General features: G+C 43.6%; 7 protein-coding genes, 1 non-coding gene and 1 pseudogene across 44 annotated transcripts; 4 read left to right on the forward strand and 5 right to left on the reverse strand.

Moving 5' to 3' along the window:
- The first annotated feature begins 2,608 nt into the window (after positions 1-2,608).
- On the forward strand, positions 2,609-57,312 carry LOC146358325 (protein mono-ADP-ribosyltransferase PARP14-like). 2 transcript variants are annotated; one of them, XM_084807814.1, is made up of 17 exons: positions 2,609-2,821; positions 11,004-11,143; positions 11,245-11,278; positions 14,254-14,511; positions 17,734-17,970; positions 27,063-29,323; positions 32,820-33,056; positions 34,366-34,587; positions 43,545-43,620; positions 44,397-44,546; positions 44,847-44,909; positions 46,818-46,985; positions 49,546-49,752; positions 49,869-50,477; positions 51,423-51,568; positions 53,564-53,738; positions 56,213-57,312. In XM_084807814.1, the coding sequence occupies exons 1-17, from the start codon at positions 2,632-2,634 to the stop codon at positions 56,497-56,499; spliced, it is 5,460 nt and encodes a 1,819-aa protein (XP_084663940.1). In that variant the 5' UTR covers positions 2,609-2,631; the 3' UTR covers positions 56,500-57,312. The 2 variants fall into 2 exon arrangements, with proteins under 2 accessions (XP_084663940.1, XP_084663946.1); XM_084807820.1 differs by lacking the exon at positions 32,820-33,056.
- Positions 3,494-5,926, forward strand: LOC146358326 (protein CFDP2 pseudogene; annotated as a pseudogene). Its single transcript, XR_014784070.1, has one exon. The product of XR_014784070.1 is annotated as a protein CFDP2 pseudogene (transcript).
- Positions 57,313-58,051: 739 nt separating the features above from the next.
- DTX3L (deltex E3 ubiquitin ligase 3L) lies at positions 58,052-67,549 on the reverse strand. 2 transcript variants are annotated; one of them, XM_084807884.1, is made up of 5 exons: positions 67,333-67,549; positions 65,338-65,582; positions 62,792-64,339; positions 60,861-61,078; positions 58,052-58,520 (listed from the first exon to the last, which is right to left on the reverse strand). In XM_084807884.1, exons 1-5 carry the CDS (start codon positions 67,514-67,516, stop codon positions 58,451-58,453), a joined length of 2,265 nt encoding a protein of 754 aa, XP_084664010.1. In that variant the 5' UTR covers positions 67,517-67,549; the 3' UTR covers positions 58,052-58,450. The 2 variants fall into 2 exon arrangements, with proteins under 2 accessions (XP_084664010.1, XP_084664017.1); XM_084807891.1 differs by lacking the exon at positions 65,338-65,582.
- Positions 67,376-92,520, forward strand: PARP9 (poly(ADP-ribose) polymerase family member 9). Of its 7 annotated transcripts, none has more exons than XM_084807849.1 (10): positions 67,376-67,845; positions 73,701-73,737; positions 74,857-75,674; positions 78,733-78,963; positions 79,047-79,268; positions 82,550-82,625; positions 84,938-85,297; positions 86,436-86,581; positions 88,200-88,374; positions 89,627-92,520. In XM_084807849.1, the coding sequence occupies exons 1-10, from the start codon at positions 67,825-67,827 to the stop codon at positions 89,962-89,964; spliced, it is 2,424 nt and encodes an 807-aa protein (XP_084663975.1). In that variant the 5' UTR covers positions 67,376-67,824; the 3' UTR covers positions 89,965-92,520. The 7 variants fall into 7 exon arrangements, with proteins under 7 accessions (XP_084663975.1, XP_084663980.1, XP_084664001.1 ...); XM_084807854.1 differs by having other exon boundaries at positions 79,050-79,268; XM_084807862.1 differs by lacking the exon at positions 67,376-67,845 and adding an exon at positions 68,167-68,332.
- On the reverse strand, positions 71,062-71,133 carry TRNAA-AGC (transfer RNA alanine (anticodon AGC)). The gene has a single exon. It is a non-coding gene; the product is annotated as a tRNA-Ala (tRNA).
- Positions 74,797-105,199, reverse strand: FAIM (Fas apoptotic inhibitory molecule). Of its 5 annotated transcripts, none has more exons than XM_084808073.1 (6): positions 103,275-103,562; positions 99,586-99,721; positions 98,097-98,325; positions 93,621-93,670; positions 92,514-92,670; positions 74,797-75,638 (listed from the first exon to the last, which is right to left on the reverse strand). In XM_084808073.1, exons 2-5 carry the CDS (start codon positions 99,694-99,696, stop codon positions 92,521-92,523), a joined length of 540 nt encoding a protein of 179 aa, XP_084664199.1. In that variant the 5' UTR covers positions 99,697-99,721; positions 103,275-103,562; the 3' UTR covers positions 74,797-75,638; positions 92,514-92,520. The 5 variants fall into 5 exon arrangements, with proteins under 5 accessions (XP_084664199.1, XP_084664182.1, XP_084664191.1 ...); XM_084808056.1 differs by lacking the exon at positions 103,275-103,562 and adding an exon at positions 100,697-100,839 and having other exon boundaries at positions 75,556-75,638; XM_084808065.1 differs by lacking the exons at positions 74,797-75,638; positions 103,275-103,562 and adding an exon at positions 104,884-105,199 and having other exon boundaries at positions 90,941-92,670.
- Positions 103,154-133,154, forward strand: CEP70 (centrosomal protein 70). Of its 21 annotated transcripts, none has more exons than XR_014784069.1 (20): positions 103,174-103,374; positions 106,917-106,990; positions 107,532-107,645; positions 108,056-108,133; positions 109,968-110,067; positions 110,864-110,987; positions 112,224-112,404; positions 118,984-119,153; positions 121,197-121,256; positions 121,758-121,860; positions 124,289-124,377; positions 124,643-124,714; positions 125,396-125,498; positions 126,982-127,155; positions 129,058-129,204; positions 129,602-129,770; positions 130,317-130,409; positions 131,582-131,696; positions 132,223-132,302; positions 133,010-133,154. XR_014784069.1 is itself a non-coding variant. In XM_084807922.1 (20 exons), exons 2-20 carry the CDS (start codon positions 105,981-105,983, stop codon positions 133,069-133,071), a joined length of 2,061 nt encoding a protein of 686 aa, XP_084664048.1. In that variant the 5' UTR covers positions 105,355-105,411; positions 105,905-105,980; the 3' UTR covers positions 133,072-133,154. The 21 variants fall into 21 exon arrangements, 20 of the variants coding, with proteins under 20 accessions (XP_084664077.1, XP_084664026.1, XP_084664040.1 ...); XM_084807922.1 differs by lacking the exons at positions 103,174-103,374; positions 130,317-130,409 and adding exons at positions 105,355-105,411; positions 105,905-106,026; XM_084807900.1 differs by lacking the exon at positions 130,317-130,409.
- On the reverse strand, positions 133,149-180,670 carry ESYT3 (extended synaptotagmin 3). The gene is made up of 23 exons (XM_084807830.1): positions 179,970-180,670; positions 170,298-170,339; positions 167,970-168,104; positions 166,748-166,824; positions 161,647-161,713; positions 161,443-161,532; positions 158,198-158,253; positions 155,856-155,976; positions 154,302-154,475; positions 152,893-152,975; positions 149,569-149,617; positions 148,951-149,040; positions 148,457-148,519; positions 147,288-147,356; positions 146,251-146,316; positions 145,097-145,183; positions 143,453-143,602; positions 139,169-139,656; positions 138,213-138,311; positions 137,216-137,347; positions 135,831-135,936; positions 135,314-135,363; positions 133,149-134,153 (listed from the first exon to the last, which is right to left on the reverse strand). Exons 1-23 carry the CDS (start codon positions 180,336-180,338, stop codon positions 134,117-134,119), a joined length of 2,700 nt encoding a protein of 899 aa, XP_084663956.1. The 5' UTR covers positions 180,339-180,670; the 3' UTR covers positions 133,149-134,116.
- Positions 180,671-200,110: 19,440 nt separating this feature from the next.
- Positions 200,111-252,713, reverse strand: CFAP221 (cilia and flagella associated protein 221). Of its 4 annotated transcripts, none has more exons than XM_084808097.1 (26): positions 252,561-252,713; positions 237,494-237,543; positions 237,251-237,412; positions 235,205-235,305; positions 234,955-235,041; positions 234,775-234,870; positions 232,614-232,714; positions 228,774-228,877; positions 225,247-225,406; positions 219,707-219,839; positions 219,506-219,617; positions 217,101-217,212; positions 215,935-216,022; positions 213,701-213,790; positions 212,928-213,023; positions 210,676-210,772; positions 209,999-210,135; positions 208,433-208,513; positions 208,013-208,120; positions 207,745-207,894; positions 206,915-207,073; positions 206,701-206,801; positions 204,109-204,201; positions 203,772-203,879; positions 202,564-202,629; positions 200,111-200,807 (listed from the first exon to the last, which is right to left on the reverse strand). In XM_084808097.1, exons 3-26 carry the CDS (start codon positions 237,387-237,389, stop codon positions 200,684-200,686), a joined length of 2,643 nt encoding a protein of 880 aa, XP_084664223.1. In that variant the 5' UTR covers positions 237,390-237,412; positions 237,494-237,543; positions 252,561-252,713; the 3' UTR covers positions 200,111-200,683. The 4 variants fall into 4 exon arrangements, with proteins under 4 accessions (XP_084664223.1, XP_084664215.1, XP_084664208.1 ...); XM_084808089.1 differs by lacking the exon at positions 237,494-237,543 and adding an exon at positions 251,695-251,808 and having other exon boundaries at positions 237,251-237,435; XM_084808082.1 differs by lacking the exon at positions 237,494-237,543 and having other exon boundaries at positions 237,251-237,435.
- Positions 252,714-284,687: the final 31,974 nt, after the last annotated feature.

Below are 284,687 nucleotides of genomic sequence, written 5' to 3' on the forward strand. Positions count from 1 at the left end.
ATTTACCAGCTCTGAAAAAGGCATCCATGCTACGGATTATTAGAAAAGAGACTGAAAATAAAACTGCCAATATCACAATGGTTTTATGATATAAATCTCTAGGGCAGCTGCATTCACCAGTTCTAGTTTTCCCCAGCTCAAAAAAGTGCAGAGCTGGAAAAAGGAGAAAACAATGAAAAGGGGATTGGAGCATTTTTTCTAAAGTGTTTGGGGCTATTTAGTGAAGGAGAAGGAGGAAAGATATTGTACAGGTTTATATATCACGAATGGGGTGATTTTTCTCCCACATAATACAAGAAGGTGGGCACATCCGATTAAACTGGTGGGCAGTAGATGCAGAAAAGCCAAAAGAAAACGCTTTCCCCACCTGTCCTATATTTAATGAGTTGGCTCCAGTGATCTGCGAGCAGAATTCTGCTCACGGGGTGCTCCCATGAATAGGAGAGGTAGTTTTTGCCCATTCTCCCTGCAGTCCCTCTTTGCATCCCTCAAAAACCTACGACCAGCAGACTGGGAAAACTTCCAGAATACCATGGGAGGTTGCAGGAAAATGGGGATTGAATGAAAATCACCTCCCATTTCCGTTTGCGGAAGCCTCTGCTGGATCACAGTTCCTTTCTTGAATAGAAGGACTGCACTGGGTCAGGCAGGGCAGCTGAAGACCTTTGGCTGGCTTGGGGTGGATAAGATGCTGATTAACCCCCCATTCCATGTAGGGAGGCTGATCAGAATCTTATTTTAACACTGGCTTCAGGGCATCATCTACTGAGGGCTGTAGACTGGCTTAGGGCTGCAGGGCAAACTATATGGCCCCCACACCTCTGTCCTTCACCAGCTGCAAGCATCTCCCACTTATTGTGGCCACATCTCCCTGCCTAATGGTAGGGCCAGCCCTGCACTGAATCCAACCCTCTGTATGGAATTTGTTGCCACAAGACATGGTGACAGCCAGTGGCCTAGGTGGTTTTAAAAGGGGATTAGACAAAATTTATGCAACATATATCTATTATTAACAGCTATTAACCATGATGGCTAAATGTAACATCTATGTTCAGAGGCCAATGCATCTCTGAATATGAGGCGATGGGAGACAAATAATAAGGTAGGGCTGTTGTTGTTATGTCCTGAGTGTGGACTTCCCCGAGGTGCCTGGTTGGCCACTGCTGGGACACTATGCTGTGCTAGATGGACCCTTAAAGCTTCTTCACACTGGGCTTATATCCTGCGATTGAGATTGCTCCTTCACGGAAGTTTGTAGGCTCCTTACAATAGATCGCAGTAATGAGCTATCAAATTACCCCGTTGTGTTCCGCTTCAGTTTCCTCCCTGAAAAGCCTTAAAGCGGCAACAAGAGCCAGAGCAATGAAAGACAATGGAAGTCTTAGCTATGGGGCAAAGGAGGGGGGAAGGGAACTCGTTTAAAGGGAGTCAGTTGTGATCCTGCATTTAAAAGAGAAACAGAAAGCCTCGTTTTAAATGCAGGATTTTAGGTTGGTGTAGAAATGCCCTTAAGATGATTGAGCAGGGCTGTATACTTATGACGGTCAAGGCTCTTTGGGCTGGGGAAAACAGGGTACAAATGCCAGTACATTCACGATGGACTGGTTGCTGTTAATCAAAGTCCAGCTGAGGGGTGCAGTTAGGGCTAGACTTTGGGGCGAAAGTCCAGGGCCCTACAGCCTTGGGTATGCACCACCACTGAGCTTGGCGGTGGGGGTGATGAGGGCACCAGAAGCAAACTCTATTTTATTTGTGTAGACATGGTGGTGCTCTGATTTAAGTGAGTTTAAAATGCAAAACTGCACATGCTCAGAGTATTTTTATTTATTTATTTATTTATAAAAAGGATTGGCAGGCTGTTTTGTTGTGGTTTTCCCGTATCACGTATATAGATGCAGTTTTAAAGCATGGAATGGCGGTTGGGGGCAGAGGGAGAGAAATCTTACTCGCTGAGCAAGGCACTAAAAATAAGGGGGAAATGAACAAGAGGAAAAGGGGGTGGGGGCCCCAGGGATGAAACCAAGCAACAAATGGGTGAAAGTTCAGAAATCAATGATGAGTGGCAATTAATTCGTCAATCAAAACTATTACTTTTTTTTGAGCAGTCGTAGGATTAGCCTCGTCTGCCCCGATTCCTGGAATTACGTTACAATTCGATGCACAGAAACATTCTAGCCCCTTTTTCCTCCTCCCATTCCACTCTCCGCCTCCCCTATTCTGTAACAGCTTGCCTGATGAAGAGATCTGGAGATCTCAAAAGCTTGCACAGTTTTTCCTGTCTTTGAGTTGGCCCACTGTATGGATTTGGGAATTCTTATAGCCAACGCACCGCCTTTATTTATTTGCAGGACTCCAACCTCACTTTCTGGGGCATTACCACAGAATTGTGGGACCTTATCATTGAACCTACGACCGGAAAAGACAACACGTTTGATTTTAGGGTCCGGGCGGGGTGGTTCTTAAACAGTCAGGGACAGACGGCTGGGATTAAAACAAACACGCTATCACTTTGGCCCTCCCTTTCCTCAAAGATCGCGTCACAGCAAAGAAACTCCAGGAACCGCCACGGTTTGCAGAAAAAACGAAAGCGAAAGCGCCGGGCCCCGCTGACTTTCGCAGCTTTTCAGCAACATGGCGGAGGAGAAAAAGTTGTGCCCCTTTCCTGTGTTGGTGCAGGGAGACTGGGGCCCCCCGGGGCCCCCCAAACCGCTGAGAAACAAACTTCTTTGCTACTTCCAGAGCCGGAAGAAGTCGGGAGGAGGAGAGTGCGACATCCAGCGGCAATCGGGGCTCGTCTTGGTTTGTTTTGCTGAGGACGAAGGTAGAGAAAGCGCCCCGTCCTCGCTGCAGCCCTTGGGCGTTTCTGAGTGCCCAGAACGCTGCCCGTGGCTAGGGGAGGGCGACGGAATGTAAGGAGGGCGGGGGGAGAAACTTGGAAGGCTAAAGGGGGAGGAAGGGAAGCCGCAGATTTGGGACCGGGAAGTGGGGGAGGGGACTGCGACAATCTAGGTCCTCCTGGAGCGGTTGGGAAGTCGAGCCTGTGCGGTGGGTTTCTCTCCTTGACGTATTTTATATGTTAGGTTTGGGGGCGTATGCTTTCTGAAACAGCTTTCCCTAACGTGGTGCCTTCTGGGTATTTTGGATTCCAATTCCCATCAGTCCCAGCCAGTATGGTTCATGGTCAGGGATGCCGGGCGTTATAGTCCCAAACGCCTGGAGGGCACTAGGAAAAGTTGCTTTCCATCCTTAGTGGGAATGGGTGGTCATGTGCCTAGAATAAATATGCAAAAGGGGCTTCTGGTTATGTGTATGAGGTATACCCCTGCCCTACTGTAAGTAATGCCTTACTGTGCTATGCTAAGTATGTTTACTCAGAAGTAAGCACCCATGGCCATCCACTCATAGGGGTAAGGGGGTGCAACTCCCCCCCCCTTCCAGTCATGAAGTCATTCTGAGAGCATCAGCAGCTGCTGTGCTGTCCAGCCACATGGGCGAGGTCAGTAAATTAAACACAGGAGGGTGATGTCCTGGAGTTTAACCTGTGCTCCTCAGAAGGCAAAGAAATAGACGTGTAGCAGGCAGCAGTGCTACCAGGCTTCTCCATGCCAAAGTAGCTCCATTCCGAGAGTGGCAACAGCACCTCGTGCTGTACACACCTGTCCCATCTTTCTCTACTGTCCAGTTCCCCATAACACAGCCAGGTGAGGCCCAGCCAGGGGAGGTCAGGAAATTAAACCTGGGGGTGGCAGGGTGGAATCCCTCAAGGTCAGTTGAGACTGGCTGTAATGCAGGTAGTAAAATGTGTATTGGAAGGGGCGGTGAGGCTGGCTTTCTTGCAGGCTCATCCAGGCAGCAACTCAGCCTATTAGGCCCTCTGTTCGGTAGCCTGTGGGACCGCCTGCCTAAACGGGCAGTAGTATGGCGGGTTCCCTTGCTGACTGTGAGGACGCAAATCACTGACTTCCCATCCTCTTCCACCTGGCATGGGTCCCTGGCTGAGTTCACTTTAATTTAAAGTGAACTAATGAGTTCTTTTCCATTACACAGGGAGGTAAGGTGTGGGGAGAATATTGGAACATCGCTGTGTGTGGGGGTGGGGGTGTTGCTTGTAAGGACATCCCTGCCAGTCCCAGAATCACGAGGGAAGATGCACACTGGCTTTTTGGGGCTTAACAACCCCCTCCCCGGTAAACGTGCATAGGATTGAGCTGTTAATGTCGGTATGCGAAAGCACCTTAAAATCCTATGCTTTCACCCACAAAGGCTGGGAAAGTGCTGAAAGAGAACATAAGGGAATGGGAGAGATGGCTGACTGTCACATTATGAGGACAGCCGGTCCAAATTTCATCCATGCATCCACAGGGCAAGGAGGGGCAATTGACCCCCTGGGGATGAGCCATAATCTCCAGATTCCCCGTTTTCATTTAAAGGAAAAAGCAAGTCTCTAGACCTTGTAGACCCCTTCATGGATCACTGCCTTGTTGTGGTGAAGGGGCTTGCGTAACTCAGTGAAGCCATAAGCTATGCCGTGCAGGGCCACCCAAGATGGACAGGTCATGGCGGAGAGTTCTGACAAAATGTGGTCCACTGGAGAAGGAAATGCAACCCACTCCAGTATTCTTGCCAAGAAAACCCCATGGAACGTATCACAAGGCTAAAAGAGATGACATCGGAAGATGAGCCCCTCAGGTCGGAAGGTGTCCAATATACTACTGGGGAAGAGCAGAGGGTATTTCCAAGTAGCGCCAGAAAGAGTGAAGCGGCTGGGCCAAAGCCGAAAGGACACTCAGCTGTGGATGTGTCTGGTGGTGAAAAGAAAATCCGATGCTGTAAAGAACAATATTGTTTAGGAACCTGGAATGTCAGATCAATGAATCAAGGTAAGCTGGAGGTGGTCAAACATGAGATGGCAAGATTGAACATTGACATCTTGGGAATCAGTGAACTAAAATGGACAGGCATGGGCGAATTTAATTCAGGTGACCATCATATCTACTACTGTGGGCAAGAATCCGTTAGAAGAAATGGAGTAGCACTCATAGTCAACAAAAGGGTGGGAAAAGCAGTACTGGGGTACAATCTTAAAAACGATAGAATGATCTCAGTACGAATCCAAGGCAAACCATTCAACATCACAGTAATTCAAGTCTATGCCCCAACCACTGATGCCGAAGAAGCTGAGGTTGTTCAGTTCTATGAAGACCTACAACACCTTCTAGAACTAACACCAAGAAAATATGTCCTCTTCATCATAGGGGATTGGAATGCTAAAGTAGGAAGTCAAGAAATCACCGGGATAACAGGCAGGCATGGCCTTGGTGTACAAAATGAAGCAGGACAAAAGCTAATAGAGTTTTGCCAAGAGAACACGCTGATCATAGCAAACACTCTTTTCCAACAGCACGAGAGGCGACTCTACACATGGACATCACCAGATGGTCAATATCGAAATCAGGTTGATTATGTACTTTGCAGCCAAAGATGGAGAAGCTCTATACAGTCAGTAAAAACAAGACCTGGAGCTGACTGTGGCTCAGATCATGAGCTGCTTCTTGCAAAATTTCGGCTTAAATTGAAGAACGTAGGGAAAACCACTAAACCGTTCAGGGATGACCTAAATCATATCCCTTATGAATATACAGTGGAGGTGAGGAATAGATTTCAGGGATTAGACCTGATAGAGTGCCTGAGGAACTATGGACGGAGGTCCGCAACATTGTTCAGGAGGCAGCAACTCAATCCATCCCAAAGAAAAAGAAATGCAAGAAAGCCAAGTGGCTGTCTGATGAGGCTTTACAAGTAGCTGAGGAAAGAAGGGAAGCGAAAAGCAAGGGAGAAAGGGGAAGATATATCCAACTGAATGCAGAGTTCCAGAGAATAGCAAGGAGAGACAAGAAGGCCTTCTTCAATGAACAATGCAAAGAAATCGAGGAAAACAACAGAATGGGAAAGACTAGAGATCTCTTCAAGAAAATCGGAGATCTCAAGGGAAAGTTTTGTGCAAAGACGGGCATGATAAAGGACAAAGAAGGCAGGGACCTAACAGAAGCGGATGAGATTAAGAAGAGGTGGCAAGAATACACAGAAGAACTATACAGGAAAGATCTGAATGTCCCTGATAGCCATGATAGTGCGGTCACTGAACTTGAGCCGGACATCCTCGAGAGTGAAGTCAAGTGGGCCTTAGGAAGCATTAGTAACAACAAAGTTAGCGGAGATGACAGTATTCCAGCTCAGCTACTTAAAATCCTAAAAGATGATGCTGTTAAAGTGCTGCATTCAATATGCCAACAAATTTGGAACACTGAACAATGGCCGCAAGACTGGAAAAGGTCAGTTTACATTCCAATTCCAAAGAAGGGCAACGCTAAAGAGTGTTCAAACTACCGCACAATTGCGCTCATTTCACATGCCAGCAAGGTGATGCTCAAAATCCTACAAGCTAGGCTTGAGCAGTATGCGAACCGAGAACTACCGGAAGTACAAGCTGGGTTTCGAAGAGGCAGAGGAACTAGAGATCAAATCGCCAATGTTCGCTGCATCATGGAGAAAGCAAGAGAATTCCAGAAAAAGTCTATTTCTGCTTCATTGACTACTCTAAAGCCTTTGATTGTGTGGATCACAACAAACTGTGGCAAATTCTTAAAGTGATGGGAGTACCAGACCACCTTACCTGTCTCCTGAGAAACCTGTACAAGGGTCAAGAAGCAACAGTAAGAACCAGACATGGAACAACCGAGTGGTTCCAAATTGGGAAAGGAGTACGACAAGGCTGCATATTGTCACCCTGCTTATTTAACTTATATGCAGAGTACATCATGAGAAACGCCGGGTTGGATGAATCACAGGTCGGAATTAAGATTGCTGGGAGAATTATCAACAACCTCCGATATGCAGACGATACCACCCTAATGGCAGAAAGCGAAGAGGATCTCAAGAGCCTCTTGTTGAGGGTGAAAGAGGAGAGTGCAAAAGCTGGTTTGAAACTCAACATTGAAAAAATGAAGATCATGGCATCTGGCCCCATCACTTCCTGGCATATAGAAGGGGAAGAAATGGAAGCAGTGACAGATTTTACTTTCTTGGGCTCCAAGATCACTGCAGACGGTGACTGTAGCCATGAAATTAAAAGACGCTTGCTCCTTGGGAGGAAAGCTATGGCAAACCTAGACAGCATAGTAAGAAGCAGAGACATCACCTTGCCGACAAAGGTCTGTCTAATCAAATCTGTGGTTTTCCAAGTAGTAATGTATGGCTGTGAGAGCTGGACTATAAGGAAGGCTGAGTGCCGAAGAATTGATGCTTTCGAACTGTGGTGCTGGAGAAGACTCTTACGAGTCCCCTGGACTGCAAGGAGGTCACATCAGTCAATCCTCAAGGAAATCAACCCTGAGTGCTCATTGGAAGGACAGATACTGAAGCTGAAGCTCAAATATTTTGACCACCTAATGTGAAGAGAAAATTCTCTGGAAAAGACCCTGATGCTGGGAAAGACTGAAGGCAAAAGGAGAAGGGGACGACAGAGGATGAGATGGCTAGATAGCATCACTGATGCAATGAATATGAACTTGAGCACACTCCGGGAGAGAGCGCAGGACAGGAAGGCCTGGCGTGCTATGGTCCATGGGGTCACGAAGAGTCGGACACGACTGAACGACTGAACAACAACAGACCTTGTAGAATCTGAGATATGAGGCAAAATGCGCAGCCGCTATTCTGCCTATTTATTTTGTGAGAAACTAGCCTGCTCCCACCTTTTAGTGTTCTTAGCCAATGAATGAAGTCACAGCAATGGTTAACACACCCACTATCTGGGTGTGTTAAGCCTTTTGGGGGTTTTCCCTGTTAGGAAGTTACTGCAGCCTCATAAAAAAAAAATATGTAAAAATCCAGGAGTTCCCCGTAGCTGGTTTTGGGCAGTAGTGTGTCTACCAAAAAACGAAAGGTAGCGGCGAAGACAGGAGTTCAATAACTTGCTAACTCAGGTCTTGTTAATTTGTTTTTTCCTGAGTTTATAAACATTTAAAAATTACCATGACAGTGTGTGCAGATACAGTTCATCATTATTTTACCTGTATAGCAAGAGGCAAGGCTGTGGCTGAGAAAGTGTGGGTTACACAAGTCCTGCAAAGTAGCCTGGTGTTGTTATTCCCATTTTGTGGAGGGGTGTGTGTAAGAGTAGTATATGAGAACTCTGCAGTGTAGTCCAGTGTTGTTGGTGTTTTAGGATGGGGCTGTGAAATTGATTGTAGCAGCAGTGCAATTCATTATACCTCTGTATCTCTATCTGTATCTATCTCGCACAACAACCAACAGCTGGTTGTTGTGAGAGATAGATACAGATAGAGATACAGAGCTGTGAGGGAACCTGCCATTTTTAGCTCTTTGAGGAGACCCAAGTGGAACCTCTCCCCGTCTCTCTCTTAGTGTTGGCCTTGGAGTTGAGACACTGTGCTATGCAGCTCCACAGAAGTTTGTGTTTTCCCATGTATTGTAGAAATAAAGAAATTTCTTGCGAAGGTGCCTGAATCTATTGTGTGTTGCCTGTAGAGCAGAACCTAGCAGTAGGCTGCAAGCTGAGCAGGTCACCCCGCCCTCCCCCCAATAGTAACCATGCCCTTCAACCCTGTAATGGCCTTTGACCTGAAGGGCCATTACAGGGGTGAAGGGAGTCATGGAAAGAACTGAGGGTTTCAGCTGTGGGTGGAGAGAAATTGTTTGGACGCCAGGTCTACCCACTGAGAAACAATAGAGGGTAGACCTGGTGTACAAATTTCTCAGGGTAGATCTACCTGTCGTGGTAGACCTGGTGCCCAGGCCTTATTGGTCAGTCATCAGATCTACCAGAAATGGTAGACGTGTTCTCTGATGCTGTTCGGGCATTTAAAAATGTGTAGCCATACACAAAATGTACAGTTCGAGGAAAAGACACAGTTCCAAAAGAACTTTATTGTAGTTCAAAATTCAAGCATGGAAAGTTGTATTGTTAGCTGATGTAAAAAGTGGCTGATGACAATGTGAAAAGTAAAGTGAGTAGCCTAGGCTCCTCTAGAACCCTAAGACCTGATCAAGCAGACTCATTTCTCCTTCCACTGCTAAAGACACTCCCCACAGACTCCACCGCTACTCTTTAGAGCTGCCGTCCCCAACCTGATGCCCTTCAGATGTTTTGGACGTCAACTTCAGTCAGCCCCAGCCAGCATGGCCAGTGGTCTGGAACATTGGGGTTGCAGTCCAAAACATCTGGAGGGCACTTGGCTGGGGAAGACTCCTCTAGAGGGTGCTCACCAATGTTTCCAAGATGCAGGAAATCATTGTAGGACTAGTCATGCGAAGTTGACAATGTTACGATAAGGGCAGCGATGCCATAAAATATACGATATGATATTCCTAAGACAGATGTACTGTATTTGTGCATTTGGGTTTTTTTCTCTTGTTCCCATGGGTTGGATCCAATGGTGCTGTCCAGGCATGCTGGCAGTGGAATGCTGGCTGCCGTGATGTAGCGCTTCTGGGGGCAAGTGCCAAAACAAGTGGAAACACCTGTTTCTGGCAGGGGCGTGACCTGCCCTCCCAGAAAGAAGTGTTTCCTCTCGTTTCAATGCTTGCCCCAGCAAGTGCTACATTGTGGCTGCCAGCGGTAGGGGCCACGTGTGTGCTGCTGCCAGTGTGCCTGGCCGCCCGTGCAACAGCATCATTGGATACCACCTCATGAGTTTTTAAAAAAATATCTCACCCCAAATAAAGTTTTTTTGGTGTTCATGATGTTTCTTGAATATAACACTCTTCTGCATTAGCGCTGTTCGATTCCCAGGATCTTCTACTACTCTGTGTAAGCTTCTAAAAGTCACGGAGCGTGATGCTAAGCAACAAAAGAGCACACACAAGGGAGCTACACAGGTGTGTTGTAGCAGTGCGTGCTGTGCACATGAATTACAACCACAAACCGTTGTGCAGCAGACGCCTATGTAAGCAGCCCTGTGTTCAATGTGTATTACTCCCTTGTAAGCGTGTCTAGCCTGTGTGCACTTACCTGGGAGTAAGCCTCATTAAGCATATTGGGACTTACTTCTGAGTAAACATGCTTAGGATTGTGCTGTAAGTCTGTAACCAAGCCTAAGAACGTGTGTGAAATAATCACACATTTTTCTTGTTTACCCCCTGCATCTGCTTCCCTCCCCTTCCTGTGTGTTCGGCTTTAGATTGTAAGCCGTCTTGTAGTGTGTAAAGTGCAGTGTACGTTGATTACACTTTATAAATAAGAATTACCATAATGGCATGTCCATGCTGAGAAAACTTGCACTTGCCCAATTTCTTCCTCCTTATTGTTAAAAATCACAGGAGCCCTGTGAGACAAAAACATGACAACTTTATCAGACAGGAACATTTGTAGTACCCAAAGGGGTGGGAGACACCCTCGGGGAAATGCAGCGCCCGCTTCCCAGGACATCCCTATGCTCACCAAGGAAAATCAGCTTGGAGGTGGGGGCATCCAGAGTCCACACCTGGGCAATATGTTTATTAGGACCAACCAAAATTGTGCAAGCTTTTGAGTTCTCCAGAACTTTTCCGCTTGTACAGAAAGCAGTGGATGGGGGAAGAAACAGAAAGTCCACAATGTTGGCTGGGTGTTGTGGCCACAAGTTCTGCAGGTTAGATAGACCCAGTCTCAAAATGAAGACTTGCAGTCTGAATGAATTGGTTAGTGGTAGATGTTGCAGGTATAAGTTTACAGCTAGCAATGCATTTGGGGAAATAGGAGCATTGGTTCAACAAGATGCTAACTGTGGAAATGGAAAATAGCCCAAAATGTCTGGAGGGCACCTCTTATATGCATTGGGGGAGTGGAAGAGATCGCTTAACCAGTATTAAAAGATGATTCCAAAAGAGTAGGCCTTGGCTTGATCTATTCGCTGCATTCCTGTAGCCATGCACACTTGTTCAAGGAGAAATCCAGCACAGCAGTGGCTGTGTTGTAATGATTACAGTAATTTCTGTTTCAGTGAGGCAAAGAGTCCTCTCCAGAAAGATCCATGAACTTGACCTGGGAGGGAAAGGAACATTGAAGCTGGTGGTCACATTGCATGAAGCAGCAGGTGCAACTAAAGAGAACGTGCCTCCGAAGGAAATGGTTCCAAAACAGGTAATCTTAATCTTGTAGAATCCACAGCTTTGAAATAGATATCTGTTGATATTTCAAGCAATAAACTGATATGCTGTTGTCATTTTTTGTTTTATTTTTAGCCTTCCATGAGAGAAGACCGGGCAGAAGAGATGGGTACGGTAAATTTTCCTGCAGTGTTTTAAACATGGGCAGAACTGGCACCTGTAAACATGCTTTTGGGGGAAAGTGATATTTTAAAGCTGGAAGTGATTGCTGGTGACAATATTTTACTTGACTCCCTTATCCCAGTTCTATATCTGTTTGAGAAGCAGGCGGTGTTATGTCAGGAGGCGGAACACGCAGATTAGCCGTTTCAGGCATTTGCTCCACACGACTGTAGTCATGTGGAGAGGGAGGGTGGCTCTGTGCCTGCTGCCCTCCCCCCACATCCTCAGACCCAAAGAGGAGCCCAGTGTATGCCCATAGGGATGCAGAGCCTCAGGACTGGGGCCAAATCCAGCCCACGTGGGGTCCCAATGGTTCCCTAGTTGACCATGCTCCTTTCACCGACCCCTGGGTGTTTGGGGTTTTTCCGGCTTTCATATCATTTTTCCCCATTCTCAAAGGTTGAAATGCTCCTCCTAAGGCTTAGTTACTGGCAGGAAAATATGCTGGTATTTGGGGCCGTGCCCTTTTGCCTTTGGCTCTGCCCACCACTGGAATGTGGCCCCCAAGAACTGCTCTGAAGTGGAATCTGGCCCGTGGGCTGAAATAGATTCAGGACTCCTGCGGCCAGCCTACCCTGTGATTTGGAACCCTGATCGTATAGGTTCTCCCATCGGGGGCTGAGCTGAGGGTTATACAGCGGGGTACCCTTTATGGACTTTCCCTCAACGTGCAGATAGCGGAGGGATGGCGGGGGATACAAGGCCAGCAGAACTGGCCCCGCTCTCCCACACAGTTGTGGATCGCGGGGAGTGTTTGTGTTCGTGGTTTAGCAGCACTGTCCTTGATCTAGCACAAAGAGTGTTACATTCTGTCCCCCACAAAAAGACGAAGAAGAGAAGGATTGTTGGAGGGATAGCTGTGATGGAAGAATATCCACTGTTTTTGTTTTGCTTAGGCATCTGAAGACCTGGGGGGGGGGGATCAGAAAAAAGGTCAGGGAACCACCTTTTTGGATTTCTGGAAAATTTCGAGCGGGGGGGAGTTCCTCCACAAATTTTTCTGGATTTCCTCCCAGTTTTTTCCCCCAAGCCTTTACCTCTCTAGGTTTGTTAAGCTGGAGAGCTATATGCTCTAGCACTGTAGAGGGGGAATGCAGAACCCAAAGCTGAACCTAGGCTTTGCACAACCACAGCACATGCTGTACTCTGAAGGCTAATAAGTGTGTTAGCTTGAGAGTGGGAAATCACATTTTACCAGAAACAAAACAATGTGCATGGGAAGGGGATTGCTGGGGAAGGCTACTCTGGGTTAAGCTAGAGCAGCCTTCCCCAGCCTGGTGCCCTCCAGATTGCAATTCCCATCACCCACAGTAGCCATGTTGGCTGGGGGTGATGGGAGTTGTGGTCCAACACATCTAGAGGGCACCAGGTTGGGGAAGGCTGACCTAGAGAGTGGTCTGAAATAATAATAATAATATTATTATTATTATTTACATTTCTATACCGCCCCATAGCTAAAGCTCTCTGGGCAGTTTATAAAGGTTAAAACCTTTAAAAATACAATATGCAAAATTTAAAAACATAGAACACACACAGACAGTATACACAGCGAAAACATATATCTAAAAAGAACTTTGAGCAATCAGCTGAACAATAAAACAAATCCAGGATCAATTAAAACTCATCACATAGAATAGAATAGTAGGGTTGGAAGGGGCCTACAAGGCCATCGAGTCCAACCCCCATGCTGCCAGATGCCTGGGAAAAGACAAAAGTCTTGACTCGGTGCTGAAAAGATAACAATGTTGGCACCAGGCAGGCCTCATCGGGGAGATCATTCCAAAATTGGGGGGCCACCACCGAGAAGGCCGTCTCCCCTGTTGCTGTCTTCTGAGTGTCTCTTGGAGTAGGCAGCTGGAGGAGGACTTTAGATGTTGAGCGTAGTGTATGGGTAGGTTTGTGTTGGAGAGGCACAGGTATTGTGATCCCAAGCAGTGTAAGGCTTATATAGGTTAAGCACCCTGAACGTATCTTTGTGGGTTAGCTGCTGAAGTTAAGGAAGTCCACCCCGAGCAATGCCTGGATTAGAGAATTAGAGAATGCCTGGGAATTGCCTAAGAATTGTTCTGAGATCCCTGGAGGAAGAGCAAGGTATACATGTAAAAAAATACATAATCTGTACTGCTTTTGAAAGTGTTATATGGTTCCTCTGGATGTTTCCTGTGCAATGGCACAATTGCATGAATAAGCCCTAGTACGGATTTCATTCAGAGCAAGGATATTATATTCCATGGTCCGCCACCATCCTACATTCTGCAAGCCACTTGAATGATACAAATTGAACAAGGACGCATACAATTTATAGGGTATGAATAATGTGTCTTGATCGTAGTGTAAAAATGGGAAATGGATAGGTATGCAGCATATAGAAGTTCTATCTAATAATATTCATTCCCCAGTCTGATTTCTGACTGTTTAGAAGACATGCTTTCTTCAAAGTTTATTTAACCGTCTCAGAATTCTGACAAAACCAGGAAGTAGGTTTCTGTTTCTCTCTTTAGTTAGCATAGGGGTGGGCAAATTGTGGCCCTCTTGATGGTTTGGCCTACAACTTCCATTAGTCCTAGCCAGTATAGCCAGTGGTGAAGGATCATGGGAGTTATAGGACAAAACATCTGGAGGGCCACAAATTGCTCACCCTGAGTTAGCATCCAGCCATGCATCCTTGGTTAACTGTTCTGGATTGCTGTGAATGTAGTTCTTTGGTTGCTAGTGAACATTACAGGCAGAAGTAAAATCAAATTAATGACTGCTGGATCAGTATCAGCAGCTGACACCACCTTGTACAGAAAGGGAGAGGATAAATATTGTATTTAAATGTTGGAAAAAGAGTACCTTGGCACATTGATCTACATACACTTAAATATACTGATAAACACTGAGTAGTTCAGTCACCTTTTATTTGTATTTCGTTCAAATTAGATGTGAGGGGAGACTTGGAAAAAGAAGACATCACGGCAGCAAACAGATCAACTGGTGAAAATCCTTATCTCAAGAAGGATATTCTCAATGATTCCCAAATGTCTTCTCTTGTCGTTCTTGAAAATGTCAACGAAAGTATCACATTTGAGATGTTAACGCTACTGGTAGAGAACATCAATGGACCTTCAGGAGAAGACTTCCAGATTGAATTAATAAGTGAGAGAAATGCTGCAGTGATAACATTTCAGCGAAGTATTGGTAAGAATTATAAATATGGTGTTGCTCAAGCATTTTCACATTGGAATTTTTTTTGTGTGTGTAATGCTTTAAGACAGGGGTAGGTACCCTCCAGATGTTTTGGACCACAACTCCCATAATCCTTGACTATGGGCCATACTGGCTGGGGCTCATGGGATTTATGGTCCAAAACATTTGGAGAGCACCAGGTTGGTTGCCCTTACTTTAAGACAATCTGCATTAAAATACTTTGAATTTCACACATACAGCGCTCATCAGCAAACTTGTAACTACCTGCCAATTCTAGATTGGATGTTGGTCTGCTCTTTTTAGTTTCAAATTAAAAGGCTTTTTGTTGCCATTTACCATGTGTTGGGCTGTTTCTCATCCCTGCACGACTCTTACTTTTCTTACATTCTTCCAAAGATAATCTGAATTCTCCTTGGGATGCTCCGTTGTGAAGTACTTGAGCAATGGCTGAAGGAAAGTGTAAGAAAGGCAGAAGCCTGCGAGAAGTGCTTGGAGACAAATTGGTAATGTAGTTAGCAGGAGTGGTTTTTCCAGGCAAGATAAGAATGTAAGAGTTGCCATGTTTAGACACAAAGACCATCTAGTTCAGCTTTCTGTTTCTTAGAAGATGTACAGACTGCCAGTAGCTCACTGCTCCTTCTTCCACATCTTTGTTTTAAAATAATTTATATCAGCTTTCCTCAACCTAGTGCCTCCAGAAGTTTTGGAGTACAATTCCCATCATCCATGACCATTGGCCATGCTGTCTGGGGTCGATAGGAGTTGAAGTCCACAACATCTGGAAGGCTCCAGGTTGGAGAAAGCTGATTTATATGCTATGCTTCCTAAAGAGTTCAGAACAGCATATAACAAAACCAGCCAGACAACGTAAAAATAACTTAATCACAGATGATTCTATTCACGTTATTTATTTTAAAAGATGCCTATATCATCTTTCAACAGAGCTTCCAGGACAGTTTTATTATAATGTGTGTCCTGTTTTGGCCACTCCCTTGCTTGCCTGTCCCTTTACACGATCTGCTGCTGTACTTTAAAGAGGAATAAAGCCTTGTGGAATCTGAACTTCACTAGGGAAGGAGATGAGGGTGCACATAATTTGTCCAGGGTAGGTGAGCACCTTTGGGGCTCCTGGGTAATCGCCCTGTCCCCACCACAGGGGCAGGCATGCTGCCGCCATGCTGGCTGCAATTTGCACTTCCCATCAGAGTATCCTGCAGCCTCCTGTACATGTGGGGGCTTGTTCTAGAGCAGCTGCTTAGTAAGGTGCATGTCATGGCAGTAAAGAGCCACCTGAGAAGGTGGCATAAGTGGGGAAGTTAGGAACATTGTGTCAAGGGCTCCTTGGAGGCCTCTCTCAGTCTAATCCAGTAGCCAAGTCCAGACACAGACAAAGGGATTCCTTTCAAAGCTTTATTCCTCTTTTACAACTTAACAACTCTACAGGTAGCAAATAGATCTGAGCAGCAGAGTACCTATGCCCTAAGTGGGAACAGTTGGTCCCCGTTTGAAGGAGAATCACTGGCAGACCCTGAACTTATGGGCTAGGGAGAGTCCCTCCCCTTTTCCCTTGGATCTTCTGGGCGCAGCCGTTGTTTGCGCGCCAACCGGGCACTACGCCTCCTTTCCGCGCCCTCCATCTGGCGCCGCTCTCTGCGTCGGCGTCGCACGTCCACCAAGTCTGCTATCCGCGCTCTGTCACTCCCAGGGCTGCTATCTAAGCTAGGAATGCCAGTGGGAGGAATCTCCGTCAGCTGTTGGCCCTGGGAAAGAGGAGCGCGCTCCTCTCCCAGGAACGAGTGCTCTTCCTCAGAATCAGAACTACTCTGGGATTCTATGGGCTCAGTGTCCACCCTGACACATTGGAAGCTGCCTTATTCTGAGTCAGACCATCGATTCATCTAACTCAGTCTTGTCTACACAAGGAACTCAGGACCTCTTTCGGTCTGAGGGCCAAATTCCATTTTGGAGAAGCTCTCAGGGGGCTCATTCCAGTGGTAGGTGGGGCTAAAGGCAAAAGGACAGGTTTAAAGCACCAGTGTATTTTAGCTTAAAGCTCTTAACTGCCGGTAACTGAGCCTGTGGGGAGGAATTTCAACCTTTTGGGATGGGGAGAAAACTGCACAAAAGCCGGGAAGTCACAAAATGGATCAGCGGTCAGGAGAAGGGGCGTGGCCTTACAGGGGACCCCAGAGGCCCAGATTGGGACCCCCAAAGGGTCAGAGGTTCTGCACCCCTGGTCGACACTGATTGGTATTGGCTCTCCAGGATTTCACACAGGAGTCCTTCCCAGTCTGACCTGGAGATGCCAGGGTTTGACAGTGTAATCTTTTGCATGTCAAGAATATGCCCTACCACTGATCTACAGAGATGTAGGAAGTGCTCAGTGGCCTTCACATTAATACTGAGCATGTTTTAAAAAGCAAAAAGAACCCCGGTGCAAATTATTAGTAACTTTGGATGGGTGGCATTTAAAGAAGATTTTGGCAGACTGGAAAGAAGTGACCGATTTTCCCTCCTGTTTTAATGTGTATGGGGGGCTTTGCCACTGCTTCAGGCAGCAGCTTCACTGTCCTCATTCCCTTTGTAATGTTGGATGGAATGCCCCATGGAAATGATGCTATGTCATGACATAGCATCATTCCTAGGATATTCTTGGGGGGATGGGGAAGAAGATTCTCTTGTCTTCAAAGGGAAGCCCCCCCCCCCCCCGAAAGTTCTTACATTTCGATCCTCTCAAAGAGTAATTTAATCCTTGGTAATCAAAAAAGTCTGGGCCTACTATTTTGGCCCAGCATTAGCACCAATGGAGATGACTAGACCAGGCAGGAAAAGGACTATTGTAAATGATCATGAAAGAAAAATGAAAAGCATCCAAGCAATACGAATTGAGCATAGAAGGCATGATACGAACATGGCCTAAAAGCACCCAGGCAGATGCTCCTGGACTCCAGCAGGTAGTGCATGAATGCTCTGCCCATCCCACTGGGTTTGTCCCCAGCATCTGATAACCAGACATTTACTGTCTCTGAACATGGACATTTCATTAAGCCATCGTGGCAGATTGCCACTGATAGATCTGTCCTCGATGAATACAGATTGAAAATATAGCTATATTGCGAAATCACAGTTGAATCTTTGAATGAGCAAGGGGACAGGGGAAGAAAACACCTGTTAATAAAATAAATAAAATTAATGCTTTTCACTTATTTTCAGCTGCTGCAAAGTTTGTTGACCAATGTACCAAGAACATCAGGTTTAAAGAATACAAAATTACTGCCCGGCCTCTTGAATGGATACAGATGATCAAGATTGAAAATATCCCTGCCGGGGTATGCCAAGATCTCATAACTCTCTACTTCGAAAGTCCAAAGCACGGAGGAGGACAAGTGTCCAGGATTCAAATGTTACCTAAGGAGAATGCGGCGATTGTTACTTTTTGTGACCACCGAGGTAAGACGATCTGTTTTTTCAGATGGCTTTTTAAAAAAGCGTTAGCTAATAGGGTGGCTTGAAAGCAGAACCTCTGCTTACAGGATGCTTCCAGATAGAGGTATTGGGGACTGTTCAAGCTCAGTGGAGAAAATCCAGTACCCTCCAGATGTGTTGGACTACAACTCCATAATCCCTGACCAGTGGCCATGCTGGCTGGGGCTGATGGGAGAGCTGAAGTCCAAAACATCTGGAGGGGATTGGGTTGCTTGTTTGTGGTATAGCACATAAAATCTAGAACAAATATACTGATCACTGGGAATCCAAATAGGATTTGCACAGGAGGCACAGCAGGGGCAGCACGAAGCCAATATTTGTGCCACAGGCCTGCAACTCCTGTGGCCCTCCAAGCCAAAGAGAGGGCCTTGCTGGATATGTATTATGGCATTCCAGGTGCCTTGGAAGAACTCAGTGTGCAAATACCACTGGAATCCTTCCTCAGCCCATTTCAGTCTGGATTTGGCCTGCTTGCTAAACTCGTTACTCCCCAGAGCATTCCGTTTACTGCAGCCTTGAACATGGAAGTATGTTTTTCTCTGTCTCTCCTGGACAGAGTACAAAGTGCTTTATTCGATCTTCTGGGGGAATAAACTTAACTTACAAGATCATATCATCAGTTTGGGAGGGTCAGTAGGGGTCCCCCTCCCACTGATAGAATTATTTCACTAAGCTTCCTCTTTCAGATAGTGACTGTATTTTTCTAGAATGTTTCCTGGTCATGTGATGTCTTCAGGAAGAAAGCATTGTTTTCTTAACTCATTCTAGAGCAATGCCATTTCTATATCCAAGGAGTTGTATCCATTGGGAGCTTTGCCTTAGTGAAAAGTACTTCTGCTCACACTTGTTGGGGTTCACAATTTTTGCCAATCCCCTCTTCCCATTTAACCCCCTCCAACTGCTCTTCAGGTTTTCTGGGACCCTCCAGAACACTAGGGGTATGGGACAGAGGGTTTCAGCAATTACAAGAGATTGGCAAAAATCAGGTGCATCTGGCTACATTTCCCCCAGTACTGAATAACCAGGCCACGTGCTTCTCCACTTCTGCCGAAACATAGACTAGTCTCTATACTGCTGCTCTGAACAAGTAGAATAATCTCTTTTTCTGTCCTTTAACTAGCTATTCTTTGAGAAGGATTGTTAAGTCAATGCTACACCTAATACAAAAATAAACATGGAAGAGCAGCAGCAAAAAAAAAAAAAGTACAAGGACAGTAAAAGAATAGTGAATTTACAATGTGGTATGTGTGACTAATAACACCAAGGCTAAGTTTTTTTTTGTTTTTCTTTGCTGTTCAAGGGGCAGGGGAGAGGCACTTCCCATAGAATGTGCCATCAGATATAGTGTGCTTCTGGATAAAGACCATAAAAATGCCTTATGAGCACTACCCCCCAGCCCAGACTACATGTTACGTTAATTATGTAGCACGCTGCTCACTTTCTTGTTTTTCTTTACTCTAACAAACAAGCACTCCTTGATTCAAACAGCAACAGAAAAATACAGTACTTCCATAAAGTGTATTAAAAGAATGTGCAAATACAAAATGTACTACAAGAATAACTATAAAATGTATTCAGTATCCAAAATACTGTCGACAGAGTGCCATCTGTTATCTCTATTTTGAAATCTTCCTCACTAAGAAAAGGCTGTCAAAACCAAAGTAGCCAACAGGACTCAGTACAAAATTTGCAGACAACACAAAATGTATGCAGGAATGATATAAAACACTTACACTCACATACAGTACTGTCCAACAATGTCCATGCAAATTGTCTGGATTACATATGATCACAAAAGTCCTATAACAGATACAGCACGAAACTCATGAACAGTTTTTTAAATGAACAACCCGATATACAAAAATATATCCTTAAGTCTATCACTGAACAAGGGTTTATCATTTACTTACATCAGTATCACAAGCACAAGGTGCACGTAAGTTGGCAATAGCCAAACGTATCTTACTCTAAATCAGGGGTGGGGAACCTCTTTCAGCCTGAGGGCCAAATCTCAGGGAAGCTCTAGAGAGCTGCATTCCAGTGGTGGGTGGGCCAAAGGCATAAGGGGTGGGGCAAAAACCAACAACGTAAGAGTTTAAAGCTCTTCCTGCCACTAACTAAGCCTGAAGAGAGGCAGTTCAGCCTTTCAGAATGGGGGAAAACTGCATAAATGCTGGGAAACCACCAAAAAACCAGTGGTTTAGGGGAAGGGGTGGGGCCAGGGGAAGGAGGCATGGACATTTGGGGACCCCAGGAGGACTGGATTTGGCCCCTGGGTCTGAGGTTCCCCACCCCTCTTCTAAACTTTTTATACTCTAAAGCAGGGATGGGGCACCTCTGGCCCGTAGGCCATATTTGGCCTGCCAGCCCAACTCATGTGACCTGTGGGGGCCCCTAGTGAGGCCCCATTCCAAAGCACCACCCCCTCAGAGGTCCACTCCTCTGTTGCCTTTCCTGTGTAGGGAAGCAGCAAAGCTGCTGGTATGGTGGTCTTTGCTCTGCATTTTCCGTAGCTGTGAAAAGCCTGGGAGGAACAAGGCCGGTTCCCTGACCAAAGTGCCAGTTGGAGGGGAGTTCCTCAGCCAGGGCCTTGGCCAGAGAGCTGGCTTCATTCCACTTGGGCTTTCCCTGGTTGGGGAAAGCCTGCATGGAGTGCTGCAGGCTCCCTGACTGAGAAGCTGGCTGGAGGAGTGCCAGCTGGCACTTGTTGCAGGCTGACCTGATGTTGTCAGGGGCTGTGGTCCCCTGGCATCATTGGCAGGCAGGCAGGCCTTCCCCCTGATGACATCGAGCCCATGGGGGTGGTGTCCGGGAGGGCAATCCAGTCCTGGATCCAAAGGGGCTCTACACCCTGTTCTAAAGTATACTGGGTCAGGAATATTGCATGTGGGGAAGGGAGGTTTAATCCTTCCCTCCCCCCATGCTGCAGTTAAAGAAAAGGTTTTTTGATTGATGCATGAAGAAGGTTGAGAATCTCAGGGGGGAAGGATTAAACTTTCCCTCCCCATGTGTGGTAGGCCTGATCTGGATCAGGGACCTGCACACTTACTTTAGAGTAAAGAAAGACAAGAAAAGGAGCTGCACACTATGTAATTAAAGTAATGTGCTGTTTGACCCTAATTAGGTACTAATTGCACAACTTTGCTGTGCCTTTACTTTGAAACTTTATTACATCCCGCCCGCCGCCCCCTGCTGTAACTGGAATAGCAGTCACTGGTACTGCTGGGGGAACTTCAACTATCCACCCTTTAAAAAACGCCCTTCCCAGCTTCCTTTGGTGCTGCGCCAGGAGTACTGTTGTCCTTTTAACTAGAGTTACTTCTGGGTGCTGGGGGAACTTCTCCTGTCCACCCCTTTTGGCAGCTTCTGCCAGTGCAGGTGCTGTTCTGAAATTAAGAAGATGGCAAAATTAAGAAGAGTTTTGCCAATTTCAGATGATGATGATGATGATTTTATTTTTATCATGGAACTATCAGCAGAGAAAAGGGGACAAAAATGTCAATTTAACTTTTAAAACTTTAAAACACTTCTAAAATATCATGGGGAAGCATCCTCTAACATCTAGATGGATGCAAATTGTGGCCCGGGGATTCCTACACTATGATCTGATTCAGACATAATGACAAATCATGGCTTGTCATTCCCTGCACTAGCCATGGTGAATCTCAAGATTTCATGCTTCACCCTCCATTTTCTTCCTTTCTCCTTCACGAGTGATTGGGGGGGGGCATTTAAAGCTTTTGGTTACAGTTTGTAATAAACCACAGCGGTTTTCTGTTTTGTCTAAATACGGGAAATTGGTTTGTACAAACTATAGTTACTTTAAAAACCAGCATATCCTGGTTTCGTATCTTGCTTTAAGTGACTATGGTTTGCAGAAATCAGTTTCCCATAAATCACATACTTTGATGGAAAAGGATGTGACGGTGAGCTCTAAATGTTCTTCTGTCATAGAATCATAGAATAGTAGGGTTGGAAGGGGCCTACAAGGCCATCGAGTCCAACCCCCTGCTCAATGCAGGAATCCAAGTCAGAGCATCCCTGACAAATGGCTGTCCATCCTTGTCGTGAATGCCTCCAGTGTGGGAGAGCCCACCACCTCCCTGAGTAATTGGTTCCATTGTCGTATTGGTGTAACAGTCAGGTTTTTCCTGATGTTCAGCTGGAATCTGGCTTCCTGTAACTTGAGCCCATTATTCCGTGTCCTGCACTCCAGGATGATCGAGAAGAGATCCTGGCCTTCCTCTCTGTGACAACCTTTGAAGTACTTGAATAGCACTATCATATCTCCCCTCAGTCTTCTCTTCTCAAAGCTAAACATGCCCAGTTCTTTCAGTCTTTCTTCATAGGGCTTTGTTTCCAGTCCCCTGGACACCTCTGTTGCCCTCCTCTCAACCTTCTCCAGTTTGTCTGCATCCTTCTTAAAATGTGGTGCCCGGAACTGGACACAGTACTCCAGATGAGGCCTAAGCAGTGCTGAGTAGAGGGGAACTAGTTCTTCCTGGGATTTGGAAGTTATGCTTCTATGAATGCAGCCCAAAATAGCATTTGCCTTCTTTGCAGCCACATCACATTGTTGGCTCATATTCAGCTTGTGATCGACAACAATTCCAAGATCATTCTCGCTTGTGGTGGTGTTGAGCCACATATTCCTCATCTTGTAACTGTGCATTTGGTTTCTTTTTCCTAGGTGCAGAACTTGGCATTTATCCCTATTAAATGTCATTCTGTTGTTTTCAGCCCAGTGCCCCAGTCTATCAAGATCACTTTGAATTTTGTTTCTGTCTTCCAGGGTATTAGCTATCCCACCCAATTTTGTGTCATCTGCAAATTTGATCAGCATTCTCTGCACCTCCTCCCCCAAGTCATTAATAAAAATGTTGAAGAGCACTGGGCCCAGGACTGAGCCCTGAAGTACCCCGCTCGTTACCTCTCCCCAGTTTGAGAAGATCCCATTGATAAGCACTCTTTGAGTCCAATTCTGTAGCCAGCTGTGGATCCACCAGATCGTTGTTTCATCTAGCCCACTTTGAGCTAGTTTGCTGATCAGGAGATCATGGGGCACTTTGTCGAAAGCTTTGCTGAAGTCGAGGTATATGATGTCTACAGCATTCCCACAATCCACAAGGGAGGTGACTTGATCAAAAAATGAGATCAGATTCGTCTGGCAGGATTTGTTCTTGACAAATCCATGTTGGCTTCGAGTAATCACTGCATTGTTGTCAAGGTGCTTCCAGATGGATTGCTTTATCATCTGCTCCAGAATTTCCCCAGTGATTGATGTCAGACTGACTGGTCTGTAGTTCCCAGGTTCCTCCTTTTTACCCTTTTTGAAGATAGGGACCACATTAGCCCTCCTCCAGTCATCTGGCACTTCGCCCGTCCTCCATGATTTCTCAAAGAGAATAGACAGTGGTTCTGTTCTTCTGCCTTTATTATTCTAGGATGCAGTTCATCTGGCCCTGGAGATTTGAATTCATTCAAAGTAATTAGGTGTTCCTTGACCATATGCCTATTGATCTCAAGCTGCAATCCTGCCCCTTCAGCCTGTACTTTACCTTTGCCAGGGGGGTCATAAACCTTCTTTTGGGAGAAGACTGAGCCAAAGTAGGAAGTGAGCATCTCTGCCTTTTCTTTGTCATCTGTTATCATTTTGCCATCCTTATTTAATAGCTGAACCATCATTTCTTTCTTCTGTCTTTTACTATGCACGGATCTGAAGAAAGCCTTTTTGTTGCTTTTAGCATCCTTCGCTAACCTTAGCTCGTTCTCAGCTTTAGCCCTCCTGATGCCATCCCTGCAATTCTGTGCTACCTGCCTGTACTCTTCCTTTGTTGCTTGGCCTTCTTTCCACTTCCTATATGTGTCCTTTTTTGTTTTCAGGTCATCTCTAAGCTTTTTGTGAAGCCACATTGGCTTCTTCTGTTGTCTTCCACCTTTATTTCTTGTTGGAATTGTTTGTAATTGTGCCTTGAGAATTTCCTTTTTTAAAAGCTCCCACCCATCTTGGACTCCTTTTCTTGTTAGAGTCACTTGCCATGGGACCTTAGTGATCATTGTTCTGTGTTTATTAAAATCAGCTTTCCTAAAATCCAGGGTATGCATTTGACTACACTCGGCTTTTGCTTCCCTTAGAACCAAGAACTCAAGTGTAACATGGTCGCTTTCCCCCAGAGTTCCTGTAACTTCTACTTTATCCACTAAGTCATCTCTGTTGGTTATGATCACGTCAAGGATAGCCAATCCTCTAGTTCCTTCCTCTACTTTCTATAGGAGGAAGTTATCTGCCACACAATTCAGGAATTTCCTGGAGGGGCCATATTTTGCAGAATTTGTCTGCCAACAAATATCGGGGAAATTGAAGTCTCCCATTATTACTACATCGTGCTTCCTTGAAACATTGGCTTATTGCTTTTCAAAAGTTTCATCCTCGTCTTCTCCTTGATTGGGTGGCTGGTAGTAGACTCCGACCCCCATGTTCCTTTTATTCTTTGCTCCATTTATTTTGATCCAGATGCTCACGATGGGGCTACCAAGCTCATCCTCCTGTATTTCTGTGCAGAGATATGTATCTTTCACATATAGTGCAACCCCACCTCCCTTTCTGTTCCTCCTGTTCTTTTTGAACAAGTTATATCCTTCAGTTGCTGTATTGCAGTCATGAGAGTCATCCCACCAAGTCTCAGTTACACCTATCAAGTCATAATTTCCCTCTTGTATTAAGAGTTCAAGTTCATTCTGTTTGTTTCCCATACTGTGGGCATTAGTATATAGACATCGAAGACCATGTGCTTCATAGTCTGGCTTTCTTCCTACATGTTTCTGAAGACTATTATTGGGCACTATTAGAGCTGTTCTCTCCATTGTGGTGCATGAGCCTTCGTCCATTGTTGCCCCCAACTTTACATCTCCCTTCCCCATAGGATTCAATTTAAAGCTCTCCTGATGAAGTTCTTCATGCTGTGGCCAAACACACTTTTCCCAGCCTTTGTGAGGTGCAACCTGTCCCTTGCCAACAGTCCATCTTCCAGGAAGTATAGCCCGTGGTCCCAGAATCCAAATCTCTTGCGCCGGCACCACCTTTATAGCCAGTCATTCACCCGGAGTATTTTTCTTTCCCTTTCTATTCCTCTTCTACTGGAAGGATGGATGAGAAAACTATCTGGGCCCCAAAGTTCTTGAATTTCCTTCCCAAAGCTTCAAAGTCTGACATGATTTCTTTGTAGCTGCGGTTGGCGGTATCATTTGTTCCCACATGGATGAGAAGAAAGGGATACCTGTCAGTGCAGGCAACCTTTCAGTCACATCTCTAATCCATCCTCCCGGGAGACAACATACCTGGCAATTCCACAGGTCTTTGCGACATACTTGGGTTTTGATCCCACACAGCAAGGAGTCTCCCACTACTACTACTCTTCTTGTTGTTGTAAGCCTGGGTTTCATTGCCTCTGCGTGACTGGCCTTCAGCCTCTTGCCCACTCTCATGCAGGTTCCTCTGTAATTCTTCCTCTGCAGGCTGTCGTCCAGTCTTATCCTCAAATACCTGGAATCGGTTCCACAACTCCACTGCTTCCACTGGTGCAGAGTGGCGTCTAGTTCTTCTTCTCCTAACTGTCACGCTTTTCCAAGGAGTATCCTGTATTGCATTTTTCCTCACCTCAGCATTTCCCACTTCTGCCTCATCTTGCTGTTGCTCTTCAAGCTTCTGGTCTTCACTTTGCTGATGTAGATCCCCCATTCTGTCCCAAGAACTCTTCGTGTTCTCTTATTCCCCGGAGGGTCAACATTCGCCTCTCCAGTCCTCTTACTTTTTCTTCCAGCAGTGTGATCAGCTTGCACTTGTTGCAGGTGTAGGCCATGTTGTTCTCAGGGAAGAAAACAAACATTGCACACACCTTGCAGGTCACCACCACTGGAGAGTGTTGTTCTTCCATAGCTTCTTTTCCCTTTTTGTGTCTAGCTTTCTGATTGTTCTAGACTAGCCTGTGCCTGCTCCTCTACTCACTGGAGGTTAAAAGCAGAGTCCCACTGGTGTGGAAGTGTGTGTTACAAGTAAAATATATTTTTAAAAAATGTTAGGGACCTCCCCCTTGACCTCCCCTGCCAAATTCCCCTGGCCAACTCCTGTTTGCTCCCCCTGTTTGCTCGCTCTAGTCGCTCGTTCTCTGGGAGCTTGCTTGCTTCTGTAGTCCCTGGACCAGCTGGAGCAGCTTCCTTTGCTCTGCTCAGCTGGGAGGCGGGAAACAGACTGTGTGAAGGAGGGAAAAAGTGGTGGTGGGAGCATGAACCTGAGGCTTGCTGCAGTTTGTGGACATAATGGGCGAGTTCACACGTCATTGCCACCCCGAGAATAAGCCACCATTGGTTGGTGCGGAGCAGTAAAGTTGAAGGGAAAATTACATAAATTGCTTGGCAGGGCAGTAAAGCTGAGAGGGAATATACCCAAATTCCATGCAGAGCAGTGAGGCAGATGGCTAAAAATACACATATTTCATGGTAGAGCTAGCAGTGGACTTCCACATCTGCACAAGACTGAAAATAAACAGATTTTTTTTTAAAGTTGCAAACATGTTTGGGGCCCTCTCCAGTGTCCTCTTTTAGTTTTAGGAGCTCAGAATGGAGGGTACTGACAAGGGATGAGGGAGGATGGCAGCAGAAGTAGCAAGATTGCAAAGAGCGACAGGGGTGTTAGCCGCTTTTGCCAGGTGGCTCTCTAGCCGTTCCTGACAGCCCATGATGAAGTTGCCCTGCCAGGTTCAGACACCACAATGAGCCATCCTGAAAACAAACACCCTGAACAACCCAACAACAAGCCATGGTTTCTCAGGGTGGCCTGTTCGTGAAAAATAAGCCACCCTGCGGAAACTGCAGCAGGTTCAGACATCGTGACAGCCCACCATAGGGGTGATCACACATGGTGGGTGTTGTTTTGTGTGAACCAGGTCAATGAAAAACCATGATTTGTTGTTACATCTGAATTGCGCCTGTGGATTTATATAGCTAATTCTGACTACATTGTCAGAATACTTACTGTGTTTTTGTTTTTATCTTTCTAGCTGTGCAGACAGCATTGGAAAAGCAGCATTCTTTTGATCATCAACTGGTTTTGGTTTATCCGTACTGCAGTTCTTTGGATACAGTTTTGTATGGAAAGGAGAGGCCACAAATCAAGATGCCAGAACCTATCAAGGTCCCATTAGATCCTTATATCTGGCAATTCCTACAGGAAAAGGGTAGACTAATCCAAGAAATAGAACGTGAGATGGCACGTTGTTACTGTGAACTAATATGGCCCCAAATGTCTTGCGAACATCCAGAAGTCACGATGTGCCCTTCAGCTGCCTTATCTAAACAAGGAACCTCTGTGAGAGAATTAGTCCAGGCTTGGAAAGAGAATGTTTCTACAGAGTTGGCCTGCATCATGTCAAAGTTCAAGACTGTTAAATGCAACATCATCCCAGCAGCATGGGAGACCATAGAAAGCAGTTTGATAAAGAATGTTTTTGCCATCCCTGATGTTTCCAAAGAAACTGTTATCCTAACCGGTTTTGTATTCACTGTGGATAGTGTGGAGAAAGAGATAAAGGAATACATAGAAAATTTGATCAAAGATGCAGAAAAAGCAAAACAAACTATTCAGCAAACATTGATAGTTGTCCCACAAAAGTATGCTGTTTTGCATCGTATTTTGCGAGAAGAGAATATCTATAAAGAGAGCCCAGACTTCAAGTTGTCTTATGATTCTTCAGCAAAGAAGATGGTACTCTCTGGAATGCTTGCAGAAGTATATAAAATGAAAAGTGACCTACTGGAGAAGTTACACAACATGGTAGAGAAAGAAGTTGTCATTCACCCTCATATTTTTCAATTCCTACAGCATGCAGATAGCAAAAAGGTGTCGGATAACATATTTCATGCTAATAATATTAATGCTTCCTATGAACTTGCACATGAGTCTGTTGCATTGGTAGGACAATCTCACGGAGGTCTTCTGAAAGCAGAGGAACAAATGAAGAAAAACTTGGATCATAAGTGTATTCTTTTGGAGGACCGGGAACTCGTCAACAGAAGAGACTGGAAAGAACTCACTAAACAATTGCAGAGGAAACACAATTCTGTGGAGGAAGCTGTAATAATTGATGACTGCCTTGCTTTGGGAGAAGATGCTAAAGTAATCATAGCTGGTTATACAAAAGCAGTTGGAGATGTTTATCAGGACCTTTCTAATTTTGTTGAAAGAAACACCAGAATGCTAAAGGTCATCCCTGCTAAGTCTGTAGCTGTTGTACAGTTTATGGAGAAGGAAAAGGGGAAGGATTGGCACGACTTAAGGAAGAGAGGTGTGAAAATCAATTTTGGGCTAGACGCTAAACAGAAGAACATTGTCCTGAGTGGACCTAAAGCAGAAGTGACAAAGGCAGCCGCTGTGGTTGAAAAAATGCTATCTTTGGTGCATTCTTCACACGTGACGTTTGATAAACCAGGAGTGAAAGTCTTTTTCAAAACCCGAGAACATTCCTACATTACTGAGGCAAAAGACTCCTTCAGCTGTTTGATCCGACTGCAGAAAGATGGCGATGATAATGGAGACTCTAAGGAAAAGGTAGGGCACCCTCACGCTAAAGTAATATTAAAAGATGGTGTTCTGGTAGAGGTTTGTAAGGGTGATTTGACCCATTATCCAGTTGACGTTGTTGTGAATGCGTCAAATGAAGACCTGAAGCATATTGGTGGCCTTGCGGACGCACTGTCAAAAGCAGCCGGCCCACAGCTACAAAGAGAGTGTGATGACCTAGTGAGGAGACATGGGAGCCTGAGGTCTGGCTCTGCAATTATCACAAGCGCTTGGAACCTGCCATGTAAACAGGTGATCCATGCCATTGGGCCGAGGTGGAACAGTTTTGAAAAAGAGAAATGTACATGCCTCTTAAAAAAAGCTGTGAGGGAAAGCTTAAAGCTGGCAGAAACGTACAATCATCGTTCAATAGCCATCCCTGCAGTAAGCTCTGGGATCTTTGGATTCCCGCTAAAAGAGTGTGCCCATTCTATTGTAACAGCCATCAAGGAAACCTTAGAAGAATCTTCTGAGAATGGCTCCCTGAAAAAGATCTGCCTTGTGGATGTGTCCGAAAATACAGTTCAGGCTCTCACTGACGCTTTGAATGAAGTATTCAGAGAAGGACCATCCCAGCCCAAATCACCATCTCATTCCCAACCAGTCAACCATCCCAAAGAAATCAGAGAAGGTCTTCACATGGTAACTTCTGCTGAAGGCCTGAAACTCATCCTTCAGGAAAAAGGCATTGAAGATGCAAAGGTAAGCATGTAAAGTGACATATAGTTCATTTTCAAATGCATGCTGGACATCTCTTTAGTTTTGAAATACCCAGTTCATATTATTTTGCATTTTAAATTCTAGACTATATTTAGCATTGAGGGGAAATTCCAAAATAAAAATATTACTGCAATGTTTTAAGATTTATTAAGCTGTTGTCCTTGGAAGGATGACTCTGTATCAGGGACATGTGTCATACTGTTTGCTTCAGAAACAATGGTCAGTCCCCTTTTCTCACCTGAACTGGGTATAGGCAAAATAAGAATGTCTTTACGTATTGCATTTATCTTATGTCAAATGTGTTGGAAATAACCACACAGTGTTTCAGTGATTTTATTCACATATAAGGAATAGTTTTATATCTTTTCTTTTTTAAATCTGGTGTTCAAATGAGATTGTTTGCTTGTCAAGGCTATTCCTGCTCATACACGGACAGCTGAATACCAATCCAGGATCATCTTCTGTGACCAATGATGATGTAACAGTTGTCCTGCTGGATCTTGCCCAGCATTCTAAGCGTGGCCAAGTACCATTGGGAAGTTTAGAAGCAGGCCATGATAGCAACAGCCATCCACAGTTGTTGGTTCCTACCATCTTGTGGTTGTAGAGATACTGATATGGAAATCGGTATTGGTTCAGAGGAAACAGCCATCTTTCAGCCCTGTTTGGACATAATGGCAGTGTCCTGTTCCAATTTCCTGGAACATCCTACAAATGCAGCATTTGTAGGTTGTTTCCATGACATTCCAACTTGGGCACTTGCGGTTGTTCATGGGTGAAACAACCCCAAGTTAAACCATGGCTTGTTCTTGGGTTAACTTGGGGTTGCTGAACCCACGAACAACCCCAAGTGCCCGGGTTCGGACATCACAGAAACAACCTACAAATGCTGCCTTAATAGGTTACAGGAAACTGGAAGCAGCTTGCATGCAGTTCATATCCTCACAATTCATGGGTTAATTAACCCAGAAATGACCACCAGATACTGTCATTGCATCCGAACAGGGTCTATATGACAAATCCATTTTGAAAGCCATCTAATTGCCATCACATCCTGTGGAAATTAATTACACAAGTTAATTGTGCACTGCACAAGGAAATACTTTTGCTCGTCTTGAGTCTACCTGCCAATAAGTTTTACTGGATAGCCCCAAGTTCTAGGGTTTGGGGACATAAAATAACTAGTTCTCCATTTACATCTCCACAAATTAGGTAATTTTATAAACCTCTATCATGTCTCCGCCATAGGCATCATTTTTCTAAACTAGGAACATAGGAAGCTGCTGTATACTGAGGCAGACCATTGGTCCATCTAGCCCAGTATTTTTGACACTGACTGGTACTGGTTCTGCAAGGTTTCAGGCAGGATTTTTCCCTAGCCCCAGCTGGAGATGCTGGGATTGAACCTGGAACCTTCTGCATTCAAAGCAGGGGCTCTGCAACTGAGCCGCAGCCTCTCCCTTAAACTATGAACACTCAGGTTCATTCATCTTCATACGAACATAAATGATGCAATCCCATGATAATTTTTGTTGCCCTTTCTAGCACCTTCTTCAGTTCTAGAATAGCCTTTTGAGATGGGATGACTACAATGTCCTGTTTTATTTCCAGTTCCTTTCCTAATAATCCCTAACATTGACAGAACATCCTATGTATGTCTGCTCAGAGGTGACTCCCAGGTAACTACGTTGCAGGCTGAATTTGCTTTGTTTACATGTTTGTTTTACTGCCCCTGCAATACTCAGTTCATGTTTGTAGTGGGCTTCTACTGTGACCCCCAAATCTTTCCCAGATGATTACAGCCATTTGCTCCATAAATCACGGGGCAAATTCATGGACAGTCACGGATTCATAAGAGGATCTATCGTCTTTTCCCTTGATGGTTACATTTTCTTATGAACTTTTGCTGAGGGACTCGATGATGTGGGTTTTTGAGAAATCAGGAATTTGAAAATGTTCTGCTGCCCTGGAATTGATTGAGTGTGCTTAACAAACAACCCCCCCAAATTATGCCATGTTAATTTTTCATGCGGTATTAATATTTCAGAAATATTCCAGTAGTCAAAAGTATTTGAACTGAAATATCTGATTGGGGGTGGGGGTGGGAATTAAATAAAGCACACTTAATGTGATTGCATTAGTTTGAATGTAGCATTTCAAAGTTTTGCTAGCAATGGGTTGTATCCAGTGTTAGCCCTACTTGGATTCATTGAAATGAATGGGACTTAAGACAGACTAACATTGGATACAACCCAAATTATTTATAGTGGTATATGTGTAAATATTTTTAGAAATGACAACTCAATGGCATACACTTCCCTTACATTACTTAAGATTATAAAGGAAAAAATGAAGGTACTGAAAACCATAGGAACACCGGAAGCTGTATACTGGGTCAGACCTTTGGTCCACCTAATCCAGTATTGTCGACACTGACTGGCAGTGGCTCTCCAGGGTTTCAGGCAGGGGTTTTTCCAGCCATACCTTTCAAGATGAGGCTGGACAGCCATCTGTCCGGGATGCTGTGATTTGAATTCCTACATTGAGCAGTGGGTTGGATTTAGGCCCCTTCCAACCCTACTATTCTATGATTCTATGAGATGCTGGGAATTGGACCTCGGACCTTCTGCATGCAAAGCAGGTCCTCTACCACTGAGCTATAGCCCTCTTCCTGTTAACATACTAATTTTAGCATTCCGGATGAGCTTTGCCCATAACTATACTTGCTTTCTAGGGATAGTCACCTGAAAAAAATTCATTACAATGTTGACTTTACATTTTTCTGGTATTGTATCCATTCCAGCTACCTAATTTTACTTGTGTTGCATTCATTCATTGAATAGGATTCTAAGATTTCATCAGCAGAGTTCCACTCATGGAAAATGTGCTCCCAGCCCCCAATAATGGAAGTGGGGGAGAGGCGATTCCCCACTACCTGAGCCTCCTGTGCACATCCTAATTTTCTCTGAGCGGTTGAGGGATCATATGAAATAGGATGGGAGATGGTGCTGGGGGTTGCGGCAGAGAAAGGGAATTGGCAAAGCCCCCCACCTCCCCCATACTCCCCTATTCAAAGTGGGAGTCTCTGTTGTATCAAAGATTTATTAATTAATTAATTTAAAGTATTTTTATCCCACTTGTCTCCCAGAGTGGCTTTCATATAATCAGTAAAAGAAGACAGTCCCTGCCACAATTTAAAAAAGACATGACACACAAGAAAAAAGGAATGGGGAGGGAAGAGGGGAAAAGTGTAAGTGTTTCAGCTGGGATGGTGGAATGGCCCCACTTCCCCTCTCATCTCCTTCTGTGCAACCTTCTGGAATGGCTGGTGGTGGTGATAAATTTAAAGATCCTTCTGTCTGTTTTAATAATGGCATTATTAGGGTCCCAACATTCTGCAATTCAAATTCCCAGCTCATATCTCTGTCTTGCTCTATGTAATCCCTTGCAAGTAATTTTGAGATTGCTTCTGTTCCAGACGGACGTGGTCGTCAGCAGCATTGGTGCCGATCTGAAACTTGGTGTGGGTCTGCTTTCCCAAGCTCTGCTGCAGAAGGCTGGGCCAGTGCTCCAAGCTGAGTTTGATCAAGCCATCCAAGGTCAAGGAGCTCAGGGTGGCTCCATGATCCTAACTGGTGGATATAACCTGGCCTGTAGATTTGTGTTCCATGCTGTTGTTCTGCCGTGGGATGCAGGAAAAGGACATGCAATGAAGGTAGCTGTCTATGTCCTTTTCTCGCCAGCCTTAATTTTACTTGAATGCGAAGCTCATGGGTCATGGAGTAGGAGTGATTGTACTGTAGGTTACAGTACTTCAGTACTTCATTTGGCGGAGCTCCACTTATGTGTTTTGAGTTTGCAGAATGACATAGTTGGATAGTGCTCAAGATCTCTGAACAGTTAAGGCATAACTGATCGGTGTTATCCCAGAGTGTGCATTCTTGCTTAAGAACAGAGGAAGTGTCTTGCTAGATCAGACCAAGACCTACCCTGCCCAGCATCCTTGCAAGGATGCCAGCAACCTGCAGGTGTTAGCTCTTCTGCCAGAATTCTGCCAGTGGCCTTTCCGGTGGACCACAGTCTTCATTCTGTCAATCCCTCTTGCAGTGCGCTAATGGAAGCACAGGAAATGTTCAAGGAATAGAAAGGTACCTTTTCCCCCTTCAGGGTGCCATGCTATGCAATGGAAGCCACACACCCACCCTCCATGCTCTGTGCCCTGGGAAAACTGGAAACTGTACTTCCAGGCCCATAAGGGCGAATCTACATATGTATAGAGAAGAGCATGTGGTATAGATCTCCTGGGACTCTACTAGTTCAGAAGTCAGCTGGGAAATCACATTGAATTACCTACCTACCCACCCACCTACCCACCCACCCAAACTCACTGCTTGTGGAAAGTTAGTGTGATGGTATCCTTTTCCCTGATTGCTAGTTTTTATGTGCTGGGATGTTTGATTTACATGAGGTGGCGAGGCGGGGGGGATAAAATGTGTGATCCCTCACTTGCATTCCAAGATGGTACAGCAGAAACAGCTGCTTCTGAATATGCAGATTATTTCTGTGAGTCAAACTAGGCACGTTCACGAATATAGAGGGGTGGCGGGGAGAAGAGCCCAAAGAAAAGACAGCATTTGCAGGGTGGGGAAACTAAGTCCTGCCCATCCTCTACTTACCTCACCATGCTTAGTTGCTTGAAGTGCTTCTCTCCCAGCCCAGCTCCAATACCAGAACTCAAATTCTTGAAGCAATTGAGCATGATAAGTTGGGGGAGGGCATGATTTACCTCCTCTAATTCATGTTATCCATTTTGGTTTTTTTTTTAAAAAATAGAATGACTTTTCTCCTCACACCCCCAATCTCCAGTCCTCTGTTTTATCTGTGAGTAGGATGGACATGTGAATAAAGTACAGGTACCTATTCTGTCACATCTACTTTGGCACTGACTTTGTACATCCCCTTAATATTCTGGTTTTGATGATTGAGCATCATATTTGTCAAAATCGGTTATATATATTTTACAGAAACTTAGAGATGCCGTGAGGGAATGCCTGGAGAAAACTGAAGAGCTGTCGCTGAGTTCCATCTCGTTCCCAGCCATTGGGACAGGTGGTTTTGCCTTTCCAGGATCTGAAGTCGCTAAATTAATGTTTGAAGAGGCGCTTCGGTTCAGTAGTGCGAAGAATTTGAAGTCTCTTCAGGAAGTTTGTTTTCTCCTACATCCAAGTGATAAAGATAACATAAAGGTAATATTGTTACAACTTCCCTGTCGTAAATAGTTCTAAATAATGACTGTAACAAGATTTAATGAATGCCTCAGAATGTTTCCCTAACAGAACAACCAGGTGTGGTGTGTAGAGTGTTCAGTGTTTCAGTCAGGTCAGTCATGCCTCCCTTTGGGATGCTACATGCCATTCCCCTCCACCTCCTCAGTTTTCCACCTACCCCTCAGCAAGCAGAGAGCATTATGTGGCCACTGAGCATGCTCAGTCCTTGCTGGGCAGGTTTTTTTGGGTTCCCGCCCCGAGTTTTTTTCCACCAGACGTTTATGCTTCTGTAAATCACGGGACTCTTACTGAGCCTGCTGATACCTCTCCCTTGTGTGTGGATTGTGCTGTTTTAGCTGTATAAGCATCAGAACTCATGACTGAACATCAGAATTAGATGATGTATGCCCCGGCCGTGGGCTGCTAAGGTTTGGAGGTGCTGAGGTAGTGATAAGCCAGATCCAGGCTTGCTTACAAGGAGACGTTATTGAGTACTTACAGCACACAGGCGTACCCAGTGGTAGGATCAGACAGCTTCTCTGAACCCAGAGCCAAGGGGTACAATGGGTTTTATACCATACATGTTAGCAGTGAGGCAACATGACAGCAGCAAGCGTTAATTAGCGTTCATCTGCAATTTTCCCAGCATAGGCTAACAGTGCTTGTTCAGAAGGAAAACAATCAGAACTTTCCTAGCACAGACACCTGCAGCTTTAAGGCAAACAAGCTTCACTTCTCAGGCACATCCTAGGCCCTGATAAGACCAGTGTTCGTTAGCATGGAATGTGCTGAGGTGGCAGTATCGACCTTTGACTCATCTTACCAGCTAAGAGGCCCACTAGCAAGGGAATTGCAGCCCATGAATTGCAGCCCATGAGAGCATTATGGATCTCTAGGCCCCTCTAAAACTACTGGTCACTTGGTTACAGGCTTGGGGCCATTGCACTCCACCCCCAGATGATCAAAGGACAATTGAGTCTGCGCGTCACAATCTCTTCTTACTCAGAGGGCCGGATTTTCTTTGCCCTGTTGTTTGATTACCAGGGGATTGATAACTATTTTACTGTATATTTGAAAATATAACAGCCATATGAGCAAGCACACAAAGCTATAAAACTAGTTATGATAGTCACGGTTACTGCAACCACTTGCTTCCACTCCCCACCCCCCCGATTCCTTGAAACCGTCCAAAATTGGTCTGAAGAGGGAGTCCTCTTCTAGGTTATGTATTTTCTCATTTTGCACGTACACATCCCTTACATTGTGATTTATCACACTCTGCTTGTCAGGAATGTACGCACAGCATTCTTGCTGCAACATGGCACAAATACCGTCCTGGGCTGCTGTAATCATATCTAAAGCCAGGCGGTTCTGCAAAATAGCAGTACTCATGCTTGTCAATTCTATCCCAATGGCTTCTAGTGCCTCAGCGGTGGTATTCAATGCCATGTCCATTGCTCTTCCAAAGATATTCACTTTGTACATTATGGTAGCCACCCCACCCCCAGGGAATAAACTTCAAGCATAATCAGCCGAACTGAAGATGTCTCGTTGCCATCTCACCTTCCATGCCTTGTAATTCCCAACTGCAGGGCTCCCTAAGGTATCACAAACCTATGGGGACCCTGTAACAGTCCCAGGGAGCACCTCCCAATCCACCCTGGGGGCAACTTTTCCTACTTGTTCCCAACACACTAATGGCCTTGGTGGGGCATACCCTTTTAATGGGGTAAGCCATCTTATCTTGTTGTGTATTTGCTCAAATCTTTCTTTGCTTTGTTTGGATTTGTTTGCCTTCTGCATATTTACTCTGAAGGCTCTGTCCCGGGTGGCACTGACATCAAACCATTCGGAACCACACTCAGTATCATCCAGAGTTGCAACTGTCAGTAAAGACTTTTGCAGGTATCACATAGTGTTTAAGAAATCATAAAATATACACAACAAACTTTCATTGAAATATAACACCATGAGCATAAAACCTCCTTGCATGAGGCGAGGCATGATGGAGCAGTTCCAGCAATGATACTGCTCCTCCAGGTTACATGGTCAGGGCCCATCAAGATCAAGGGAAGGGCGTACTCACACATGGAAAGAGTTCTGGGCCACAGCTTTCGCATCGGCAGCTCTACGCTGCATGAGTTCTGGCAGAGGGAAGTCCAAAAGTCGTAGATCAAACTCAGCCTGCCGTACACTGAGCTGACTACAAACACAGACACACAGTCTACAGCAACGAGAGTTCAAGTCATGAAAAGCCTCACAGTACTTTCCATGGCAAGCCTTTAACAATCCAAAATTCCAATCCATGTGCAGAGTGCCTCTCAAAAAGCCCAGACGATGATGGATCCAAACAGAGGAGGCTTTGGGCAATAAAGACAAAATGTTTCCAGCAAAGGCTCCCTGCCTCTGCATCAGCTCAAAAGGGAAGGTGCGCCTGTACACCCCTTCTAGATCCCCCGACAGACAAGGGCCTTTAGCATTTTAGCAAGGCTTCTGCCTAAACAGAGCAGCACTGCTCAGCTCTCTAGCAGTGACACTTCAACTTGGGCGATCCTTCTGCAAATCTCACTCTACCTCTGTCAGGTTGTTCCAGCCTCCCTGCCCTCCAAGGCTAAACCAGCGGGCAGCAGGGAGTTGGGTAACCCCCCCGCTCCGAGAATGCCGACAGACACAAGCTCACACAGACTGTGACATTCTAAAACTGAATAGGCCTAAACGCCTCCAGGCTACTTCTGATCAAATCACGGCTATAACTTACAAGGCCCACTGTAGTACTGAAGCTGGGCCCTGACATTATCTTTGCTCCCATAACACCTCTGCACTCTAAAAATTTACTCCCCTCCCCTTACACTTTCCTGGCTTGGTTGCTTGGTGATTGCTGAGGGGAAGCGACTGTATAAACTAGGGAGCTTGTAAAAACATTGCCAGTGCTTCTGAGCTTTTCAATAGGTCTACTTGGAATTCTAGATCTAAGCTATTTCACACATTAAAAACAACAAAACTATCCCTTTTGCAAGGAGAAAAGGAGAGATCTACATTGGCTGTCATTCTTAAAGCTGTTCACATGGCGTTACACACTATAATTGGCTATGATCCCCTCCCCTTTGCAAAAGTCAACTTACAGCTATGGGGCAGTTTTGAACTGCATGGCTCTTAACAGCAAGGGAACAACAATTGTACTTTTAAACGCTCCTCAAATGAGGACTAAGGAAACTGAGGCTTGAGTGAGGGGAAAAACTCTTGGGGTTATCAGTCATTAGACAGGCTAGCCAGGGATTCACAACATGACCCCCCCCTTCTTCTCCTTCACTTGGCACGCAAACCTAAGCAGAGTGCCAAAACTCAGGATGCCACAGGGAGATGGGGGTCGCTTTATACTTGCATTCTTTACGCATCCATCAATCTTCTTCAGGAGGTGGGGGCGGGTGATTTGCAGGACTCAGAAGTAAAGCTTCACAGTTTGTATTTGTAAATCCTGGGTTCGGCACAAGACATGATGAGGTAAAGGGCAACCGAATCTTTGATTTGTCAGGGCTGACCAAGGACTCAGGTCAGTCTTTTTCCACTGGGGTCTCAAAAGGGAAAACAGTCTTAGGTTTGCAGTTGTAACATAATTTACAGCATCAGCTAGCCAGCTACACAGATCTCAGTGTTTTTGAAGACAGTTGGTTCTCCCAGCTTAGCAGGTTTGTTGCAACTTTCAGGAGCATAGTAGTAGCATTTTTGGCTTGGCCAGGAACACGCTGTCCGGTTTCTCGATCTCTTCAGCACACATGCTCAGGCAGTCTGACACTGGACACCCAAATCAGTGAGATTTCTTTATTGCAGGGAATCCCACAGCAAAAGCTTAATGGTTACACTATTCAGAAATCATATAGCTGATGGTCAGTAGCTACAGGCTCTATGTAATTCTAAAACAGTCCAAAGCTAAACACTGTTGCCATGACTGAGATCTTCAACAGGTTGCTGTGCTTCATTCTGCTTTGGGACCGTCCTCTGGCGCGCTTTCCACTCTAAGAGGGGTCTAGTCTGTTCCCTGGGTGCTGATTCTTCACCTTTACTTCATTCCTCGTCTTCATCTTCTGGGTCTTCATATTCAGTTTCCAATTCCTAGGGATTTTATCCCAGTCGGGTGAGGTGATGATGTTGCTCACTCTGGCACTCTTCAGGCAATTCTTCTGAGTTCGGCATATCAGCCTAACAGCTTACTCTTCAGCCTTAAGCTTCCACGCCTCATTGGAGGCCAGGCTGTCTTGCAACGTTTCTCTAATTAACATCTTCAGATCTTGTTCTTTCCCCAGCTCATCCTTGAGCTTTTCTGCTTTCTCTTTCCATTCTAACTCCTTCTGCCTGACAGCTTGCAATGCTGTCAACAAAAGCCATGCTAGAGTTCTTGCACCCTGCGCCTCCTTAGCTGACCACTTTTTTGGCTGTAGAGATTCCAATGCAGTTTCCAGAGCCACTGGCATGAAGTCCTTCTTGACCTCTGGGCCTGCTCCAATTGCTTTGCAACTGGACCCCACAGCTCCAATTGCAGACAGCCTGGGAGTCGGTTTTGCATGCTGACAACCGCATCCTCCTTCCCTGTGAATCTGAACATATCAGTTCTCTTGGCACCTTGCTCGCTGCACCAATTGTATGCCCCAGCCGTGGGCTGCTAAGGTTTGGAGGTGCCGAGATAATGATAAGCCAGATCCAGGTTTGCTTACAAGGAGACTTTATTGAGTACTGACAGCACACAGGCATACCCAATGGTTGGATCAGACAGCTTCTCTGAACCCAGAGCCAAGGGGTACAATGGGTTTTATACCGTACATGTCAGCAGTGAGGCAGCATGACAGCAGCAAGCGTTAATTAGCGTTCATCTACAACAGCATAGGCTAACAGTGCTTGTTCAGAAAGAAAACAATCAGAACTTTCCCAGCACAGCCACCTGTAACTCAGCATAAACATAGCCTCACTTTTCAGGCACATCCTAGGCCCTGATAAGATACTAGCCTTCATTAGCATGTAATGTGCTGAGGCCGCACTATTGACCTTTGACTCATCTCACATGCTCAGAGGCCCACTAGCAAGGAAATTGCACTTATAATGAACTAAGCCAAGCATTATGGATCTCTTGTTGTTGTTGTTGTTGTTGAGTCGTTCAGTCGTGTCTGACTCTTCGTGACCCCATGGACCATAGCACGCCAGGCCTTCCTGTCCTCCGCTCTCTCCCGGAGTGTGCTCAAGTTCATATTCATTGCATCGGTGATGCTATTTAGCCATCTCATCCTCTGCCGTCCCCTTCTCCTTTTGCCTTCAGTCTTTCCCGGCATCAGGGTCTTTTCCAGGGAGTTTTCTCTTCGCATATGGATCTCTAGGCCCCTCTAAAACTACAGGTGACTTCGTTATACTCCTGGGGCCATTACAGAGGGGATGATCATTTTATTGGCATTTGCAAATGCTGCTGATCAGAATAGTGCTCTTGGAAGCTGTGTGGTCACTTTACGTAACAAGACAACACGTGGTTGCAATTCGAAGGAATTTGACTTCTGTACCTTCTTTTATAGGGAATAGCTGCAGCATATCATATGGCCTTTGTTATGACACTTGGCTAATGTTAGTTAAGGATCGATTTTTACATTACTCCACAGCTCATATTTTCCAGGCAGGGGAATCACTAAAGGAAGGAACCAGAAAATACACTTACATACGAATTGTCACCGTACCTAGCCTTAGGATTCTACTTGTATTTTCTTAAGAGTAAGTCCATTGAAATCAGTAGAACTTACTTTTGAGTAAATATGGGTAGGATTGGGTTGTTCAGCCCTTACCTGCGGTTTTATTCCCCCCCCCCCCCCCGAATTGATGACGTTATAGTGGGTGCTATGCCTGTGGTGTACAGGTTCTCTTTTATTGCTTCTGTTCACGGGTTTTGTAAGGTTCTTGTACTTCCACATAACCTCTTTAGCCAGGGATGATGATTGGACCACAAAAAAGAGGTGTGCCTCATAGGGAATGGTGGTTCTACCATGCCATTTTCATCGCTCTCAAGATTTATTAGATGTTTCCATCTTATCATTAGCAGAACCATAGCAGCAAAGTTGTGCAAGTGGATGGTTCCCCATTCCCAAGGAGAGACCATGAACAAGTTGTGCTGTCTCTTCTCCACCTAACCAGTTCCTCTGCTAAAAGATGAGGAGGACGGCAGTCACCATTATGCTTGAGGTGGTCTCTGATGTGCATGTGCAGTCCCCTAACTTGTTGGTGTTGGGGGACTTCAGCGTACATTCGGGGGCTGTCCCCACAGGGGCACCTTGGGACTTCATGGAGACCATGGCTTCCTGGGAGCTGCACCGTATTCCAACTGGGCCCACCCATGTAGCCGGTCAGGCATAGACCTTGTGTTTGTTTCTGGAGAAGCGGGGAGTGATCTGGAAGTCAGGGGTATATCCACCACCCCCTTGTCATGGTCAGATCACTATCTGGTGACGTTGGACTTCTCAGTTCCACAACCCCTCCGCAGGGGTGGAGGACCCATTAAAATGGTCTGCCCCAGGCATCTTATGGATCCGAATGGATTCCTGAACACGCTTGGGGATTTTCTGGAGCACACCAACGGCCACTCGGTCGAGACCCTGGTGGGTGGCTGGAATGCCGCAATCACTGGGGCATTAGATCGGGTGGCTCCGAAATGCCCTCTCCCCCTGAACAGGGCTCGGACTGCACCATGGTTCAATCCGCAGTTACAAGCTCTGAAACAGGAGGTGAGACGGCTAGAGCACCGGTGGTGGAAGTCTCGCTCCAAAGGCGATCAGACAAGGGCTAGAGCTGTATCTTCAGCCTATCACGTGGCGGTGAAGGCAGCAAAAAAGGAATATTATACTGCCTCTATCGGGTCTGCAGAGTGCTGTCCCAGGAGGCTGTTCCAAGTGGTCCGGAGCCTGCTCGGTCCAGTTGCTCCGGAACCGCTGGAGCATTCTAAGACCTCCTGTGAGGCCTTGGCAAGGCACTTTGCAGATAAAATTGATTGGATTAGGAGTGTTATTCCGTGTGCTGTGGATACAGTTAGTGAGCAGGAGGCGGTTTGTGGCACACCGGTTTTGTGGGATCAGTTCCAGCTTCTTCCTTCTGAAGAAGTGGACAAGGTGCTTTCATCTGTAAGGCCGACCACCTGCTTACTTGATCCTTGCCCATCTTGGCTCATTATGAGCTGCAGAGAGAGGCTAGGTGAGGGGATCAAGGCGGTGGTGAACACCTCCCTTGAGGAGGGAGTGATGCCATCAGCCCTCAAGGAGGCAGTGATAAGACCGCTTTTAAAAAAGCCTGCCTTGGATCCCCAAGTTCTGAACAACTTTCGCCCAGTCTCAAATCTGCCTTTTTTGGGCAAGATGATTGAGCGGGTGGTGGCGATGCAGTTGAAGGCACATTTCAGTCAGGCTTCAGGTCTGGGCATGGGACAGAAATGGCCTTGGTCACCTTGGTGGATGATATGAGGAGGGCTCTGGATAGGGGCGAATACTCCTTCCTTGTTGTCCTCGACCTCTCAGCGGCTTTTGATACCGTTGACCACAGTATCCTCCTGGACCGCCTGGAGGGGTTAGGCATTGGAGACACCATATTACGGTGGTTCCGGTCCTTCCTCTCCGGTAGGTACCAGAGGGTAGCACTGGGAGAGGAGGTTTCGGACCCATGGCCGCTCACTTGTGGGGTGCTGCAGGGTTCCATCCTCTCCCCAACGCTATTTAACATCTACGTGAAGCTGCTGGGGGCTATCATCAGGAGGTTTGGGGTGCAGTGTCATCAGTATGCGGATGACATGCAGCTCTACCTCTTGTTCAAATCTTCACCAAGGTTGGCCGTAGAATCCCTGTCCAAATGTCTGGAGATGGTGAGTGGCTGGATGGGGAGGAATAAGCTGAAACTGAACCCTGACAAGACTGAGGTACTTTTGGTGGGAGACAAGAGGAGGTTGGGAGATGTTGACCTGGTGTTGAATGGTGTACGGTTACCCTTAAAAGACCAGGTCCGCAGCTTGGGGGTCATCTTTGACTCCCAGCTGTCCATGGAGGCTCAGGTGTCAGCTGTGAGCCGGACAGCACTGTACCAACTCCATCTGATACGGCGGCTGCACCCCTACCTTCCCGACCATCTGCTCCCATCAGTAGTACATGCCCTGGTCTCCTCTCATTTAGACTGCTGTAATGTGCTCTACATGGGGTTACCCTTGAAGACAGTTCAGAAGCTGCAGCTGGTACAGAATGCGGCGGCTCGCCTGATTAAAGGCAGCCGCCGGTGAGATCACATCACTCCAGTGCTGAAGGAGCTGCACTGGCTACCAGTTGTTTTCCGGGCCAAATTCAAGGTGTTGGTTCTGACCTTTAAAACCCTATATGGCTCCGGCCCAGCCTATCTCAAGGAGCACCTTCAGCAACACCAGATAGGCCACTCAACAAGATCAGCCTCGGATGGACTTCTCTCTGTCCCATCAGCCAGGACAGCTAGGCTGGTGAGGATGAGGGATAGGGCCTTCTCTGTAGTGGCCCCCACTCTGTGGAACTCCCTCCCTAGGGAACGCCACCATGCCCCCTCTTTAATGAGCGTCCGCCATGCATTAAAAACATGGTTGTTCAGGCAGGCATTTGGGGTGGGCTAGGGTAATTTTAGAAATACAATGTTTTTAATGTTGAATTTTATTGTGTAAACTGTTTTTATTGTTGTACATCGCCCAGAGTGGCTGGGTGACCGGCCAGATGGGTGATTGATTAATTGATTGATAGATAGATAGATAGATAGATAGATAGATAGATAGATAGATAGATAAGGAGACTTTCAAAGTACTGATTTTTAAGCATTCATGTTGTTTATAGTGTTTCTGGAATTGTTCCAGTATGTTCCTGTTACTACTTAGCATAACTCTGAAATCTTGTGGGTGACTTTGCTTTTCTTTCTAGGCATTCTCTGAAGTATTTGAATCCAGGATGGGTGGAATTTCCAAGGCTATGCCAACAAGTGATGAAGAAAATACAGGTTGAGTGGTTCAGTTGACAGCCCAATTATTCTCTGCCTCTAGCCTTTTTTGCTTAAGGATTCTAGAGTTGTTGTTGTGTTATGGCCAAACTAGGATGTAATGCTGAGAGATCTGTGAACAAGACCTCCCTTAAAAAAAGAAGTTAATAGTAGCTACAGGGGAGGTCAGATTGGGGATGAGTTTTTAACACTTTCCTCCATGCATTCCCCCCCATTTGAACTGCCTCAGTCTGGATTGCCCCTCCTTAGAAGCTGCTATTGATATTTTAAAAATATTTATTAGATTTTGATCACGGATCTTTGCATCCTGGTTTTGAATGTGCTTACAAACATCCCCATGATCAGGAAGGTTCCTGTGATCGTGGGAAGGGCTGTTGAGTGCATTCAGCGAAATTCGCTTTCAACTCTCCTGCAGACCTTAGCAGTAAGCAAATGGAAAGGTCTTTAGAGGCACCAGCATGCACAGGGATGTTGGGGGAGGGTCTCATGTGTGCCCTCTTGCCCCCCTTTTAACCTTCACATGTGGAACTGACCTCCTGCATAGGGTTTATGTTAAGGTGTAAATCTTGTGCTCTGTCTTATACATTTAGCATTAATCAGCCAAAGAACAGAGCTTAAAATGATGAAACACTGAAGTGAAACAAATATTTTTATTTGGAAGTCTTGAAATATGGATGCAATACCAAATATGTATACATTTTACGTAGGATAGGATGGTATTTAATCAAGGGGTCAGTGCCTTTGCTAAACCACACTGCTTCTTTTCTCCCTTACAGGTTTCTTTGGACCCATTTCAACCCCTAGTTTGGGTATCAGTGAAATGCAGGTTGGATCGATTACATTCCAGTCATTGACAGGAGATATTACAAAGGAAAATACAGATGTTATTGTAAATGTAACAAATGCAAACTTTAATGCCAAATCAGGTGCTTAACTTCAGTGAACTTATCTCTTGACTTGAATTTACATTAATGATAAATTAATTATTGGCAGCAGGAAGAAGCATTTTTAAGTGCAAAAATAATGCCTGTGTGGGGGGGGGCGGGGGGGGAGAGAGAGCGAGCGCACTGTTCGCTAGGGTAGTAATGCAATATCCAATTTGATGCCCGTCGCACAAATTAGACATGTAATTTCATATAATCTGTCAGTAACATTTTTACAGGTGTTGTGAATTTTGAGTAATCATTGAGCATTAATAAACATTTTCTCCCCCATTGTCTTTGAAGGTGTCTCCAAAGCAATTTTGGAAGGTGGTGGACCTCAAGTGGAACTGGAATGTGCAGCACATGGTATGTATGACACACCAAGTGGTCAAATTCAAGTTGTACTTCTCTTTCTTAGAAAGAGGAGCTGCTCGTGCCCCATTGTAAATGTTGATGATTTTCTGATTGACTGATGTAGTAAATAATACAGAGTGATTATTAGGGTTGGATGGACCGTTATGCTGTGTAATTTATAGCTGGGCTGCAAATCATTTGCATATCCTTAACACTGGGGACTGTATCTGGCAGTGCAGGTGAGAACAGAGTGGCTGCTTAAGCTTCATAGGGCAGGGTAGTGATGGCACAGACCCAGCTAGAGTTAGTCTGGCTAGTTAGTCTGGCTAGTGTGAGAAGCAGAATACTGTTGTTACCACAGAATATTTCAAAAGCAGGCAGTGGAGGGAAGCAGCATGTGTGATTGTAGCTGCATGTGACTGGGTCTGTCTTTATGTGGGTATCTGCTGGCAGAAGAGAAAGTATAACTTCTGCATCAGGGATATTATGTGTCCTCAATTCCCCAGATATGGTTTGCATGGGACAGCCTGCGTCCTTTAATTACAGCTCTGGAGATTTATAGAAATTTATTTCAAACAAACCTAGAAACCAGTGTGTGATAACCTGCAGCTGAAAAACTATCTAGGACGGGAATAATATTTGGGACAATCTTAGGTTGTACATTTGTGCTGCAGGAGGTCAATCATAAATGAAAAGTAAACATTAAGCTTCAACTGTACATGCAGTGCTGTTGGGCCCCCAGTTCTTTTGTGTGTTTTGGGCATTAGGGAGAAGGATGGCTGTGAGTAGCTACTGGCAGATTTCTGTTCCTTTTAACTTACGTACTTGTAAGACTTGCCAGGTCTCTTGTTAAAGCGGTCTCTGGCAGTTTTTCAGCAAATAGACCTAAGCTGTCAAAATCAGACGCTAATGGATGCCAGTTATGGATACAGGGATCCATGGATTAAATCCAGTGTTAGTCCTACTTAGAGCAGACCCATTGAAATGAATAGGGCTTAGGTTAGTCATTCATTTCAATAGATCTACTCTAATTGGGACTAACATTGGATTAAAACCCATAAATTCCGATTAGCCTTGTTAGCCAATATTATTTGCATTTGTCACCTTCCCTCAAATCTTCTGATGTGCACAAAGGATTTTGAGGGTGGGAGTAGCCTCTCACTTTCCACCTGGCTCTAAGAGATACTTGGCTGCTTCCAACTGACTTCAAAGCCCAATGCTGAATGGGACTGACCTCTCCACTCCCCCAAATTCCAGTGGACTTTGGAGGAGGGAGATCAGGAGCAGTTTCCTAGTTTGAGCTGAACTATGCAAATGGTCTGAGATTGTGCATCTCTGTCCGGCAGCTTCTGAACTTCCCCAACACCTGGCACAAAGTTGGAGAGAACCTGGAGCAAAATGGACCCCTTCCCTGACTCTTCTGCACATGTCAGAGGACTTGTGGGAAGGGTCTGTCTCTCCCACCCAGCATAAAGTGAGACGTCCCAGATTATGAGCTATTTGCAGTGGTGGTGGTGGGAAAATGACTCCCTTTGTGCCAGACAATGGAGGGTGGACAGTTGACCAAAAAAGGGTCAGGGTTGCTACTGGCCACATGAAGATGATATTTATGGATCCCTCAATATATTATGTAGCGCAGCCTTCTCCAACCTAGTGCTGTCCAGATGTGTTGGACTACAACTTCCATGCTGGCTGGGGCATGCTGGGAATTGTAGTCCAACACATCCAGCAGTCACCAGGTTGGGGAAGGCCGGTATAGTGTAATGCTGGCAAGGGCTTCTGGGAGTTGAAGTTCAAATCATCTGGTGATCTGCATTTTGCCCACCCCTGCTGTAACATGCTGATGACATACACCAGCTGGGAATTTAGGTTTGCATTCATGATGACTGGCTTTGCAAATTGTTGTCTTCTCTTTTCTAGCCTTACAGCCTCACAGTGGATTTATAACCACACAAGGTGGCAATCTGATCTGTAAGAAAATTATCCACCTTGCTCCTGACTCTAATACCAAAGCTCAGATCTCCAAAGTGCTCCAGGAGTGTGAAGCGAGGAAGTACACATCCGTTGCCTTCCCTGCAATTGGAACAGGTTTGCATTTTCTTCTGAGAATAACTGCTGGCTGGTCCAGAATAAGATTTTCATTCAGGAATGAGGGGCTAAATTCTAGTGAAGAGTTTCACGCCGTAGCTCTCCGTTGTTGAGTTCCTTGAGCTGCTGGACTAGATTTTAAATGAAATGCAAACAGTAGGCTTGCATTATACAGGCAATGTTGCCAGTGCCTTATTTTCTAGCCTCCCAGTGTGCCTCCATACCTGCCTGGGAGAGACAAACATTTGTGTGCATTAGCATGGGTGACTGAAACGGAGTGTGTGGATGTGAACATAAAAAAGAGAGAGTATTCACTAAACTGTGTACCTACTTTAGAAAAAAGGTGAATAAGGGGAGTCATGGTAGAGGTGTACAAAAATTATGCATGGTGTGGAGAAAGTGGAATGGGAGACATTTTTCTCCCTCTCTTATAATATTAGAACCCGGGGTCATCCCATGTAGCTGAGTGGTGGGAGATTCAGGACAGACAAAAGGAAGTACTTCTTCACACAGCACATAGTTAAACTATGGAATTTGCTAACACAGGCTGTAGTGATGGCCACCAATTTGAGTGGCTTTAAATGGGATTACACAAATTCATGGAGAATAGGGCTATCAATGGGTATTAGTCATGACAGCTATATATTAGTTCGAGTACCAGAGGCAGTGTGCCTCAGTACAGCAGTTGCTGGGGAACGTGACCGGGAGGGTGCTGTTGCACTCATATCCTACTTGTGGGTTTTCCACAGACAGCTGGTTGACCACAGAATGCTGGACTAGATGGACCCTTGGTCTGCACCAGCATGGCTCCTCTTACGTGTTCATGCCTTCATGTTTGTGTACAAGTATACAAGTATCTCCAATTTCTTAGCTCTAGCACCACTTTTTGCCCTCTTGGGACCTATTAATCTTTCAGCTCTATGTTCTCTAGGTAGCTGTATGTATCTTGCATTTCTTTTCCATTTTAATTGCCTACTTAATTTCCTCATTGCTGTAGCTAAAGTCTTGTCAGTCCATCTCCTTCAACACTTGAAGGTCAGGTCAAACTTCGGCAAGTGCTGATGTTCTTTATAGCTGGCCTTGTTAACCTGTTCCTCATAGACTGTTGAATACAAGGTCAGCCTGCCAATAAGGCAGGGTGAAGCCCCAACCTCAGGCAGCAGAGTGGGAGGAGGGCCCACCACCACTGCCTCCAGAGAACTCTGCCAGCCACTCCCCCACTATGGCATTTGTCATAGCAAAAGAGCAGCCAGCGGAGTGCTCAAGAGCAGCTGCCCTCTGGAGAGACACATTGCCCAAGGAAGTGGCCAGTGCAGCTTTTCAGAAAGCTAGCCAAACTGGAATGTTTGGCTCTGAGGGGGTCCTTCCTCAGAGCCAGGCAGGGGAGGGGTGTCCCAGGAGATAGCCAGGCATGATGCCGTAAGGGGGTGGGGGGCACAAGACAGAGACGTGTGTGCTCTCCTGCTTCAGACGTCAGGAGAGCTTGCACCAGGGCTGATTGAATACAGCTATGATGATGAATGTGATGTGAGGTACAGCTGGGGTTCATAGACTCATATCTATTTATTTATAAGATTTCTAGGCCACCTTTAGGGAAACTCCAACCCTAGATTTGGTGGGGATCTTTTAAGCCATCTCGTCCAACACTCTGTTGAGCTAGATTATCCCAGGCAGCCTTTGCTTCAGCGGAGAACCCACTCACCTTTCTGGATAATTGGTCCCATAGTTGAACAGCTTCTGCTCTTACCATCCAGAAGTTCCTAATCATGTTCAACAGAAAACTACTCATTAAGTCTAGTCCTGTCTTCTGGGTAAGCAGAGAACCAAGTCTTTGCCTTCTTCTATGTAACAGCCCTTTCGGCTTTGAAGAGTGCTATCATGTCCCCACTATCATGTTCCTCATCCTTGATTGTCTTTTCCTTTCATTTTGCGGTTCTAATCTGAAGGTCGGCATGGACTGAAAACCTGAGAGCACTAAATGGAATGGCGTTTTGGTGCAGTTGGAAGACAACTTTAGACTAGAACAGCCTCCCCTGATGTGGTGCCCTCCAGATGTTTTGCACTACAACTTCCACCACCCCTGAACATTGGCCAGGATGGCTGGGGCTGATGAGAGTTGGAGTCTCAAACATCTGGAGGGGCCCACATTAGGGAAGTCTGGATTAGAGTAATATATTATAGGACTGCTGCTGCAGAAATACTAGAGCTACTGGCACATCTAAGGAAGAATTGTTTCAGGATGCTTTGGTGCCAATTTTCCAGTCTCAGTCCTATACAGTCATCCTTCTATATTCTGAGGACCACACTAACACCAGTTGCAGGTGTTTCTTTTAAGACAAAGCTGGGGAAACAGTGGCCCTCCAAATGTTAGACTGCAACTCCCAACAATCCCGGCCAGCATGGCCAGGGGACAGGAATGATGGGAATTGGATCCCAGCAATATTTGGAGGGCCACCTGTTCCCCACCCCTGCTTTAAGAGGTGAGTAGCATCTTATTTTAAATATGGTCCATTATATGTATAATGCATGTGTTTTTTCTCTGTTTTTGCACTTGATACAGGACAGGCCAAGAAGAATCCTGAAGATGCTGCTGATGAGATGATGAGTGCAATTGCTGACTTTGCAGGCAAAGAGTCACCCCAATATTTAAAAACCATTAAAATCATTATTTTTCAGCCACAAATGCAAAATGCCTTTTATGCCGCTATGAAAAAGAGAGAAGGTGTTGCATTGCCCACCTATGAGTCTGTGTTTTCTAAGTTTAAAAGTAAGTGTGTCGAGCCCTAGTTCCTTTATATTCCATTGGCAACATTCTTTTTCGGTATTCATTGTTTTTGTTCTACTTCATCTGTTGTTACAGAATGTCTTTCTCTCTTTTTTCAGCATTTATAACTGGCAGAAAACAACCTGCTAAAAAGAAACGTCTCTTGGTTTTGGAAAAGAAGATTGAGGTTGCAGTGTTTGAAATCTGTGGTGAAAGCAGAGAAAAAGTGAGAGACACAGAATCCTGGTTAAAAAAAATGATTCTCCAGGAACAGGCAGAAAGTCGTATTGTTGATGAACTGATTGACACGTTTGATGATGCAGAAATAAAGAAGCTGAATGAGCTCCAAAAAAGACTGCATATTGCTATTCAGCTGGACAAGAAGCAATCTCCTCCTCTCATTCTGGTATCTGGTATCCCTCGCGATGTCCTGACTGCCTCTACAGAAATTCAGAACCTGATAAAAAGAATGAAAGATGACCGGGAAGAGAAATCCAAGGCAGAACTTGCTAAAAATTTGGTTGAGTGGCAGTATTGCACAAGCAGGGATGTATTCATAGCTTTTGATATGCTCATCAATCTCCATTTAGAAGATGCTAAAATCAGTAACAAGAACCACATTACCATCCAGATTCATGGGAAGAGCTACACAGCAGACATAAGGAATATGTTTGCTACAGATGCCCATGGTAAAAGTGTAAACATTCGGCGCATTGCAAAGGACGAAGGTAATGAGGGTCTTAACGGTTTGAGGTCTTGGTTAGTGCCTGGATTCCTGTTGGTTAGTTTATTGTAGGGACTATTTTCCATAATAGGAAAAGTGGAATAAATTGGAATAATTTAAAAGACACTTAGATCTTTGCCCAATTAATACTGTTGTTTAATTTAAAGAGAACTTAGAAGGATCCCTTGCCCAATAACTCAGCACTCAACAATTTAACAGGGAATTAAATTACCGCTGCTCAGTTATAAGGCGACTTAATAATTTTAAAGGTACCTACAATACCGTTGCTCAATCAAGAAGCTACCATAGAGTTATGGCAGGTCTTAGACATGTGGAGGTAGGGAAAGAGCTTGGGCACTGATCCAGTCAGTATTCAGTGTGCAAGACATGTTTATGGAAGTGGGGTTCACACAAAAAGTGAAGAATGTGCTGAGTCTGCTGCTCAGAACATTGCGTTTGTCTTCACCCTTCGTTCTTGCAGGAGGAGTTCTTGTTTTTTTACAGCAAAAACAAAGAATGTTGTGGTGCCTCAAAGACTAACACATTTATTTTGGCATACACTTTTATAGACACTGTCCACTTCATCAGGTGTATAAAGTGTTAACCTCAAATTGGCAGATGCATATGCACATGCTGGGGCAGGGTTGGGGGTAATGTAAACTGAGTTGTCAGATGGAATTGAAACGCAAAAGTACAGACAGTGATAATTACTTTAATGGTTGCCATTCACAAAATGCTATTGGGTAATAACATAGATCTCCGTGCAACAATAATTGCAATAATGCACTGCCGCAACTGGAATGGATGTGGAGGTAGTAAATAGTATGGAGCAGTAAATGTCTCCACAGTCAAAACCCCAAGCTCCAGTGATATAAAACCTAGATCTTACGCACAGACCTAACTTTTAATAGTTTATGTAGATAGTATTAACAATATGTTTACTTTGCAGGTAAGCTATTAGTAGAACTACCTAAACAATGGGAAGATATGAAGAAAAGTCGTGTTAAAGTGGTTTTGCTGCAGCCGACATCACAAGAATATAAAGATGTTGAAAAAAAATTTCAGAGCAGCTGCCCTACATACAAAATAGAAAAGGTGAAGTACAATAAGGACAACAATTTTGTGAGCCATGTATGAGGGTGTACTTCACTGAATTCCATGGGACACTGAGGGGTCTCTCTAGAATCCTTGTGTGATGCAGAGCTGCTGCTCACAAGTCAGCAAACAGCTGCAGACTTCCTTCACAAGTGTATGGAATGAACAAGGGAAAATTCAGTTGTATTAAAGTACACTACAACAATAGTGTGGAAATTCTTCTTCTGCTGCTGCTGCTGCTTCCTCCTCCTCCTCCTCCTCCTCCTCCTCCTCCTCCTCCTCCTCCTCCTCTTCATCTCCTCCTTCTCCTCTAATAAAGCATCTAATATTTTCTGAGCACTTGAAAGATAAGACAGTTCCTGTCCACGGGCTCACAATCTAATAGATCACCATAATGACAACTGCAGTATTCAAGACATCTAGGCCCGATTCTGTCACTTAGCTTACTGATTAAGCCAACACATGAGCTGGGAGCTGTGCCAAGAAGCCCTTCCCCCTGGCGTCTGTTCATTGAGCCTGAAAGTCTGCAAAGAGGGGCCCTCTGCATGTAAGGCTATATGAACAGAGGCCTCTGTGTCAGCGGGAACCTGATTGCACAGGATTCCAGCTCACGTGGAGGCATCATACACATGGAGGCCCCCCCTCTGTAAATTTCATGCTCTGTGTGTGGACATCGGGGGAGGGGGTGTTACATGATGTACTTGTCAGGGGCAGGACTGTGCAGCATGGTCCCAGTAACTCCCAATATTGAATGGGGTGTGTGTGCATACGTGTGTGTGTGCGTGCATGTGTGTGTGTGTGAGAGAGAGAGCGCGTGCGAGCCAGCGAGCAAGTGAGCGAGCTGGGATAGTTGGGAAATTTTCACCAGGCCTGATTCCAGTTCATGTTCTATTCTATGAAATAACTGTCCATATTCCTTTCCCAGTATTTCTTAAGTCCCAGAATAAAGACCCTTAGCTGAAGGTACAGTCATAATGAAGACTGCTACATTCCTCCCCAAATCAGCCATAGTTGGCTGAGTCCTTGTTCCGTTTCCTCTAATAACCACTCAATTGAAACTTCCTCTGTTGTGGTTCCTGGAAATCCCACCTTGTTTATCTTCTGGGCCTATCCTTAAATGTGTGTTTTGGCTTCTTCCTAGTGCATGTATTTGCTCTGTTCTGATCTTGGCAGTGGAATTACTCCAAAAGGAGCATTGTTCCTTCTGCATTTTTATCCCCATGGGGGAACATCTTTAGATGTTCTAGCAATAGTTGCTCTTGTTACAGAGGTCAGATAACACTGTTGTCATGGGAAATGTTGCATCACATTGGACTTTCCTTTAGCATGTCTTGCTTCCTGCGCCACTTCTGGTTTAGCACTAAAACACCAGACAGGACCATGGGGTACTTCCTTGAAGACATGCCCAAAACAATCTCCAGAGTGATTGGCTGACATTCTGGAAATAACTTCTGTTTATGTTACCTGTGGTGAAACTGGGTAGGAATAGATAGGTATGGAGGACAGCAATCCTTTTCACTCAAATATGAAAACACAGATTCCCAACCTCATGATTGCTGAATAACAGGAATGGAGTTGGCAGCAGGACATTTTCAGGGAGTAACAGCAGATGGGAGAGGCTACTTAACCCCCACCTACTGATTCCCCCTTGCAACTCTTCCCCTCAAGCTGTTTACTCACTTCTGTTTGCTTCCAGTCTTGGAGCATAGCTGATGGAGAAATAACAAAACTGCTGGGGGTGGGGTTGCGGGGAATATTAGTGGGTAGGAGAAAGGCGAAGCTTCCTTCTCTCACTTAACTGCAGCTCCCCTGAAAATGCTGTACATTCAGCTCATTCATCAAGCATGAGATTTGGAGTGTGTGTGTGTGTGTGTGTTTGACATAATTTTGCCCTTAGTATCTCTAGAGTACCTGCAAACTTCTTTCATAGCCATTCACCTGCCTTGCTTTTTATGATCTCACTCAATAAAGTCTTTATGTTTATAACTTTTATAGATTGAAAGGGTACAGAATCCTTTCCTTTGGCAATCCTACCAACTAAAAAAACAGGAAATTGATAGAAAGAATGGCCATAACAACAATGAGAAGATCCTGTACCATGGGACGGCTGGTTCCACATTGACCCCAATTAATAACACTGGATTTAATCGCAGTTATGCTGGGAAACATGGTAAGTAAATAAGAAATCTGGTAATTTACTTCAGGGGAGATGTGACAGAATGCCAAGAGCTGTGACTTGCAAGGGCTTCTACAAAGCATATGAGCAGCGAACAGTACTCAAGGTGGGGAAAGTCAGATTAGTTTTTTCACAGCCTCATCCTATTCGTGTCTGTTCAGGCACAAGTCCCGCTCATTTTAATGAGACTTATTCCCATGTAAGTGTATACAGGATTGTGGCCTTGCGGTATATACAAAACGTCATTTCTGTGAGGCAATGGGAGAAGCTGTCCCCTTACTGCTCCAACAGCACTGAGTCTGATTCCGTGTCGTTACTTCAATAACTCTTCCTCTTTCAAGAAGTAAAACAATAAGTGTGTGTGTGTGTGAGAAAGCAGTTATAAACCACTCATCATTAATAGCCTCAAGGCAGGATTACTGCAGTGCACTCTATGTGGGGCAATGACAAATCTTGATAAAATAGTTGAGAGCAGAGACATCACACTGACAGCAAAGGTCCGCACAGTTAAAGCAATGGTCTTCCCCGTAGTAACCTATGGCTGCGAGAGCTGGACCGTAAGGAAGGCTGAGCGAAGGAAGGTAGAGGGCAAGATGGATGGATGCTATTCTGGAGGTGACGGACTCTATCTTGGGGGAGCTGGGGGTGGCGATGGCCGACAGGAAGCTTTGGCGTGGGCTGGTCCATGAAGTCACGAAGAGTCGGAAGCGACTGAACGAATCAACAACAACAACTCTATGTGGGGCTGGCCCTGAAGCTGGAGCTAGTGCAGAACGCAGCAGCTTGGCTGTTGTCAGGAGCTGCCCCTTTTCAGGATGCAACTCCTTTGCTGAGGGAACTGCACTGGCTGCCTATTTGCTACTGGGCCAGGTTTAAGGTTTTAATACTAGTATACAAAGAAAGCCCTAAACAGCTTGGGACCAGGATACCTGAGAGAGCACCTTCTTCTTTACCAACCTGCCCAGTTATTGAGGTCATCAGAGGGCATGTCCCTGGTGTTTCCATGTGGACCTATTGCCCAGCTGGACTCCAGCAGGAAAAGAGCCTTCAGTGTGGTGGACCCCTTCCTGTGGAACTCCCTGCCTTTGGAGGTCTTTCGGCGCCTCCTGAAGACATTGTTATTCCGAGAGGCCTTCCTTGAGTGACCAGCCATGGTTTATTAAATACAGAATTTCTTTCTTTTTAAATGTTTTGATTGTTTTAACATGGTTTTTTATTCTTTTATCTTTGTTGCTCACCGCTCCGCAATCTTTTGATGTAGAATGGTATATAAATATTGTAAATAAATAAATAAAATCAAGAGATTTTTGAGCTGTGTACAACAGTATCATATATAGTTAAAAAAAAAAAAAACTTTAAAAACAGTTCCAGTACTGCTCCAGGCATTTTTGAAATGTGTGTGCTATCTGTCATGGCTATTAGCAGCAGGCACCAGCAAACTCAGATCATAATAAAGTGGTACTCAAAGCACTACAGTAACATACAGGTTTTATAACAGGGGTGGGGAACCCCAGTCTTCAGGCCTGCCCACAGAGGCCACCACTAAGGGCCTTTACTGAAGCTCCCAGTCCTCCAAAAGAGGGTGAGCAGTGAGCAGTCAGCTCCATCAGGAGCCACTGCCTTAAGTTGCCCGTGTCTGTGTCTGAATGGGTGTGTTTGTGTGAGAAGGGGATTTCGCCCTGTCCTCTTTGGGCTGTGCCTCCACCCACTGCTGGCATGTGGCCTCTGACATGCTTCTTGGGAGCCAATGCAGGCCCTACTTTAGGCTGTGGCCCGTTGTTCTATGACACACCTCATGTTCATTTTGTTTGAATAAGCATTACCTGGAGGCGTATTCTCAGGCATTGAGCCCCCCCCTCCCAGCTGTGTGTGTGCTTTTAACTTGGTGGTGGGTGTTTCTGAATGCCCCTTGGATCATGAGTAGCTCATGACAGCAGTTCTGTTGGATGCATAGGAAGGAAGGCCTCCTTATACCTAATGTGTGTACTGTGGGCAACAATGACTCTCTAATTCTCTTTCTAATCCATGTTTGTACACGCTACATTTTTCAGTTGTGTGGGGGATCGTACCTGTCTTTTTCTCTTTCAAAAGCAGATGCAAAAAAGTTGGTTTTCTAAAAAAAAAATCAAATAGTTATAGCTTCTCAGTTGTGCGCCTCCAAAAAGATTGTTACCACTTGCCTTCCTGCTTAGTTTCTTCTTAGGACCTTTCAGGTTTTATGTCCTCAGGTTCATCTCCCATCAGTTCTGAATGCATAAATACCTTTGAGGCTTCCAGTGGGGTATTTGTTTTCCAGCTTACTGAAACTCATTGGCTAGTTAATTAGATACGTGCTTGGTATATTTGCAACTGTTATTTCTTATGTAATGTGACAGTTTATTCCGCAAAGTTGAAGTGCTGATAGTGGTGCTTTCCTTTAGTTTTGTAAGATCTTAATATTTTTCTTGCATTTTTTTAATGGTTTTCAGCTGCAGCGATTGGAAATGGGAGCTATTTTGCTGTTGAAGCAGCGTATTCTGCGCAAGATGCATATTCCACACCAGACGTTAATGGTAGAAAATATATGTACCTTGCTCGAGTTCTCACCGGGGAATATTGTGTTGGAAAACTCGGACAAATTACTCCACCACCAAAAAACGTGGGAGGCTTTGACCTGTATGACAGTGTGACTGACAACACGGCTATTCCATCAATGTTTGTCATATTTTATGATGCTCAGGCTTACCCAGAATATCTTATTACTTTCAGAAAATAACTTCAGTTTTGACAGTCAAAGAACTGTCTTGTTTCTTTCCTCTTAAAAAAACAAACAAAAAATGAATGAAAATACTTTTATCAGTGACTTTATTGGGCTTGTTGCTTGTTCTCCCTGATCAATTGCTTTAGCTGTGCAGTTCAAAGATTAACAGTGGCCAAAACAATTTTAGCTAGGATCCAGTAGAGAGATTTAGAGGAGAGTTGGGAAATCAAGCCTGAACTCAAGCTGGATGGACACAACACTGAGTAAATGATTTGGAGGAAACACTGAAATTTAAAGGGTGATATATTAAGACAAGTGAGTTCTGCAGTCGAATGAGATAATAAGAAAAGACGATGATCAGATATGTGTGAGGATGGCCTTTAAAGTTTGCTTTGCTCTCTGCTATATCCCTCAGAGCATCTCTGTCAGTTTGGGTGGAGCTACACATTATATATCATGGACACTTGTAAGCACTTTTGTGCTGTTGTGAATGGTCATTGTTTATTTTGTATACATTCAAGCTTTAATTGAATTGCCAGTCTGTACTCTTTGCCTTTCATTGCAATTTGATGCCCCGCGCACACACGTGTGGAATTGTAAACTGGTGATCAATTGACAACAAAAGACAAGCAGTACAGGCTTGACAATTCAGTTAAAGGTTAAATGTACACCAAAAGACACCTAGTCCAGCCCAACAGCTGCCACTTTCGCATACAGCGTACAAACCTGTATGTTAGTTTTCTTATCCTGCCACATTGTTTTATTGTATTATTAACTGATATCCTTCTCATGTTTCAAATGCCTGAATTAAAACTTGTTCCCAATTAATTACCATGTAATGTCATTTGTGCCAACGAGGCTTGCCTTAAAAATGTGCCTTCAGTTTTCACTGTCATTAACATTTACATGCAAGATACAGAAAGATAGCAGGACAAAACCACGAGAGTGGGGCAGAGGGCTACAGGTTTCCCTAGAGCAGAGGTGGGTAACTTGTGGCCCTCCAGATGTTGGACTACAACTCCTATCAGTCTCAGCCAACATAGTGAGGGATAATGGGAGTTGCAGTCCGTCATCATCATCCGGAAGGCCACATGGTCCACATGCCAAGTTTAAAGGGTATGATGCTTGAGAAAACATTCTACTTTACCCCTCTTGGACAGAAACATTTTTTCAGCTATTGCTATGCAGTGGAGGCTGATGGCTCTGATGTCAGTGGGGTGCCTTGGATGGATCCTTTAGAGTTCTGATTGGTTCTGACTGAAACCCAGATTCACCACCCCACTGACATCAGAGCCACCAGCCTCTACTGCTACCATGTCACCAAGGTTAATAGATATATCAGACTTCTCTTGCCACGTTATGAGCACCAGATTGCGATTCAATGTCCTGATGCAATGCAAAATATGCACATGACAGAATGACACAGTTCTGACCAATTATTGCTATTTATTACATTTCTATACCACCCCATAGCTGAAGGTCTCTGGACAGCAAGACCATATTCTGAGCTGTGGCTTCCGTTTTGCTTTGCATTTTCGCAACATACACACAGACACAGTCAAGCCCATTTCTGATCATTAAGATTTATTCCGTCTCATTATTTTGCCAAGTAATAATGAATGAGAGAGAGAATATAGCCTGACATATATTCACATATGAACCTATTTATAACCAAGACCCACTAATTTCAACAGAACCTAAAAGTGAAGGTCAGCTGAAATCAATGGGGCTTGGTTCTACATAATGTGCGTAGGCCCACAGCTTTAGTTAGCATTACATATGAAGATTTCAGTATAATTTCACAGCCCAAAACATAATTGTTAGTCAAGAAACATACCGCAATTCAGAATTTTGCACTGGGTAAACAGCAATTATTTAAAAGCAAGCGTTAAACTTTTTCACCACCTTCATCAATATGTTGAATTAAATGGCCTATCTCGACAGGTGCAGATTCTGGGCAAAACACTTATACAATTCCTTTTGCCTTCAGTTCTTCTCGAACACGTTTCAGATAGTAAGGATCAGGGTAGCCAAAACTAGGAGAAAGAGAGACTTGTTTAAAACAAGGAATTAGGAGTGAAATGATACTGTTGCATAGCATCTTCAGTTCAAATACTGTGTACTCAAATCTACTCTGCGTGCTTCAAATCTATTTGAAGCAGAAGCATTTGTGAGAAAGGAGGCTGACACCACGTTAGCATCTATCCCAACATTCTCGCCAAAGAAACAGGTCTAGGAAAATATGCGAGGATTTGACTTTTATGATTTTCACAATTTTGTACTTATAAAATTTACCATAACTTTTTGGTCCTTTAAAAAAAATGCATGTGAACATGGGCTTCTAGCCCTCGTTGAAGATACGACTTTAAAGACATAGGTTCAACATGTGCTAAGGATTTAGAAATGATTAGTATGTTCCTATGTAGCACAAGATTCCAGTGCAGTCCTTCGCATGTTTTCTCAGAATTAAGTTCCACTGGGTTCAATGGGACTTGTTCCCTAGTAAGTATGTTATACCCACCTACCTGGGAGGAAGCCCCACTGAAATCAATGTGACTTCTAAGTAGACAAAGAAGTATTGTACTCTTAGGGCGCAATCCTATGCATGTTTAGACAGAAAAAGAAGCCTACAATTCCCAGCATGCCCCAGTCAGCATGGCTGGCTCTGGCATGCTGGGAGTTGTAGGCCTTTTTTCTGTCTAAACATGCATAGGATTGTGCCCTTAATCATTTTTAGGTCTCAGTCAGTCAATAAGCCCACTTCATCATTTCTTGAGGTGTCCATTCAGCATATACCAGCTTAAACCCAAACAACTAGTGAAATAGGCCTCACTACATCGATTGGAACCACAAGTCACAAAGGGCACGCAAATGACATGTAAATTTGTCAGTTGCATCCAACTGTTAACAGGCCAACAAACTGCACCTCTCTGGTTCATTACAAATTTCTAGTATAATAGTTGCTAATAAAAGTCTCAGTTGTGTCAGTTTAATCACAGAGATGTTTTCACAGCACACTTTAACCATGGCAATATGTCTTCACATGTTATGGCTTACAGCCTGAACAAAGTACTCCTCCAGTCTAGTGAATTATTTATCTACTGGAGCCCTTCGTTTAAGCATTATGCCTGAATAGGGAATTCTAATGAGTGTATGGGGTGAGCCCAGCATTAGTGGGGAAGCTGAGGTCAGGCCCAGCTCCTGCATCCTCATATCCCCTACATAAGGAACAATTTTTTATTCAGGCATAATATCTGAACTGATAATATGTGACAAATATATGGCTCTGGGTTATTTCACACTGCCAGAAATGGTCCCTAATTGACATAGCACACACTACAGGAATTCTTTAAGCATCAGTCACACCACAAACACATTCTATAATGGTGGTCATGAAGGATTTGGGCAAAATGACCTTCCATGTCAATTTTCTATGCCAAGTAAGAGTCTGATACACCATTTTGCAACCCCCCAAAAGCTGTAACATAGTGGCTGAGTACAAGAGCTAGGAGCCAAGATGTTCCTGGTTGAAATTTTACCTCTGCCCTGAACGTGCTGGGTAACTATAAGCAAGCTGCTGTTCCCTCAGCCCCAGCTCTCTGACTGCCCATTATGTTAAGTATGGGCATAACACCACAGAGCAGGATTATTGTGGTAATGCAAAACACTAAGAAAAGCACTAAAGAAATTATGTTATTTATCAATTAAATTATTATTATGGATGGGGAATGTGACTAGCCACAGAGTAGATATTTATTAGAGGGAGGAGTCTGTCCACTCCACTCTGCTGAGGGGGTGGCTGCCCCACAGCATGGGAGGAGACAGCAGGCCTACAACCGTTCCTCCAACTACTCTCTCCTAGCTTCAAACCGTGTCAAATGCAAATCTATGCAGTGGTTATCTGCCACCTACTGACTGAAGATGGTACAGCAGGCTTCAAACACAGAGACACATTTTAATCAATCAATCAATCAATCAATCAATCAATCAATCAATGCATTAAAAAGGAACCCCACAGTCCTCTTAGTATGCATGCCAAGTTTCAGGTGTCTGAATTTCACAGTTTTGGTACTGTGACAGACAGTCATCTTCTTTTATTATTACAGATATCCAACCAATTTTTTGGATAATGGCAAAATTAATATGCATAGCAAAGATGGAGAAAAGTACAAGACATTTTCACTGAGATGTCTCATTGCTATGATTTGTTCAGAACACTAACCCTTCTTCTGAAATGGTTTCTAAAAGCACTTATTGACTTAAGTCAGTCCACAAAATAAAATACAACAAACTAAAAACAAGAATAGGACTACGCAGAACCAGCAATAACAAAACGTAACCCGCCCCCGCCCCCAACACCTCCCCCCACAACTCACCTGTCAGGCCCTCCATCAGTTCTAGTTTTGTGATGTATGTCATTCCAGGTAACAACATCAGATATACCAGTTGTACGTGACTGTCCCACTGTGAAAATCAATTTTTGATCAAAAGCACGTTGAAGCAGCCTCATAATTTCTTTTCCTTCTTTGTTGTCTGGTAGATATGCAGTCCGATATGTTCCCAGGAATCTTCTTCCTGGATTTGGATGGCTTGCCTGATTGCGAAAAGTGAAGATATTAAAGTACACTATGTGCTAGCAAGGTCCTCACCAAATGACCGGAATTAGAGCTTCCTTTGCTCACCTCTTTGGATATTAGGAACAACTCTGCTTACTTCGAGATACTAGGGGGCAATAGAGAACGAGTTGCATGGCCAACAGAGGCTTGTCTAGCTCATCCCCTTGTTGTCCTCTTCCTTTTTCCTCTCTTGCCTCTCCAACAAGCACAATGCTGTGTGCTTCTCTGAGGACGTGTGTAAAAGCACTAATAAAGTAAGATGATTTGAACTTCTTTTTAAACTGGCTCTAGGCTGCATTCATTGCCTCAAGTACTAAATGCTGTGTTACCACGTTTTCTCTTTGTATAAAGCAGCTCTGCTGTAAGTCACACCAGACTTCAATCTCAAAGGTTCATCTAATCCAGCATCCTACTTCCAACAGAGTACAGCCATATGGCTGTCCTGGGAAGGCTCCCAATCAGAGCTTTACAGTGGTAGCCTTCCTCTGTTTACCTTCAGCGCTTGGTATTCAGATGTATACTGCCTCTGAACATGGAAGTTCCTATTTAGTGATCATGTTAATAGCCAATGATAAGATGTATATCCTCCTCCCTTTTTACAGCCATGTAAGATAGCAGTCGTCACCACACATCATCTGGTAATAAATTTGACAATTTAACTGTGTTGAATTAAGCACTTGCTTGTCCCAAACCTACTGCCAATCATTTTCAAAGGGTATGACCCTTAGTTCTAATACTATATGAGAGAGAGAGAGAGAATGAGAGATCCATCAACACTATTCATACGTTTATAAAGCCTCTATCATAGCCATTTGACCGCAACATTATTACACAATTGTGATGGGCTGCCTAGGTTTGTGGACAAAGGATGCCATTTTTAAAATGTTCTTCTTCTCCAGTCTAGATGTGAACACTCAAGTTCTCAAGAGGTTTTACTCTCCTCTCCACTTTTGCTGCAATACCCATGTTGCTTCAGTAGGTGTTGCTACAGCACACCATCTCACTGGGCAAGAGATGAGAGGACCAGGCCGATGGCCTAACTGGAGAGTCCAGCCACAAGCAGGCAGAGATTTAGGTGCACTTTAAGGGCCAAATTAGATGGAGATTCCATCACAGATCTCCCACAGTTTTTAAAAAGGGGCAAATGCCACTTCATCCCCCCCCCCTTTAGATCAGGGCTTTTTAACCCTCTATCCATGCAATTTTCTGGATCCAAATTAATCCCCCACCTCTGCTATTTGCTTCATGGGGCAAAATGTACAGGTACTCACTCCTATCTTTTGTCCTACAAGGCAAATAGCTTCAGAGGGAGCTATTTGGATTGGGAAAACAGCATGGGGAGGGGAGGGGAGGGGAGGGTTAAAACCCCACCCACCCAGGCTGCATTTGCCACTTTAAGAACTGGGATAATCATGGATTGTCTGATCACAGATTCTCCTGGTCTAGCTGTGACCTAAGCTCTACTGATTTCAGGGAGACTTAAGAGTGGATCACTGTGCACTAGATTATAATTTCTGTATTCTTTTTGTAAAATTTAAAGCTTGATGAAGAAATATATATCTCCTGGTTTATATTCCCAACTAAACTGCTATTACAACTTTTCTTTGGTAAACACATTTTAAAAAGGAATCAATAACATGCGGGGATCACTAATGGTGACGCTATAACAACACATTCCTACTCAAACTTACAGTTTGGGTGCCATCAGGTATGCTATACCTAATTTCAATAGTACCATATTCCTCATAACCAGGAAGTGACCATCGTAGTTTATGGATCTGCATTGTCCCAGGTGGCTGATTTCCTTCAATCTTTCCATAGAACATGTTACACACAGGGCAGGTGGGCTTGTATTTCATTGCCTTCTTAATGCACTCCTTACAAAATGCATGCTTGCATTTGGGCAGCACTTCTTTTTGGTGGATTAAATCCATGCAGATGGAGCACTCCTCCTCTTGTTTGGCTCCCGCTGCCTGTGAATCTGACTGCTCCCTGGAAGGAACTGGGTGTATTTTGCGGTCACTGTTTTGTTCAGAGTATGCACCTGAAGTGGCTCCAAGGCTGAAACTAGGTGGTAGATTCACATCAGATAGATTTACATCAGTATTCAGAAATGTCATGATGTGCTTTCCAGCAGAACACACATGCTCTGGAAGACCATCTATAAACAGCGTATCTCCCTCTCTTACCAGTGATACCCTGGAATTTTCACTTTGCAGTTGTGGAAAGAACATATCCAGTTTTCTTTTCTGAACCCCTGAAAGTTTCAAATGGATTACTGTAGAATAAGGCTGTTGTAAAATCTTCCGATAAAGACACATGAAGCTGTCATAAGCTTGTGAAGACCGATCTGAATTTTCATGCTTCTTCGGCATAAAAACGATGCGTGCCTTCTGGCTCTTGAGACATCTTTTTTTCTCCATTACAGTACTATACTTTCGGTTTATAGTTTCAATGTCTTTAGCCAATGTGGGTTCCAGCATTTCAAATGTATCAATATCAACTTCAATGCCACTTTTCGCAAAATGAGGGAGTTCCGGTATCTTAACCAAGTACCTTGCCTCTATTTCTTCTTTAGCAGCTGAGATCTCCCTTGCAGGGCCACGGAGAATTAATACGTTTATGTCCGTTTTAACAAGGATACTTTTATATTTGGTGCTTAGCATTTCCTTTGCTTTATCAAGCCAGAGGTGGTTGGTGAAAGGAATCTTTTCCTGTTTCACATCTGCTGCTACTTTCTGAAAAGCTGTGGCAAAAGTCTGCTGAGCTTTCTCGATCAAGTTAAGACTCCCAACAGAAGCAAAGTGTACAGCAGTCAATCCATTTTCACGTTCGTTACTAGTTAGCTTGACATTAAACTTCTGTTCCAGTTCTTCAACTTCTTCCTTGTAGGCCTGGCTATAGTATTCAAAGATACCTGAAGGAACTTCCAAATCATTCCAAACATCTTCTAAATCAGTCTTGTTTCCATCTTTCTGGTCTCCTACATCCATTTCTTCCAAACTATTCTGTCTTTTGGGGTCTGAAAATTCACCGCAGCGGTGATGGGAGGATCCAAGGAGTTTCTCAAAACGACAGTGTAACTCTTCAATATCACCATAATTTCCTGTCACCTTTTCAATGCCAAACCGGCTTGAGATGCTGTCTATTCTTAAAGTGGGGCACAGAGCAATCACATGTTTCCTCTCCTCCTCTGTAAACAGGTGAGTATTCAAAGTGGCAGATACAGTGAGAAATATCTGGTGGGGAAAAAAGAAGAGATCAAACAACTGAAGCCAGTGCAATGATGTGGTTAAGCACGTGTGCCAGCTGCTGAATAGCCAACTTGAATAGCCGGAACATAAGAAGAGCTGTCTTCGGCAAACCATTCTCTTTTAGCCTTTGGCATGCATCCACACACACCAATATGTCATTTGGGACTAATTATACTGGCCTCCTTTACAAGTGAAGGTCCACAGTTCAGTGGCAGAGCAGTTCCTTTGCATACAAAAGATCCCAGATTCAATCCTGGCATCTACAAGTAGAGCTGGGAAAACATCTGCCGGAACGTAAGAAGAGCCATGCTGGATCAGACTAAAGGTCCATCATGTTCACACAGTGGCCAACCTGCTATCAACCAGGAACCCACAAGCAGGGCATGGAAACCTGGAGAGCCACTGCCGGGCAGTGTAGACCAGGGGTGGGCAGAACGTAGATCTCCAGATATTTTGGACTTCAACTTCCAGCATTCCTGACCACTGGCCATGCTGGCAGGAGCTTATGGGAGTTGAAGTCCAAAACATATGGAGGTCTACTTTCTGTCCACCTCTGGTGTAGGCAATACTGGCCTACATAGCCTGTCTCAGTATACAGTATAAGGCAGCTTCTTATGTTCCTAATAACTGTTGCACAGATTAAGAACAGAGGACACACAAAGCATTTTCAGCACTCAAGGAAAAGTAGGTATTCCTCCAGTTTATTACTGTTATCAAATAAATGGGCAGAGATGTGACTACACACAGAATGCTGGTTACAAAATGCACGAGTTATGAAAATCCCAGCTTTCTTTTAAAAATAAATAAATAAATAGCTGCTAAGGGAAAAAATGAATACTTTGTGATCACTGCATAAAATTAATTCAAAAATCCTGTTATCCACAACATTTAAATTCCAGGATTTTCATATTAACCAATACAGGAAGGAAGGGGCTTAGGCCAGGAGTTCTCAACTTTCAGTCTGGGCAATGCTGGAGTCTTACCTTTCCAGCAATGCTTTCACGATCACCTGCATATTTTGCACTGAGCTTCTTTTCAAAATCGTTTTGCAGTTGTTGAGTACTCGAAGCCCAAGGTGAGTTTGCAGATGGGCTTATCAATTTATTTGTCAATGTTTGTTCTGCAGAATTTGTCATCGTAACTTCAGAATCTGGCAGGATTCTTACTTCCAGAGTTATGTTGGCAGTCTCTATGGAATGGTATTTATGTGCCTTCACTCGGTTCTTCACTAAACCAGTTTGAATAAGAAACAAACATTAGTGGAATATATGGTACATTTGTTTAACTGGTGTTCATGCAGGCATCGCACTGCATGCCTAACACACCATCATCCTGAAGTCACCGAAATACCAGGGGGCGGGGTCCCGCATAATCCAGGTTTACAACAACATCTTGACACACGCACATATAGGTTCAAACACATGTCAGACATCTGAAGTCCTGCTACTGCAGCCTTGTATTTAATAACTTGCCTAGAATCCACTGGCATGATTTCAGTTTTCAAAGTGGAGGAAGGAAAGTCTCTGCCTTCAAGACTATGCAGCAGGCTGGCAGAGAAGTGACAGGTTGCTCCATCCCCTCTGCCAGTCCACTTGGTAGAAGGCATTTAAAAATATTAGCCTAAGAGGGGCTCCCCGTCCTCCACAGACAGCACGGAAACACAGGCTACTAGCCTCTTAGCAGGCTGGTATAGATTTTTTGCAGGCTAGTAACTTTTGTTGGCTTATTTACAGGGCTGGACTGTGTAAAAGCAACCAGAAGCCTACATATGGTAACCTAGCCTTCCCCAGATGTTTTGGACTACAACTCCCATCCCAGTCAGCATGGTCAATGGTCAGAGACCATAGGAATTGTACTCCAAAACATCTGGAGGGCACCATGCTGGCTGGGGAATGCTGGGAGCTGGAGGACTTTTTTCTGTCTAAACATGCATAGGATTGCGCCTATAATCTGCTGGCTGGGGCAGATGGGAGTTGACGTTCATCAATATCTGGAGGGCCACATGTTCTCCACCCCTGCTTTAAATAAAGTACAGTGTAATGCAGGTTCTGCCCCTGAACCCGCCTGGTGCTGCTTCAGAAGAGCAACAACCTTGGTCATGTGTGGGCCAGGTACACTTTAAAATTGGCCAAATACTTTCTATTTTGGCTGGTGTTTTTGTGGTTTCGAGAATGTCTTCTATACCAAAAACCTTGGGCAAAAAACATAATGTATTTAAAAACAACACACATTTCAGGGACTTGATTAATTAACAGTTTCTTTTGCTAGGGGAGAATTTGGAAGCCAATGGGCATGTTGAGACCTGGCAGATAGGATATGGAACTTTTGGAACAAACCTGTATGAATGGTAGTGATAGTGCTCAATTCCTAAAACGAGAGCTGTGGAGGCCCAACCCTACCAAGAGGCCACAGCCTCCAGCTTGAAAAACCTCTCCCCTACCCCCTCTGAAATGTTTGGCTGTGATTAGCCAGTGGTGAAAGGAAAGCACTCTGCATATACTCAAGAGTCAACTTAAAAACAAACAAACACCAATTTCACCGCAGGGAATTCCCAAGGGGAGGCCTGAGCCATGGCCCAAATGTGCTTGTCAACTTTTTCCCTGGCAGGAACCCCAGGCCTTTAACAGCCTGGCGGCAGGCAGAAATCCAACAGGTGAAGATTTCCCGGGGTTGGGCGATCTGAGCGATAGGAGGCGCTTCCCCGGCGAGATTTCTGCCTGTCGTGAATCTGTTCAAGGATCACCAGGAGCCCTACCTGGCAGGGCAGGGTGGGGCGGGAGGAAAGAAAGGGAAAGTTGGCCATGCTAGAATCAAAAGCGCTTGGGGAGAGGGGGATCTCTGGAAAGCGGTGCAGCGCTTTGTCGCAGCCAGAACGAGCGCCTCGTCCAGGGACTGCCGCGAGGGGCTCCATGGCGTGGGCGCAGCCCTCTCGGAGCCACGTCCACCGCCCGCGCGAGGCCTCCTCAGCCGTCTGTTACCTTCCTCCGACCGGAAGCACACCGCATAGACGCCCCGTTCACCATCCAGCAGCTGCACGTCGCACTCGTCGCCCCCGGATTTCTTCTGGGACTGGAAGTAGACCGCCAGCTTCTTCTGCAGCCTGCCCAAGGGCAGATCCGCAGCGGAGACCTGCACGAGCAGCGCGGAAGGGCGGCCGGCCATGGCGATGGCGATGGCGTTGCGGCTGGGGAGGGCGAGGGAACTTTCGCTTTCGATTCCTCGCAAGCTCTCGGAGGAGATAAACAGCCAGCGAGAACTCCTCCGCCGCCGCCAGGGCAAGGCGTAGCCCATCGCCGCCCTCCGTGTCATGCGTCCAGCGCCACCTGCTGCCCTCCCCGGGCAGCGCCGGCCTGGCCCAGCAATCCGCGTTTGCTCCTATTCCCGGACGGAGTCCTGTTCGCCTTTAAAAGCCGCGTGACGGGCAGAAGTTCAGCCGGCGAGCATTCTCCGCGCCCCATCGCCGCGGCCCCATGCCGCCCCTGTGGATTTCCGTCAGTAACGCAGTTACTTAGTACAAGAGCTCTCTACCCCTTGGCGGGGTGGGTGTAGTTGGTGATGGTCCCGGTGGCGGGGCATTAAGTTATATGCTCATTTCTTCTGGGCGTTTTTTACGCAGTTGTTGTTGTTCAGTCGTTCAGTCGTGTCCGGCTCTTCGTGACCAAATGGACCACAGCACGCCAGGCCTTCCTGTCCTGCGCTCTCTCCCGGAGCGTGCTCAAGTCCATATTCATTGCATTGGTGATGCTATCTAGCCATCTCATCCTCTCTGCCGTCCCCTTCTCCTTTTGCCTTCAATCTTTCCCAGCATCAGGGTCTTTTCCAGGGAGTTGTCTCTTCTCTTCGCATTTCTCTTCGCCAAAATATTTGAGCTTCAGCTTCAGTATCTGGCCTTCCACTGAGCAGTCAGGGTTGATTTCCTTTAGGACTGACTGATTTTACCTCCATGCAGTCCAGGGGACTCGTAAGACTCTTCTCCAGGTAGGGATGTATGAAAGTCACTTACCTTGAATGAAATTTGATTTGTGGTTGGGGGGAGGCGCTCCATCCCTCCCCCCGAAATTCTGGCCGGGGGGGAGGCGCTCTGTCCCTCCCCCCAAAATTCTGGCCTGGGGGGGAGGTGCTCTATCCCTCCACCCCTGAATCCTGGCCGGCTGGGCTGCAAATGGCAGCGGCCGTAGCCGCCGCCGTTTGCGTCCCTGCAGTCAGCCGTGATAGGCTACATAAATCTTTATGTAGCCTATCACGGCTGAGTAAAAAAACCAAACCAACAAACTGCGCGTATGCAAATGGCGGCGCCCATGGGTAGTGTCTACACTATTTGCATTCCCCTTATTTTTGCGGTAGTCTACATAAATGTTTACGTAGACTACATGTGCCAAAATAAGGAACGCAAAAACACGTGGTGTTTTTGTTTTTGTTTTTTACTCAGCCATGATAGGCTACGTAAACATTTACGTAGCCTATCACGGTATTTTTTAAAAATCTAGCCGTGATAGGCTACGTAAATCTTTACGTAGCCTATCACTTTTTTTTTTTTTTAACTGGAAACGGTGGCAGCAGCTGGTCGGAAGACCGGCCGCCGTAGCCGCTGCCGCCAGGAGGATTCGCCCAAGGTAAGTCCCGTCCCAGGGGGGGTGGGGGGGGCAGACCGTTTTGCCACCAATTTCGGGGGGCCAAATGCGCTGGCATTCGGCCTCCCCGAGATTCGTGGCGAAATTCTCTGACATCCCTATCTCCAGCACCACAGTTCGAAAGCATCAATTCTTCGGCACTCAGCCTTCCTTATAGTCCAGCTCTCACAGCCATACATTACTACTGGGAAAACCACAGCTTTGATTAGACAGACCTTTGTCGGGAAGGTGATGTCTCTGCTTCTTACTATGCTGTCTAGGTTTGCCATAGCTTTCCTCCCAAGGAGCAAGCATCTTTTAATTTCATGGCTAGAGTCACCGTCAGCGGTGATCTTGGAGCTCAAGAAAGTAAAATCTGTCACTGCTTCCATTTCTTCCCCTTCTATATGCCAGGAAGTGATGGGGCCAGATGCCATGATCTTCGTTTTTTTAATGTTGAGTTTCAAACCAGCTTCTCCACTTTCACCCTCAACAAGAGGCTCTTTAGATTCTCCTCGCTTTCTGCCATTAGGGTGGTATTTTTTACGCAGACCCCTACGCAAACACAAAGGTTATAACTTTGTGTTGATTTAAGCATTCTTCAAGAATTATCACCTCTTATTTTCTTCGTGAAATTACTAATACGGATTAAGGCTGCAGTTCTATACACACTTATCTAATAAATAAGCAAGCCCCATTGAACTCAGTGGGACTTACTTCTGAGTAGGCATATGTAGGGTTGCACTATAAGACCCTGACCACTTAAATCGATAATCAGGCATTGGTAGAAAAAAATAAAACAAAAAGACCATCTTTTCACCATCCTGTTGCTGGCTGTGAAAAGACGTTCATGATGCGGTATTTTTTAATGTCCTTTGAACTCTGCACAGTTTGGGATGGGAGACTTAGGACACAATTCTATGCATGTTTAGACAGAAAAAAGCCCTACAACTCCCAGCATGCCCCAGGCAGGACTTTTTCCTGCCTAAACTTGTATACGATTGAACCATTACAGTGCAATCCTAAATTTGTTTACTTGTAAGTAAGCGCCATTGAGTTCACTGGGGTTACTCCCAGGTAAGTGTGTATAGGATAGCAGCTGCTACACACACTTACCTGGGAGTAAGTCCCACTGAACTCAACAGGGCTTATTTCCAAATCAGCATGTTTAGGTTTAAACTGTTAGCAGCCCAGTTCCCCCATTTCTGTTGGGGAAATCTCATGAATTTCTGTTGAACATCTTCCAAGAAAGTATGCATTAAATTTTAGCCAGGCATCCCAATCATAAACATGTTTACTCAGACATAAATCTCTGTGATACGAATTTGTTGAGGGCCAGCCTCTTACAGAAATATAAGATCTGACAAATAGATAAACTGCCCCTCTGTCACTGGGTGGCCTTGGGCAAGTCACTAAAGAGAAGACAGGGATCTTGTGCCATTAATAATTGTGCAGAAGAAGAGGGAATTTTAGCAGGAGCAGCTTTTCTCACATTTGTGAGTGACATGGAATTACTACACAACCATATAAAGAGCTGTCTTTTGCTGTAGTTGATCACCCTCATTCAGGCAAGGCAGTGCAGTTAGCAGCTTCCCACCAGAGCTTTTTGAAAGTATGGGTTTGTGGAAAGGAAGTAGCACAAAAGGATCTCTTCTTTTGGGGTGCTTTGCAATTCCTTTTTGTTTTTCACCACCCTGCATAATTTGGATAGTGAATAGGCCACAAAATGGTGAATGTGGTTCAGTGTAAGTAAGTGTAAAATGATGCATGTTGGGGCAAAACGTCCTAGCTTCATATAGACACTGATTGGTTCTGAGCTGGTGATGACTGACTAGGAGAGGGATCTTGGGGTTGTGGTGGATAGCTCAATGAAAATGTTGACCCAGTGTGCTGGGGATCATAATGATCCAGATATTGAAGATCATTAGGAAAGGAATAAAATGAAAACTGTCCATATCATAATGCCTTTATACAAATAGAAACATAGGAAGCTGCCTTATATGGAGTTAGACCAGTGGTCCATCTAGCCTGGTATTGCAGACACTGACTGGCAGTGGCTCTCCAGGGTTTCAGGCAAGATTCCGTCCTAGTCCTATCTGGAGATGCCAGGAATTGAACCTGGGGCTTTCTGCATGCTAAGCAGGGGCTCTACCACTGAGCCATAACTCCTAGCTAATCTATAGCAGGGGTGGGCAACTTGTTTTGGCCTACAGCTCCCCTCATCCCTCACCATTGGCAGTGCTGGCTAGGGCTGATGGGAGTTGTAGGCCAAAACCTCTGGAGGGCTACAAGGTGATCTATGGTGTGACCACGCTTGGAATACTGAATATAGTTCTGATCACTGCACCTCAAAAAAGGATATTGTAGAGCAGGAAAACTATGGAAAGGGGCAACCAAAATGTCAAGAGGCTGGAGCAACTCCCCTATAAGAAAATATCATGACATTTGGAACGTTTTAGCTTAGAAAAAAGTCAAATAAGGAGGGACATGACAGCGGTGTATACAGTTATGCATATATGGAGAAAGTGGATGGTGAGAAGTTTTTTTCCCTCTGTCATCATACTAGAACTCGAGGTCATCCAGTGAATTTGAGTGGTGGGAGATTCAGGAGAGACAAAAGGAAGTACTTCTTCACACAGCGCATAGTTAAACTGTGGAATTCGCTAGCACAAGAATTCACCACCACCTTGGATTGCTTTAAAAGGGGATTAGACAAGGCTATTGGTCATGATGACTATATACTTCTTCCAGGATAGAAGCATCCAGCCTTTGAACACCAGTGGTTGGGGAATATGAACAGGAGGGTGCTGTTGTGCTTGTGTCCTGCTTGTGGGCTTCCCAGGGGCATCTGGTTGGGAAACAGGACGCTGGACTATATAGGCCTTTGGTCTGATCCAGCAGGGTTTACGTTGGGTCCATCCTCGTCTCTCTCTTTCTCTCTCAGCCTAAGCTACTTAACAGTTCCTGTTAGAATAAAAGGAAGACCATGTGCGCCACTCTGAGTTCCTTGGAGGAAGGGTGGGATTAAAATACACATTATTCTTTGGGGCCAATATGGCTATTACTACACTGAAGGGTGAAAAATGCTAATGCTGAAAAGGAGGTGCACAACTTACTCAGGGCCAAACTACATTTTAGTTATTGATGCTTTTAAAAATGTGTGCTTAAACAGGCCATTTTTATTTTGAAGAAAAGCAGACGCAAAGCCCCAATCCGAATTGCTACTGTGAAGGCCGTATCCCTCATGCCTGCCAGCCTTTAAATCACGAATGGAAACATATGGCCCTGCAGATGTTGCTGGACTGGGACTCCCCTCACCATTGGCTATGCTGGCTAGGATTATGGGAGTTGCAGTCCCAACAGCATCTAGAAGGCCAGACTTCCCTAGCCTGCTTTAAATGCTGAGAAGGTTGTGATCAGGGAAGAGGCGTGACAATGGTGCTTAGGTTCCAGCAGGGGTCTCCGTAGTAACTAGACGAGAAGATTCTAAGGGAGGTGAGACGGTCAAGGCAGTTCCTTATTACTCAGCCTGAACCCATGGAAAATGGACGAGAAAAGAAGTGACATCTAGGAGGGGACACGGAGGAAGAGATTCAAGATGGGGAACATGATGAAATTGCTGGTAAGTGAGCAGAAAGAAAAGAAGATGCAAACACAGTTTTTCAGCCTATGCACCAATCATGGATTCAAGCTGAACGGAGGTTACCTTAGAAAATCCAAGATTTTTTAAAAATTTGACCTGAAAGAAACAAGTTGTGCCATGGAGTAACGAAAGTTCAGAATATAAACTCAACAACCAAATAAAAAATACCCCCCCACACACACACACAAAACATCCTTTGTGTGTGGGCTTGTTTGCATTGTGGAAATCGCCATGCATACCAAATACAACTGTGGTACGTAGGAAGGAACATAGGAAGCTGCCTTATACCGAACCAGACCATTAGTTCATCTAGCCCAGTACTGCTGACACTGACTGGCAGTGGCTCTCCAGGGTTTCAGGCAGCGGAGGCTCATGGCTCCAGTGTCAGTAGGGTGGTGAATCCACTCTGGGTTTCAGTCAGAAACAATCAGAACACTAAAGGAGTTCTTCGCACCTTAGATAGCTCCTTCAGAGTTCTGACTGGTTCTGATTCACTGGCCCACTGACATCAGAGCCACCACCCTCCACTGGTTTCAGGCAGGATTCTTTCCAAGCACTACCTGGAGAATCTGGGGATTGAATTTGGGGTTGTCTGCATGCAGAGCAGCTGGTCAAGCAGTAAGCTGCGGCCTCTTGCTTATTTGAGGCATACCCAATAACGTGTAAAGATATGTGTGGTCTAAAAAAGACGTGTATCACCATTAAGGCTGCAATCCTGTGCATGATTATATAGGAGGAAAGTGGCACTGAACTCAGTAGGACTTCCTTCCAAGAAAAAATGTGTGGGGCTGTCTTGCATGCTGTTGTCTGACTACTGATAAATTATATTGACAGGTTAATTTATGGCTGTAATCCCATGCATACGTAGGAGAGACTAAATCCCACTGAATTCATTGGGAGTTACTTCCAGTGCAGTAAACATGCTTAGGATTGCACTGCACAATAACTTGAAGTAAGGTTCTTTTACGTTATTTCCACAGAGGGACTTGCTGAAGTAAGATTGTTTATTAACAATCCAATAAACGTTAACCTCAGTGGCTCTGGGATATATATTAGTAATAACTTTGATAGCATTTTTATGTTCTTTTCACAGGCTTCCAGTTCTGAGACCACCCAAAATGACAGTGCAGGTAGGTGGTCCTCTTGTTGCCTTTTGTTGTAGACTAGTGATTATGAACTCCCTGGAAAAGACCCTGATGCTGGGGAAGATCGAAGGCAAAAGGAGAAGGGGACGGCAGAGGATGAGATGGCTAGATAGCATCACCGATGCAATGAATATGGACTTGAGCACACTCCGGGAGAGAGCGCAGGACAGGAAGGCCTGGCGTGCTATTTGTCCATGGGGTCACAAAGAGTCGGACACGACTGAACGACTCAACAACAACAACAAGTGATTATGAAGCTGCAGTTATTTCAGAAGCAGCAGAGAAAGGCCTATGGCAGGGGTGGGCAATTTATATGGACCTCTGGGTGTTTTGGCCTACAACTGCCATCAGACCTCACCATTGGCTATACTGGCTAGGATTGATGGGAGTTGTAGGGCAAACATCTGGAAGGCCACAAGTTGTCCAGCCCTGGCCTACAGGAACAGAGAACTTATCTCTCTCAGGATTCTTGTACTGCAGAGATTTTCATACCACCTGTCTGCCTATTCCACCTATTCTCCTGTGTCAGTGGTGGGCAACATGTGGCCTTCCAGATGTTGTTGGACTGCAACTGTCCTCAGCCCTAGTTAGCATAGCTAATGGTGAGGAATGGTGGGAGTTGCAGTCCAGTGTCAGGAGGGCCACAAGTTGCCTACCCCTATTTGACACACATGGAGCTGTACATGTACATATTGCTATGTACAATGTGGGGTGGGATCATATCCCTTTCTCCATAGGCCTTTTCACTCTGCTCTAAAATTGGCATGCAACTTATGGCTATTTCACATTTTGTGATGTGGTGCAGGTGTAGGGGTTGCTGCACTTCAGCAATTATTTACCAGCTTGGCAACTTTTAGCTTGGGGCTGTTACCTGATCTCCTATTATGTAAATAAATGGATTCACAGGTACAGTTGATGTTATAATATTTCTGTATGTTGTGTTAGGCTGGGAGGGCATTCTGCAGATACGATATGAATTTTCTTTTCCTAAACCATTTTAGGAAAGAAGAAAAAAAAAATAGGGAAAGCTTAAAAATATATTTTAAAGGTGTTTGGGGGTTTTGTACACAACCCCAAGATGTTTACTTTGTTTTATTCCCCTAGAAATTGGGATGCCAATAGATGAGGAAATGTTATCCATTCCCATCAGTAACAGTGTTTATGCAATTCTTAAGAGAAGAGAGAACTACCTATGTAGCCTGCTTCAGAAGAAGTTTGGCTGCATCACTGTCCTTAAGAGCATAAGAAACCCCACTGAAGTGTATAGGAAGAGCTTGAAGGAAGGAATTGAAGTTTCGGTCTGGGTAGATGACCTTCCAAGACATGAGGCTGATGCTTTGGTGAATGCAGCCAATGAGCACCTTCATCATTTTGGGGGTCTTGCATTTGCACTTCTGAAAGCTGGAGGGCCAGAAATTGAAGAGCAGTGCAAGCATTTCATTGAAAAGAATGGACCGCTCAGTGCCGGCCAAATAGCCGTCACTAGCGGAGGAAGACTCCATTGTAAGCAAGTCATCCATGCAGTAGGTCCAAGGTGGTCTGAAGATCAGAAGGAGGAATGTTGCCTGAAGCTTGAAGCAGCTGTTATCAATATCTTGAAATACGTGAATGCTCCAGAAAACAATATCAAGTCCGTGGCCATTCCCGTCTTGAGCTCGGGGATCTTTAACTTCCCGCAGGACTTGTGCGCTCAAGTGATTGTTCAGACTATAAAGAATTTTATCCAGCTAGCTCCATTATTTGGGTACTTGCAAGAAATCCACCTTGTGAACATTGACGAGACCACTGTTGAAGTCATGAGAAGGGCTTGTGAAGAGTTGCTCGGCGGTGATGACATTGTGCCTCTGAGGGGGACTGTGGATTCCATCACAGTCAATGATCTCTGCCTACAGATAAGAAAAGGGAATATAGAAAAACAACAGGTAAGTTTCCATGTGCTTATAAGTTGATATGATGGGAGCTAAATATGGGAGAGTTGGAAACTGAGGGCCAGTTCACATGATTGGTTTTTGCTACTGCAGCTATGTGGTAAACCACCTGCTTTGTGGGCAGAAGGTCCCTGGTTTACTCCCAAGCATCTCCAGGTAGGGCTAGGAAAGAATCCTGTCTGAAACCCTGGAGAGCCACCGCAAGTCAGTGTTGACAATACTGGGCTAGATGGACGAATGGTATAAGGCAGCATCCTACATTCCTAGGTTGGGAGCATTGATGAATTTCCCCATTACTTGGGATTTTGAGTGCTTGCAGGTGCCAGATGAGCAACATCATAGAGCATATAGTGTCCGATCTTTTAAAATCCACCTGTGGCCCTCCCGGTGTTGGACTGCAGTTCCCATCTTCCATGATCATTGGTCATGCTGGCTGGAGCAGATGGGAGTTGGACTCCAACAATGTCTGGAAGGCTACAGGTTCCCCACTCCTGTCTTTAATAGATGGGTAGATTCCTACAATTCATATCCACTCTTCTTCTAAGGATGCTTCTACCTCCCTAGTACTACTTTTTGTATGCTGGGGGGCAGAGGTCTTTAAAGATGTTCTGTCTTGTGCAAGTGAATGCTTTCCCTTCCTTTGCTCCAACAATAACTGAGAAGGCAACTCTCTTTTAAGACTTTACAGTTGAATGTGCTGTTGTCTTGGCATACCAAGGATACTTCTTGCACTGGGGTGGAGAAAATCACCAAACCGTTGGCATTCCAAGGAGATCCATCCATTTTTTAAATTTTAAATATATATTTGTATTGGTTTTTCAAATTTAACAATACCTTAATGGCACAATCCTATGCATGTTTAGACAGAAAAAAGTCTTACAACTCCCAGCTTGCCACAGCCATTTATGCCATGCTGGGAGTTGTAGGACTTTTTTCTGTCTAAACATGCATACAAGTGCACCCTAAATAACTTAATGAGAGATATCAGTAAGAACATCCATATACATTTATCTTGATCATTGTTACATACAATTGTGAGCTTGTCTGATTGCTTATCTTTATCAGTTTATACTCTGTTAACCCAAGCAATCTTGCCATAAAAGACCGTATAACTGTGGTGGTTGATTTACCTCTTTGTGCTGTATCATAAAGTTTAGAAAATCCCACAAGTTGTGTTGAAGTTATCCCCTTTTTGCACATTTCTGCATGGCCTTCATGTGTTAACTAACTTCTCCATTAGAGCTATTGACCATAATCTGAGTCTCCATTGTTGAACAGTTGGACAGTGAGTGGTTTTCTAACTCATTGCTATTTCCATCCTTGCTGCTACCCAAAAGAATGTCAGAAGTGCCTTGTTTTTTAGATGTTTCTTTTCATTGTTGTATAATGAGAGTAAACCCACCACTGGGGAGATATGAATCACTTGATCTGTGTTTAAAACAGCCTCCTTAAACTCCTTTTGCCAAAATTGATTGATTGTCACACACGACCACCACATGTGAAAATACATGCCTGTTTGTTACACTTCCTCTACAACTTGGGTGAAACAATTTTATAAATATAACAAAGTCTCCTATGTATGAAATACTACCTATGAAGTACCTTAATCGTATTTTCCTTAGTTTTTGTAGAGGTGGATTTCATGGCGGCTGCCTGGTACAGTTTAGCCCATTTCCCTTGGTCAATTGTTGTTCCCAGGTCATTTTCCCCATACCTGAATAATTTCATCCATTGTAGGAAATTGTATATCCAATAATAATCTATATATAGTTGAGGTTAACCCTTTTGTGTCTATTGTATTTTGTATTATAAGGTTTTCAAATTGCATTTTGGGACATACTATTTGCACTTTTACAATCGGTATACTGGAACAATGTGTAATTTGATTTAATTGTATCTAATTAAATGTTCTATTTTTTAGTTGAGATTTCAACTGTTTTCCAGTTTTGGGAGTAAGTCCAGTGAACAAAACCGTCAATCTGTAAAGGCCATGGTCCACCCAGTGCCGAAATTGATTAAATTTGTCCTCACTTAAAAACTGGGTGAAATAAAAAGGGAATGAATGGAGATGGATCTGGCATGAGCTTTTACCTCCATTTGTGCCATATTAACAAAGTGCACTTTAAAAAGGGATTATCTATTTCACTGATGTTTTTTGTAAGCATTTTCCTGTAAATTAAACCCTTGATTTCTAGCCTTGATTTCCTTCTGATTTCCATGTCTGCTCATACATGTTTTGAATGATTATCCAAAATTTGTATCAATTGCCTAAGTTGGTATGCTGCAAAATAAATCGAAATTGGCATTCTGAAGCCTCCTTTTTTAGTTTGTTGAAATAGGCGTTTGTTGGCCAGTCTGGACTTTTTGTTGCCATGCACAAATTGTGTAAACAGTCTCTGCCATTTATTTAAATAATATTCTGAGAGATATACTGTGAGGGTCTGAAATAGGCAGTTAATCTTTGGCAAGGCTGACATCTTCACAAATGCCATTCTGCCTAGCCAGGACAGGTTAAGCTTTGTCCATTTTCAGAATAGATCCGCTATTTGCCTGACAAGGGCTTTCTAATTCAGTTTAATAACATTTTTCAACTGGACTGGAATATGGATCCCTAAGTATTTAATACTAGGAGAGAGAGTGATATCACAAGTCTTCTGCAGTTTAATTATTTACTTCCTGTTTCATATAAAGACCAATAATGCTTGATTTGTGCTAATTGATTTTTAAACCCACATGAATCCCATTCATTTATAAGCTGTGGGTTGTGTTCTCCTAGCCCTTTTGCGTGAAGGATCTGGTAGTGTACTGTACTATATCAGAAGGAGGGCATTTTGAAATGTTCTGTTACAGACCTCCCCAACCTGGTGCCCTCCAGATTTTTTAGACTTCAACTCCCATCAACCCCAGCCAGCACGGCTAGCGTCAGGAATCCTGGGAGTTGTAGTCCAAAACATCTGGAGGGCACCAGGTTGGGGACAGCTGCCCTACTACATAGAAACTGTGCATGAACCCAATATGAAATGGTTTCAGATTCTAGATTATTCTCTTCCAGGCTGCCATTATTATTAACTCTGTGATTGTGCCAGATGATCTCTCCCAAGGAACTATTTCAAGAGCGATTCTGGAAAAAGCAGGTCCAGCTATGCAGGAGCAATTTCTGTTTGAGTTACAGAAGCTTCCAGCAAACAGTCCCAAACTCGTGTGCACAAATGGATACAATACTGACTGCGACTTCGTGCTCCATGTGGTATGGCCATCTTCCAGTGAAGGCAGTGCACAGGAGGTGATGTCCTTTTCTATTAGTGTTCCATTTCTTAACTCTTTAAATGTGAAAAGACAGCCTATATAACTCTGCTTTTTCTCTAGCAGGCACTAAAAACAGCTGTTTCTAAAGGTCTTTTCAAGACTCAGGAGCAGCAGTTTTCATCCATTTCTTTTCCGCCCCTTGGGATTGAAGATTTACGCTTGCCAAAGGATGAAGTGGCAGAGATTATGTTGCAAGAAGTCATATGCTTTGCAGAGAAGCATCCTGGGAAGAAGCTGAATGTATACATTGTGATTCCTCCAGATGACAATGATGTTTATGAAGTAAGATACTGGGCAACTCTACACCAGCCTAAAATCTTACATTTAGAACGGGGCTTTCTGCTTCTGTTCTCAATGCAGGATCATGACGACTCCCTTTTCCACCCACTTCCTTTCCCCTTCCCCCTCCTTCTCCCCCTATCCGAGTCCTCCATTATCTTTCATTGATCTCACTCCTCTTCTTGCCGCTTTTCCTCTTTTCACGGAGGGAGCTCAAGTGGAACACAACGGGGTGATTTGATAGCTCATTATCTGCGATCTATTAAAAAATGGAACAAAGGGCATTTTGTGCCGGAGATGCCCTGGAGGGTCACGATGTAAAATATGGATTTAATTTTCCCCAGGACCACTCAGTTGATCAGGCTGAGAGGTTTGGGATCTTATGAGAAGGAGGAGAACACACACACAATCAATGTAGATGAAAGAAAAGGAGATTTATTGAAATAAAAAGAAATAAGCAAAAGTAGAACCTCCCCAGAGAGTTGCATGCTCTTTGAGGCTGAAGAGATCGCACACCTCTCAGGCACAAACTTGATTACAAAACTTGAAGACTGAAGAGGTTACACGCGTCTTAGGTACAAACTTAATTACAAAGAAATCTCTAAAGAGCTTCAAGCCCCCTGAATCTCAAGACGTTACACGCCTCTTAGATTAGAGCCCAGAACCAACAATCCTCAAGAAGCTGCACCCTTCTTTGAGGCTTTAAGAAGTTGAGCGCCTCTTAAGGTAGAAATTGAGTTACCCAAATGTGGTGCATTAAATGACTAAATATACAGTTAGCCCTTGTTGGTTGCTCAGTTCCATATCAGTCCAATGCTGCTAAAATGGCCCACTGAGACAACGATGATACAGTGTCAGCCAGGCCCACGCCCAAGCCTGCTGTCTTATATCCAAACTAACAGTGAGTATGACAGAACAAAGATAGCTGCACCCATATCTAAGCCCTGGACAGTAAAATCCTTTCCATGAATTTTACCCAACACATACTCACCACAACGCTATTAAGTACTTGGCCAGAGCACTTAATGCATGTCCCGTTGGATCGAGGGTACTGTTGTATGTGCACGTACAACGATCCAGGTGCAACCATGCCCCTCCTGAACAATGGTAGATTCAGGGGTTTTATACTCTTTTTCCTTTGTTGGGGCTCATGAGATCAAAGAGGGGTTCAGTATGTTCTTTGTTGATAATACATCATGTGCCCAATTTCCCAAGAGTGACATTTGTTGTAGACAGGCAGGCACTTCCTTCTGACTCCCCAACATTTCTATGGTTCTAAGGTGCTGTCCTTGTTATCAGAACATCTCTAAATACTCCTCTTTTATTGTCCCCTGTCCATCTTTTGTAACTGATACTTCGGCAATCTTCTGCACATACCAGAGCACCCTCATCTGGCCCTCCTGCAGTAACACCATTCACTCTCCATTCACACCTCCCCTTCCTGGTCTGGGCTATTCACATGACATGCACTGGTTTAGAATGTTGACCTTTTCACATTTCATAGTGTTCTAATTCATACTCAGATCACAGATTACATATCAGGATGTTTACAATTCAGGCTTGTATTTAGGGTCAAACTCTGCATTCTATTTCTTTTCACACCACATTTGTTACATTGCAAAAGAAAACAAAAGTACATCAGGCACCAGAAGGCTATAAGATTATCCATTACAAGCAGGGGAGGGAAGTTACAGTGGGAAGCAATTTTTATTGACAAAGGTGAATGTAAGGAATGAGAGAAATTAATAAAAAGTGATAGAAATAAATATTTAAAGGAAATATAAGTATAAAAAGATAACTTGAAGAAAAATAGGAAAAAACAAAATCACATCGTGTCAACGGTGTCATGTAAAGAGCCTGCAAACTTTCGTGAAGGAGCAATTTTGATCTCAGGATAAAAGCTCCGTGTGAAGAAAGCCACTGAATGTTCATTGCAGGTAGAAGGACTGGAGAATAGCCGTCATATCTGTGCATCTATTTCAAACAAATATGTTTCGCTACAGTTTGTCACTTGCTGTTCTCTTGCTATAAAAAAACCCATAATTTCCCTTTAGGTACACAAGTTGCTCAGTTTAATTTGGGAATTGTAGTGATTTGTACACTCTGTCCTAAACTGGTGCAGTCATTTTAGGATTGGGTCAACAAGCAGCAGAGTGGTGGAATATTTTTCAGCATTAAGAGCCACAGTGAAACTATCAGGAAATGAAGAGTTGCTTCTAATTCTCATGTATAGTAATAGTATGGAAAGTAGTATCATTTGCATAACACTTTAAAAAGATAGATATATAATTCATGGATTTCATTACATTTTTTGTTGTCTGTAAGATATTTGGAATCGACTGTCTGGCATTAGCAAAGAATAAAACGATGTAATCTGCGAGGAAAGATTTTGTTTCATAGTTCCCTGTTACAATTTCTGAAACTCATGATTTTATCTAATCCATCCAATTTGTGGCTTATACTATCCCAAAGGCATATGTTGTGTAATGATATCTTAACAGACTGTTTTGTCTTCCACAACCTGGTGTCCTCCGGATGTTTTAGAGTACAGCTCCCACCATTCCAGACCATTGGCCATGCTAATTGGGGCTGATAGGAATTGGAGTCCAAAATATCTGGAGGGCACCTGGTTGGAGGAGCCCGTCTTAAAACAATATACACAGAAATGAGGTAGGATAGGCAACATGTACTATGTATTTTATTATATAGTTTCATATCTTGCTGTTCCACAGCATTCGCAGTAATCAGGGTGACTTACAAAAGTGTAACACATGTTCAGAAGAGGGTGACAAAGATGATGAAGGGCCTGGAGACCAAGTCCTATGAGGAAAGGTTGAAGGAAATGCATAATTTTAGGGGAGAGATTTTTCTAATTGATCCACTGCCCCAATGGTAACAACCCAACCGTGATCATGGTGTCATATCACTTCCACCAATAACTGGATGATCTGTTTCCATGACAGTGCAAAAGAGCAGACATTCTGGAAGGGCAATTATTACTTGAAATAGACCCCTAGCTGGCATGGAGACCATGGTGAAATCTTGAGTCTGCTTTGAAATAATGGCTTCTGTGTTTATGTTAAAATTACTCAAAATAAGATGGTTGGAAAACTAAAATATAGCCTTCAAGATCAGTGTGGCTAACGAGTCTGTCGTTCAGTAAGGTAATTGCATTGCCAGATGACTTCCAGTTTATCCTAGGCAAGTTTATCCTATCCTGTTACAGGTGGTCCAGACCAGTAGCCATAATATATCAATTATTTGTTGTTTTGCTCTTTTTAAAGGCTTTCTGCACCAAGCTTATGACAATCAAAAACAAACTGGAACAAAGGATGGACTGCAGCAGTATGGATGCTATGGGTAATAGATGGTGAAGACCAATAGAAATTCTCTGTTTAACAAAGTTAATTTTGAACAGAAGTGGATTACATTATTTGTTCTGTGTCATTACGTTAATGGTTATATACTTTATATAATGTAGTCTAATGTTTTTTTAAATTTTTGTGAACCGCCCAGAGAGCTTCAGCTATGGGGCGGTATAGAAATATAATAAGTGAAATGAAATGAAACATAGCAAGATTATTAGATATTGAGTTCCATGTACTCTTAGCTTTCTCCTGTTACGGAAATGTTAAAGACAGGAAGGCATGAATTAAAGGAACTTTTATGGAAGATGTAGGCTTTGAAGAAAAACGTGGAAGATTAATGGGGTTGAAGAAGAGCTAGGGAGAATTAGTGGAGTTAGTAGGAGACATTTCCGACAGGGACAACATTTAAATTTTAGAGTCCGGACAAGGTTCAGAAGCCTACTAATGGATATATTCAAGGATAAGGCTGCATTCCTATACACATTTATGTGGAAGTCAGACTGATGGAATGCAATGGGGCTTCTGAAGATTGCCCTGTAAATTGCAGGAAGACTTTGTATTTTAAGAGCAAGTTAAATACCTCATAAAACCTGTAGCAATGTTATCAACACAGAAGTGTCACCACTTTGGGGTTTAAAACAAAGAGATTTGTGCATTTAGCATGCCATTCCTAGCACACACAAGCGCATTTCATATTTGTGGGAGAAAAAAGCCTAAAGATAAGACAAGGCCACAAAACGAATCTGTGTTGGTTCACACATTCGTGGTCATCACTTGACTGCAGCATCAAGTTGTCGCTTGTATGTGTCAGCCATTACAGAGCCAGTGCTGCGGACAGAGCTTTCATATTAGCTGAACTACAGTGCTTTCTCTGGATGCCATTCATACATTCATCTGCAATTAATCAAGCGTTGAGAAATCATCGTATTTTGGCCTGGTGGAGGCCAAGGTTGTTTTGTTCATTGCAGAGTGCATCATTCAACTTCTCAGGTTCTGCTTTGGATCCTTTTGGCAGCTGAAATACAGTGGGTGTCCATAAAGAGCAGGGCCTTTTCACTTGTGGTGTCTACCTAATCGATTATCTTATCTAGTAGAACTTGCCTAGTTTCAGTGCTGAACACTTTTAGACACAAATTAAGACCTGACTTTTCAGAGAGGCCTTTGGCCTGGGCGGAGGGCTGCTTGGCTTGTTTTATTTTTTCTCAAGCTTTTGGTTAGGGTTGTTTCCTCCCCTTTTTTTTTTATCCACTCTTTCTTTGTTTTGCTGTTTTATGCTGCTGTTTTCTTTACTGCTTTTATTATTTGTAATCCTCTTTTTATTATACAGTTATGAGCTGCTTTGTTTTTTTGAAGAAGAGAGGGGTAGACATATTAATTAATTAATTACATTTATATCCCACCTTTTTTCCTTAAGGAACCCAAGGCGGCGTACATAGTCCTCCTCCTCCATTTTATCCTCACAACAACAACCCTGTGAGGTGGGTTGGGCTGAGAGTCTCTGACTGGCCCAAAGTCACCCAGTTAGCTTCCATGGCCGAGTGGGGACTGGAACTCAGATCTCCCGACTCTCAGTCCAACTCTCTAGCCAGTATGCCACACTGGCTCCTGATTTAACATAAATTTACGATAAAGATGCCCACAGTCCCACTACATGATGCAGGCATGTTTCCATATATCTATAACAGCCAGTATTGTTTCTGTATTGGGAGTGGGAGGAAACAACAGATATTTGTACCAAGCCCTAAACAATCCTACTACAAGCCATGGGTTCTCAGGGTGGCTTTTTTGCAAAAAACAACCCACAATGAAAAAGCTGCACCAGGTTTGGGTGTTATGCTAACCCATCCTGCAACCTCCCATGGTGACAACCCACCGTGGCTCAGCATTACATGCGAATCAGCTCAAAGAGAGAGAAAGAGGAGCCAGAGAGATGAATGGATGAAAGAAAGCCAGAGGGAGGGAAGCCAGATAGAAAGTAGGAACCACAGAGAAAGCGAGAAAATAGGAATAACGGAGAAAGAGCCAGGGATAAAGAGAGAGAAAAGGAAAGTGAGAAAAGAGCCAGGGAGACAGTGGGAAAGAATCAAAGTGGGTAGCATGCACACAGGGTTCACATTCATGCTCACACACACAAACACAGATAAAGGGGCACTCCTACCATTTTTGTGATTGCCCGCCCCCATTCCCCTACAGCAGTCAATTTGTCGTGGTGCTCAGGGCACTTTTCCAAAATGCCAAATGTGCCCATGGGCCAAAAAAGGTTGGAGACCCCTGTACTAATGCAACAGCCATATTTCTTTTCAGAGCTACAGACTGACATACAAGCCAATGCAGGTTGTGAAAGAAATGGGCCATTTGTGGAACTTATTGGCCGCAGTTGTGAAACTCTGGAGGAAGCAGGATTGTGGCTCAAGAACATCATACAAGTCGAGGAGACTCATCGGATTGTTATAAGGAATTACAACATTCTAAACCTTGGCGATGGTCAGCCTGTTGAACTGTCTCATCTTCAGCAGCATTTTGGCATAACCATACTGGAGAGTTTGACTGGAGAGGGGGCAGCCCTAGAGATTGAAGGTTCCCCCCGAGCTGTGATTGATGCAACATTTGCAGTCGAATTCATGCTACAGTCTACAGCCAAGCAAGAACCCTTGAGGACCGAAGGTATGTGGGGCTTTATAAGCACACTGCTAAAATAACATAGATGAGCACCCCAGCTGAGCAAACTATCTGGTGTAGGGATTTGGCTTATTGAAAAGCTCTGCTTTGTGAGTCTTTTTTTCAAGGGCAAACTTAAGGGCCCTTAGGAAGAAGAATTTGGAAACATATAGGCAGTTTCTGTTATAGATTCAGAAACCAAAAGATGCTTGGTCGTGCTTTCATGAGGTCATAATTCAGTGCTTCTCTTCCCTGTTTAGCTTTCTGTGCTTCCCTCTTGTCTAGTGCTTGAGTCCCTGCTCACAGCAAATACTGGACTTACAGAATGCAAACAGAATTAGTCAAACTGCATAAACATCAGTTATTTATTTAAACATTTATATCTTGCCTTTCCATTTAAAAAAAACCACAAAGTGGCTACCAGCATTAAAGTCAAATACAAATATAAAAACCTATTGTCATGGAAGAACAAGAATTCATCAAAACAGCAGCAATTGGTGTCAGATGGACCATCCACCTAAAAGGAAGCAGGGAGGAAGTACAAAAAAGAAAACCCATAACAATGGCGCCACTGCTGAAAAGGCCCTACTCTGCTTAGCCTCCAAGGAAGATTTTGATGCATGGGTAGGCTCACATGGGAGTACTATATTAAAGCTCATACCAGAGTACTAATAATATTACAGAATCTCAAGAACAGGTGTTAGGTTGTGATATTTAAGACAGATATTTGGATAATTATCCCACAAGAAATTTTGTAAACCAAGTGAGGTATATAGATAACTTATAGTGCTGCAGGGACTGAATATACTTTCACTTAAGGCAGCACCCTATAATAATTAACATCCCGTCGAACATCATATTTTACATAAGGTTCTTCCAGACAGTTGGGTCCTGGCACTAACCGTCAGAAGGAACGGTGCAGCAATTCTGTTGTTTTTTCTTAACAGAATTTCCATTCCAGTAAGAATGAAGATGGAAGAAACAAGTCTTAGCATTTACTCTGTATTTCAAAGAGTAACTTTCTGCATTTTATTAAGCAAACAGAAAGAAATGGCAGCATCCTTGTCCAATAACTTTACAGTCAATTTTTCAATCTAGTAGTCTTACTTTTAGTAATATTAAGCAAAGTATTTCCTGCCTTCAGGACCATTGGAAAACGATCCTCACCAAGAAGGGCATGTAGAGATGGCAAGTAAATACTGCTACCAAGTCACTCCTATAGAGTCATATCTTCAAGAATTCAAGTACAAAGAAAAACAACTTGAAAAAGCTGGCCTCCAAGTTCTCAAGGTAAAGATATGATTAGTGGCAAAATAATTCTGAAAGAATCTTGTGATGCCTTACAGATTACAAAATCAACTGGAATATAGTAGGGAAGATCAAAGTCAATCTGAAGGTCGACAGATTTGTATTGATATATTGAATCAGGATAATGAAAGTTGTAAGCTAGAATAGCCATTGACAAATTGCCACTTCTCCCTGTCTTTGAGCATAGCTGACAGTAGAATGCTAAAACTGTAAGGCTTGAATTCGAAGGACCATGCTAAATGTTCCTTTAAGCTGAGCTATGCATGATTATTTTTCCATCTCTCTTGAAAATGCACACAGCCCTGATTTGGATCGGGACTGCGGTGCTTTGAGAGAGGAGAGTTTACGCTTCCTCCCCCCTCCTGTTTTGGCCCAAAATTTCTCCCCATGGGGGGAGGTGTTAAAAAAATGTATTTTACCTCCCCCACGGGGGGGGGGGGGCGCACGGGAATGTAGCATTTCAGGACAAAATTGGGGGGGAGCTTAAACCCTCCTCTCCCAAAGTACCAGAGGGCCGTGCACGCTTGCAGGAGAGTAGGAGAAACAATCAAGCATAGCTCAGCTACGTATGATTAAAGGAATGTTTAGTCTGGCCCTCAGTTACCCTTCCGAGAACAGAAGTGCTCTTAACATTAACGAAAGGTACTCTGATCCAGCGGAGGCACCCGCTGGAGGATGGGGAGGCTATTGCAAAGGTGATTTCCCCTAATTCTCCAGAGCAGAGTTTCTGGAGGCACGGGGGCCTGCAGTGGTGAGGGGGAATTAGCAAAATTCATCATCCTTCCCCTTTCCCCCAGCGGGAGCATCCCATGAGCACAATTCTAAGCTCATGGGAACTTAAGAACTCATTCTAAACCAGTTGGTTACCCACAAACAGGTTGCAGAGAAAAATCAAATCTAATGAAAGTTTAACTGAACTCACTGCATTTATTGAAACATCCAAAGTGTTACATTGCTTATCTTTACAAAACTTCCTGAAATACAGTGTTCTTGATGTAAACTCCAGGGTGGCCACTGTAAAGTCGCTGTTGTGGTCCATTGACAACTTGAATCTTGAGGTTTGCCAATGAGCGCATGTGACTCACGGCAACTTAGATCCTTCACAATTTGTTTACAGGCCATATGTTGCTGGCATATCATTGTACTTTGGCCTGCACTCTGTTTATAGAGACTTTTTTGTGTTCATATTTCATTTTGCTCCAATTTGCAATTAATTATGTTTAATTATACTTGACTCGTTTTTGATATTAAAAATAAACTTTATAGTATATTGTTATATAAGATAGCCTAATTATTTAAAAGAAAAAGCTTTATGGACATAAATGAACTCCTGACTTTGAATTATAGTGAAAACCGTTATTTGTGGAATCTGCATGTCAAACGTTTTCCAATGAACTGTGTTTCATTAGAATCCGTCAACAGGAAGGCTTTATCTGTTTCATGCAGAGAACTAAAACACTGGTTCTTTTTTCCCTCCTGGAATGGTTTTTGTTTTGTAAACAACCCTAAAATCTACTATTTAAACTAAAAGAGCTAGAACCATATGTTAGCATCGCTGACATTGAACTAGAGTCAACTTTATCGTTCATTTTTATTACAGATGGAGAAAATATGTAATCCTCTTTTAGAATCTGCCTTCCAAAGAATTAAAAGAAAAATTGAAGGAAAAAATACTGGAATGCCAGTATGCCATAGGCTATACCATCATGTCCCTGCTCAGTATTGTAGTCTGGTGTGCAAAACTGGATTTCAGAAAGTCTACTCTGCTTCACAAGGTAAATCATGAATATCCCCACAAATATGATTGGCATCCTATGGAAAATTTGCAGATTATTTCACACAATCTGACTGCTATATTGATGCATAGATATCTATTCAAGTGCATATAAAACAAGGCATACAGTGTAGCTAAAAAAAAGAGAAAGGTAAAGTCAAATAATACTTAAAGGAACAGAAATTGTGTTACTTACTTTATTTCAGGGGTGGGGAACCTCAGGCCTAGGGGCCAAATATGGCCATCCTGGGATCCTGGTCTGGCCCTCTGGAGTTCCCCAGAGGGCCAAGACACCTTCCCCTCGCCTCACCCCCTTTCCTTCAACCACTGATCATTTGGTGGTTTCCTGGCTTCTGTGCAGTTTTTTCTCCAATCTAAAAGGTTGAAATGCCTCTCCTAAGGCTTAGCTACTAGCAGTAAGAGCTTGAAGCTCAAATGTGCTGGTATTTTAAATTTTTTAGCCCCACCCCTTTTGCCTTTGGCCCCACCCACCACTGAAATGTTGCCCCTGAGCAGTTTTCCAAAATTGAATTCAGCCCTCAGGCTAGGTTTCCCACCCCTGCTCTGTATGCAGCAGGGAGGGGCAAACATGTACTGAAAGGAAAAATCCCACTTCCTGTGAAAGTGTGTTTCCTGGCTTTGGCTGTTTGAATATTGTGAAAATACACACCACTCTGACATCACAGATCCATATTTGTTTGTGGGGCGTGTTACTATCCCAGGATACACTGGGTTAATAAAATGCCCCCACAAACACATTTGTGTAATTTTTTCCGAGTTTTGGATGGGGGTTATCTGGTTCATATAATTATCCTTTTCCCTACAGCAGGGGTGGGCAACTTGTGGCCCTTCAGATGTTGTTGGACTGTAACTCCCATCTGCCCTAACCGGCATAGCCGACAATGAGGGATGCTGAGGGTTGTAGTTCAAGAGCATCTGGAGGGCCACAAGTTGCCCATCCCTGCCCTACAGGCAAAAGAAATAACATTTGGTTTTTCACTCTTCAGTGTATAAATCCAAAACTGAGCCAAAAGACAGCTGGATTGTACTCTATTTCCAGTTCTTAAGTCATTACAATACTAGCAGTTTCCAGCATGCCTCCCAGGCTTGTTCAGTTGTTACTTGGTTTGGATGATTCTACCCAGGGCGTCATTGGGAACAGGCCAAAGATAAAGCAGAATCATCTTGTCTTTTGTACTTCTACTATAACAGAAACATGACTGCTTAAACCGTCTGTGTTTTGTATTTTCCAGACCAGAAATATGGAGCTGGTATCTACTTTAACAAGAATCCGAGGAACCTTGTAACAGATACCAGGGAAAAATGTGAAATGGACCACTTGATCTGTGTATTTGAGGCAGAGGTTGTAACAGGTTCATATACCAGGGGCAATCGAAGCTATGTAGCACCACCATTAATTAATGCAAGCAGCATGAAACTCTATGACAGTGTCGTTGATGATACTCACAACCCTGACATCTTTGTCATTTTTAATAAGGAGCAAGCTCTACCATTGTATTTGTTGACTTGTTCCCTGCTTTGGAATCCACCACAAGAGATCAGTTTGGGACCATCAGCCCAGAATCTATGAGGCCTTGAAGTTCATCAGAATATAGGTGCTAGGTTCCGTAAGGATTAGGTAACTTATATATAGCAGTTCTCCAGTGCAATGAAAAATCTTGCCTCATTACAACCTTGAAGTATCCTTATTGCTTAATAAGCACTTTCATCAAAGGAAGTTAAAAACTATGCTATAGTTTTATCTAAAACAGAACTGCTGCATTCACAATGTAAGTTCTTATATTAAAATACCAACATTAAACCATCTGCACACATTTGTGTTTTTCTGTACAAGAATGTAATGGTATATTAACTATACAGGGATATTGCCCTGAAAAGATTGATCAACATGCCTGACTACCAATTGGCTAAACTCTGCTATCTGCCCTGCTCCTGCTGAAGCTGTTGCAAGGGCCCATCCTCACTGGAACATTTTCTGAGCTGCTCCATTCCTCCCCAGTGGTTCCCAGCCAATTTCTAGGTTGTTCACTGGGCTCCAGAGTGTAGCTTGTGACCACCAAAACTTGCCACCAGTCTGGGAGCAACTGGTCCTCGGAGCCAATAGCTGGACAGACACCTAGACCCCCTTTCAGATGACAATATCATATGGTCTCTGAATAGACAACAAAGATATTAAGCTATAGTGCCAATCATTCCATCAAGAACTAACATTCATGTTCTTTGTTTGGAGGGTGACGGTATTTTATATATGTTAGGGGTAATACCTGCCCAGAGAGCTTCGGCTATGGGGCGGTATAGAAATGTAATAAATAATAATGTAAACTGAAAGGCTAATGTGGAAAACAACCAGCAATTGTGCACATTTACCACCCCTTATGGAGAAGAGGGGAATTGTGCACATTCTCTGGCCATTATGCATAATCTCCAATGGGCCTTGGTGAATATGCATATCTCAACTACATTTTATATATTCTCTGGGCCTGGGATGTCCAGTGTGGTGCCCTCAGGCTCCCTGCATCTCCTGATTTTTATTTTTTTTTAAAGGGAGGCTGGCATGCTGCCCTCCAGCATAATCTTTATTTGGATTCAACAGTGGTTTTGAATTTTGGAGTTCAGACCCACCTCTGCCTTGTACTTAGGTTTTTGGGCAAGTTACTTTTCTTTTAATCTCACCAGTTTGCCTTCTGGGAAATTAGTGTTTTGTGACAGACCATGTCCTGCGATAGCAGCCATTTGTGAGAGTGTCTACAATACTCTTTCAAAATTCCAAATGTGTCCACTGACCCAAAAAAGTTGGGGATCCCTGCTCTGGACAATATCCATGTTCTCCAACAGCCTCTTGAGTCCTGTGCATATCCTGATAGTTCTGGGCAATATATGCATAGTCTCCAAGAAATACTGGAAGATGGGCACATTTTGGCATAATCTGATAATTTTTGCCCATGCAAATAAGCACAGTCTCCAAGGAACCTCAAATAATGTGCAGAAATCAGCAATGTAAGAAAGTTTGTACATTGTTCATTCAATATACTTTGTCTGAAAGTGATGTTAAAGAAAAAAGGGCTTGTGAAGGGATGGTTTTTAAAAAATGAACTTGTGAAGCTGCATCAGCTCAAACACTGAGGGGAATCTCTAAGAGGAATTGCTTTAAACACCGGCTACAATTCAGAAAAAGGTTAATTCTGTGTTTGCTCACATCAGTGGGGATGTCTACATGAAGCACATGGATAACTAAAGAAAATCGCCCTGAGGATACAGGACTGTGACTATTCATTCAGCAAGTTTATTCTTACATACATATTTTGCCTCCCTAAAGGCAGGCATTGGATTTTGAAAATGGAGGCCTCATCATTCTGTGTAGCTGCAGATTTACCACAGGTAAATTGATCACCAGAGGGCCTCTTCTCCCACTTTCCACAAAGGGCCTCTTCTCCCACTTTCCCCTTTCCTGGGCACAAATATGCAGCCATGACCTGCTATGGGATTGTCGCGTGCCTCCCATATGTAGATCCAGCCAGCCCACTCCTCACCATATGTGTAGGTTACTTCTGCTTGATGCACAAGTAACCTGTTCATGGGGCCCTGGTAAGCAGACTGGCTGGATCTACACATGGGATGGGTACTTATGTTCAACTAATAGCAGGAAAAAATACCCCCCATGCACGCAGATGGCTGGCTCATGGCCTAAGTATCAGCACAATGCCAAAAAGGTTTACTAAAAAAAAAGCTCATTGGTGCACACACCAGTTTTCTAAAAAGAGGCAGCACTCTTAAAGAGGATTTGAAAAGAATATTCTAACCTTTAAATGAACACAATTCACTATTTTATTCTGCACTTTATTTTATTAAAACTTTCCATGTAAACAATTTCTAATTATTCAAAATTCCCCTTTACTGTCCTAATATATATACATATATATAATTTACAAAATAACTAGAAATGCTTGAGATTGTACACAGCTTTATATTCTCATCTGGTCCTCCAATAAATTTCATATACAGCAACTAGAAAATAAAAACAGCACAAACTAGATGTACAAAGAAGTACATATTAAAAGTTGTCAATTACCACAGTAATTGAAAATCCCTGATCATTGTATCTGCAATAAGTCAGAATACCTGAAAGCTATTCCAAAGCTTCCGGGATTTCTCCATCATCTACAATAAGCATATGAAGAATTCCTTCCCTTCTCTTCCCACTACTGATCGCTTTAATGCAACAGTTATGCTTTCCAATACTGAAATGTGTTTCTGTCCCATCTTCTACAAATTCACCCTAGTATAGAAAAGAAAAAAATAATAATGAAAAGCTATCCAAAGCCACCAAATGGTGGTTCTAAAGCATAACAAGGCACATGCAAATGTTATTCAACATGGTCACAATCTACTGGAAACTTTAATCACAGCACAGAGTTTAGGCTGTGATGGAAATGCTCTATAATGGTCAGATTGTAAAGGTTTTATCAATGAACCTGATCAACACCATATCTTCAAGGCGTATAAACCTTATTGTAAACAGGCTGTTTAAATATGAGAGTAGGTTCAATTTCCTGTGAAGGAAGCGTGCCTCACACTGTGTATTCTAGATAACTATTCTAACTGTGCAATCCTATGTATGTCTACTTAGAAGTACATTTCCTTGCTTTTTAGAAATTTCCAGAGGGGTAGTCATATTAGTCTGTGCTGCAGCAAAAACAAGAGTCTTGAGTGGCAATTTTATTATGGCATAAACTTTCATAGACCAGCACCCACTTCATCAGATGCATTATCCTCAGTTGTGAGTATATATACACATAGTTGGTGGGTACAGTATAAAGCTGTGAGGTCAGAGGGAAATGAAATGCAGGAAGTACAGTGACAATTCAATTAGAGCTTCACTGTATGCAAAATACGTTATTTATTTATTACATTTCTATACCGCCCAATAGCCAAAGCTCTCTGGCTAGTTCACAAAAAGTTGTCACCTAGCGCTATTGTTTTGAAGGACCACTATGTTTATATTACATAATACATTTATTAGTCTTTAAGATACTACGAGATTATTTGTTGGCTTTGCTTGCTTTTTATGGTATTTTTTGCAGATCCGTCTCTATATTTTAACAGTCTTAATTCTACACATATGAAAGGAGGGGAAGAACACCATTCAATATATGTGTTATAAGTAACTCTGTTCCATTTTAACTTAACCCTTTTGTCTTAAAATTACTATTCTTCGAAGTGACATACCGCTGTTTCCACTTTTTTACCATTGCACCAGACATCCATTGTATCTTTTTCTGTAAAGAAAAACACACACAAGAGGACTGTCACATAAATTATATAAACATTTTCTATGACATTTTAAGCATGACTACAGTTCAGATCAAAGCTCCACTTTTGTGGTTCATATTTCAGTTTGATTTGCTTGGTTGCACAGTTGCTATACATATGTGCTCCCTCCTTTTTAACATATGCTTAAAATGTAGCTGTGAATGTTTACATATAATTATTCCGATGTAGTGTGGAAAAGAATACCACAGGAAAAGGGAGAGGAGGGATTCAAAATGTCTCCTCAGGATTTTGAAAAAGCCAGAACAATGCTTTTTGAAGCACCAATCCCCTCCTACCCCCGAAAAGGAAATGAACAAAAGTTTTGTCTGCAGTGACTGGATAGGTATGTGCAAAAGTCAACAAAAGAGGGACCGAAGAGACATTTATCCTAACAAAGTATAACAAGGGCAGATTAGTACCTGTTCAATGAGATGCTACCTTCTATGCAGAAAAGCCCCAGAAATGGGGATATGCTGCACTCTGAAGAGTGCCTAAGCATATTTTTGTGGTATTTGTAGCTACAAATCACATGAAAATATTCTATTTCAGATATACTGTATTTGCCCCAGGTGGGATATCATCACATATACTAATAGTGAACTCTATTCTCTGAGTGCCACTCCGTATGAAGCGAAAAGGGCACCATCCATACAAAAAACAGGTATCAGCAGGTTCAGGAAACCCTCAGCATTTGCAGAGTACAAAACATCTCTAGGGAAGAAAATCCAACAGCCCAATGAGGACTGAGCATATTCAGTAGCCACAGAATGCTGATGGAATGTTGGGAGGAAAAAAAAACTGAGGAAGAGGAATACAGTAGAGTATCTTGGAAAAGGGCACGACTGACTGGCATCCTGAACAGGAGTACTCCACACTGCAACATTTTGTTGCAGGTCCCACTTGTTCTCTCCAATAGTGAACTCAGGTGGTTGAGTACCTATCAGTTTGAAAATGAAACAGGGACACACTAAAATAAGGTGGTGGCTTCTATGCATTCAGGAGATGATCTAGATATGCAGAAATACTTCTATAAACTAAAGAAAATTATATTTTAAAATAATTCAAAATTTCCTGATAGGAACCTATGTGCTTAAGAAGGTTGATGGCAGCTGAACCTACAGAAAGGTAGGTGAGAAGTGTTTGAAAGCTGCCTTTGAGCACCATTTTCTTGATGGAAAGTTGGGGTACAAATCAAATAAATAAGTTTATAAATTAAAAGAAAATGGTATATTGTATTTTTAAGGCTTTAATCTATTGTAAACCGCCCAGAGAGCAGTATAGAAATTTAACAGTAGTAACAGTAACAACAACAACAATTTTAACCAGGAACCTGGTGAAAGAAACCAGAAGTCAGGCAGACTGTGCCAGTCTTATCAGGTCTATGGCTGAAAGCAGTTTTAGACAGTCATTTGGATCCTGACCTCTCCAGTGAATGGAAGGGTTCATGGAAGGGACTAAGATCCATCAGAGGCTCCTCTACAGCCCCCAGAGTCACCCCTATGCTGTTCCAGAGGGTCCCCCAACCCTCCAGAACAGATTTTCAGGGGGCTGCAGGGGGAAATCGAAGTAAATCACCTCACACCCCAACCAGGAATATCCCGGGAGCCAATACGTTTTGCTCATAGGATATTTGGATCCAAGCCACAGAATATTCATGTGTTAGTTGAAAACAAAACCAGAGGAAATGCATGACACAGGAAGAAAGGGGATTGACCTATTCAAGGCTCTGATGACTAAACAAGTATATAGACCCCACCAATCCTCTTCACCAGATGATGTTAGGGGGTGAGGCCACGCCTCTGACATCCAATTCCCAGCCAAAGCGCTAGCTAGAAGACCACTGGTTCCTGACCCAGGCTTGGGAGGGCTTCTGCCCTGAAAGGCAGCCAAGAAATATTTTAAATAAAAATAAATTGGGGAAGCTTTGCCTGCTACACAGCATCCCCTGTTGGGAAGACATGGGATAAGCGAAGCACTTAGCGTGCCCCTTCATCAGCATGCTTGTTAGAAACAGGCCCTCCCAACTGGGACCATGAGCAGAATGTTAAGGGGAATTCCCCACTGTCATCTCTGATCAGTGATTGGGGATAATAGCAAGGATTCCCCTTAGCACACTGCTCACCTTCAGGGGATGGGTAATCTCCATGGGTCAGAGGTTCCCCATCCCTGAGACACTAAGTATCCTGGAGGGGGAAAGGTTCTCCATCTTCAGAACTGTGTGCTTTCCTCCCCTGACCATATGGGTATAAAAAACTCAAGTTGAGGCTAACAGCCTCTAGCACTATATAGGTCTCCGGGAGAAAGAATATGGTGTCCCTGAATCTCACTCTTCCCCAAGAAGCCTGAACAGCACTACAAGACTCCTGATTCCAGACTGGCTGGAGCTATGAACAGCAGCATTCCTCTTATGGGATGGAAAAACACTGTAACTTTTTTTGGAGGTCCCCTTGTAATAGTTGTATTCCCCAGTCTCCTGTTAAAGAGAGACAGAGAGCACACACACACACTCCAACACCACAACTTATTGGTCTTCCATAATCCAATTTATGGTCATCTTTAATATGCAAAGTTCACATTTTGTTGAATCTATTATTAGATTTCCACTAATAGCAAGAGCATATAATCCTGTGGCCATTTCTGACTTGGATTCCTGCATTGAGCAGGGGGTTGGACTCGATGGCCTTGTAGGCCCCTTCCAACCCTACTATTCTATGATTCTGTGACCTATGCAAGCACAGGTCACAGATTTAAGCAGTAGGGAACCAACACTTGTTCTGCCAGCCCTTTTTCACTCTTGCACCAGGCAAGCCAAGTTCTGTACCAACAAATACTAACTTCTGTGACCTGTATTAATTATTCAGAGTTCAGCAAATGTGCATTACTTCTTTTATTTTTGCATAAGTTTGCAATTTGTAATTATTTCAATGTATTCTGGCTTTGCATATGAGGAGTTAAGAGTTATACAGGCCAATGAAAGTCTCACCCAAGGCACTGGAAATCCTATTAAGCCACCCCCTGGTTCCTGAGATTTCAGCAGGTATTGCCCACACAGAAGTATCTTCCAAGCATATTTTTGGAGACAAAGGGGTGGGTGGGGATTTCTAAAAAAGATTCTCAGAAAGCTGAATTCTCCACCCAATATCATATAGAGCAGAATACAACAGGGCAGTTACGCCTCCACCAATTCTCTTGAACCCCACCAATTCCTGTTGACAAGCGGTGCCTACCGCTTGCAGAATGAAGATTTAGTGCTTCCAGGGCAACCACAAATAAGTGAGAACGCTCATTTTTGCAACCGGGCAGATCAGCGGACGTCGCATGCATAAGGGAGCTCCACTGACCTGTCCCAATCAAGAAACAAGCATTTCCGCTCATTTCAGGGGTTCCTCTGGGAAACGCTAAATCTCTGTTGCACAAGTGGTGGGGCCAACTCACTCAACAGGATCAGCGGGACCCACTGGTTGCATAACAGAATCAGTGGGTATGTTAAGCACCCCTTTCGATTCTGCCTATTTCTGTGCTTTCTCTGTATGTACATGTAATCATAACATACATACAGTCTTGGCGGTAACTCTCTACATAATGTCCTACAGGTTTTTTGGCTCTCCTATATACAGCAGGCATAGGTTTCCATCTTAGCTAGAGTAAAATGATGCTTTGCATGTCCATGGATAAAGCTGATTAGAAGACTGTGACAACATGAGACCATGGTTCAAGGTGGACATGTTAGAGTTAACGAGGTATGTCCATGCCTCTGTCCATCCATGGGGCTGCCACTGACTTATGCCTACCCAATCTGTCTTGTAACAGAAAGTTGTGATATAATATCCTCATGTTCAGTGTAACACTAACCCTATTCAAGCTCATTGGCTGCTGTTTGCAGAGGGTAGGAAAATGCAGAATGTGAAAGAATGTATTTCTTTTACTAGATATCAACAGGAAAGTCATGGGATGGTGGCAGCCACAGATCCCTGTAAAGTTTTGTTAGGCCCTTAGAACAAATTAATTGTTGTCCTTAGTTTGTTATGCCCTTAGAACAAATTAGCAACTACCGTGAATATACTAAAGAAGGCCACCACTATTTATTGGATTTGTAACCTACCTTAGCTTTCTTTCAAAATGCGTGCAAACAGCACCATAAAACCAACACCACACAATTTAAGACAATGCTAACAATAAATCAGATAATGAAACTATTACTAGCTCAGCTTACTAAAACTTATAAAACATTTATTTGCCAACCAAAAAGGCCTCACATTAATTCTAGAAAAGTCTCTAGGATCAGGCAGGATTTGTTTTATAATTTATTTCAAATGAAGGAGTGCTCTTCAGAGGGTGCCACAGCATGACTGAACAAAAATATATGAAACCATATAGGACATAATAACCTACCTAACACAACCCTGAAATCTGTACCATCCAGGTGTACAACCCAAGTGTTCGTTGTTTTTGATCTATTTTCCATGTACTTTTTGAGGCTCTTTCCATCAATTTCCAGGGTATATTCATATGCAAAACCACTGACAGCATCAATGTTAATGGTAGCCTTTGTTTTGGCAGCTCCAACAGTAAATGTCTCTTTTCCCACTAGCTTGAACATCCATTCTTTTCTCATTATTTCCTGAAGAGAAAAAAATGAATATTAATATACATGACTATTTTTGCTTCAATGCTTCAAAACATTAAATACTTTTAATTATATTAGAACAAAAGAGATCTTAATATAAAATATACATTTACACTCAGATGGACTATTACTCCATCACTTCAGTGAAACATTACAGTACAATATCAGATACAAGACTGTTCTGAGCAAATGGATAGGATGTTTTGATACCTGTATACACATCAAGACGTACAGAGTCTATCAATACATCTTCAGACATGCATGCATGCACTTTGGCCCCTGATTAGGCAGATGAGAACTATAGAGAAAATACTTGGGGCATTTTGTCCCTGTTGTAGAAGTCAGACAAGGCCTGATACTATTAGTAGGCAGAGTGAGAAGGCCTAATCGTTATTTAAGGGCAGCGAATTTTTATGTTATTGTATTTTTGGTGGCAGGGAAGGGAGAGATTAGCTGAGGGGGAATTGAGCCCAGCAAGTAGTCTGATCTAATATCAAACCCCATTAAGGAGTTTTGATATTTGAGCTCTGCTGATTCATTTTTGGGATGAGCAGCCTGCTTTTTACCACAACAATTCCCACTGCCACATAGCCTGCTTTTCAGATTTTTAAAAAGCAGTCCTCCATTAGTGGGAATAAGGTGGGATGTCACTCCTCCACCATATTCCTCTCCAGTTTGCTCTACCGGATGCAATCCTAAACTTCTAGTGAGAGCAGCTGAAGGGTCGATGGATGTTGCAAACCTCCTTCTCCACAGGTGGAGGTCTGCTTGTAGTGGCAGTAGAAAGCTTCACTAATGTTGCTGTTCTACTTGCAATGCTCCAAAGGCAATGGCCCCCCCAAATGAGTGATGTGGTGGGGTGGAGGGGATGTCAGAGCAAGCCATGGATCTGCAGGATCCGAAGTCTCCTTATTCCTAAGATTTACCACCCCCCTGCCCTCAAGGCTCTGAACTACACAAGTACTGGAACTGGTGTAATTAATTCCCTCCCAGTTACCGCAATGGGAGGATGTGAAAGAAAGAAGAGCCGGGGGTCAGGGAGGTAAGGAAAAGCTTCCCCCAACCTTCCACCCTGGCTGCAATAAGCTGGCAGAACTTTAGATTGGGCAGTAGATGTGCCATGGAATCGCCCCCCCCCCCCATTAGTATTGCTCTCTTAAGAACTATTCCTTTGGCTTATTAGATTTTACCTATGGAAAAATGTCTACTACTTGTTTTTCAAAGAATTCTGTGCATTTTATGTAAGAATCCTACCTTTCCATCTACATACACAACACGTTTTCCTGAGGTGGTCCCATGTTCAAATTCAATTTTGTGAATGCCATCACTTAAACCTACTTCCCAGATAGCCACCAAGTCTGTCATTCTGTCCAGGTAACTGTAGTCAGATCTACAGGAATATAAGTTTAGATATACCCGATGAAGATAAAGTCCACAATCCAGAGAGCTCCTATAAGCACATACAAAAGTCTGCACTTGTTCACTCGTCTTTTTCGCTCCCACCCCAAGCAGCTTATTGTTCTACATTGAAGGATGCTTTTGAAGTGTCTTCAAGTTTGGCATCATGTTGTGGAGGAGTATTTTTGGAAAATAGGAACTCAAAACTGCATTACACATAGAAAACATACTATGCAACCCTCTAAATTGGGATCCTAGTCCAGAGGTGTTTCTAATGGGCTTATATACTCTTTATCAAACTGTTTGGAGATAGACTCCCTACCCTGAAATTTCTAGAGCTACTGGGGCAGAGCAATAATCAAAATATATTTAAAACTGAATATTCATGTCACAAAAAACAGCACAGACAAGAAAAGAACTAAGTGGACATTAACTTTGACATACAGCTATTTTTAAAAAATGTTTTCCTTAATCCAGTGGATTCTTATTCTGTAGATAAGTTTTCCCTTAAATAAGGCAACTTTTTGTGGTTTAAAATACTGCAACACCACCTGTGTCACTATAATCCATTTTAGTAGTGATTTCTGAAATAATTTACCAAACTTTAAATTATGTTTGGTAAATTAAATTATGAAATAATTGGTAAATAATTTACCAAATTTTAAATTATGAAATAATTTATTTCATTTCTATACTGCCCAATAGCCGAAGCTCTGTGGGCAGTTCACAAAAATAATTATAGCACATTTTAGGGTTTACTTGGCTAGTAAATATTTAAGTCCTAAAATATAAACAAATATTTATGTTTAAAGAAGCACAAATTAAGATCCTGATTTTAATGCATCTCGAATTCTGTTTACATGCATATTACAGTCGGTGAATTATTTAAGCTGTATTGACAGCAGTAATTCTGTCACTATTAAAATTTGAGAAGGCCCTCCTAGGCCTCTTAACAGAGTACTTTTACCTTACATCATCTTCATAGTCAGTACTCTCATCACGGGATGCCATAGTAATCAAAACAGCCTTTAATCCAATTAGCAGCAAGAAAAGAAAAAGCAGAACACTGGTAGCAGCAAAAAGATGTTGAAAACTACAGTGCCATGTTTATTAGGAGGCAATCCTTTTCCAGTTTCTCCCTTCGTTAAACACTATGGTTAGGTTTCTCAACATATATAATTAAACCCTGTCAAATATAATTTAATAAATTTCTTCATCATGGCAGTACATAAAACAGCAGCCAATATAAATCACTTTGATTTGTAGACAGTACTGTATTGGTTTACTGGATCTAGAGTGTATTCACAATGTTTCTCAAGTTACACCAGCCTTGCAAATAAGTTATTAGCCCTTGACATTTTTCTTACACACCCATTTGTCCACACATTCCTAAACTAGTAATTTGTGGCACAGTGATGACCTGAAAGGAAAAACAGACAAAACCAAAACAGCTCTGCTCCAATTTATAAAAACTTCACTGCCAGGTTGCCAAAAGGAGCTTTACTCACCAGAAACTACAAGGTGAGTGGCTAGAAATAAGCTTGAATTACATCACAACTCTAGACTAAGGGCGGAATTCAATGGGGAATTTACACCCATGCCAATTCTCTTGTGCCCTGCAGATTCTGTTGCTAGTGGGACCCACCGCTTGCACAAAAGAGATTTAGCACTTCCCAGCGGAAGCCTGGAATGAGCAGAAACGCTCATTTCTCAACTGAGAGGTCAGCAGAGCTCCCTCATGCAAGTTCTGCTGACCTGCCCCGTTGCTCTGAAGCACTAAATCTTCATTCTGCAAGCAGTGGATGCCTCTTGCAAGCAGGAATTGGCGGGCCACAAGAGAATCTGTGGGGGATTCAGGGTAAGCACCCTGTTGGATTCTGTTCTAGGGGTCAGCAGCTGGTAGACCTCAATGACTAACATGTGAAGATGACTTATAGCAAGACTTATACTGACCACAATTGGTCCAGTATTATCTACTCTGACTGGCAGCAGTCTCCAAAGTCTCAAGCACAGTCTTTGCCAGCCCTGCTATCAGGAGACGCCAGCAATTAAACTGGGACCCTTTGCAAACCCATTTCAAACCATGAGGCAATCCCATTTAGTTCTGAATTCAGACTTACTTGTAACTGACGGTCTTTGAGTGGTTGTCTGTACAGACACATATATGGGACCTGTACCTGAGCAGAACAGCCATTTAGAAACTTCTAGAGTTTTATGTAATGTTAAAGCCCTACCCTCAAGCAGGAAAAACGAGTGCTGGCTTAAGAATGGAAAGAATGCCTCTTTCCCTCTGTTTCTTTGAGAACACTACAAACTCATATAACAGTATATGGGAAAATCGCCTGTAGTGCAGAAAGATGGTACAAACAGACCACTATGGAAACAGAGGGAGCTGGAACACCACTGGGGGGGCAGAGGGAAGTCACATCAGGTACGAAGAAATACATATGTTTATAAATTAAAAGAAAATGAGAATTTAAAACATCAAAAGAAATGAGAATTTAAAAAATCAACCCCAGTTGGGTGAGTATCTATGTGATCTGAAATCACACGTCTAACCAAGAATGCAGGGCGGCTGGAGCGTGGAGGAGGCTGGTGACTATCTTGATAGGCTTGCACCCTAAGTTGCTCTGCCTCCATATGTTGGTTTGGATCCAGGTTCCTTTCTGCCCATGGGAACATTGCCTGGGTGTAGTTCCACTCAGAATAATTACTCATATGAAGGGGACTGAGGTCTCAGCTCTGCTCAGTCATCCTCTCTTGATTTCAGTTTAGCGGAGGTAGAAAGTATAGTAAGATGCTCCACAACAGTGACTCAGTAAACACTAGGAATCATCTTTGGGTAAGGAAGTAGGAATCCTGACCATGGCACAAGTTCAAATACCAAATACATGTAGAGAAAATATCTCAGTTTAATTCAGCTCTATCTACAATCATGGAATTCTACTCTCCTGCAAAAGGGTCACCAGAGTTTTGGTAGAAACGGGATAAGACCTCTCTATACGGATACTGGGGTTAAGTGAAGAAGGCTTTGCAAAATGATGCTTCTTTATTCCCGATAAATCTGAAATTACTAGAGGGTGGTCACAATCACTAATGTATGATTTCCAAACAGTCTGAAATAGAAAAATGTTTCTGTCTATAGAAGGGTAGTTACAATGAATTAAAAGAACTATTAATACTATTTCTATTCTTCAATTCGCTAAAGAGTTGTAAGATTTGAGAACAGGAGAGCAGGATTTTGTTTCTAGGGTACACACACACACACACACATAATCCGGATTAGGTACCTAACGACTTTTTTAACTAGTAAAAGGATAGCTTCCCCCCCCCGCGCGCGCTTTAAATTCACGATTATAGATGAAGAGGAAACTCGAGCCACCGTTAACCAAACGCGAGTATGAGACTAGAGGGTTGTTAATCCGGATTAATAACGATGGAACAGAAGGGTTTGGCGACAGGATTTGCACCTCACGGTCCTCGGGGTTTATCTAGGCCAGGACAGCTGAGAGATACAGTAACTGGGGATGGAAGGACGTGTTTACCTGCTGTGTAGGCTGGTGACAGGGCCTCCCGCCTCTCCCTTGCGACCTCCCGAAACCAAGGCCTTTTCCTGGGACGGAGGCAGGGACCTGCAAGCTACGTGTATGTATGGCGACTTTGCAGCGCTTCAGACAGCCGCTCCTGCCCAGCCCGGCAAGGACGAGGACGAGGAATAAAATCGTGGAGGGCGGTGGTGAGGAGCTGCTTCTCGTCTACTTTGCCTTCACGCCTTTCCCAACCCGTCACTCCGCCCGTCGCTCCCTCTCACTTTCCTTACGGTCCCGGCTCCCAAAATGGCGGCCGGGCCTGGAGCAGGAGAGCGAGCGGGAGCGCGACGACCGGAGCGAGCGTCCCGCGCGCCCGCCCGCCACCCGGCAACGCGCCTGGGCCTCCGCCCCCGCCTGCGGGTCTCGTCCCGCGCGCCCCCGCGAAGGCGCAGCTTTCCGTCCCCTTCCGCGCCGCCTCGCCGCCCGCGCTGGAAACGCCTCGCTACGAGGGCTGTGCCCGCCCCCATTCTCCTCAGCAGCCTACCATACGTTCCTCTTCTCGCGTTCTTCAATGCTCCCTCGTCACTTTTCTTCTTTTACACAACGCTTGCTACTTTTTCATTATTTGTGCTCCCTCACTACTACTTTCTCGCATTACCCTTGCGTATGGTTTTCCTGATATCCTCCCCCGCCGTCCTCAGTGGGATTTATTTCTGGCTCAACATGCAGAGGATCACAGAATCATAGAATAGTGGGGTTGGAAGGGGCCTACAAGGCCATCGACTCCAACCCCCTGCTCAGAGCAGGAATCCACCTTGCTCCAGTGGAAACGTGCTTTTTAGAGCCCAGCGAGTATAGAAAGATGAGAACTGATTTGATTATGGATTTGGGGAAAGAGACCTGGTAAACATCAAAACAATCCTGGGTTGCGAGTGTAGCAACATGCTGGTGAACACTGCCTGATCACCTCTGCTGTGAGCGGGAACACCACAACAACCGAGGGATGTTCTGGCCCCTTGCTACTTCGTTGTCACATGAAACCAAGGACTCTGGTTGGCCTATTCACGATCAATCCAGAGAAATAAACCACAATTTGGTTTGGGGTTATTTCTCAAGCTTGTTCTGGAAGAGACAAGCCACACTTCTTTGCACATTTCAACTAACAATTCAAGGATGAAACATCCCTGGATTATTTAGTTGCTCTCGCTCACGGCAGGAGATCAGGCAGCATGCACTAGCATGCTCAACTCATTCCTAAAAACCCATGGTTTTAAAAAACTGAATTCAGGATCCAGGATTTTTAAGGTTCAATTCTGACGATATGTGCTTTGAATCAATGTTTTTGTTCTGTAGCGGAATGGTCAAGTACAGGATCAGTAATTTGGTTCAGTACATGGGCATCCCTGTGAGCTATGATTTGGCCATGGTTTCATGTGGATTGAGCACTCATAACGACTGAGCAACCATAGCTAGGGCCCAAACAGTGTGAACAAGGAGCTAGACTTCCTGTCCTGGAGAGGTTTAAGCTCTCGGAGCGAGGGGGCCCTCGCATCTCTCTTTTAAGGAATGACCCACCGCTAAATAGGGATTGCCACCGTTCCTCCCCTGCTAGAAGCCCCTTTACCTTTCACAGCTGCAACGGGAGAGGGAAATTCACCACGTGAAGATTCCCTCCCTTTGGAAGAGATGGGGTGACGCTGGAGGAAGCTTCTTCACCTGCTGAGCATCTACCGGCGGGCAGTTGCTAAAGGCACAAGGGCGCCGCTGCAAAAAACAGCAACCCTACCGCCGGGAAGGGACTGGAATGGGAACGTGCGTTGCCTTTCTGACGAAGCGCAGCGCTTCTACGGCCCCCAGATGTGCCTGCGGGTGAGCCCCCGTGCAACCTAATCTCAGGGCAACTGACTGAAAGTAAATCCCACGGCGTCAACCTGATGCATGGGATTGAGGGGCGTGCCTGCAGTTTTAGTCCGCTCCACTCCGCATCTCATCCCGCCCAGCCGGCGGGCGAGCGTCGCTTGGAAGGGCGGAGACTAAAGCCCAACCCTCGGGGCGGCCTGTCTTCATTGATTTCCTGCAACGCCCTTGAGAGCCCGCCTATAACGGCCGCGGAAAGGGCAGCCTCTTGCCGCTGGAGAGAGAAAAGGGCCCGGTACGTATTAAATGGACAGCATGGGGCACTTTACTTGTACGGCCCGGATGCGAGAGCGTGGAAAGGAGAACGCGTGTTAAAGGCAAACGCGAGAGCAGTGCGGAGCCGAGGGGGCGGGCGTGGAACTTCCGGGGAGCCTGTCATCGCTTTTGGGGAGATGTTGTTACTTTACATGTGCTGGACCCGTTGGTATTTAGGCCTCTTCCCGTCACTGGCGTTTGCCAAAAGGGCTGTATTGGTTTTGCTCATATTATAAGAATAGTCATTGTTTGGATTTGAGCTATGTTTTGGTTTCCACATAGCCTGCATCTTTAGAAGATTACAATAAAAAAAAAAAAACCTATGGAAGTCAGAATCAATAAACTCACTGATCTATCCGATTGAGCCCCCAAAACGTTTAAACTTGTTTAAACTCAAATGCATGCATGTAAAAAGCAGTCTTTTCTGATACCTGCTGAAGTGGTCTGAATAACTTGAAATCTTGCATGTGCAGAAATTAACAGAAATGCGCTTTGCCAAAAAGACAACAAAAGCCTGTTGTGTCACGCTTGTACAGCTTGGTCCTTGGCATGTTTACTTCACGGCATGTACCACAGAATTCGTTAGGATTTAGAAGTAAGTGTGTGTAGGATTGTAACTGTATGTTCACATGAAACAGGTGCAGCCTGATTCCATGTGTATTTACTTGGAAGTAAGCCCTACTAAATCCAGTGGAATTTATTCACAGGTTCGCTTGGCTAGCTTTGCCACCTTACAAATGCATTTGAATCTCAGAGAATTTGTGCTATGTGCAATAACATGGGAGAGAACGTGTAAGAACACATTTATTTGTTCTACCCATGTAACCTTTAAAGTTGCAGTATAGCAGGACTGCACAATTTTTAACCCACAGAGTCATACACACCAAACCTTTCCTGTTTTGTGGCCTGTCAGATGGTTGACAGAAGGCTTATTTTCACGGTCCTAGGCAGGCAGCAAAAAGTTTACTGATTCACTGCTGGACCACAATACTTGGTTGATGGGCTGCATCTTTCATGTCACTGGGCGTAAACACTTATAGCTGTACAATGCTGCTGCTCGCATGAGCTCCAACACTCTTGGGAGAAGAAAATTATGGTTTTCCATTTTTGTTTTGTTTTGTTACAGGAGTGTTTCACTGAAAGATGAGCATTTGCAGTCTGATTCTATGCACTTTAAGTATAGCAGCTATGTGCAATGTATGCTGCAATATATGTATGCTATATATATGCATATGCTGCAATATATATATGCGAGCCTTCTTCAGAGAGATAGCTGCCTATGGTTGCAGAAAGATGGACTTGTTTGTGAAGGAGCTATGCTAAAGACTACTTACTGTGTATTAATTACTCCTTTGCATATTTGAGCCATTTGAAAAAGGAAAATGGAGAAATCAAGAGTTTATCATAATAATTATTCCTCAGTGTTGAAAATTGATCATATTTATTACCATTCAAACATTTTCCTATTGTGTGTTCTGTTTTCAGATTACAGAAGGGAGTGGTACACTGACTACCAGTCAGCTAGAACGAAGACTCCAAAATATTTTACTATGACAGAGGTATATCTGTGTTGAACCTCTATAACTCATAACTGCACATATTAAACACATGTAGAATTGGAATGTTGGCAATACAAGATTTCAAAATATGTATGCTAAGCATCCATTGTTAAAAAGTCAGGCTGCAGTCCTATAGCCATTTTTCTGGGAGTAAGCTCCATAGGACTTTTGAGTAGACATGTATAGGATTGTGGTGTAAGGGTATTTAACACAATGGCTACTACAATGGATATTTATGAGCTGTCCATTGGTGAACAGAAGGGCTCCTTCCATTCATAGATGGGACTATGATCCAGCTGGTTGAAGGGGAGGGAGGCAATTTTCATTGATGCTTCCTGCAGCTCCTTCTACTATTTCAGCGGGTTCACTAGCTCACTTCAGATTTTCAGGGGGCACAAGGGGTTGGAAAGAGGTTGCCTCCCCTGCTTCCTCTGGCAGGAGCTCCCCGTGAGTGGAACTCCCCTAGGGAAACTCCAGCTGATGAAGCATTGGTAAGAAATGAAACCATAGCCTTAATCCCTTTTGCTGGTTTGCTTTTCAGAGCTCCCAAAGTTGTAGTTTGCCAAGAGAGGCTGTCTCAGGTTTTGTGATGGTGAATTCTTACTCTGAAAGAATGTCCAGTGATCCTTGGAACAAGGTTGATGTAGGAAGTCAGGTAGATCTCTTTCCTTAGTTAACTGTGTAGAACAATGTTTCCCAAATTGTGTTCCACGTGCTGTGAATAGGGGTTCCATGAGAATATGAAATAATGTATCAAAAATACTTAGCTGAATAGCACTTAAATTATAAAGGCTGCTATTGCAAGCTGGAGCCATTGAGGAAGTTAGAGCAACCCTCACCCCTCTTCAGGTCCTTATGGCTGACCTTGAGAATGCACAGCCTCATCAGAGCACAGCACCTACATCACATGGCTGGTCTACCCAGGGTCAGGACTCAGGATATAGACTCACAGAAATCAGAGTCTTGAGCCAAGCCTCAGTCTCTTCTGTAGGTTGCAGCAACAGGCAGCTGAGCTGTGTGTGTGTGTTTGTTAAATTTTTGTTTCTTAATTCTGTGTGTGTGAAGGGGCAGGGGGACCCTGCAAGCCTGCCAGCCAATTTGAATCCTACTAGACCCTCAGCAGACAGCAGCAGCAGACAGAAGGTAGGAATTCTATTTGTTTAACAACTTGGGTGTAGCTCTAGATTCCGTAAGGGTGCAATACTATAGGGTTGCACTCCTGATAGGCAGGGGCTTCCCAAGTCCGAAACCATCCGCCTCTCCTATGCCCTGCTAGCAAGACCCAGGCAAGGTGAGATGAGGATGGAGGCAAGTGCCAGTACAACGCTTCCTGTGCTTCGCCTGGCCTCCCACCCCCTCGCGCCAAAGTCTCACAGCTAGACAGCTGAAATCGGCTGTCTAGCCGCAAGTGCAGGACAGCTGGAGTGTGGAGAAGATCTCCTACATGCTCCACCTGCCCTGCATTGGATAGGCGGTTGCCTCCAAGTTTGGAGATGGTTGCCTCTCCACATTGGATTGCTCCCTTAAAAATTTAAAAGCAGCTAGATGGGTCTCTGGGTCCATCTAGCTGACTTACCTTTTGGTGTGTGTGAAGGGGACTCGAGAAGCCATAAGATACTGTGCAACCCAGCCTCTCCCCTCCCTGTTCACCAGCACGTCCCCTTTTCTCCCTCTCTGACTTCTCTTATATCAAAGAAGTTTCTGTGGCAGCTAGGTGGGGGAAGCAAGGTCCACAACTGGATCTCCTTCTCCGCAGTCGTAACTCTGTCTACTGACGCAGAGGAGGAGATCTGCAGCATCCTATGGCACCTCAGACACTGTCTAGGGGCCATCAGATTGCTCTCTACATTAATGTTTAACTCTGAAGGCTCTGAATTAATTTTTAGGGTTTGGGTGCAGTTTTGGGCTCTGTAAATTAATTTTTAAGTATGTAAAACATCCCCAAATAACTCTTAAAATTCAAGTAAAAAATCAGATGTGCTTTTGAAAATTACATGTGGCAATTTTTTGGTATGAAAATAGGCTTTATTTCTTTTATTTTGCTCCAAAATTTCCTTAACCCCTCTTTATCCCAGGGATATTCCATACCCGCCCCCCCATATACACAGAGACCAGCATTTATAGGTTCTGTCATTATATTTCAAGTCCAAAAATGTTCAGTGGCCAAATTAGTTTGGTATAGAAGATTCTGCACTGAATGCAATGAGCTCCTGTAGAATGCCTTAATATAGGTAGATTACACTTGATGCCTGTTGAAGACGTGGGAAACAGTCCTCAGTTCTCCCCAAAGTAGCTCCCTATCTGGTGTGCGTTTGTTTTTCCTTTCTATCTTGCTCTCCCCATTCTACTTTCTTTTCTTTCCTTCTGTTCTGCCTTTCTGTTCATTTGATTTTTCTCTTTTTGTTTCATGTGTATGGAAGTATGAATGGGTATGAGTGTGGTTGAATATATAGAAAGCTCATAATAAGGTCAAAAGTATTTAATTGGAAGGAACTTTAATTGACTTTTTAAATTGAAAAGACAGTGTCAGAGAGAAGAGGGGAGCTTGGGGAATTAAGTGTGGATAAAAAGATCTCTTGATTAATAACTTGACTGATTGACAAGTTTGTAGTACAATTAAAATACATTATAGAGTTTGCTTTTAAAACTTGAGAGTTTACCCCAGTTTTACAATAGAAGCAGCAGCATTTTTTTGGCATTGCTAAGTGAAGGAATTTGTTACCAAAAATTGAGGCAGTCTTGTCACTGTTATAATCATATCAGATGCATTTGAATTTTGAAATTTTGTGATGTGAGTCTCATACTCTGCCACTGACATGTTTGCTACCATATGTATTTTGATAATTTGACATTGTGAAATAGTGTTCAGTGAATAATGAGGAGGAATTTCACAGGTACATATGAAAGAATAAACTAGAAATACTGTATACTATAACAAGAAGAAACTCATTGTCTTTTCCATTTCCTCCAACTGTAGCAAGAGCAAGAAGAATGGAGAAATGTAAACAAGTTATTAAGGCAACATGGCTTAAGACTGGTGTGCTTTGATGAACCTGAAGGTAGCAGAAACTTACTGGGTAAGAAGTGTGTGTGTGTGTGTGTGTGTGTGTGTTTTAAAGGCTGTGAATTGGCCTTTAATCATTTAAATTTAGCACTTCTATAATTCTTGAAGAATTTTCAAGTGTTCATAAAATTAGAAATATTATAGGGCTGTAAGGAAATGTGGAACAGCCACCTGTGCTGATGCAGCTGACAACACAGCGCATAGTTAAACTATGGAACTCGCAACCACAGGATGTAGTGATGGCCACCAGTTTGGATGGCTTTAAAAGGGGGTTGGTCAAATTCCTGAAGGAAAAGGCTATCAGTGACTACTAGTCTTGATGGCTATGTGCTACCTCCAGTACCAGTTGCTGGGGAACATGGGTGGGAGGGTATTGTTGCACTCATGCCCTGCTTGTGGGTTCCTGGTCGACAGCTGGTTGGCCATTGTCAGACCAGAATGCTGGACTAGATAGACCCTTGGTCTGATCCAACATGGTCCTTCTTATGTTCTAGTACTAAGTTACTCTACATAATCTGTTTTATACTATAGCACATGTAGAAAGTTGGTATGAAGAAGTCATACCATAACAGATGTCATAGAACAAACTTTAAAAGCCTGTCTTCAACTAGCTCCCGCAAGTAAGAAGTATCATAAAAGACCACAGTAGTTTCTTGCTTAAGACATCTAGTTATGTTACTAAACTTATCATTTTCCCACAGGCACCTCTGGTGTGGTGTCTCTCGTTCCTAGCTGCCTGCTTTGTGAGATGTTACAATTTCCAATATGTTTTAATGGGCATCTATTGTGACATTTTTTTAACTTTACAGATAGGATTGTTCTGGACAGGCAGTCTTCACAAGCAATACGGTATGCTTTGAAAACATTAGTAGAAGAGACAGAGCGCCAACGAAAAATTGTTCGTGGCTTGATAGAAGACAATCAACAGCTTAGGTAAGAAAGTTTTAAATAATTCTTCTGTGGCATTTAATAGGCTGGATGCGGAGAGTTCTGAACCAAAGTGGAAACTTGGAAGGAAGCTATCTTCATCACTATCTCATTCTAAGCAGAGCCCTTCACTTCTGCCACGTTCCCATTTTCTAGTGCTAGATTGCTACAGGGGGATGTGAGTGGCCATTGTTGAAAATAGAATGTTGGACATGTTCAGGGGTAGGCAGTATGTGGGCCTTATGCACAACCTCTGCTGTGCCCTCCCCCCGTTAACCCCAAAGTCAGTAAAAAAAAATGTTGGGAGGTAAAAATGTGGCATCCATAGTTGCTACAGAGCATTTTGGTGCTCCGTAGCCACTACAGCCACCTGTTTTTGCACTGGGGAGGGGGTGACCCTTAGACCTCCAAAGTTGCCCAGACCTGGACTAGATCTGATCCTTATAGCAGTTTTTACATAATTGCATTGCGCTAAGGACAATCTTAATGCTTCCTGGTTTTCACCAAGCCTTGGCTGTGGCCGGCCTGCATGCCTGCCTGCCTGCCTGCCTGCCTGCCTGCTTGCTTGCTTGCTTGCTTGCTTGCTTGCTTGCTTGCTTTCTTTCTTTCTTTCTTTCTTTCTTTCTTTCTTTCTTTCTTTCTAACCGCCCAATAGCTGAAGCTCTCTGGGCGGGTTACAAAAATTAACACAATGCTTGGCTTGTGTTTTGACATAAATGTTCTGACAAAGCATTTTGGAAGCTACTTCACATATTCACATCACTGCAAATTAGTGCCGGTTATTGGAAGTTACATGAAAAGGCAGGATTGGTCAAGGTGTCCATGCTGCCGAGTGAATAGGTATGCCTGTCTCTTCACCGGGCAAGGACTGTTTAGCTTGTTTTGCATTGGCTTCAGCCTCCCTGTATACAACAGGTCCAGAATGATCCTCTGTTACAGCCAGATCCATAAGGGAGACCAACAGGGGACCTCACCTAGAATATGTGCCGATCGCATCCTCTAAATGGAGATCCTGGTGATAATTTGATTCGAATTAATTTCACTGTATCTTATAGTTCTTACTGGAAGAATGTTTTTAAAAATTCAAACATCTGTATGGTATAATACCTTTATTAGGCCATTTAAAGATCACAAAATGCACAGTCTTTGTGATCTTTGGATTAGCCTAGTAAAGGTATTGCACTATATGAATTTTTTCTTATGGCCAATACAGCTGCCTTTATTTCGCTTTTTTAAATATAGAGCTGAATTGCGCTTGGAGCACAGTCGTGCTTCTCGGCAAGAACAAAGAGCCAACGATCTGGACATCATTGTAGAAAATATCAAACACAAAATATGTCAACTGGAAGACGAATCTATAGCTAACGCTTCCCAGCAACACAACCAAGTCAAAGAGCTTCAGAAAGATCAGCGTGCTTCACAGGTACTTGGCTTAACAGTAACTACTTGAGATCTGGAATTTACAGGAGGTTTACTTTTTGTTCTAGAGGTTTGTTTAAAAATGTAGTAATACAAAATAAATACCACAAAGGAGTATGTCATGGCAGAATGTTTTGACTTTAACTGAAGATGCACTTTAAACATATTTGAAAGAAAAAATTACAGCAGGGAGGGAGCAATCCTATGGCCGCTGGACAGCAGCTTGACGGCCATAGGATATCGTGTTATCTGGGAACCGACCTTGCAGCCTGTCCTCCGAGGTCGGTTCCCAGGGGACTGACCTCCTCCCACTTCCATGCTGCCTCTGAGGCGGTGTGGAACAGCCCCATCCTCCGCACTCACAAGAGGAGAGTGGAGTGGCCAAAAAGGGGCGTGTTTGGGGGTGTTCTGGGACGGGGAGGGTGGGAGTGCCTGTACGACACATCCAGTGTGTTGTGTAGCAGCCTCCTTCCCCGCTCCGTGTTCCCGCTGCTAGACAGACGCAATCATCTGTCTAGCCAAACAATCCCCTCCGTGCTTCTCCTGCCCTGCTTTGAATAGGCGGTTGCCTCTGAATTCAGAGGCAGCCGCCTATCTGGGTAAGATTGCGCCCTAAAGGTAGTTATTCCTTCCTAGTGTTAAGGAAATATCCAAGGCATGTTAGGTTGAACAGTCAGAAATTTATTGAAGCACATCACAGCCGTTGGAGAGACAGATGAAACTGTGTCTCTCTCCAAAAAAGAAAACAGGAAACATTTCTACAGACTGAAAGTTGGAGAACAAAGAAAACACACTACGCATGCTCAGAAACCAATTAGTACTCAGCAACGGTCTTATCAGCACAGTGGCCTTCTTATCTTTAGGGATGAGTTACTTTTGTGGATAGGAATTTCTTGCTTATGAGCAAGTTACAATTACCTTCTCATGGTCGGACACACACACACACACACACACACACTACCATCGAGCACCTCGCCTGAACCAAACTACTTACAAGGCCTAGTCATGCCTGCCTTCACAATCCCCACTTTGAGCCTATCAGGCTCACCATCTATGGTTGTATTGTTATCAGTTGTTCAATCTCTTTCCCTTTCTCTTTCTCTTCAAGTACATTTCTCTTTGCATTCTAAGGACCACCTGATGCAGTTCACTTTATGTAAAGCTTTTGTAAGGAATTTGATAAAACATTTAATCAAAGTATTGATCACATGGAACAAAATAATACAAACAACAATTATGCATATTACATTGCACATCTTGCTAGGTGGCTGTTTCTGGTAGATCTAGGTAATAGGGTTTAATCATTTTAGTCTGATGTTGTGGAACTGGGATCATTGGTATGCTTCTATGAGCATGGACTGGCAGATGGCTGCCGATCTAGCAGTTGGATACATTCAAGTCTACTTGAATCTGTTTCACTACTTCCAGGAGAGTGTTCTTTGCTTTCATGCAACTGAAGATGTCAAGCAGGACCAGGATGCAAGTGGGCCACATCATGAAAATATGTCTCTGGTGGAGGCTGAGACAACTCTTTCTTCACTAGCAGGAGCTAGGCTCACTTCTAGGCTTATGCTCACCTCACCAGCAAGTGCTTGGCTCACTACTGATCTTTTAGATGTGGCTAGTTTGTAATCCAGGACAGGAATGCCTGGCATGCTGTGGTCCATGGGGTCATGAAGAGTTGGACATGACTTAACGACTGAACAACAACAAGTTTGTAATCCAGAGGAGGCCAAAGTGCCAAAAGTCTAAGAAGATCTCACATGATAGCAGGAAAAAGGGCAACAGGCCAGTACCACGATGGCAACCAGAGATGCTCTTCTCTCTCAAGGCCCAAAATGACTCAAAGGGCTGATGAACTCTGTGTTAGGGCACATCTAGCATTATCTGGTTCTGGGGCACATTGTCTCCAGGGGACAACACTCTTGCAGTGGGATGTAGGGATCCAGATAGGCTGTCTTTGCAGCTTCACGGCAATGTGGGTGGTCAACAGCACCTAATGAGGTCTTTTCCAGTGAGGCTCAAGGGAAGACTTCTTCTGATGGACTTTGATGTAGACTCAATCTTTAGGCTATAGGTTGTGACACTGTATTGTTAGGAATGTCTGGATGCACTTTTTAACCTGTGAATGGAAAGCCTTCACACACCTTATTAATGCTTGGCAATAGTTCAACATAGTTCATCCCTTAAATGCAAGTTAGTAAGATGTTCTTTAATAGGTGCTGAAGACAGGAGTCTTATGGGCTTCTTTATAAGGATCTCATGAGCACTGAGCACAGTTTGTTGGTGTGAAGTGGCACGTATGTTTATCAGGGTCAAAGGTAGAGCATCCGGCCATTTAAGTGCAGTTTTAGCACAGATTTCGGCTAATTTGTTCTTTAAGACTTCATTCTTTTTTTTTCTACCAGCCCTGCTGGCTGGGGATGATAGGGGCACTGGAAATGCTGCTGAATTTGTAGAGTTTTGTACACACAACTACTAATACATATTTAAAAGAACATTTCTTCATTTGAATGAAATCTGTTAGTATGTTAAAAGAAAGCTTACACATTTCTTAACTCTTGGTTCAGTCACTCTCGTTTCCAGGGGAGTGATGGGGCACCGTACTCCAGGGCTGGTTATCTGAGCAGATGGTGCACCTTTTTTCTCTTAGATGAGAACAGATAACAGGCTAATTCACTCAGGATTTTATACAGCAAATCTCACTAAGTTAGAAAACTGTCAGAAAGTACCCACACTGCTGTCCCCCCCTTCATGAAGGCCGTTTTCTTTTGGCAGCAAAATAAGTTTTCTCACAATACAGAAAGAAGCATTCCTTATCAGTTAGAAGGTATATAGTGTAAAGAGCGAATATGGTGCATTATTTTAGCTTCTGTGAGTAGGAGAAAACATAGCTGTTTTCATATAGAGTGAAAGCCATGAGAACAAACTCTAAAATCAAGAAAATTGCTAACTTTTTAGCAAATCAGCATACTTGTGCTATTGATTACTGCATTATTACTGCGTATGATTCCAGGCAAATTCACACCTGACTGCTTGTTACTTTTCTGAAACAATCTAATACACTCCTCCCTTGAATTCTCACAGTTTCTATATGCAGTTTTTTTGTTAAACAATTAAAACAAATTATTTATCATTAAGCTTGTTAGGCTACATACAAAACAAAAGGACAAATTAAGAAAATAGCAATAACTAACACAATAATGGGACAATGCACAACACATAGGATTTCAAATCCACTGTTACCTCAGTGTACAAATATATCTCACCAGTGACTTTCAATAAAAGTTTACTTACTTAGACCACTTTAAAATCTCATTCTCGACAGCATCATTCTAGCACATGCAGCATCCCTCAACAAACATTCAGTTTAGCTTGAATTTTCTTCTTTGTGAAATAACACTTACTGGTACACACAGAAGGTTGAGCTTTAGCTACAATACATGTTCAAATACATTAGCTAATACATGACCATAAGATGATCCTCAGCCAACGCTCACTTTCTATTGCCAGTCACACACAGTTATTGCATCTTGATTTTTACATGGGAGAAGCTGATGCTGTCGTAGGTTTTAGGTGGCATATAGGACAATCTGTCTAGCAGACTCAAAGGACAAGCATTTGATGACTAAGAGGAATAAAAAGCTCACACTCTCACATGGCAAGAACAATAGACACAAATACAGATATAAATACATTTTCTCTAAAAGCAAAAGCAAAGTTACTGAGTACATTAAACACATTATTCACACTTATGCACCTTGCTTGATCTAAATCATTGTGGCACCTTCACCCTTGGGGGATTGACTCAATCGATTCTACCCTTCTTATCTGCTACTACAAGGTGAGGAAGAAGGACATGGGCACTACCAGGCGACCATCTGGGGAGCGCCACAAATGGTCAGTGTACTGACGACAACCAGCCAGTCTCTACTTTTTCAACGTTTGGGCCTGATTTTGGAGTTGTGCAACATCTTCAAAAGTTGCCATGGGAGACTGGTTTATTGCTGAAAGGAATAAGGCAGCAGTCCTAGAGAGGGCAAAAAGTTCTGCCACTTAAGCAGAAGTACACTTAGGCAAAATAATTTTGTTCTATTACAATATGGGAAGTACAGACAGCATATCTCTTTAGCATTTCTTTGATAAGACCCATCCACAAAATATACGCAATCTACATTAGTCAGTGGCTCATCTGACAAGTCTGGACGTGGCTTTCCTAGGTGCTCAGCCGCTTCTAAACAATCATAAGGGATACTTTCAGAAGCATCAGGCAGCAAAGAAGCAGGATTTAGAGTGGAACAATATTGCGCTCTAATATAAATCCTAGAGAGAAGCAAAATGTCATACCTGAAAAGGTGTGATTGAGATAGGTGCTGAGTCTTTGCTTTAAGTAGAAGAGCTGCTGCTGAGGTACACAAAGAGTTAAAGGAGAACATAGCACAATATTTTCAGAGGCTTGAACAAGGAAGGCAGTAGCTGCAGAATCAAGGAAAGTACTATAATATGTGACTGGTCAGTTTTTATTTCCATGGTTTTAGGTAAACAGACCAAGAGCACAAGAATTTTTTTTTATGACAGAAGGGCCCAAGTTGTTTTAGAACAGTGTTTGTTTTGGAGCAGTGGAAGCAGATTCAGCTTCGAAAGACCAGGGAAGTGGCTCAGGAACATCTGAATATACTCTGTCAGGAAACAAAGATAGTGCAACCCAAGTTTACAGAAAAGGTCTCTGGTCAATAGAAAGAAAAAGTTACAAACCGCTCAGCTGTCTTAGAAGTTTTGAGAAGGACGGGGAAGCGGCTGGGAGGTGTGAAGTGTTTCCATCAGCTGGCCAGGCTGGTGGGGACACTTATTTTTATAATGCTCAACTTGGGCACAGAAAAGTGGCAGCAATGCTTGAATATTTTTTTCAAAAACGTCTTCAGACAATCCATGTAGTCCGCTGTAGTCTCACTTTTGTTTTGCTTACAATTGATTATTTTTTTTATAGCCTGATCAGTTTTCTGCGGGATCTGATGTGCACTTGGTCTAAAGTATTAAGATCAGCTGGTTCTTGATTTAGCCAGTTTGCTTGTTACTTTAATTTAGTGCACACTTCTTGGGGCAAAATACCTCACATGAGTTGGTTCATGCTAGCACAATTAGGATTTTAACAGGTGATCACTGTTTTTTTGTGGCTTTTCTGGACCTGGTCTTTCAGTTTTTCTTGGGAGTCCTTAAGACTCCACTCTCTGGGACTTAGGTGACTTTTTGGGGGGTTTTGGACATCATACCAATCAAAGAATGCATTCTCATTGACCCTGTGCCACCTTGGACCTTGAGATTCCAAGATTTAAATGCACAATTCTGTCCAAATCAAAGGTCCCAACCAAGGGAAATTGTTTGGATGGGTCAAGTTCCATTTGTCTAAAACTTGCAAGTCTTAGATCCGTAATTCCTGTACATGTACATTGAAGGCATCCCTTTTGGGGCTACGGAATTTCTTTGGAAGAACCTGACCCCATACTCAATTCACACAGGAGCACACAGGAAAACAATTGGGAGGTCTCCACGGGTTGCGAGAAATGAAAGGCACTGCCAAATTCCAAAGTACACTCAGAGACCGACTCTCACTGAATTGGAGGCACGATCAGTAACTCACTGTCTAGGGAGCTCATACCATGGCAGGGAGTGAAGGAAAGGTGCACTCTCCGTTCATTCAAGAATGATTTATTCAGGAAGTCTGTGCCTTGTCAGCTGGCTCATATCATGGAGGGAAGAAGGAAAACTCACACAAGGCTCCAGCAACTATAATTTGCCTTGGTCCTTTTTACCTCAAATCATACCGGGCAACTCTAGTTCAATTCTTTTCCTCAGTTCACACAAGGCAACTCTCATTCACCTGACGCCATATCCTATGCACCTCTGTAACCCAAAAAAACAAACAAAAACAAAAATTTACCAAGTGCTTAAATTACTGACTGTCTCTTTAAAGGCAGTATCCCGTCAGCCAAGGCAGAATTGTCCCACTTAGAGATTTCAAAAGGTCTCTTATCTTGGTGTGCGCTTCTGGGATGTTCAGTGAATGGCGGTCCAAAATGATTCTATTCTATTCAGCATTTGGGATCCGAGTCACGGCACCAAATTGTTAAGGAAATAACCAAGGCAGGTTAGGTTGAACAGTCAGACATTTATTAATGGCCATGGGAGAGACAGACAAAACTGTGTCTCTCCCCCCAAAAGAAAACAGGATGCATTTAAACAGAGTGAAAATTGGGGAATAAAGAAAAACACACTACGCATGCTCAGAAACCAATTAGTACTCAGCACAGTCGTAACAGCACAGCGGCCTTCTTATCTTTAGGGATGAGTTACTTTGGTGGATAGGAATTTCTTGCTTATGAGCAAGTTACAATTACCTTCTCATGGTCACGCACACGCACAATCCCATCAGGCACCTCACCTGAACCAAACTACTTACAAGGCCTAGTCAGGCCTACCTTCAAACTAGAAAGTGGGAAATTTCCTTAAAACTGACAAGCCAAATTTAGTGTGGCTTGCCATTACTGCTCTTCCTAGAACTGTGCCATCTTCTCCAATTCTCCAGGTAAAGTACCACCAACAGACTGACAAGTTACGAGAGCAAGAAGAGACTATCGCCCATTTGGAGAAAGAACTTTGTAGGGTAGGTGTGGAGGAGGAGCAGCGGATTGCTACTCAGAAAAAAATGTTCCGCCAGTTTTGCAAACAAGCTCCGAGAACTCCGTTAGATCAGCAGTAAGTAATTCTGCATTATTTTTAACAGTATTCTTAATTCTTAGTGCTTTGCAGTTTTGTGCAAATCTTAATATTTACAAACTAATTATTTCTAATGCTTAACATACATTTATTTGTGGTTGCATAGCAGTTTAGGCCAGGAGTGAGCAAAAAGTAGATCTCCAGATGTGTTGAACTTCAACTCCCGGCATTTCTGACCATTGGCCAGGCTGGCAGGGGGTTCTGAGTGTTGGTCCCAAACATCTGGAGATCTCCGCTCTACCCACCCCTGGTTTAGGCCAATCTGGGCCATGTCGTGCTTCAGGACAGGTTGACCTGTAGTGGTGTGGTTGGTGCTACCTCTGTGATTGCTCTGTGCTGCTTTAGGAACACATAAAGCTTTCACCCACGTGGCTTTGTTGTACTTTACATAGCAAGCCAGTGATGCTTGGGTCTGTATGGCCAAACTACATGGATGAAGGCTTTATATGTTCCCAGAGCAACAAGCACACTGCTGCAGGCCCAAAGTGACATTGCCTGACACTACCTTGGCCAAGCCATTGGGAGGTATGTTACTGGTGTGTTTCTCTTGTAATATACATACCCACAGACACACATGTGGAATCCTGTGACACAGAGTTCGGGGTGGTGGTGGGGAGAAAGGGCAAAGAGGAGGAATTTCACCAGCACTGCTCCTTTTATCCTCCTTTTTTTTCATCGCCCACATCTCTGAGATTACAGAGGGAGAGGTAGTAAAAACAACCACCAGAGAAGACAGTGGAGGAGAGAGAGCAGTAGCTGTTGCCTTCTGCCCTCACATCCACCATCTGCCAAGGGACTAACAAAGACCAAGGTTTCCAGTTTCAGCCCAGCCCAGGACTGTGTAACTGGAGACAGGTGTGAGACTCCAATTGTTCACCTACAGATCACTCAGTTTTTGGGCTCCATCCCCATCTGTTTTGTGGTTTAGAGAGAGTTATCTTAAATTATATTGTATACCCATCTATGTTTCCCTCCCTCCCCTCCCTCCCTCCCTCCCCTCTTTTCCCCTCTCTGTTAAAGAAATCCTAGTTCTTATTTTTTCTATTAAGTTGCACACTAATTTTTCAACAGCCTCCTTTCTGGAAATAGGGATGGAGGCACCACAAACTATTTTGGGACTTTGGCATTCTTCTTTCACATCCATCCTGCTGCTGTTTGAACCCAGATACCATAGTTCTCTCCATTACTGGTAGGGAAAGTATGGTTACATACGTATGCCCTGCACAGGAATGTCACCTAGAAAAAAGTTAACCACATACTGGATTTTAGATTTGACTAGTATTGGATCTATTCCAGTTGCCCAATTTGACTTGTGTTTGTTCATTATGTTACTAATTAGTTTTTATAAATCAGTTTTCCATTTTTAAAAAATATAGTAGTGGAACAGTTTCTGAAAAATGTTCTAAACCACCTCACTGGAATGAGTGTGTGCGCATTTATTTATTTTTATGCCGTTTCCCAGCCAAAAAGGCTCCCAGAGTGGCTTACATATAATCAGTTAAACAAGACAGTCCCTGCCTGCAGACTTACAATCTAAAAAGACATGATATGCAAGGAAAAAGGAACAGGGAGGGAAGAAGGAAACAGTTCTTTCAGCATGGCTGGTGGAATAGCTCTGCTTGCCCCTCTCATCTCCCTCAGTACGCCTGCTGGAATGTCTTCTGGTGGTGACATCTGAGGGAGGAGAAACCTTCATGGGGGTTTGCAGTCTTTTGTTTTTGGAGTTATAGGTAGCATATATGGCAAATAGTTATCAGAAGCAGTTCGTCTTGTTTGAGCCAATATGGCAAAAATACTTACACCAAATATTAATGAAACGTGCTGCAAGTTTTAGATGTTTAATATGAAGTATACGTTACACTCCTTGGCATGCTGTCTCTGAGTCCAGGTCCTTCCCTCTAACAGTTGCCCTGGGGGCAAAGTGAGACTGGTAATGCATATATATGTATTTACTTCTAGTGCTAGTAACCCATATTGGCTGAATTGCCACTCTTAAAGTACTTCTCCTTCCTCTCTCTCTAGGATTTGTTCTCTAATTGATTATTATGAGTCTCAGATCAACCAAGTGAGAAAACAACTAAGGTAGGAAACGTTATTTACGTAAAATAACCCCTGCTGTGGTGGTGGTGATGTGCAGTGCCTGAATAGATTCAGGACATTTGAAGACACTAAAAGATCTCTGGCAAGGATTTCTGACTCCCATTGCTTAATAATAGCAACAAAATCCCCTACCCTGCCCAAAATTATACAGTAAAATGAAAGCTTGGGGTAACCAGGAGTGGATTTTTGTGCAGAAGGACTGTGAGTTTCTTTCAGTTCTGGTACTCAAATCCTTGGCCTAGGCTGAGAATTCCTCAATTCTGAGGGTATATCTTTTGCACCAAGCTCGTGTTGGTGGATGTCAGGTTCTACTACAAAATGAAATTGATTCTGCAAGCCTGAAGTCTGCCCACCTCTTCTTTAAGATGTTCTGCTGGACGTTAGTGGTGTCGAATATCGGTTACACAAAAATCTAGACTTCATTTCATACTTCTAGAATTTTTCACTAAAGTTTGACTTATTTTAACTTGGTTTGCTTCATAGGAAGTATAAAAGGGAGACCAATCAAACACAAGGAGAAGGAAAAGATGAAGAAGAATTCTTGAAGAACATAGATGCCACGGTTAATTACAGAACTCTTCTTATGGTAAGAAACTAGTAGATAGTCATGAATGTGAATTTGGAAACTGACCAACCTCTAAGGGTGAAGTTAAACTTTTTCAGGAATTCTGGAGGCAAGGTGTATGACTATCAGCGACCTTTGAATGGCACCCCCTCCCAGTAGCTATTCCCAGGCTGCTTTGTATATTTTGACAAATACTTTTTGGATATCTGAGAGAGGGGAAGCACTCTGTCCTTTTTGTTTCCACCGTATTCAAAAAACTGGTTGCCCAAAGGGGAGCAGGATCACACTTGGCAGTCATGTGCTACAGCAGCATGCACTAGCCAGTCACTTGGGAAACACAAGAAAGGGCCCTGCTTACATACCAATCCCATTCAAGGGAGGATCCTGGGCCAATCAGGCTCTCGTCTTGCGTGGAGGAGCTCTTGCACATAGGGCCCCTTCTCACACATACCAAACATACGACCTACAGAAGTGGGCTCTCCCACACTGGAGGCATTCAAGACGAGGCTGGACAGCTATCTGCCAGGGATGCTCTGACTTGGATTCCTGCATTGAGCAGGGGGTTGGACTCAGTGGCCTTATAGGTCCCTTCCAACCCTAGTTATTCTATTATTCTATATGGCCGTCAAGTGTGCCAGCAGCGGGGGCTAGCCCATATAGCCCCACATCTCCTGAATGTGTTCGTTTAACATGTGAGGGGGTTGTCTGAATCCCCTGTAGTTAACAGTCAAAGCTGAGTAGTATCCCAACAGGTCTCCATGCCACTTTGTGCATCAGCTGTTGTGAAGAGAAGGGGCAGCTGGGGTACCACTCTGCCTGCATGTTCCAGTGATGACAAATAGAGGCGATAGCCATCATAACCAAGCACAGGTGGATGAACTGGCAGAACTGTACTTGAGGTGTTACACTTAAAGAAGAGACAGAGGCGTTAGTATCAAATAATTTTTGAACTGTTACTGAAACAAACTGCAAGCAGACGTTATCTCACGACTAATTCCTTCTTTGTCTGACTGACTGTCACCTTCCAAGACTGTCTCCCCTCATTCCTCATCCTCAGTCTAACTTCTTCAGCTCGCTCACATTGAATCTCACTCAACTGAATTTGGCAGTTTTTGACTGCCTACAATGCTGCTGTCACTCTAAAGCAGTTCCTCCCTCACCATTCTAAAGGCTAGGGCATTAAAATAGGGTGAAAAGCAGGGAGATGTGCCCCCATCAACTGATGAATGGAATTATGAGCTAGGAGCACTCTGCTAAGTGTTTAGCCTATACACATTACATCTTTTGCCTTTCCACACTTTTGCGTAAAATAGAGACCATCATTGGAAGACTTGGTTTTTAGTAAGATGGAAATATTGTCCTGCAGAAATTGAGAGTTTGGAGACAGCTTCTGATTCTTTTGGCAACATCTCTACTTGTCCCTGATAGGATAGCTGCTATTGTTTATCACTTAAAGTCCCCATCTCATCTTACAGCTGAAAGAGTTGTGATGCAGGAGATTGTGATTGGATCTGCTGAAGCTTCATTAAAATTGTATTTTATTTTATTTGTTTACTATTTATATACTGCTTCCTATTTGAACAAATCTGAAAGTGGTTTACAAAATAATTTTAAACAATGCGCGCTCGCACACACACACGGGTTGGTTCAAAGATAGCTCATGCCTGGGGGAAAGCCAAAGTAAACAGATAAGTTTTCAACCAGTGCCGAAAACACAGCAGCGTTGAGACCTAACATATCTCAGAGTGGAGATCATTCCACATTGTAAAGCTGTCATGGGGAAGGGGAGTGGAAGGAGGCTCTAATTTTTATCTGAGTAGCAATGCTGTGGAAGAGGGATGTTAGAGTTAACCATCCCTCTTCCACAGCATTGCTACTCAGATCAAAATTAGAGCCTCCTTCCACTCCCCCTGTGCCATTGTGCCATTTTCGTGATTGAAATCCTGCCCTGTCCTCCAACCCTGCTACAAGCTCTGCTGTGATTTAAAAAAAAAAAAATACAAGCACTTCTGTTGTCACTTCTGTATTGACCCTTGGGCATGTTATGCCGTATATGTTGAGGTGGTGACTCTTTAGCCACTAGATATTGTTTGCACAGCATGGAGCAGCCTCCATCTTTGATAGATGGTCTCAGTCAGTCGGTCTAATTTTAAATATCAAATAAAGTAATATTTGGCTTTCTCACAGTAATATTGTTGAAGTGGTCAGATACTTGGATTTGAATCATTGGAATTTTGACCTTGAGTTCTTAATTCAAAATCTGTGGGTTTCCTGAGTGAATCTTTGAGCAATTTCTCACTCTTTCTCAACATTTGTTCTTTTCTCTTGCTATAGCATGTTTCTGAATGACCTATTTAGCAGAGTTTTGCGAGGACAAATGAGATAAGGTTAGTAACATTATGAACACTGTGTGAATATATATGACAACATATTTATAATGTCTTTCAAGTCTTTCCAGACTCAGATAATTGAGACAAAAGCCCGAAATGAACAGCTGGTCCATGAAAATACAAATCTCAAGAAAGAGATAGAAATTAGGTGAGTGGGATGAATATATTCTAGAATGACACAAGACCAGCATAGATGTTTTTAAAGGACAAATTCTGGTTCTTAAATTCTGCATGAAAATCTTCACCATGTGATATCAAGGGATCTTTTACAAGTAATCTGGAAGTATCTGAAACATGTAACTGTAGCCATGTATTCTGGTATCCTTCACTGGGGAGGGTGGGGAAGGCATATTCTGTGGTTGACTTCAAAGTTTACCATACTCTAAATACACTAAATGTTTTCTTTCCTTTAGACCAACTGTGCAAGAGTTAAAATTTTACAAACACCAAGTGAAGAAGATGGAGAAGACACTAAAGAATATTAAGTAACTAACTTTCATTAAGGATTAATAATGGTCCTCTGCTTTGAAGTTGGGGAAAGTAGGGACAGCATAGTAAAAGGTTTCTTCTGAAGACTGGGGGCAGACAGACTAAAATAAAGCAAGAGACTAGAGCTACATAAGCTTTCAGAGCACATCTGAAGGCTGGGCACAGGAAAGCAAAAGCCCTGTTAAAGAATAAGGTGCAAGCCTCCCAGTACTATTCCTAGATGTTGTGGCTGTGTTCATACCTTATGCCAAGGGTAGGCAGCCTGGTGCTGTCCAGGTGTTTTGGATAGCTCCTATAATACCTTGATCATTGGCCATGCTGGTTGAAGCTTCTGAGATTTATGCAGCCTCAAGCATACATGCAAGTGACAGGAAAAGGGGTTGAGATGGTAGAAAATCCTGGTATTCCTTAATAACCTCCCATGCCAGTCTTTTATTTTTAATCATTTTAATTTGTGCTCCTACAGTTGTGTGATCAGAACAATAATTTATATAAAACATTAACTTGAAGAAAGCCTTTCAAAGTAATGAAATACAATTCCTCTTTCATATTTTCATGGGTGCTGAGTATATAAGCAAGGGACTTGAATTTTAGAAGCATTTTTAAAAATCTGTTTCTTTCCCTCTTGCTGATACAGTTTTGGGGGGGCTTTTTATTTTTATTTTTTTGCTCTACAGGTCACATGAGAGCAATGAAGAAGGAAACATGAAAGAAAACAAAGAGTTGAAAAGTAATACAGGAGGGAACCAGCTGCAGGAAGTTTGCAGAAGTTACTTGCAGGTAAGTAGATTGCCATTGAAGAAGCTATAAAACAAAATACAGTGCCCTGTTTTGGTTGTAAAGGGAAGCCATTGTTTCCCACCATATGAATGTGCTGCAGACAGCCTTGGGCTCATGTGTTGATCCCAGTCCTTTTTCATGCCTGTGAGGAGCTTGGAAGCTTGTAAACTAACTACAGTTTCCCATGATTCTGTAAGCTGCCTTGGGACAGCTTCTGCCCTGAAAGGTGGCCAAGGAATATTTTAAATCAATAAATGACATCCGAACACAGGGAACCATGGTTTGTTTTAAACTTGTTAGTGAGAAGAAACTAGAATCAAAACTATTCAGGTTATGCTCACTAGCTAGAGTATAGATGAATCACAAGTCAGTGAGTTCATATATCACAGGGAACTGTGCTTAGTTTAAAATAAGAAGCAAAGATTTCCAATTTCCTCACAGGTACAAAAGAGGAAGTGAGGGGAGGGATGAACATGCGAGCCCAAGGCTCTCTGTAGCTTGCTCATGTAGTGGGAAATCATGGTGTCCTGTGAAGTATGAACTAGGCCAGCAAAAATACATTTTATTAAAAACAGGAAAAGAAAGGAAAGGAAAATGCATTTGGTAATTATAGATAGAAGCTTGATTTCACAACACTTTATAAATGAAACTCCATCATAGCCTTTCTAAGGGCATGATCCAGCCAGAGTTGAAACTTAAAATGCTTATTGTTGTAGTGAATGAGATTTAAACATTTCCTTAACTATCCACTGAGATCAGGCGTTTTTGACATTGACTACACTGCGCCCATTGTTACTCAAACTCGGAGGCCCCAGATCCCAGCAGCAAGTGCCAGTTTTAGTTTTGGAAATGTAACAGTTCTTAAAGAAGTGGCTATCTCGTATAGGGTGAAAAGCAACATAGGTATTTTGTAGCTGGTACTGTATAGTTTTTAGTCTCTGGAGAAAAGCCATATGCTGTTCAGGAAAAGGTAGCCTTGTGTGTTCTTGTAGGCTAAAGCTGCAACCTGTGCAAACTTACCTGGGAGTCAAGTCCCACTAGATCCGGAGAGACATAATCCCAAGTAAACATATGTAGGATTGGGCTTCATGTCTCAGTTACTTTGGCCCTGTTCACACGCAACAGCAGCAAATTGTGGGTTAATTAACTCAAGATTTTCTGCAGCACATGCCACCACAATTTTAAATATGCAACCTGTGATTGGAAGTTGCTTCATGACATATGAACCTGGACACTGTGGGTTAATCTTGAGTCAAGCAAACAAAAGTAACACCTAATTGTAGGTTAACTTTGGATTGTTTAACGATATTAAAAATGGTGGCAGCACACAATCCCAGCAAATTGAGAGTTAGTTAATCCACGATTTGCCACTGTTATGTGCGAACTGGGTCATTGTACACTAAAGTGTGAAAAATGAGTGTGATATTTTCTGAAGATAACTGAGTATACTCTGTTTTTTTCTGACAAATATTTACCATTAAAGGTATTGTCCAGAATTGACTCTATTATAAGAAGCCCAAGAAGAGCTCCCCTAGTAATGCACATGCAGAGGAAAGGGCTACTGCAAAACTGCGCTAAGGATAATGAGCAAGAATGTGGATTTGAGCACCTTCCTCTTACAGTTGAAATGTGGGCTGACCAGCTAATGGCCTTGAAGGTACCAGTGATCTTTGAATTTCATTCTTTCCTCCTTTAGCCAGCAACAATATGCACACTATCATGAGACCTAACTATGAGATCTGTTTGTTTTGTTTTGCTTTTTGCGAAGTCTTCCATTATTCATATTGGCTTTAAAGTCAATATACTTCTCTTGTCTCCTTCCTGTATTGGGGATGCCTTCCTAAGTTTTGAGTCCTGATAAAATATCAAGGGTCTTAAATGGAAATCACACTCTGGCCATGCCAACTACTTACTTTCCCTATTGGAGAACAAAGTCTTGTTTTTAAAAAATAGTTGGAAATATATAAGAAAATACAGGTACCTTTCTTTGTTTTGGAGACAAGTAATATTGACTTGTGTATACTTAAACTTCCCCCCACTCGTTACTTTGTTTTAGCTTGGTGGGTGTGATTGAGACTTTGGAGTAATGCACTAAGATATTCTGTGCATTATGCAGAATGAGGTTATACCACTTCAGAAAAAGAGATTTTGCATGCTTTTTCATGTAGTAAGCTAGTACGCTGGGAAGAGTGCTACACTTAGAAAGTGATCCTTTCACTCTGATGTGCGCACTTACAGCAGTTTGACTTAACTCTTCTAAAGGTTAAGTGTATTCCTCTGCTAATGGGATACCAAGAACCATTTTTATTTACCAAAACATACCTTTGAATTAATACACTAAGGGAGCAATTCTACGCTCCCCAGACAGCATCTGGTGGGGCATAGGATAGTCTGTTGTCTTGGAGCTAGGAAACTGCACTCCCCCTCCCGCTTGTAGCTGATACAGAGAAAACCATGCCAGCTGCCTCTCCGCGCTCTGAAAATGGAGCGCAGAGACAGGGAAAAGGAGGCGTTCCCAAGGGAGGGGAGGAGACTGGGGTGGTTGAAATACGACATATCCTACGGCTGCCCCAGCCTCCTTCCCTTCCCTGCCACCACTAGACAGGCAAAATCGCATGTCTAGCAGAAATGCAGGGCAGTTGGAGTGTGGAGGGAAAGGTCGCCTCTGCTGCCCTCCCATATTCAGCAGCCTCCGCGTAGGATTGCACCCGTAGAAGTTCCGGACGGCACAATGTGGCCCTTCTATATAACTTGCTAGCTTCTTCAAAGAGGCCCGTTGTCTACACTGTAACCAGGTGCGATCCTGTGAGTCACAAATTAAATGTCCTTACGTTCTGTCATTAGACCATTTCCGCCCACTTTCTCAAAGCACAATGATTAAGTAAATACATTGCTATAAAGGGTGTGTTGTCCATCAGTGTTCTTTCCCTGTTGAAGGTGTATATTTGAAGCACAGTTAAATGACTGTAATAAAAGTGGTTATATGTGCTGTTTCAGAGTGTTGTCTTTTGTCAGCCTACACAGGCAGAATGGCGGGGGGGAGGGAGTGGAAAAACTTAATAGCACAAGGGTTGAGATTGGACTGGAAATGTGATACATTTTATTCACTTACCTTGAAAAATAATAAACATAATGGGTATGTACCCCCACCGCCCCATGGGGCAAATAGCAGCTGGGGAAGGGGGGATTAACTCTACTGTTTCCTTGATTTTTAAAATTTCCCCTCCCCAACATCTGCCAGCTGCTATTTGCTTCAGAGAGAGGGAGGGAAACATACAGATACCTGTATGTCTTTCACAGTAGGGTAATGGCTTTGAAAGAAATGTTCATTTTGGAAAAGGACACAGGAGGAAAGATCACCCCCCCACACACAGTGTGGTCTCAATTGGATTCCCCTCCCTAAAGCAGCTGCTTTCCACCCAAAGAAAAAGTGACCCTGATCATGGACTTCCCACATTATCTAGTTAGATTTTTGTGTTTAAGGGCCAACTACTTTTGGCCTACAGATTTTAGGTCAAATGGGAATTGTGCTGACCTCTCATGATTTTGTTCTTTTAAGAACTTGCATAGGTCCCTGAAAAAGTTGTTTCTGCAATTAGTGCCTTGGCATACAGTAGCTGTGCAGGATAACAAGGAATGTATTCGAGTTGAAGACCTTCAGCTCATAGTGGATGAAATCTCTGAAGAAGTAGAAAATGAAGAAAAGGTAATCTTGTTCAATAGTTCTGTCTGCTCAGATATTTAGCTTGACATTTATCTCTTTGCATAGTATAGAGTCCGGCATACTATAGATGCATGGGTTCAGATAAGATACATGGCAACAAAAATGTATGTTAATACAGTACATCATTTTGGTCCTTGATATACTTGGTTTCAAAGGATGGTTTTGGCCATGTTTGTTTATAATTATCTGAGACCTTATCCTGCATAGAATACTTATAAAATCACACAACTATTTCCTCAATACTATCAATTTACTGGTTATCTGTGGGAGATTGCTGGACTTTAGAGTGAATTCATTTCCAGTATTCCATCAAGTTTAATTGAGACTGAAAACTGCAATCTCCTTCATCCCTCCCCCCCTTTTTTCTGGCATTCTACAGAAAAGTTATGTGCCTTCACAACAAACATTGTATGCAATTGTCTCCCACTTTCAAAAGCTGTTTGATGTGAATTCTTTGAATGGAGTTTACCCTCGAATGAATGAAGTTTACACAAAACTTGGTGAAATGACCAATGCTATGAGAAACCTCCGTGAACTCTTAGAACTAGGTATGAATTTTGTTGCCTTTTACTCAGACCTGTTCAAACCAACACAGGATAACTAGATGTTGATAAGTAGGTATTCTCCACCTTTTGAAATCAAGAAGAGTGTGTGTTTTTGTGTGTGTGGGGGGGAGGGGTGTTCATGTTTGAAGCATTAGACTTCATACAAAAATGTTTTCGTAGAACGAAGAGAAGAGAGTAGCTGGAGTGGTACTTTCATGCTAATGGGCATTGGCTCTTACATTTAAGATATTTTAAGTTATTTCAGTTAAATTCCAAATTGCTCTGCATTAAAGCCTCCCTCAATTAAGGGATAGAATAATAAAAAATGGGAGATCTCTGTTCAAAATTCCATTGAGTCCCAGATATCTTGGTAATGTCTGCGGGAAATGATTCCTATATCTAATACTGTGGGCTCAATAATTCTGTAAAAATCACTGAAATTCAGCCCTGTACTTGTTTATTAATGCTCTTCTTGATTTGATTTTAAAAGTTCTTCTTTCACTTTTAATGTCATTATTATAATATATTGTCTTCACCCTTTCATTATAGAATGAAAATTCCATGCTGTCTTGCAAACCAGAAGGGGTTGGAACCTGACTTGGTCATACTTAAGAGTAGATCCATTGAAAACAATAAGACTTGGTTAGTCATGACTACCTTAAGCCCATTGATTGCAATAGGTCTACTCTATATGGATCCAACTACTGTAACATGTTCTACGTGGGGTTGCCTTTGAAAACGGTTCAGAAACTTCAGCTGGTCCAGAATGCTGCAGCCAGCCTATTGACTGGGGCTGACTACAGGGAGCACACAACTCCCTTGTTAAAATAGCTTCACTGGCTACTGGTCTGTTTCTAGGCAGAATTCAGAGTGATGGTTCTGATCTATAAAGCCCTATACAGCTTGGGACCAGGCTACCTGAAAGACTGCCTTCTCCCATGTTGACCTGCCCAGTTAAGATCTTGTGGAGAGGCCCTTCTTTCAACACATTCTTTCAGAAGGGCGTTTGGCGGTGACATGAAAGAGGGCCTTCTTGGTGGCCACTCCCCTGGCTGTGGAACTCCCTGCTGGTTAGGTTTGCTCCCTCTTTGCTGTCCTTCAGCTGGCAGCCAAAGACCGCTTTATTCTAGCAGGACTTTTGTGTGTAGGTGGGTCAGTAGGGCTGGGGGCTGTTTTTACTGTTACTGTTGTGTTTTAATTGTGTTTACTGTATTTGCTTTGTTGTTTTTATGAAGTATTATTGATAAAATGTGATAAAAGATTTTAAGCCACCTTGAGTGCCATTTTTGGTAGAAAGGCAAGGCACAAGTCAAATAATAAGCCCAAACATTGAGTTATGTCAAGGATTTTGTTACTTTATTTTAGTCTCTGGTTTAAAAAAACAACAACTCTTAGTTTATTTTACTGTTTTCTTGGTTTTAAGCAAGGTGTCCTTTCATATAAGAATATCTTGCTCTTGTGGACTCAGGATAACTTGTTTGATATACACCACTGAACCTGACTTAAGAAGGATATTGTTTAGGCTTTTGTATAGGTGCCTGCTTGGCTTTCCTTCAGTGACTTTCTTGGTTTGCTCTGTGTTCAGTATCTTGATCTTTGTGTATCCTTAAATTAATTGCTTTAAAGTATCAGAAATAGAACTCTTAGAATCATTCCCATGTGTTGCTTTGTTTGGATATTTGCGTTGGCAACCACTTCAGGTAGATCACTCACTGATCAGCCTGCTACATAAAATGGTAGCCGCAGCGTTGTCATGACAATCAGTTTCTGTGCAGAAGCTTCTGCTCTGGAACCTAATGTAGCGTTCTTTCTAGATACCTCAGCCCCACCCAGTGTCCTGGTGAACACTGTGGGAAAGCTATGCAGTCTCTTTAATGAAAATGTGACCTGGCAGGTGGAGCAGCTGCTGGGAACACACGACATCCAAAGGTATGTGATCCTTCATAGTTAATAGTTACCTTTGAATAATGCGTTTAGATTCATATGCCTGTATTCATAGTATTTCCTACAACGAATCCTCCAAACCCCGTCTTTCCTGAGAAGCCTCTGGTTTAACCACTTAAGCTTAGTTACACTGTTGCCTGGAGGACTAAGTACATGTAACTGACATTTTCTCCTTGTTACCGCTGTCTTAGTTTCCTTCCTGTCCTTCAGCTTCCCTTGTATCAGTTTCTAGATTGTGAACCCATTGGGGCAGTGACCTCTCCCCTCATACGCCATGAAGCACCAAGCGCACGGATGGTGCTTTGTAACAATCTTCAGTGCCAGAAGGTACTTCCTTAGTAATCTCTTCTGACAACCTATATTTATATACTATACATTCTATTCCAGTTGAATATATATATATATATATATATGGGTGGAATCAAATCAAGCTGTCTTCCACTCCTTATACAGAGCATCAAGGCTCTTGCACACAAGGGAATAAACGCTTGTTATGTTTTATCTTTTTCAGCATTATCTACAAATTAGAAGAACATGATGACTTTTTTCCAGCATTCCAAGCTCTTACTGAAAACTTACTTCACATTCTAGGTAAGGAACTTCTTCATGGTATAATAATTGTCTCCAAATTCAAGACCTGTCTGACTTTTGGGAGGCCAGGGACATTAAAACTAATAGCTGGGAAAGAGTATGAACAAGGAAGGCCCTCTTGGCTGGGTGGCAGAGTGATTAACTGTCCTATTTGTGTTTGCGTAAAGTGTTACGTAGTTGTTCCTCCTATCTTGTGATGTTAGAAGCAGAGAAAAATTAACTGCATTTGACAGAAGTTAGGGCCTTCTGTACCTTTTTGCTTTTTAAATCTGTTCTTCCTCAAAGGAATTCAAGCAGTCTATGTCAGGTTATCTACTATTCTCATATTAACCCTGTGAGGACAGGTTAGGCAGAAAGTTACTTTCTTATGGCCACTCAGTAAACATTCATGGCAACTTGTCAGGCTAAACAGTGTATTTATACTCTGTTATTTTGTGAGCTAAAGAATATAAAGCAGAACTATCTGCTTTGTATACCAGTTCAGCCCTTGTCACTGTGGCTATACAGTTGCAAATACATTGCTAGCAGGGACCTCTTTGAGAGGGACAACCTAGCTACAACCTCTCCTATCTTAGGATATACAGAAATTATTAAATTTTAGCTATAGAAGCCATAGCCCCTGGTGCTTCACTGGAAATCTAGAAGTAGCTCATATGTTTAGTCTGAAAGACATGGTAACTTGTACAAAGTCACTTTTCTCATTTCAGGAGTCAGAAATCTGGCAGATATACTACCTGCTGTGCAGAAGCTGATATGGAAAGCCCAATAATGTAAACCATGTATAAAACTTAAAATTTGTCTACCTCTCATATATAGTTATCAAATATTTTGATTAAAAGTGTCTTTACTTGATCTTGAAGTTTTATTTGGCATGTGCATGAAAGGCTGTACCGACAAAGATTTTCAAAGCACAGTATGTTCATTAGGAGAGACAGCACTATCCAACTGATAAGTCTTAAGTAACCATCATCTCATCACATAACATTGTTTATTCATTAAAAACACTCATACAATTCATGGTTTAAAATAAGCAGTTTCAGAACTACACAGTTTCTGTCCCTGACATAAATAGCATAAAACTTTGGTTCAGAGTGCTATGACTGGGATCCAGAGGGCTACATCTGTGCCAGTCATCCTTTCCCACTGTAACCCCCACCCCCCACACAGTGCCTGTAAAGATTAGGGACCCTCCAGAGCAGGACTCAATGCTGGTGGAAGTGACAATTACCTGCACTCCTGTGCAGGTACAGAAACTCCACTCACATCCCAGAAAGGGGGGTTAGATCCTGATCAAATGGTCTACATCTTCAGTCTGTTTTACATACCAAATATTCAACATTATAGAAAGTTCCTGAGTTCTCTAGGCATAGTAGCTGTGAGGCAGAGAAGTAGAGATGGTCTTGAGGCAGAGAAGTAGAGACGGTAGAGAGTACCATCTTTTGTGTACAGCACCCCCACAGGAATGCATTGCTTCTTCTGAAGTGCAATAGTGTGCTAGAATAGTGTTAAAACTTGAACCTGGTGGCAATTCCTACACTGTAGACCTATATTCATGCCACAAGTATACAAATGTTAATGTGGAAGCTTGGTTTTGGGTGTAGAGTTTGTCATGAGTATTGCCAGTACTAATTGAATGTAGGATCAGTGCCAAAACAGGTCCTGGAAAACATACAGTAAAGAAATATTCTATACCAGTGTGTATTAAATAAGTTAATAGTGTGACCGAAATATAAAAATCTACAGTTATTTTGTAGCAGTCTTTAAAAGTTAAATCTATACATATGTACACTGATTCAGCTGTTTGGGTGCAAATATCAGCTCTGGGGTTGTCCACTTATTGTCAGTTGATACCTGTAAAAGAAAAGCAGTCGGTTCAGAAGTCATGATAAAGTAAGTATACAGTAAAGCACATGATTTTCATACTAACAGTGCGTTTCTCCAAGCCTTTCCTTGGATCCTTACAAAAAGCAGGTTGGGCTTGGAGTATATGAATCTCCCAGGAGCAAGGCAATGAAGCATAAACATTTACTACTTTAAACATGTGCTACCGTACATAGCCAGACCATTGGTCCATCTAGCTCAGTGCTGTCTATAATGATGGACGGCAGCTTTCCAGGCTCTACCTGAAAATGGTAGGGACTGAGCCTGGGGCCTTTTGCACACGTGCTCCACCACTGAACTAGTTTTGCTTGAACCAAAATATTCAAGGTAAGATAGCCAACACGGTAATTCTAAAAGGAACATGTTTTGGATAACAGCAAAGCCTGTAGCATTGTGTCTTTCTATATTTCAGCTTTGTAGCCTTTAAAAAAAATTAAGGCGCATTAAACAGTCTTTGATAAAGCAGTGCTGAATGTGCCAGTAGAACAGCTGAAGTAACAGGATGCAAAGAGGAAGAGCGGCAGTTGGTCAAATTACTGTTTCTCAGAAGTCTAAATACTTCATAGCACAGAGGGAAGGCCATTTTTATTTTTTTTATTTTTTTTTACAACTCTCATAAATGAACTTGCTGGACAGACCACTGATCTAACAGAAGGAGTTTACACTAGGTCACTTTGACCATTGCAGTTCTAGACATTCACTAAGTCTGTGACTGAGGGCCAACTAGACTGAAGGTGGCAAATCCATGTGGAAAATTGGGTCTGTTGCTTAATCCCTATATAGGGGTGAAATGGAAGTAATCTAGAGCATAACTTGGGTAGTGGAGGAGAGGGATCGCCACTGTTTTCTCCCACACACTTTAAAAAGTTTTTTTTTTTTTTTGCCCCAGTGGCGTCAGACTAGAAGGAATCTCTTCTGCGAGAACAAAAAAAGGTTTAAAAACAAGTCTTTATAAGTAGGGCAGGGTACCTTTTTGCCTGGACTGCACTGTTAAGTCCTACTGATCCAGTCTTGTCTCCATAGCATCTAGCAATGCCTTAGGAGTATGTCAGTGCAATGCACTATAGTATAGCTTTATTCCCCAGATGTAGCTGTTGCTACCTTTTTATATGCTGCAAATTCAAACATACCATTGGGAGAAGCCTTTGACTAAGTCTTCCTTTGACAAGTCAATCAGCACCTTTAAAAGAAAAGCCAAAATTAAAAGCAGCCACTACTGGTTAGCTTGAATATTTGGATTAACTGTTTGAGCTACAGGCATGTAGTTTGAAAATAAATGAAGACTATTCCCAGGCACAATATGGCCAAGCAAGTTTATATTGAGTTATGAACATTGGAATGTGGGTGGTAATCCATTTTCTCTTACCACTCACATTCTTCCCCATCTTTTTGATGCCTGCTATGCATTAGAGGAGTGAGTGTGTAACGTATTAAAAATCTGACAGAAGCAGATTTTTTTAGTGAATTACTATAACACTGAATGATTAGTTACCTAAATAATTTGTATAGGAGACTCTTCTCTCCAAGTATACAGGAGTTGCGAGAAAGAATATTTATTGCAACATGCATATACTGATTTTTCCTCACATGCACTCTGTTTCACTAGCTCACTTTCTGTATGCTGTATGTTTTTAAAGGGTGCCTTACCTTTCCAAGTTCCTTCCTTTCATGTGAAATAAACGACTTTTTATTTTTCACTGCAACATCTAAAGCTCGTTTCTTAATGTCTTCTAAAGTGTCAAAAAATTCAAATCTAAAAGTAAATAGAAAATGTACACATGCTAAACAAACACTGAATTCAACATGGCAAGAGGTTATTGTTTTATTTTAAATTGTGATTCGAAACATTACTTCAGATATGTAAGACATCCTAAACTTTCAAATATTGAATTATAAAACTTAGAACTATGCAACTAGGTGAATGGGTGGGGTACTTTCAACACTTAAGGCTCTTTCACTTCACTAGCGGCCTCTGCACAGTAGGACAGGGGAAGCATTATTAACCTATCTGCTTCAGAAAGATTAGAGAGGTCACTCCAGTTTCATCCTCTGTGCTCCAGAGAACACTAAGTTGTGTCATGCTGGAGTCTCAGATCTTCCACTTTATACCCATAACTAGAAGTTTGTAGACAGTATGAGTATGTGGTAGTGGGGGGCATTGACCAGTACTGCCTCTGTGGAAACCAAAATATTTTACTTTAGAGAGGTGGGGCCGTCTCACTGGAGAAACCACACCATCTCCTTAGATGCAGCACGGCTGCCTCAAATGGCACAGCCCTACTGCATGTACTACAATCCACACCCAGTGCCGAGACCTCCAGCTACTCAGAGGCCATGGCTGCCTGGCAGGTAGGCTTGTAACAAAAGGCCAACAGCAGAAGTTGTATTCATTTTTCCTCAGCCTCTTCAGCATATGTGGCTTACTCGTTATGCATTCCATAGATCATAAAAGCAAAGCCTCCTCAGGAAAGGGAAGATGATATGTGGGAGCAATACACCTTCATGTAGAAGCTTCAAATGTATTTTCCTGCATTTGAGCTGAGCAGCCCTGCTGTAGTATCAAGTCCCAGAGTCCCTGTCTGATTAGCATACATTTTAGAAGGTGGTGCGTGTAGTTGGCAGGGTTTTGTAGGCATGTTACTCCCCACCACACATACAGAAACAAAGCTAAAAAGAGTTAATTGTAGTTATTTCTGAGAGTATATCTATAGATTCCATGCTAGTGGGTATATATCACCATGAGAAAACCCAGAAATCAGTTTTTTTTAAGCCACTTCTCATAACAGAAGGAATAGCAGCTTTGAGAAAGCAGGTTTAAATGAGGAGGAAAAGGCTACAAGCTTAATATTCCTGCCCATCTCTTGTATCAAGGTACTGCTACAGCATCCAATTCTTCCACTAAGGCATAGCTTTAACTGAACTCTGGTTTCAAGGCCTGGGTGAAACTGCACATTCTTGACTGACATCAATGTGAATAGCAGCTGAAATGTATCGGTTTCAATAAGAAAAAAAATCTTACAGGATTTACTTACCTTTCATCATAGTGAGGATTCAGAGTTCTTTTCTTTACTGTTGTTCTTCTTCGGGTTACCCATCGTTTGTCTGGGAGCAAGTAGATGCGGACATATGGATGTGCCCCATGCTGAGAGCATGGCATTAAATTTCTTTTGGGACAGAAAGCAGCACCATATTTGTGATCAGTAGACTAAAAAAAAATCTATATAGAGTTAAGGTTACTGTATGTACTGCTTTTTTCTCTTTCTTACCTTCAAAGAACTAGAGAAAACAGGATAAATAGGAAGAGCATTTTTGTGCATCACAGGTTGTTCTGGGGATATGGCTGCTGCTAAGGGTTAATGCAGATGGTGCCACATCTAAAATGGGTGTAGAACCTCAGTCCCAGGGGCTGAATCTGGCTCTCGAGGGTTCCCAAAGCGGCCCTCCGCAGTCCCAACCCTCCACATTGTTTGGTGGTTTCCTGACTTCGGTGCAGCTTTTTCCCCATTCTGAAGTGTTGAAGGGACTCTCCTAAGGCTTGGTTACTGGCAGTAAGAGCTTTAAGCTACATACTGGTTTTTTTAATGAATTTTGGCCTTGCCCACCCCTGGAATGCAGCCCCTGAGAGCGTCTCTAAAAGAGAAAGTGGTTCAGCACCCCTGTTCTGGAGTATTCCTTCTGAAATGGTTAGCAAAGTTACTGGAGACTACCTGGCTCCGCCCATCAGTGTAATTATGCAACCCAGAATGGGTGGAGCAACTGTATTGCAGGTCAAAGACCAAGCTAGGGGTATGGGGGAAGACGGAGAAGTTCACTGGCCAACGTTGCCAGTTGCAAGTGGTCCAATTCCATGTTAGAAAGATGCAGCATGATGAAGTTGAATTTCACATTGTAGTACCAGTATATCCATGTAGCACATCCTGGTTGTGTCACAGCAGATGGTGCATACCAAACATTAAGCGCTACACAATGTTTATAAGCCCTACTTATTTGTCATAGAAGATGAGCAGAAATAGCTCTATCAAACATTACCTGCATGCATTGACCAGCACGATGAGAGACTGCCGTAAGGAAGCATAGCGCACAGTGAGGTGGATCTCTCCCATGGGCATTCCAGCAAGAAGTGTCCCACTGCAAGGCAATGGATTTAATTTTAAAAAGCGAATGCTCCCAATCCCAGCAGCGGAACATATGCTGCATAACCAAAACCCAAGCTCCGATGCAAAACTACACTTGCAACGCCCCCAACCAAGCTAAACTCACATTAAAACCATTCCCAAAATGAGGACCACTGTATACCAAGGAAAATATATTTGATTCTTCCATCTCTTGGCAGTATCAGCAGTCTGTTTTACCTTGAGGTGTGTTTCAATGTATTCCAACAATACATAATATATTCATATTAACAGAAAAACAGTCAGTCGTAATAATATACATGCTTATTGGGACATACAAAGAGCACTCCCTTAGCGAGACCTAGCATCCCAGCCGACAACATTCTGTGCAGCTATAGTGGCATATAACTCTGAGGAGATAGTAATATTTCTGTAGGACCTGTCTGTTGCTATTCTTTCCAAGCTCTGTACTCCCATGCTATAAACTCGATTGCACTACAAAATAACCCACGTTGCGTTGCTCTCTTCCAAATGTAGACCTTGAGAAATAGATGCCCTTCCACTACAGACTTGGACTTGAAAGATGCTTACAGAGTCCTGCACAGAAACCTTATCTACTTTTAAAGTAATGCAGGACTCAAAACTGTAAAAAGGACCGCCATGTTTTAAACACAAATATTCTAGCCTGGCTTGAGGAGTTAATTCTATCCATTTGCGATACCACTAACAGTCAAGATAACACTTGTTTAAAAGAAGAGCAGTTGTAAGTGGGACCATAGCTGAGTCTGCCTTATGTTACCACATTCAGCTGAGAAATAAAGCACATAGCTAATGTTCAGTTTAGGCAAAAATTCCAATTCAGATCAGACTTACTTATTGAGGTCCAGATTGCTGCAAGTTACGTCACAGTTGGAAGAGGCTAGGGTGCCCAGGGACACCAAGCTGGGGGCAAGCTGGAGTCTCTGCAGGGCTGGCAACTTCGGGACTGCAGGAATGGTCTGTGGAGGGGTCAAGAACTTGGGGTCCAAGCCACCAGTGCCTGCGTTCTCATTAATTCCAGCAACTGCCTGTATCACAACTGGGCCTGTCCATTTCTCATTTACTTTAGAGTTAGCATTATTCTCCTGTCTGTCACCTGTGGATTCAGACACACCTGAGTCTCTGCTCGCTTGAGATGCTTTGGACACTTCTACTTTTAATGGAAGTGATTGGGGACGTGGTGGTGGTGGCGGTGGCGGTGGTGACGGTGGCCGGGTCTTGCCTTGATTTCCATCCTGCTCCGTGGCAGGGACAGGAACTTGCTTTAAGGCATTAACCCCAATATAGCTGCTTTCTGGATCAGGTTCCTCTATGTCCAAAGCCTAAAAGGAAAAAGAAATACGATCCTCCCCATCATTAAGAGACCCTGGATAAGGCAATCTGGTCTGTTCCCTATTGCTGAAGGTTACTTTTAAAGGGCACTTTTGAGGTAGAAGGTCCAAATTCCCAGAAAGGCCAAAGTTTTTCCCAACATGCACTGCACCATTTGTATCAGCTGTGTGAGACAAGAATGAGGAGCTTGCACTTTGGAATTTGTCAAGTCAGGAAAGCTACAGCTATAACTTTAATCCTCCATCAAGAGGTGGAATCGAAACACCCCAACAGCACTGGGTGTGGTGTGGGGATCAAACTTTTTGTGTTAGTCTTTCACAACTCCACGTTCCAGGTATTTCTCAACCATGATGAGGCATGAATTGCCATTATAATAAAACTAAAGGTGCCACACATACCTGTGACCAGATGGTCACCAAATATACTTCGGAATGCATGATCAAAACACATGACCAAACGGCGGCCAATGGTGTGTGTTTCTATAACTTTTTTCCAAACAGTATAACCATTTAACAATCCACAATGGCATACTCGAAGCCAACATGGACTTGTCAAGAACAAATCCTGCCAGACTGATCTGATCTCTTTTTTTGATCAAGTCACCTCCCTTGTCGGCTGTGGGAATGCTGCCAACATAATGAACCTCGACTTCAGCAAAGCTTTCGATAAAGTGCCCCATGATATCCTGATGGGCAAACTAGCTCAAAGTGAGCTAGATGAAACAACGATCCGGTGGATCCACAGTTGGCTACAGAATCGGACTCAAAGAGTGCTTATCAATGGGACCTTCTCAAACTGGGGAGAGGTAACGAGTGGGGTACCACAGGGCTCAGTCCTGGGCCCAGTGCTCTTCAACATTTTTATTAATGACTTGGAGGAGGAGGTGCAGGGAATGCTGATCAAATTTGCAGATGACACAAAATTGGGCGGGATAGCTAATACTTTGGAAGACAGAAATAAAATTCAAAGTGATCTGGATAGACTGGAGCGCTGAGCAGAAAACAACAGAATGACATTTAATAGGGATAAATGCCAAGTTCTGCACCTAGGAAAAAGAAACCAATGGCACAGTTACAAGATGGGGGATACGTGGCTCAACAGCACTACAAGCGAGAAGGATCTTGGAATTGTAGATCACAAGCTGAATATGAGCCAACAATGTGATGTGGCTGCAAAAAAGGCAAATGCTGTTTGGGGCTGCATTAATAGAAGCATAGCTTCCAAATCCCAGGAAGTACTAGTTCCCCTCCACTCAGCGCTGGTTAGGCCTCATCTGGAGTACTGTGTCCAGTTCTGAGCACCACACTTTAAGAAGGATGCAGACAAGCTGGAGAGGGTTCAGAGGAGGGCAGCAAAGATTATCAGGGGCCTGGAAACAAAGCCCTATGAAGAGAGACTGAAAGAACTGGGCATGTTTAGCCTTGAGAAGAGAAGACTGAGGGGAGATATGATAGCGCTCTTCAAGTACTTGAAAGGTTGTCACAGAGAGGAAGGCCAGGATCTCTTCTCAAAATCATCCCAGAATGCAGGACATGGAATAATGGGCTCAAGTTACAGGAAGCCAGATTCCGGCTGAACATCAGGAGAAACTTCCTGACTGTTAGAGCAATACGACAATGGAACCAATTCCCTAGGGATGTAGTGGGCTCCCCCACACTGGAGGCATTCAAGATGAGGCTGGACAGCCATCTCTCAGGGATGCTCTGACTTGGATTCCTGCATTGAGCAGGGGGTTGGACTCGATGGCCTTGTAGGCCCCTTCCAACCCTACTATTCTATGATTCATTCCAAAGATGTATCTTCCCAGTAGACCTAAGTTTAGAACTGATCAAATTCTGTGTTGAGTCTAGATATATAGCCAGCCAATTGATGACTGCATGGTAATACTTGTGCAGCTCTTATAATTATGTTACATGTATGTTGTTTAAAAGACTTTGAGGTCAGTTAGATTTCCATGTACTGTTCGTGTAGATTTTTTTTACTTTATTTTGGGGGGTATTGTTAATCCCAATGATGTATGTGCAACTATACTGTTTTACTGAAAAAGAAAAGGTTTCAATATTGGCATGTTTTTTTATTGCAAATGGTGTCGTGCTTAGTAACTTCCACCATACTTTTTATTTGTATGGCTTTCAGTGTACATTTGACCCATTACTGGATTGGCTGAAATCCATTTTTGTATTGATGGAGGGTTAATCATTATAGTTGTCACAATCCTTGTCATTTATCCCAAGAGAAAAACTGTAGCAACAGCAGTTATTCTCTTATTAGGTGTCAAAGAGAGAGCATTTAAAACATTTGCTTACTGCTGAGAGATGTATAGGTGAACAGAGATACAATTTCTACCCAGGTAAGTGCTGTGGGCTTTCAAATTAATTCCCCAATTACTTTTCTCTTGGGAAAGAAATACAAGCCATATGTTGGATACGCATCTATGAAACACACTTGAGATCATTCTTTTGAAAGTTGAAAGTTATTTTGAAAGAGCCCCTGGGTGTTCTTGGAAATCCTAATATCTCATTTGTAGAACAAGGAAAACAGATGAGACAAGTCTGAGTGTGAACAATTCCAAGATAAGAAGTTCTCAAGCTTTTTATTAGTAGCTCACCTTATTTAATACTCACCTACCAGTCTTGACTTGGAAGCTATTCATCTAGTTATTTATGCATTGTCCCACATATCTCCTCTGCAAGGCTCATGTTATTTGGCCTTTGAAAGTCATAGATTTTAGGCTATGCTTTTTATGGATGTGAGTGCTGAACGTACTGTAATTTAGCCAGAGATAATATTTCCTATGCCAAAGGCACTGGAAAGCACAAGTCCTCCTCTCCTTCCTTGGTATTGTGTTTCTCCTCCAAGCCTCATGTTCCAGTCCCCCAGTGTTTGTAATTAATATTGACTTATCAGTAACAGTAGGGAATGGCACTTGACAGAGGAAGTACTAACACTAGAACCTGGAACTCTATAGTAAAATGCAGCTCAAAATGCTATTTGCTCACTCCAATTTTAGCACACTTTTGCTGCTTGTAAATCCTAACATATGAACGGCTACTGATACAAATTGAGGTTGGACTCGATGGCCTTGTAGGCCCCTTCCAACCCTACTATTCTATGATTCTATGAAATGCAAGGTTATAAACTATGTTAAGTATACATGGTTTTGCAAGGATTCTGAATACATATTCAGACATATAAATGGTTAACTGCAGCATTCCCCTCAACATATAATTTGGTAAATATTCAGCATTTAAAGTAATCACTTATCAGTTTTTATATTTAATAAAAACACTAAGATTATTCTGGATTATTACTTGCATGTAAAAATGAACACCAAGACCAGTTACCCATAAGTAAAAGTAGGCTTCAAGTGGGCAGTTTCCTGCAGGACCTATGAAGGAATGACAATCATGGCGTCTAGCATGCCATCCTAGATATGAACAACAAATATTCCACCTAATTTAATAGAGACATCTCATGGAGAGATCAAGAGATTACGGTACATGCCTTTGATTTAACTCATCATGTTTGGCATGAATAGTACAAATCCATACATGATGCAAGTTTGGTTTCAATACAGTTCTCCAAGACAGACTCATCATGCCTGGAAGAAATGCTCACACAGATTAAATCATTAGTTCATTACCTCTTGGCAATCAGAGGACTTTATTTCTTTACTTCCAAGAAATAAGTGAGCTGCTACAGAAGAAGGTTAATTACTTTCAAGAATGCAGAGCAAGTTTCTACACAGGAGGAGGAGGGGTGGGAAATTAAGAACCCTAAACTTACTCTCAACACAACTTTCAGCTTAATAGAGCTGTCCGCGCCGGAATGATCCAGTGGAAAGTTTTGTTCAAGTGTCATATCAGGATTTTTTAATAAGTGAGCAAGAGAAAACACCAAGGTCCCCAGGGCGTTCTCCCGATCCTTATCTTTGATCTAGAGAGATAGAAAAACGCAATGCAGTCAAGATGGGCATGACAAGGCAGTCCCACCAATGTTTTAATTCCTTCATCTCCAAATCATACATACGAGCATTGTTGTGGATCAGCAGCAATTTCTCTGTTTAACAAGGGGGCATTATAACAAGGAATATTAAACCATCTGAGGCTTAAAAATATCCCAGCACCAATTGACTGTACCACTTTAAGCTCTTTATGAGAAATGAGCACATTAATATTTGCCTCTACTGCCACAGGTGGTAATGGGGGAGCAGCCTCCGATAACAAGGAAAGGTTGTGGGTGAAAGCAGGGTGCCAGTGTTGGAGCAGCTAGTCTCATCGAGGCAAGTCGAAACGTGTCCCAAAGTCCCATTGGGCCTACTTCATCATCACAGCATTCAGTGTGAAGATCCATAAGGAAGGCAAACGGGTACTAGCTTGTAACTGAGTGAAGCAGAGGCAACCACTCAAAGTAGTGGTGCAACAGGTTACCTTCATTACTGCCCTTCTCTCACTCTGTAAAGCATCTTCACCTTCACAAAAGTCCCACAAAGTTCTACTTTTACAATGGAAATGCAGCATTATCTGCACAGCCCATAAAAAGATGGGATTTCAGTGAGGTCAAGTCATGTCTTCTGCCCGCTGTGTTACATAATTTATTATTTTCTCATGGAAGAGGTCCATGTTTTTCTAGGCAAGGCAGCTTCAAGGCCTCTGAAATGTTGTTTCAACAGATCTGCCTTATTAGGTCGGAAGGTTTCCATAAGAAACCAGTTTCAACCATACGTCATCACAAATGTATCACTACAAACAGCACAAAGGAAAAAGACAAATTGCAAGCCAATACTTACATTTACAGATGACATGAACAAACTAGTCCAACTATTACTGAAACGTTTATTAAATCTTTTAAGGTCAGGTGGTCTCCCATACAAATGGTCTACCTGTACTACAGGGGTGGGCAACCCATGGCCTGTGGACCTTATGCAGCCCCCTTGTGTTCTGTTGCAGATGCTGCCAGCAAAATTTGGTGGCACAGTGGCAGTAAAAAAAATGGTGCTCCACTGAATTTCAGCAGCAAACCGCTGCAGCAGCTTAAAAAAGACAAATTTAGCTTGAAAAACGTTGTTGTTGTTGTTGTTTTTGGCTCCCAGGCCCCCCGCCCCCATGATGCCAAGTCCTGCTTTACAAGCTTATTCTGCAAAGGGATGGTGCCTATTCATCCAGTGGAAACATTCTCTATGAGAGGTATACACCAAGCAGTGTAAGACATCATGGGCAATATCATGAATTACATTTTGGCCACATATACAAAAATGTAAAATTTGTGGCCCCCTCAAAGTCCTCTTCCCGTTAAAAAAAAAAAAAAAAGTGATCTACCTTTGCAGTCATTTTCTAAAGCAGCAGTTGTGTATACACACCTGAGAACATGTGTATAGAGATGGAACTTTGATATACCACATTCACAGAAAGAGAGAGAGGACAAACTGACCTCCAGGTGAAGAGATTGTGACGGAGCGCTGTGGACAAAGAATGTGAATGCCTGGCCCCACACAGGATCCTTGGTGAAATTACAGGTCTGTTTGAGGAGTTGGGGAGGGGGGAAGCAGAAAGACATTCACACATTAGCTGGAGATCACACAGACTGCAATCCTAAGCGTGCATTCTTGCGATCAAGCCCCACTGAGTTCAATGCAAATGCACATTTATTTATTTAATTCATTGATTTGTACCCTGCCTTTCTGCCAAAAAATGGCACTTGAGGCGGTATGCCTAGGAATGCTCTGTTGGAAACAGCACAATGGTGTCAACAGCCTGGTTATATGCATATCAACTCAGAACACAATCCCACAGACCTCAGTGGGGTGTGCAAAGCCATTTCTCCAACCTGCTGCCCTCCAGATATGTTGGACTACAAATCCCACCATCCCCAGCTAATGACCATGCTCACTGAGGGTGATGGGAGTTGTACTCCAACACAACTGGAAGTGCCAGGTTGTGGAAAGGCTATCCAAACATTCACAGCAGGTACAATTATCTTACCCAAATGGGACGAGACCCAAGCCTTAAAAAAAACACCCAAATCAGAGGTATACATAGAACTGTTTTATCTGCCCAGCAGACCCACAGCAGAATTTGCTAGATATTGTTGCTGAAATCAAATAAAGTGATTATTCAGTTGGTCTAATTGCCATTCCATATATGCTTCCTACCACATTTTGCACCTCACCACATTCGTGCTACCATTTCAAAAATGTTTGCCTTTTTTTCTCTTTCAGTGTACAAGTGTTTTCTTTTTAACCATTCCAGGTGCCTGCACGCTCATATTCTGTGCAAAGCCAGTACTGGAGTGCTCATTCAGCTGCACTTAACAAAAATAGTTACAAAACAACAGCATGGCTAGTCCCCCGGAAGCAATGCTATCACACCCCACCCACTCTGTGTGGGAACAGGACATCACACCACTGGCACTGAATCAGGGCCAGCATCGGTACAGCATCAAGGGTTACATTTTTATTATCTAGACAGTACTGAAGCATTCAGGGCAAGACGTTCTTCAATACTTTGCTACTGGAAACACATACACCCACCAAACGACACATACTTGTGTCTGCTTTATGAAAAACAGAAGGCAGTGCCCCTTACCTTGCTTCTATGAGTTTTGTTACCCACTGTGAGCAGGACAAAGGAGGAAGGGTCTTGTTCCATCTTCTTTATTATTTACAGTTTTGAAATAAAAGAGTGTTAATAGCAATAAACTCTACAAGAGAAGAAGGTGGCTTAAGCAGAAAGGCGAGCATTAACTTGATGATTCAACAAGATCTGGAAAGGGGTAGGAACTCTACTTTGATTAAGAATTTGGTATTTTTAATAATGCACTTTCTCAACTGAATGCAATACACTGCACCCAGCATTTATTCCTGCATATAGCAGTGTGGAGCTACCCATGTTTGGAAATAGAATTTGAGTATGATAGAATAAGTTAGCTAGATAATCTCATGGATCAAGCAGCAGTTTCTGCTGCTCTTCTGGTGCAAGATTTCTGAGTTTCATCAGTGATGGCGTGAGCCAGGTGATAGCACAAAAAGCCACAATGAAAGTTGAAAGCAGAGGACTACAGGTAAGCTGTAAACTGTATTGGCCATAATTAAATATTTGCATTAAGATTATTGGCACAGGACCAGTGATGGGTATACAACTGTTGTCTTTCCAGAGGTAATCCAGTAGTTCTGATGACTAGAACTGTTGTTTCTTCAAGTGTTTAAAAATCAGCAAATGGCTCAGAAATAATAAGCTTTGAAAATAGTAATTGCTGCACCTTTGAAATTCAAACTTGTTTATGCCACAATGAGGGCTAGACACATGCTTTTGAGTATATGGAAGCAATATTTTTACTCAGCATTTTAACTGAAGTCCACTGATCATAGAGAAGTGCTTCAAAAGCCCTCATCCACTGCATAATCTTAGTTTACGCATTGTTCCTACATGCTGAACACCACTGTAGCCTCACCTACACTATTATTCCAATCAACTAATATTTCTGTTCTGACAAAGCTGAGACACAAAGCTTAACCCCAAAGATGCAAAATATTTTTTCCAGTTTTTATCCCTCATGACACCCACTGAGTATTTTGTTCAGCACGTGTGCCCCTTTGGGACACTGGGAAATAAGAGGCTTTTACCTTGAGGTATCTGTCTTTTTTATACTTCTTTGCTCCATATTCGCCATTGAAATATTCAAACTGATTTTTCTGTATTGGAGAAGGTATTTAACATTAAAAAGAGATACAAAAATAAGATTAGATGTCACAACATTTGTGGAATGCTCACCCTAGGGAAGCTCACCCAGTGCCTACTTAGATGACATTCCAGCACCAGGTGAACACACACGCACCCTGCCCCGCAGGCCTTTCATTAATTAATGTGATCTGTTTTATCCTGGCTGATGGTTTTTTAAATTCTGCTCTTATACATTCTGCTGCTTTTAGTTTATTTTTGCATGGGCTTTTTTTAAATCTTGTTTTATTATGGTTTCAAATTTTGTAACTTGGAAATCTGATTGAAGAGCAGGGAACATGAGAGCCGCCTGGTTGGCCTATCTAGTCCATCATTTTGTTCCCACAGTTGTTCCCACAGTTGTTCCCCAACCAGAAGCCCATGAGAAGCCCACAAGTGGGACACGAGTACAATAACACCTGCCTGCTAGTGTTCCGCAGCAACTGGTACTGAGAGGTAGACTGCCTCCGACACTGGAAGCAAAATATAGCCACCAGTACACATAGCCATTGGCAGCCTTATCCTCCACGGGGCAGGTTACTGGCAGAAGCCAATTTTACTGAAGTTAGGAGGTCATTTTTTGCAACATATATTTTTCTTAACCAGGGACTTAATCTAAAAACTTGTAAAAGTCAGGGAGGGGGAAGTATGCCTAGCCAGCTATGTTTCTGGTAGTTCTGGACTTCCTTTGCCACATGCCCCCCACCCCCAAGCAAGTGAACCCTTGCCATGGGGTCTTTGTGGAATGCTCTGCCTCAAATTTTTGTTTTGAAAGACTGACTTCCAGTTGCATCTCAAAAAGCATCCTTTCACTTGTAGAAGTCATTAAATACATAGATCTGCCATGCATCCCATTTCCCAAACAGCTCGATTTTGCAGAATCAGGCAGACCCTAGTGACGTTGTGGACTCTAGTTTCCAAGTAAGACAATGTTATGTCAGCCAAAGTGGTAGGCTTGGCAGGAGAGCAGCAGTACGTACTGCGCACCAAAACCTGTACATATAGTTAGCATACAGACACGGCAACTATTTGTGTGCAGTTTAAGGATATGAGTATGTTGTTGCAGTTTACTCACAGGAAGATTGAAAGCACTGTCCAAATACACGATGAGAATTGCTGTGGCAAGACCATTCTTGTCCTGAGAAAGAATAAATATAAAATCAAAATCATCACACTGATGTTAGCTTTTTTGTTTAATATCCTCACGTTCATATTACAAAGCTGGTCCTGCAGACTATATGGCCCCCTCTGGCAGTCCCTCTGTTAACTGTCTGCTATGTGGTTGGCAGGGGACCAAGATGGGCACAGGCCCTAACATGACTTTGACTGCATGCTTTATACACCCATCTGAGCCCCTTCCTAAATTCCACACAAACAGGGTTCTTAAATACCTGGCATTTTGCTATGGAGGTGCTTTACATGCACCCACCACAATAAATACTGCCATTCCGTAGCTAGCAAAGTAGACACACAGACAAAATGGTGGTTTGTTTTTGTTTCACACCCTTTCAAAAATCTCCTTACACTGAATTTATCTTAAATCAGCTGTCCCAACTCACAAAAACTCACCTCACAAAGTTTCTCTTGATTGGTAACCAAAGAAAACCACTCAAGCTTTAAATGCACATGTCCACTTTCTATCTTGCTTAAGGGGAACCACTTCATAAAAGAGAAGAAAAAAACATCAGTGTCATAAAGACACATTAAGCTCCAAGTGTGCTGGGAATTGTGTACATGTGGGAACAGAAGCAGCAGCTCAAGCAACTCATCTTCAGTATTTTAATGGGGGAGAGTCTTTTTGAGATACACACACGCTGCTATCCCATGCAAGTAATGGATCAGCCAAGAAAGCTTATGTGACAATCAATTTAATTAGCTTTTAAAGGAGCCGCCAAGATTCTTTGCAGCTTTTGTAATCTTTCATCAACAGCCCTGCGCAAACATTAAGATATTCAGTGGCAATAGAGAACTCATGTGATTTAAGTGTCTGTGTGTGGGGGGGGGAGGGTGTTGGAAAGCGTCTCTATAGATCATTTTAAGTTGTATAAAATTGAACTTTTATGTTTTGATCGCCAACAATCTAACATCCTTAAAACCCATTCACAAAATCTGCATGCTTTTAAGTAACATTATAAAACATGAATAAAAAGCCATCATCAGACTTAACAAGCCAAAAACAAGTTTTACCTCATCAACAACTCTGTCTTTCATCACATCTGCAAGGTTTATAAGCAAGCTGTAAAATATATGGAACAAGTCACACAAAGCAACCCTTTATGAAGTATTGTATTTACTTTTATGGTTAACAGATAGTATTTATGCCTATGGAGGTTCCTGGTGTTGACATTCTTTTTTCCCTCCTTCAGTTTTGAATTAGTTGTGCTTTCTCCATCTATAGCAAAATCTCCTGAATCAGATACAGGGGCACACCGAACAGAGATGAGTGAGACCAGTCTCTTTCATTCCATGGGATATTCTGCCTCCCCATCCCCAACTGTATGGGCAGATAAGAACATAAGAAGAGCCATGCTGGATCAGACCAAGGGTCCATCTAGTCCAGCATTCTGGTCACACAGTGGCCAACCAGCTGTCAACCAGGAACCCACAAGCAGGTTGTGAGCGCAACAGCACTCTCCCACCCATGTTCCCCAGCAACGGCTGTACATAGGATCACTGCCTCTGGTACTGGAAGTAGTGCATAGCCATCAAGACTAGTAGCCATTGATAGCCTTTTCCTCCAGGAATTTGTCTAACCCCCTTTTAAAGCCATCCAAATTGGTGGCCATCACTACATGTTGTGGTAGCGAGTTCCATAGTTTAACTATGCACTGTGTGAACAAGTACTTCCTTTTATCTGTCCTGAATCTTCCACCAATCAGCTTGATGACCCTGGGTTCTAGTATTTTGAGAGAAGGTGAAAAATGTCTCCCTACCCACATTCTCCACACCATGCATAATTTTGTAGACCTCTATCATGTCTCCTCCTGGCATATAGAAGGGGAAGAAATGGAAGCAGTGACAGATTCTATTTTCTTAGGCTCCAAGATCACCACAGACGGTGACTGTAGCCATGAAATTAAAAGACACTTGCTCCTTGGGAGGAAAGCTATGGCACACTTAGACAGCATAGTAAGAAGCAGAGACATCACCTTGCCGACAAAGGTCCGTATAATCAAAGCTATGGTTTTCCCAGTAGTAATGTATGGCTGTGAGAGCTGGACTATAAGGAAGGGTGAGTGCCAAAGAATTGATGCTTTTGAACTGTGGTGCTGGAGAAGGCTCTTACGAGTCCCCTGGACTGCAAGGAGGTCAAATCAGTCAATCCTAAAGGAAATCAACCCTGAGTGCTCATTGGAAGGACAGATACTGAAGCTGAAGCTCAAAGATTTTGGCCACCTAATGTGAAGAGAAAACTCCCTGGAAAAGACCCTGATGCTGGGAAAGATTGACGGCAAAAGGAGAAGGGGACGGCAGAGGATTTGATAGCTAGATAGCATCACCGATGTAATGAATATGAACTTGAGCACACTGTGGGAGAGAGCGCAGGACAGGAAGGCCTGGCGTGCTATGGTCCACGGGGTCACAAAGAGTCGGACACGACTTAACGACTCAACAACAACAACACCATGTCTCCCCTTACCTTCCTTTTTTCCAAGCTAAACAATCCCAGCTGTTGTAACCTTCTCTCATAGGGGAGGTGCTCCAGCCCCTTGATCATTTTAGTTGCCCCTTTCTGCATTTTTCCAGCTCTACACTACCTTTTTTTAGGTGTAGTGACCAGAACTGTACACAATACTCCAAGTGTGGTCGTACCATAGATTGTATAGGGGCAGTATGATGTTGGCAGGTTTATTCTCAATTCCTTTTCTAATTATGCCTAACATGGAGTTTGCCTTTTTTACAGTGGCTGCACACTGGGCTGACATCTTCATTGAGCTTCACCACAATCCCAAGATCTCTTTCCTGGTCAGTCACCGCTAGCTCAGATCCCATCAGGCTATACTTGAAGTTGGGATTTTTTGCCCCAATGTGCATCACTTTACACTTGCTTACATTGAACCACATTTGCCATTTAGATGCCCATTCTCCCAGATCTCCACAGGAACTCTCAGGGTTCTTGCAGCTTTCAAAAATCTACTGTCCACAAGGGAACTGTGCAGTCCTGAACCCAAATGGAAGTGGAGCTGCCTAATCAAGCAAGAACCAGGATAGCAGAGTATATAAAAGACAGCAGAATCCTTCTTCCCCAGTTTGTGCAAGTTTGCACTGGTTCAGAGAATATGCAGATCCTCCTTGCCGAGGCTAGAGGGCTTCCCAAAAGATTTGGCTCTTTCAGCTACATTTAGGAACAGAAATGGACAAGACTTGTGGATTCCAGTGCTGCTTTGAGACGCTGGCTCAACTTATTAAACACACATGCACGCGTGCGCACACACACACACACAGCAGGGTTCTGCTTTGCTTAGAATTCTATGATAATCCTAATAACAAAGGCACAATCCTCTTTCATGTGACACAAAGAGCCATCACAAATTTTTATCACAGATGGGCTCAGAAGAGGTAATGGGGCTGTCTGTGTAAATGTTTGGAGACAGAAAGACGTGCTCCACATTTGTAAATGAGGCAAGATGGGGTGAACTATTGAATATTGTTTTGGCTTGTGCCACAAATATCTGGAGTCAGTTCAGCCACTCTGTTCCTGTCTTGCCCCATCTTTATGCTACACTGGTCCAGAACAGAATATGAAATGCAAGATCACCAGTCTACTCACATCCAATATCCAAACCATAAGTAGAAAGTACAACCATACTAGGGGCTTCACCACACAGAGCTTTTATCCTGCGATTGAGATTGCTCCTTCACGGAAGTTTGCGGGCTCCTGCACTAAATGCCCTTTGTTCTATTTTTAAATAGATCGCAGATAATGAGCTATCAAATTACTCCACTGTGTTCCGCTTGAGTGCCCTCCGTGAAAAGAGGAAAAGCAGCAAGAAGAGGAGCGAGAACAATGAAGGAGAATGGAAGACTCAGATATGGGGAGAAGCGGGGGAGGAAGCGCATATAAAGGGAATCAGTGGTGATCCTGCATTTAAAACGGAAACAGAAAGCCCCGTTTTAAATACAGGATTTTAGGCTGGTGTAGAAATGCCCTAGGACTCTCCACTGCCGATGCAGATGGGGGCGGGGGGGAATGGATGCCTGAATGCTCTCCCACAGCAGAAGTTCATTGCACATTTTAAAATTACCATGTCAGGGGGAAGGGCTGTCACCATTCTCCCCAATGTCCTAGCTTTTGATGGAGATTTTTTTTAATGCAGGAGAGTATTCAAATAGCCAGTTCCCTGCCTGCATTCAGAAGCACAAGAGTCCACAGAGAACTGCACCCTGTATTTTTTCCAAGTGCATATGGTTGACTCAATACTGCAATAGCTGCAGCAAGAACAGAAAAAAAAAAAAAACCACAGGCAGCAGAAAGTTGTACACATGGAAGAGGAAATGTATATCTATCACCTGCCCAGAAAGTCATCTTTATCTGGGTCTTCATCATACAGGTCTACCTCTAGATCCTGGCCAGGTACTTCATGAACAACAAACTGCAAGGAGAGAAAGATTATTACAATAATAATTAAAAACAAAACAAAAACAGAACACTGTGGACCTATTGTTCCTGAAATGCCACTACGTACGGTAAAGTGTAAAAGTGCAGGACTTCCTATTCTTCTGAAGCTGCTGATTCAGCGGGAAAGACAGTTTCCTATTTGCCAAGCATAATACTGAAGTGGGGACAGTAAAAATGCCTTTCTGCCCTTTAATTCACCCCTCATATTCACGATGATCAATGAAACTGGGAATATATTAGATGGTTGTTGATTTGCCATCACATAGCTTAGGGTGCACAATCTTTTCAGCCCTGAGGGCTATATTCCGTGTCTGCTGTGGAGCCAGGGACCGCATGTGTGTGAGCATATGCACATCATAGCAGGGGGTGTAGCTTCTCCACTGCCACTAGCAGAATGGGGAACCTTTTTCTCCTCTGAAGTAACCAGGACTAAATCGCTCAGCTGCACTTTCAAATATCACTCCAAATACCAAGTCTCTGTATGTCTACTCAGAAGCAAACATGGGCAGCATGCCTACTTACAAGTAAGCAGGGCAAGCCCCAGAAGTAAGCAGGACCGAAACACTCAGCAGCTTCCTCCCTGTGCCCTGCCCTCTCTCTCTCCCCAGTAGGGGAAAGCTCTTATCTTTGACCAGCTGCTGATCAGAGATAAGAGCTTTTCCTTGCTGGGAGAGGGAAGGAGCAAGGCCTGGTGAAGAAACTGGCTGTGCAGCAACTGGAGTATGGAAAAAAAGCAGGTGGGGTTCCACTGGTTTTGCAGGCTGCACCAGAAGTGGTCAAGGGCCACATATGACCTGCTGGTTGTGCACCCCTGATGTAGCTTAACAAGTTTCTCTCTAATGCATTGAGACTGAGTTCTGGCAAGCAAAAAAAGGGTGAATGAACCACTAGGGCAAGGGTGGGTAAGTTGTGGCCCTGCAGATATTTTGGCCTACAACTTCCATCAGCCCTAGCCAGTAGAGCCAGTGGTGAGGGATGATGGGAGTTGTAGGCCAAAACATCTGGAGGTCCACAGGTTACCCACACTTGCAGCAGTGATATGTTACATGGAAGAGTTTCCCTCTATTCAAATTGAATTATATTTGCTCATACAGAGATAAAATATTTTCAAAAATAAAGTTGACTTAGACTACAATCCTATACCTACTAAACTGGGAAGAAGCCCCATTTAACTCAGTGGGACTTACTTCTGAGTAGACACGCATAGATTTGTGCTGTTAATATAGTGAGAACTCTAGAGAGAACTCTCAGCACTTAGCACCTTGCTTATGCTTAGTAAGTGTTCAAGTAGAAGTACCACCTCAAACATTTCATTCCAGATGGGGTTCAGGTTTCTTTGTACTGTCTTGCTTCGGAACTGCACCAGGCCAACTCGAACAAGAGCGTAAGGGTCCGACTTCCCCCTGATCGCTCCAAGGAAGTTGTCTTTTTGGACAAGATTTTCAGCTTCTTGTAGGTACACTCTTACTACTCCCTTGAAAATATACACACATACAAATATAAATGACCCATTAGTTACAGTGTTCATTAAGTGTCTACATTCTAAATGTTATGACTAAGAAAGCACTATAAATACAACAATAAGGACAATGGCTACCACCTATCATGACAGAAGCAGGTTAATAAATTTGACATTGGGACATCTAATATTTTACTAAAAAAAATCCATTGTATTTGTTATGGGCCTATTTCCAACCTGCCATGTTCTCTCTTTCTACCTCTCAATGAGGAAAGAATAAAGTGGTGGCCAAAAGCACAAGTATTGTTGTTTCCTTACATCAGAGAAGAAGGTATATTTTATGTGCTTGCTTGCTAGTGCAGAGTGGGGGAAACAGAATGCATCATGCGTGCATACGTGTTGTTGCAATACTATACAACCAAGAATATGCTCACTGAAGTAAACCTGCACCAGCTACAATCTATATCCAAGACTGTTCCATATTCTTCATTTAACCCAATTAACCCAAACATACATCCATTTTGAGTGGATTTGTCTGCCACTCAAAACTAAGGAGGCTCAAAACAATGACCCAGTTTGCATGTCACGACCACCCCATTATTTGTGTAAACTATGGGTAGTTGTGACCACGTGGAAGCAAGTGAGGGTGCCAGCTCCTGCCCACTCCCCCGCTTCTGCTTTGCTAAACAACCCAGGAATGCCCCGTTCCCGGGTTGTTCACTGGGGCATCTGAACCCAGCAGTCTGGGTGGGTTGTTGAGAGAGAAACAACCCAGAGTTTTAATGCATTTAATTACAGTGATCAGGAGCCAGCACGCTCACTTGCTCACTCCCACGTGGTCCCAAGTAGTATGGTTTTATTTATTTGTTTGTTTGTTTGTTTGTTTCTATACTGCCCAATAGCCGAAGCTCTCTGGGCGGTTCACAAAAATGTTTAAACAGCCCACGGGTAGTAATGATGTGCGAAACAAGTCTATGTCTCACCAATTCTCCGTATGTTCAAAAAACCCTTCTGACCTAAAATTCTGTTTATCCTCCCCGCAAGGAAACTTGGCCAAAACCTAGGTTTCCTGAAGTGCTGCAAGATCTTGAATGAGGGAGGGTTTGCAGTGGAGAGAAACAGGCAAATCCCGACAAAGATTTGTGGCAAAGAGAAGTAGGTGAGAATATGGCTCACAGCTCTGTCTCTGCTGCTTTGATTCAGATACAGGAATGCTGTAAGCTTGCTATCCCAGTTCCTGGCCTTGTCAATGCACATCACCACAAAATGGCAGGTGGGGAAAAACAGCCAACTCAGCAGACAGCCCTCACTTCTTTGGAGAGAGGTCTACCTTATATTTTGAGCCAGATGAATTGCTAGCAAGTCTGAAGAGCACTGTTCACAGACATAACTCACGTATGGAATAGGAAACCGCAAGCAAGCGATGTTAATGTTCTTTTTCAGTGGGATGGTGAGTCTGTTTGGCAACACCAACCGGGCAGCTATGAGATCTTGGATTAAGGAGTCTGACAACATGCTGAAATGAGGAAAAACAAACAAAACATGCACACAATAAATTTTGAAAAATGCATATACAACAAATGTATTTAAGGCACACCTATCAGGCTTGCATGCCTCAGGTATCTTCTTTCCAAAATGAATGTGGATATTGTCAAAGCCACAGCACAAGGAAGAACATTTTAATGGGTTACATTTCCCATGCAAACGATATTTTCTTGTCGTTAGTCGAGTGCTGTGGCTGAGCCAAAGTGATGTTGCACACTCAAGCGGCAAAGCTCTCCTTACGGAGCCAAGCATCTGAATGCTCACCGCATTAAATCACAGTGCGATAACAAAGCAAGCTAATACGTCCCCACAACTGCAATAGTGGCAAATTACATATGCAGAGTGGCCTAGCACTCCCCGCATTTTGTGAGAGTTCTCACACCGCCATCCCCTGCTAGGTTGCCAGTCAGCAACAGAGAGACTGTCCATGTGATGGAAAGTGAGCCACACTGCACACTATGCCCATCGTTGAGGAACAGCTGCCAAGGAGAGGCGGGTAACAAAATGGCCTCCATTTGGCAATTGTGGCACGAGGACTAGTCCCAACTCTGACATCTAGCGCATTACCTTCCTTAAGATACCAAGATGTTTCCCTTTAAGATGATAGGAACATCGGAAGCCGCCTTATACCGAGTCAGACCATTGGACCATCTAGCCCAGTTAGTATTGTCGACCCTGAATGGCAGCGGCTCTCCAGGGTTTCAGGCAGGATTCTTCCCTAGTCCTAGGCTCTCTTCCCACTGAGTTTTTTTTAGCAGGATCGTTCTCTGCTAGGGGGTGTTGCTGGGCAGCTTTGAATAACATTGCCATGGCAACAAATTGGTGGGAAGGGGGGTAGGTCACTGACCAGGCTTCCAGTGACCGTTTCTGCCTCTCTCCCATTCCACTACAGGCTCTGAGATCCCCTTGAACACAGCAATGCTTACTTCTGAGTAAACACGTTGGCTGTAAGGCTTTCCTTTCCTGGGAGTAAATGCCATTGAAATCTGTGTGGCTTGCTTCTGAGTAGGCATGCACAGGAGTGCATTGTAATACTCCTTAGAGGAGCAGTCTTACGGTCTCCTATCTCCTTCAGTGCGTTTACTTTGAACCTCCCACTCCCATAACTTCACTGACTGCTTCTTCTCCCTTTTGCTCACCAGATTGATGGGCTTTTTTCCTCCCAGGGTGGATGGGGGAGTCTCCCTTCTCAGCCACGCAGGAGAAAGGCTCGACACTTAGGATTTCAATGGGTATTAAAAGTGCCTTTTCTCCTCCCCTGAATAAATTCATCATGCAGAGCTTGGAATGGACATTTTTAATAGTTTCCTTTTGGGGTGTGAAGTTGTTTCAGATAAGGCAGTAATGCTGAGGTGGTTTTCCATAGTACTCCCTCCCTCCCTCCCACCTAGCCAGCCACTCTCTCTTTTCCTAGCCAACCTTGCAGGGTCATCGGGAAGCCAGAATAAGGGGGAAGAGCAACAACAGCGTGGGGGTGGGTGGGAAGCAAGCTGGGTCTAATGAAGGTGTCCCCCATGAAGCGGTTGCTGGGGGCGGGGCTGCTAGGGATGGCTTGGTGCATTGAATGTATACAGGTCCGTTTGTGGATTTTTCACTTCTGTAGTTGGGAACCCGGAAATCAGTATGCCCTTCAAACTCAGTAGTGCAAGCAATGTACTGCATTTAATTCCATCACACACTGACATAGTTAGCAGAGAAGGACTAGCAGCACCAGCAACCTCTGGGTGAGCCACTGAGAAGACTCTCTCTCCTGCGGAGGAAGGAGGGGATCAGCTCCCATAGTCCCTTATCCAGGCCACTAGCAGTGCTTCTGACTTCCCTCCTGTTGTGGAGGAAGGGAGGGATGGGGCGGAGCCATCAATCATGTTACAGGGACCAGTGACCAGGGGAGGGGAGGGGGTATGGAGCCAGCAGCCCCCTTCTGTCCTGATTGTTCCATGCAGCTCGGCCTGGCCGTGAAAAGATATAATGCAGATGGACGCGCTACGAGAGAGGCCTGTATACAGGGCCAGTCCAAATCCCAGAAAGGATCTGGAATCAAAAGGACCGGTTTGTGGTGGGATAAAATGCCAGGTGTGAAGACAGCCCTACCTGGAGAAGCCGGGGATTGAACCTGGGACCTTCTGCATGCCAAGCAGGTGCTCTGCCACTGAGCCACAGCCCTCTCCTGATGGAAATAACTGAGCACTTACCTAATGCCTGGAGCATCTAATAGGTTGGTCAGTCCTGCCCAACTGACTTCCAAGTGCTACATTGAGGGTCAGAAGAAAACAAAGAAACAAACTCTGCACATTTAATCACTACAAACACTACATATTTAATCACGCAACTGGTTTTAACACAGAACTGACAAAAAGTAATGTAAAAACCAGGAACATAAGAAGGTGCCTTATATTGTCCACCTAGCTCAGCGTTGCCCAGTCCAGTTGGCAGCACCTCTTTGGGGTTTCAGGCAGGACTCTTTCCCAGGCCCACCTGGAGATGCCAGGGTTTGAACCTGGGATGTTCTGCATGCAAAGCAGGGGCTCTACCCCAACAAAACCAATCGTACACTCAAATTAACACCATTAACATTGGCCAAGATTCTTCAGACATTTGGAACCTCACAAAAAACATGCTTTCCGTTTGTCTCTAAGATGTAGTGTTTTAGACTGGCCTGAGGTTTATGTGGTCACACTCTAAGTGAGCTCAGATTGCACATGAAACTCTGAAGCCTTGGAGAGTCATGTGGTCATTTCTAACTCATGCCCATTATGAAAACATTGGCTGTCACCACGAATTCCACAAGCAACCAATTAACATTACAGCACGGCAGCCTCAGGGCAACCATGAGCTTGGATGGCCTGTATCAGAAGGAGATGAGTAAGCAAGGCCTCTCTGCATTTCCTTTGCTAGAAGCCTGCCATACTGTTTGGATTCTTCCCACAGACTTGCTGTGTGATGCACACACGGTCAGCATGTGTCAACTTTCTAAACTTGGTAGACACCTGCTGGGTATGTTTAAGTAATTAACCAATTCCAGAACTGACATTGCTGGTTTTAGGAATGACATTACATTCTGAAAGCTGTGAACCATAAGATAGCTAAAGGCATTTTACCATTCCAATCCAATGGGGAACACCACAGATCTCAGAAAAGAATGTAAGCATCCTTCTCAGGACCACCCATGCCACACAGTAGGTGAAGCAACCTCCTTAGGGTGGCACCATGACAGAGGGATAGATGAAGGCAGGAACTGGTCCCTGAATGATACAGTAAGACCTTTTCTTTTTAAGTGTTGACCCTAGCTGGGTGGGGCACTATTTGGGCTTTATTTCAGAAAGGAAAATGTTTTGGGCCAGCAGTTATCTTTCTAGGAATGTGCCAAATTCTTAGATTCTATGATTCTTGTTGTTGTTGTTCAGTCGTTAAGTTGTGTCCGACTCTTCGTGGCCCCATGGACCATAGCACACCAGGCCTTCCTGTCCTCCACTCTCTATGATTCTTAGAATCTATGATTTAAGGATAATGAGATAAAGGCTGCAATCCTATGCACACTTGCCTGGGAGTAAACCCCATTCAACACATTTGACTTCTAAGAAACAAGCATAGGGTTGGGCTGTAAATTATCCTCTCCCCTCCCCACCATGCACCCCTGATTTACTAGTGGGGTTTTTATAGCTGCTCCCATTTTCCAGAATGCAGCAAAACATTTACAGGCATTTAGGAAATGTTAAAGACCACCTTTACTCTGTGCTTCCTTTAATTATAAGTAAGAATATAAGAACATAAGAAGAGCCCTGCTGGATCAGACCAAGGGGCTACCTAGTCCAGCATTCTGTACATACAGTGGCCAACCAGCTGTCGACAGGGAACCCACAAGCAGGGCATGAATGCAACAGCACCCCCCCACCCACATTCCCCAGCAACTGATGTTGCCTCTGGTACTAGAGGTACTGGAGGTAGCACATAGCCATCAAGACAAGTAGCCATTTTTAGCTTTCTCCTCCAGGAATTTGTCCAACCCGCTTTTAAAGCCATCCCAATTGTTGGCCATCACTACCCACAAGCAGGACATGAGTGCAACAGCACCCTCCCACCCATGTTCCCCAACAACTGGTGTACATAGGCATGCTGCCTCTAATACCAGAGGCAGCATATAGCCATCAGGACTAGTTGCCACTGATAGCTTTCTCCTCCAAGTACATATCTCTTGGTCAGATTACTGTGATTAAAGCTTACCTTTTACACATAAGTCTCCAGGTTTCCCTGTCCCCTCCAAGAGTAGCAGAACACACACACTCCTCACACCACAGCACCACAGCAACACAATCAATTGACATCATTGCCAGGCTTGTAAGTAGCCACTTGCGTGGTGACCTGTGGCACTGGCTCCAGCTGACCAGGTAGGTAAGCTTTTGTCGAATGTAACTGACTTGATTCATTTTATTTCCCCTCACCCACTTATTTGCAGGTCAGTAATGTGCTACAACTTACCTGGGGGCAGGGGGAGGGGTATTAACATTCTATGAATTTGTTGACTTCTGTAGACTTATTTTCAAAGCCTGGGGTAGCTTATATAACCTGTGGACTAGATGCTACAGTTTTGACTATATTGGGAGGTATTATCTAGCTAGCAGTTAGTGTGACGATGCACTGACCGTCTGTCCTACCCCTATGTGACCCTGCAGAAAGGGAATGGGCATCTTGACTTGAACAGAGGAACAAAGATAGTTATGACTCTGGATAACTTTTGTATATTTAAAGCTGCACACATCTTGTACACCAGGACCTTTTTAGTGGTGGCTCCATATTTGTTGAATGCCCTCCCAAAGGATATACATTTGGCTCCATCTTTATTGGCTTTGAAAACCCATTTGTTTTTATCTGCTTTCAGATGAGATGTTGGGCTGGGTTATTATTATTATTTGTTTAAACAGCTGTCAAATTTCTGTTAATTGTTTTACATTGGTTTTGCATGATTGCTAGGCTCAGCTATACAATGTTTTTAGACTGTAGTTTTAGTTTATTGCTGCAATGAGATTTGTTTTAGTTTTTATGTTTTTATTTATGTATGCAAGCCTCCTTGGGAGGGCTTTTTATCTCAAAAGGCAGTGTAGAAATACTTACAATAAATAAATTTCAATTGACACAGGAGGCCACACAGTTACCTCTACTGCAGTCAAACATGTCTATGTTATTTTCATAGCATCATTGCTGGTAACACTTTACTAGTATGTTTAGGAGCTGTCTCTCTTTTCACGGGGCTTTCGTTTGTTTAAAAAGGCTGTTTAGGTAGAAAAGGCACTTTTCTATATAAGTACAGTTAAGAGGGACGACATTCACAATTTCTACACTTTAGAAGGACAACATTCATAATTCCATTATGAAAGCTACTGATAAAATACAATGACCAATATGTAAATCAAAAGCAGACTAGAATTCACAGTTGACTTACAGGTTGCTGGATGAAAAACATGGTTACAGCACCTAAGAAAGGTACTTCTGTCAGTAGGGGCTCTAGTATCACTCGTAATGTTCCATATAGCTGCAAAAAAAGATTAAGGTAACAGTATTTAGTTAACTGCCAGGTAGAAAAGAAGTACTGTAATGTATGACGTGGCTCAAACTGTTCAATAAATGTAAGTTGTACCGCACCTACCTGTATTCCTTTCACTCCTACTTTAAACTTGGACAATTCCATGTGAATTTCACAGTCCCCTATATAACTGAGAAAGAGTTTGCGTTAGCATGTCACTAACTTGCAAGGAAAAAAGTGCCTAAGACACAAAATGCCTAATGCACTTCTTCTTGTCCTAAAAGACTTTCTTAGAGGAAAATCAGTTATTATAAGATCAAGAAGACAACCCAGCTTTAATCCCAGCTTCTCCTATGAGCAAGAGGGTGTGGGCAAGTTTCTCTGAGTGAATAATGTTTGTAAGGTCTCTAAACAAATGCCATTTATAATTTTTTCATCCCTTCTATTTGGGGAAGTAGGCAAATGATAGAAAAGTAAATGTATCACTCAGATATCTTCTACTTCAAGGTGGTACACTTTGTAACAGTCGATGGTGTGGGGGAAAGCATCACATCAATCAAGAGGGGGAAAATTATTTGGGGTTAAAGAGGAGTGGAAGAGGTACAGGCTGGTGGTGTTCAGTGTGTTCTAGAACCCGAAAGATTTTGTTTTCACCTGTTTACTACAGGAATTCAGAAGTGAATTCTGATTCTGGAATTGCAGAATCTGATTATAAACAGGAAAGGGGGAAATAGCTAAGGTGCTCAACACACCAGATGCTGCAGGAAGTAAAAAGGAACTAAGAAGGGAAGGTTTATTAAGGTGAAAGCACTGTGCTAGCAGCTAATGATTATGAGAAAGGGTAGGGGGAAAAGAGAAGAACAAGAAGCTCTTGCCTTTCAGATCAAAACTAGTTATTATTGGGCTGTCACAGGAAGCAGCAACTCCACAGCTCTCCCAGCAATATCTAGTAAAAAATAGTTCCAGCCTCCTCTACCATGCCCAATTTTAGGGAAACCTCCACATTGCCCTTACACAGGTAAATCTTGGTGCTATAACCATAACATGACATGTTCCAGACCCACCCACCACAAACTTTTGAGGAAGCTAATGATGTTTTGGGCCTCCATGTCTCACAAATTAGGCACACTTAAACTCCAGTAGCTGCCGCATAACAGATCAGTTAGCCATGGTGGCAGCAGAAGCAAGGGCAGAGGCAAACAGTTAGATGTAAAGACAGGAGGAACAGGGAGTTTGGTATAAGTACTGGTTTGTGGCAGTCTCCCCTAAGGAAAAATTTCACACAGCTTGCTGGTCACGGAGGCATGACCGTGAACTAATGCCTACTCATAGATTTAATTTGATCCCTATTTCGCAAACTACTTCCTATGTCACAGCACAAGACACACGCTACTACATTTATCATGGCTCACTCACATATTATAGTCTGATGGGCACATGTATGAGTCATTTCACAAGTGTTTCAATTGTTTTGATGCCCAAATGAACTCAGTTCGCAAGCACCTTGTTTCCTGTCTGATTTGGGAAGATTGCAAGGCATCACACACCCATGATTAGGCAGAAATAAATGTCTTTCCTGCACCATTCTTCTGGTGGAGCTTGTTGGCACCACAAATTGCAGCTGTTATTTTCTCCAAACTGTGCTTATACTAACAATGGGAATATTTTATAACATTGCTTCAAAAGTAAGTTAAACTGAGTACGTAACTATACCCTGCATGTTACTAGTCCTTCAGTTTTATCCTTTGTATTTTAGCCATGATGATCAGATCACATTAGTAACAGATTAAACTAGGAAATTAATTATGCTGTCATGTGACAGCTAGGAGATGACAAAAAGGAATGCAGTCTCATGAGTTACACAAAGTGCTGCAAATATGTATTCCGTTTTCACAAGTGTTAATTTTAACAGGACAATATACAACGATGAAACAAGTAAATAGAAATCAGTCATAAGCAGTAACAAACTGAGCCTTAAATACATTACATGGTCAATACCACAGCATCAGACTTGCCTACACTAACTTAAACCATTTCTAAACCACTGAACCCAAGCAAAAGTTATACTATGATAAACAGTTAAAAGTAAAATAAAATAAAAAAGATCTGGAAAGAAAAGAACCTACAAGTGTTGAGCCAAAACAGTGGTGGTAGTTTATCATGTTTCCTGAACATTTCACACCTGCAAAAATGCACCCCTCCTTTTTGGAGATAGTTCTCAACCCTTTGTATAAAAGGTACAAACTGTTCACAAAGGTTTGGAAAGTGCGAACTGGGCCCAAAGCTCTCACTCCAATCAAGCTGCACCAAGTTGACAGAATGGGGACACATATTTGCATGTACACGGAAAGAGCATCCACATTTTGTCCACGCTAGTCTGGTATAACTCCACACAAATCCTCTGTATAACTCCCTGTTCCATCTCTAGTTAGAGACGGATCAGGGATGAAAATGTCCTGCCTCAATGCACTAGCAGGCAATGAAATTACCAGTGAAGCATGGCAAGAAGACAGGGAGCATTGGCCTGGTTGCTTGGGCAAAAGAAAAGAAAAGCGTTTCTCTCCCTCTCTGCCATTCAGAGTGATGGAAAAGGGAGGCCTTTCTTTGCCTTAAACGATGTCACAATGTAACCAAATCTGACCCACTACATAGTCCCGTGACATCACCATGCCTTCTATGTGATCTCTGCTTGAGACCGGGCAGTGAAGAAGCCCTTTCAAATAAAAGAAAAAAGTAGTCCCAAAGAAGCAACAGATCAGTGAAACAAATGCTGTGGTAAATGCACATGAGTGTACAAGAGTGGGTCCCTCCCTCCCACAGGCTTTTTTTTTATTTCCCACAAAACAGCAACTTTCACATTGAAACAAAAAAGTGAACCTCAGAAAAATTCAGCTTAGCACTAGAACATAGCAGCCTCTTTCCCATCCATCAGCACACTGGCAGTAATTTATTTATTTGTTTGATTTTATCTCCTACACTTCTGTCCAAAAATGGTGCCCCAGGCAGCTAACAATTGTAAGACCAAGATTAAATGAAAAATTAATTAAAACAACCATAAAAGCAAATACATTAAAAGCATAATTAAAAACACAATAAAAGATACGAATAGGAAGGTGCATTTCCTCACATTTAACTAGCTTGGCTTTTTTGGTCAGATTCAGACACAATTAAAATAATGAAGCACCATGCCCATTACAGGTGTGAATGGAAGATTCCAGCTGCTCCCACTTTTTCTCTGAACAGTAGGAAGGATTTGGCACCTACTCCCAATTCACATGGTAAAGCAGCATTCTTTGAGATGTCTAACTGGATGAGCTGGTTTTTCTGTCCATTTGAATCCTCCCTCAACTGGGCTATTTCTTATTACTTTAGCAGGTGAACTCACAACAGCATCGTCTTTGAGTCATAAGGAGGGCTGTGGATACCAAGAAAGCAGGACTGACCTATTTGTGATGGAAAGCTACCTCCTCGCTCAAATCCTATCTGCAAGGACACCCACATCTCTTTTCTGCAAGTATACCTAGGTGACAAATAACTCTCCAGTATTGTTCCATTTGTTTCCCACTGCCAAAGACTTTACCCTCCCGAAGCATTTCTGCAAAATACATCTTGTAAAGAGCTGGTTTGAACAAGTCAGCATTCACACAATACTTTACCAAGAGTGGCTTTACTGGAAGCTGCACTTTTATGTATGAACAACACGCAATAACATACAGACATAATACCACAGATTCAAAGTGTTACATGAGTAAAGCAGCCATAAATCATCTACAGCACAGGTTCTCAAAGTGTGGTCCACAGACCATTAGTGGTCCCAGAGCTCCATTCAGGTGGTTCACAGAAAGGTTGTGGAACAATCAAGAATATCTGTACTTGGCCTTGCACTTTATTTTTTCTGACAATAGAGATAGAGGCCACTTTGACCAGGGTCAGATTATTCAACAGGCTCATGTGATTTCCATAAAAGGACTTGGGTGTAGTCTATTAATCTTTCCCTTAAAAATTACCAGTTGAAGACAAGATTACAGTTATTAAAATATGAGTTATGTGCTTGGATTTGTAGAACCAAAAAAGTGTATTAAGTGGTCTGCTAAGACCCCCCCCCCAGTTTCTTTTGCAAAAAGAAACGTTTGAGGATTGCTGAGGACAAAGGGGGTTTGGTGATTATTACAGCATCAGTTTACTTTGCTCTTGGAGACCTGGGGCGCATCCAAATTAACATTGTTGTCACACCTTTCATTACACTCGTTAAAGCAGGGGTGGGCAACTTGTAGCCCTCCAGATGTTATTGGACTTTAACTCACATCATCCCTCACCACTGGCTGCAACGGTGAAGGTTGGTGCGTATTGCAGTCCAAAATATCTGGAGGGCCACAAGTTGCCCACCCTTGCTTTTAAGTCTATTTTGATAACCATAAGGGCTCGGAACTTGCAGAGAAAGCTGAGATTCTCAAGAAGCGGAATCCTTCAACATAAAATTCTGTGGCTTTTTCTGCACTTGTGCAGAATATACATAACTCTGCTTGTAAGTTTCCACAAGAGGTGCCCACATATCTTCAAGTCTTTCTCCACAACTATGCAGGCTAGATCCTGGGTGGCTACAAGACAGTTCTGTGATTCTTGTAAATTCACCGTGTCCTAAATGCAACCACCCAGGAGAGCCAGTCCTCTGCAGAGTCTCACCGTATTTCATCAGGCTCACTATTGGCACAAAGGCTAGTGATAAAAATGTACCTCGTATTGCTGGATGCTATCAGGAATTGGCTTCCAACATTGCTGCATGCACACTACAGCGAACTTAAATGCAATGCACATGTAGCTGCCACCTCCCCTTTTTATCTTTTAGCAGAACAGGAACAAGGCCATATGCAAACATGGATACTGGAGCCCTTGCACAATCTCTGCCTTCATTAAATGAATAATAACAAAACACATTTCCTAACAGGCTCAGCATTTCTCCAAACTATTTTCAGGAGCATCCCAGGGTCAAGACATGTGTCCTTCTCTTTGAGGTCAAGGACCTCTCTGGGAAGCAGGAGGACAGAACACATTATACACTGGAACCATTGTGTTTCACATTTGATAGTACTGTTTCTTGGAAAGCAATTCAGTCATGTGCCTGAATCAGCTCACAAAAATATTTCATTGGCCTCTGCCTAGCAGGTGTCGCTGATCAGACAGTTTCCAATGTTAAGCTATAGGAAAGAATGCAGTTCCGCAATACCATATTTGCAAGTCCAGGATCACTTGTCTTCTATCAACTTCTTTGGTATAGGCCTTCACTCCTTTGATTTTAGGGCACTGAAAAAACACAACGCAGTGTTACTGGCTGTTTTGATGACCAGCGTACCAAAAAAGTTTCCTTCTACCTTGGAAAACAAACAAGAGTGTTCAAATATCAGGCTCAGAAGAAACATAATATTTTCTGGAAAACAAAGGGCTTTTTTATATGAGGCTTTTAACCCACCACTTTACAGAGGCTTCTGCTTCCGGATTCTTTGTGGGATTAAGATTGGCTCCTTTATACATGTTTTATTTTTTCCCCTGGGGGTTTTCTTTCTCTGCCTTTCTCCTTTATACATGTTTTTTTTTTTCCTGGGGGTTTTCTTTCTCTGCCTTTCTGTATGTTCCATTATGCAACCACTAGGTGGCCTGTGGTATAGCAGAATTGCACAAATACACCAGGTTTCATGCCACCATTCAGGAAAATGCCAGACTTTTCTCATTAGAAAGAAAAATGCTATAATGCTTGCAAAGCATGGGGAAGGTCCTGGAGAATGATGACAATGTCATGAGAAGCACCTACAAACTACCATGTGTGAGGAGTCACGTGTGCAAATACATGCCTCTTGTAGAAAGGCTCATAATTAGGATTGAAGGAGAGCAGGACTATAACAGATCACTTGCCTTTCAAATCCTGTCCTGCTAAAATGTTAGCTTTTAAATCAGAACAGAACAAGGGCATCCCAAATTAGAAATCCCTCCCAGAGAAAAGGCATTTTGATTTCTAGTCTGGATTATTCAGTACCAATCACTGTAAATTAATCAGAAAAAAAGTGTGACTAAAGAAAATTTGAGGCAGAACCATATATTTCAATAGTGTTCCAGCTAAATTCTTGTTGAATTTTTCTCAAATTCAAAAAAGGCTAAAGAACAGGAACTGAGCAACTCATGTACTTTGCATAAATGGAGGGATGTCATTTCAAATTTAGGTCCTTTTTTGCCAGTGAAGGCCCCCTTTTAAATACAGACTACTTAACAGCAATCAAGATATTTGGAATGGGGTTGGGGGAGAGAAATGTCCTACAATAATAGTTCATAGAAGTTACTTCTAACAGGGTAACATGCACCTGGTACAGAGCACTACATTAATCTATCCCCCCCTTACAAGCCATGTGTCCCAACGTCCACTGGTTAGGTTTTCACTTCCATTGTCACCATCTTACCTTGTCTCCGAAGTGGATTTTGGTGAATGTACATGTTTTCAAATGCACGTTCTTGGCTCTGATTTTTGGTTCTATGACTTCTTTAAATGTTTTTTCCATAATTGTCCCAAAGTATGGCCAGGCCTGTTCAAGAATCTAAACACAGCACAACCCAGACTTAGAAAAAAGTGACAGCTTAATGCCATACAATGAAGTCACTGCAGCAGTTTGGCATTTTTAAACTAAGGGTGTTGAGGCTCAGGGGCCAAATCCGGCCCATCTGGGGTCCCAGTCTGACCCTCCAGGGATCCTCAGAAGGCCCGCCCCCTTCCCCTGCCCCTGCCCCCTTTCCTCCAACCACCTATCATTTGGTGGCTTCCCAGCTTTTGTGCTGTTTTTTCCCCCATTCTAAAAGGTTCAAATGCCTCTCCTAAGGCTTCATTACTGGCAGGAACAGCTTTAAGCTACAATAGGCTGGTTTTTCGGTATTTTGGCCCTGCCCATTTTGCCTTTGGCTTCTCTTTTGCCTTCAGCCCTGCCCACCACTGGAACATGGCCTCCAAGAGCTTCTCCAAAGCTGAATTCAGCCCTTGGGTGAAAGAGGTTCAATGCCCCTGTTTTAAACTAAAGACAGCAACTTGGTTTTTAGTTTCCAAAAGAAATTCTGGAAGAGACAGGCAATAACGTTAATCATTAGAACATAAGGGCCATGCTGGATCAGACCAAGGATCCATCCAGTTCAGTATTCCATTCATACAGCAGCCAACCAGCTGTCAGTCCAAAACCCACAAGCAGGGCATGAGAGCAACAGCCCCCTTCCACCCATGTTCCCCAGCACCTGGTGTACATAGGCTCACTGCCTCTGGTACTGGAGGTAGCACATAGCCATCAAGACTAGTAGCCATTGATAGCCTTTGCATCAACTACTACACTGAAAATACATGGAGGACAGACGATATTAGGTATATTGAAGCTCATATTTACTCGTGCCTGGTCACCTCCAGAAGAAAAAAAATCTCTTAGGTCTTGACACATCTAGGCCCAGAATATTTAATTAAAATAACAACCAAACTCTTCCAAACCATCAGATGAGTTTAGAAGTCATACCTCTAACTTAGTAAAGTTATTTTCAAGCTTGAAACTCAAATTCACAGTTTTTAATGTAACTGAAAGCTGAGATATCACATTCCAGATCCCTTGGGTTATACAAAATTGCCCAAGGTGCTGCATGTTTTCCATCGTAGGTAGAGCATGTAGTACTTTCTATATTGAGAGCTGGTGCAACTTAGTGGCTAAGAGACAGCAGTGACCCAGGAAATCCCCAGTTCAATTCTTGCTTCTGGCATGAATGTCTGAGGAAGCCTTAGGCACAGTAGGGCAATTAGATAATTTTAGTCTCTGGACTTAATGGTCTTGCAGGCATGTGTGCGTGCTCTGTAGATGTAATGTGTATTACTTCATGTAACTTCAGATATGGTAAGCTAGCCCTGCTGCATTTGGAGGCCCTCCTGTTCATTTTGTGGAGTGGGCCCCCGGACATCTGCCCCAAAGTCCTACCTTCACAAGCCACTTGACCAAATCTGGGAGGGGAGAGTAAGGATGACATTCACTGGCCCTATCCCATCTCTACTCTTGTATGCATGGAGGCTCTGTGCAAAAGATCAAGCGAATGCATGGAGGTCAGAGACAGTAGCAGCCATGAAACTATCTGCAATATTGGGATGAGAGCCAGTGTGATGTAGTGGTTAGAGTGTTGGGAGTGCTGGACTGGGACTCAGGAGTTCCAGATTCTATTCCATGCTTGAGCATGAAGCTCACTGGGTGACTTTGGGCCAGTCACTGACTCTCAGCCTAACCTACCTCACAGGGTCATTATGTGGATGAAATGGAGAGGAGGATTATGTAAACCAGCTTTGGTTCCTTGCAAGAGGAAAAAGGGGGATATAAATGTAAAACTGATGATAGTACGTTTTCTTACAGGATGTTGTAAGGATTGAGATAATGAATGTGAAGTGCTTTGAAGACCAAGAAAGCATTATATAACTGCTAAGTATTGTTATTGTTAATAATGAAAGAACGCAATGTCTCAGTTATGAAATATCCTGGAAGAAGATTAGAGGACCAAGTGCTAAAATCTTTTCTTAACTAAACAAGGACTTTGATCAACAAGCTCCAGACCAAGCCTGATATTCACACCAACACAAACATATATTTAACCCATCCACTTATTAGAACAAATAGTATATTCACTGGATATTTATGAACCAGTTAACAAAGCTACCTTCAGAGCAGTCAGTTCAAAGTATATATTTGCCCAAATAAAGCTCATTTCAGCATCCATTGCCTTACCTTGTTCAGCCACTCCACCCGTTCGACATCAGGGAAATGAACCTGACAAGCAAAGGCAAACAAAAGTGAGATGAGAGATCTTTTTACTAAGTGAACTAGTAGACAAGATGTAATTAAGAAGACAGGACTAACAAGACACCGACGAGAAGGTTGTGGTGCACGGACAATTACACGGTTCTTTTCAACACAAAATAACATGTAATAAATGAATGAATGAACACAAAGAGAGCTTCTTCTGGAATTTGTATGCTTGTATATTTGAATATAGCTGGAAAATATTGAAGAAAGAGTATTGTTTTGTTCTCTCCTTCCCCAAGGAGTACAAATTTGTTACTGGCAGTTCAGTCCTATACATGCCTACTCAGAAGTTAAGTCCCATTGAGTTCAACAGGGCTTACTCCCTGTCAAGTGCATAGGGCTGCAGTCTCAGTCAGATTCCTTTAAAAGACAGATCATGGGATATTTATAGCATCTTGGCAATACAATGAATATGTAGCATATGAGTAGATACAGAAGCAGGCACAGAGCCAGGATCAGATTCTCAGTAACAACCCTCCTCTGTCCCAATCCCTTTTTCTTGCATCTCCTGTCTTTTTAGAACGTGAGCCTGAGGGCAGGGACTTTCTGTTTATTGAATCTTGTAAGCCCTTCTGGGAAAGCCTTTGGACTGAAGTTTTTGTGAACTGCCCAGAGAGCTTCGGCTATTGGGCGGTATAGTAATAAATAAATAAATAAGAAAGAGCAGGATATAAATGCTTTGAATAAATACATAAATACATAAATAACATGATCCCAGTCTCCAAAATCAGATCCTAAGCTGCTGCTTTCACCTCTTCCTCTTGGTTCTTCTTGCTTCCTCCTCCATCCTCTTCTTCCCATGCTCTATCCTAATGAATCAGTTTGAGCTCCCTACAGGGGGGTTCTACCCCCTGGTGGTGTTTAAGATGGGAGAACATTCAAATAGCTGCACCTGCAGTCTCAAATGGTACAGCCCGTGAAGGACTTACCACTATTTATTAACATTTGAATCTGCTCCAAGAACAATGCATGCTCCACTTGAAAGTTGCTCCATGAGGAATCAGCAGCTCAAATTATTCACACCACCTGAAGCCTGGTTTCTTCAGCAATCTCTGAATTGGTCCTTAGTTAGAGTTAAGTTCTACAGACCCTGCATTGTTCACACAGGTACATGTGTATTGAAGGCCATCACTGCTGGACTGAGAAGTTCAGCTTTCCGCTTCCATAGAAGCAAAATGGGAAGACTCAACCGAATGCAATGCAGAATTACTACTGCTCAGACAGTGGGGCAGAGCTCTGTGGCAGACCCCATGCTTTGCATGCAGAAGGAGCAACATTGAGTTCCTAGCATCTACTGTTAGGAGCAGATTAAGCGCTGGCCTGTCACAGAAAACAATACTAAGTTACATGGAACAACAGCATGACCCAGAATAAGGCAGCTTTATTCTTATGAACCATGTTGCAACTCTTGCATGAAGTGTGGCAAGTTCATCTAAGTACCATCCTTTAAAAAAAGGTAACGGTGTCCCCAACCAGTCGTGTCCGACTCTAGGGTGCGGTGCTCATCCCCGTTTCTAAGCCGAAGAGCCAGCGCTGTCCGAAGACGCTTCCGTGGTCATGTGGCCGGCATGACTGAACACAGAGGCGCACGGAACGCTGTTACCTTCCCCGCCGAAGCGGTACCTATTTATCTACTTGGACTTTCTTGCTTTCGAACTGCTAGGTTGGCAGAAGCTGGGACTGAAGACGGGAGCTCACTCCGTCACGCGGCACTCGGGTCTCGAACTGCTGTCCTGCCAACCTTCCAGTCTGCAGTTCAGCGTCTTAACCACTAAGCCACCGCGGCCCATACCATCCTTAGTATCTCTGAATTCATTCACTGGAACACCTTTCTTCAGACAAGAATCTGTTATGTTTCTCTACTAGTTGTTTTAAAATTCTCTGTTCCTCCTTAGTAGCTAGAATGGAATTTAAGTGGATGTGTTCGTCCTACCATTTCCATATGACTGACCTAAGGTGCAGTGGCAGAGATAAACAGTATGGACATTTAGTAATAAAGGTAACAAACCTCACAGGAACCAAATGACATATTCTACCTCGATTGTCAGCTTTTCATCAGGAGATAAAAGCTCTTTGTAGTGAGCCAGAACGTATAGACAGAATTTGCTCATCTGAAATCTATGAGATAACAGCCTGTTATAAAAAGATACAATAGAGGCCTATATTATATATTCATTACACATCTGTGCTACTTCTTACAATGACATTATTAGGAAAATGATTTCTGCCTAAATTATTTGGTGATCAAATATCCTAATAAAAGAAGGCCAACCAAATTTTCTCAAGAGGGGAACTGATCTGAATTCAGATCAGCACATTCTAGAGCAACTAAGGGCACAATCTTATGCATGTTTAGATGGAGAAAAGGTCTACAACTCCCAGCATTCCCCAGCCTGGGGAATGCTGGGAGTTGTAGGCCTTTTCTCTGTCTAAACATTCATAGGATTGTGCCCTAAGATGAGTTTATTTTAGATTTCTGATAAAACACACAGACTGTGTTATACTGATTAGAACATCATAAGTGTAGGGTAATAACATTTGTATAGTGCTTTCAGGTGTTCAACATGTTTCACATGCCCTGTAAGGCAAGTCTGTGTTATTATCCCCCATATTGCAAATAAGGGGACTGAGGATAAAAGACAGTGAATTCTCAAAGGGCATCTAGTGAGTTCATAGCAAAGGGAAGTTTTGAACTGGGGAACCTCCTGATTCATAGCGCAGTCTCTTAGCCACTACACTACATAGCACAGTGGTATCTAAGCTATGTTGTGCTATGCGCGTGATTATATTTTTGGCAGCTGTTTCTAAGGGCACAATCCTATTGAGATAGGCGGCTGCCTCCCAATTCGGAGGCGACCACCTATCCAAAGCAGGGCAGGAGAAGCACAGAGGGGATTATTCCCTCCGCACTTCTCCTGCCCTGCTTTTTCAGCTAGACAGCCGATTGCCCAGGGTTTTTTTTAAGAAACCAGGACAGTTAAGCAGGTATCAAACCATTATATAAAAATGTATTTATGTAGTAGATTTATGTCCCACTTTTTGACTACAGTCCCCGAAGAGGCTCGCAATATTTATAGACATGCAATAGATACATCAGGAGCCACACACTTAAAATGAAAGCAAAAACCCCCAAAGGAGCTCTACTTGAACCAGAGCTATCATCTGATGTTAAGAGTTAAATGGCCTTGTGGTGAGAAGGGGATGGCCCAGCTGGAACTGTAGATTTACCTCCAGTGTCATGCTTTGGAGATTCACGGTTTGCCCCAAATAGATTACTGTGGTCTTCACTAGACTATGTATCTTCTGAACACCTTTCCTGTTGTCACACTGCTTTATGCTAGGCCAGGGAGTAAAGCATCTACAAAGCTTCTAGTCAATGTTACGTTCTTTCTTGCCCATGATATGACTGTTACAGTAGCAGATCAAATTCACAGGTGCAGACAGAAAAAGAAGCATTTCTCTCCAGTACAAACAAATGCTCTTTTTTTATATAGCTTCCTCTTGGCTACTCAGCAACTGATTCTACAACATGCAAATAACTGGGCTGGAATAGTTTCACGAAGTAAATTCAGATACTACTGTCCAAGACAAAAAGATATCCAGGAACTTCAGAGTAAGGGATTTAAGCTGCACTCTTATTTATTAACTAAATTACACATCTATAGTGCCCAATAACGGAAGCTCGTATGCTCATTTACTAAGGAGCAAGCATCACTGAACATAGCAAGACTTACTTCTGAGTAGACATGCAAAAATTTGAGCTGTTAGGAACAACTTCAGTGCCTCCACAGATGAACCATACTGAGACAGGCAGAAAGATCAGGAAGTAGTGGTAGATCTCTGGGTGATTTGATCTACATTTGGGTTTCTGATTCCCAATAGTTTTAACCATAGAAAGCAAATTTTCAAAGCAAAAAGATGATTGCCATGACAGTTTCTGCTCAGGGCCTGTCCTTCCATGGGGCAAGGTGAGGTCCTTATTTCAGGTAGCAGATCAATCAGGGTGGCGGATTACCTGCACCTCCCCCCCGCCATCTGCTACTAGGCTACCTTCAGGGCCGTCAGCCTGTCTGCCCCACTGCCAGCCTCCCCAGCCAAGAGAGAAAAGGCTCAAGCAGGGCTTGGTTGTGCCCAGCGCAAGTTCCAGGTTTTGGAGGGCTCTTGGGAAAGACACCCCCAACAGGCCCTCTTCCTCAGTGAGTCTGTCTTCTTACCACCATGGTCACCAGCTGCTCTTGCTCTCTCTCTCTCTCTCTCTCTCTCTCTCTCTCTCTCTCTCTCTCTCATCATTGATACCATCTTCTTGCCTGACAGGCAGAGAGCCAGTGGGCAAGTAGACAGGGGCATCTACTGCTCCTCTCCATCTCTCCGTTGCCTGGGCCAGAGAAAGAGGCAGGTAAACAAGCAGCTTGCACTGGGGAAGCTGAGGACCAAGTCCAGGGGACTCTTGTCAGTGGGCCCCTGCTGGAGTATGGGTCCTTCACAGGTGCTCAGCCATGCTGATCCTTGATGCTGGCCCTGGCTGTGCCTGAGGCTGCTTCCTAGAAGCCCCACAGCTACGTCGTTGTGGTGGGACAATACTGTTTAAAGTTTAACAGCGAGCTCTTAAACTTTAAGCAGAACTTTTGCTGAAGAAAGAAAGTGGCTATTGGCGCTCCCAACACCATCTTACTCCTTCATACCAATGCCTCACTCCAAATAAAAAGCTGGCAGCACGACATAGAGGCCTTCCACAGAGAGCATTGTAGGGTGAGATGGCCACAGAGAGCTCGTAGGTTAGTGCGCCAGAGGGAGGAAGACAGTGGCACTGGCTAGTCCACCTCAAATGGCAGGATACCTTGGGCTGGCCCTGTTTGTACATCTCACTTCTCTCTCACCCTCAGTGTTCCTCACCTGACAAAATAGGGATACTGGTTGCCTTTGACCAAGCCTTGGTGCAGCTCTGATGATCCGTTTTAAGGGCGGGGTTGTGTACGTGTGTGTTAGAATCCCTGCTCTGTAGTAACTCCAATGTAGATTAGATTTGTATTTGTACATGCAGGCCACCCCAGCATATACAGCTCCTGGGATGCAGATGGTAATGGGCTCCACTCAGGGCTGGCCCTAGGATAACTAGTGCCCTGGGCAAGGAGTGCCTTTGGTGCCCCCCCCCGCCCCCTGTAGTCAGCTTTGTAGGGCCACCCAGAGGATTTATGGGACCTAGTGCAGATGTGATGTCCACCGAGAATGACATTGCTTAAAGCCTTGATCTCTCGGCCACCGTGCTACAGTTTGCACACGCCAAAGTTCGAAAAGCCACATCCTGAGCAGCGGTAGTGCGCTATGCAACACTGTCACAGGTTTTACTTGTAATTTTTTTTTGTAGCAGTTCCTATGTTTTGGTAAGCATTCTTTAGTTTAGAATACCCATTATTTTTATCTTCAAAAATAATAAAGCAAAGTTATAAATAAAAAAGCTACCCGGCTGACTTCTTACAGCTTTATTTTATTGTTATTTGTGGAATGCTTATAGCGTTTACAGTATCTGAAGTGCCAACTGCTCGGTAATGTTGCCTCTGAGTAAAGCTGTGTTACACTGATTTTTACCTAGCGCAAAGGACATCAAAGTGGAAATTGAAAAAGAAACATAATTTAAAGCTAACTGAAGGAAGATCATTTTTGTAGTTAGTATCCAAACAACCTGTAGAACCTTGAAAGGCAGGTCACAGCACTCGCTTTTTGCCACCGTAGCTCACTGCAGACAGTACATTCAAAACCCAACAGCCATTGAGCTCAGCCTGGCACCCCCCTTAGCTTAGCTCGGCACCCTGGGCAACTCCCCAGCTCGCCCACCCTTAAGGCCAGCCCTGGCTCCACCCCCTGATCACCATTTTGCGTTTGACTCCAGCACCAAACACAATTTTGCTCTCTCTCTGGGTGGTGGACCTCTACTAAGAAGTCAATAAAGTAGACCTCACAAGCCAGAAGTCTGCCCAGCAGTGAACTAGAGCACTCTGCTTGTTATGACCTTTGCTAGTGCACAACAGAGGCATATTACTTCAGGCAAGGGTTTTACAGCTGCCAATATATTTTGTTCAAAGGAATGAGCTGCCCGTATATTATGGACAAATGAAACTCTCATAAAATATGAGAGTTCGTGACAATTCCAGTCTAGTAACTAAAGCTAACCAGATGAAAGACAGGGCAGGTTCAAGAGTTTGTTTTTTGTTGAGAATGGGGCGCCCTCCCACTGCAGGGGAGCATTAAAAGCTTCAAAAACATGTGTAAAATTTAACACAGAAAAGGCCCATTAATTGTTGGCAAGCACAGCTCTAAGAGGGCCTAACGGATGCAACCCTTTGCTATTCACCTCAGCTATCTTGTGCCAGTTCCTCCCCTTGTCATTCAAGGGAAAGAGGCCACACGGAGGCCTTTGGCTTTTAAATACTTTCTTCTGAAAGTATAACATTCCTTCTACGATGTTCTCAACGATGTATAACTGACAACACCTTCAGTCTTTACTAGATAAGATTTTTCACTGAAGGACGAGGTTCTTAACCTCCTACATTAAATTGACAGAAACAAGGAGAGGCTCAAAAGACATTAGGGATAGATCTATACTACTGCTTTATAGCGGTATTGAAGTGCACTGATAACTGGTTGGACACATTACCCATTCAAGTTACCGCTTTTGTAGTGTTATTTCCTGCTTTTTATTCCACATGATCCAACATTCTGCAACAAATGCCACTGTGTGTCCTACAAGGTATACATGCACAAGAGGGGATATAGCGTTACCATGATGGGATCGTAATGATATGACTGACACAAGGTGTAGATCTGGCCCAGGAGTTGGACATCCAACATCCACATATTTCAGATTGGAAAAGTATTTCAGAATGTGTATGATTCAGGCCACCCTTCCCCAACTTGGTTCCCTCTAGATGGACTTGACTACAGCTCCCATCACACAAGCTGGATGATGGGAATTGTAGTTCCAGACTAATTTGGGAAGGTTGAATCAGACTTGTATATTTTAAGTGCCAGAGCTGCCATGTGCCTAGTTATCAATGTTTAGAGTTAAACAAAGCCATTTTATTAATTAACGTCCTGCTTGTCTTCTGTCAAGGAAATCAGGTGTTATAATGTAGAATTACTAGGCAGTCTCCCATTCAGGCATTGACTGGACCCAGACTTGCTTAGCTTCAGCAAGGTTTCTGCATCATGCACTTTCAGATCATATCCCAGCCTATCACTTGAAGGTAATCCTTTGACTGAGAGCCTCTTGCCCCTATTCCTTGATGAACAGAATCCTGGTTCAAGTTATCAAGCCAGAGATCAAGCAAATATATTCTTCATAGGCTCAGAGACAACTCTTATATTATATGTTCAGGGACTAAGTCTGGCAATAACAATATTTCAGGACCCTGGCTCAAGTTACACTCATCATTTGATCCTTTCCAAAACCACAGGACTTGATGGGCCCTACATTAACCACATAGGCTTCACTTGGCCTGCACGTCCAGCATGGCCCTTCACATGACACTGGGAACATTTGCTGGAAGTCCAGTAACAATGTTGTCCTTGAGAACAAGGGACTCATCCATAGGAATTACTATACTGGTATTTCACTTACAAGCAGTCTCCTGTGTTTAATGAATCAGATAGTCAAAGCCATGATTTAAACAGTAACATGTCCTGATGCTTTGGTGTGTCTTTTAGCCAGCAACAGAGCACAGTAATTTTAAAAGGAACACTTTGAAAACATCAAAACTTCAATTGGAGAGTGAGGACATGACTATTACACATAGGCACGGCCTCTGTAATACTCAGCAGCACACACATTTCAGTATATTGATAGTCATCAAAATAGTTTGACAGGGGCTAATCAAATGCCCCACTGATGACACTCATCCTTGGCAAGAAGTGTCCACTCATTCCTCCTCTCTGCTCCCTGTTCTTGACTGGCATTCTGGTTTCAACACTGGCAACCATAAGAACAGCCAGCATTTTTAAGGACTAAAAATGCCTCTAATGCAGTTCACATTTAAAACCAAAAATACCTCATTATATTATTAAATGGTTATTACTGAATAAACATCATATTATATGGTTATTCAAGGTTTCTTTTAATATAGCTTCTTATAACGTAGTATTTAATTTCTCCTGAATGCATTTCCCAGTGACTGCTGTTTGCAGATTTGAATCTGATTTAGCACTTTATGTCATAGCTCCCCTTTTCTCAAGATGCACTGGTATTTTTCAAGTTGCATGTATTCCACAGCTTTTCTATACCATCTTTTCACTATTAAGAGCAACCACTTAAAAAACAAAACCAACACTCACAACCTAGTACACTCACCAGCTGAGTGTTAATTTTCAGTAAGTTTCATGGCTGGATCACTATTTTATCTTTTGTGTTGTTTTCAACAGTTTTGTAAGCCACCTTAAGCCTTGGAAAGGCACCCATAAAGTGTTTTAAATAAACAGCACAATCCTCTGCATGCCTACTCAGAGGTAAGCCCCACTAACTTCAATGGGGCTTACTCCCAGGTGTAGGACTGCAGCCTGAATTAAAATAAAATTTCAAAAGCAAACTTAAAGATTAACATAAACCAGTTTTTAACCATAGAAGATGGTCAAAAGCCATTTAAGCAGTTTAAAAACATTTAAAAGGCTACTGACAGTAATTAAAAGCCTAACAAGATCCTTGGCTTTGGCTTTGCAGGCCTCAGGGAAAAAGATTTGTAAAGCTGTGGCTCTTTAAAAAAATACTCTGCTCCAAACATAAAATCTTATTTACTTGGGGCCCAGAGAAGAGTTTCAGTGGTTGGTCCTAATACATATTATAAATTTCACATTCAGTATTTCAGGTCTTTTTATTTATTTATAGCACACTTCTATACATGTCTACTCAGAAGTAAATCCCACTGAGTTCAGTAGGCCTTACTCTGAGGTAAGTGGGTGTAGGATTGTTTCCTTACAATAAACTGGATTTGGACTTTTTGGCTTATCTGTCATCTGTTGCCCCAAATTTCAAACCACTTTTCCAACATGAGCCCACAATGACAAATGCCCACTCAGGAAAATTAGGATCAGCTGCAAGAGAGATGGCAGTACCTAAACCAGGGAAGTTCCCTAGGGCACATGATCTGGGGTGGCCCCAAGCTTTTTTCTAAGTGGGGGGATGGCGACGACACGCTAATCGAAGCTGCCACTGGAGGCTGGTGGCCTCGATTTAGATGGGGCTGTGAATCCATTCTGGGTTTCAGTCAGCACCAGACAGAACTCTAAAGGAGCTGTCCAAGGTGCTGAACCCATTTGGGGGCTAGGGTTCAGCGTCATGGATAGCTTCTTTAGAGTCCTGGCTGGTTCTGACTGAAACCCAGAATGGATCCACAGCCCCACCGAAATCGGAGCCACCAGCCTCCACTGTAGGCTGCTCATACACCTCCGGGTTGAGTAAGGAGCTGCAAACTTCCTCCAGCCTCTTCAGTGCCAGGCCGCCCTTTCCATTTTATTCGGAATCATTTCTATGCCAGCAGAGTGGCAAGCTCGCGGGCTGCATAGCACTCTTCGCCCGGCCGGCGGAAGAGCTCCTCTGGGGCCACTTACCCAGGCAGGCAGCTGCTGCAAGGCGATGCCGTGGCTGATGGCTCGCTGCTCGTCCTCGACGAGCCCGAAGGCTGCCAGGAGCCGGGAGCGCTTCTCTCGCCGGTTCCTCCTCCACCACATCCAGAAGAGCAAGCCGATCAGCACCCAGCTCGTACTGAGCCCCACGTAGCCGGCCAGGTAGACCGGCGCCAGGCACAGCAGCGCCCGAGCCGCGTAGGCGCCCAGCTCGCGCAGGAGAGGCGGCAGGGGCTTCGGCTCCGACGGGGCGCGCGGGGGCTCTTCGCCGCTCGGCTCCATTGGGCCGCCACCCCGGGGCTCCGCCGCGGCGACGTCCGCCGCCTGCCTTCGCGCGGCGGCCGCCCTTCGCATGGGGAGGAGCGCCGGCAGCTCTCCGCCGAGTCCGAGGTCCCTTCTCCCAGCCAGCCGCTCGGGCGCCTCGACGAGCAGCTCCCTCCGGCGCGGCGGTGCGCTCCCGCGCGCAAAGCCTACCCAAGGCGCGACCCGCCAGGCTGCGCCGCCGACCTGCCCCCTGGCCCGCCGCCGCGCAGGTGTTGTGGTGGCGCTCGGCCCCGCCCCGCCCGCGTTCCCTCGCGGGGCGCGATAGGGCAGGTGTGGGCGGACACTCGGGCGCCACCTGGGTGTGTGGGAACGAGGGAGGCAGCCGCCGCGGAAGCGCTCCCTGCTGCCCTCTAGAGCGCATCGTGCCTATGGCAGCACCCGGGGGAGCAGCGGATGGGCGGGGCGCGCTATGAAGTCGCTTACGGCAAGGCTCCTCCCTGGGCCGCTGTGGTGGGTTGGCCGGGATGCTGATTTTGGTGAGGAAGGAGATCAGAATTCAGCTCCCACCAGGAAGCTCACTAACGTGACCCCTGGTCACTTGCTCTCTTTCTCTCAGCCTAACCTCCCTCACAGGGCTGTCGTGTCCGCTCACATCTGTGTATGCCACAGCCAACCTGAGCCCACCGGAGGAAGAATGGGATGCGAATGTGATTCACAAGAGGTATAGGAACCTCTCCTGAACTTGGACCAATCTGAACTTCTGCAACAACATCAGACCTGCCTTTGTTTGTTGTTTACCTTATATGACATGCCCTCCTCTTGGTGTCTCTCTCCTACTCTGGTTTCCTCCCCACCCGCTATCATTCTCTCTGTTCTCGTTCTCTGTGATGACGATGATAAAAAGCACAACTTTTTAAGAGAAGAGAAAATGGTGGGGGAGCCCTGGGAGTGTCTCAGTTAATTAATTAATTCCATGACATAGCCACCTTTCAAGACCATAGTCCCCCCAAGGGGACTGACAGCAGCTGGAAACCCATGTTGTATGGAACGGCAGGGCTTCTACTGGCAATGGCTGAATTCGTCCGTAAGCAGTCAGGCACCACCTTCTCAATCATCTGATGAAATGGCCTCAAAATCCACAAAAGATTGTGTTGTGATATATTTGTTGGTCTTTAATTGCCAGAAGATTCTTTGTTGGCTTTGCTTCAACAGATTAGCATGGGTACCCCCTCTGGAATATCCATGCGCCAGCTGCTGCTTCCAAGCTGTCTTCATGTAAAGTTCTGCAGTTCCACCCTCGGTATTATAGTATTATAATTCTGTGTTATAGCAATCAGTCTGAGAGGTTTATTTTATTTATTAAATTATCCTAGGGCATGGTCTGAAGGTGCTTGAGGCAGCCACCTTGCTGAAGCTAAGCAGGTCTGGGTCTGGTCAGTGCTTGGAGGGGGGACTAGCTGGGAACCACATGCAGTCAGCTTGAGTTCCATGATGGAAGAAAGGTGGGATATAAATGTAATAAAATAAATAAATAAATGAAATTTATAATTCCCACCCTCTGCCTGCCAGGCACCTAGGGAGATGTACAATAAAAAATACTGTTAGAACTGATAATAAAACCATGAAAACACAAGAAACACTGGAGCAGAGTATCCATGACTGTAGGCAACTTTCTGTCCTCAAGGCTGCAGCTAGCTTCCAGGTGTGACTGGTGGCAAAAGGCACGAAAGAGTCATGCCTGCCTTCTGAGAAGGAAAAAGTAAAGCCAGGCCAAAGGGCACCCTTAAGATACAAATGTGCCTCCATCTAGAATAATAGGTGAAATGACCTCCCCAGAGACACCCAAGTTGCCTACCAACTTCTCTACAGTCTTGTTTTGATTCAGTCTGTTTATTTGCTCTGATTTGACCTCTCAGAGCAGCCTTCCCCAGCCTAGTACCCTCTAGAGGTTTTGGATGCTGGATCATTCCTCCAATCATTCTACATCATTGGCTATGCTGGCTGGGGCTGATGGAGTTGAAATCTAAAACATCGGGAGGGCACCAGGTTAGGGAAGGTGAGATTTGAGTTTCCAGAGACAATGGGGCAGGGAATCTCTTGCAGCTCTTGGATTTGATAGGTGCACTCCAAACTCTCTCACCCAGCAGCTGCACTGCCCGCCAGTGTTAACCTCCATCCTAAATCCCAGAGGATAGAACTGGAGTCACCCAGCACTGCCTCTTTTCAGAATTATTCTTGGACTGCAATCCTAAGCATGCTACTAGGAAGTAAGTCCTATTGAACTCTGTAAGGCTAACCTCTGAATAAACACAGACAGAATAACTCTGCACAGAAATAATATATATTTATTAAATTTTATATATAATATATATACATGTATCATTTTCTTCTCTTTTTGGTGACTGCTTTGATTTTTATTGTTAATGGAATTTAACATGTTATTTTAAGAAAGCTTTTTTTAATTGATCATAATGATATTGAAATTTAAATACAATAAATATTTTTTCCCCTGGCAAAAAGGTATGACTTCAACCACTGCAAAGTGGTTCCACTGAGAAACCACTGGGAGCAGTTATTTGGAGCTTTGGAGTAAGGTGTCATCAATATGCTGATGATACCCAACTCTGTTGCTCTTTGTCACCTAATACCAAGGAAGCCATTGAAACCCTTGCACATTGCCCGGGTTCGATAATGGGCTGGATGAAGGTGAACAAGCTGAAGTTAAACCCAGGTAAGATGGAGGTGTTCTTGATCAGCAGAAAGCCTGACTCAGGGATTGGGACTCACCTCTTCGGGAAGGGGTTGCACTCCCCTGAAGGATCAGGGCCATAGCTTGTGAGCACTCCTTGATTCTACACTGCGTGTTTGCACAATTATGCTTGGTGTGCCAGCTGCGACCCTTCCTGAATCAGTCTCACTTGGCAACAGCTATCCATGCCTTGGTTACATCATGTTTAGACCATTGCAATTTGCTGTATGTGTGGCTATCCCAGAAGAGTGCATGGAAGCTTCAGTTGGTGCAAAATGTGGCAGCTGGGCTGTGCACAGTATCAAGATGTTGATATTATATCTACACCAGTGCACAGTATCAAGATGATATTATACCTGCCTTGAAAGACCTGCACTGTTTGCCAATTGCTTTCCAGATGCAATTCAAGGTGTTGGCCTTAACCTTTAAAGCTCTAAATGGCTTAGGACCTGGCTATCTAAGGGACTGTCTATCTTGCTATGAACCTGCCCAAGTATTATGATCTGCAGGAGAGGACCTTTTGGGGGCACCATTACCCACAGAGGCCCGTTTGTTGGGCATATGTGAAAGGGCTTGACAAATGGGCTTCTGCAGGTAAATGCCAGTTGCTTACCTGTAACTGTATTTCTTCGAGTGGTCATCTGTGCATTCACACATATGGGCTCTGCACCTGCACTGAGTCCCATTCAGGAAGCTTCCATAGCTAAGGAACATTTTGGTGGGAACCCTTCCCCCACCGTTCACTGTGCATGTCCCAGCAGGTTCCCACCCATTCCCTCAGATCCCTGAGACCGCCTAATGTGGCCTTGGACATGAGGGAAACAATCACACATCAGTACCAACATTGAATGCGAGATTAACACCAAAGCAGGGATGGTAGAAGGGTTGTGTGAATGCACAGATGTGACCACTCGAAGAACTACAGTTACAGGTAAGCAACCTGCATTTCTTCTTCATGGTTTCTGTGCATCACACATATGGGCGATTAACAAGCTCACTTACCGGAGGCAGGTAGGTGTCTTAAACCAAGACTAATGATAGCACGGGTCGCCGAAAAGCACGGTCCGAACATGCTTGAATGTTGAGTTTGTGGTGCTTCATAAACATCAATGGTTTTGACCATGTCGCTGCCCTGCACAAGGCTGACAGCGGGAAGCCTCTGGTGAAAGCCATAGACGTGGCTACTGCTCGAGCAGAATGTGCTCTGAGGTGATGAGGGCATTCCAATCCCAACAAATCATAGGCCAAGCCAATGGTCTGCACAATCCAGGAAGCCAGTCTTTGGGAGGAGACAGGAGAGCCCCTCTTCGGACCACCATAACAAACAAAAAGGTGTTGTGTGGTATGGACCAGTGCCATCCTGGATTTGTAGAAAGCCAATGCCCTCCTGACTTCGAGGTCATGCAATTTCCTTTCCAGATCAGAAGAAGGATCTGGGAAGAAGGTTGGTAGCAATATGGTCTGGTTGACATGGAAGTTAGAGAACACTTTTGGTAGAAAGTCAATATCTGGCCTAAGGTCAACTTTGTCCTTACGAAAAGTCATGTATGGGTGGTCCAACCTTAAGGAACAGAATTCACTGACATTAATAGAGGATGCAATGGCAACCAAAAAGGCAACTTTCCCTGAGAGTAGGCAAAGGTCTGTTGTGGCCAAAGCTTCGAAGGGTTTTGAAAGGAGAGCATGTAGACCACTGAAAGACTCCATTGAGGAACCAAAGTTCGAACTGGAGGAGCCAAGGTCTTTAGACCCCACAGGAACTAGTGAGTAGTAGGGTGAGTAAAGAGGGAAAAACCTTGAACTGGCCCTCTATAACAAGAAAGAGCTGCTAGATAAACTCGTAAAGATGAGAGTTTCAACCCTTTTTTAAACAAGCTATGTATGTAGAAAAAAGAGAACATTCTCCAAAGAAGCCTGAAGAGGGTTGAAAGCATGAAGAGCCACAAAGGACTGAAAGGATGACCACTTCACAGCATAGGAATGATGGGTAGCCGGCTTCCTCTTTGCATTGAGGATTGCCTGAACTCCAGGCTGAACCCGAGAAGGAGTGATCACGGCTGGATCCTCCAAGCTGTGCGCTGCCATGTATTGAGATCCAGGTGATAGATCCTGCCTCAGTCCCAAGATATCAGGTCCAGACCCTGCAGAAGGTGGAGGAATAATCTTCTCGATAGATGAAGTAAAGTTGGAAACCATGGTTGTCTCGGCCACCAAGGAATAATGAGAATGCAGTCTGTCCTGTTGAGTGCTATCTTCTGCAGCACCTTGGAGAGGAGCAGAAACAGTTCTCCCCACCACTGAATCTGGAATGCATTGCCCAGAGAGGATTGACCGACCCCCTGGGGGTTCTGTAGCTCTTGTACAGAAGTGGGGGCATACAGCATTTGCTGGAGTGGCGAACAAGTCTGTTGTTGTATTGCCCCAATGCTGGAAGAGGAGATCCAGAATACAAGCCAACATTTGCCAGTCGTGAGGAGACTGGTACCTTGGGCTTAGAACGTCTGCTAAGACATTGTCCTTTCCGGCAATATGAAGAGCACTCAAGAGAATGCCCCACTGAGAATGCCCCACAATATGCCCAAGAGAATGCCCCACAATAGTTGGACGTCTATTGAAAGATGTCCAACGTGAGGTTGACAAGTCATGAAGAGTGCGTCCCGCCCTGCTTCTGGATGTGCCAGAAGACTGAAGTATTGTCCATCAAGACTTGCACATGTCTGCCTTGAAGGTAAGGCTTGAAAGCACGCATTGCTTTCCAAGTCACAAGAAACTCTAAAAGATTTATGTGGCATGTCTTTTCTTTTGCAGACCATAAGCCCTGAGTCCGCAACAGACCACAGTGGGCTCCCCATCCGGAAAGTAAGGCACCCGTTGTCAGGGTTCATGTAGGAGGCTGCTGGACGAAAGGCATGCCCCGATCCAAGTTGTACGGCTGCATTTATTTATTTATTTATTTATTTATTTATTTATTTATTTATCTCTATACCGCCCAATAGCCAAAGCTCTCTGGGCGGTTCACAAAAATTGAAAAATCCACCACAGGAAGGACGTTAGAACCCTGGCTGGGATCGAAAGGCGCTTAGACATTGGAGCCATGGAGGAGGGGCCCTTCCAAGACTGCTGGACAGTCTGTAGAAGGGTTGGGAACAAAGGCACCGCTACCGGTTTCGACGACTTAGTGTGGACTGTGTCAAAAATGGGATCCTGTATATGCTTCTCCGGTTGTTGTACGTCGATACCAAGGAATGAGCCATTCTGCTGACCTGCTCAGAGAAATGAAACATATCCTCAGAAGGGAACGCCCCATCACTGAAGCCCACTACATCATCTGGAGATGGAATGGCTGGTAGGACAGATGAGTAAGATGAGGAATCTGACTGGCAGTCATCGGCGGAGTCATGATTTAAAGTTGTTCGTGGTGCACGGTCTGTTGATAGAATCGGTTGTGGAACTGGTTGGGACCCATGCACCGATTTAGATGACTCTACTTGTCTCCTCAGCAGTGAAGAGGAACGAGGGGGCACGGGTGGAGGCACCAAGAACTCATCCTTCTCGGCGGGCTGGGACACGGTCCTCGGCAGAAGAGGCTGATACCGAGGGGAGTGCGGGGCAGCATACCTGGAGCACTCTGAAAAATACTCTCGATCCCGAGCAACATGCCATTTGTCAAAATTGTAAGACCCTTACAAAGGGTGAGACCATTCCGAGCATCTGTCCCAATTGCCTTGGGGAGATCTCCATCTGTCCCTGTAGTGAGGGTTGAAATGATGATCCCGCTAAGGAGAACGATATGATCCCGAATGGAACAAATGCTCTCGATCCCGAGGAGGGGATGGGAGATGGTGACATGGGGCTTCCTGCCTCATCGGCGAATGACGGTCTCCTGATGGAGAAATTTCTCGATCCCAAGAGACTGGTAGCGGAGGGGAACATTCTAGGATTTCACCTTCAGACACTGTCGACATCAGTCAGTGACTGGAGTGGCAGGTCCTGGTGATAGCACACGAACTGGCGAGTCCAGCAATGGAGGAGGTGCTGGGATAGTTGGTTTCAAAGACTTCTCAGCAACCTCCTTTTTCTTATGTTTTTTCAGGCCGTTTGATCCCGACTTCAGAATCTTTGCCTTTTTCGTGATTTTTCTCACGACCGAGAGTGCTAAGGAGCACCCTGGGGTCAGAGGAGCAGTCTGTTCGACTGAAGCAGACGGATGAAGAGACTTTGGCTTGGACGAAGACATAGTTGCCTCAAGTTTGCCACTTGTAGAGGACCCTGCAGTGTTTTTTGGGTCTGTAACCAACAACGCTCTCCTCCACAGCTCTGCCTTAAGTCTGTCCTCTCTGTTCTTTCATGCCTGTTTAGTAAACGATTGGCACAGAGAGCAGGAATCAAGGAGGTGACCTTCACCCAGGCAAACAAGGCAGATGGAGTGAGGGTCGGTGGGGGGCAACTTACTCCCACACTTGACACACTTCCGAAAAGGTGCATTTGTGGCCATAAGACGGCACTACAGCCACGGTTGAGAGATGACGAAGGGATTTAAAAAAAAAATTTGGTGGATGACGATGACGAGGGGGATGACAAAGAAGACAAGGATGAACAACAATAAAAATAACTCAGAAAGAACCTCAGCAATTCTCTTTCTAATAGAGAGGAAGCTCCAAGAGGACTATCCACTATGGCAGTTGAAAGAACTGAGGGAACAGGCGGGAACCCGCTGGGACATGCACAGTGGACAGCGGGGGAGGGTTCCCACGAAAACGTTCTTCAGCTGTGGAAGCTTCCTGAATGGGACTCAGTGCAGGCGCAGAGCCCATATGTGTGATGCACAGAGACCACAAAGAAGAACTACAGTTACAGGTAAGCAACTTGCATTTACCCACAGAGGCCCATTTGTCAGGCCCTTTCACGTGTGCCCAACAAACGGGCCTCTGCCGGTAAGTATGGAATGTGTTCCCTCAAGAATGGCAATTGACCCCCACTCTCTTGGCCTTCAGAAATGGTGTAAAGAAGCACGGCTTCAATGTCAAATATGTAGTTTTAATGTTTTGAGTGTTTTTTTAAAAACATTGTTTTAAGGTTTTATTATTTTACATGTTTGTACACCATCTTGATGGCTTTTTAGCAGATAACGCAGTATATAAATGTAAATAAATACATAAAGGTGTATTTTATGGGAACTGGAAGCTTCCAGATCCCATTTCCCATAGGCAGCTTTCCCCAACCTGGTACCCTCTGGATGGCCCAATGGCCATGCTGGCTGAGGATGATGAGGGTTGTAGTCCATCTCATCGGGAGGGCACCAGGTTGAGGAAGGCTGCCATAAAGATGCAACCCAGAAGGATTTGCTGACCCACAGTGTCATGACTAGGGATGTTGGAGAAATCTGCAGTGGATTCAAATGAGTTTGGATTCCTGTGAATCCCACGTGAGGTTTCCGCAGTGGACTGACTTTTTCCAAGTTGCGTGAATTCTGCAGACTTGCAGACTGGTTGTTTATTTCGGAGGGGATTTGCGCAAGTGTGCATTAGCACTAATGTGCATTAGTGCAAGTGCAAATTAGCACTAATGCACATTAGTGCAAGTGCGCATTTTCTTTTTCTTTTTTTTGGAATATATTTTTATTTATTTTATCTTTATAAATGAAATAAACAATACCAAAATTACCAACAACCTGATCAATACTACAATTTCCCAACAATACAATATTCTAATGAGGACACCATAATAACAAAAAGAGAAGGAAAAAGAAAAAAAAGAAAAAGAAAAGGGAGGAGAAAAGGAAGTGAAGAAAAAAGAAGATTCTTTCCTCTTCCCTCCCCCTCTCCCTCCCCTTTAAAGAATTAAGTTTAAACTCCAATACCCCCCGGCCTCCGATGCTATTCTATTTTAAAAACTATATCTATAACCTTAACAATCTTACTTTTTAATAAACAACCTTACATTTCAATATCATATCATCAATCATATATCAAAGAAACAGGTCTACAGTTCATTCTCAGTAGCCTATATTGATGATGATGATGATAATAATAATAAAAAGAAATATAGTGTTATATAATAATAAAACTTAAAATAACCTTCAACCATCAATAATATATTTTATATATAAATGCACATGCACAATTACCCTCAAACAATAAATTTAAATACAGCATACCATATCTATTTTGAAATAAAAAATATAAAGAAAAGCAAGAAAAAAAGAAAGATGAAAGAGATTAAACCAATATATGTATAATCATTTATCTTCTGACCTAGCCTGGATCATGTAGACTAAACACAATCAGTTAACAAAGCTTTTTTAAAGATTCCAGTTCATGGGGTTGTAACAGAATTCTCACACATTTTTACGTTCAGCCATGCCTCCGCCATTTCATGATTTAGAAACTTCTTCATCTGACCTTCAGACACAATACAAAGTATAGCAGGATATTTTAAGTAATATTATAAATTCATTTGTTTTGCCATATTTTTTGCTTTGATAAATTGCCTTCTTTTATTCACCACCTCTTTGATGTAGTCTGGAAATAACATAACTTTATCTTGTTTCCAGGAAAGGGTTCCACCTTCTCTTGCCAAACGCAGGATATAATTCTTTGTGGAGACTTTTGCAAATTGGACTATGATCGTATAATCAGTCCCTTTAGCATTTGGCACACGAAATGCCTGCTCAGTATCAAGTAAATAATCAGATGGGATAGGGAGTATCTCATGCAAAAGTTTATCCACAAAAATAGGCAATTTTACATCATTAGACAGATATTTAATCCCGATAATACATATATTGGATCTCCTCATGAAGGCCTCCAGTTGAGAAATTCTATCAGAGGCATTTTTAAAACAAATTTGTGTCGTAGTTTCATTTTCTGCCACTCGGTCTTCTAGCTCATTAATTTTTGTCTCCATTGTTTGCCATGACGCATTAGTTAAATCTACAGCTCCTTGCAAGGCGGTGATGGAATTTTGGATTAAATCCAATCTTTTGGCTTGCTCCGTAAATTGTGAAGATAAAGTCTTTATCAGCGTAAATAATTCCCCTATATCTTCTGTTCTCAAAACTTTTGACACAGGGGGTGCGGGGGGAGTTGATGCCAGCTCCTTTCTTCTCCTCGATGTAGACAAGTTTCTCTCAAACAGATCTTGCAGGTCCTCGGATGTTCTCAAATATTGTTAACATTTCTTAAATCATCCCTCAGAAGTTGTTGATATTTCTCAAAGCATATATTATTGTGGAACACATCAGCCCTGTTTTCTCCTATGAAATAGGAGTCTCAGTACAGCTTTTTGTGTTGGTAAAGTTCTGGAGAGATAATCCTGGAATCCAGCCCCCCCCCCATCTCGAGGGGGGTACTTTTCTCCAAGATACTGTCCAGATGTTGCCTTACCCCCCGTTTAATTCCAGGGGGGAATGAAAAGGTTTTTCAACCTTTTAAAAAACTGTTTGAGAAAGCTCCCACGGAGCACTACCGTGGGATGCTGCCAGAGAGACATTGGTTCCAACCGGAGGTCACACAAGTGTGCATTTTCAATAATGCACGTTAGCACTAAGGCACACTTGCGCAAGTAGAACAAAACTCTCATACATTCCCATTGATGAGTGGATGCTGGAACAACGATGCCTGACGCCTGGCAAAACACAGACGGAACGGATTTAATTTAACCATGACCCACCGAGGTGCCTCAATGAACAGTGCCACATGTTTCCAATTAGCTCCAGAGCCAAATTACGTTAACCTGACGTAGCCTGAAAAAGACAGAAGACGAACCATGTCGACAGTGCCAGAGAACATGCTTTCATTGGGTGGAGTGTTGATTTGTAGGCTTGGACATATATGTGGCCGTTCCAGTACTAAAATGGCATTTTTATGTCTCTTCATACATTTGGATTATTCTGAAGCAATTTTCCACGTGGATTCAATCAACTCGAATTTGCATGGTGGCATATTTCTTTTCAAAAGTTTGTCTGCCTGACCACTTGGGACAGCGCCCTAACGCACCTCTGTGGCAAGACCTGGCTATTCCCAGTGGGGTTTACACATGTCATGGAGGTGGGCTTTTCAGTTCACACCAGTTGCAGACGTACAATCACGCTGTCGTATATCATAGCATTGACACAACCTGGTGACCATGTGTTCGTCCTCAACTTTTTGTATTTGATTACTTTGCTGTTGCTGCTACCTGGTGCACAAAACAAATATTGCACTGGAAGATGGATGAACCGGAAATGCTGAGCCAAATCAGAATAGATTGTAGTTATTCTTATGTGGCTGGCTCATAGTTGGAAATCTATACGGGCAAACATGACAGATTGACGTGTAATCATGGTTAAAATGTATTTACAGATATTGGAATATAATTGTGGGTGACAATTATTATTTACTATTTGTGCAGCAACAAGTGTACGAGGAACATTGTTGGGAACAATAAAATAAAAAAGTACACTTACATTATTTATACAGCCTGTGATCAGCAACCACTTAAACTGGAATATTTGCATTTAAGGGCTGCTTTCATAGTGTCATATCCTTCCATGCCATTGTGTACATGCATATAGTTATAAAAACAGCAAGGCCGTTTCCATACCTTTAATGATCCCATGGTAAATTATCTTTGAATTAACTTGTGACTGCAACCTTGACTTGTAGGAGAGTGCAGAGATGATGTCAGAGCTACAAAACGGAGAAATCACTCCAATATCGTCTTGGTGCAAAAGGGCATTATTCAATGTCATTATTTCAAGTTACATAATTTAGAGTGCAATCCTATGCCTGTTTAGACAGAGAAAAGGCCCACAACAAAGGCTGGGAAGTGCTGCGAGTTGTAGGCCTTTTCTCTGTCTAAACATGCATAGGATTGCGCCCTTAAAGTAGGGGTGGGCAACTTGTGGCTCTCCAGATGTTTTGGCCAACAACTGCCATCAGCCCTCGCCAGCATAGCCAATGGTGAGGGGTGAGGGGAGTCCAACATTATATGGGAGAGGTGCTTGTCTAGGCAGTCACAATCAGGATATGTTTCCAGTGTCCGATATTTACTTGTTCCTGGCATTTAATACTCAGATCTGGGTATCTCCTTCTGTTCCATTATCTAGGATGGCCAAATAGCTATCATTGCTAACTGAGCTATCATTGCTAACATCTAAGCCATTTGTTGCTGACATGCTATCATCATACACTTAGATGAGGAGGAAACATTTTCTGGAGGAAGACATTTGTAATTGTGAAAGCAATCACTGATAGAAATACAAAATTTATTATTATTATTACATTTTATCCCACCTTTTTTTCCTCTAGCAACCCTGCGAGGCAGGTTAGGCAGAGAGTCAGTGACTGGCCCAAAGTCACTTGGTGAACTTCATGGCCAAGTGGGGACTAGAACCCAGGTCTCACAAGTCCCAGTCCAGGACTCTAACCATTGCACCACACTGGCTTTAGTCAAAATACTGTCACCATTTTAAGAACATAAGAGGGTCCCTGCTGCATTAGACCAAAAGTCCATCAAGTCCAGCATCCTGTTCTTACTTTGGCCAAATGGTTGTGCCCACAAAGTCTACAAAATGGGCTGGAAGTCAACAGTCTCTCCCACTGTTGGTTTCCCAGCAAATGACTCTGAACCCAGAAGCTGCATATTGCCATCATGACTAGTAGATATTGTGAAAATAAGCCTGACTAGGCCTTGTAAGTAGTTTGGTTCAGGTGAGATGCCTGATGGGATTGAGAGAGACTGTGTGTATGTGTCTGATCATGAGAAGGTAGTTATAACTTGCTCATAAGCAAGAAGTTCTATCCACCAACGTAACTCATCCCTAAAGATAAGAAGGCCGCTGTGCTGATAAGACCGTTGCTGAGTACTAATTGGTTTCTGAGCATGCGTAGTGTGTTTTCTTTGTTCTCCAACTTTCAGTCTGTATAAATGCATCCTGTTTTGTTTTTTTGGAGATAGACACAGTTTCGTCTGTCTCTCCCATGGCCGTGATGTGCTTTAACACATTTCTGACTGTTCAACCTAACCTGCCTTGGATATTTCCTTAACAATTTGGTGCCATGACTCAGATCCCAAATGCTGAGGAGAACTGAACAAACTTGGACCGCCATTCATTGAACATCCCAGAAGCACACACCAAGGTAAGAGACCTTTTGAAATCTCTAAGTCTGGGACTCAGTGTGAGGCTGCCCCTGGGAAGATTCTGCCTTGGCTGATGGGATACCGCCTTTAAAGAGATAGTCAGTAATTTAAGCACTTGATGAATTTTTGTTTTGTCTTCGTTTGCTTTCGGGGGGTGGGGTTACAGAGGTCAGAGGGATATGGCGTCAGGTGAATGAGAGTTGCCTTGTGTGAATTGAGGAAAAGAAATGAACGAGAGTTGCCTGGTATGAATTGAGGTAAAAAGGAACAGGGCAAATTATAGTCACTGGAACCTTCTGTGCATGAGTTTTCCTTATTCCCTCCATGGTATGAGCCAGCTGACAAGGCACAGACCTCCTGAATAAATCATTTCTGAATGAATGGAGATTGCAGTGAGTGACTTGACCTTTCCTTCACTCTCTGCCGTAGCGTGAGCTCCCTTGACTGTGAGTGACTGATGGTGTCTCCAATTCAGTGAGAGTCGATCTCTGATTGTACCTTGGAATTTGGCAGTGCCTTTTGTTTCTCGCAACCTGTAGAGACCTCCTGATTGTTGTTTGTGTACTGCTGTGTGAACTGAGGATGGGGTTGGATTCTTCCAAAGAAATTCCACAGCTCCAAAAGGGACGCCTTCGGTGTACATGTACAGGAATTATGGACCTAAGACTTGCAAGTTTTGGACAAATGGAACTTGACCCATCCAAACAATTTCCCTTGGTTGAGGCCTTTGATTTGGACAGAACTGTGCATTTAAAGGGAGCCTTGGAATCTCAAGGTCAAAGTGGCACAAGGTCAATGAGAATGCATTCCTCAATTGGCGGGCTGAGACATCAGAAAGGGCACCTAAGTCCCAAGGAGTGGAGTTTTAAGGACTCCCAAGAAAAACTGAAAGACCAGGTCAAATTTGGCAAAATTAAAAGTTAGCAAAGCCACGTCCAGACTTGCCAGATGGACCACTGACTAATGTAGATTTTGTATATTTTGTAGATGGATCTTGTCAAAGAAATGCTAAAGAAATATGCTGTCTGTGCTTCCCATACTGTAATAGAACAAAATCTTTTGCCTAATTGTACTTCTGCTCAAGTGGCAGAACTTTTTGCCCTTGGTAAGGCTACTACCTTATTCCTTTCAGCAATAAACCAGTCTCCCATGACAACTTTTGAAGATGTTGCACAGTCTCCAAAATCAGGCCCAAATGTTGAAAAAGAAAAGTGGACACTGGCTGGTTGTCCTCAGTACACTGACCATTTGTGGAGCTCCCTGGACAGCCACCTGGTAGCACCCATGGTCCTTCTTCCCCACATTGTAGTAGCAGATAAGAAGGGTAGAATCGATTGAGTCAATCCCCTAAGGGTTGAAGGTGCCACAATGATATAGATCAAGCAAGTTGCATACATGTGAATAATGTGTTTAATGTACTCCGTAACTTTCTTTTTGCTTTTAGAGAAAATGTCTTTATATCTCTGTTTGTGCCTATTGTTCCTGCTGTGTAGGAGTGCGAGTTTTTTTTACTCCTCTTAGTCATCAAATGCCTGTCCTTTGGGTCTGCTGGACAGATTGTCCTATATTTCACCCGAAAGATACAACAACAGCAGCTTCTCCCGTATAAAAATCAAGATGCAATGACTGTGTGTGACTGGCAATAGAGAGTGAGCATTGGCTGAGGATCGTCTGTATGGTCATGTATTAGCTAATGTGTTTGAACATGTATTGTAGCTAAAGCTCAACCTTCTGTGTGTACCAGTAAGTGTTACTTCACAAAGAAGAAAATGCAAGCTAAACTGAATGTTTGTTGAGGGATGCTGCATGTGCTAGACTGATGCGGTCGAGATGAGAATTAGGTTTTAAACTGGTCTAAACAAGTATAAACCTTTATTGAAAGTCACTGGTGTGATATATTTATACACTGAAGTAACAGTGGATTTGAAATCCTATGTGTTGTACATTGTCCCATTGTTGTATTAGTTATTGTTATTTTCTTGCTTTGTCTTTTATATAGCCTAGCAAGCTTAGGGAGCAACCTTACTGGGATAGGCGGCTGCTCCAAACCCGAAGGCCTATCCAGTGCAGGGCAGGAGAAGCGCGAAGGGGATCGTCCCCTCCACGCTTCAGCCACCCTGCATTGGTGGCTAGACAGTTGATTTTGGCTGTCTAGCTGCGGGAAGGTGGAGCAGGCGAAGCGGTGGCCGGACGACATGTTGGATGTGTCGTACCAGCATTTCTGACTTCTCCACACCGGAACGCCCCCAGGAATGCCCTGTTTTCACTGCTCTGAACTCCTCTTCCAAGCACGGAGTGCGGGGCCATTCTGCACTGCCTACGAGGCATCGCGGGAGGGGGAGAAGGTCGGTTCTCAGGGAACTGACCTCGGAGGGTGGGCTCCGAGGTGGGTTCCTGGGAACCAACATATCCTATGGCCATCTAGCTGCTGACTAGTGGCCATAGGATTGTGCTCTTAATGATATATGATTTGTTTTAATTGTTTAATAAGCAACTGCATATAGAATCTGTGAGAATTCAAGAGAAGAGTGTATTAGATTTAGTTTCAAAAGAATGGCAAGCAGTCAGGTGTGAATTCTCCCAGAATCATGCACAGTAATAATGCAGTAATCAATAGCACAAGTTTGCTGATTTGCTAGAAAGTTGGCAATTTTCATACCCTTAGAGTTTGTTCTCATAGCTGTATTCACATACAGTGAAAGCCACGCTTTTTGCTATTGACAAAAGCTAAAACAATGCATCGTAATTGCTCTTTGCACTGAGTACCTTCTAACTAATAAGGAATGCTTCTTTCTGTACTGTGAGAAAACTTATTTTGCTGCCAAAAGAGAAAGGCCTTAGTGAAGGGGGGGCAGCAGTGTGTGTACTTTCTGACAGTTTTCTGACTTAGTGAGACTTGTTCTATAAAATCCTGAGTGAATTAGCCTGTTATCTGTTCTCTTCTAAGAGAAAGAAGGTGCACCTTTTGCTCAGATAACCAGCCCCAAAGAACATTAAGAGATGTGTAAGCTTTCTTTTAACATACAAATAGATTTCATTCAGATGAAGAAATGTTGTTCTTTTAAATTTAGATTAGTAGTTGTATGTACAAAGCTCTGTAAATTCAACAGCATTTCCACTGCCCCTACCATCCCAGGCCAGCAGGGATGGGAGAAAAAGAAGGGTGTCTTAAAGAACGCAGTAGACAAAATCTGTCCTGAAACTGTACTTAAATGGCCAGATGCTCTACCTTTGACCCTGATAAACATACGTGCCACTTCACACCACCAAACTGTGCTCAGTGTCCATGAGAACTTGCATTTGAGTGATGAAACTGTGTTGAACTATTGCTAGGCATTAATGAAGTGTGTGAAGGCTTTCTATTCACAGGTTAAAAAGTGCTTCCAGACATTCCTACAACACAGTATCACAACCTGCAGCCTAAAGATTGAGTCTACATCAAAGTCCATCAGAGGAAGTCTTCCCTTGAATTCAGTGGAAAAGATCCCATCAGGTGCTGTTGACCACCCACACAGCTGTGAAGCTGCAAAGACAGCCTACCTGGATCCCCGCATCCCACTGCAAGAACCTGTTGCCCCCTAGAGCTGATGTGCCCCAGAACCAGACAACGCTGGATGTGCCCTAACACAAGAGTTCATCAGCCCTTTGAGTCATTTTGGACCCAGAAAGAGAAGAGCATCTCTGGTTGCCATTGTGGTACTGACTTGTTGCCCTTTTTCCTGCCATCATGTGAGATCTTCTTAGACTTTTGGCACTTTGGCCTCCTCTGGATTACAAACTAAACACCTCTAAAAGACCAGTAGTGCGCCAAGCACTTGCTGGTGAGGTGAGCATTTTCTTCCTGGGCATTCAGACATTAGTTATGGCCCAGTTGTTGTAGGCTGCTTTTGTGGGGCTCATGCGAAGCTAGGAGATGGTGGAGGGTGGAAGATTTGTGTATTGTGGATGAACACTTTTTTTGTACTGTATTTTTTTTAGATTATGTTTTTAATGGTGTTTATTTTTCTGTTATATCGATTATGGGTGTGTGTGTGTATGTCACTTTGAGACTGCTTTTTGCAGTGGGAAGCAACACATTATTATTATTATTATTATATTATTATTATTAGTCTTCACATGATGGGAAAAGCCCTATCTTGGGTCACCACTCACCCCCCCACCCCTCCTATGGCAGGGAGACCTGCAGAAGAGATTCTGAGGGAGATCTCAGCCTCTGGCACGTTCATACAGGAGAAAGAAATCCTTTCAGGGCATTGGTGCAGAGCCGTACAGGACTTCAAAGGTAAAAACTAACACTTCAGATTCTGCCCAGAAGTGGATCGTAGGTCAGTTAAGTTGTTTTTAAGACAGGCAAGATGTGTGCTCTGGTCAGCCCATCCAGATCAGTAATCCAGCTGCAGTGTTTTGCATGAGCTGAAGCTCCCAAAGCGATTTCAAAGGCAGCGCCATGTACAAAACATTACAAGAATCCAAGTAGGATGTTACTAGAGCATAAATGTGACCTTAAAGACTAATATTTATCGTGGAATAAGCTTTTGTTGACTAGATCTAACTTCATTCTCTGTTTAGTCTTAAGATGCCACAAGCCTCTTGGTTTCTCAGATTAACTACAAGATGCACTGTGGGTGTTCAGGAGTAATTTATAAATTAATGTGTGTAAGTTTCTCAACAGCAGGTGTGGCTGTTCTTCAGTAACATTGAGCTTCTGTACATGAGCAATTTATTGCATGCTTGTGACTGGTCACTCACGGAAGTTTGCAGATCCTTTACATGAAGTCGTCAGCCTCCGGGATGTCTCCTGTGTTTTCCTCTTTATCCTGCTTTCAAAAAGATCAGAGATAAGCTAGAATAAGGTCTTCTCTACATTAAGCAAAAATCCCGCATCCTTACCGAGGCTTTATTCTTCTGGAGTCTGAGTTTACGATGGGCTCCTTTAGACAGTGAACACGTGATTTGGAACTGAAAGCTTTCCTTCTCAACAATGCTGTACATGTTCAATTAAACAGCGCCATGTAGTGGCTGAATTAGTGCTATGCCGATATCGCGCCATTACCTTTTCTTACAGCTTATTTCTGATCGTTTTAAAAGTGGAATAAAGGGGGGAAAGTGTGGGAGATGTCCTAGAGGTTGATGACATTGTGTAAACGGCCCACAAAGTTCTATGAGTGACCAATCATGAGCATGTAATAAATTGCTTGTGTAGAGAAGCTCTAAACTTTAATGGCGCTATATTGGCAGTGTGAAATGCCACCATTGCACTATAATTCAACCACTAGGTGGTGCTGTTTCATTGAACATATAAAGCATTCCTGAGAAGGGAAGTTTTCAATTCCAAATCATGTATTTCCTGCCTAAAGGAGCCCATCTTAAACCCGGGAAGACACCAGAAGAAGCCCGAGTAAGGATGCAGGATTTTTGCTTAATATAGAGAAACTCGCTGTTTCCAGACTGAAAGCTGGCCAAAGTTCCTTTAGGATGCAATCCTATGCATATTTAAAAAGTTCTACAACTCCTAGCACCCAGCATTTGTTCTAAACATGCATATGATTGCACCCTTAATCACTTTGCCTCCATTAGCTTTCAAAAAGGGTTAAAATCAATGCTGCTTGCAAGTTCTTAATGTGTGGCATCTAATTATGTTTGAGTGCCTTCTGTAGCTTCTTGGAAGAAGAAAAAAACAGTAGTCCAGTGATCTTATGATAGAGAATAGTGATGGTGCTGAACTACATGATTACCTGGTTCGGTATGTTGTTGTTGTTATTAAAAATGTATATACCGCTTTCCACAGAGATATCAATCTGTGGCCATAAAATGTCATACCATCAAATCAACAATTGAATATAATAATAAAACACAATAATAGAAATGTTAATCAGTGGTAAAACTGCACACTCCATTGTGCGCCATAGAACATAGCTGGCTGGGTTGCACTTTGGGGAAAGCCTGTGTAAGGGGATGGGTCTCGAGAAGACATCTAAATGTCAGAACTGTGGGGACCTGTCTAATGACAGTTGGTCGTGTGTTCCAGAGGTGGGTCCTGCAACATTAAATGCTCTACTACAAGTACTTCTGTGGTGAAACTCAGGAGCATGTGACACCCTTGGGAGTGTTTGCTCTGATGATTGCTGAGATTGGTATTTGTTATTGCATTTAAATACTATTTTGTCTCTGATCTTACATCTATTTTCATAAGGTGAGTCGATTCTTTATTTTTTCTGTCTCCCCTTAATTCCATAAACCTAATTAATTTAAGGAGCTAGCAATATATATATTGTCCTAAACAAGGACTAATACTGATGTCAAAGTACATGGTACTTTTCCATGGACATCTACTTACAACAATCATTTCTGTTTCTCTGATTTTCAAGAGATACCTTTTATGTAATAAAGACCATAAATTGCCCAGTCTTTATGCAATTGTGTATGTCAGTGAAAACATGATTTGGAATTTTAATATATATGTATATTACGCTAGATAATAAAACAACCCTTTGCTAGATGGGACAGATCTGAACTAGTGAACAACACAGAGAAAAAACAATTGCTTAGCAAAATAATTCCATTAAAAACATGGGGGAAATGAAGCAGATTTGTTTGTTGCATTTAATACTAGCAAATGTATTTGCAGACATTAGTTTATATGACAGTGCCTTAGGCTTTGTTCTTGTTTCAAATCAGATTTTCATATTTGTGCTGGCTGCCACTGAGGCAGTTCCTATACATAACCAAACTGTCCCTGAATTGGCCTGTGACCGGACCAATGTCATGTGAACATTATCTTCCAATTGCCTTCACTTTGGGATCGCTGTCTCAATATGGCTAATATATCCAGCCTGTGTTTGTAGCCTGCAAAGACACCAAGGGAAACAGTTAATGCTTTGCGACCTTGAACTAAGAGAGCCAAATAGTCTAGAGTAGAGCCTGAAGGACTGTGACTGAGTTTACAGTTATAATAATGCCATAATATTGCAGGAAGCAAGGGACACAAATACAGCATATCAATTTCTCGGCATTTTAATGAAAGCAATACATGTTATCACATAAGATAAACATTATACATACAGTCATATAAAAATAATCTCTCTGTGAACATAGGTGGGCGGGCTACGGACTAAACTTCTGTATGAACAAATATATACATATCAACAGTGGTAGTTAAAGAAGCCACACGGGATTTCTCAGAGCTAACTTCATGTACAATAACAAACATGCGGGGGGACGGGGACGGACAAGATGCCACTCAACCAATCATATTTATTGCTCACTTCAAAGGTTTAATTCGGCCCTTTCCTGTGCTAATGGGCGAAGTTGGCCCCAGAAGCTTGCCAATCCATGACCCACATTCTGAAGCACCAAATGCACAGTTATTGAGGGGAAATGCAAACATATTACATTCCAACATACATAAAACATAATTTGCAATGTTAAGGGACCTTGCATGAAATTCTGACAATGTGTGGCTTGTATTTGCACAAGAAGCTATGCTACATAAAAATGTAGAAAGTTTGTCTGATACATGAGAACTCCCAAGCAAAACTGAAGTGATGTTCCAAAGGGATCGTATTTAGTCCAGGATTAAGTGCTTCTGAATGGTCTTTTCTTTCAGTTTCTCCATAGTTTCTTCAATCCTTTGTCCAAATATATTGTTCTGAGTTAGAACATACCAGTCCACAATGTCCCTCACATCTCTGAAAAAAGAGAAACAAAAATGTCAGGACTTGAAATAAAGTGAACCAGATTGTTTCTACATCAGCAGAGAAATCACTGGGATATCTTCTACTATGATCACTTCAGACATTACATTTTTAGGGGTATACCTATAGCGTTTTAACTTATACCATAAAGGTACGCTTATCAACACACTACCATTGGCTACAGAACCCTGTTGAGTGTACATATGGTGCCAAACCCATCCAGGTGAAACAGTTCTAACAGCTATAAATTGATTATTTTTGGCTAATCTGATCTCAGAACCCCCAGCGCCTCCAAGCGGAGATCTTTCACTACACCAGTTAGGACTTCAAGAGAACTTTTAAGGTATTTTTGTCACCATGGAAGTTGGTACACTAAAATCTATCACCCTGCATATTTGGTCTCCATGATGTCCGTAAGTCATATTGTTCCGTTCCTAGCTTGATTCCAGTGAATAATGGCAGCTCAAAAAGTTTAGACCTTGCTCAGCTGCATACCTTCATCGCTTTTACTCTTCAGGAACTATACAATGTTGTTTCACTTTGCTTATATTGTATCCCTTTACAGGAGGGTGGGCAGCCTCTTTCAGCCTGGGAGCTAAATTCAATTTTGGAGATGGTCTCCAAGCTGCATTCCAGTGGTGGGCGGGGCCAAAGGGGTGAGTCCAAAAATATTAAAAACGACCAGCATGTTGTAGCTTAAAGCCCCTACTGCCAGTAACTAAACCTTAGGAAAGGCATTTCAACCTTTTAGAATGGGGGGAAAAAAACTACACAAAAGCTGGGAAACCACCAAATGATCGGTGGTTGGGGGGAAGGGTGTTGCCATTTGGGGAACCCCAGAGGGCCAGATTGGGACCCTAGGAGGGCTAGATTTGGCCCCTGGGCCTGAAGTTCCCCACCCGTGCTTTACAGAGGAGTCTCTCTTGTGGGCAATGCATATTCAGGCCTGGAAAATAAGCTAGGAATCATGAACAGGGACAGGAAGACTGTTTCCTGAATACTGGAAAGCTCCTCTTCTGATCAGTAGCCACTGTTGTCTTGTTTTCTCTACAATCTTAATGACTAGAAATTTTTAAAGAAATAAAAAGCAGAGACCCTCAGCACCATTGGATGTTCCACTTAATTCTGGGCTAGAATACATAGCATGGTATGAGAGCAGCCATGCAGTTGTTTCGACCTCTGCATTACATAAACTTGTTTATTATTGTACTTTGAGTCTAGTGCATCTTGCACTGTTTGAGAGAGTAGGATTAGGTCATCATCGAGGTGCATTTCAGTGCATTCTATGACTCTACCAACATTATTATTGCTTTTTTTTCATAAAGCCCACATAACATGGAAAATCTGTATCTAACCTCAGTAGTCAGACACAAAGCCCAACCCAATTCAATGCCTTAAGAACAACACAGGACCTACTGAGGAACCATTAAGGCATTTTTCTTATTACAGCCTATTAGAAGTACTTATTGCTGACCATTTCGTTCTATTTTGAAAGTCGAAATTATGCCCTGTGGATATCACAGTTCATATTTGCTGACGATCCCGCCCACACCCTAGCCTGCCCTCAGTCGTCTATCTAATCTCGTTTACAGCAGGCACCAGTGGACTTCGTTCCTTTCCTATCCTGAACCCACAGAATAATGGACATTTAGTAACCTCTGGGCATCTCCCAATAGAGAGAATCACAATTTCTACTAGCTATATTAGCAAAGCAATTCAATGCCCTTTAAAATTCACATTATTCACTTACCTGGAAGCAGGTGCAGAAGAATTAAGGGACGTGCAGGAAGCAACTTTAAGCTCTACATTTATATCACTAGAAAGAGAAAGTAATTATTAACAGGATACCAACAGCTTGATCCTAGAGAGGCAAGTCCCACTCCATTTCAATAGGTCTTAGGGCCAAAGCAGATGTTATGTTAAATGCGTGAATGCATTTAAACTTGCCTGGTTGATTTTTTTAAATAGCAGGTAGGGAATGAGAGGTGCTGGACCAGGATTGTGGCATGTAGCGAGGGAGTTAACTCTTCCCCCCTCGGAAATCCCCCCTAAGCCACTATTTCCCCTGGGAAAGAAGCAGCTCCTGTTGCTAATGACAGCTTTCCTCTTGGGATGAATAACAGCTTGCCGGGGGGGGGGGGGGGTTGGCAGGGTACAGCACAGGGGAAAAAGAGTTAAACCCCCATCCCCTTGGTCCCAATCCTGATTCCCCTAAAAGGCTATTTAAAAAACAAACAAAAAATGCATCAAATGCATTCATGCATTTAACATATTGTCTATTTTGGTTTTTTACTTTTACACAGAAATGCACACTACATCTTCACGCACTAACGCAGATTAACAAAACTAATTAGAAGAATATACTCCAAGGGCCAATTCTCAACATCATATTTGCTGCTTTGAGAGTCTGGACTTAAGAACATACAAACTTCAGCAGGCACTATAAGCTAAATAAGTGTCGGTAAACATTACAAAGTTTATTCCTTCATTACAGAAATCCAGGGAAATTTGGACTGAACACAGGCAGAGCAGCAAGCTTTTGAAGTACTTATTCTTTAGGAAGAACAGTTCTGCACAACTTGAAAGCTTGCCTTCCATGACAATAGCTGGCCCCATAAAAACCTACATCTGAATCTGCTTAGATCTCATCTGTACCGTTTTTACAACTATGGGCAAAAAATAAAAATCATAACATTTATGGATTAGTACAGTAAAATCAACTGAAATAATGCAGGGAGAAGTAGACTTCAAGGTGAGGCTGGGTGGGCATCTCTTAGGGATGCTCTAGCTCTGGATTTCTTGCACTAAACAAGGGGGGTTGGACTAGCTGGCCTTTGAGACCCCCTCCAACTGTGTGATTCTACAAGTCTGGGCCAGAGCATTCCTATGATCAAGCTGCTCTGGGATTCAGAGCAGAAGTTCCTTAACTGTCTCCCCGACAGTTGGAAATAGACTTACCTTCCCTCTTTTGGTGATTTACTGATGTCAGCTGAGAGGTCAATCTGTGGAAATTCAGCTCTTATCATCTCTAGTGTAAGTAAGGCTGCAGCCTCCCCTTCAGTCACTCTGAAAATTAAGTTGACAACTATTTCATTTTTTAGACTGTTTGAGGGCACGGAAGTGACTAATAGGTTATTTTCAGCCTGCTGAAATGCAAATACTGTGTATGCAAGAGCAATCTTACGAGTTTTAAATCCTTTGCACATCCACAAACACATACCAGGGTTTGTAATCAAATCCCAGTGCTTGAAACACAGTAAGATTCTTTTGAACAAACAGCGGAGAGGAAACTTACTCATCAATGACATTTTCCTTGTCTTGCTCTGGTAAGCCATCGAGAATTGGAGGTACAACTTTTGGAATGACGTCTACATTATAGGGATCTGTGCTGTGGAAAACATAACCACACTGCCGCATAAAGAGAAATTGTAAGTACAATCTACATCGGGGTCAGCAACATGGCACATGCAGGAGCATTGGTGCCCGCTGGGACCCCCAAGAGCGCCTGCCAGACACCCTTGTGTTCCCCCTCACCACTGCTTCTGCTGACTTCCTGCTGCCTAGTTGCTGAAGATTGTGCAGAGGTAGGCAGAAGCAGTGGTAGCAGCAGGAGGAAAGGAAATCCCAAGTGCGGGTGGAGGGGCATGGTGGCAGAAATAGTGGAGGGGGAGAGGAGCAAGGGCGGAGGGAAGGGAGGAGAAAAAGAAGGAGAAGCGGAGGAGGAGGAGTGTGGCGGTAGGTGGCAGAAACAGCAGGGGAGAAAGAAGACAAAGGAGAAGCAGTGTCAGGGAGTGGGGCAAGAGGAAATCCCAAGCAGGGGGTAGGAGGAAGAAGCAAGAAAAGAGATAATCCAGGAGTTCCCCCCACTCCAAAAAAGAGAGAGACAGACAATATCTGGGGGGAGGGAGGACACTCCTGAAAAAAGTAACAAATATGCCCCCAGGCCATGAAAGTTGCCTAACCCTGATTTGTATCATCATGATATTGGTTCTATTGTTTTTTTTCTGACGTTGATATCTACATAAATTACTTTCAAATGAAAAATTATTAACACACTACGCTCCAAAGTGTTCTGCATAGATTTCCAAGTCTTTTTCTTAAACACCCCTTTTTATTATTTTTTAAAAAATGTTACAAAAAGAAATATAAAACAAGAGGACAAATAATACCAAACCCATTCCGTTGCCCCATGATAAGAACGTAAGAACATCAGACCAAGGGTCCATCTAGCCCAGCATTCTGTTCCCACAGTGGCCAACCAGCTGTCAACCAGGAACCCACAAGCAGGGCAGGAGCGCAACAGCACCCTCCCATCCAAGTTCCCTAGCAACTGGTGTACCTAGGCTCACTGCCTCTGGTACTGGAGGTAGCACATAGCCATCAAGATTAGTAGTCATTCATAGCCTTTTCCTCCAGGAATTTGTCCAACCCCCTTTTAAAGCCATCCAAATTGGTGGCCATTACTACATCCTGTGGTTGCGAGTTCCATAGTTTTACTATGTGCTGTGTGAGGAAGTCTTTCCTTTTATCTGTCCTGAATCTCCCACCGATCAGTTTCATAGGATGACCCTGGGTTCTAGTATTTTGAGAGAGGGAGAAAACTGTCTCCCTCTTTCCATCTTTTAAGCACTATCTAACAATCAAACTCTATAATATATGGTCAGTTTTAAGGCTGAAGTGTTACTCATGAAGAGGCCCTTTGCCCCTTTGGGTCCAGTGCCAGAATTGGTCACCATCAGCTGCTTGGTATCCTCTAAACCAGGGGTCCCCAACCCCCGGGCCGCAGACCAGTACCAGTCTGTGGCCTGTTAGGAACCGGTCCGTGGGGGGGGGGGGTCCATCCCTCCCCCCTGGAATCCTTGCTGGCCCCGGCCGGCTCCGCTCTGTAGCGAGTCCACGGAGCTGCCGGCCGGCTCCGGCTGCTGGCGGACTTCCGGCCGCTGGGACGCAAATGGTGTCCACGGATGCCATTTGAGTCCCTGTTCTTCAAGTAATAGGCTATGTAAATCTTTACGTAGCCTATTACTGCAAAGAACAGGGACGCAAATGGCATAGCGGGCACCATTTGCATCCATGTTCTTTGCAGTAATAGTCTACGTAAAGATTTACGTAGCCTATTATCTGAAGAACAAGGACGCAAATGGCATCGGCTATGCTGGACGCCATTTGTGTCCGCAGTCCGGGCGCAGCTACTCCCCCCCCCGCCACCCCCTGAAATCCCCCCGGGACGGACCTGGACCAGCTGCCGCCAGGTAGGTTCCGTCCCAGGGGGATTTCGGGGGGGTGGCGGGGGGGGGGTAGTCCACAAAACCAGTCCCTGATGCCAAAAAAGGTTGGGGACCACTGCTCTAAACCCCTGATAAATAGCGGCCACCATCTGTTGAGCCAAACTCTTCTCTTGAACAGCTCATCAATAACCACCTTCCTCTTCCCTCACATAGCTGGGAACTAAAGTAGTATTACCCTTACCTCTTCAAACCACATGTAACCACATGCCTAAACCACACATTTCACTCTGAATTAAATATACCTAGAATAAATAAAGGAACGCCTCCTGGATTTGTACTCTTAGCCTGCTCATCTGCTCAGACCAAGGCACTGAACAATGGGCAGAGACTATCTTATTTGTTATTGAATGTATGTAAGCTGCTCTGGGAGTCTTTTCAGCTGAACAGCTGGGTAAAAATGCTTTAAATAAGTAACTAATACCCTCCAAGAGAAGTGGAAGTTGCATGTCAACATCCAAAAATGCCTGGGCAAAGAATTCCAGACTTCTTCCACTACACTTACAAAACTTTCTTTGCTGTTTCCAGTGCTGTCCCAAGTCTGCCGCTTTGGCTAAGGTGCTGTTATCATGAACATGGCAAACATGATGATTCTTTCTTACCAGAATGGTATTGATACACCATTCAGAGCTGGTACATTAGGCAAGGTTGAATGGATGACCGATGGGAATTTTCTCCAGTTAGTTACGCCACGAATCACTTCCTGCAATAACCACAAACACACCCTCATCAGGGAAAACTGCTAACCTAATTTTTGCCAATTCAAAAAGACAAGCTTTCAACTGTTAGGGCCCCAGTGACTTCAATTGCCCTTACCCTGCGATGGAAGAATTTCTTTTGTGAAATCGGTATGCTAGATTTGAGTGGGTATTTCCTGGTAAGCGCATATTTTGGAACAGGGCAAATATGATATTCAATGCTGCTTTCTGAATAAGGGAGCGGTGACTTGAACTCATACAGTCCTGGACTAGGATTCTGGAAAAACAAACAAAGAGTGACACTGAAACAAGGGAATTGTAAAGTTGATTCAATAAATCTGTCACAGAAACTGTAGATCAAAAAAAAAAAAAACACCTCTTAACAGGACTGTCTTAGTCAGTCATGTGAGTCTTGCAGGAAATGGCTCAATCATGCCATCCAATATATGCTGAGGCTGGCAGAAAGGAGAGGAGGGTCCTATTAGAAACGCCCCAGTGATTTGGTATGCCCTGCAGCAGCAACAAAGGCTTTCTGTGTTAAAGAGCTGCCACTTTCCACATTAAGGACCAGCTCTGCAGTCCACCTTGTCTCAACCCCCCTAACACGAATGGGTGAGAAAGGAGCATCCCAACAGAAAGAGAAAAGGAAAAAGATCCTAGATCTCAGCAAGCTGCTGCCAATTGGCCTTAGGCTAGAAGGACCATTGGTCCAAACGAAACAGCTCCTTCTAGCTGAAATATGTATTTCTATCTGTTGCAAAAACAAATAAAATCAATAGAAATACCTTAATGCTGATACTGTGTTAATGAGTGAGGATGAAGCGAGTATGTATAAAATATCTAAGAGAATTGCCCTGAAATTCTGCACCAGCAATCTAACTGCATATACCTATGCTCTTCATCCTTTCTTACGGGGCAGGTTACCTGTCCTGTCCTGTTTTTACTCACAAAAATCTGAAGTGGATATTCAGTTCGAGGATGAAGCAAAGCCTCAGGAGCTTTAAGGTTCAACAGGGAGATATTCTGTTCACCCTCTCGTGCGGTCAAGGCAAGCTGGAGCATTTCTTCTGAAGCAGGTATTACTGGGATCAGCTCTTCCTGACAGAAGACAGAAACAGCAAATAGTTTGGAAGGGCATTTTTGTAGTATTTATTATACCACAAAGGTCTGAAGTAAAACAAAAAGGAAAAAAGATAACATTGGACTGACTTGTTACCTCTGCACCTGTCCTCAGAATTTGAGAGTATTTTGGAACTTTGTAACTGGTTGCCGAATGGTGTACACAGAATGGCTGGTATCCCATGAGGGTGAAATGCTGAGGGACCTTGGGACAAAGGGGAAAAATATTGCAATATTGTAGAAATTCCTAAGCGTCAAATGAAACTATCCAAATGAATTTACAGGAAGCTGGTTGGCCACTGTGTGAATGGAATGCTGGACAAGGTAGACGTGGGTCACATCCAGCATAGCTCTTCTTACGCTCTTATCTTATTCACTGTAATTCATGTGCCCTCTCATAACATTGTGTAAAGTGTCGTAACAACACACTTTACACAGGAAAGATTTCCAGATCTACACCCCTATCCACCCCTAAAGTAAACATCCCTGGAAAATCTAGTGGCCAACAGCATCTAACCTTTAATTCATAGAACTGATGAAGTTGTTTGATCTTGACTTTTGCAGACTTGAGAGGAACTATACCAAGAATTTCTGGTGCCTGAAAAAAAGGCGTTATGTACGTGAATACCAATTCTTTGCTTATATTAAATCATCAATACTGAAGGACTGGTGTGTATTTCGTACAACAATTTGTTTCTTATCTACTATGGAAAATAAATTAACACACATATTTAGCGACTAGTTAAATACCCATCACACGAGGGAGAGGCATGCTCACAGCCATGGCAGTGGTGGATCTGGCAGGGAGCTAGGAGCAGGTGGCGGCCATCTCTACCATGCTGCCAACGCTGCCGCAAACAAGGAGCAAGGGCCCGTGGAGACAGATGGGGTAGCTACGGAGAACTAGTGCACTCCCATCAAGAGAGACACCAGATACCCAAAGCGGCCTCATCCGGTGCTGGCGCTTCCGAGGCTGCACCGTCTTTTATGCGAGGAAGGGGGATGTTGTGCAGCAGCCTGGTTGTATCCAATGCTGTGCTTCCGTTCACAGAACGGGGAGGCAGGCCATTGTAGCGGATTCTCCCTTCCTTCTGCAGCCTCTTGCACTGGCTCGCAAACCAGCTCCAGAGAGTTGGGGAACCCGCTGAGACATTGTGGGAGGTGGCATACTGGGGCTGCAGGAGGAGAAAGGAAGAATTTGTGAAAATTGGAACCTTTCCCCTTCCATTAACGGAAGCCTCCGCTGGATCAAAGAATCTTCTACAAATGGAAGGACAGCATCCAATACAGCCGTCTAAGTATTTTTGTACCACCTTTCTATCATATTCCCAGGGTGACTGACAAAAAGAATTAAAAAAACAAGTAAAATGTAAACACCAAAAATAAATAAAATGCGGCATAAAACAGCCAGTAGGATTAAAATTGCCATCACCTAGAATAGCTTTCCCCAGTCTGGGGCCCCCCCCAGGTGTGTTGGACTACAACTCCCATCATCCACAGCCAGCAGGACCGATGGCTGGGGGCTATCAAGAGAGCACCAGACTTGATGGCTGGGGATGATGGGAGCTGTAGTCCAACACACCCGGAGCGCGTCAGGTTAGGGAAGGCTATCCTAGAAGGTGGTAAATTCCAGAGACATACCTTCTTCTCACTTGGATCTTCACCACTCCCCTTTCCCATGGGAAGGGAATTCCTTCCTAGTCTTCACTGCCCACCAATCACCATCTGCCCTTTTGACACTCTGCTTCAGGCTTCCCCAACCTGGTGGCTTCCAGATGTTTTGGACTACGGCTCCTCACATTCCTGACCATTGGCTATGCTGGCTGGGGCCAATGGGAGCTGAAGTTCAAAACATCTGGAGGGCACTAGGTTGGGGAAGGCTGCTCTACTTCAATACATGTAAGAATTTTCTGGATCTAGTTTAACCTAGTCGTGGCCAGGTTCCGATAATTGATTTCATTGCTGATAATGCTCACGAACTGAAGAGCCCTGTCGATACTGGTTTTGCAACCATAGGAAGTAGTTTCCAAACTGACGAAGAGGGATATTTCTTTTTAAATAATGAACTAATCATGGTACCTACCAGCTCACCAGCCCATCGAGGTGCATTGTACGTGGGGAATTCAGAAGGCAGTATGCGACTTGCAGTCAAGACAAAAGGCATTCTCTTTTCCTCATTAACTACTGCTGTTGTGCTGCCCGTTTTGAAGCTGCTGCATTCTGTTGAATGGGGACAGACAAGGGCGAATGCCAAGATCAAAAGTGTTGTAATGGTGGGTGTCTGCCACGTCTGCCACTCAAGGTGAACTGTGGAAAAACTTGCCCTTCCATTGGACACATGCTGTACCACCTAAACGTGACTCCAAACTTGGGAGGAGAGAGCAGGTTTCCTCCCCATCAATTATGCCTCTGACAGTAGCCCTCATACTTCTTTCAGAATTACTCTTCTATGGGACAAAGCAAATGGTGCTACTATCCCATCTCTTTCTGTCTTTGTGCTTGAAATGCATTGTTGGAGGACAGGAGCGTGCAGCACACTGAGAGCCTTGCAAGGCCAGATTATGGAAGCCACCTTCTTACGACAGGATTTCCTAGCTGTTCCGATATAACCAACAGTAAGGTTTTAACATGTAAAAACTTGATGATGTAAAAGCATCAAGGCATCTTTTCTAGGTTGCCATAATTATTTTTCACAATATGACATGACTATTTAAAATGAAAACGAAAATTAAAAATAACGGAGTAATTCAGAGGTTGTACCTGATATGAACATCTCTTCCTCTTCTTGAGCTCGAATAACTTTATATACTCCATGCAGCCAACTTATCACACGATGTAGCCGACACTGAAGCAGGACCTAGAAGAATTATTTCAGATACTATGTACATGTGGTCCAATTAACTTGTTCAATTGACTGTTCGTATTTAAAGCATACATTGCTAGACCATACGGTTGTGGAGCAAACTTGAAAATATACGGACAAAGAATCCTTTACACTTTTAAAATGTTTTTTCACTGATGGTACTGCTTCTCTCAGGGGAACTGGCAGGTGTGACAATTCTCCATTCTCCCCTGCACCCCATGAAAATCTTCTCCAGAGGGTTAGGGGACCCTCCAGAGCAGATATTCAGAGGGCTTGAGGTGGCAGGGGGTAGGAGAGAGGGAGAACGTCCCTTTGTGTGAATGGATTTCTGCTCACACCATGTTGGCTTCCATGTTGGTTTTACTAAATTAAGGCACAATAAATGGCAGAGAACTTAAGTTGCCATAAGACTGACTATTACTGGCAACAGCACAGCTCTTATGGAATCTGTATATGTATGAACATTTTTTTTGGCAAGGGTCAAAGAATTGGAAGGTGGAGGGTCCAATGATCTGAAAGGAGAAGTGCTTTGTGTTATACACCTCCCTCTTCTTCTGCCTTGCCCCTAACAATGCAGAATTAGGTACTGCAGCTATATGGAATGGCAGAATTATCTTATGACTGACATACTGTATAGTGCATACTTCTACAGAACACATTGGGGCAAACTTATTGTACAGCAAGGGTTATGTTAACCACAGTTTAAAACCCAAACTATGGTTTGAGCTTCCAAACAAACAAAACACCTATAGTTCAGTGTGGAGACGCTTGCCTACTTCCATTTTCTGTCTGCTCAGCACAGTAGTTCCCAGGTGCAGCATCTCCTGGAGGCGGAACAACTGCCACAACAATTCTGATATCTTGTCAAACCATAGTTAGCGCAAACATGGTATGAAAGCCCTTTTCGAACGCTGGTTTCCGATCCTGGTCTGCCAGCCAATTGAAAAGTACAGTTTGTGAAGTCAGAGATCACACCTAGCCACTTAAGCTTCTGTAACCCTGATGCTGGGAAAGACTGAAGGCAAAAGGAGAAGGGTTGGCAGAGGATGAGATGGCTAGATAGCATCACCGATGCAATGAATACAGACTTAAGCACGCTCCGGGAGAGAGCGCAGGACAGGAAGGCCTGGCGTGCTATGGTCCATGGGGTCACGAAGAGTCGGACACGACTGAACAACAACAACCATTGTTTGCCATGGTGTCTGAGTTGAGTCAACAGAAAAAGTGGGAAGCATATGCAATTGCTTTTATCATTTATTTATTTAGGGAATTTATATCCCACTTTTTTGCATAAGCATCACGGCATCTAAGAAAAAACATACAATAAAAGCAATGCAACATTTTTTAAAGTAAGTAAAAACAACAAACGAAGCAGCAGATTAAAAGCAACAATGCGCCATTAACTAAAAATCCATAAAAAGAGAAGTCAGTCTGGTCGAAAAGGGTGACCAGTTATCATAAAAACCATTATATGCTATTAAAAGCCTAAAATTTGATTTATGATAAATTCACTGTTTTTTGTCTAGTTAAGTGGATGGAGTGTTCAATATTGATGTCGAGCATACTGAGGATTGTAAATTCTTAAAGATTTCAACTGAGTAGACTTACCAGACTTCAAAGACTGATTTAGAGATGACTCAGGTTTGTATCTTCCTTTCTAAACTATGAAGATTGTTTATGAAGACACAATTGGAAATGCTTTTTTCACAAACATGAATGCAGGCTTCTTTGCGCAGGCAGGGGAGTTTTGCTTTGTGTGTGCGCGTGTGTGTGTGCATGCATGGCTAAACAGCAGAGCCATGACACCCACAACTGGGACTGGATCTGGGTTAAAACAGAAAGAAAGCTCTGATCTCATATAAAATGTTATCAACCACCACTGCAAGTTCAGGGAGACCTTGGAAATGAACAGTATGATTTCCAGCAGACCAGAACAGTATGATCTCTGAGAACTTCATGCAGACATCTTGGAAGCTAAGCAGGGTCAGCCCTGGCTAGTACTTGGATGGGAGACTGTCCGAGGATCAGGCAGGGGCTTGGACTCCATGGTCTTACAGGCCCCTTCCAACCCTATGATGCTATGATTCTACATCTGCAGCTGGTATGTGTGGCTACATATAAATTTACCGGTAGCAGTTTGTTTCAGTACCTTTCGTGCAGCTTGTTGGAACCGTCGCAGATTCCAGTGTTTGTGGCACCAAGGGTCGTTAAGCAAGAGATCAAACGTGGGCTGGAATTTGGGGCGCTGCACAGCACACAAGAAGCAGAAATGCTGATGATTAGGAATTTCAAACAAGAACTCTTTTTTAAAATGAATTTGTAGCAATCAGCGCTACCATATTTATACTAGTTAATAGTATCCGTAATTACACTAAAGTAAGACCCAGTGATTTCAGCAGAATTTATTTCCAAGTAATACACCTAAAGAGCAATCCTACACATTTTTCAACAAAAAAAGATCCTACATGCTGGCTGGGGAATGCTGAAAGTTGTAGGACTTCTTTCTGTCTAAATGTGCATAGGATTGCACCCTTCGGATAGCAACCCTGGTCAAACAATGATCAAAACTATAAGGTGACAACATGGTTCATTTCTTCCTCAGCAACTATGTATCAATTAATTCTAGGAGGCACCCAGTTAAGAATTCTTTTTCATCTATGATCTCCAGGTAGCTATTACAACCTTATACTATTGCTCTGTTCCAACTGATCATTTAGCTATGCCTATGCTGCTAAAACCTCACACTTTCTTTAATATTTCCAGGGGTTGAGACTCTTTCTGCTCCTATTTCCCTGACAAGAGAGACTAACAAAAGAAGGCAAGCAAATTAGTTCTGTTTGGATTTTGTGACTCTAATGCAAACAGCTCCTCTCTTTCCACTGCAGTCCCACCCACCTGTTTGACTCTGGCACAAAGACATACCTCACTGACGTCTCGGATGACACGCTTGACAGAGATCTGAACATTCTTCCTATGAAACTCCTTCTCCATAATGGGATCTCCTCTTTTAATCTGGCTTGGCACCAAAAATATATACATATATCCACATTAGTACATTAACAGATCCTTAGTCAAAGTTCTGCATTCAGTGCTAAGGAGAATGGCAGTTCTCCAAGAAAATTGCAAAATGCAAGCAAAACTCGTTAGTAGAATGCTGAATTCCACAATTCCTGTGTTTGAATCATATGCCACTACCTTCTACCACACAACAAAGTATTGATTTCGGGCCACAGGCAAAAGACCGCTGGGATTGCTGCTTTCCTGTTGTAAGGGGGTAGGCAAGCAGAAATCCTGGTTTAGGTTACTGTGAGAATGATGAGGCTTTATAGCGGCTTATAGCAGATATACCATAAACGGATCCCTATTATCCTTTTTAATACAGCTGCAAACAACCATAAATAGGTTCTGTGCAGCCCAAACATATACATGCTTACTCAGAATTAAATCCAACTGTGCCAATGCAGTTTAGTCCCAGGTAAACAAGCACATGATAACAGCTGTAGTAATCGATACGTAGCCCCAAACTAAGAAAGGGCTTGTAACAGAATTTTGCTGTGCCACTAAGAATGCAATCCTATGCACATTTAGACAGAAGAAAGGCCTACAACTCCCAGCATGCTGACTGGGAATGGTGGGAGTTGTAGGACTTTTTATGTTAAAACATGCATAGGAATGCACCTTAATTTAGCTCTATCTTCTTGTTAACCATTAGAACACACCCCATTCAGGGATAACGGAGTAGGAGCAACTAGGTTTGTACTCACTGTTGTACTCACTGTTTTCATTGTTATTGTATTGTTTTGAGGTTGTTGTTTTTGTTTTGTTTTTTTTTATGATCGTAACCCACCATAAAGGCATCTGCCAGTTGGGTGGTATATAAATTTATTTGTTACATAAGTAAATAGGTTTCTTCTGGCAAAGTAAATTCAGCTGTGAGATAGATGGGAATGGTGGTATGAGGAGGACTGGACCAGGTGTTCGTAACCTCAGGACTGGATTACTGCAATACGCTCTATGTTGGGTTGCCCATAAGGCCTGCTGGGCTGGAAGCTGCAACCAGTGCAGAAGGCAGCAGCTCAGCTGTTGTCATGGGCCACCCCTTTTCAGCATGTAACACCTCTGCTGAGGGAATTGCACTGGCTGCCTATTTGCTACTGGGCCAGGTTTAAGGTTTCGTTACTGGTGTATAAAGTCCGAAACAACTTGGAACCAGGATATTTGGGAGGGTGCCTTCTCCCTTACCAACCTGCCTGATCACTGAGGCCATCTGATGAGGCACTTCTGGTAGTTCCACATGGGCCCAAGGTCTGTTTAGAATCCACTCTGAGTAGAGCATTTGGTGTATTAGCTCCCTCTCTGTGGAATTCCCTGCCAATTGATGTCAGGCAGGCGCCAACATTGCTCTGTTTTTGGCATCTTGTAAAGACATTTTTATTTAAACAAACCTTCCCTGACTGAAAGACTAGCCACAACTTTGTTGACATTTTAAGCATTATCTTTTTGTATCTTGACAGTTGTATCCTCATTCACTGGTTGGGAATTTTTCAGAGGTAGAGTGGTTTACAAATGCCCCAAATGAAATAAAAAATAAACAAACAACCCCTCAGAATATGGGGGTAGGGCCTGAAATAGGGAGGACTGCAAAGGCAACGGACGCTCCTTGTCAGAAGAGGCCTACAGCATCTGAGAGGGGATCACTCTCCAGCCCTAAAAGAAAACCTCTAGAACTCTAAGGGATAGATCATCGCATTTAGTCTAAGTACCACAGGTGTGTAGACAATGAGGAATATCTCATGCTGGTCAGGATGCCACAGGGCCCACCTCCAACCAACAGGGTACAGCTAGAGGTCCCCAAGGAGACTGTATAGTAGGCAGCCTCCATCCATCTTCTGTATCTCCACCCTTTTCTTTTTACATTGCATGTGAACCCTGAAGTCAGGATAATATACAGATGATCAAACCCTTGGCAGCGAGGATGGTGTGTGCTTTGTTTCAATATAAGTCTTTGAAGCAGCAGGAAGGGAGGTCTCCTCCTCTTCAGTCTGACTCATTTTTTCCCCTACTGGGTCACAATCCTGCCCACCTGAGTAGGCCCCAGCTGCTGCCGGCAACATACAAACCCATACAGTTACTTTAAAATGAAAATGTATCCTAACCTTGTACTGTTCGTCTTCTCTCTGTCGGTCTTCGAGAATCTGCTTTTGAAAAGTTGGACTAATGGGATCTTTGCCTAAATGAACTTGCCTGCATTTGAATTGGAAAAAAGAGAATAGTTTTCACTTTAAAGTTCAGCTTAGGAAAGGCTCTTTTTATAAACTATACATCCCCATGGATACAAACAGTGCAATGCAAACGTACTGTAGCTTCTGTAGATCAATCCCCATAATCACCACATTACCACACATTTGTCAAATAAATGCACTTACTTTTATCCTCCTGATATCCACATGATTTCAAAGTACTTAGTTTTGGCTGGATTGTGCCCTATATGTTCATGTATGAGATCGTGTCCATACTTAAGAGCCTTCCACTTTTTCGGTAATACCAAGTGGGTCAAATGACTGCTTCCCTATTAGCTCATGAACAATTTGCAGGCCATGGTTCGCAATGGGTTGTATCCAAGGGTGGCTTTACGGAAAACGCTTCTGCTCGTGCAAGGCAAGGCACTCATTTTTTGTTGATCCACCTTTTCCTACTGCAGCTCTCTCTACCTTATCCCATACTATTCCCAAGGGTCCCCCAACCTTCTGTAGCAACTTTGTGTGGGGTGGGGTGGGGTTAGGCTGGGGTGCTTGAGAGACTGCTGTGGGTAGGGAGATTGGCGAAAACTGGGTACCACACCTTTTCATGGAGGATAAGGCTATCAATAGCTACTACAAGTCATGCTGGATATATATTACCCCCAGAAGACAAGCAGGAGGGTGCTACTGCACTCATTTGTTGTTTGTGGGCTTCTCGTGTGCATCTGGCTGAACAGAATGCTGGACTAGGTAGGCCTCTGGTCCGATCCAGCAGGGCTGTTCTTATGTCTGAAGTCCTTTCTACTAATGCAAAGCCACCATTAGATACAACCCAAAATGTTTTTTGGGTTGATACTGGTTGTTCTACTATAGATCAAGTTAAAACAAAAACCTTTGTAACTACTATTCACAATCATTTGTTCTAATTATAATCAGATACAAACTGGGAAACAAATACAAGTACTTCACTCATTTTTAAGCAAATCGTCTTTCAAACTTTATACCAGGTGGCAATGACTTGCTTTGTTCAGAGAAGTTATGTTCATGTACTTCTTCTTGCAAAATGCGCAGGCACTGCTCACCATTTAAGGTGATTGATTTGCTCCTCTTGCATGTCTTGCTTGACTTTCAACTGAAAAACAGCTTCTTTCACCTGCCTTGTTTTAGCTCCTCCGTCACCTTGTCCTTCTAAGACTGCAGGACACAAATACCAACAATTATTAAACAAGATGTTCAGGGGTGGTGTAAAACAGCCCTCCTTTATCACCACTGGCCTAAGTTATAAAGGCTGAATTAATCAGTCTAGAATGGTATTACACCGATTTCAGAACATGGAAAATGCATGGATCAGATTGCTACAAATATCTGCTTACAGGAGGCAGTGTCCCTGTTTTATTGTGAAACGTGATGTTATGGGAATGAGACTTCTGTTCTATCAATATCTGCAAATAAGATTTCTTGTTTATATTGTGAGAGGGGGGAGATATAATATATTAAACAGAAATTTCAGAATTCTGAAATTAGCATCGATAGCAAAATATTAGTCTATGCATCAGGGGTGTTGAACCTCTTTCAGCCCAAGGGCCAAACTCATTTCACAGACGTTCTCAGGGGCCACCTTCGAGTGGTGGGTGGGTCTGAAGGCAAAAGGGGTGGGACCAAAGATAAAAGGGATGGGGACAAAATATCAGCATATTTTAGCTTGAAGATCTTATTGCCAGTAACTACACCGTAGGAGAGACATTTCAGCCTTCTAGAATGGGGGAAAGTCTGCACAAAAGCTAGGAAAGCACCAGCTTAAATCAGTGGTTGGGGGAAAAGTGGTGAGGACAGGGAAATGGGGTGTGGACCTTTGAGGAACCCTGGAAGACCAGACTGGCACCCAGCCAGGCTGGATTTGGCTCCCAGGCCTGAAGTTCTACAGCCCTGTTATGTATCATATCCCTTTCGATAGTGAAATAGAATGACATATATACAATAAGGGTGCGATCCCATGGCCGCTAGACAGCAGGTAGACGGCCACGGAATTGTTTGGTTTCTGGGAACCAACCTTGTAGCCCACGCTCCAAGGTTGGTTCCTGGAAAACCACCTTTCTGCCCCCCTCGTAGGCAGCATGGATTGTTGCTAGGCTCCGTGCTCAGATGGGCGGCGCGGCGCAGGGCAAAAGGGGGCATTCCCGGGGGTGGGGAGTGTGGAAGTGCTGGTACAATGCTTCCTATGTGTCCTCCAGACTCCCCACCTCCGCTCCGAAGTCCTGCAGCTAGACAGCCAAAATCAGCCATCTAGACATGAATGCAGGACAGCTGGAGCACGGAGGAGAAGAAGCCCTCCGCGCTCCACTCTCCCTGCATTGGATAGGCGGTCACCTCCGAGTTTGGAGGCGGCTACCTCTCCACATAGGATTGCTCCCTAAAACTGCTTCAGATGTGATGCTAGTCTGAAGTGGTGCTTGTGTGAGGAGCGGAGCTGCACTGCTGCAGTATCAGAATGGAGATGGCCAGGGACAGAGGCTCAAACAGAGAACTGCCAAGCAGCCTCCGTGTGAACAGGAACAAGGCAGTGTTGTGCAAGGGGGGCCTTCAGTCTCTCTCACTGTGGCTGTTCAAACAGAACAGACAGGCTAGAAGGGAGGTGAAGGCAATCTCTTGTAACTGAGGCAGGATCCTTCACATCCAGATGGAACAGGTCAGTTCACATTATTTAGATTAAGCAAGACACTATTACCTGTCCATGAAAGAATCAGATTAGAACATTTAGATGGCTAAATTCAGTGCACAGAGCTGTGTCTTATGGTGGAAGCAATTCCTCCACCTTCACACCCCCTTCCTCGGGCCATTAGCCAACCTGTCTGGGAAGACTAGGAGGTGGGGGAGAATATGGAAATAGCTTTTTTACTCCACACTAATGTAGTCATATACTAGAATATACTAGAAGAAAATATAGCAAATCCCCTAATCTGCTATTTAACCCATGTCTCTCCCAGTTCTGCTGTTAATTTCCTATTCCTTTTCTGTGAACAAACCGCATTTAACAAAACCATTATCTTTCGTAAGACTAAAGGGTACTTCATTGTAAAACAACTGTTGTGTTAAGTGGGCATCTTAAAAACAGCTCAGGGTGAAACGCCATAGTTTTCTTTTTTGAAATGCAGACTGGATCTTGTCCTCGGTAATGAAGTCTATCTGACTACCCCATCACCCTCAATTATTAGTATGAAACAATGCCATCCATGTACATGAGTGAGAAAAGAGGTACCTGGCTGAAAAGTTTAACGATCTAGAAAATAACACAAGGGACACAACAGAGGAAGGAGAGGGAAATGTATGCAGGGGCAAACAAGCAAAGAATATGCAGGGATTGCACTTACAGATGTACTTAGGCTTCCAAGTACCAAGCCTGCTGCCATGTCTACCTATTATAGACATGTCCAGAAATTCCAACCATGTACTACACACCGCACAAACATCCAGTATTCAAAGCTGTTACCTTCTCTTAAGTGTTTAATCTTTAATTTGCCTGGCTCCTGAATCAAAACAGTTGCTACAGCATAAGGATTTGACAAATCAGCTGGGAATCGCAAGTTTTTATATTCGATGGCCTATGAAATAAAATGTGAAACGTCAAAGCAACTAACCAATGCCATTTTTAAAGCAACAATTTATTTTTGTCTTTTTCTTAAATCCCCACCTGTACTTTTTGCAGGGGGCTGCGGCACTTATGTTTTGGCGATATTATCTTCTGTGGAAGGCGTGCCACTGCTTTTTCAGCAGACTTTGGTATTCTCTGCAAAACGGTTTCTTGCTTCTCAAAGTCTCCTCTTCTGGATGTTGAAAGAGACATACCCTTTAATACCCATAAGCAAAAGTGCAGCTACAGTTTGGGAATGGACACAGATTTCTGGGGATGTGGGTGACAAAATGTTGCGATTAGAACTTTAGCTCTCGTCTCACTCTAGAGATGGGTGAGCTCCTGCAATGGTAGGACCCCTTGAGGGGAGTACGTCTCCCATGGTGCCCAGAGCACCAGCACAATGGAGAGGAGGGAGGGAGGAAAAACTCTCCTGCCTTTCCCTACATGCCTGTGCTGTGGCTTTCCCCGCTCCCACTTGAAAGGGAAGTGCCTTTGGGGAGTGGCTTTTGGGGATAAAGGAATGTGGTAGAGGCAGGTGTGAAGGAAGCCAGGAATTGTCCTCTGCCTCAGATTTTAATCTAAACTGGAGAAAACACTGGGAGCTTGTAAAGCCCTCCTCTCATTCTGAGACATGCTTTATGAGCCCCTGAAGTTTGTTTTTAAGCTGAAGGTTGGCAAACTTTGCTGGCTTATTTACTGCACTCTTCATTGCCTGGCTAGAGAGAGAGAGAGGAACCCATTCACTGCTCCTGAGCAGAGTTGGTGCTAAAATGTTGAGGGGAAACCTCCTATGATTCTTTTATCTTCTCTTCAGTTAATGCCTCACTTAGTTATTAGCAGGCTCTTTAAGTAAATGCTTTCTTTTAAGTGTACCAGTTACATTTGGCTTTACTTTTTAAATGGAAGCTACTAACAAATAAAATCCGATGCGGTAAAGAACAATATTCTTTAGGAACCTGGAATGTAAGATCAATGAATCAAGGAAAGCTGGAGGTGGTCAAACATGAGATGGCAAGATTGAACATCGACATCTTGGGAATCAGCGAACTAAAATGGACAAGCATGGGCGAATTTAATTCAGGTGACCATCATATCTACTACTGTGGGCAAGAATCCCTTAGAAGAAATGGAGTAGCACTCATGGTCAATAAAAGGGTGGGAAAGGCAGTACTGGGGTACAATCTCAAAAACGACAGAATGATCTCAGTACAAATCCAAGGCAAACCATTCAACATCACAGTAATTCAAGTCTATGCCCCAACCACTGAGGCCGAAGAAGCTGAGGTTGATCGGTTCTATGAAGACCTACAACACCTTCTAGAACTAACACCAAAAAAAGATGTCCTTTTCATCATAGGGCATTGGAATGCTAAAGGAGGAAGTCAAGAAATCACCGGGATAACAGGCAAGCATGGCCTTAGTGTACAAAATGAAGCAGGACAAAGGCTAATCGAGTTTTGCCAAGAGAACACGCTGATCATAGCAAACACTCTTTTCCAACAGCACAAGAGGCGACTCTACACATGGACATCACCAGATGGTCAATATTGAAATCAGATTGATTATGTACTTTGCAGCCAAAGATGGAGAAGCTCTATACAGTCAGTAAAAACAAGACCTGGAGCTGACTGTGGCTCAGATCATGAGCTTCTTATTGCAAAATTTCGGCTTACAATTGAAGAACGTAGGGAAAACCACTAAACCATTCAGGTATGACCTCAATCATATCCCTTATGAATATACAGTGGAGGTCATGAATAGATTTCAGGGATTAGACCTGATAGACAGAGTGCTTGAGGAACTATGGACGGAGGTCCGTAACACTGTTCAGGAGGCAGCAACTCAATCCATCCCAAAGAAAAAGAAATGCAAGAAAGCAAAGTGGCTGTCTGAGGAGGCTTTACAAGTAGCTGAGGAAAGAAGGGAAGTGAAAAGCAAGGGAGAAAGGGGAAGATATATCCAAGTGAATGCAGAGTTCCAGAGAATAGCAAGGAGAGACAAGAAGGCTTTCTTAAATGAACAATGCAAAGAAATCGAGGAAAACAACAGAATGGGAAAGACTAGAGATCTCTTCAAGAAAATCAGAGATATCAAGGGAACGTTTTGTGCAAAGACGGGCATGATAAAGGACACAGAAGGCAGGGACCTAACAGAAGCAGATGAGATTAAGAAGAGGTGGAAAGAATACTCAGCAGAACTATATAGGAAAGATCTTAAAGTCCCTGATAGTCATGATAGTGCGGTCACTGAACTTGAGCTGGACATCCTAGAGAGTGAAGTCAAGTGGGCCTTAGGAAGCATTAGTAACAACAAAGCTAGCGGAGATGACAGTGTTCCGGCTGAGCTATTTAAAATCCTGAACGATGATGCTGTTAAAGTGCTGCACTCAATATGCCAACAAATTTGGAACACTCAACAGTGGCCACAAGACTGGAAAAGGTCAGTTTACATTCCACTTCCAAAGAAGGGCAATGCAAAAAAGTGTTCAAACTACCGCACAATTGCGCTCATTTCACATGCCAGCAAGGTGATGCTCAAAATCCTACAAGCTAGGCTTCAGCAGTATGTGAACCAAGAACTACCAGAAGTACAAGCTGGGTTTCGAAGAGGCAGAGGAACTAGAGATCAAATCACCAACATTCGCTGGATCATGGAGAAAGCAAGAGAATTCCAGAAAAACGTCTCTTTCTGCTTCACTGACTACGCTAAAGCCTTTGATTGTGTGGATCACAACAAACTGTGGCAAATTCTGAAAAAGATGGGAGTACCAGACCACCTTACCTGTCTCCTGAGAAACCTGTATGAGGGTCACGAGCAACAGTAAGAACCGGACATGGAACAACCGATTGGTTCAAAATTGGGAAAGGAGAACAACAAGGCTGCATATTGTCGCCCTGCTTATTTAACTTATATGCAAAGTATATCATGAGAAACGCCGGGTTGGATGAATCACAGGTCAGAATTAAGATTGCCGGGAGAATTATCAACAACCTCAGATACGCAGACGATACCACCCTAATGGCAGAAAGCAAAGAGGATCTAACGAGCCTCTTGTTGAGGGTGAAAGAGGAGAGTGCAAAAGCTGGTTTGAAACTCAACATTACAAGAACTAAGGACATGGCATCTGGCCCCATCACGTCCTGGCATATAGAAGGGGAAGAAATGGAAGCAGTGAAAGATTCTATTTTCTTGGGCTCCAAGATCACTGCAGACGGTGACTGTAGCCATGAAATTAAAAGACGCTTGCTCCTTGGGAGGAAAGCTATGGCAAACCTAGACAGCATAGTAAGAAGCAGAGACATCACCTTGCCGACAAAGGTTCGTATAATCAAAGCTATGGTTTTCCTAGTAGTAATGTATGGCTGTGAGAGCTGGACTATAAGGAAGGCTGAGCGCCGAAGAATTGATGCTTTCGAACTGTGGTGCTGGAGAAGGCCCTTACGAGTCCCCAGGACTGCAAGGAGGTCAAATCAGTCAATCCTAAAGGAAATCAACTCTGACTGCTCATTGGAAGGACAGATACTGAAGCTGAAGCTCAAATATTTTGGCTACTTAATGCAAAGAGAAAACTCCCTGGAAAAGACCCTGATGCTGGGAAAGATTGAAGGCAAAAGGAGAAGGGGACGGCAGAGGATGAGATTGCTAGATAGCATCACCGATGCAATGAATATGAACTTGAGCACGCTCCGGGAGACAGCGGAGGACAGGAAGGCCTGGCGTACTATGGTCCATGGGGTCACGAAGAGTCGGACACGACTTAATGACTGAACAACAACAACTAACAAGTTATCCAGAGCACAGATGGATAGGAAGAAAGTGGCAGAGGAACTGACTGTAATATACGTTCTCACAATCCCAAATCATTTCTACATTTCAGCAATAACCAACAGCCAGTACAACAGCCTTCCCCAGCCTGGTGCCCTCCAGATGTGTTGGACTGTAACACCCATCATTACCAGCTAGCAGGGAGGATACCAGGTTGGGAGGATGTAGCATTAAGGCAGCTAAGTAAACTAAAGACAACCATTAATGAATCTGCAGACTGCATGAAGCTGTTTGCAGAACCTCTTCGTTTACAGAGCCACAGGTGGGAGAATAGTTGCCTTAGAGGTTGAACCCACGAAGAAGTTTTATCTATGGTGCCACCACAAAGGGCTCGGTCTGGCAAACGGGCTATGCCACATTAAAGCTCCACCACTAAACAACTTAGAGATGTGGTATCATCCACGGCTCCAAGCCTCCCATTCATGTACCGCTGCGTGGGAACTGCTGGCAGAAAATTCCCACTAGCTCCTGCTGTGCTAATATGGAGGCTGAATACCTATACTGGCTCCAGGGAGCCAGTTTTCAGCTTGCCCCAGGACCCTAGTACCAGATCTCAGAGCCGCTCTTCCTGCATGGCACTCACAGGAGCAGTCAGGGTGGAGAATCTTTTCACGGTGTGGCCATCCTGTTAGTTTTGGAGCAGCCAGCATGCAGAATAAAGAAATACCCCAAGAATCATCTGAACGTGCCCAGTCTCTCTCGAGCTATGCTGGCCTAGACCTGGTTGAAAGACCATGAACGCTGCCTGTACCATGTTGGGAAGATTTTGCTTTGACTTTTGCTCATTTTATGTTAAAACATTTCTTTGGAGGTGGTTGTGTGCTGTCCGCACTGCACAATTCTCATGAGGAAATTCTCATCTATACATGAACGCATATTTAACGCTTGGAAGATTGGTGTCAGCAATGTTGTACTCACCACCAAGAGTTATTAAGAGTAGGGTTATTGCAGTCTCTCCAAGCCAGACAATGGATTGGATCCAGAGTAAGTTAATTGAACGCAAGAACATAAGGAGACCTGGATCTGACCCAAGGCCCATCTAGTACAGAGTTCTGTTCACATAGTGGCCAACCAGCTGCCCGTGGGAAACCCACAAGCATGACATGAGTGCAACAGCACCCTCCTGCTCACGTTCTCCAGCAACTGACGTATATAGGCATACTGCCTTTGATACTGGAGGTAGCATATAGCCATCAGGACTAGTAGACTTTGATAGCTTTATCCTCCATAAATTTGCCTAATCCCTTTTTAAAGCTGTCCAGGTTGGTAGCCATCACTAGGTCTTGTGGTAGTGAATGTCATTGTTTAACTATGTGCTGTGTGAAGAAAAACTTCCCTTTATCTCCCCTAAATTTCACACCATTCAGCTTCATTGGATGATCCCCCTTTCTAGTATCATGAGAGAGGGAGAAAGATGTTCCTTGCCCACTTTCTCTACACCATGCATAACTTTGTACACCTCTGATCATGTCTTTCCATACTCACCATTTTTCTCAGCTAAAAAGACCCACATGTTGTATGGGGAGTAAGTTGATATTAACAGGACTTCACTTAGTCAAGACTGACTATTTACATGGAGTTCAATCAGACCCAAGTGCAACTAACTTACTCAGGATCCAACCAGATGTTTTTACAGTGGCTTGGTTCATTTGCTTAACCTTTAACATGAACCAATGGGAAACCCAAAATACAAAATATTATTTTGTAAAGAGCTGTCAGTAAAATACAAAAAGATACAAAATAAGTTCAAAGCAAGTATCAATACAACATACGCTAAATTTGGGTGTGGTGTAGACGTTCCTGTGAAAGCACATTTGTAAGGTTTTGAGTTAAACTGTGAAATCCACAACTGGATTTGCATCTGTGCTGTTCCATATTCGAATGGTGCATAAGTAACTACCACTTGTGCTTTTCCATTGGCTGGAATTATTCCTGTAATGAATGAATGAATAAAATGTAGTTAGTGCATCCATTCTGAAGTCATATCAACACTTTTCTGACTAAATGAAATATGTTGAGAAAACTTTTGGAATTAAATAATCCAAAACAATTAGGGATTTTTGGGAGTCTAGTTTGAGAGGCCTTAAAGGCGATATGAATATAACCAGTTTGACCAGTTGATTTAAAAGTTAACTACTAGTGGGCATAGCAATCCTAACCCATGTGGACAGCATTTTGAGGGGGATTAGGATGCGGAGGAGCCAGCGGAGAGAAGCTCCAATGGTGGAGGTGGCCTGTGGCACGAGAAAGCTCCATGGGCGTACATCTACCACCAGTGTTCTTGCCAGTGGCAGACCCAGAAACAGGGTGTCCTGGGGATGCGGCAGGGACAGGTAAGAAATGGCTTTAGAGACATTGAATCCAAAGTAGGGCTGTGCACTGCTTCGGTCCGAAGCCCAAGTAATGAGGTGAAGCACGCTGATTCAGAGGTGCCTTGTCTTCCTACAAAGCAGATCAGAACAGCACTGAGGTGCCCCGAACTGAAGGAGGTCACCTATGAGGTGCCTTGGTCTGCCTCGTATATTTGGAGCTCTTCTTATGCCTTCTGAGCAGCCCAGATAGGCTGTCTCCAAAATGTATGAACTTGTGAAAGATCATGTGGAGGAGGAGGAGGAGAAGGGAGTGGGGAAGGGGGGAGGAGGAAGAGAAAGTCAACTTCCATTTGCTCATTGTGAGAGAGGTGGTGTTACTGGACAGGAGAGGCTTAGAAGCTACAGCAGTAGTCTCCAAAGTGGGGTGCACGCATCCTGGTGGGGGGTGCAAGACGATCCACTGGGGTGCGCGAGCCACCTGATAATTGGGCAGCCTCCCGCTGCTCTGATAAGCTGCCACTGGGTGCAGTGCTGGTGGTGCAGCAGCAGGGGTGGCAGCAGAATGGGACAGGAGCAGAGAGGGAAGCTCCATGGTATTTTTCTCTCAGCTCGAGTCATATCCTGCTTCTCCTGCAGCCACCAAGAGCAACTGCCCCAGTCTCTGCCAGACACAGCAGACAAAGCCTTAACCCTTCCCACTCTCCTTTGGCAGAACGAAGCAGAGAAGAAAGAGAATATTATGACAGCTATGTTAGTGTCTCCCCACCCCACCCTTCTGTAATAGGTTTACTGTTCATTCTTGTTGTTTGTTCATTTAAAAATCTGGAAAATTTCACTGTAGTTGCTTATCTCCCCCACACACCCCTTTTCAATTCTCCCTCAACCATTAGTTCGCTCTTACTTTTGATTCTGCCTAGATTTTTTATAAACTCTCTCTCTCTCTGTGTGTGTGTGTGTGTGTGTATGTATGTATTTTTCCTTTCCTTGTTCTTGGTTTCCCTCAGCCCCCGCTTCTCCATTTCTGTATTCCTCCCCTTCTCATTTTTGATCTCTTTCTCCTAAAAAATAAAAACCCTTTCTCTTCTGTTAGGATTACAGTTAGTCATCCCCCCCTGCCCTTTTTGCTTGTAGTTTAGTGTTTGCTTTTCTTTTGCTGTCGTGTGTGTGCGTGTGCGTGCTTGTGCTGTGTGGACAAGCAAACAATGTGTGTCAAAGGAGTACACACAGTCCACATTTCCAAAAACAGTGGGCAAAGGACTGCATGCATTAACAGCTATTATTTAAATAATACAGTACTACACTATGTGTTGCAAAGCAAGCCCAATATGAGGCATCTCCGGGGTCTTGGCAGGGGCAAAGGTGGGCGAGCTGCTGCTGTGCCCTCCTGGCAGGTTGCTGTGTTATCTGCCTCTGTCAGTCCAGCAGACAACTGTCCTTGCTCTTCGTTCAAGTCAATGTGCCCACCTGGCAGGGTTGCTGTCTTTGCTTCCCACCTACCAGCCAGTGTTATCCCAGGCAATTCAGCCAAAGAGACCCTGAGGTTATTGTCTGTGAATAGGAAAGCAGTACTAAGGGAAAGGGATTATTTGCACTTCAAAGAAACCTACAGCAGAGTTTAGGGATAGTGACCTCCTCATTCCTTCAACACCTAACTTGATTATCCCTTTATGAACTTTGGTTTGAGCACAAAAACTAGTGGGACAAACTGTCTGAGATTTGGCAGGTGGGATGCCCTCCAGGGGGGTTGTGGGTTTCTCAACTTTCATGCACTTCTGTGCAAACAGTGAAAAGTTATAGCTCTTTGCTTCGGGAGATTTCCTTGAAAAACTTGAAGTTCACCTGCACCTAGCACAAAAACTACTGGTCCAATCTGTCTGATATTTGGCAGGCAGGGTACCCTCCAGGGGCACCGAGAGTTCCCTACATTTCATGTATGTATCATTAAAACTGAAAAGGTTATGGCTGTTTGTGTTTTCCCATGCAAGTCAATGGGAAAACGCCAAAAGCGAGTGATTCGGATGTCCGAACCGCGCTTCAGATTCAGATCCTAGTCGAAGCGGATGGGGTCTGAAGTGGCATCTGAAGCGAAGCGGATTAGGGATGTCAGCTCTAATCCAAAGCTCCTCTGAGAGGCCTGGATCAGGCCCTTCAGCGGTGCCAGCATGAAGCTGGCGTAGCTAATTCCCCTTCCCATGGTTTTCAATGGGGGAGGGGGAAATTCTGAGATCTGAGAATAAGATCTACCAGGTTAAAAAGCACAGAAAAGTGAGCTGACCAGGAGATACGCCACTTTGCTCCACTTCATGGTAAAAAAGCAAAAGCAGACATGGTTCGAACTGACGTTCATCCCTTTTGGAAGGCTTTGCCATGCTATTCCTTTCCATTATTTTCAGTCACCTACTCTGTATTTTTTACTTTGCACCAACAATCACTTCTGGGCACGTTGGTGCAGAGCAGCCACTTCTGCTCTGGGACACAGGCAGGCTTGCAGGCTGAACCCCAGCTCCCGAGGCTGCCAACCTAAGCAGGCTCACCTTGAAGGAAGTCCAATTGGGAAGGATCCAATGATGTCTGTGTGCTAACACTATTGGCATTATGATCACGGAGACAAACACTTGCGCAACATCAACAGCACTTGCTGGTACAACAGGCTTCCCAGGAAACCCATCACGCTAGAAAGCACTACTGATCTTACACAAGCACTGGTTTCTGCTAGTGGAAGCTCAAAAGCGCTAGCACACAGATACTGTTGGATCCTTCTCATTGTACTCTGTGGTATTTACACTGGAATAAACATGTTAACGATCACGCTGCAAGAGGAAGAGAACTGGGCCGGTTGTAGCTTTGCCCAAGAGGCAGTCCAGATGGCTGAATCTGCTTAGCAAGAACTCTGTTCCCAGTTTGTAACTAAGAGGTTTCCATATACAATCTGTGAGTCAGATAATTTCAAATGTTAATGAAGTAATGCTTCCTGTATCAGATCTTACCAGACGTTGGATGAATAGTAAACGCTTTGTGAGGCTGAAGATACTCAACATGGAACTCAAAATCTATGGGGCAGCTGCACTGTAAGGGGATCACATATTCCTTGCTGCAAAAGGTGAAACAGGACTATGTAATTAAATTCATGTTCATTAATATATCTATCTGTAGCATGATAGAGATGTACTAAAAAGGTAGCACAAAGATATTGGCTTGAAATTGCAAGGGTAATATGAACTATTTACTGCACTTAGATCCTATTTTGTTTTTATTGACTTACACCCCAAATTTGTCAAAAGTAATTTTGTATAATTGTATGTGCTGCCAGGACACTAAACACTGGGGACTGGCTAGTGTTGAAATTATAAAAGAATGCGAGGAAAAACCCTACACGAATCTGCAGGTCCCATCAAACTAACATTATATACAAACCGAATAAAGGTGACAATTATTCAAATTAGCAACATTTTATTTAATTTGCTTTGATGTTGTTGATGCCTTTTTTATTAGTCTGAGTGAAAGTTCATATTATGAAGATAATAATAAAGAAAAGCCGCTGGAATATTTTCATCAGGAAAAACTAATCATTATATTGATTGTAATTTAGTTTACGTTCTTCCCTTAGAAATGAAGAACTAAGTCTGCAATCCTATACTCATGTACTTGGGAGTAAGCTCCACTGAACTCAATGGGGCTTACTTTTGAGTAGACATGTATAGAATTGCACAGTATACTCTGAACTAAAAATTGTACAACCTCATAGGCTGGGTGTTTTAGAATTCTTTTTGTTCTACACAGTAAAATAACCTGGCAGAGTCACTCAGGTTGAAGGTTTTGAATACTCCACCACATTAAAAATCCAGTGCATGTAGAAATAACTTATCAGAGACAATTTATATCCAGTTTTCTAGAGTGGGGAGCATCCAGAAATTTGATTTCTCCTTCTGTGGTCTGAAGAAGTACAATCCAGGAAGACTTGCCCCTGTGATATCGTTGAACTTGTAACGTGGCACTTACTTGTCAAGTAACACTCACTGTTAGCAAAAGGTTTACTCACAAAGTACTGTGTTTAAGCTCATTACCTCATCCCATGTGGCCTGGGGTCATTGGTTGCCCACCCCAGACCTAGTACATAGCAGGTCAGGTAGCTGCCACTTGCTTGTTTGATGCCTTGTGCCTAGGGTCTCCAATGTGGGGCCCACCAGGCTCCCTGCCCTTCCTGATTTTTATTTCTTAAGGTTTTGTGTTTTTTTAAACTGGGAGGCTGACATGCTGTAAAGTGAAGTCCTGCCTTCTAGCGCCATCTTTATTTAGGTTAAAAAGAGCAGTTTTGTGTTTGGGATCTCAGACCCCACCTCTGCCTTGCACTTCGGTTCTTGGATAAGTTTCTTTTCACCAGTTTGCCTTCTGGGAAATGAGCATTTTGTGACCAGCCAGGCCCACTATGGTAGCCATTTTATGAATGGTCAAGGCCCCTGATGATAGCTATTTTTGTGAGAGAGAGTTCAACGCTCTCTTAAAATTCCAAATGTGTCCACCAACTCAAAAAGGATGAGGATCCTTGCCCTACGCATTTTCAAAAAGCTGTGCTTATCTATTTTGACAGCCATGTTTGCGTGTCTTGCTAATAAAAACAAGTTGTTTTAGAAAAACACTGCATATCCTCCACAAAGTTAAAAAAAAAATTCCCCCTCAAGCAACTTCTTCATTCTATAAACTGTCTGACTAAAATCTTGTCTACCTGATTAGTACGGAATGTAGTTTATATGCATCATTTCTTTGTATTTTTTAGAAGGCTGGAAGAATAGAAATGAAGACTGTCATTGCTTGGCGAGTTTTTAACATTTCCAATTTGGGTAGCAATTCCATCCTTCCTAAGAAAGAAGGCATGGGAGGATAGGGTGTGAGGAGACACACACACACACCCCGGCAGTATTTGTAAAAATATAGCCTCTTTTTTACAGTGCTCTCCAAGTACTTGAAAGATTGTCACACAGAGGAAGGCCAGGATCTCTTCTTGATCATCCCAGAACGCAGGACATGGAATAATACTCAGCACTGGTTAGGCCTCATCTGAAGTACTGTGTCCAGTTCTGGGCACCACACTTTAAGAAGGATGCAGAGAAACTGGAGAGGGTTCAGAGGAGGGCAACAAAGATGATCAGGGGACTGGAAACAAAGCCCCGTGAGGAGAGACTGAAAGAACTGGGCATGTTTAGTCTTGAGAAAAGAAGACTGAGGGGAGATATGATAGCAGTCTTCAAGTACTTGAAAGGTTGTCACAGACAGGAAGGCCAGGATCTCTTCTCGATCATCCCAGAGTGCAGGACACGGAATAATGGGCTCAAGTGACAGGAAGCCAGATTCTGGCTGAACATCAGGAAAAACTTTCTGACTGTTGGAGCAATACAATGGAACCAATTCCCTAGGGAGGTAGTGGGCTCTCCCACACTAGAGGCATTCAAGACGAGGCTGGACAGCCATCTGTCAGGGATGCTCTGACTTGGATTCCTGCATTGAGCAGGGGGTTGGACTCGATGGCCTTGTAGGCCCCTTCCAATCCTATTATTCTATGATTCTAATGGGCTCAAGTTACAGGACACCAGATTCCGGCTCAATATCAGGAAAAGCTTCCTAACTGTTAGAGCAATACAACAATGGAACCAATTACCTAGGGAGGTGTGGGCTCTCCCACACTGGAGGCATTCAAGATGAGGCTGGACAGCCATCTGCCAGGGATGCTCTGCCTTGGATTCCTGCACTGAGCAAGGGGTTGGACTCGATGGTCTTATAGGCCCCTTCCAACCCTACTATGCTATGATTCTAGTCAACATTTAAAAGCAAAAGGGCTCCAATGAGATCACTGCCAATATTTATAACTAGAGTTCCAAGAGTGACAGCATACTCCTGTACATGTCTACTCAGAAGTACATCCCTTTGAGGACTTATTGCAGTTTGAATGTCTTACAGTTTTATTTACAATGGCTCCTGAGAAGGCTAAGCAAGGGGATCTTAAAACCAATATAGGCAGCCCAGGCCTGATGTAAATTTCAGATCTGGGTCCTACCCTGCCAAAAGATATTTGTAGTCTTCATCATGGAATGAACCTATCAAGGTCTATTAAACATTTAGGTCTAATTAGGGTCTGTTGCATCTATTAACATAATGGGAGGGAACCATCGGGGATGTGTCTATTTTTTGCATCTTGTTTATGCAGCTGCTCATTCCTGTCATGGGTATTATGGCATGCAAGCAGGATCAGAATGATTAAGAGTGACAGATATCCAGCATGCAATTACCTACCTGTTGATCTTAAATGGGGCTTTGGCACCTGTGATTGTCCACAGGAGCACAGTTAATGTAAACAGGGGAAAGCAGATAGGAGAATGTTTCTACGGTTGTGTTTCCAAATCCTGGAGAGCCACTGCCAGTCAGTGTAAGGCAATACTGAGCAAGACAGACTCGGTTATAAGGCAGCTCCTACATTATCTCTGTACTATGTAGTAAGAGAGGAGTGCTGGTGGAAAGCATTCACACGCTGAAGACCTAATACTGTTGGAAAAGCAACACTGTCCTCCAGAAATCTCATCAGCCTTGGAGAGAAAAAGGATAACAGCAGCAGATAATCTCAGAGAATAATCAAATACATATTACAGTGCCTGGACACTGAAAGAAAAATGTGCAAATATTGTTAGCAAAAAACCAGATGCAATTATATTTGCTGATTGAGTTAATACTATATGAAGATAAGGTATTCTGTTCTTTCCCCTGCCACCTGGCCTTAAATTATGCTAATTATTTTAGCAATGCATGGAAAAGATTTAAAATAAGAAATACCTGCTTACCATTGTCCCAGAGGAACATCAGACAAATTAATGTAGGAAGGAAATTCTATAGCGTTCATCACAGGATAGGCGTGAAGGGGAACTAGCAACGTGTCATCTCCCTGGGGGTAAAGCGCAAAGAAAATTACAGAGAAAAGGGAAATTATTTGATCAGCACTGGGATGTCTGTTTACCAATTCCTGCATAGTTAAGTTACAGGAATTGAAGTTTCGTGGGTGACAAGATTTTAGGGAAAAGTATCTGGGACAGTATCCAATATTACTACTGAACTCCTGCTGGTTCTGTTGCCCTCATGGGACCCACTGCTTGCACAACAGGAACTAGTGCTTCAGACAGTAATCCCAGAAACAAGCAGAACTGCTCATTTCTGGAACAGAGCAGGTCAGAGGAACTCCCTTCTGAAAGTTCCCTGGCCTGCCCCATTCTGGAAATGAGTGTTTCTCTCAGTTCCAATTACTGCAAGATCTGCTAGCTTCCTGCTGTGGGAGCAATGGGTCCTGCTAGCATGCAGGCAGTGTTGGATGCTGCCCCTGGTATTTATTACAAAAATAATGGAGATGCCTCCATTCTCATTATAAGAAAATCTGCAGTGTTGGAAAAAGACTTGCAGCCTAATCTGTACATGTTTATATAGATGTAAGTCCCACTGAGGACTTATGCCATCATCATTTATTATTTATAAAAGTGCCCAATATACCCTAGGTAGGTCTGGGGTGGGCAACACATGACCCAGGCCACATGTGGGCCCCCTGTCCTCTGGTGCACCCCTCTTCCTAAAAAACACAGCGGTTTAAAAACAAGCTGAAGTTGTCATGTTCAAGCCTCTGTAGGGGCTTGCTGCCAAAATTCGGTAGCAAATTGCCAGGTTTTTGCCACTGTATGGTGGCAGGAGTGCAGCCCACAGTGGGCGCTGGGAGGGCGAGTGGCCCCAGACCCCCTGAAGTTGCCCACTGCCTTAGGTGCTGTGCAAGAATTTATTATTTATTTATTTATTTATTAATTATTAAATGTATTAATCGCCCATCTGGCTGGTCACCCAGCCACTCTGGGCGATGTACAACATACAATAAAACAGTTTAAAACAATAAAATTCTACAATAAAAACATTTTCTAAAATACCCTAACCCACCCCAAATGCCTGCCTGAACAACCACGTTTTTAATGCACGACGGAAGCTCATTAAAGAGGGGGCATGACGGAGTTCCCTAGGGAGGGAGTTCCACAGAGTAGGGGCCACCACAGAAAAGGCCCTCTCCTTCGTCCCCACCAGTCTAGCTGTCCTGGCTGATGGGACAGAGAGAAGGCCATCCGAGGCTGATCTTGTTAAGCAGCCTGTCTGGTGCTGCTGGAGGCGCTCCTTAAGATAGGCTGGGCCGCAACCATATAGGGTTTTAAAGGTCAAAACCAACACCTTGAATTTGGCCCGGAAAACAACTGGTAACCAGTGCAACTCCTTCAGCGCTGGAGTGATGTGATCTCGCCGGCGGCTGCCTTTAAGAATAGACAGAACAGATCCTTGGAGGCTCAGTTTTTTAAAATGCAGGTGTGTAGGATTACAGCACATTAGCTCTCGGATATGAAACTCTGGAAACAAGTGTAGAAATCTGCATAGCCAAGATGACACTGTCTTTTTAGCCTACAATCTGGTGACTTTTTTTGGAATTCTGATAAATGATCAACTTTCGGCTTTTAAAAAAGCATGCTTCTAGTCCTCATGTGATGAAAAAATACTTGAAAACATATATATAGTATCTGACCTGGTTCGCACGTAACGAAAAACCACTATGGGTGCATTTTCCCATGGGGCTTCTTCCCGCAATGGTGGCCATGATTTTAAATACTCAGGGCGTGATAGGGGTGCGCCGTAGCTTCTCGTTACGTGTGAACCCAGTGAAGTCGGGTTGTTGGTATGGTTGACAAGCCACCCAGAACCCTGGGCTGTTTTAGAGTTTCGGGTGGACTGTCATCCACCCAACAACCCACCCTCACAAGGTTCGCACAGATGAGTAAGATAGGCTCACAAAACATCAAAGAACATCTGGTAATAGAAATCTGATAGAAATATCCATTATTTGTGGATGTCATGAACTATACAAGTATTCTTATTTCACCTATACTGGGGTGGGGAGGGAGCATGCACACATCTCTTGTGGTGTCTTACCTGAGAATGGATTCGGATGGAGTCATAAAAATATCGCCATTCATCAGGACAGAAATCAACCGTAACTGTAAAGGACAAGCCAGGGACAAGTCGATGCTATAAAACAGAGCAGACCATGAACTTCAAAAAGGAAGAAAAGAATGAAATATGAAACATGTGAAGGTTAGTGCTGGCACTTACTATTTTGTTGTATTTGATCTGGAAGTACTTTGTCTCAGGTGGAATAATATGGATGTTTAGAACATCTCCAGAAATATTTACAAGTTTCTGTTGAATAAAATAAGCTATTAATAAAATAAATCACACTTATGATACTTTGTTTTAAGAATATAGTTACAAGGCGATCTAGTTAAGTGTGAAGAGACAGTGGGTACTGTACCTATGTATTATCTCATTTCAACCTATTAGCCGAAACAGCTTTATTACCTACCAGAATTTGTTGGTGATGTTTTTCAATTTCATATCCTCCATAATGCATTATGGCAGGTTTAGCCTGTATGACATCATTTCTTAAAAGCTTTGTATAAATCTCTGAAATAAAAAAAAACAAATGAAAGAAGGCTTAAGTAGTAATTGGTACACTGGGTTAGTTTAACGGGATAAGAGCCCAATTAAAGTTGTTGTTGTTGTTGTTCAGTCGTTCAGCCGTGTCCGACTCTTCGTGACCCCATGGACCATAGCACGCCAGGCCTTCCTGTCCTGCGCTCTCTCCCGGAGCGTGCTCAAGTTCATATTCATTGCATCCGTGATGCTATCTAGCCATCTCATCCTCTGCCGTCCCCTTCTCCTTTTGCCTTCAGTCTTTCCCAGCATCAGGGTCTTTTCCAGGGAGTTTTCTCTTCGCATTAGGTGGCCAAAATATTGGAGCTTCAGCTTCATTATCTGTCCTTCCAATGAGCACTCAGGGTTGATTTCCTTTAGGATGGACTGATTTGACCTCCTTGCAGTCCTGGGGACTCGTAAGAGTCTTCTCCAGCACCACAGTTCGAAAGCATCAATTCTTCGGCGCTCAGCCTTCCTTATAGTCCAGCTCTCACAGCCATACATTACTACTGGGAAAACCATAGCTTTGATTAGACGGACCTTTGTCGGCAAGGTGATGTCTCTGCTTCTTACTATGCTGTCTAGGTTGGCCATAGCTTTCCTCCCAAGGAGCAAGCGTCTTTTAATTTCATGGCTACAGTCACCGTCTGCGGTGATCTTGGAGCCCAAGAAAGTAAAATCTGTCACTGCTTCCATTTCTTCCCCTTCTATATGCCAGGAAGTGATGGGGCCAGATGCCATGATCTTCGTTTTTTTAATGTTGAGTTTCAAACCAGCTTTTGCACTCTCCTCTTTCACCCTCAACAAGAGGCTCTTTAGATCCTCTTCGCTTTCTGCCATTAGGGTGGTATCATCTGCATATCGGAGGTTGTTGATAATTCTCCCAGCAATCTTAATTCCGACCTCTGATTCATCCAACCCGGCATTTCTCATGATGTACTCTGCATATAAGTTAAATAAGCAGGGTGACAATATGCAGCCTTGTCGTACTCCTTTCCCAATTTTGAACCAATCGGTTGTTCCATGTCTGGTTCTTACTGTTGCTTCTTGACCTTCGTACAGGTTTCTCAGGAGACAGGTAAGGTGGTCTGGTACTCCCATCACTTTAAGAATTTGCCACAGTTTGTTGTGATCCACACAATCAAAGGCTTTAGCGTAGTCAATGAAGCATAAATAGATGTTTTTCTGGAATTCTCTTGCTTTCTCCATGATGCAGCGAATGTTGGCGATTTGATCTCTAGTTCTTCTGCCTCTTCGAAACCCAGCTTGTACTTCCGGTAGTTAGTTGTGACTAATTTGTTCCATTTGCTTAGCCAGGATTCACTTTACGTGAATTGGGGTCATACTCTGTTTGGACCAACATCTTCTATGCACAAAGCGTTATCAAGCACTGCCCAGAGAGTATCCCTGCAACAACCCATTGCTGATGCCTGTTTTCCAACAATAAATCTTAGGAACATTTTGAGGCTAATGCTCCATTTTTTCCTCAGCCAGTATCCAATGTCTGGCCTCTACTCCATTAATTTTATCTCTGTTTCAATACAGTTATGGAATAGCATTCCTTATTTTTCTTACTGTTTCTAAATGAAGGCCTGGAATGCCAGAGACAGAATGAAGACACAGCATTTGATGTGCTTGTTGAAAGAATATACTTTGGGCTACATCCAATGTTATGTGAGCAGACCTCCCGGGATTTTCCTTTCCCCTCCTCACACCGCAGCCACCCCAAAATCTGTTCTACTGGAGGACTAACATTACTGAATGCAGTCCAAAGGGATTATTATGCTTTCACGTGGCCTAAACTGGAACAGGGATCACTCCTATAAACAGGGGCTTAACCACCCAACTGCATTAAGACCAAAGTCGAGGCCTTCAAAAACCTATAATCAGCCGCTCTGTTTGCCTAAGAAAGTTGCATCAGGCAATCACTTACTGGATTCCAAAAGATGATTGGGGACATTTCTTCCTTTCTTGGGCTCCTCCACCAGGCTGTCCAAAAGAAGAGATGGTCCTTTCCTAAAAGAGCCTTTGGTGTCGCTGAAGTCAGACCAGGCTGTATTCACCACCTCCATCTTCTTGTGGAAAATATGGCTTCCTGGATATCAAAATGGTCATTCCCTGTGATCAGGTGCAAAACATTGTCATACATGTGGAAACCCTACATGTACAAACTCACCTGTTGTGCAAACTCTGTCAAACGTTCAGTTTCTATTGTAGTTGATGACACTGTAAACAAATTGATAGGAGTTTCTAAGACAAGTGAAAATCAATTTCTGTCAGAAGCTTGGAACAGTTGGGCCTGGAAGGCTTCCTTTGTGTGTGGGGAGGCATAGAGAGTTCCATAATTGGGACTGTCACCACTGAGAAGACTGTGTTGTTCACCTGCCTAGACTTCAGGTGGGTGGAATCTAGAATAGGGTCCCCAGTTCTTAATGGGCAGTTTTGAAAGTGGAAGGTTGGTTTTATGAATGGAAAATTTAGTCTTGTCTGTAATGGCTATAACAACCATGGAAATGTGCCTATGAAAAGCACTAGCCCATACCAGCCTACACATTATTTATGTGATTCTTTTAAGACAGAAAAGGAAAAAAAAAAATTGTGACGTTTCCTTCCCTAGTTGCCTGGAGGTAATTCTCACTTACTGCATACAGATCTTTGCTTCTCAAAAATCACTAATCAGGACTGCAAGATGATACGTCTCAGTTCATACTATGAGGAACAGGTTTGCAGAACAAATCTTAGTAAACTTAAGGCTTAAATCATAGAACAACATAATCTGTATAATTATCCTTCACATTACAAGTTTGTGTCTTCGTTTGTCAATCAACTTCAGTGTGTGTCCCAGGCTCTAGTACAACATTTCCCAACTTGGTGTTCTCCAGATGCTCTGGACTACAACTTCTATCAGCCCCAGCCAGCATAGCCAATGGTCAAGGATGTTTGGAGCTGTTGTCCAACAATAACCAGCTGAACTGGTCACCAAACCATTTTTTTCAAGTTAGTGCCTAAATTAGAACTAAACCAGAAAGATAAAGAATACTAATAGCCCTGAAGAAAGGCGTAGGGATGGAAACCTGGGAAATGGAGGCTTATTGTTATATGTCTTGCACCATCAACAGTATAATTGGTAAGGAGAGTTTCTTTTAAAAAATATTTGAAATCAAATGTTTAATGACTCAACTCTCTGGCACCAGCATAGGTGGAGGCTGCTACAGCTTAGTCAATGAGCTGGTAAGACAGCTTGCTCTTAAATTTTATGTGTGGTTATGATGCCTATCTTTCGATAGGAACTATTTTTGTCTTCCATAAATGGACCAAATATAATTCCTCAGCAAATGATCTGCCACCGCAGCAGCACATCAAGGCTTCAGCATCTTCTATTGAATCTAAAATCTTCAGGCAAAAGTACCCGCAAAGAACAGCACCCCCACACAAGAGGGAGTTATCAGCAGACTTATGGGGACCCCATGGTTTGCAGAAGTACAACAAATCTTTAGAATAAACCCAAGGGGTGTGGGGGGGGGGAGACCCAAAAATAGCAACTAGGAACAAGCGAGCTCTGTGGGCATGGAATGCTGACTGACACTTCAAGAAAAAAACAGGAAATAGCTTGGGGGAGGGAGGAGTGAAGTAGCTGGGAGAGGAGGAGGGAAGAAGATACAATTAGCCAGTTCGCACAGTCACTGCAATCCAGCATGGCTTATTTAAGCCAAGGTGGGTTGTGGTAAGTGCCAGGGATGTTTTTGAGTGTTTAACTCCTGGCAGAAATTTGCCATGGATTGCCGTGTTGTCTGAACCCGGGCAGCATGGCTTGTTGGAGGGGAAACAACTGTCCAACAAGCCATAGGTTATTGGAGCATTGTTTACCCCTCCCACAAGACAAGGTGCTCAGGTTCGGACGACACAAGCTGTGGCCTGAATAGGCAATTTGGTGTCTGTGGGTGCTGAAGCTTATCGTGACTTAAATAAGCCACAGTGGGTTGCAGTGATTGTGCGAACCAGGTCATAGATATAAAAAGGGGTAGAGAGAAACATCTCATTGTCAGGATAGTGCACTTCATAGTACACACCAAGAAGCTATTTTTAAATGTTGCCAGGGACGGAAGTGGGAGCTGCCCATATAAATCAACAGAGAAATCCAAGATTTTACTGTAGCTGCGATAGGTACCAGACTGCCCCCCCCAAGTAGGAGCCCTCACCCCCCAAGTGGCAGCAAAGATAAGAGTCTAACAGCCCTTATTTAGTGTGAAACATTAAAAAAAAACCCGCTGAAGCAAATTCTAATAGTGAAGTTCATTGTCCCTACATTGCTCTCTCAGACCAAGCCAAATCATGTGCTATGTTGCATGCAGAACCCTCATGCGCCATTGACCTCCATGCAGACTAGTTCCAATTTTAAAGGCTCAAAATCTAAATAAATAAATAAATAAATAAATAAAATGGACACAAAGTGAGACCCAAGTTAGAGCAAGGACTTCTGTCTCTGCTGCTAACATTTGCTTTTTCAACTTCCATCAGTCACTTGCTCAGGTAACATAACAAGTAGTACACCAGGGGTACACTTTAATATTTTGTTGCAGGGGCCTCCTTGCAGAAATTCCAAAAGCAAAGTCAAAGAACAATTGCCAAGCTAATGTTAGTTAAAATCACTAACATGCCTTCCCAGATAACTATACACACTTCTGCTACAGGTCAACTATATACTTAAGAAACAGGCCCAAGCAAATAAATGTAAGTACTGGAGTTTATTTTCCCCAACTACAGAATGCTCCACGAAAAGGAATATCGGCTGTTCTCATGGTCCAGCAGATTATTTTTAGAGCTTGATAAACTATTTAACTCTTCTCTGACCATCTTTAAAAGTATCTTCACTTTTCCAGCCTCCTCTCCCCTTGCTAAATATATGAATGTGTGGCGTAACAGCACTGGCATTTCAGTTCTTTGCTTTAAAAAACATTAGGGTGAACTGTTTACTTAATGAAGATAATTGCAAAACACAGCAGATGTTAAGTGGGATGATAAGTCCAGTTGAAGTAAGCACAGTTATCTCCAATATAAATATTGCTTGGGGATAGCCACAGAATACTAAGCAATAAACTGTCAGCTCTATTCACAAAACCTAGTCTATCAGGCATCTGTCACTGCCACGTCCTTCACAATGTCAAAGGGCACAGAACCAAGGCATGGCTGTCTCGCTGGAGAAAAGGAGAGAAGAGCAGCTAATTTTTGTAATGTTTTTGGACAGCACTGTATGTTACACTTTGCAAGCCACTGACACTGAATGGTACCCCAGCATCAAATCCCTCACCCCACTGCAGGGACTAACACCATTACTTACCCGATGTGTCTTACAGACGTTGTCAGCCATTTCTAAAGCCTCACTCATAATGGCTGCAGCTGGCAAGGACAACGTTTAATACACAACTTGATGACATCGGGGTGTGAAAAAGAGATTCTATACAATATGGTGGAAAAGGTGTGAACTTGACATGGGGATGTTCTTTTCAAAATCAGCCCTTTACCGTGTGCTGTAAAGCGTGGCTCTACCTTTTCTCTTTTGGCACAGCCTCTTTCCTTCTCATTCTAGAAAAGGTTGCATGTACCATATTGGACAACAAAGCACATGCACCCAAATTCTCTGCATGTATTAATAGTTACTATATAGACATTGTTAGAAAAAGAGACTCCATAACCGGTTGGCGCCTCAGTTACGTAGAAGCCCGAGTGGCAGGAAAAATGTAGGCAGAGCAAGAAGGGAACCATACTGACGCGCTCATGACTAACGGCTTGGTAAGCTGGTGTACTGGCTGTTTATTGGCTATTGGCTTGGTAAGCTGATGTACTGACTGTTTCATTGGTTACTGGCAAGAACAGTAGAAGTAATAAGGTATAAAAGGTTTTTGCACACGTGCTTCGGGGTCCAGACTGCTCTGCACCCGTTTTGCAAAACGATCAATAAAATAGTGTTAGATCCACTGCTGCCTGCCTGGCATCCTTTCTTTCAACCAGAAGCAAGAACTTTTTATCTACCAATTTGGTGCCGTGACTCGGATCCTGCTTCAGGGCGCGTCCCCTTCGCGCTGAGCCGAGGGGCCGCGGAGGAGGAGTGGCCACAGGCAGTTGTTTTACACTGCCTTCTCCTCACGTCGGCGGCGGCAAAGGCGCTTGGGGACCAACGCCAGAGGGAGAGGGAGACGTGATCACCCCTTTTTGGCACCGGCAGTGGATTAATAGGCAGCTGGACGCGGCTGTGGGCGGGACAGAGGAGGCCTTGGGGTAAGTGAAACAACTTACTTTAGGGGACACACACGGGATGGTGGTACGTTTGTGATTGTGTGAGATGCCTACGGGCGAAGCGAGCGAGGAGCCCCGATCTGCATTTCCTTGTCTCGGCGACGGGCTGGGTCAGAGGAGGGCGAAGCGTGAGATTTGTTGAGTGAAATCCCACCGTCATGGGCGGGTCCCAATCCAGGCCCTCGGAAGAGTCCCATACGCCCTTGGAGTGTTGTTTGCGCAACTGGTCACATTTCAAACAAGATTATGGAACTAAAATGACAAAGGATTGCCTTGTCCCTCTTTGTGACCGGGAATGGCCGGTATTAGAACCCAAATGGCCACCCGAGGAGTCTTTTGACCCAACCCTGGTATCTGCTGTGTGTATAGTAGTAACACAGAGGGGAAGTTGGGACCAGTTCCCCTATATTGATTCATGGGCAACTTGCGTACCCCTTGGCGGCAGGCCCGCCCCGTGGGTAGTTAAATGTATGTCCTTGGCCCTCCCTGTGATAACTGAAAAAAAATTGATGAGGAAAGGAACACCTAAGGTGGTAGTTACGGCCCCCGAGGATCCATTACTTCCTCCTCCCTATGGGACGGCTGTCGCGGGGGGACCACGCCCGCCCCAGCCTCCATTTCCTCCAAGGGAGCCTGCCCAAGAGTTGCAACCATTAAAAATTCCTGAGATGGACCCCCCCCCCGCCCGTGAGCCAAGGTCCGGCCCTGGGTCTATGACTGAGTTCGAGGACACTCTCCAAGATTGTTTGGACGCCCTCGAGAAAAATTTCAAAGAGATGAGGGGTGCTTGGGGGCCTCGAACTCAGGAAGAGGCGCCTGATAAAGAGGGGGAAACCAAAGGAGGGCCTAATTACAATTTATGAAAGGACCCTCAGCCACCAGTAAAATTAACCTTCCCTATTAGAGACGTCCCTGATCCTACCGCCCAACACCCTCAGGGCAAATGTTTGTTTACGTCCCCTTTACGACGTCTGATCTGTACAATTGGAAACAGTTCAATCCTCCCTTTGAGGAGGACCCTGGTCCATTGTTGTCCTTAATGGAAAATGTGAGGCTCACACACAATCTTACCTGGGACGACACACAGATGTTATTAAACACTTGTTTCCTTAGTCAGAAACCGACTATTCTTGCGGGGGCGCGAACTAGATTTAGAGAGGAGAACCCCCAGGCGACTGAAGAGCGGGTGGCAGAGGTTTTGCCCATTGGGAGGCCTGACTGGGGAGTGGCTACGGCAGCGCAAAGGCAATTACATGCCGAATACTTTCGGCTTGTCTTAGCGGGCATGAAAAAGGCTGCTCGAAGGGCCCCCAATCTGCAAAAGGTTTTGACGTTAAAACAGGACAAAAGCGAACCCCCCGCCGTTTTCCTCCAAAGGCTGAGAGAAGCCTTTGCTAAATATACTGACATCGACCTGAACGACCCAAATAACCTACGAATTCTCACAACGCAGTTTGTAGGAAATAGCTGCCAAGATATCAGAAAGAAGTTACAAAACGTCGAAGGAGGACTGGTGGGTGATTTGGGAGTCCTGGTTGAGGTAGCCCAGAAAGTCTATGAAAGACGAGAGGAGGAGGAGGAGAAAGAAAAAGATAAGAGGCAGGCAAAACTACTTGCTGCCATTCTCAGGCCAGAAAAAGGAGGGGTTAAGAAGGGTGGTGGAAAGGGGAACAGAAAAGGGCCTCCCTTAGGAAAGGATCAGTGCGCTTTTTGTAGAAAGATTGGACACTGGAAGCAAGACTGTGAAGCCCTAAAACAGAAAGAGAAAGAAAGCAAGGGGGAAGAACAAAGAATGCTGTATGAACAAGAAAGAGATTAGGACAGACCGGGGCCCGGCCCCCTCTTGGCCGTCTCCGAGGCAAGACGGGACCCCATGGTCAAAATTAAAGTTGGGGGCCGCTCCTACGATGCCCTTGTAGACACAGGGGCTGCCTTGTCCATACTCCCCTTGAACAAGCCACCAACGGGAAGTGGGGGAACTACCACCATAATGGGGGTCGAGGGAAGGGCAACGCGAGTGCCCCTCTCTCGTCCTTTGTTTACTAAAGTTGGAGAAACACACCTAGAGCACGCGTTTGTCTGTAACCCCTCCTGTCCGGTGGCATTGTTAGGGAGGGACGTATTGACTAAGCTCCAAATTGAGATCACTTTCACTCCTGATGGAAGAATGGAAGTATAGCTCCCCAAGCAACTATCAAATGGCCCTTTTTAGGGCCATGGAGGAACCCACCTCAGAGGCAAATGAAGACTGGTGCTTAATAGAAAACAGAGTCAATCCACTGGTTTGGGCTGGGGTTGGAGGGGCCTCTCGTGCCAAATCGGCAGCACCGTACAAAATTCCTCTCAAGGAGGGGGCGAAACCAGTCCATGTGAAACAATATCCCCTTTCCCACCAAGGGAAGCTGGGTCTACAGCCAGTAATAATGAAGCTCCAAGAGGAAGGTCGACTCATCGAGATAATGTCCCCCTACAACACGCCCATTCTCGCTGTGTCAAAAGGGAGGGGCAAGGGTTTTTGCCTTGTGCAAGACCTCCGCCTCATTAACCAGCAAATCGAGGCCCCCCCACCCTGTGGTCCCTGACCCACACACCCTTCTCATAAGAATTCCAGAAGATCATGCATGGTTCACTGTCATAGACCTAAAAGACGCTTTCTTTAGCATCCCACTCCACCCTGAGGCCTTTGTTCGCTTTTGAGTGGAAAAGCCCAGAGAGTGAGTCGAAGGTTCAACTAACCTGGACAGTAATCCCTCAGGGGCTCAATCTTTCACCGGTCGTTTTTGGCCAGCAACTTCAAAGGGACCTCGAGCCTTGGGTCCATCAACACCTTGATGTGCACCTCCTCCAGTACTGTGACGACCTCCTGATTTCAGCCAAGGCTAAGGACATGTGCCTCAATGGGACAATTTCCCTCCTTAATCATCTAGCAGAGGGGGGCTAAAAGGTGTCAAGGGAGAAGGTGCAGCTAGTTCAACCAACTGTAAAATTCCTAGGTTACCACCTAGCCAAGGGGACCCGAAGCTTGAGATGAGAAAGAGTTGAAGTCATTTGTGACACACCTGTCCCTACGTCCCCCCGTGAGCTAAGGGCCTACCTGGGATTAACTGGATTCTGTTGGCTGTGGATAGCCGACTATGGGGAAATAGCACGGCCATTATATGAGGCACTGCAAAAAGATAAATTAGACAAATGGAAATGGACTAAAGAAATGAGTAAGTCTTTCCTCAGCCTTAAAGCTGCCCTTGTGTCACCACCGGCCCTCGCCATGCCAAATCCCAGTCGACCGTTTAGACTCTACGTGCATGAGAATAAGGGCGTAGCCTCGGGAGTACTCTGCCAACGGACGGGCCCTTCCTGGAGGCCAGTGGGCTACTACTCCAAAGTCCTTGATGTTGTGGCACGAGGATGGCCAAGCTGCTTGAGAGCAGTAGCAGCGACGGCCTTAATCTGCACTGAAGCTGAAAAGATGACAATGGGAGGGACCATTGAAGTCTGGGTGCCACACGGGGTACAACAAATCCTAGGGTCAGGGGGAGGAAGCAAATTCCTCAACCCGGCTTGGCATTCCCAATATGAAATAGGCTTGCTGACGAACGAAAGCCTCACTTTCAAGGCCTGCTCTAGCTTCAACATCGCCACCCTGTTACCAGCAATACAGGCCACACGTGGGCCGGGGCTCCCAGATAATGATTGTCTTGAAGTGCTGGATTTAGATACCAAGGGTCGGCCAGATCTTGAAGATGAACCGCTAGAGGGAGCCGAAGATTTGTTTGTAGATGGGTCCAGTTATATGCTAGACGGAAAGCGTTACACGGGACGGCTGTCGTCACCCAAAGAGAGAGTATCCATGAAGAACGACTGCCTCCTCATTTCTCCGCCCAATCCGCTGAACTGGTGGCCCTGACAAGAGCTTTGCAGGCAGGCAAAGGAAAGCGGGTAAATATTTACACTGACAGTAAGAATGCTTTTGCCGTTGTACACGCTCATGGACAGTTATGGAAAGAGAGGGGATTCCTCACAGCAAATGGATCCCCAGTTGCCAATGGAGGCTTAATTGTGGACCTCTTAGATGCCTTCCAGTTACCCTTACAAGTGGCTGTTATCCACATCCGAGCCCATGGAAGGGAAAAGGAGGAAAAGTGGAAGCAAGGAAATCAAAGAGCTGATGAAGCCGCGAAGAGAGCAGCCAGGGAAGGAATCCAAGGAACATTCCTTGTCCTACCCAGAAGGGAAGAGAGCCCCATATACTCCCCCCCCTGAGTTACAAATGGCACAAGAACACAAAGTGAGTCCCCATGACGATGGATGGATCCAAATGACGAATGGAAGACTGCTACTCCCGCAGACCCTGCAGGGAGCTATCCTGGAACAAGTGCATCATTCTCTGGGACACCCTGGGGCATCAGCCATGATTGACTATTGCAAGAGGCTATTTGTCTCTCCTGGCCTAACTGTACGCGCCCATCGACTAGCTACAACCTGCGAGGTCTGCCAGAAAACTAACTCCCCCAGGGCACCCCCTCCACCAAAAGGAGGGCGACCATGGGCATACTATCCCTTCCAGAGGGTACAGATTGATTTTGCTGAAATGCCACCGTGTAGGGGTTACAGGTATTTGCTTGTAATAGTGTGTCAAATGACGGGGTGGGTAGAAGCGTTCCCATGCAGAAATTGTCAAGCAAAAACTGTAGTTGCTAAGTTGTTGCAGGAGGTGGTGCCCCGGTTCTCCTTGCCTGAAGTTATAGAATCTGACCAGGGCTCACATTTCACCTCAGCTGTTACGCAAGGGTTGGCTCGAGCCCCTGGAGACCCCAGGCGAGTGGGCAAGTTGAAAGAACCAACCGGAGTCTTAAGGAGACTCTAACCAAGCTCCAGCAAGGGGTAAAACTCACTTGGGTTGAGGCTCTGCCAATAGCCTTGACAAAGCTTCGAAAAATGCCAAGAAAAGACATAAAGCTGTCCCCCTTCGAGCTAATGTTTGGATTCCCGCCTCGGGTACACTGTGGAAGGAGGGAGGAGGTCAAATGGGAAATGGGAGATCAAATGTTAAGGGGCCAGTTAACTTCTCTACAGTCTGTTCTTTCACAGCTACGAGCCTACTCTGTCCCATTCCAGAGATTGCCGCTAGATGCTCCCATCCATCTTTTCCAACCGGGAGATGAAGTATTGCTGAAAAAGTGGAATAAAGAAGCTTTAAAGGAAGGGTGGGAAGGACCCTACCTAGTGGGACCAACCAGTCATTCATGTGTAAAACTTGTAGGTTCTAGCAAATGGACACATTGCAGCCGGTTGAAGCCATTTAGACGACCCCTGCTTCCTCCTGTCACCCGGAAAGAACAGGAGGACACGGGCAACGGTCCTCTGCTCCCTGACACCTCCCCGGAAGCTGCCAGGGACACAGGCGAAGAAGCCACCCAGGAGCCACAATCGCCTATAATATATAAGTCACAACATCTGGGGAAAGCTCAGGTTCGAATTACAAAAAAACCTGTAATATGAAGCAAGTATTGTGGGTAGTGTTGATAATGCTAGTTAAAGAAATATTAACATGGGTGGTGATACCTCAAGGGTTTAGGCTTGACAGCTTTAAAATAAAACCCCAAAACGCCACACCTGCACCTCCCAAACCACCTCTAGTGCAAATTCCCAAACCACCTTTGGTGCAAATCCCCGAGGGAGAGAAGCGTCCCTGGAAAGCCAGGTTAGGAATCCCAATAACAGAGGAAATTGACAATGTGTGGTTAGAATGGGTAAAGTATACTGCCAAATCCTTAAGTAAGTCTCACTGTTTTGTTTGTGCCGCACGAAGATCGGTAGCGAAAGTGATGCCTTTTCCTCTAGGGTGGGACACTCCCTCCCTCCTCACCTGTATGATCCACTTGTTCCAACACCCTGATGCATGGGGGGAAGAGGAGTGCCAGACTCTCAATAAGCTATACCCTCCTCTCAAATTAAAGAATCGTGTTAGACCTTCCATAGTTTTTTTTGCAACAAAGAAACCATACTGGATGCAAACACTGGGACCTTACAGGGATGGGGGAGCAATTAGGGAACTTGACAAGCAAAATAAAATGTGTTAATTCCATCCGCTTTAGGAATAATTCCCTTCCAATCCAACGGGCTGATCTCTGGTGGTACTGTGGAGGACTAGAGTTATATGAAGTGTTGCCCTCTAATTGGTCCGGAACTTGTGGATTAGTCCAATTGGCGGCCCCCTTTTCAATTGCATATCATCCAGCAGAAAGAACTAGCCAACCCCGACAGAAGCAGTTGGTAACCCCTTTTGATGATCAAATATACATTGACTCTATAGGGGTGCTTTCTTTCAACCAGAAGCAAGAACTTTTTCTCTACCAACATGAAGGCAATGTACGGAGATGTGAAGGAACAGAACTTTCCTCCATTTTTGTGTTGTTGGATAAAATGGAGAGGAGGAGGACTATGTAAGCTGCCATGGGTTCCTTGCAAGAGGAAGAAAGGCAGGATATAAATGTAATAATAAATAAAAATAAAATTTAGTTTGGGTTTGGGGTATTATGGGGTTAAAGCTTGTGTGTGCATGCGCACACACAAGCATGCTAGTCAGTTTCAGCCAAAAGGTCAAAAATTGAATTAGCATAGGAACCAGGATATCTGCAGAGGAAGAAGGAAAAAAAGATTTGCAAGCTCAGCTGAAGGTCAGGGGAAAAACTTAGGAAAAAACTTAGGACAAAGGCAAACAAGAAACTACTCTCTTGATTGGTTGAAGTTAGGAAGGAAAATAGCTTTATGATGAAAAGCCGAAGGCAGAAGCAAAGAGAGAGAGAATGAGAGAGAGAGAGGAGACGGAGGAGAAGGAGAAGCCGCCAGGGTCCTAGAGGAAAGAGGCAGAGCTGCCGAATCTGGCTGACAGACTACTGGACATATGACAGCAAGATATTGCTGTGAAAGAACCTGGATAAAATAGAGACACAGTTCAGTTAGGTTAGTTGGATGTGTTTATCCCTGGTTATACTATTACCTATCATTCATATGGTTGTGTGTGTCCATTCAAATTTTAAAACCTTTCCCAGTAAAATATTCAGCTTCGTTCTTTGAAACTTTTTGGTCTCGTTTCTTTTAGGTTATCCAGGCCACATCGAAAACCAGCCACACAACACCTAAAATAGAAACCAAAGACCCAAGGAGTTTTCAGACCAGTTTGATGGAAGCAGCCAGAGGGAAAAAAAAGATTTCTACTTGGTAGCACCAGAGAAGGGCACAGGAAGGGAAGGGCAGAAAGGAGTGAGGGGCACACTACTTTGCCTGTTGTCCCTTTCGCTCATGGAACAGGGTGTTGCTGGTCCATGGCAGTAGCATACTATGAAGAATTGCTTGTAGTCAAAAATAAGTTGGGAATCATTACATCTATAACTTAAAATGCACGAAAATGTAATATGTGAGAGACAGTGTGGGGTAGTGGTTAGGGTGTCCAACTAGAAAGACCCAAGTTCAAATCCCTACTCAGCCAACATGAAGCTCTCTGTGAGACTTTATGCCAGGCACTACCTCTCAGCCCAACCTGCCTCACAGCGTTATTGTGAGGTTAAAATGAAGGAATGGTGAGAAATGGAATACACAAACAAACATAGGATCTTAAGAAAAAAGGTTCTCATAGGATGAAATGCCAGAGGAATTCCTAGAAAAGTGATAGCCAACCATTTGGGCAAGCATACCAAGATAAATCCTGACTATGAGAGGACTCTAATGCACACGACAGCGCGTATGCAGCTTCCCATACCATGGGCAGCAGTGCAGTACTGAAGGGACAGACACAGAAGTATGCCAGAGCCATGGTCCCTCCTTCTCCACCACTGTTCAGGGCCATAGCCTCTCCTTCTCCTGCACCATTGCCCAAGTGTGCCACAAACTTGTAGGAACATAAGCAGAGCCATGCTGGATCAGACCAAGGGTCCATCTGGTCCAGCATTCTGTTCACACAGCGGCCAACCAGCTGCCCATAGCAAACTCACAAGCAGCACCCTCCCACTCATGATCTCCAACAACTGGTGTACAGAGGCATACTGCCTCTGATACTGGAGGTACCATGTACTAGTAGCCATTGATAGCCTTCTCCTCCATGAATTTGTCTAACCCCCTTTTAAAACCATCCAAATTGGTGGCCAACACTACATCTTGTACCAAATTAATTCATTATCATTTATTAGGCAAAGAAGTACAAGTTATAGCCAAAGAGACCAACAACAGACACCTATCAATACAATACAATATTAACAATAAAAATTCTATCACCAGGTTAGAATACAATATACAGTATACAAATATTCAGTGCCTTACAGGAATACGTGATTGCAGAGACCACTTTTCTTAAGAAAAACATTTATGCTCTTGGGCTGTTCTGAGTTGGGCTGCTTTTACCACAAATCTAGCTGTGTTAAACCTAACAAGCTTGGATGTACTTGACAACAAATATTTAATTTTCTCCATGTCATTAAGGTTAGCTACAGGTGCTAAACATCTCATTAAATATTTAGCTCTTGGAATTTTATATAACTTGCAATGTAGCATGCAGTGTATTGTATCCTCAACCACGTGACTGCCACAAATACAGAAACGTTCCCTGGAGATGTTCTTATATCTTCCTTTCCTAAAATTAGTTTTCATTGTCTGGAAGCACAAGGCTATAAAGACCTTGCGAACAGAGGGAGACGTGATCTCAGACAGGTATTTCTCTTCCCCATGGTATGTTTTTAGGAAGGGGTAACAAGAGGAAAATCTGGATACCCCAATTGCTTCAACATCCAACTAATATAATATTCCTGCATCTGTTCTTTAACAGATTTGTGGCTGTTCTGTATATCACTAGATGGGGTAGCAAATTCTATAGTTAAACTATGTGCTGTGTGAAGAAGTACTTCCTTTTATCTGTCCTGAATCTCCCACCAATCAGCTTCATGGGATGACCCCGGGTTCCTACTGCCTGTGCCAGTTATGGCACTCTTGCCAGAGGTTGGCCACCCATGCTCTACAATTTGCTGTTTGTAGCAAACCTGAATATTACCTGTACTACCAACATTCTCTCTTCACTTACCTTAAGTCACAGGCCTTAAGTCCAAAGAGTGTACACATACCTTTTAAAAACTACATGAGTAGTTGGCAAGGATGCTCCTCAAACTCTCCATCTTTTGAATTGGGAAAAATGAGTTTGCAGTGGATAATAAGAGTGGCGCCCTTCCCACATGCTTATATAGGTATAACTTTGGGGTAGGGATGGTGACCATAGCTGAGTGGCAGAACATACCCTTCACCCACCAAATGACCCTGGTTCAGTCCATGGCATCTCCAATTAAAAGGATTACGTAGCAGCAGGTAATGGGAAACGAACAGGACTTAAGCTAGTCATGACTAACTTGAGAACTACTGCCAGACAATAAACAATACTGAGCTACAGGGACAATAAGGGCATTTCTATACCAGCCTAAAATCCTGAGTTTAAAACGGGGCTTTCTGCTTCCATTTTAAATGCAGGTTCACAACTGACTCCCTTTACATGTGCTCCCCCCCCTTATCTAAAAAAAGTCTCCATTGGAACCTATGTGTGCTTAGCAGAACGTTTACTTTGGTGATGTGTCAGAATTCATCCCACCACTGAGGTATGGAGAACCTTCCTGTCTAGGGGCATCTCTACACCAGCCTAAAATTCTGCATTTAAAATGGGGCTTTTTGCTTCTGTTTTAAATGCAGGATCACAGCTGAGTCCCTTTACATGCGCTTGCTTGCTTGCTTCCCCCCTCCCGGTATGAGTCTTCCATTATCACTGATCTCGCTCCTCTTCTTGCCTCTTTAACTATTTTCATGGAGGAAACTGAAGTGGAACACAACTGGGTAATTTGATAGCTCATTATCTGCAATCTATTTAAAAATGGAACAAAGGGCATTTAGTGCAGGAGGGTCGCAGCATCACTGCATCATGTAAAGAGCCAGCAAACTTCCGTGAAGAAGCAATCTCAATCGCAGGATAAAAGCCCAGTGTGAAGGAGCCCTGAGTTTGACCCGGCAGAAGCACAGGTACAGCCAGGTAGTTTTAGATCCTAACTGCCTTACCGGGGGTGGGGGGAGTAGATGGCCATGTGTATTGCTTCAGTTGTGAAGCTCACAACTAACGTTTTTCTCCTCCACACTCTCATCATTCCATGCTTTGCAACTGCTTCTATATTCCTGATATGTTGGAGAGAGAGAAAAAGTTTGACAACTCTGACCAAAAGAAGGGGAAAAAAATCCTCTGATCGTGCCCAGTTTCACATTTAAACACGCTTAAATCATAGCACCATCACGGCTACAAGAATAAAGTGGAGTTTGTTTCTGCTGCCCTGATGGCCAATAAACACATTTACGTGGAAATAAGCAGCACTTTGTTGTAGAAAGGGATCATAAGTTTTAAAAGTACAAAAATAATAAAATGATCCTCTGGAACCATGTACATGATCAGTTGGCTGTTCCTGAGCACAAAATGTTGTTTTTTTTAATAAGAAGAAAGGGTGCTGTGGTGAGCAGTTTCACCCCTGGTGGGCCCCAGCATGCCCATACCAGCCGAGGTCTCCTTGCCACTGCCCCCATCACTTACTCCACTCTGGGTGTCCATTCGGGGGCCCCGAGGTAAAATCCAACATAAGCCCTACTTAGAGTAGACCCACTGAAATGAATGGGACTGAAGTTAGTCCAACCCTAGCTACACCACTGGGTGTAAGGCAAGTTCTACAAATGATACCTAATGTAAAATAAACAACGCAGGGCAAACCAATCTGTCTTCATCCCCTGCCATCAAGTAGGTAAGGGAGGATCTGTTCCAGCGTCACTCCCAGGCCATCCAGCGGCGATCTGGGACCAGCTGCCGCTTGGGGCCCAACGATAAACCCACAGGTTCTTCCACCCTTCCTTTTTAATTGTTTGTAATTCACTGGCGAACCTACCGTGTGGGCGGGTCGCTCCGCACACTCCTGGGCAAGCTGATGGAGCTGGGCGCCGAGAGGGAAGGGGGCATGGGTGGGTGTGGAGGTGGAGCAGGGACCAGCCCCCGCTGCTACCACTGCCCTGCAACCTGCAAAAGCTTCTGCTTCTGCCCTGGTTGCTAAGCTCGTCGTCAACTCTTGAGTTCCAAGGCACAATGCATGCTTTGGGCCGTGCCATTCTCTGCACCGGGGGGGGGGGGGAGAAGGAAAGCTGCAAAATTTGGGCAGCCAGTCCTAAATCATCGCGCTATTCTTTCTTCTCCCCTCGGTTGCCATCTCTATGAGCGTTTGCTATGTTTTTTCGTTCGTTTTTAAATCGACCTAGACGTACTAGCTGTCGCAGGAAGGGTCGGCTTATTGAGGAGTTGGACGATATAGGCAGGACCGTACCATTAATTAGCAGGGGTTCTTGAAGGACTTTGAAATGCTTTTGAAAGTGTGGAGATCTAGCAGGCAAGGTGCTGTTAGTACGGGGGACGCGGTAGGGGTGGATTTCTCCGACGTGTAGTTATTATTTAATATATTTCAAGTATTTATAGACCACCTCTCTGATAATTATGCAACAATACAATAACAAAAATAAAATAATAATTTAACATAATTTAATAATAACCGCATAAGCAAACATCTAGTCGAACGAGTAAAAATGCGCTTGCTTATACATTTTAAGCGGCTAAAGGTGCAATCGTAGACAGAAAAAAGCCCTCCAACTCCCAGCATTCCTCAACCATTTCTAAGACTTTTTTCTCTCTAGACGTGCATAGTAGTGTACTCTAAGAATCTTTAATTTAAAATGTTTGAAATACCATGCAATATCCCATATTTTGCAATGGGCTTTTTTTTTTTAAGTGATTTGATTTCTGATGTTTTGTTTTGCTTAAACGCTTCTCTGCTTTAAACTGATGAATCAGCCCCCCCCCCCCAAGCGATGGTGTCTCTGTACCCCCATCATTAGCAGCAGCTGGGGGCATCTCTGCACCAGCCTAAAATCCTGCATTTACAACGGAGCTTTCTGCTTCCGTTTTAAATGCAGGATCACGACTGACTCCCTTTACGCGCCCTTTCCCCCGCTCCCCCTTCCTTCTCCCCGTATCTGAGTCTTCCATTATTTTTAATTGATCTCGCCCCTCTTCTTGCCACTTTTCCTCGTCTCAAGGAGAAAACTGAAGTGGAACACAACCGGGTGATTTGGTAGCTCATTATCTGCGATCTATTTAAAAATGGAACAAAGGGCATTTAGTGCAGGAGGGCTTGGAGGATCATGGCGTCATGTAAAGAGCCTGCAAATTTCCCTGAAGGAGCAATCGCAGGATAGAAGCTCTGTGTGAAGGAGCTGGTTTCTACGAGTGAGTTACCTCGGTGGCCACCACTGCCCTGTACACAATCTAAATGGTGTGGTACGTTTTCTGGGGATTATGGGAGTTGTAGTCCAGCATATCTGGAGGGGCCCATGTTGCGAAATGTATTACATATGGCAAGATCTCATAAGCCTTCCTTCCATAGGTCAACTGAAGCAGACCTGGTAGATTTTCACGTCTGGAGGATGAGTCTTCTTGCAATTAACTCCGTTCCGTGTATTCACTTAACATGGCTTTCACTAATACGAGCATGTTACTCTAGTAGCTTTGTTTGCAGGGTTTAATTTAAGACAATTTAAGGCTAGATTTTGGAATCTGTTTTGAAGAGCAGTCATCCTTGCAATATGATGTAATACATACTAATGCTGCTGCTGCATCTGAGCATGTGCAGACTGTCCCCTTTTTACCACTAAGTAACCACGTCAGCAGCTGCACACCTGGGATTAGAAGGCAAAGCAAGAGGCTTTCAGGGTCAGTCAAGCTAAAGCCCTCAGAATTGTCTTTTTAAACATTAAGGATTATACGTCTTCCAGCTGAGAAATTCCAACAGCGGCTTTTGAAAAGTAGAGAGAGAGACTATTGCTTTAGGCAAGAGACCATTGCAAAACAGAAACAGGATACAAATCATTTAAACAATAGAAGACTTACATAATATGACCAAAAGTTACAAGTTTAAAAACAACACCTACAGCATGGGGAAAAAAATGTTACCATTAAAACTAAGGTAGAAATTAAAATCTTGCTAGACTACAATTTTATGCAATCAAATTGTGGGCTTACTATGGCACTTTACATAAAGAGGGTCAGGAGAAAAGAGAAACTTTTTCCTACACCTTGCAGCATTGACTGTAAATATTGCTACCCTTTGAATAACAAACTGATTTTCAGATTGTAAAAGAAAATCCAATTTCTGTGATATGCTCAAATATTTCATTTTCTTTAGGAAAGGATCTAGATCTCTAATATCAGAGTATAACCTACACTCAAGCAAGTAGTAGGCCAAATCCTCCGCTGCTAGGTCTCCACAAACACAATCTCTTCTGAGCTGGAATACCATAGTATCTCCCCCATTTCGTCATTGTGTCCATTTGTTCAAAAAGTAGTCCAGTAAAAGCTGTCCGATATTCCATTTTCATGGGAAATGTCAAATATTTTTCAAGTTGGTGCTGTCGTCTTGCCCTGGCTAGCCATTTTGTGGTGGCTGAGGCTGTGACGGTAGTTAAGTCAGCTTGTGCTCCTACATCACAAATTCTTTGTTTGAATATATTTCTGCTGGCAATTTCTCTTGGATTTAGTACTTCAACAGAGAAGCCAACATTTAGGAGCAGTTTTGATAGTTTTAGCCACCAGACATTTCCTAGATCAGATATCCTATACACATTTTACGCAACCTGTCTTCTAATTGGTTATTTATTCTACACCAGAAGTTAACTTTCCTAGTATAGATCAATCTAGATATCTTTCACATACCTAATTCAGCTGTAACCAAGTAGGCTGGGGAGGATTTCGGAAGCCCTAAAATCATACATAAGCAACTTTGAATGTTTTCAATTTTTGAAAGACCTGTAAAACCACAAAGTTTTGCACCAATATTTATCAAAATATTTATAACTGATTGTAATGAGCCAGGGTATCTATAATTAAATAATCTATTTAACGATTGTATACAAGCAATTGATTTCACTTCGCTTTTCATTATTTGTAAAGCTCAAGATCCTGAGGCTGAAAAAACTAAACCAAGATAGCAATAAGATTTAACTTGTTTTATCACTTTAGAGTTCATGCTCCATTTATGGAATTTTTTCTTTTTACCAAAAACTGCAACTTACAATTTTTCTTTATTAATGACTAAGGCCGCGATCCTATAGCTGCTAGTCAGCGGCTAGACAGCCATAGGATAAGTTGGTTCCCAGAGAACTGACCCCCACCCCCTCCTGTGCCGCCTTGTAGGTGGTGCGAAATGGCCCTGCGCTTCGCGCTTGTAAGAGCGGCGCACAGCGGCAAAAATTGGGTGTTCTTGGGAGTGTGCTGGGGCGGGGAAGTTGGAAATCTGGTATGACACATCCCATGTGTCAGCTGGCCGCTGCTTCCCATGCTCTGAGGTCCTGTGAGGAGGAGATCCGCCACTCCTCCCACCCTGCACTGGGTAGGGGGTCGCCCCTGGGGTTGGAGGTGACTGTCAATCTTGATAGGATTGCTCCCTCTGCCACTTTCTACACAATATGAGCTGAACTGTTTTAAAAGCTCTTCTTAGACCTACTTCAGATGTTAAAACAGTGATAAAATAAAATATAAATAGAAGATAAGTATAGCATATAAGAAAATAAGATACGTCCTCTGGGCAAAAGATCAATTAATATAAATCTTAAAAGTATCTGTTAATACTCTATTAAGGAGTGTTAATACTATATTATAAAATTGACAAAAACAGTGATAAAATAAGATATGAAATATAAAATATAGCATATTAAATGAAATAAGCTCCCAAGGGCAAAGATTACTATAAATCTTTAAAAAAAAACTCACTGAAATTCTAAATTAGATTGCAATGTTAAAATGAATTACAATTAATAAAATTACTGAAAGAACCAAGCAAAGAAGACAAAACCCCTATATCCACCTTCACTGGCAGGCACACCCATCCACTAAATATGGTGAATGTTTTCTGACTCTGTAGGAAATGGTATTTGGTTAAGTAATTGTCTTTGGTGAGAAAAGGCAGGAGGGTCAGTAACAAACACTGAAACCACAGGTGGGCACACTTCTTCCCCTCAGAGTCAGATGGGCAGGCAGACCTCATCTTCTCTCCCACTCCCTTCTGCCAGGGTACAACCTTTTATAGTGTTTCCTTCCTCTGATAACTGGATGCTAACTAAAAAAAAAGCCCCAGTCTGGCAAGCATGGGCTTCGCAAAGCAGCGAGTAGACACACTGCCCCTCCATCCTTAAAACATGTATAGATGCTTGTCCTCGCTGGCACCGAAGAGGCAATGCCTTTCCTCCACTGCCTTGGGCTTCTGCAATTAAGTAATCTCTTGCTGGGCCACACCCTTGGAGCTGCAGGTGGGAATGACTCTGCTTGCAAACAGACTCAGAAGCAGCAGCAGACAGACAGACAGGCAAATGGGCCAGGTAGGTGTTCACCAGATGCAGCAGGTGGTTGCTAGAGCCCCTCTCCCTTTTGAAAAGTAATGGGGAAAGGGACTGCGTTGCAGGATAATGTAATAGTGGAAATGCAAGTGGCCCAAACAGGTTAAAATTCTTCTTCTTGGTTGTCTGATGGAGAAGGGAGCTGAATGTTCCCTCTCCTGAATAGCTGATCTATGGGATTTTAACCATCTTGAATAGGCTTCCTGGGTGTAGGAGAGGTAATCGGGGCACTGTACCTAAGAAATGCAGGGCAAGCAGTACAAAAGAGTAGGGCTTGCAGACCAGCAACGATCTCATGGATCTCTGCATCCAGTGGATTAAAAGAGCTTTGCTGGCACTGCCAGCCTGCAATTACGTTGGAAGTCAGAAAAATTGTCACAAACGATGTCTTTGAAAAATGGGAGGACAAAAGGCTAAATGCTGGAATGCTAGTTTAGAGGCAACATTGTTTGAATTCTCCATAATATCTGAGGGAGTAAATGATCTCAATCCCAGAGAAAACCGCAAGTGCGTAAACACTCACTATTGGATTAGTCAAAGTATTACCAATATGGCCATGTAGCATTTTAGGATAAGGAATACTTTTAATTTCATGTTACATTAGATGATGATGATTTTATTTTGCATCTGTTATATTGCTCCATAGTAATTAGCATTTGTGGTAGATCAGATATCGGGAAGGAGGGTTAGTAAGAAATTCTAGAATGTAATATCCTGGACAATAGTGAGTGCTTTTAAAATGGACTACTTAGGCAACAGTCCTCCTTGCAATAAAAAGGATGTGGCTCACGCCAGATACAATTAAGGTGCAATCCTATGCATGTTTAGAAAAAAGAATCGTACAACTCCCAGCATGCCCCAGCCAGTGTGTTTACAAAAATGGCATGTTATAATTCCTAAAAATAAATCAAATGAAACACATTTTTAAACACACTTATTTTGGAGCAAACTCCATTAAATCCAAGTATGGGTTACTTCTGAGTAAATGTAGATAGGCTTGAGCCGCCCGTGTAGCAGTTGTTGCTTGTACTGTTGCATATGGATCTGTATAGTTGTTGACACAGATGGCATTGTAGTTGTATCACTATCCATGTGGATGTGCACAGTGGGTGATATTCCATATCCACCCACTGAAGCTTGTAATGCCTGCCCTGCAGTCAAACAGGAATAGAGCTTACCCTTCGATAGAAGTTGAATCTATCTCCATCAGTTTCCCTTTGCTCTCTTAGTTCACCTGCACTCCCTCGGAATGCACATTCTGGGCAGACATTAGCAGTGGAGTTCTGGTCAGGCTAAATCACCCTGTGTAAGGCTCTTGTTTTCTACCTGGGAATTAGTTTGTCTGCCTACCCTCTTCCTTCCAGACTCCTGATCAATTACAGCTTGCCCTTTTCTGGACAGAGTTATTGTTGCTTTTGTAAAACTGCAGTCTCCTGTGAGAACTTTCCTTTGTTCCCTTATCCATGGGAACAGAAATGATTGAACTTTCCTTATGGACAGGCAGCGATAACAATGAGTAATGGAAGACAGAGGTGAAGATATCTGGAATTTCAGCCATAAAGGTGCCTGTAGCTTTAAGTACAGTGACGCATCCTGCTTCATCCAAGAAGAGATATAAAAACAAGATAAGAGAACTAAGGAACCCAAGTGAGGGGAAGTGAATGAAAAGGACTGAGAGAACTTGGTGAAGTACATCCAAGAGCCCACTGAAGTGACTTCTGATCAAGTGTCTGAGAGTTAAAAGAAACAGACAACAGCTAACATGTGGACCATCCTAATTATTGTCCTCTTACCTTTAGCGCTAACTGTAAGTAACCAAAAACAGCACGTTTTTGTTTTTTATAGAAAAAACAAAGTCTTGTAGCACCTCAAAAGACTAACAATTTTATTTGGGTATAAGCTTTTGTGGACACTATCCACTTCATCAGATGCGTGAAGTATTAACCTCAAATTGGCAGGTTTATAGATGCATGCTTGGGAGGGGTGGAAGGGAAATGTAAATTGTGTTGTTAAAGGGAACTGAAATGCAAAAAGTACAGATGGTGAATTTGACTTTAACAGTTGCCATTCACAAAATGTTGTTGGGTGATAACACAAATATTGCAGTGGTGAGTTGATTAACACATGTAGTATGATAATAGGACCTTTGTTCAAACCACAAGAAATAAAGCTGACTCTCTTGATGAACTGTACTTCAGAAATTGTGTGTTGATATCTTTGTGTCTTTGAAATCCCTTTGTTCAAGAATGGCCACCTTGGGGTCATTGACAGGGTGTGTGTGTGAAATGTTCCCCCACTGGATTCAACAGTGCAACTACATAATGGAGATATAAACACCACCCTATACTGAAAACCCACAGACCGCTACACATTCCTACATACTTCCAACTTCCTCTCAGAATACACCACACAATTCGTCATCTACAGCCAAGCCCTACGATACAGCTACCTCTGCTCAGATTCATCTGACAGAAGACACACAACTAAAGGATCTAAATCAGGCATTTCTCAGACTTCAACTCTCATCCAACAAAGTGAAACAATAGTTCAGATAGGCCAGGAATAATCTACTGGAAGAATAATATACTGCGGGACAGATCCAGTAGAGAAAACAACAGAACATCACTTGTCATCTATAGTTCCCAGTTAAGACCACTCACATGTATCATCAGTGATCTACAACCCATTCCGGACAATGACGCTTCCCTTTTACAGGCCTTGCACGGTAAGACTGTTTTGCTTGCAGACAGATGCCAAACCTAAAAAGGATACTCACCAGCAACAACAGAGATACAGACATAAAAACCAGACACTGTAGCAGGCACAGATGCCAACCCTGTCATCATATCTGCTATGACAGCACTATTACAGGACCTTATAATGCCATCCACAACATCAGGGGTTCATGTACTTGCTCATCTTCCAAAGAGATATATGTCATCATTTGCCAGCGATGCCTTTCTGCATTCTACATATGACAAAGGGGCCAGTCTCCACCAAAAGAATACACGGACACAAATCTGACATCCGGAATGGCAATGTTCAGAAACCGGCGAGGGAACATTTCAGTCTCCCAGGACATTCTGTCAAGGACTTTAAGATGGCCATTCTTGTACAAAGGAATTTCAAAGACAGATATCAATGGAAATTGCTGGAATTAATTAAGAGATTCAATTCTATTTCCTGTGGTTTGAATAAGGAAAAAGGTGTGTGTGTGTCTGTGTGTGTTTTTAAATCACACTACATATGTTAATTGGATCACCGTTGCAATGATGTCTGTGTTGATCACCCAACAACATTTTGTGAACAGCAACTGTTAAGCTAATTTTCACTGTCTGTACCTTTTGCATCTCCATTCCCTCTGACAACACAGTTGACACACACACGCCCTGCCCCCAGCAAGAGTATATAAATGTGCCAATTTCAGGTTAATACTTTGTGTATCTGATGAAGCGGACATGAAAGCTTATGCCAAAATAAATGTGTTATTCTTTAAGGTGCTACAAGACTCCTGGTTCTTCTTGTTGCAACAGACTAACGTGGCTGTTAGTCTGTTGGTTACCTGTAAGTAACCAAAGGGGCTTGTATTCTGTATTGTAGCAAAGGAAAAAACACCTTCCGTTCAAGCGCATCATCAACTGAAATGGGATTGGTGAGAGTATAGCTGGTGCACTAAGACTACAGCGCTTCACACCAGGAATAGGCAACCCTGGTGCTCTCCGGATAATTCTGCTCTATGATTCCCATAATCCCTGACCATTGGCCATGGTGGCAGGGCTTAATCAGAGTTGTAGTCCGAAATATTTAGAGGACAGCAGCTTGCCTATCCCTGCTATTTCACATTTATGTGGTGTTAAGCCCTATGAACATGGTGGAACTGACTTTGGAGTAAACATGCATAGAATTGTAATATAAAACTGGGAAAAGCTGAGTTTTTCCCCCTGGGGCCAGGAGCTGAAACTGCTCAAAAACTGGGAATAATAGCACTGTCGTATATTGTCATTATGGAGACAAATACAGCAAAACATCCCAGGAGATTAGCAATGGTGTGAGAGGAAACAGAAGCATGCTGTAGAAGAGAGATGAGAGTCTAGCCCTCCATTTTAGACAATACGTCCCCATGGGTTGCTTTGGTTTGGGAATACATGAATTTTCCCTAAAACTGTTTCTGTCCCTAAAGGCACTACTGTGCTCTGCTGAAAAGTAAACTGTGTGCACTCAAGTCCTGAAAGGGTTTTGGTGCTTTGTAAGGACCAGAAAGCTTAAGCACTATGGCTACTAGTGCAGAGGCTCAACTGCCAAATTCTTAAGTCTGTAAAAACCAAAACTTTTATGATATACTTTATGAAGACAGAACAGTTATTAAGTGAGTTGCCAGTCAAAAGGAATACCTGCTTATAATTACTAGAATCATAACTGATTATAACTGACATAGAATCATAGCATAGTAGGGTTGGAAGGGGCCTATAAGACCATCGAGTCCAACCCCCTGCTCAGTGTAGGAATCCAAGTCCGAGCATCCTTGACAGATGGCTGTCCAGCCTCATCTTGAATGCCTCCAGTGTGGGAGAGCCCACTACCTCCATAGGGAATTGATTCCACTGTCGTATTGCTCTAACAGTCAGGCAGGTTTTCCTGATGTTCAGCTGGAATCTGGCTTCCTGTAACTTGAGCCCATTATTCCGTGTCCTGCGCTCTAGGATGATCAAGAAGAGATCCTGGCCTTCCTCTCTGTGACAGCCTTTTTGAACAGCACTATTATATCTCCCCTCAGTTTTCTCTTCTCAAGGCTAAACATGCCCAGTTCTTTCAGCCTCTCCTCATAAGGTTTTGTTTCTGGTCCCCTGATTCTCTTTGTAAATAAATTCTTTATTTAAGAAATTCCTGACCTGGTTTTCAGTATATAATAATCCCAAAGTGGGGCACAAACAATAAAAGGAAGTGAAACAACACAATGTTGACAAAAACCGTAATCAAACAGGGGAGAACAGTAACAGAAAAATAATAGTACACAATGCAGCAACTAAAAGAAAGGCAAATTCAGTCAAATATACTATTTTTTCTTTCAAATTAAGAGCTGTGTTGATGTATTTCTGTTCAAAAGCTTATTCCTTGCTTGCATGCTTGCTTGCACAATACATTGTTGTTCAATTTGGGCTAGATTATTAGTTTAAATTGAGGAACTGATATCACTTGTGCTGCTTCCAGATGAGGCCCCAAGCTTTACAGGAGGGCTGAAATATTTACAGAACAAACTTATACATCCCTACTTAGAACTAAGTCCCATTGAATTCAGTGGGAATTCCTTCCAGGTAACTGTGAATATGTTTGCAGCCTTACACAGCAATCCTGTGCTTGTCTACTCAGAAGTAAGCCCCATTCAGCTCAATGGGATTTGGAGCTTTCATCAATTAATCAGGTAGATTAACAAGTGGGACCTGCAACAAAATTTTGCAGTGTGAATTGCTCCTCTTCATTGTCAAAGTCATGCCTTCTTTCAGGATATGCCATTCCACCCCACTAGTTTTCCATCTATCCCCCTAAGCAGAAACTGAGTAAGCTCAGTCCTAATTAGTTATTTCATTGTTGTAATGGATTTAGGGTTTTTCCCCCAAATATATTTTCTAGTTCTGTAAGGACGCAATCCTATGCCTATTTAGACAGAAAACAGTTCTATAACTCCCAGCACTCCCCAGCCAGCTGGCTGGGGAATGCTGGGAATTTTAGGACTTTCTGTCTAAACTGGCATAGGATTGCACCCTAAATCTTGGGGCTGATGCCTACTTCTTATTTCTCAGTGGTTTAGAAATTCTTAATTCACTAAAAAAGGTGTCAGAATAAATCTGATAGCAGATTTTAAAATAAATAAGTAAATAAATATTTTTAATGCAAGTGTTTCTAAAAAGTGTAAATGGCATGCTCCATCATGAAACAGGCTTTCTTCCTTCTCTCCCACATAGAAGGAATGCCTTTTGCCTGCTGTGACACATATGTACATCATCTAAACACACAGAAAGCACGGTTCTTCCTTTAGAAATACTGTTTTTACCATATATAGATTTATGCATATCTAATCATTTGTTCAAAACTCACACGATTAATCGATTTAAAGTTTCTTCCAGATGCAATCATAGGCATGTTTAGACAGAAAAACATTCCTACAGTTCCCAGCATTCCCTAGTTAGCCATGCTGGCTGGGAAATGCTGGGAGCATTTCTGTCTAAACATGCATAGGATTGCACCCTAAGGAGGAAAAGTCAGAACAACTGCACTGTGCTTTCTCACTGGTAGTGCTAGGCGCCCTCCAGCTGGAAGGAATGACAGACATGAAAAAAATGAAAAAAACAAACAGAACAATTAAATATGTAGACATTACACATAACATTTAAGAATAAATATTCCTTTTCTGATATTAAAAATCAATGAAGAATCCAAGAAATTATTATAAGATTTTGGTGAAATTATTATTCAAAATATAACACTTTATCAAACTGTTGGCTTGGAAGCAGGAGTATAATTTGACCTGTAATCAGATTCTGCTTAAGGGTACAGTCCTATCCAATGCAGGGCAGAAGAAGCACGGAGGAGATCGTTCTCTCTGCACCTCTCCTGCCCTGCATTTTCAGCTAGACACCCGATTGCGGCTGTCTAGCCGCGGGAGGGCAGAGCAGGGAAGGAGGCTGCTGTACAATACATTGGATGTGTCCTCCCTCCCTGCCCCGGAAAGCCCCTAGACATGCTCCTTTTCGGCTGCTCCACGCTCCTCTTGTGATTGCGGTGGATGGGGCTGTTCTGCCCTGCCTCCGAGGCAGCGTGGAAGTGTGGGAGGTCGGTTCTCCAGGAATCGACCTTGAAGCATGGGCTCCGAGGCCAGTTCCCAGAAAACAAGATATCCTGCTGCTGTCTAGCAGTCATAGGATTGCTTCCTCTGGGAATTAATGACTGAGACAAGGTTTTGACCTGGCATACATCTTACACAACATCAGCTATGCCTCACTTGCTTCTTATAATCTCTCTAATCTCTTGTATTGCTGGTGTGACTATAAACCAGCAGTTGCATGATGCCAGGGATGGGGAAGCGGTTGTCCAGATGTTGTTGAACTATTCCCGTCTTTCCCAGCCATTGGCCATGCTAGCTAGGGCTGATGGGACCTGGCATCCAACAACATCTGGAGGGCTACAGATTCTCCACCCCTTCCTTAGGCTTTTGTGCTAAGAGCCACAAGCAACCCACCCCTGGAAAGAGCCCCCTTATATTTAATGAGACCTTTCGTCCATCTAGACCAGAGCTATCTATTCTATCTGATAGCAGCTCTCTAAGGTCTTGGGAAGAGATCTTTCCTTCCCAGCGTCCCAGCCTGTGCCTTACACATCCTTTGCCATTGGAACTATTGCCTTTTCCACCCTTTGCTCTTATACATCACAGGACAGGTGCTACCGTTACGGATTTGGCCTTTGCCGAGTGCTTCAAACTATGGCTCCAGTGTTTAGGAAGCCTTTGGCTGCCAGTTAACGATCTATATCTGGTTACCGTTCAAACACAGCATACATCAAACGTTGTTCTAGGTGGGTTCAGCATCTGATTTTGTCCTAACAAGAACGAGTAAGGAGGAAATCTTTTGATCCATTTTAACTTAAAAAGTATTCTCAAAAGCATAACATCAAAATATAACATATTGCACAGACTAAAAAGCATTTCTTCTTGTAAAGGAGAGCATTGAAGATTTCCAGAGAGTTTTAGATCTTAAGAGCTTAACCGGAAGTACTATTTCCTAGACATTTAGTCCTAATAATTTAAAAGGAGAGATCTCATCGAAGTGTGAAGTTTCCTCCTCAGCTTTGAATAGCCTATTGAGCAACAGGTATACAGGCCTGTTGAGCTTCCAGTAGGAAGCTACCTCATTCTAAGATCAGGACATACTTATACCTCTTAGCTAGTATTATCTACTGTCCCATAAATTAGGGCTCACAGTCTTAATTATGTCATTGGCTTGTATCCAGTGGTGTCTTTCTTCTGACAGAAACAGTTCTATCAGCAGAACCAAGAGGAGGGCTATTTTGTGCTTGCAGAAGTCTGCTAGCATGACAGGATTTTCTCTTTCTCTTCTTCCTGCTGCCTGAAAATCTACTCTGGAGGGCCCTGAATATCTCTGGAGCAGATTTTCAGGCACCGTGGAGGGCTGCAGTGGGGAGGAGAGAAGGGGGAAATCCTGTCAGGCTAGCAGACATCTGTGAGCACAAGGTTGGATTTAACCAATTGACCTGGGCCTATTTTCACCAGTGATTTACTCTGAACTGGCTGTGTGTGGAGGTTGTTACGGATAGATGACATCATGGCCATCCAGCAGCCACCCCAGAGCTTATCAGGGAAAACCCAGATTTCCTGAGACTGCTTAAAGTCTGATTCTTTTCCTCAAGTTGGGTTCTCTCCGGTATAGTTGCTGTGTGCCCCAACCCCTGCATTGACCTTGGGTATGCCAGCCCTGCCCAGGGGTGTGCCTTTCACCGCGACCCCAGTCAAGGGGTGTTTCCTGTGTGTTTCCCGTCCCAGCACAAACCAATTTGTGTCACCTCAGAAGTAATTCCCATGGTGCTGAATGAGGCTTGCCCTCTGAATGCCCACATCAGAACTTACAGAGATCCCCTTCAGCTGACATGGCACAGCGTAAAGCCCAATTCCCTAAGTGCGGTAAAGCGCAATCTCGAGCCTCTGATTCTCCTTTGTATGGTTCATTGCATTAGGAAGAAACTACCTCAACCCTTCGTTATAGTGATCCTGCGGGTTAAAATGGGGGCTGGTTTCCCTCTTTGTGTTCTCCCCCCCCCAGCACAAGCATATGTGTGTCTACTCGGAAGTAACTCCCATTGTGCTCAATGAGGCTTGCTCCTGAAATGCAGGTGCATCTGGACTTTCAGGGGAAAGGAGAAAAGGAGGAGGGGGGAAGCCTCTTTTATTGCTTGAGCAGCCCCTGACAGTCACATAACGTTCACTCCAACCCCCACCCCCACCAAGAAGTATGTCCTGTGAAGCAATTTTTACTGGTCCAGAGCACTCCCTCGTGGAGCCCTGCATGGACCAAATTGCAGCAAAGCTGATTCCTTTAAAACAATCCGGTACTCCTCCATTAGCTTCTCCTTCCATTGTTGTGGAAACATGGCCCTGGTTCACACATAATGACAACCCAGAGCATTAGTTGTTCCCTAACCCAAATAATTGGTTGTTCACTTGCCCAGAGTTTACCCATGAGTTGTCTGCCAGATGATTCTGAAAAGCGCAGGTTGTTTTTTCAATTCCTGGGTTGTTTGATTCCCGCCTCCTTCACCCACTCCCTCCCTGTATTCCAAATGCCTTTGTGGCACTGTAGTACCGGCATGTAGAGTGACTGATTTTTTTGAACACTCTTACCCACTGCCTCTATAACCTGCTGAAACAACCCATAGTTCTGGGTTCACATATAACAACAACCCATAGTTAAACAATCTTGAGTTCACAAGCTAGCAACAAACAATGGGTTCTCTTCCTGGATTGTTCATGGTTAACAACCCACAGTGACCCCATAGTTCTGGGTTCACACGTAATGACTACCCAGGACTCAACAACTCATTGCTGTTGTTCAGTCGTTAAGTAGTGTCCGACTCTTCGTGACCCCATGGACCTTAGCACGCCAGGCCTTCCTGTCCTCCGCTCTCTCCCGGAGTGTGCTCAAATTCATATTCATTGCATCGGTGATGCTATCTAGCCATCTCATCCTCTGCCGTCCCCTTCTCCTTTTGCCGTCAATCTTTCCCAGCAGGGTCTTTTCCAGTGAGTTTTCTCTTCGCATTAGGTGGCCAAAATATTTGAGCTTCAGCTTCAGTATCTGTCCTTCCAATGAGCACTCAGTTGATTTCCTTTAGGATTGACTGATTTGACCTCCTTGCAGTCCAGGGGACTCGTAAGAGTCTTCTCCGGCACCACAGTTCGAAAGCATCAATTCTTCAGCGCTCAGCCTTCCTTATAGTCCAGCTCTTCACAGCCATACATTACTACTGGGAAAACCATAGCCTTGATTATATGAATCTTTGTCGGCAAGGTGATGTCTCTGCTTCTTACTATGCTGTCTAGGTTTGCCATAGCTTTCCTCCCAAGGAGCAAGCGTCTTTTAATTTCATGGCTACAGTCACCGTCTGCTGTGATCTTGGAGCCCAAGAAAATAAAATCTGTCACTGCTTCCATTTCTTCCCCTTCTGTATGCCAGGAAGTGATGGGGCCAGATGCCATTATCTTAGTTTTGTTAATATTGAGTTTCAAACCAGCTTTTGCACACTCCACTTTCACCCTCAACAAGAGGCTCTTTAGATCCTCTTTGCTTTCTGCCATTAGGGTGGTATCGTCTGCGTATCTGAGGGTGTTGATAATTCTCCCGGCAATCTTAATTCCGACCTGTGATTCATCCAACCCGGCGTTTCTCATGATGCACTACGCATATAAATTAAATAAGCAGGGCGACAATATACAGCCTTGTCGTACTCCCTTCCCAATTTTGAACCAATCGGTTGTTCCATGTCCGGTTCTTACTGTTGCTTCTTGACCCTCGTACAGGTTTCTCAGGAGACAGGTAAGGTGGTCTGGTACCCCCATCTCTTTCAGAATTTGCCACAGTTTGTTGTGATCCACACAATCAAAGGCTTTAGTGTAGTCAATGAAACAGAAATAGACGTTTTTCTGGAATTCTCTTGCTTTCTCCATGATCCAGCAAATGTTGGCAATTTGATCTCTAGTTCCTCTGTCTCTTCAAAACCCAGCTTGTACTTCTGGTAATTCTCGGTTCACATGCTGCTGAAGCCTAGCTTGTAGGATTTTGAGCATAACCTTGCTGGCATGTGAAATGAGCACAATTGTACGGTAGTTTGAACACTCTTTGGCATTGCCCTTCTTTGGAATTGGAATGTAAACTGACCCTTTCCAGTCTTGTGGCCACTGTTGAGTGTTCCAAATTTGCTGGCATATTAAGCGCAGCACTTTAACAGCATCATCTTTTAGGATTTTAAATAGCTCAGCTGGAATACTGTCATCTCCACTAGCTTTGTTAGCAGTGCTTCCTAAGGCCCACTTGACTTCACTCTCGAGGATTTCCGGCTCCAGTGAGCACACTATCATGGCTATCAGGGACATTCAGATCTTCCCTGTATAGTTCTTCTGTGTATTCTTTCCACCTCTTCTTAATCTCATCTGCTTCTGTTAGGTCCCTGCCTTCTTTGTCCTTTATCATGCCCGTCTTTGCACAAAACGTTCCCTTGAGATCTCCGATTTTCTTGAAAAGATCTCTAGTCTTTCCCATTCTATTGTGTTCCTCGATTTCTTTGCATTGTTCATTTAAGAAAGCCTTCTTGTCTCTCCTTGCTATTCTCTGGAACTCTGCATTCAGTTGGATATATCTTCCCCTTTCTCCCTTGCTTTTCGCTTCCCTTCTTTCCTCAGCTACTTGTAAAGCCTCATCAGACAGCCACTTTGCTTTCTTGCATTTCTTTTTCTTTGGGATGGATTTCGTTGCTGCCTCCTGAACAATGTTACAGACCTCCGTCCATAGTTCCTCAGGCACTCTGTCTATCCCTTAAGTCTATTCGTCACCTCCACTGTATATTCATAAGGGATATGATTTAGGTCATACCTGAATGGTTTAGTGGTTTTCCCTACGGTCTTCATTTTAAGCCGAAATTTTGCAAGAAGCAGCTCATGATCTGAGCCACAGTCAGCTCCAGGTCTTGTTTTTACTGATTGTATACAGCTTCTCCATCTTTGGCTGCAAAGGACATAATCAATCTGATTTCGATATTGACCATCTGGTGATGTCCATGTGTAGAGTCGCCTCTTGTGCTGTTGGAAAAGAGGGTTTGCTATGATCAGCGTGTTCTGTTGGCAAAACTCTATTAGCCTTTGTCCTGCTTCATTTTGTACACTAAGGCCATGCTTGCCTGTTATCCCGGTGATTTCTTGACTTCCTACTTTAGCATTCCAATGCCCTATGATGAAAAGGACATCTTTTTTTGGTGTTAGTTCTAGAAGGTGTTGTAGGTCTTCATAGAACCGATCACCCTCAGCTTCTTCGGCATCAGTGGTTGGGGCATAGGCTTGAATTACTGTGATGCTGAATGGTTTGCCTTGGATTCGTACTGAGATCATTCTATCGTTTTTGAGATTGTAGCCCAGTACTGCTTTTCCCACCCTTTGACTATGAGTGCTACTCCATTTCTTCTAAGGGATTCTTGCCCACAGTAGTAGATATAATGGCCACCTGAATTAAATTTGCCCATGCTTGTCCATTTTAGTTCGCTGATTCCCAAGATGTCGATGTTCAATCTTGCCATCTCATGTTTGACCACCTCCAGCTTACCTTGATTCATTGACCTTACATTCCAGGTTCCTAAACAATATTGTTCTTTACAGCATCGGATTTTCTTTTCACCACCAGACACATCCACAGCTGAGTGTCCTTTTGGCTTTGGTCCAGCCACTTCACTCTTTCTGGAGCTACTTGGAAATACCCTCTGCTCTTCCCCAGTAGTATATTGGACACCTTCCGACCTGAGGGGCTCATCTTCCAGCGTCATATCTTTTAGCCTTGTGATACGTTCCATGGGGTTTTCTTGGCAAGAATACTGGAGTGGGTTGCCATTTCCTTCTCCAGTGGACCACATTTTGTCAGAACTCTCTGCCATGACCTGTCCGTCTTGGGTGGCCCTGCATGGCATAGCTTATGGCTTCACTGAGTTACACAAGCCCCTTCGCCACAACAAGGCAGTGATCCATGAAGGGGCAACAACTCATACTTAACCCATAATCTGGGTTGTTGTTAGTAAACATTCCTAAAAAACTAAAACATAAAAAAGTGTAAACATACAGCTTCCAGGGTAGATAAGAGCCCTGTTCTGGCATTATTACAAGTGGTGAAACTCACCCTGTGAGCAGAAACATTGCATCATACCATAGCTCTGCCCATAGGCAGTCACTGTACAGTGCAAACACCTGCAGCGGAGGCCTTTGTGCTGTACAGCTGAATAGACCTAAGTTCAATTCTGAATCATACTTAATTATCTTCCTAATTAAACCTGTCTATAATTTTTTCTAGACAACTGTAAAGTGTTTACATTTTCTGACATGTTTACACACCCAGCTTTTTGATGTGTATGCTTTATACAATTTTTTCCTCATTAATTGATAAGCAAAACTTTAAGTACACTTTGATCTTGAATAATACAGTCTCACACCTGCTTATTACTCAAATAACTATTTGAAGCAAGTGATAGGGTATCCAAAGACTCAGCATTTTGTCTTTGGATACCATCCAGGTCATCTTGACAATGTTTTTTTTGAATGCGGGTTACCCAGAGTTCATCGTGAAACTGCTTGTGTCTTTGTGTGTCTTCCTTCTGATGCAGTTACTACTTTTTACTTATTTAGATTTTCAAATTTTTAATGATGTATCATTAAGCATTTTCAGTTGTTCATCACTTGGCATTTTATAATAAGACATCCTATATTGTTTTGAGAAAGGTGGATTAGCCATTTCTCAATAGTCTTCTCAGCAATTCCAATAAAGCAAAATCAGTTATTTCCAGAACATTTGGGACACTGCTTCCCACCCACCCCAAACACTCACACTGCTGGCTACAGCTGCCCCAGTGCAGAATTATGGGAATATTATGCTCCTACTATGTGATGGTGGTACCTCTTCCCAAACTTATGGTTTGCTGACTGTGTTAAGCAGAACACAGTTTCATACCCTTACCTTTTTCAGGCATATTACATGAACTATATTTATAAACATCACCTCTGGAAACATTATACAGCGTTTATATTTTCTGACATGTTTACACATCCAACAAGGCGAGTTGAGAGTTGTAGCTCGTCTTCTGTGTGATGGAATAGATGTAGTTTTGAAATAAAACAGAATAAGAAGTCACTGTTTGACTTGGACAGTTCTGGTTTCTTTTCCTTCGTTGAAATTTAGGAGCCCAGACTTTTAGTTCTCAAAACATGAGAGATGCACATACATTTCCTAGAGATACACAGGTGGAAACAAGGGGATTAATGGGGCAAGCCCCACACCCTGGCACATTCCTCCAGCACAGTGTTCCACTACCAAAGCTTGTTTCCAGCTGCTTTGCTCTATGAGCATCTCTACACAAGCCTAAAATGCCGCATTTAAAACTGGGGTTTCTGCTTCCGTTTTAAATGCAGATCACTACAGACTCCCTTTACATGTGCTCCCCCGCTCTTTTCCCCCTCCTTTCCCCCCTTATCTGAGTCTTCCATATGTTTCATTAGACAGTCGCTAGACGACGCTGTGGTCTAGCTCCTCTTCTTGCGGCTTTTCCTTTTTCACAAGGGAACTCAAGTGAAACTCAGACACAGTAATATGATAGTTCCTTATCTCCAATCTTTTAAAAGATGGAAAAAAGGTCATTTAGTGCGGGAGACGCCCTGGACATTGATGACATCATCTAAAGGATCTGCAAACTTTCACGAGTAACCAATCTCAACAGCAGGATAAAAGCTCTGTGTGAAGAAGCCCTATGTCTACAGAGAGAAAGGGAACCTTATTGTGCTTCCAGAGCTCTGTCTTCCAGAAGCAAGACTCTCTGGGCTGGTTTGGATTACACAAGGGTGGTTAATAAGCCATGGTGGCTTATTAACTACCTCTGCACATGCTGACTGATTTACTGAATTACCCTTGCTGGGCATGACACGACATCTGAACTCAGCAAGGGTGGGTGTAGAGATGTAAAATTTCTGGAAAGGTTGAGGCCATGGAAAAAAACTGTTTTTTTTTTCCATTTTTTTTTCAGAAAGATTCGAAATTTTGGAAACATGGAAAAATAAGCAATACTTATTTTTTAGCTCTCTTTACAGATCTAAAGTCACTTTGTTGTTTTAAGGCAGCCTTCCCCAACCTGGTGTCCTCCAGATATTTTGGACTTCAGCTTCCATAAGCCTCTGGCAGCATAGCCAGTGGTCAGGAATGCTGGGCACCGTAGTCCAAAACTTCCGGAGGGCACCAGGTTGGGGAGGCTGCTTTAGGAAGGTAAAGTAGCCTTTCTGTTCCTAAAGTTATTTTATGAATGACTTAGTTTGCTCATAAAATTATCATTATATTTTTAAACTTTAAGAAGTATACTTAGTTAGTAAATTTGTAATTATTGTCTGAATAGATTAGAACTATATTAAATGACTGCAATAGCATCAGAAACACAGGACTCTATAGAACAAAACCCAAGCTGTCAAGAATGCACATTTCCTGTCAAGAATGCACAATGGTGACTCTACTTACCTGCTGGGAAACTGAGCATAAAGGTCTGTCAGTAAAATATACTTTAGATCAATAATAATAAGGAATGAAAGAACTAACTATGCTGTGAATCTTACTAGAGGATTAAAATATACATTTTCCCCATGGCTTCATTATTTCCAGGCAGTTTACATCTGTAGTCTTTCTATAGAATATTTTTATTACATAGTTTTTAGAGAAAAAAACTACATAGTTTTGAGGGGAGTAAGGACTGGGTAACAATATATAAATACTTTGTCTTAAGTTCTAGCAGAAAATATTTCATGATCCAAAGCTGTTCAGTTTTTCCAGTTTTTTTTTTTTTTTTTTACAAAACCACAAATGGTCCTTGTAAAAACAACCCCCCCCCCATTTTTTTCTGAATTTTTCCAGTTTTTTTCTTCTTCTGGGCCTTCACATCTCTAGGTGTGTGGCTGGGGTGGTTAACAAACCACCCAGCAATCCTACAACAGACCGTGAGTTCTGGGTGATTTATTAACCACCCCAACCACCCACCTTCAGCAGGTTCGGACATCAAAACAAGCTGCGCCGGGGGAGGGTAATTAGCTAAATTGGCTGGCATGTGACCAGCATGCAGAGGGGTGGTTAACAAGCCACCATGGTTTATTAACCACCCTTGTGTCCTGCGAACCCAGTCATTGTCTTGAGCCTGGTTCACAAGACAGTAGCAGTTGTCTTGTGTGGCACTTGCTTTTGTTTTCCTAGACCAGACGACAATTTATTCAGGAGCAAAGGACTCATTGTCTCAAGGGCCTTGGTCATAGTGGAGCACGCCACTGCCAACCAGGGAGGAACTAAGCTTAGTGGGAAGAAGAGCATACGCTTTTGCATGCAGATGTGCCCAGCTTAAATTCCTGGTGTTTCCAGTTTAAAAGGATCAGGTAGCAGGTGATGTTACAGACCTCTACCTGAGGCCCTGGAGAGTGGCTGCCTGTTAGAGTAGACAATATTGCGCTAGATGGACAAATAGTCTGGAGTGGTATAAAGCAGCTTCCTATGTTCCTGAACCTTTCACAACAAATAGTATGATGGCTCTCCTGTCTCCATGTTCTGAGTGTATGGTGGAAGCCTCACATAATTCACGCACCAGGAGCTTCGGCTCTGGATAGCCCTTTGGCTTGGGCGTCCCCAAGCGTTTTGAGTCTGACAGATGTACCTGGAAACAGGAGCAAGTGTGAGCTTTTTCTGGGCAATCTATACTCCCTCCTCTCCATCATTGCTTCTCAAAGGACAGTGGTCCTTGCCTTCAAATTGAATGCAGATTCTTCCCTCTCCCCCCACGCTTCAGGTGAGGCATCCACTTTGGTTTGGTTTTTAGGTGTTATCTTCCCCCCCACACACAACTTAAAACATCTGTTCCAAGAGACAGAGAGAAGTGGCTTTGTGATTGACACCAGAGCCAGTCTACCAGCTTTTGTTGAAACCCAGCTTCTGATGCAAATGGGGAAAAGAACTTTCCCCTGAATTCTGAGGGAGAAGATGGCATGCGTGTCTAATACGCAGGGAGTGTATGTCCACAGCAGGCTCATCTGTGAGGCAGCTGCTGAGGGGCGGTGAGTGCTGGCAAAGTCTTGGAAGAAGAGGTGTGCATTCCCTGCACGCGCAAGCTAGTCTGCAGCCTCCAGGTGCAATGGGAGATGCTGTCCCATTGCCTGTATTGAAGTAAGACTCCACTGCCAGTCCAGTTGACTTCTGTATGTGGAATGGAAAGGGCTCCATCTTGTCCTTTGCCTCAGGCAGCAAGATGTCTTGGGCCAGCCCTGGGCCGAAGCCTCCGTCTCTGATGTGGAGCTCTTTCCTCCAGATGCCAGCTGCGGTGGGGATATTCATTACTGGAAGAAGGACATTCTATACATATTCAAAATCACTCTATCATTTCATAAATAAAAGCCAAACTACATGTTACATTATGTCATTTCATCTTTTCTAAAACCCCAACAATAAGTGCATGTGGTCCCTCTACTGACGTCAGTTGAGATGTTTTCTTTTTAAAATCCCCACACAGGGGGATTTCAGAAAGCAAACTGTGTAAGGGGTAGGTTTAATCCTTACCAGTGCTTGGTGGTTCCAATTTAAACTAACTCTAGAGTTTTTTTTTAAAGATAATCTTTTCCTATACACATAATGTGCGGTTTGGCACTTAGTTCTAGCACTTCTTAGCAATTCTTACAAGGCAATCTGTGATTATGATTAATTTTCCTCATATTGGGAGGCCAAGAGAAAAGTGGTTTGCCCAGGGAAAGACTTCAACACTGAGATGAGATTTAAACCAGGGACTTCACAGACTACATGTTTACTGCTAAAATAAACCATTTTTATGCCTTCTGTGGCTGAGCACTGCCATTGAGAAGGTTCCAAGAAGGGCTACAATACATTCAGAGCAATCCTATAAATGATGGTTGAGAACTAAATCCCATTGAGTTCAGTGGGACTTACTTTCAGGTAAATGGGTACAGGACTACAGCCTTAAACAGTTAATTGGTGAGATTATTGCAATGTGGTGTGTTTCAGTGTTCAAGCCATGCCTTCTTTCAGAATATGTCATTCCATCCCCACCCCTAGTTTTCACAGCAGAAACTCAACATTTCATTGGCTACTAAGCATACTTTGCCCAAACTGGGTTGTTCTGGAGTTGTTTTTGTTGCCCCCTTCATTCCCCTCACTAAATATTTTTCTCCTTCTGTAAACCTTGGGACTGATGCCTTCCTCTTGTTCCTTAGTACCTAAGTTTGCTATTAGTATATATGATTTATTTTGAAACATGTAATCAACTAAAAAAGGTGTCACATTTAATCAGGCAACAGATTTTTTAAAAAATAGTTATTTATTATTTGTATTAATTTTATTAATATTTTATTATTTACTAGCTTTATGATTTTTAATACAAATGCTTATAAAAAGTATAGATGGCATGGACCATCTCAAAACATGGTGATCTTCCTTCTTTCACACATAGGTAGAATGCCTTTTGCCTTCTGTGACCCATGAACACATCATCTAAAAACCTAGATAGCATGGTTCATGTTTCAGAAATATTATTTTTACCCTATGTTGTTGTTGTTGTTATGCAAATCTGATTAAAAGATTAATTGTCCAAACCTCATACAATTAATACATTTAAAGTATATTTAGTTGAGTTGCAGCTCTTGGGTGCTTCTAGATGAGGCTATTATCATGCAACTGCTCTGCCTCATTCACATAATTTTACAGGGTGTCTGAGTTCCCAGATAATGCCATCTTCCATTCGTAACCCTCCCGTGTTTTCCCACTGCCTCTTCCATCTTTTTTCTTTCCACAACCCCCCCCCCCCAACCATAGAATCATAGAATAGTAGGGCTGGAAGGGGCCTACAAGGCCATCGAGTCCAACCCCCTGCTCAATGCAGGAATCTAAGTCAGAGCATCCCTGACAGATGGCTGTCCAGCCTCATCTTGAATGCCTGCAGTGTGGGAGAGCCCACCACCTCCCTAGGTAATTGGTTCCATTGTCGTATCGCTCTAACAGTCAGGAAGTTTTTCCTGATGTTCAGCTGGAATCTGGCTTCCTGTAACTTGAGCCCATGATTCTGTGTCCTGAACTCTGGGATGATCAAGAAGAGATCCTGGCCTTCTTCTCTGTGACAACCTTTCAAGTACTTGAAGAGTGCTATCATATCTCCCCTCAGTCTTCTCTTCTCAAGACTAAACATGCCCAGTTCTTAAACCATTAAGGAAGAAAAGATGGAATAGCTACACAGTGCCTTTTGATTGGTATCAGTAGGAGCCCACTATGAGGAAGTACCCCTCTTTTAAAGATGTCATGAGTTTCAGCTCGAATTAAAGCCTGATAGGAGCCACAGGCCTTGTTTGCATTAATGGTTTACCTGTGTCAGTCAATGCTAATTTGCGGGCTTTTATATGTATGTGTGTTGCCTGCAATTAAAACATGAGAGAAGTGATTTTGGAATAATAGTCACACAGCGAAAATAAATATATCTTCCCAATTCAATTTCCTGCATGCACAAAGAAGTGTAGATGGAAATTCCACATGTTTGATGCGTTGAGTACGATTATCTCTTGGATATGGTTATCTCTGGGTACAAAGTAGCAATGTACGAACCCCCCACTTTCCAGTCTGGGGGGGTTCATAGAGGGGCCACCCATGCCGCTCAGGGCCCCTTGAAATCCTCCGGAGCTGCTCCATGTCCGGGGCAGTTCGTGGAGCGTCTCTCCGGCTCCCTATACAAGGCGATACGCTAATGGCGGCTGCCATTAGCCTATCGCTGGGAAAAATGCAGATGCAAGTGGCGTATTGTATGGCACTTGCAGCTGTAAAGCACTGATTTTGACCTAAATACAGCCGTAAACAGCTGCAGTTAGGTCAAAGTCAGGGCTTTATGGCCACAAGTGGCATCCAATGCACTATTTACATCTGTATTTTTACCCGTGATAGGCTAGTGTATCACAGGAAAACATATAGATGTAAATAGCATATTGGATGCCACTTGTGGCCATAAAGCCCTGACTTTGACCTAACTGCAGCTGTTTACGGCTGTATTTAGGTCAAAATCAGTGCTTTACAGCTGCAAGTGCCATACAATACGCCACTTGCATCTGTATTTTTCCCAGTGATATGCTAATGGCAGCCACCATTAGCATATCGCCTCGTATAGGGAGCCAGACAGCCGCTCTGCACGAAATCCTCCAGAGCTGGAGGTAAGTGGTGCTCTTCTGCCACAGGATCTGGAGGTCGGATTCTCTGGAATCCGGCCTCATTTGAGTCTGTGGCGGAATTCTCTGCCATCCCTAGTACAAAGTCTCTAGAAAGGGAAGGGCATACTGGAAGTGGTGTTGCTCTGTATGTCAAAGAAGGCATAATTTTACGTGAACTTGAAACCTTAAAAGGAACAGGCTCCTCCACAGAATTTCTGTGAGTGAAAATACCAAGATTCAAAAGTAAGTTAGTACCTGGGACATGCTATTGTCCACCTGACCAAAATGCTCGGGGTGATCTTGAGATGGAGAATGACATCAGATAGGCATCCAAACAAAGAAGTGTTGAAATAATGGGTGACTTCAGTTACACTCACATTGACTGGATAAATGTATATTCCAATCATGACAAAGAGACTAAAATTCTTGATGACCTGAATGACTTGGCCCTAGCTGTGAGAGAAAACAAAGCTTCCTGCAGGGAATGGAAGTCTTGCCCAAACAAGGAGAACAAGAAGGAACACAAATTTGCACAAAAGAAATGCAAGCAGACAATAAGGGATGCAACTGAGCAGTGCAGAGGAAGCTGCCCCATCTGGTCTAGGGGCTATACAAGGAAGCAAGTTCCCAGAGAGCGAGCAAACAGGGAGAACAAACGAGTTGGGCAGGGAGGTCAAGGGGGAGTTCCTAACAATTGTTTTAACATTTCTTTTCTTGTAACGCACACTTCTATACCAGTGGGATTCTGTTCTTAACCTCCAGTGAATAGAGGACAAAGTACAGGCTATTCCAGTACAATCAGAAAACTAGAAACATAAAAGGAATAGAGACTATGGAAGGAAAAGACTCTCCAGTGGTGGTGACCTGCAAGGTGTGTGCAATGTTTGTTTTCTTGCCTGAGATCAACATGGCCTACATGTGCAACAAGTGAAAGTTGATTACACTGTTGGAAGAAAAAGTAAGAGGACTGGAGTGGCGAGTGTCAGCCCTCAAGGGAATAAGAGAAGATGAAGAGTTTTTAGACAGAACAGTGGAACTACAGCAGCAAAGCGAAGTACAGGAGCTAGAAGAGCAACAGCAAGCTGAGGCAGCAGAGAAAAATGCTGAGGTGAGGAAAAATGAAGTAGAGGATACTCCTTGGAAAAGGGTGACAGTTAGGAGCAGAAGAACTAGAAGCCACTCTGCACCAGTGGAGGCAGTGGAACTACGGAACCGTTTTCAGGTACTTGAGGATGCGACCAGTGGACAGTCTGCAGAGGAAGAAGTACAGGGGACCCCGCATGAGAGCGAGCAAGAGGCTGAAGGTCAGTCAAGCAGAGGCAATGAAACCAAGGCCTACAACAAGAAGAAGAGAAGAATAGTAGATGTGGGAGACTCCTTGCTACATAGGATTGAAACCCAAATATGTCGCAAAAACCCATGGACTCGCCAGGTATGCTGTCTCCCAGGAGGATGGATTAGAGATGTAACTGAAGGGTTGCCTACACTCATAAAGCCCACTGAGAGGTATCCCTTTCTTCTCATCCATGTGGAAACAAATGTTACCGCCAAGCGGAGCTACAAGGAAATCACGTCAGAATTTGAAGCTTTGGGAAGGAAACTCAAGAATATTTGGGCCCAGATAGTTTACTCATCCATCCTTCCAGTAGTTAGGAGAGGGACAGAAAGGGAAAGAAAAATATTCCGGGTGAATGACTGGCTACGAAGGTGGTGCCAACACAAGAGATTTGGATTCTGGGACAATGGGCTATACTTAATGGGAGATGGACTGCTGGCAAGAGATGGGTTGCAACTCACAAGGACTGAGAAGAATGTGTTTGGCCACAGCATGAAGAACTTCATCAGGAGGGCTTTAAACTGAATCACAGAATCATAGAATAGTAGGGTGGAAGGGGCCTACAAGGCCATTGAGTCCAACCCCCTGCTCAATGCAGGAATCCAAGTCAGAGTGTCCCTGACAGATGGCTGTCCAGCCTTGTCTTGAATGCCTCCAGTGTGGGAGAGCCCACTACCTCCCTAGGTAATTCATTCCATTACTCCCTAGGTAATTGGTTTCATCCGAATCCTACAGGGAAAGGAGATGTAAATTTGGGGGTAACAATGGATGAAGGCTCATGCACCACAACAGAGAGAACAGCTCTAATAGCGCCCAATAATAGTCTTCAAAAACATGTAGGAAGAAAGCCAGACTATAAAGCACATGGTCTTCAATGTCTATATACTAATGCCCAGAGTATGGGAAACAGAATAAACTTGAACTCTTAATATGAGAGGGAAATGATGACTTGATAAGTGTAACTGAAACTTGGTGGGATGACTCCCATGACTAGAATACAGCAGTTGAAGGATATAACTTGTTCAAAAAGAACAGGAGGAACAGAAAGGGAGGTTGAGTCGCACTATATGTGAAAAATACATATCTCTGCACAGAAATACAGGAGGATGAGCTTGGTAGCCCCATCGAGAGCATCTGGGTTAAAAAAAATGGAGCAAAGAATACAAGGAACATAGTGGTAGGAATCTACTACTGGCCACCCAATCAAGGAGAAGACGAGCATGAAATTTTTGAAAATCAAATAGCCAATGTTTCAAGGAAGCATGATGTAGTAGTAATGAGGGACTTCAATTTCCCTGATATTTGTTGGGAGACAAATTCTGCAAAACATGGCCCCTCCAAGAAATTCCTGACCTGTGTTGCTGATAACTTTCTCCTACAGAAGGTGGAGGAAGGAACTAGAGCAGAGCATTCCAAACTGTGTGCCGTGACACATTAGTGTGTTGGCGGCAGTGTGTAGGTGTGTCGCGCGAAATGCAGACAATTCTGCGGAAGGGCACCGCGGAGCTCCCTTATTCGCATTTGCTTCCCTTGGCCCCTCCCCCGGAACTTCCTAAAGCAGCTAATGTTAAAGCAGCTAAGGCATAGCTGCTTTAACATTAGCTGCTTTAGGATCATGTGGCGTCTTGACGTAGGGCGCATGTGATTGGCGGTGTTGGAGCAGTACGGCGAGGTAGAGGCGCGGGGCGAAGAGAGGGGAGGGGAGGCGCCGCCCTGGGAGCAGAGCTTGGCTGACGTGGAGAAGTGGGAGTGGCCACCAGCCCTGCGAGATTTTGAGCGCGCCCTTCACGGACTTCTGCACTGCGCTCCTGTGCGGCCAGGCCAGAGTAGCGCACGGGTGGAAACGCCGCCTGGGACTGGGACTGCACCAAGTGGGCCGTCCGCCATCTTGGCCAGTCGGAACGGAGCTCAGTGGAGGCCAGAAGCCTCAGAATCAGTGTGCTCCCAATCACCCAGGCGAGCGCAGCTGCAGGCTGTCACCCAGTCAACCCACCTGCTGCTGGCTGAAGGGAGGCCACCCTCCCAAACCCAATGTGGCAAACAGCAAGCCACCCACCACGTGGCACTTATGATTTGATTTCTGCCATTTATTTTTTATTTTTACTCTGCTGTAATTGTGGATTAACCACCCACTGGCTGTGTACCACAGGAGAGTGCTGGAACTGGACTCTGGACATAGGCATTGCAAATATTTACAGCAATATAGCCTTGTAGTGAGACATATATATTTACACCATTTTTGTTGGACTTTTGCTTCTCTACTTCATGTGTTTTTGCAGCTGAGCTCCTACCTGGGCCTATGTGTCCTAATATGTATTGTAAATACTTTAGTTAATTTTGTTTATTTTTCACATTTTCTTGCACATATTTACATACTGTTACTCATAAATGACAACAGTGTATGTTATTACCTTTCAAATCATATATTTTTAAAAATATAAATGAAAAGTTTTCATGAGATATGTTCTATCCCCATACATTTCGTTATTACAATTTATGTATGTGTCTGTATCTCTTGTAACGGGTTAGTTTAACCTCCGGTTTGCTAGTAAAACTGAATTACCGTGTCACGAAATGATGCATGTCTAAAAAGTGTGTCACCAACATGAAAAGTTTGGAAAGCTCTGAACTAGAGGATCATCTATTCTTGACTTGATCCTAACCAACAGAGATGACTTAGTGGATAAAATAGCAGTTATGGGAACTCTGGGAGAAAGTGACAATGTTATACTCGAGTTCTTGGTTCTAAACAAAGCAAAAGCTGAGTGTAGCTAAACGGGTACCCTGGATTTTAGGAAAGCCAATTTTAATAAACTCAGAACAATGATAAGTAAGGTCCCATGGCAAGTAACTCTAATGAGAAAAGGAATCCAAGATGGGTGGAAGCTTTTTTAAAAAGGAAATTCTAAAGGCATAATTACAAACAATTCCAACAAGAAAAAAAGGTGGAAGACAACAGAAGAAGCCAGTGTGGCTTCACAAAAAGGTTAGAGATGACCTGAAAACAAAAAGGACACATACAGGAAGTGGAAGGAAGGCCAAGCTACTAAAGAAGAATACAAGCAGGTAGCACAGAATTGCAGGGGTGGTGTCAGGAAGGCTAAAGCTGAGAACGAGCTGAGAGTGAGGGATGCTAAAAGCAATGAAAAGTCTTCAGATACGTGCAGAGTAAAAGACAGAGGAAAGAAATGGTGGTTCAGTTATTCAACGAGGATGGCAAAATGATAACAGATGACAAGGAAAAGGCAGAAGTGCTTAATTCTTACTTTGGCTCGGTCTATGAGCCCCCTGGCAAAGGTGAAGTATAGGCTGAAGGGGCAGGGTTGCAGCTTGAGATTGGTAGGCATATGGTCAAGGAACACCTAATTACTTTGAATGAGTTCAGATCTCCAGGGCCAGATGAACTGCATCCTAGAGCAATAAAGGAACTGGCAGAAGAACTCTCAGAACCGCTGTCTGTTATCTTTAAGAAATCATGGACGACGGGTGAAGTGCCAGATGACTGAAGGAAGGCTAATGTTGTCCCTACCTTCAAAAAGGGCAAAAAGGAGGAACCTGGGAACTACAGACCAGTCAGTCTGACATCAGTCCCTGGGGAAATTCTGGAGCAGATGATAAAGCAATCAATCTGTAAGCACCTTGAAAACAATGCCGTGATTACTCGAAGCCGACATAGATTTGTCAAGAACAAATCCTGCCAGACTCATCTGATTCATTTTTTGATCAGGTCACCTCCCTTGTGGACTGTGGGAATGTTGTGGACATAATATACCTCGACTTCAGCAAAGCTTTCGACAAAGTGCCCCATGATCTCCTGATAGGCAAACTAGCTAAAAGTAGGCTAGACGAAAGAACTATCAGGTGGACCCACAGTTGGCTACAGAATCAGACTCAAAAAGTGCTTATCAATGGTATCTTCTCAAACTGGAGAGAGGTAAGAAGCGGGGTACCTGTGCTCTTCAACTTTTGTATTGATGACTTGAATGAGGAGGTGCAGGGAATGCTTATCAAATCTGCAGATGACACAAAATTGGGCGGGATAGCTAATACCCTGGAAGACAGAAACAACATTCAAAGTGTTCTTAAGCTATCTTAAGGAGCGCCTCCAGCAGCACCAGACAGGCCGCTTAACAAGATCAGCCTCGGATGGCCTTCTCTCTGTCCCATCAGCCAGGACAGCTAGACTGGTGGGGACGAGGGAGAGGGCCTTTTCTGTGGTGGCCCCCACTCTGTGGAACTCCCTCCCTAGTGAGCTCCGTCATGCCCCCTCTTTAATGAGCTTCCGTCGTGCATTAAAAACGTGGTTGTTCAGGCAGGCATTTGGGGTGGGTTAGGGTATTTTAAAAAAAAATATGGTAGAATTTTATTGTTTTAAATTGTTTTATGGTGTGTTGTACATCGCCCAGAGTGGCTGGGTGACCAGCCAGATGGGCGATTAATAAATTTAATAAATAAAATAAATAAATAAAATAAATCTTGATAGGCTGGAGCGCTGGGCTGAAAACAACAGAATGAAATTTAATAGGGATAAATGCCAAGTTCTGCACCTAGGAAAAAGAAACCGAAGGCACAGTTACAAGATGGGGGATACTTGGCTCAACAATACTGCAAGCAAGAAGGATCTTGGAATTGTTGTAGATCAGAAGCTGAATATGAGCCAACAATGTAGTATGGCTGCAAAAAAGGCAAGTGCTATTTTGGACTGCATTAATAGAAGTATAGCTTCCAAATCCCATGAAGTACTAGTTCCCCCTCTACTCAGCACTGGTTAGGCCTCATCTGGAGTACTGTGTCCAGTTCTGGGCACCACACTTTAAGAAGGATGCAGAGAAACTGGAGAGGGTTCAGAGGAGGGCAATGAAGATGATCAAGGGACTGGAAACAAAGCCCTATGAGGAGAGACTGAAAGAACTGGGCATGTTTAGCCTTGAGAAGAGAAGACTGAGGTGAGATATGATAGCGCTTGTCAAGTACTTGAACTTGTACTTGCGTCACAGAGAGGAAGGCCAGGATCTCTTCTCAATTATCCCAGAATGCAGGACACGGAATAATGGGCTCAAGTTACAGGAAGCCAGATTCCGGCTGAACATTAGGAAAAACCTCCTGACTGTTAAAGCAATACAACAATGGAACCAATTACCTAAGGAGGTAGTGGGCTCTCCCACACTGGAAGCATTCAAGATGAAGTTGGACAGCCACTTGTCAGGGTTGCTTTGACTTGGATTCCTGCATTCAGCAGGGGGTTGGACCCGATGGTCTTATAGGCCCCTTCCAGTAATCCAGTAAATCCTACTTATAGGCCCCTTCCAGTAAAATCCAGTATGTCCTACTTAAGTTAAGTGTAATTAACTTAAGTCCCATTCATTTGAATAGGTCTACTCTAAGTGGGACTTATTTTGGATTTTACCCAATATCATTAGCGATATGCACTTCATAGAATCATAGCATAGAATTCATTCTATGAAGTGCATATCGCTAATGATATTGGGTAAAATCCAAAATAAGTCCCACTTAGAGTAGACCTATTCAAATGAATGGGACTTAAGTTAATTACACTTAACTTAAGTAGGACATACTGGATTTCACCCATTCGGACCAAAGAATAAAACATTTTAAATACATCCGAAGTAAGAAAGTAGCTAGGGAGGCAGTCTGACCGCTGAATGACAAAGGAGTTACCTTAGCAGTAATCAGATAAGAGGAGTGGTTCTCCTGGTAACTGGTTAAAGAACAGGAAGCAGAAAGTAGAAATAAATGGAAAGTTTTTGCAATGGAGGGAGTGTGCGGCTGCTGTAAAAAAGGCAAAACCTATGTTGGGCATAATTACAAAAGTAACTCAAAATAAAACTGCCAACATCATATTTCCCTTATACAAATCTGCAGTGTGACCAGACTTGGAATACTGTAAACAGTACCTCAAAAACGATATTGTGAGGCTAGAAAAGGTGCAGAAAAGGGCAACCCAATGATCAAGGGGGTGAGCAACTCCCCTATGAGGACAGGTTATAACATTTGGGGTTTTTAGCTTAGAAAAAAAGGCAGCGACCGGGAGGCACACATAACGGAGGCCATTAGCCAACGGGGTGCTTACATCCCTGCTGATTCTTCTGCTCCCTGCTGATTCTTTGCACAAACAGCCTCCACCATTTGTGCAATGGTGATTTAGTGCTTCCAGAGCAATCCGAAATGAGCGGAAATCTTCGTTTCTGGAAGGAGGCAGGTCGG

This window comes from Heloderma suspectum, chromosome 1, assembly GCF_057233095.1.
Source record: "Heloderma suspectum isolate Gila_16-S chromosome 1, 16-S_ref, whole genome shotgun sequence".
Lineage (NCBI taxonomy): Eukaryota > Metazoa > Chordata > Lepidosauria > Squamata > Helodermatidae > Heloderma > Heloderma suspectum.

Excerpts from the sequence above, each read along its gene's own strand:
- DTX3L (XM_084807884.1), bottom strand. The coding sequence starts at position 67,516 with ATGGCCGGCCGCCCTTCCGCGCTGCTCGTGCAGGTCTCCGCTGCGGAT. Across the intron at positions 64,340-65,337 it reads GTGAAAGCATTGCTGGAAAG|ATATTTCTCACTGTATCTGC; the intron begins GTAAGACTCCAG and ends TTTCCCCACCAG. Across the intron at positions 58,521-60,860 it reads ACTGATGGAGGGCCTGACAG|TTTTGGCTACCCTGATCCTT; the intron begins GTGAGTTGTGGG and ends TCTTTCTCCTAG.
- LOC146358325 (XM_084807814.1), top strand. The coding sequence starts at position 2,632 with ATGGCGGAGGAGAAAAAGTTGTGCCCCTTTCCTGTGTTGGTGCAGGGA. Across the intron at positions 34,588-43,544 it reads GTGATAAAGATAACATAAAG|GCATTCTCTGAAGTATTTGA; the intron begins GTAATATTGTTA and ends TTTTCTTTCTAG. Across the intron at positions 53,739-56,212 it reads CAGTTATGCTGGGAAACATG|CTGCAGCGATTGGAAATGGG; the intron begins GTAAGTAAATAA and ends AATGGTTTTCAG.
- FAIM (XM_084808056.1), bottom strand. The coding sequence starts at position 100,740 with ATGGCATCCCGTGATGAGAGTACTGACTATGAAGATGATGTAAG. Across the intron at positions 93,671-98,096 it reads AGATTTCAGGGTTGTGTTAG|AAAAAGATACAATGGATGTC; the intron begins GTAGGTTATTAT and ends TTTTCTTTACAG. Across the intron at positions 92,671-93,620 it reads GTAAAAAAGTGGAAACAGCG|GGTGAATTTGTAGAAGATGG; the intron begins GTATGTCACTTC and ends TTTCTATACTAG.
- CFAP221 (XM_084808082.1), bottom strand. The coding sequence starts at position 237,389 with ATGGAGGTGGTGAATACAGCCTGGTCTGACTTCAGCGACACCAAAGGC. Across the intron at positions 208,514-209,998 it reads CTCGATGGGCTGGTGAGCTG|GCACCAGAAATTCTTGGTAT; the intron begins GTAGGTACCATG and ends CCTTTTTTTCAG. Across the intron at positions 204,202-206,700 it reads GGTGTATCAATACCATTCTG|CACAGATCCCTATAATGTAG; the intron begins GTAAGAAAGAAT and ends TGTTTTCCACAG.
- ESYT3 (XM_084807830.1), bottom strand. The coding sequence starts at position 180,338 with ATGCGAAGGGCGGCCGCCGCGCGAAGGCAGGCGGCGGACGTCGCCGCG. Across the intron at positions 149,041-149,568 it reads AAGACAGAGTTGTTGATGAG|TGGTTCCCCTTAAGCAAGAT; the intron begins GTAAAACTTGTT and ends TCTTTTATGAAG. Across the intron at positions 145,184-146,250 it reads ACAAAACTCATAGAAGCAAG|ACCTGTAATTTCACCAAGGA; the intron begins GTAAGGGGCACT and ends CTCCTCAAACAG.
- CEP70 (XM_084807900.1), top strand. The coding sequence starts at position 103,257 with ATGGAAGGACGTGTTTACCTGCTGTGTAGGCTGGTGACAGGGCCTCCC. Across the intron at positions 121,861-124,288 it reads ATTACAGAACTCTTCTTATG|TCTTTCCAGACTCAGATAAT; the intron begins GTAAGAAACTAG and ends ATGTCTTTCAAG. Across the intron at positions 129,205-129,601 it reads AAGTAGAAAATGAAGAAAAG|AAAAGTTATGTGCCTTCACA; the intron begins GTAATCTTGTTC and ends GGCATTCTACAG.
- PARP9 (XM_084807837.1), top strand. The coding sequence starts at position 72,563 with ATGGGGAACATGATGAAATTGCTG. Across the intron at positions 79,269-82,549 it reads ATGACAATGATGTTTATGAA|GCTTTCTGCACCAAGCTTAT; the intron begins GTAAGATACTGG and ends CTCTTTTTAAAG. Across the intron at positions 82,626-84,937 it reads CAGCAGTATGGATGCTATGG|AGCTACAGACTGACATACAA; the intron begins GTAATAGATGGT and ends ATTTCTTTTCAG.